The following is a 288,358-nucleotide window of genomic DNA, read 5'->3' as shown; positions in this document are numbered from 1 at the left end:
GTACATTAGTTATGCCTAGAAAGAGAAACAAAAATATTCGTACATGCTAGGCGGATTACTGCATAATTTCAAACGCAAAATGAGAATAAGATCACCTACATTGTCCGACGTATATTAGTGTTGGTTTGTTTTGTTTACAACCGCAGCGTCATTGCATGTAGTGTTCCAGCTATTGACTAAAATCGGTTGACCCACGGATGTCCCGATCAGGATCGGATCTATTCGTACGCATGTGAGAAATGGCTGGGATTTCTCAGTTCGAGAGAAAATATACAGCTCTCATAATATGAGAAAACAAGCGATATTATCTATTTGTAATGGCACCCAACGAAATGGTTTGGCTCAATATCTATCAAGATTCAGTATTATTCACACAGTTTGCAATATGCGACTTTTCGCACTTAACGGCGGCATTGGGACTTTAAACATACAATGTAATGGAACTAACATCCGTCCGTTGTTATAACTTGTCTTTAAAGTGCACTAAATTAAGGTCTTGATACTCTGCCATGAATAATTAAGTGTTGATTCAAGAGATAAAACACGGGTTACTTACTGACATGATAAGTACATAATAATGATGAAAGGCACGTACAACATTACATTATATCATCTGGCTCTGTAGGCACTGTCATATCTGTCCTGTATTATGATCATACTGTAGGGCAAACGTTTATGGCGTCATAGGGTCATAAAGTATTCAAGTGATGGTTACGATAGACTACATAATGTATCACAGTCAAAAGTAACGAAGTCAACCTCATCAATAGAAAAGCAGTGATTTGCATTTCAATCATTTTTGCCTGCATCCGTGATGGAATCAACAATACCGCAAAAGGAGCGTTCATCTGAATGAACTACAAGAACAATATTGGTGTGAACTAAAATTGTGCGATTAGTGGTAAGTACCATCCTTATATTAACTTTGTTGAAGATGTTTACCAAGACTCATTGAATTAGTACATAAGCGGTAACCAAATAGAAAAGTTTAACTCTCCGTCGCATCCACAATCAAAAGTAAAATATATGGATATTTTATTAACTCTTCCTTTATAATACACCTTTACAGTACATTGTAAAGACTTCAATTATTGGTAATTAAATCCCGTTAAGATGTTGCTTCCATAATTTGTGACTTCTGCCGATGGCATCTTGAGTGCTAAAACGCACTAAATATGATATTTGCTTCTGTGTTCCTATTAGCATCCATTTCCGCATAATCCAATCCAATTCATATTATCTGAGGATGAGAGGCCTCCTTTATCTCGGACTAACTAGTGTTTACCTGGGAACAATTCAAACCACGTCGTCGTATTGTTTAGGACACTGTTGAAATATTAAGAAGTCTTTTAGGCGGTATTGCAATTAGGAGGAGTGAAACATACATTTAGCTACAAATCATGAGCATGCAACTTCATGGGTTATCCTTTTGTTATACATTTTTTGAAGTGAGACTGTGGTAACTCCTGGATATGTTTCTGCCATCTAATTTTTCCTGATTTTCATTTCCTGGTCAATATAAGTTTTTAGGATGAAAATTTGAAAATAAATAAATGCAATCCACTTCCATTCTCAATAGAATTATTATATGTGCATCCTATACCTTTGAAAGATGCCCTACTAATTTCTCTTTTCCACATGGACATATATATATATATATATATATATATATATATATATATATATATATATATATATATATATATATATATATATTTCATTTTTTAAAAAAGTATTATAAGAGATAAATTGATTGCATCTGTTGTACATGTTTGAATGTCATCTGCGGGATCTTACATATTAATGTAGAACTCTGATTCGTTATGCCATTGGTATTGTTTTTCTCCCTTTTTAGGAGTTAGACATACTATGTGGTAAAATAAACACCTTGTTTGGCTTAGGAAAGGTGGTAAAATATACACTTTATGGAAAATGGGCATCATGCTTGCTAAAAAGAACATGACAATCTTTCACGCGTTACCAAGGAGAAACTTTGGTACATGATAGTGTTAACATATATTATATGGAATCGAAAGATGGGACACAATAGTGGGATACAGCAGCTGACCGTTGTGGGATTGTGTGAACTTGCCAGTAAGATGAGCTATCGCAAAATCGCATGAACTCATCAGTTACTACTTCCCTTCGAGCCTGCTAGCATGTTTTAGACAAGGTTAGAGGCCTGGCAAAAACCTATGCAGCTAGTTTGGAAGTTGGAGAAGTTGCATCTTCCCTGCGAAGTACACTCAATCTATATACGTCCAATTGTTCTGTTGTTTTTATCGTCGACAACAACATTTCTAACGTTTCAATATTATCACTTTGCCGTCTTCACACAATTAGGCGCCATTAGTTCATACTTTCCCGTACTCTCACACTTCTTTCCATATTAATAAGTGCAGGTCTGGGGAGTGATACAGAAAGCTAACTTAGTAGTGCTGTATAATTCCCACTATGTCCGGATACGTACAAATAAGTTTTGTATATTATGTAATATTAGCATCCACGCAAATCATAGTTACGGTATATACGTGTGTGTGTGTGTGTGTGTGATTTGGATTTTTAACGTAGCTGTAGCAATTTTTCAGTCATATTGATACGATGTATGCAGTGTAACAGTTTATAGTGATGTTTAGTACTGGATCATTATGCCGAGGACATGTAGTTTGATGTCCCACCCAGTCACATTATCCTGACACCAGGTCAACCAGTCCTAACACTTAAGACGTAATGCTGAGCACAAAGCGAGGCAGCTGTTAGTACCATTTTTGTACGTGTTTGTTATGACTCGGAGCGGGATCGAACCCACGCCCTTCCGCGTCCATAGCGGACGCTCTAGCTACTAGGCCACCGTAGCGGTCAGTTATATAATTGACGTTTTGCTGAATTTATAGGTGTCATTGTCTCAAAAAGGACATTTTCGCGTCTACTTAGTATTAGCAACGATGCCTCAGTGCAGGTTTTGTGTGTAGTATAGATAACAAAGTCGTTTACAATACTGTTTTGCTTCCGCCGTGGTCAGATATACAGGTACGTTTTTATACATGGTTTACATATATCGTTCTCTTTATACAGCTAGTTACTATAAACAACGCTTCAATGATTTTATCTGCATAGGCAGTGAACATTTGGCCTTGCTACAGGTAACTTGTTAATATAATTGATGATTGAGCTTCAAGTTAGTAAGTATTCAGAACGCTGCTATATTTTTCACCCTATACAAGATACGTGTGCCCTTTCCTAAGTATTTATCAAGGAGTGCAACTTAGCACAAACACAGCGAAGTTCATTAACCAGCCCGCGTACCGCACTAATTATACATCTTGTCTGGTTTATTTTCTCGTAATATTTAGACCATGTGTGAGACCTGATTGACACCAACTCTACAAGTTTTATTTTTGTTTTCCTTCTTTGAATACATGCCAGTCTTGAATATTATGGACAGATGTCAATGTGCGGTAATAATGAAAGGATAATAAATTTAAATGTGCAGAGATAACAACTCGTTGGGGTGAAATCATCGCCAGCTTGCATAATAAATGTCAAAACGATATAATTTAATGCGGAAACAGATAGGGAGCAACAAAAATGTGTCTAGCATATCAGTTTTACAGACCGGCTACTCAGTCCCATCCTCAAGAACTTGACAACGTCATACCAGTCATGATGGCCATGCCCCTTCATTTTCGACTCATTTATATAACGCTGAAATAAAATAGGCCACGATCACAATCAATCATACATTATCAGCCAATAGATAAACGAAGTTGTCCATTTTTTTTTAACTCGCATTATGCAGCTAGGTACATCGTGCCATATAACATAGTCAATGAACCCAGCTACACTGCAGTCTAACCCGCAAAAGTCCTACTGGGCACATTCTGAGAAAAATGCATACTTTAGATAGTCACTCTCATGGATCAGTCTAAACCGGTCTGAGACGCTAGGCATTTCCTGTGAAGGACGTCCAGTTTATACGGGCATTCGGTAGGATCATCTAGCCCACATAGTACCTCTAAACAACCTCAGCTTACGATATCCAACTTGGTGCTTCAGATTCCAAGAGATGTCTATTCATTCGTCTAATCATGAAGTCTGAACCACTCATACGGCGTCTCTATTTAGTGACATCTTTTTATTAACGAGATCTAACTCACAAGTGGTGCAAGTCTAGTGGGCTACTATCCGAAATATTTGTCTTCATCTACTTAACAAGTAGCATATAGACATCTGCTTCACTACCTTGATCCAAAAATGATGAAAGCATTATGTTAAATTCTTTCGTGGTTATTAGATCTCACTATGATGCGTGAGAACTCAACTTTAAGGTTTGGGCGGAGGAAGATTTCCACCCATTCTGATCGGAATTATGTCCCTATTGCTCCAGAACCCTTGCCTAGTATATATTTTTAATAGCAATGACTACGGAAGAATCTACTTTCAATTGCGTCCACCGTCTGAGAGAGTTGCTGATATTTTGGTCTGCTTACGTCAATATGTATAAGTCACAAACATCTATGGACCGTTTTTATCGCAGACGCCTAATCTCGATTTGTTATTATAAACACCAATGTTTCATTCGGATACCCTTCAGACGATTAGAAACGTGGTGACTGCGAGATTAAGACTGTATATATGGCGTTCTTTTGAAGCTTACCCTCTCCCATCCAGAATCTCACCGGACATGTGGAAGTCTGTTTATTGGCGAACATAGAGACTCAACATATTATATTCCTGGACGTTGCTGCAGCTAAGAACTTACAGCTGATGGAATGATATGCAACTTTCTCTACCTCCACCCATCTTAATGTCCATCATACGCTCGTAACCTTAATCATCGAATCTCCCCTTAATGATCAGATTGATAGAATTCGCAACAAGCAGTCAGGGATACGCCCTTTTCTTCATTATATGTTTCGGGTCGCAAATGACATAACATTCACGACAGCATCTTATCAAAGAGCCCTGTAGGGGACGACTCCAATCTTTCGCTGCCAAATAGGGAAGATCTGCCACAATGATATATTAACATGACAATAAGTGACCAAGGGACTCTATATTACAGACAACTCACTTCTTTCTTACTAAATATTTTCTTGAGCTTCAAATGCAACACTCTGCACTTGGTCGTCAACCTAAGAGCGTTCAGTCTACTCTTTTACGGGGGCCCCGAGTGGTCGAATGGTCTAAAGCGCTCACCGTTCCGGATCACTGCCATATCACCTCTAACTGCGTGGATTCGAGTCTCAGTCCCGGCTAACGTGGGTATGTGAGAAAGCCTGCCAGTAGCCTCTGTTGGGTCGGTGGTTCTTCCCGGGGGTTTCTCTGGTTTCTCCTCCACCAGTTATACTGGCCGCCATGTATAGCCTATCTTGTGCTGAAAAATGGCGTTAAACACCACCACCACCACCACCACAACAACAACAACAACAACAACTCTTTTACACTTTTAGGTTCACAACGGGATGCAACAACGGATTGCAAATGTCGTAATTTTGGGAGACTAGGTAATTAGTGTGGCCTAGAACAAAACAGCAGGCAAGTCATGCCTTGGAGACTGGACATTACATGCTACTATCCTTATTTTAGGTTTCCCGGTCAACAAAGACGTTTCGGGCTTTGAACCATTTTAAGATTTCGGACATCTAGGTCTTGAACTCAGCATTACAATAAGCAAAGTATATATCTCTTAAGAATGAGAATTGAATTAGTAGAACGGTTTATCCCTTGCATATACGAAACAGCTCATACTCTAAACGATTCATCCGCCTGCTGAAACCGCTCAATGCGGCAACGGACATCTTAGACCATTACATTAATTCCGTGGTCAAAATGAAGGTCGACCTTCAATCAAGCCAAGTGTCCAAAGTCTCCTCATAATGATTAATCACTCAAATGGCAAATCTAGGATCAGCCTCATTAATCGTATAACAGAATCACCGCGAAAACGAGATCTTCCTTTTTGTACTTTAAGCAACAACGACATCAGAATGTTCTTCCCATCCCAGGGTTCCTGATCCTTCACGTCGATATCTTATTTTAAAAAAATGCCTTCTGAAAACAGTTATTGGAACTAGTGGTGGAGAAATATATCAAGTGATAGCAGCTCCACCTTAAATGCGTGTGAAGGCAATGTAATATATTCTCAGAATTATGCGCACAAGAACACATGATACCTCTGTAGGCATCCATATCTCAATAGCTTACCTCGTATCGCTCTTCGACAAGATTTTGTTGTCATGAATTGCAATGAACACGTATTGTTCCACGGTCACTGATACACTGAGCTATCATGTGAGACAATACATTGGACAAAAAAAAGACATACCCAATCTTCTGTTCATTTGGCATATAAATTGATATTTCGTAGCTCCATTGTATCTTTTGTACCGTCCTCTATTTATTGTTTTCTTCCGTCTAATCGATTACTCTAATCCTATAAATAAATAAATAAATAAATAAATAAGTAAAAAATGCAAAATAATATATAAAAAATAATAAGTAAGTAAACTAATACATATTTTGGTAGTATAGTATTCCTATACAAAAGATTTTGGTAAAAAGTTATCACATGAACCTAAATTTTACAGATCCAGTCCAGCACTTCAGCAGTCATCCTGGCTGTACATACACATGATAAATTCTAGCTACATTTAGCTTTGTACATTTTGTCTATTCGACTTAAAAATTAATTTACTTGCCATACTAGTTTATATTATCTGTTATCATATATAAAAAGGGCATTATCGCTGAGATTTATTCAAATATTTGACTTTGCGAAGTTAGTCAAAATATTACGAGTCGCTTGTTGTACGGGAAATGTGCATTTCTTGCGCAATGGGGAAGGTGATGTCCAGTGTTTTGTTTTCTTGATTTAACACTGTTTAGCGCACTTTAGATGATGCTTATGATTCAACACGAAATGTATTTAGATTGTGTATATTCATTTCAAGCATAACGAGAGGCTTTGAGAATAAGTTATTAACGTGCCATAGTTTTGTTTCCACAGTTATTTGATTACAGATTATCAATAATTTCTTCTTCTTCTTCTTCTTCTTCTTCTTCTTATTCTTCTTCTTTTTCTTCTTCTGCTTATTATTATTATTATTATTATTATTATTATTATTATTGTTATTATTATTGTTGTTGAGAACTCGAGGTAATCGGGATTCTGTGGAAAGCGATTTCGGACTCGCCGACGATCTGCAGTATTACCATTAAGAACTATGAACCCTACGTCGGCATGCGTTATGTGCTACATGGATGTTAATTGACGATCGAAACAGTGACATCGTCATAAAGAGTTACCCCCCCCCCCTTCCAAGAACAACACTTTAGTGCAGTGAATAAACTATTCGCCAGTAACTGCTCTATCACATTCATCTGTTACTGAAGTAATGCATCATACAAACGTTCGATTTGTAGTAGGTTGCATATGACAGAACCCTCTTCATATATTGGTCGCACAGTTGTCACCCAATAGATACATCTATATTGGATTATCAAAACATTTACTAGGGGAATGCGTAACATTTCGAAACGAAATCATTGCTTACTTATAGGAAGATGCGTGCGAGAGTTTGTCTAGACACGTAGAGCTGCCATCATTGCTTGTAAAAATACGTGGTAATGAGTTTTATTATCTCGATAAATGCAGTTTTTTGTTCTGAGGAGAATGAAAGCTGCAATTAAAGACACTGTTTATGATTATTGAAGTGCTGATCTCTAAGAAAGGTACTTTTAAAAAAAAAGAAAACATTCTGCAAATTGTTTCTACCAATGATTAGTTCTTGTGTATGGTTTTGATCCCTTGTTAAAGGACGAAAACATTATGACAGCAAACGCGACATAGACTGTGATGTCACTTGATCTTTTTATCTGAAATGTTTTGACAATCCAGATATGTCTTTCTTATTCGATCTCTCCAATATGAAAAGGGTCCCCTATTAGTTGAGTGGTCTAAAGCGCTCACCGTTCCTGATCACTGCCATCTCACCTGTGTCTGCGTGGTTCGAGTCCAAGCGTGGGTACGTGGGAAAGCCTGCCAGTAACTTCGCGTGGGTCGGTGGTTCTTCCCTTGGTTTTCCAGGATTCTTCCTCCACCAGTTATACTGGCCGCCATGTATAGTCTATCTTGTGCTGAAAATGGCATTAAACCCTAGAACAACAGCAACAACAACAATAACCAATATGTACAGCTGAGAAACTGGGCTTTAAATCGTTCCCGCGGATATAACGAACCGTGCCTCGTGCGCCAACTTACTCGATGTGAGATGGCTAAACAGCCGAGATGGCGGAAACCATTCCAAACTCGGTGACGCTGGAATGATATTGCTCCAACAAGTCCATATGCATGTTAATTCGATCTCACTATGACTCCTTAACTTCAATGGAGTCTCATAAATTCGAAACCAGTACTTCATATTCATGCAACCAAGTTATGTTGGTTTTGTTGGTATTTTGCATTTTGTCATATATATATATATATATATATATATATATATATATATATATATATATATATATATATATATATAAACACGACTTATACGGATTATGGAACTTTTTCGTATGTTTTTATTTCATAATTTGAAACAACACTGATATAAAGATATACTATGAATATTACCTGCAAGGAAAATCCTACTAAAATTCACCTTAACTATAGTTCCGATCATTATGTTAGTCAGTGAGAGGTACGCAATATTTGAACATGATCCAATTACACAGCTGTAACTTATGTTTCATGCCGACTCAAGCACTAATAAATCATAAAGTAAGAGCATACTAAACATTCTACAGTTTTAATATTAGCTGATAGACTCTTCAAAAGCAGAAGAGGGTCTACATCACTCATCATTTTGCGATTCGAGTTAAGGCTTGTATATTTTGAGAACGTTGAAGTTACTGGTACCATTTCTTTGTAACACAACATAAGTATTCTAAGTGGTTTATTACTCTTTACAAAATTCAGTCGAAACCACTCTTATTTTAAGAAACGGAAAGTTATGATTAAATTATGTATTTGTATAACTTCTCAAAGGGCAGTTACCAATGAGACAAGAATAAGGTCAGTGTTTGATACTAAAATGCCAATTAAAGATTTGAAAAAAAAAGAAATCAAATAATACAACTGATGTGATATTAAAATGGGAATGCATCTATTTATCAATCTATCTATCTACCTTTATACTTAGGCAGTTTGACCAACATTTGTATTTTATGTCATTTCTTTTCTTCTCACTTGAGTCAGGCAATATCTATATGTATGGATGTATATATTAGATTTTTGTATTATTTATTCTTCTTCTTCTTCTTCTTCTTCATTTTAGTACTACTACTACTAATACTACTACTACTAATAGTATTATTACTATTACTAATATAATAAAATATCAAATAATATTTACAGCAAAGCTTCAAGAAAAAAACATCACAAATACGTTTTACATCAATAGCTTCATGGATATTTTTGCACTTGTTTGGAAACACTATTCATGAACAGTTCTTCTGAGAAGTCAATCCTTGCTGCTATGTTACTCTTAATACAGTTTGTGTTGAAATGTTAATATTGATGCAAAGTGGAACATAATGCATCCTGCATGATAATGTCAGCCCTTGCTGGTTCGTGACACTCAATACAGCATTCATGCGCATGCCAGGTCTTGGCAATATGGAAACCCTGGGCTCAGTGGAATCTATTCTGTTTTATCCAGTTTAAACCGATTAAGCAATTTTAATAAATCTTTAAAGTTGATCCAGTCCTCTTCTCTACCATCCCTAGCCACTGTTCCTCAAAATTGCTCTTATGACAGCCAAATACAAGATAACCTGAACCACTAACATTCCATATTAGAGCTGATATGAAAAGAGAAAAAATATCTTCAAACTTATGCAAATAAAACCAGGGTCAATGGACATTAAATTTATATGAAAACAAAATCTAGACCATTGTGTAATAAGTACTTTCCTTGTTAACTGCTTGCGTAATGTGTATTTAGATTAATCAGTTAACTATTATTAAAGTTGAACATATATTATCCTATCACTATATGTAAATGAATTGCGTACCATTGTCTCTGATCTCAAATCCGCATATCTCGATTGTGGGCAAATATTAATGCAATTATTCACTAACGAATGGTGGGGATGAGTATTGCAGTATGAACAACTACCACCGCACATATACTCTCTGACTGTCTCTCTCTCTGTCACTCTCTGTCTGTCTATCTCTCTCTCTCAGATTAGAAGTCAGTTTTACAATGTAGATCCAGGTAGTGTTAAAAATATACGAGATAAAACGATAGACTTGCTGTCTAGCCAACATATATAACATATACATGTGCAAAGAGATTTTCAGTTGTTGATATATTTTAAACTGACATATTTTAGACAATTATTTAGGTTCTTTTTATATAAAAAAAACCAGAATAAAAGGCAAATTCTGTAATAAACCTAGTGCATGTGTCATTTGTAATTACCCCTCTGTTTATAGCTTCGTCAGATTTTTGGTGATTATTTGTTGATTATAATGTGTCGTTGGAGAGACAATATTTCTCAAACTGCGTGATAAACCAGTTGCTAAAAGCTTGACGTCATAGTTCGCAGTAATCACTAAACTAAACATGGATTATTTTCGTAAAATATCCTCTCCGAAATTTCTTAATATAGGGAATAGTCGGGATATTTCACGTACCGATCGTATAATGTGTTGCAATGTGGATAACTGCGCTAAAGACTGAAGCTATTGTCTGCAAGAAAACTTGTGCGACTGTGGTTATCTTAAGTTAGCCCATTTAGTTAAAGCAACATACACTGGTTACCCAAGTTGCGATGACTTTCGCGATATGATTTTAGACGGGCGACATAAAAAAAAACTTGAGCTAAATGGTAAAAATTCGAAGCAAAGTAAGCAATGTCGATAAAGCCTTCATAATTTTATACTCTCAACCTGCACGACGTCAGTGAGTCGTATATTGATTTGCATAAACTCACTCACGGAACTCTATATTCATTGTGGATATATTTCTAGATCTATTCTATGTTATTATGGATATATTACAGTTTTATAATTTGGAGCTTAAGGTTTGGTGAAAATATAGGATGTATACATTTTCTTTGGTGGAGATTGAACACGTATATATAAGTTTCTTTTTGTATACGGTTTGTTCAATTTGCATCCTAAAGTAATGGGGGCTATAGTTATATGATATAATTGACCAATAATTACCAATTTGACTAGTTATCTCATGTTACCAAGTGGCTTTGAACTGTGGAGATGTTAAACTCAATTGAGTGTGAATGAATATTATAGTATTATGGGTGGATTACTACACTGTACTGATGCTATACAAATTCAAATGTAATTAACTTTAATCTTATGATTGGGGTGGTGTTGTGTGGGGTGCTCCCAGTATTGTATTTAAACTATTATAGAAGTCACACCCGGGCTCTATTTTCGTGTAAGTTTAATTTAGTGAAACATAGATGTAAGGCTCCGAGCCCCCACCCCCGGCAACAATCCCGGCGGTTTGATGGTTAAATAAATAAAAAATGGATAAAATTCAATTAATAATATTTTAATAACAATTCAATAATCTAATGGCTAAAACTTTCGATTACACTCCTTCCGCTCGACCATTTCATAAGCCTATCTCATCACTTGCTTAGCAGTGTGAGATTGATTTCCCCCTGTCCATGTATTTCTACTCATCTATTGTATCCTTTCTTCCTTATTTCTCCTACTTCATTTTCCTCTTCCTCCCAACTTTCACTAGAACAATTCTCCTCCTTCTCCACTCCCCCCCCCCAACGACTTCACTCCTGTCAACTTCAACTTCTCGGTTACAGTCTCAATTCCGTCTCTAGCTTTTGAAGGCTTGGGACCTAATGAAACCAGTAGTTCTCTGTCCCCTAAAGAGCTTCTGCCTTCTCGAAGCTTTGTCTTTCCTTAGAATCTACCTCTAAGTTCTGCCGCCATATTGCGAGTGGCTTATTTTCAAAGAGTAAACCCTATTGACCTGCAATTCCTCCAGGCAAATGCTGAATTAATTTTACCATTTCGGAAGATATCATTCTGGTCTGAATTGTAAGCATGCCTTCTATCTCAATTTTTGATTGGATCTCACGGTGGACCGATCCAATCAAACTTAGCAGACACATTCTTTGTTGCTGTCTGTCAACGTGGGTACGTATAAGAACATGCCTCGTTCACCCCTTGGAATTTCGTTCTTTCCTTGAACTAATCTTTAACATATAGGTGTGATAACGGCAAGCGTTTGATAAGAGATTTGAACGGTCGCCTTTGCCAACTCAAGTTTCCGGTCTCCGGCTGGTCATGGTTACCTTAAGTAAAGGTTCAACACTAATCCCGGGGCAAGATTTAGAGATCAAACCCAAGGCCGTGGTAATATTCTCAAGAGATGAATATTTTAACTTGTACATAACTCTAAAGCTGGAGCTTAGCAAACGTAACACTTAAAAGGTTAAGTTTACTACATTAAAACGATGCTTGAATGATTGTAATTATGTATCACGCTTCAATTAGTACATTAGACTGATGATAGGGTATTTTGTTTGAAATACATTTTGAATGTCGACATGCTTAGTTTGATAAACTGGACAGAACTAGTAAAGCAATACTATATCATTTAGGTATCAGCAGAGTTACTGGAGTTTGAATTACTGTTATTTTACCAACGTTTCTTGTTTGTAATATATTTGCATAAGTCTTGACGCTGACCGTGCGATTGTATTGCCAGTACATATTCTATATATTAATTACCGGAAAAGGACTGGTATGGTCTGTATGTAGTTCTTTGTTACTGTATGGATATGCTCAGATAGGTCTTCAGATATATGGGGTGACAGTAGGCATATACTCATGACTAACGTCCTCTCTGGAATATCAAATACATTATGGCTTTGATGTTCTGTTGTTGGAGATATGGAACGCATGCAAGGTGCGGTGCCTATGTATTTTATGCTGACATTTTTATATACAATTTGTGTCAATAGTTTGGAATTGTAAGTGATATTTTTGATGAGAAATAGTGTTAAGGGACTGGACATAACATTATATATGCAACTAGCTGTCATGAAATTGCATTTAGATGACTTTTTCTTATATGTTTTGCAGCAAACAATCGATACATTATTTCTGATATACCTGACCGACCATATCAAAGTCTGCATGAACATAATACAAAATTATACGTATTTAAGTCAATGCACATACCTTAAACTTCACGTACATTTAAGTTTAAACATAGGCTATACACATTGGAAAGATAAAACTGTTGAAATCTTATAATGAGCTCAATAATGTTCTGTCACAAAAGGTTATAGACGCTTTCAATGATATCGTCACTTGGCTGGGTATTTGATGTAAATAGTTGTATAAAGAATATATTTCAATTGCAGGATATTGACTGGAAATAAAGTTCGATGAGAGGTTAGGATATAACACTAGGATATATCATTATCTATGTTTCATACTTCATACTCCGACCTTACGTTAGACAAATTAATGAATTTTAGTTATATGCTTAGCAATATCAATTGATACATGATTTCAAGAGTTCAAAATTGTCTCAGTATGAAATTCTCTTTGCACAAGTTAAAGACAAATAAATGGAATCATCTACAACTTTACGCGCAATTAATTTCAAACAGAAGAAATACACATTGAATAAATATAGTATCTAATTCTTTCAATGTAACCGATACATGGCTGAAACAAAACCTAGAGTTAATTTAGAAACAATGTGTCATACGTTGTTAAAGGTCTCTACTCTTAGAAGTTTCAAAAGTATGCGTTATCAAAAATGCCACTAAAAGGATCGATACTGTCATATGCAAGGAAGATGTTTCTAAAACTGATCTGAAAACGTTATATTACCCTTCTAAATTGAGTATACTATATTTTATTGCAGAACATATTAAGAATTGTGCGTTCCTACGGTAGATCTATACATATCCATGCTTGAATATGGGCAAAAGTCCTTGTTAAGTGATAATATGTGCCTGTTAAATGTAGATGCGTCAATTTTAGATGAATGAGCATCATAAATGGACATAATTTAAATCCATCTTCTGTTAATCCTGATTCTTGAGTTAGAGCGTTGCGCGCAACTGTTGAGGATCAAACCCCATCAAAGGATGATGAACATTACAACGCCCCTTAACATGATCGTCACAGACCTAATTGTACGTAAGTTGTACAACTGATTAATTATTTCAGGTTTTGGGGTAATCTGAATCAGTTCGCATGTATCTTAATTTCTTTTTTAAATTAGAAATTTATCTGGTGAATTGTGGTTAGGGCCATTTATTGCCTATGCATAAATGTTGAATAGCTGTGGCGTACTTTAATAACTTTACCAATTATACTATATTTAACATTTATTCTCATTAAAATTCGAGACTCCAATAAATTTATACAATAATAGTTCCTTCACAGTAGATTTGTTTGAATTATCTACAGTACCCATGAAGTCTGCAGGAATGATTAAGGCTGTTAGAAACAGCAGTTGTACCTTTTGATACAATAGACTCAGTTTCACTGTAAAATTTAAATTCTAATACATGCCTGGTTGTAAAATATTGCTCTGTAATGTATCATTAGGATTTTATTTAATCTGGTAATAGTTTTACATATTAACATGTACTGTCCCGCCATCTGTTTTAAAAATGCCTAAAGTTTATGCTTATATAAACCTTCTGTATTTTGTTACATGCACATTTTCGTTCGGCATAGTTGCAGATTTTTTGTCCCCAAAAGGAAGATCACCTTCGTTCAAAATATGTGTCGCAAATCTTAATTAGTATAACTACTTCTGTTTAATTTTCGTTAATGCTTTAAACAAATATTTGCTATTTCCCAAGATTAAAAGTTTAATCAAGAAACTTATTTCATTATTTGACTTGATGGAAAGGAAGGGAAAAGACTAGCATGACAATGTATCAGCATCAACCTAGTCATGTTCATCATGATCATCATTATCATGATCATGATCATCATCGTCAGCATTTGCATAGCTTGATTTCCGTCTTCAGCGGCCTTTCTTATGGATGTAGTGATACAGATGATGAAATTCTTGTGTTAATGATTAAAAAATTTCATCATTTTTAATACTGGGCAAAATGTATATCATTGACATTACAAAGAATATATCTGTACTTTCTTTGCAGAAATATATCTAATATCTTAAACAAATTTTGTTACCTATTACGATATGAACATATCTGTCGAGTCGTATCACTTCCTTCTTTATCTATACCATGTAAAACATTATAGTTTAAAAAAAAATACATAACACAGTGTACTTACCTGCATAACTTTATCATCACTAGCAACAACAACTATTACAAAAACAACGGAACTAAATTGAGAGTACGAGAACTGCTAAACATGACTGTTGGTACTGCAAATTTTAAATAAGAGCATCAAAGATAACAACTAAAACATACAATCATCACCTACAGTTCCGCCGTTAAATTTTTCTCATCTTATTATTTTTCTCAGCTTGAATTTACTAACCCGAAAATCGGAACACTCCCACATCTTCTAGAAAATCCATTACTTCTTTCACATTACTTTTGCATAATCGAAGCTCTCTTGCAAACACAATATATAATGATTGTACAAAGAAAGCAAAGTCATTGTTTTAGGCCTCTGTTGATCTCATCCTTTTCGCCCAGTTTTCAGAGCTTTTCAGCAATTCTATATATCGTTCTTGAATCTAAATTTTTTAAAAAGGTTAGCTGCATTTAGCTGATTCGTTTATTATCCTGAAAGCATTTTAAAGCATGTTTCGTATTTTAAACCCCCGTAGTGAAGTAGGGAACGAAAGTTTGACATGGACAACAGGCACAAATGCCAACATTAATTTTCACGATTACACAATAGTTTAGAACGACAGATGATGCAGACGGTGCTTTTGATCCTGGAGGTTTTGGTAATAATGAGAAAAATAAAGATGAGCAACGACATCGTATATAGCAGAACATGCAAACAACGCTGAAATGAAACATAAATAGCACATTTTGAGGTATAAGATAACACCTTTATTATCTAAGTAAGACGTATACATCCGTAGAATGTGCTACTAATTTATTTCTTGAAGTAAAGACACGTATATTTAAGCAATATGTGCTTTAGGTTTAGAACTGCGAAGGTGATTTGTTTATTTCTGAGATATCAGACGTTATATGAATATTTGTCATTGAAGTTCTAAAGAGGATCGACCTGATAAGAATTTACTGTGCCTGTGACATTTCAGTCTATATATGTCTGGTTCCGATCATGTTAACTTGGGCCACCGCACCTGTCTGTCTGTAGCTCTACAATGTCACACATAAATACCCCCCTTGTTTTCTGTTTATGATGAGCTGAATATCTTAGAATTGTTGTTACAGTATTCGATCAGTTGTTTAATTCAAACAACTTAAAATGAGCTGCATGACAAGTTTCTATCAAATACATACTCTCCTTCCTGTTTTTCATCCAAACAGTATTTATAACAGGCAGTATCAGTACTGTAAATGACTATGAGAAAATTAAGTTTATTGTTTTCAAACACACAAACACTTGAAATTTGCATCCGTTTAAACATGCTCTCTTGTGTAGCTCCAAGTGTCCTTGAACTAACAATCATCGCTTCACTATATGTACCAAACGTCAAGGTCAATAGTCACTAAAGTGATATGTGAGGTTAAATGACGGGTTATATTTCTTTTATTTCAATGCTTTCCCCTTTACCAGCCATTGATTTCAGACGTGGTGAGGTCACGCTTTCTTGTGTGGCTGATAGTCGTACCTAATGGATTAGATATTCAATTGTAACACCTGATAGATGACCCTTTATCCATGGTGATTGGCGATGTTTACATTTCAACATAAACTTAATGTGGTATGTATTGTGCGTGCGTGTTTATTTGTAGGGACAGAATCATAACAGATCGAATAGGAACATTTGCTGCTGACAGTGTCCTTATTTTCATACAAGATAATACGTTTTCTTGTTTTCTAGGCGTGTTTCGTAACATTGAATACAATATTGTGTGGCTAATTATCATATACTTGGATATGCATGTTTGATTGATTAGGATATTTTAGAGTACACATGTATGAAGAATTAAAAGCAATAATTATCATATTACCATTTGTATTAAGATTGTATGATGGTACATGCAATCTGTATCTGGATCATATCATACCTGTCAAAACGTAGGATTGTTGCGTTTAAGGTTATAACGCAGAATAAACATTCATTTATTATTCGCCGTTTAGGTTAATAATATAGCTAACTCAGACAAACATATTGTGTTATTTAGGTCCCAATATCAGCATAATTAAAAGTAGTTTTCGTTGACCAATCAGCGACGTATTACTCAGATATTTTGAAACATCGGGATTAATGGAAGTACTATAATGTTTGGAAAGAACGTGGTGTGAACAGGAGATAGCACATTCCTTTTTGCCATTATTTGATATACACATTTATTAAATTAATATCAAGTTGTATTACAGTTTAATGTGGTGTCAATGCAAACAAATGAAGCAAAATGAGAGAAACAAAGACAACAGCAAACAAACAAACAATGAAACAGAAAAAGCGTCAAAACTATAACAAAGGAAAACAATGCTTAAGTAAAACACTGTTACGATTAAATATGCTGAAACATAATATCTCATGTGCAGTACTTGAAACTGTAGGTAACTGCAGATTCGTTATTTAATGTCTATATGAGGAATAATATTTTGACAGTTGTAAGGAACGTGTTAAATCTGCCTACACGTATCTTGTATACATAACAGTGTACAACCTTGACACCTTATCTAACTAGCAGAACTATAAATGGCTTGCTCTTGTTTAAATCGCAAGCACTGGAAATATGCTGTCAATGATAACAAGAGCAATTGTTTGAACTACGTACGCCATTTTCATCGTCTTTTAGGATTATATTCCTTATACCAGGTTTGTAAAATATTTACCTATATTGACCTAAAATAATATTATGGAAATATCTGAGACTCTGTGAGTGTGGCTTAATTTATGATATTTGGATGACGTTTTGCACGTTTGATGCAACATTTGACCTGCATGAATATCAGTGAGAGTTAATGCATTATGTTGACAGGAGATTGTTTGGTCCTTTTGGTTTAGATATATATGACCATATTTCGTCATATTGTGATTATAATTTAGAATTTCCCATGGCTAGTTTTCCTGGTTTTGTTTAATATTGTTATCATTATTTATTTGGGTTGTTAGTAAATAAAAGTTGTTAATCCTTCTAAGTTCGAAGAAAAGCCACGACATCACTAGTTGGTTTTGTTTATGTGACTTAAACTGTCTGTGCCATACTGGACTTGAAATGATGACTATTGTCGCTTGACCAAGAAAGGACATGCTGCAATTTCATTATTTACGCAGACTGCACTTCGGCAAGGCCCCTGCAAACATTATCAGCTCGTATTATTGAGCTCCAGTATAGATAAGATCTCGTGAAAGTTCTTCCAAGGATTTAGGCTCCTTTGTTAATGTATTTCAAGGACGACGTAAAAATAATGTGTTTGAAGCGTTGTTCCTGACCTTACTTAGATTTCTTTCCCTCTTCCAATTCGCCGCATAATACTTTCCTCTCTAATTGCTTGACGGAAATCCTGGCGATTGGGCCTGTCCGTCTAATTTGTCTTTTCATTAGCAGATCGTGTATGATCGGAATGCCAGCCTATGTTAAAACGTTAATATATAGACCTCTGCTGTTTTTAGCTTATTTCATCAGTTTCCCCAGGCAGGGCATGTTGAAATGGTTCAGCTTCTTGTTATGCGTCTGTACGGCTTGCCGTTTTCAGCTTATCTCATCAATTGCCTCAAACCGTTCATGTGGAAATGGTTCACCTTCTTGTTGTGCGTATGTACGCCTTGCATAATTCGCATGCATACATCAGTATTGGCAACACAATTGCTTTGCAGACTTTCAGTTTTGTTTAAATACTTAGTGTGACTTGTTCAGTCATCATCGATGTGGACGGAACGCAACAGCGTATTGCGGAGGTATTGTGATGGTAGAATCCAAGTTTTCCGTGGTTCAACTTTTTAATCACCTCTGTAATTTTAAGCTAAAATTAGTATACACTGAGAAGAAACAATCCATACACTGCTGCAAGCTAGACTAGCATTTTGCATGCAATAAATACTTGTCGTCACATATGAGATCATAACCAGACAATTCCTTTAAACTTCCACTTTGCCCGAAGTTTCTTGAGATTTAAGGGCTAGCCATGTGGCCAGTATTTGATGTCAGTTGCAATGAGATTATCAATGAGGTGATTTCTTAGCCACCAGTAGGAGAATTATATTGCTGCTGCATTAGACCAAGCCGTTTTTGCCGATGAGGTCTGGTTTTTTAGGTGATCTGCGCCAACTTTAAGACTGAACTCACCACTGATGGTGAGCTTTTCTACCTTAGGTAAATCTGCCCAATGAGAATCCGCGTGTTCACACAAATTATTGTCGGCATTATCTTGCTTGCTGCATATGACCTGATGTGTATCTATTTACAGACAATGGAATTCTCATTTGCTTGAATCTTTCATGCTCCCCGTTTTCTAGATTTATGCGTGATGAATAGTTGTGATGCTATGGCAAACCAGCAACAAGTGATACTTCTTTAACTTCGTCCAAGCAGAGGAAGGTTACACAACTCATAGTTCAGTTGGGTTTTCAACCTACGTGGTATGTTGATAAAAATTACGGTAAACTAGGCAATGCTTTGTGACATATTCCAACATCTGCCTCATGCTTCAAAACCGAGCAGTATGATAACAGAAGGGGATGCTAAGTTACCTGTTTGGCTGCCGATTGGTACTGCTACTTCAGTCCAATGAATATCGACCGTATGCCCTGAGCTGACTTTGTGTTGGTCTGCAACTACGGCGCAAAGTGTATCCTAAGTGTCACTTTGCCGTTCGCTTGTCGCAACATGACTTGAAAGCACCTTGTGGGGAGGGTGCTGATGTGACTAGTATGAATATGAATTGGATTTCAGTGAGGGAATGCTGTTCAGAGTGAATCACACTGTTCGTCCATGCCTGTCTCAATCCAGTGGGTCGCCTGTAGTCACGTCTTAATGACGTTGATGATCCCACGTAACTATTGAACCTAAGCAGATGCCCTGAGCTGTCCACATAACCCTACCAATCTACTTTCGGTCTGTTATTACTTACGGTGACAGGAATAACCCTACTTGACCACTCTATTATCGTTTGTCAAATGTGTAAATAACACAATGTTTGTAATCTTGTAATTAATAAATTTTGTCACATACGATGATGTACTATTTACACATGTATGTTGCTATGTTGTTCCTTTAAGATCGGACAAGTGTATGCGTCCATGAAATTCTTGTCATTGCAATTAACACATGCATCTGCTAAATGGGTTAGAAGCCAAAAAGGTGTTATTGTACATTTACAATCTTTTTCTTAAAAGTTTTATTTTAATGTGCATGGTCGACTTATTTTCTGAAACAATGTATCTGAATTTGCTTCGTTTAGTTGGTCATAAATTATAACTTTACATCAATAATTACATGATTGATACGATCATAAGTCTTGATAAATAAAATAAAATAAAATACACCCAAACACCATATTTCTACGCATTATTGAAATAACAGCTATACTGAGACTGTGAAAAACCTGATACATATCTCTTAAGTATAGAACAAACATTAATATTGTCAAAGGCTAAAATATCTTTAGGTTTTTTCCATAGAGTAGCAATGATTCAGAGAAGAGGATAAAATAAACCAATCGAAGTAAGAAAAAACAACACGAATTACTATAAATTGTATTAGTTTGGTTGAATGAGGTGATTCGTTATGATGGTGTCCATTATGACGGCAGTGAGGTTTTGTTCATCATGTCCCGATCATACTAAGATGATAAATCTTGGACTTCCAGTATACAATTTCGTCTTGATCTGTGTACATGTACGATTTTGATTGCATCCCTCTATTTCGGTTCTAAACAGGTAATATTGATTTGTTCCATTAATATAAATTAATATAAATTGCGTAGTCCCTGTCATCGATGAAGTAAATACCATTTCTAACTCAACTAAACTTGTTAAAGAATTAATGTAAGAAAAAGTTATCATTTTCGATAATAATTGTCAGGATATTGAAAACAGTCTAAATGATGAATACGATCGGTTTAACGACTTTATGGTTTTAATACAAGTATTAGAAAAGAGTGAGAAGCAACAAGCTCTGTAAAATTAAACAAATAACTGTTTTTTTCTCAGAAATCAAAGTGAAAATGTAAAATAGCAACTTACATTATTGCGAATTAAAAAAAGGTTGCTTTTGTATTTGTTACCGTTTTAGACAAGGCCAGCTACTAGTAAAATGTTACGTTACCAACGGTATATAATCAAATACAAAATCACCTAGCTAAAAAACTATGCAAACTTAATATTCTCAACGTCAGATCTAATACAGCCAGTTGACACAACCATTTCCTATATAGAAAAGAAAGACTTGATGGAAACGGAATAAAGAACACAGAGTTTCACTTTTCTAACTTCTAATATCGAAAAATATGAACTTCACATATGTGAAAGGAATTAAAGTGGGATGGAAGTGTGTGAAGACAGATTTTATTGCTTAGATTGACATTTCGAGCTGTTTTCTTCTCTAGCTATTGTTCCAACCTAGGATATACCAAGCTTTTCTAAATTGCTTAAAGAATCAGCTGATGATGAGCTCTTTGTTATATTTTTACTTCTTTCAGACTCAGCCAGTGTCGACAATTTTTAACCAAGCGGCACGGTCTCAACTGAATCTTCTATCAGCCAGTGTCGACCGTTGTTAAACCAGCGGCAAGGTTTCAACTGCATTTTCTATGCGTGTATGTAAGTCCAGCTTCGAACGTATCGATTAGCGTGCAGTTAGGATATAGGTTTAAATACAACTATGTTTATTTTATAAGGGCGCTCTGTTATTTAAATTTCTGGCCTTACTAAACAAATTGACAATAACACTGAATTTTGGTCGGTGTTGATTATTATGTGTTAGAATCTTAAATGTAAGAAGTTAAATGAACAAAAACCGTTAAGCGGAATTTGTGTATATATCATATACATTAAACCACACATGGAATATATATTGGAGTCGTATAATCCAATGTATCAATCGTCCTAGCAAAGTCAGGAAACTGGACGTTACAGTTTCAGTTTTCTTGCAGTCGATATGAAATTACGACAATGAAACGTTTCTATTCAGAAACGTTGTCTTGTGTATTTAAGATCCATCAGGATATATACAGCGATAAAAGTCTAATTTGTGTTCAGTCCATGAATCCGATTGGCCATATCCTCACAAATTTACTTGTCGCGAACATCAAATAATTGTCATTCTGAACAAAGGTACATCGCATATTACACAGCTTAAAGTCAAGTCTAGCTGGGTCATTCAAGAGGCCACGTAGATAACTTAATTGCCCATGGCTAGTAAAGCAAAGTATTTCTGATTACGTGTGTAATTGTCGTTAAATTTGTTCTGGTCGCAAGCCCTGAAAGTAATGTGATCGATCGAGTACAAGATAATACAATGACACAATAGCTGTCGTTATTTAGAGTTATTATTTTGTATTTTCGCTGCATATTTACTAGTACATAATTTATCAGAATATCCCGTGTATAGCAATTAAATTATATAACAGTCGATCTCAAATTTTCAAATTGTATAGGCATCCACGTCAAGTCTTATACCTATCATTGGAAGACACAGTAAAACTTCCCAATGAAGGTGATACTTAGTCCTAAATATCACAACTGGTCTTAGTGCAGAAATTCCACAATTGCTAGCATACCTATGAAGAAAGAGTTGCATATAAGGTAGTTCAATGAAAATGAGGACGCATAGAAATACTGAGTGTGAGTTCGACAAACTAAACGAACTGATAAGGAAATGGTTTCTGTACTTCGCGCGCAGAGGAATTCCTAAGTTTTATCGAGTGAACCAGAGGAAGGTTCTAAAATTTTGCAGACGCGGGTGATATATTTACAGATTCTGATGGCTGGCTTTTCAAAATTATATCAAGATATTCAATGCAACCAATTGAACTTGATATGTAAAGCGTCAGTGTTGATGGTGATGTTGTAAATACTCTTTTGGTGAACATTCCGTGGAAGGTAAGGCCATTTGTGATCCGATAGATCTGAATTCATTCCTTTCAAAAACGAAATAAAAATATAACCAGGTGGACATTATTATGTTTTGTGAGTTAACACCAATTCATGGATGATGGATGGTCTAATGACAAATAGGATTAGGAACGTATAAAAGGATAACGCAGTGACGAAATGTCGTGGTGTTTCGAGACAGGGCGATATCCAGTGGGAAAGTGGTTCAAATTATGGTGGCAAAGTCGTTTTGGTAGCTACTCCATCATGGCCGGATTGCAGTTTTCGTGCTCCCTGTGGGAAATTAATTTTACTTTGCAAATTGACAAATATTGTCTAATTCAGAGTGCCCTATACGTTATACAGAAATATAGATGTTCGAAATGCAGGCCACATGGTTGCACAATCCTGAGCTGAGACTTAGATGAGTTGTTCTGTGTGACATTCAGCTGACAGTATATACCTTATCAAAGTCAAGCACGGACCAATATTTTGCAGATCTCTTTGTCACATACGCGAGCGAAAAACATTGACAATTACCTAGTGTTTTGATACTTCAAGCTTTCCCGGAGCGATTGCAATAATTTAGATCAGTGAGGACTGTGAGGATTATACCATTTTATTTACCAGCATTGACTGGGATAGGAATTAACTTCGATGGTCCCTGTAACGTTGACAATGATGTTGCCACTGAGGATGATTTCAACGAATGGGAGGGATACAGACTAACTCTGTCAGTCTTTACTGCATTGACTGAGTGAGTTAAGACCAAGCATCGTGTGATGTTAGTGACAAAATGTCTGTTAATGTCAACGAACTCAATTATCACCAAGGGCGTGATATAAATTATGAAGTTGCAAGTCTTAAAATCTAACTTTAAAACTTCGGCTTTGTTAAGGATGTGAAATAGGTACTGCTTGTTTATGCACCAAAGGATATATCAGAGAGGGAGCAGCAGAGAGGGTGAACATACCTTTTGCTGAAACGTTTTTGCTTAAAATAAAAGCTTCTTACTAAATGAAAAAGTAAGGTCCCTAACGGTAAACCGAAGCCTCTAACTTACCAAGACTTTCTCTGATTAGGTTAATTATTGTATTACTTTAGTTTTCTCCTTTGTGTTTCTCTAAATTTGTATGTGAGTTTTCGTTTAACCACCGGGCGTTTCATTGACGTAGTACCCTCTCTACTGCTATAATTAAATCATTATTCTTTTAATCAAATATTTTTTCAAGACCCACACGATATCTTGTTCTAGGATCGTGCACATTTATTGTTGTAAATCCGTGTGGAGAAGATTTTGCTCTTGAAAAGAAGTTTTTGAACTCAATCATGTCCATATCCCCACTATACCAAATCTGGTGAATATTTCGCAGAGTATGTGTATCAACTCCATTAAATACAATTAAAATAGTACAGTTATCTCTGATCACTTTAGGTATTTGTGTATATATCTGAGTAACATAAATCACATCAGTCTACCTCTAGAAAAGATCGGAGCTGGATTTGTTTGTTTGTCCAGCATTACGTCGTCGTATACTACAAGATTATTAATAAATCCATCAAGGTCGTCTACGGATGGTGCTTTATCGATATTGGTGATGAAATTAATAATGCCATCACCATCTTCATTTAACAAGTTTGCATTTTCTTGAAAATCGTTAAGAACATCGTAGCATCTCCGAACATCAACTGATGGTGCAACTAAATATAACTTGTCCCACTTTAACCATCTAATTATCAAATTAAGTAATGATTGCAATTTACCTGATCCAGAAGGACCTATTATTTTCATTCTGATAGAATTCGGTAATGCTGAAATATGTTTTACTGGCTCTTGCTTTCGTGTCGCTGAGAAATCAATGACATCCATGTTATACAAATATAATAAATGATATGAATCTATATTGTGCTCGATGTAGAGCATCCACCCCTACAAGTGGATTAACAACAATAATAATAAAAAATTAAAGACATGCACTTACAGCCAAATGTGTAAAATGTGGTACAAAAATATGACAATTTTGATATTTGATTATTTTTGTAACATATATCCTTGACTTCAACGTCGGCAGATTCAGAATAATCAAGTATATTTTCCTGTTTTATTCTCCATTCGCTCCATGATGTATCAGTGCCGATATCAAATTTTTCCAACAATCCTAAATATTTTTTGATATAAAACGAATCCGTAGCGACTCTGACAGCAAACATAGAAACTCTATTTATGATCGATAATAAATTTATCGAAACGTACGCAAGCATTGAAGATCTTAAATGAATAAAATGCGGTGACTAACCATCAATATAACCCACAATTTTACCTAATTTAGGTCCGTCCGATAAGTTAACGTTACTTCGACTTATAAACGTATTTTTTTCTTTGTATCAGCAATTACAAAATCTAACTCAGCATCGTCTATAATCAGTCTTGTACAATGTCGTTTATGATCATATGATCCTCCTTGGGTAAATTTACCGATTATTGTTCTGCCGAGAACTTTTGCGATTTTATTCTCACAATCGGTTATATCAGAATTTTCATCATCAGAATATTTATTTTGTTGTGGTAACCAAACTTCTTTCTGAGACGATATTATATAATTGCTTCACTTACTGTCCGAAATATTTTTACATCGTGCATATACCTTAATAATACTGTTGGTGCCCACATTATTTCTGAAAAATGTTTGCCAAACCAGACATAACAATTCGGATGAAGATTTTCGGCAAACTTAAATGACTCGATACAAGCGAATCCAGTCAAGTCAAAATCCGGTAATGGTCCGTTTATCGATACTCTGGTCATTTCGTGTGTGAGATGACCAAATCGTTCAAAATACATAGAACATTCTCCAATTCCAAGAAACCTTCCGGGATAACATGCAACCATGTCAACCGAAATAATATCTTTATGATCTTTTTTACTATTCCATAGTCCACCTTGTCCGTAATCGACACAACTCGATATTATATCATTGAGAAAATCCAATCGTGTTGGTTTCCACGAATTTTTCTCTCTAGGAAAATGAGCCGCAACCGACGGAACAGTAAACAAATTGCTCCGTAATTGTTCAGCATCATCGGTATATTTTAACGCAAGATTTGGCATTTCTTAATGGAGAGATTCTGTGCGATAAATAACGCCATTAGGTCGTACACACTGATCATAGTTTCCATCATCAGATCTTTGAACTAATCGTAGTGATACATGCTCGTTTTTTCTTATTTCGTTAATAAAAGCAAATATATCATCCCATTAAAAAAATTTAACAGTTAGATTTCGTGGAAATATTGTTTCTGCATTAGTCCACGCATGCTCATTATGATCAATAATTTCAATTGAAGCTCCTTTTGATTTATATTTTGATTCGTACAAAATCTCTCCGGTTATCGTTTTTATAATTATTGGTAATTTTAGTTTCTTTCCTAGCTCAGTAACCTCTGTGACAGACGCTCCGATATCCTTAACTATTCCTCCTCACTCATTTATTATTTTATGTCTTTTATCCGTTAAACCATTCCCACGAGTCGAAACGGTTAAATGTTCTGTTACTCGTTCAGCTACACAATTTAGCCTTGAAAATTTTATTGGTTTTAAACTATTAACGCTGGGTTTATCATTTATCGGATATAACGCGTATATAACCGCTGTTACCGGATACGCTCGTTCATAATATGGTTTGTGAATAAAAGTCAGTATTCCTGGTTTGGAATTTTTACTCAGCATAGCAATGTTTCGCTTGTTTGTCGTTCATCGGAGAAAAAATCGAAACCTTTGGTGTTGCGTATGATTTCGAACGTTGATCAGACATGAGATGCGCCATCTTCGCGAAATTCTTTCTTGGCGTCATGAATTTTATTAATCAAAGTTTTATTTGTCGGATCAACCAGAGCTTTTATCAGTAGGTCGGGGTATATTATGTCAAGATTAAATTTTAAAAGGCTTATTCTCAGATAATGTTTCAAATTCGTTCATATCATAATTAAGACAAATATTTAAATATATAAATGATTCAAACGAAGAATAAATAAAAGTGGCTAATGATAGGAATTACGACACTCTGTAAAAGATCCTGCGTATACGAATTATGCGGATACCATTCACAAAGCGTTCGTAACAGAAGTCTAGGACCAAAACCGTGTTTGAAGTGTGGTGATGGAGTTAGAGGAGAAACGCTGTTGTGCGTGCAATGTGGTAGTACAAAATACAGAGAACTGAAAAGATATTATGATAAAAATATAACAACGACAATAATGATAAGGCTATTAAAGGTACAGAAGACTATGTAGCAAGATTTTCAAAGCAATGATTTAGAAAAATAATCATTTAGACAAATAATATTATTATATCAAATTTAAAATGAGTTTGTGAAGCATCCATTCATCAAAAATTACGAAGCATCTCGTGATGTTACCATCTGGCACTGTCGACGAAAAAGACCTTTAGTCTGCGATGTTAATAATTTTAGTTATCTAAGATTTACTGTTGGGAAGAAAAACTATTTCTGCCATACATTTATTTACGAATGATTCAACGGAGTAATCAAAGACGGCCTTGTTATAGATCATATTGAATCAAATCCCAAAAATAATTCTTTGATCAATTTGCGAGCTGTCACTCGAGCCCAAATTGCAGATTTGGAAATACTGGCTGTAATGATAAGAGTGCAAGATCAGTTGTATCTGTAAATATAGAGACTGACGAAGAAATACTATTTCAATCGACATATGCAGCTAGTAATTAGTTCGATAGTTGTTTTGATTAAAAAAGCTCTGTCGCAAAAAAAATATACAAATCTGCTTTCTCTAAGAATCATACAATAAAAATTACATTGAAGGAAGCTACCCCTGTCTCTCTCCGGTAGAGGTATTAGTAGTTATGCCGCTTGTTCTAATACTATCGTACTAATTATTTATTTAATTTCATTTTTTGTATCATCATTATCATTGTTGGAATAATAATGATACAACAGTTATTTAATTATTGTGAGACTTCTATTGTTGTTGGCGAAACTCCGGTAATTACTATGTATATAAACTTTTCCAGAAGTTTTCCCATCGAAATAAATAATTATTTATTTTGAAACCCCATAATTTTTCAATATTATTGAAGGGAGAGAACTCTTGTCTCATTGGCATAGTTATTTAGTAGTTATCTCTCTTCCTTTCTGTCAATGACCTGAAATAAGAGATACCTCTGTAGTTTATCTTTCTCCGTTGATCGTAATTCGTTTTGTCATCGTAATTATTTAATTAAGAATCTATGTCATAATTAATACTAGTGAAGTAAGATATTTGTTTAATAGTTCAAATTAGTAGAAGGATAATTTATGATTTCGAACGTACAAACAAAATCAAGATAGAAAAACACTAGGTTACATCTACAACATAATATTTTCTTTTCAGAATTTTTACACAGAAATATATACTTTTCAAACCTGATTTTGTCAAGGCAGATATATATATATATATATATATATATATATATATATATATATATATATATATATATATATATATATATAATTATTTTGTACAGTGTTTTGGAAAATAGAAAAGAATTCCACGCTGTAGTTTTACTCAGTACTGTATGTAACAATCCATCATAGCTAAGTTTATAAAACTTTCTGAAGCGTATATATGTAAGATGTTTCCGTAGCTCATTGCCAAAGTTCATGACTCTTATACTCGAGGTCTGGCGATCGAAACCCGTGACTGACATTAATCATTGGGGGTCTAAAAACTTAAATTCGAACTTCAACAGAAAATTATACACCCTCACTCAAAGTCACCACACCACGTGTTGGGTTATCTTTTGCAGTCTCCCGGGGTTGATTTGAGTGTGTGTGTGTGCAAAAATTTGTTGAAAGTAGAGAAGGCTGTCGTATATGTATTGTGCTGTCCCTAAAACAAATATTATATGTGTTTGTGCCGTCCTTAGAATTAAGTTACAAAATTAAGATTATATGTTGTGCCGTCCTTATAAGTAATATTTCATATATCTAAAAAGCTTACTTTAAAAATCTCATTAAGACTATTTCGCACTAGACGAACGTCACTTTGATTCTTCTCATTAGACAAACCTCACGTTGGTAATTATCACTAATCAAATCTTAAATTGGTTATTCCTACTAGACAAACGTGAATTTGGCAAACTAGGAAAAATATCAATGTGGTGATTCTTTCTAGAAACATGTCAATTTGGCTATTCTCACTAGAAAAAATATCAGTTTGACATTTCGAAAAATATCAGTTTGACTATTCTCACTAGACAAACGTTTATGTGTTCACTGTAAATATACTTATACACAAGGTTGTAAATATGCTTCTATATATATTTGTGCTGTCCTCAAAACAAAAATGATATGTTTTGCCGTTCTCAAAGCAAACATTATATGTTGTGTCGTCCTCAAAAATGGTCAATGATGACCTGATATATTTTATTTCAAATATATATATTATAATATATTATACAAGTTGGTCCTGAAAAAAATTTTTTGTTGATTTTGAATCATTACAAAATCGTAAATTTGAAGGTAGTTATGCACTATCAGCCGAATATCGTTTGATTAAGACCATCCAACAAAGCATGTTACAATCTTTATCAACAGTGAAAGATACAGAAGTGGAGAAATTCGTCCCGTTTTCGATCGCGATTGAAGACATAAGATCAAAATTATCTAACAAATATGAAACAAAAAAGTATTATCACACCCGTAAGACAACTGAAAAAGATTATATCAGTTCGCGAAAATGGAAACGCTGTCATTAATGAAAGTGATTGTAGTAAAAGCGTCACTAGTGATGAAAATGAATGTTATGATTAGTGATTGTGAAAGTAACAGTTAATTTTATTCTGATTATAATATTTGTTATGTTGATTTTCCGAGATTTTAGTGACCTTTATTTAAAATTTATAGTTTTTTTTTCACCGAGTTTAATCGACTTGTCAGTGAAAATACTGCAATTTCACTGATTTTTGAATGGTAAAACCCCAGCAATTCTCTAAATGATTTATTGATAAATCGTTAAATTTTCCTTTTTTTCCCATAAAACAACTAAAATCATTTATAATTTCGCTAAAAGACCATCATTTTGTGGTGTGTTTTATGAAAATGTATGGATATATCGATGAACCATTTACAGATTCACTGGGGTTTTGACCCAGTCAAATTATGCAATTATACAATTTGACTAATTTTCATTATTTTTTTAGTAGCATATACTCAATCAGATTATAAAATCATACTTATTTTCATCATTTATCTGAAATCTTGGCTAGAATCAGTAAAACAAAAGTATTCTGTTATGACATATTTTGTAATTTTTATTTTTATTTTTTTAGAATATACCTTTCAGAATTAGACAATATTTTTTAAGCTGATCAAGTTTAATGCAAGAATGTGCATAATTCAGAATCTGACCTGTATCACATGTGATTATATAAATATGTTCTCGCCGCAGTTCATCTAACTGTTCCTGCGTCAACAAACCTTTTTTGTTGCCGTAATCCTTAAGACCTATATTAACACTAAGTTATTCTCTGTTGACTGGAGACTTTGTTATTACTGTTCTCATGGCCTTTTCAAGGTCCTCCTACTTATCGTGTATGAAAACTCTCACATATTGGTACATTATATAATATACCTCAATTAAGTGTCTGCTCTGGTTAGTAAGTTTGAAATTTATTCTTAATAATAACGGATCATGACAACGTAGATAAACATGATTGATTGATTCTTGTACGATGAAATATCCAGGAGGTACTTGCGGAGTAAATGTATATAAAATATATCCTTGCTGAGCTTGGTTTGATTTTTCAAGCTCTATTTGATAACTGCCATCAATTACATCGCATACAAGATTGATTGCAATAGTTGAAGTCATATTACAATCCCTGGTGAAATATGACGAGCCTCACCATACGGATTATTGTTATGTCTTAGAAGAGATGCTGTTATGGATATTTTTCTCCATGACTAGATTATTTTGGAAACGTTTTCGTTGATGGTATCGCTAACACTTCTGTTTAGATCATCGGTTTTAAATCCTAGTAGTACAAATTTTAAAACATTCGCTTCAGCTATTTTATAGTGATTAATATATAACTGTCTGATATTTGTTATTGTTTTATATCCTATATCATAAATACTAGCATTTATTATATGAATAGCAACTCGATTAGCAATATCAAGATCTGATACAATTTGATTTAAATGTTTTATCATTTCTTATATGGTTAATACGATACTCAAGGATATAATTTTTAAATAATTGCTCTAATATCGTGGACATAGCTGTATCCTCGTTTTTAATTTTGTCAGCAAACGATCTGAAATCTCTTTCATAAACAATATAATTGAAAGTTTATTTTAATCAAAATCTAGTATTGAAAACGGTGTTTTAGGAAATATACTACCATCAGAATGTTTAATACGACGATCTGTATAATGACGCCACGGATATTCATCTCCATATTCTGGACTTGTTGTAAAAGAAATTCTCTGTTGGAAATTCAAGCCAACCTAAAACAGATCTAACTGATGACTGATACATATCTACAACACAGTGTGGATAATATATTTCAATTGCATCCGATAATGTTGGTTCGTGAACTGTTATAGCTATTTTTGCTTCTTCTCCGCTTATAGATTTTGCTGTGCGCTGAAATTCATCATTGGTTTGTTCAATCTGATAATATCCTGTTGGAATAGAAACAAATAACCAGTCGGGGATTTCATCTTGTTTCTTTTTCGCAAAAACAAGCGAATTATTCATCTGTAATCCACCAAATCATTTTGATCTGATATTTGGCCAGTTGTAATATACTCGTAATTGTGCAAGCGCTGTTACTTTCATTGGAATTACAGCTGGAAAGTTAAGAGTAAATTCTGGATTAGTTGATATCATTGTTGTTTTTGACGGAATTGTGTTCGTTAGGATTTGCTGAAGTAGCTCCTTAGGAGTTGACATTATTATTTAAATCGTGATTTTCTAAATCAATCACAGTCATTGCTTCTTTGTAAATTTTGATCATATCCTTGAATTCACAATCTGATATTTTTCCATCACGAAGATTTATTGATAATAACGAGGATAATTTGGAGTATGGTAAGGTCGCTGTGTGTAATTTTATTATATAATCATTCAATTTTGCATTTGTGCACGTACATATTTTTTATGCAGTGATATTAAGAATATCGGCAACCGTTATCGCTGCTGAAACACAAATTATTATAACTGCAGGTGAAATTACAAATGATGGTGTTATTGCTGATAATAATAATCCGGTTCCAGCAAAAACAGCAGCCGCTAAATAAAGAATTATGTCAACGATAACTACACGTCTGCGATATTTCTTTACTTTAACTATATACTCGTCAATGATATTTTTAAATTTGTTTGCCATTTACGTGCATGCTTGCATCTATAATGCTTGACTGCAACATCAAGTTAAACGTTGTTCGGAATACGCATTGTATTTGAATTAGGTAGGAATTTAGTTTCTAATGCAAGGCACCAATACTAATTCAAGCCGAGTGTTTTTGTTTCGGGTTCGACAGTAAATGTTTCCTCGTCGTTTTGATCTAACATCACTAATATAGCTCGAGGCGATCCAGGTAGTGGATAACACCGTGAAATCGTGGTAGATAACACTGGACAACAAATTTTTACAAAAGTCATGTTACTGAAATAAAATTAGTCAATTCTTATCAATTTTTATGTGCTGAACACGAATATGACAGTCAAATTGCAAAATTGGCTCTAGTTTTTTTGTAATCTGCAAGAAATTAATGTTTACATAACGAAATGCATTCCAATAGTAAAAGGTCAACTGTAATAGCCTACCTATAAAAAATCAAGTCATTGACTACATCTTAGATTTCTTCGCCTGTTTCTTGTACAGCTGTTCGGGAGCATCTCTGAGGAGTGTCCAGCAGTAGTCAGCCAGCATTGTAGTGGACCATTTTCCCTGGTATCTTTGTTCCATTGTTGCGATATCTTGATGAAAACGTTCGCCGTGTTCATCACTAACAATACCACAGTTGCTAGGAAAGAAATCCAAATGGAAATGAAGGAAGTGAATCTTTAGAGACATATTGCAGCCAAGTTTCTTATACTTCATCAACATGTCTTCTACTAGTTCCTTATAGTTTTCTGCCCTAACATTTCCGAGGAAGTTTGTAGAAACTAGGCGAAAAGCATTCCATGCTTGTTTCGCGTCACCTTCCAGCAAGTTGTTGAACCGGTCATCTTTGAAAAGCTCTCGAATCTGAGGACCCACAAAAACTCCCTCTTTAATCTTTGCTTCGCTGAGTCGAGGGAATTTTTCATGCAGGTATCGGAATGCTGGCAAAGTCCGGTCAATGGCTTTCACGAAGTTCTTCATCAAACCTAGTTTGATGTGAAGGGGTGGTAGCAAGATTTTCTGAGCCTCAACCAGAGCTGGGTGTTGGATATTCTTCTCTCCAATGGCTACATTCTGCCTGTGAGTCCATCCCTTCCTCATGTAGTGCATTTCCCTTGCTCGGCTATCCCACTCGCATAAGAAACACATGTATTTTGTATATCCTTGCTGCAGTCCCATTAAAAGGGCAACTACCTTCAAATCACCACAGAGGTGCCAGCTGTACTTGTTATACTCAATGGAATTCAGTAGCTGCCTTAAGTTATCGTATGTCTCTTTCATGTGGACAGCATACGCTACTGGAATAGATGGAAGAATGTTTCCATTGTGCAAAAGCACAGCCTTGAGACTCAGTTTCGAAGAGTCCACAAATAGTCTCCATTCTTGTGGGTCATGAGTGATTTTTAAAGCATTCATGAGGCCCTCAATATCGGAACAGAATATCAGATTACTTTCCTTTCTGAAGAAAGGCTCCAATTGCTGGTGGCGCTTTCGATATGCAGTAATTGTGACATCTTCTTCTAGAAGATTCCATTGTTGGAGTCTTGATCCTAGCAATTCTGCCTTGTTCTTTGATAAGTCCAAATCACGAATCAGGTCATTTAGTTCTTCCTGTGTTATTCTGTGTGGGGTTGATGATGCACCACAGTGAAAATCTGGATCACTGCATGCTGATGGACCAGGAGAAGAACAGGTCGACTCACCTTTGTCTTCGTCAGATGAATCAAGAGAATATTCTGCTGGAGGTTCTGGAATAGGAAGTCCCTCACCATGTGGAACTGGTCTCAATGCAGACGGAATGTTTGGGTAGACTATTCTCGACTTCTTTCGCTTCGTTATTCCGCCGGAAAGAGGAGGAACCAAGCAGAAGTAACAGTCATTTAGGTGGTTGCTTGGCTCTCTCCACACCATTGGGACTGCAAACGGCATTGATGACCTTTTGCAATTCAACCACTGTGAAAGCTGTGTTGTACATGTAGCACAGCATATATGCGGAGCCCAAGGCTTGTCTTGGTCACCAACCTTGCATCCGAAGTAAAGATGATATGCCTTCTTCACTTGAGAATTGATACTTTTCTTCTGGTTGGCAAATGTCACTTCCCCACAAATATAGCAAAAATTGTCCGCGGTATTAACACACTTTCGAGGCATTACTGTTCTTTATTGTACGTAAATGGATAAAATAATAAGTTTTATGTAACAGTAGCTTGAACTGTCTCGCACAACGTCTAAAATATTTTAAATGCTGAACCTATCTGATTGGGCTTTATATAGTACACTGCTTACGTCAGCTTCAGCAGCCGCCTGGCATTAGTATAATAGGCCTACACATGTATAGTACACTGATGACGTCAACTTACTTCAGCAGAAGCATGGCATTAGTATTGCATTGCATCAGAAAATGATGCAATCAACTGTGGATGATGTGAGCATGATGGTATTATGCAATGTTACATCATTATTCCGGATGTTGCTGCAGTCCTACTGGAGAAATTTACACAGTGAAACATAGAAAATGAGGTATATGAATATCTTCAAAACGAGAGCCAATATAAATTTTTCACGGTTATATTCGTGTTCGGCACACCAAAATACTACAGATTAGGGCCTTTTCAAGTCAGTAATGATTTCACTGTTGACCAGTGTAATATACATGTTACAACACCAATTACTTGAACCTGAATATACATTTAACCTCAGCACAATGTTAAATGTTTTTATTGAGTGGTGACCATAATACTTCATCAGACGCTATTGTATATACCAGGTTCATAATCTGCTTCTGTTGAATTTTAATCAGTTCTTTTCTTTAACGATATCAGGAATTACACTTTTAACATCTTTTAGTCTTTTTTCTAATATCACTGATATTACTCTGCTCTGTCGTGATTAGCTCTGAAAATGATTTAGGATCTCTGATAACACCTAATCGCTTATTAATCATTTCAATGTCTGACATAGCTGTCTTAATATCGCCGAGTTTTGTATTAATATCAAAGAGTTTTACGTCAACAATCAACGAATTTCCAAAGAGTCCCCCTCTGATTTTATTGAGTATTTTTGAAATTTCTTACAAGTATTTAAAAATATATTTACATGAATGTCATAATCAGCACGTAGTGTGGTTAATTTAGTATTTACACTTTTATAGTTATTGTCAAAATATGTTTTGTTGCGGCAACTTTATCAGATGTTTGATCTCTTAAAGCAACTTTTTTGTTCCCGTTCATGCTGAATTCACCTGTCATTGTATCGCCGGTGGTCTGCAAACGATTAGCAACACTTTTGCAATTACATCTCTAATAGCTGCACTTGATATATTCATGTCTCTGGGTCTACCGCCGTTAGTAAATACTAGAATATTATCCGTAGTAGCACCGAAAACTCTGCGAACTATGTCATTCCACTTAATATTTCTAGTCTTTAGAACACCTTGTTTTTATCCTAAAACATAACAACTTCATCTTTATCATGTCCAGAGATGTTCATAATATCAGCAAGTTCATCTTTATTTGTGTAATTTGACAAATCGATGTCATATTTTTTGGTCTTGCCTCCAGTGATAACACTAAGAGAAGATTTTCCGTAAATATCAACTTTATGAGGTGCACCGGAAGATTTTGATATAGCTTCTAGTACAGCAATTACTTCACGGCCACATATCGGTGGATCTGTCATTGTTTGTGATGGTAATGTTGAATTCCAGACTGGAATGTTGTTTATTGTGTTTGTATATTTTAAAAATTCAATTGGTGGTGCCAACCCATACTAATCAAAATAAACAATTCCACTTGGATCTATTTCGTATGCAATCCAGTGAGTTCTTGGACTTGAACTGTGATCAAGATTAATACTTACAGTTTAAAAAATGTTTGGTTATTTTGAAAACCACCTCTGAAATTTTTTATATTTCATTTTTTAGTAGCATCGAGTAAATCAAAATTTGATTTAAGCAAAATTAGCGAAGTGTTCCTGGAAGTCTCAGACCTTTTCGGTATCGATAAGGAGTTCCTGGGAGTCTTAGGCCTTTCCCCCTTTCTTTACATCCTTTTCCTGTTACCATTTAAAAACCAAGTGCTGCAAGAAGTAGAAATATTCAACCAACTGTAACTATATCTTTAATAGCGCTCTGAGAAAGATGAAGTTGAACTCAAGGTTATAATTCTAAATACTTATTAAAATGTTTGAATTAATTCTAGCTTAATGACACATTTGTTTGGACCACCACTAGAAATTTTATCATTTTTAGTGATAGTTTTGTTCTTTCATTTACTCGAAAGTTTTGATTGTAATTTGTTCCCCTGACCAGAAGTCAGTGTGACATTAATGTGACTATACGACATTTTTATAATATGATAAGTGATTTAATTACATGTTTTGTTCTGGACCGTCAACAACTCTCATTCGTCCACCAACACCTTCGAGTAAAATTGATTTATCTTAAAGAATAACTGCAATAGCTCTGTAACTATTAACGGATACTTCGTTTAAGCGAGCTCGGAAGTGCATATCAACGACAGTTTTGTCGTGCTAAATCAAGATGCTCCAGCAAAAGTAATATACTGGATATAGTGTTGTAAAATCTAACTGTGATATTTGTAAACCAGTATATATATTTTAATCACGGCCCATACATGTCATGAAACGATCATATGCTTTGCTACATGATTTGTGGTATAATCTAACAATGTATCCTCAGATGGCTCTTGTTTGCCATTTATTCTTAAGTAACATCGGTAACCCTGAGTTGGTCATATATCATATGATTATGTTGTTACGAGTTTAATCGATTATTATTTTGCAAAGTAATACAAATGTGACGCGGTGCAGAAACACCCTGTGATGCCACATGCCATGCAAATACACCTCGAACGGTGCTTTGAACGCTGTATGTGGTCACTGTTAACCCCAATAACAATGATTTACCGCCTTGACCCATACAATAAAGTAATATTTATTCTTCAGCGACTGTTGGAGTCATTACTGGCATCCACAGTGAGATTTTTATTATATTTACTTTACCATCATAAGAAGCACTAGCGCTCCGCCAGATTGCATCGTTGTCAATGCCTTTTCTTACAAGTACAACTGTATGCTTAGCCCTGAAAAAAAAAAAAACCTTTCTAACATTTCTACAAAATCCAAAAAATATGTGACAATGGAGTTGTACATGAAAATCTTCTCCTTCCTCCTAACAACATTAATCCTAAGCTGTAATTTGCAATAATATAATATCAAAATTAGCAGCTAGTCTAGATGCATGTTCAAAATCATTTGGTTGTGGATAAACTGCAGTATTTTGTGGTAAAATATTTTAATACATTAAACATTATCATCATATTTTATTATATTTATCATCGATTAAAACAAAGACCACTTTCTGCTATTAAATTTGCAGTTATATTTCTTTCTGTTTTACCAGCCAACTCTAATAGTTCTTGATTTGCGGCTTGATTTATTATTTTACTGACATTAGAGGGCATAACTTCATTGCTAGGTAATATTGTCTAATTAACCGTGCTAGACTATCCTTGATTGTCGAGAACGCTTTACCGCCAAGATTACCAATAGCGCCGATGCCTTTATCACGAATAAAATCAATAGTCTTCATCCCTAATTGTTTTGCAATCGGTATTGCTTTTGGGGCTATCCTTCTAAATAGACCTTGAACAACATCACCGATTCAATCTCCGTAAGTTGCTTTATATGTTGGCAATCTTTAATTTACTACTCTAACAATGATTGGTCCACGCTGGGTAGGATGTATAATTAGTTTATTTATTATTTATTTATCTAATCACTGTGATAATCATCAGCACTGTGATCAATGAGAGAACGATTAAAATTGATATCCATAATAACCCCAGTAAATAATCTTCGACAAATATCATATATTTCATTAATGATTTCCGGCGAAATATTTGCAGCACGTTTTCCTCAAGTCAAAATTTCCAATCTATCTTTCTGAGAAAGAATATAGTTATGACAAGCAATAAAACCGCTTCCTTGAGTAGTAAAACCACTTCCTGTAGCTAAAGGAGGTGAACAAAGAACATATTTTTCTCGTTTCTCTTATACACTCTATTGAAACTTAATATATTTTGGATTTTTTAATTTAATATCTGAATATTTAGCAGCAAAATATCTTAAAGGAATCCAATATTCAGGTGATAAGTTTGCAATATATTCATATTTTAAATATTTTCGTCTATAATCATATTTATTTGCAGCAATGTCAATTAATTTATCCTGATTTTCAGCAAAGTTCTCAAGATCTTTATCAGTAAAAATGTATTTAGGTTTTTCTTTAGGAGGTTGTGGTTTTTGTTGTGGCCGAGGAAGTCGTGACCCCGGATATTGTGGTTGTTTTCTTGTTCATTTTGTTGCTGCGATGGAGGAAGTCGAACAGAAGGTTCTTGCTGGGGAGGTTGTGGTTCAGGTTGAGGTTTGAAAAGTTGTCGTCGAGGAAACTGAGCATCTAAATTATATTTGTTTCATCCATGTACGCTTGATATATAATATCATCATTTGAGATTCGATCTTTTTTACATTATATGCTATATATCCATGTATACCAGGTTTTGTTACTTACAGGTTTAATATACTCAGGTTTTAAATATCTTTCTCTAAAACTAAAACTTGAAACGGCAAACGCACCAATCTTCTGTATTTTATATTGCCTTAATAGCCATATCATTAAATATTTCAAGCATCTTAACCTGTTGTTCTTCTGGTTCCTCTTCTTCTCTCAGTTTTGGCTTTGATGAAAGAACTTTTTTTTTATTTCAACAATACCTTCAAGTATTTTTCCATCTACGGGTGGAGGGTGGGGTGGGGTGGTGGTTGAGCAGCAGCTATTTCAGTTGGAAGATCTCCTACCATAATGTTTTTAAATATAGTTCTTTCAGGTTTTTTTTCTAGTATCTGTAGCAGTTTGTTCTAACGTTAGGCGATGACCTTCAGTCGCTTCTGCCACTCTTTCAGTAACCTTTGTAATGGAGTTAAATAATTGTTCTGTACCTACTACATATTTAGTTAGAGATTCTTGACGTTCTTGTCGGTTTTGTCTAACATAATCACGAGCAGAAAAAACTTTCTCCATCGCTTCTAATCTTTCTCGAGCTAATCTAACAGTATACGATTCAGCACGAGGTGTCATTATTTATGTAATAATGATTTAATTATATAAGCAGAGAGGGTGCGACCTCAATGCAACATCGTTGGGTAAACGAAAACACACGTACAAATTTAGAAAACCACTAACGATAGCAATAAAGTAACCACAAAAAAATAAAATAACCCAATTAAACAAACTCCCGGTCAGTTGGAGGCTTCGGTTTAGCGTTAGTGACCTTATTTTATCATTTCGTAGGAAGCTTTTATTTTAAGCAAATGACGTTTCAGCAAAAGGTATGTTCGCCTTCTATGCTGCTGAGGACGATTGCAGAAGGCTGGTGTACAGAAATGGAAGAATAGGGATCAATTGATAAAAAAAGTATTAAATAAGGACATGTTGTCTGTTAGCTTATTATGCATTTAATATTTCAGATATAAAAAAAACATTTTGGCTATTGTATATTGTTCTTGTTACGCAACAACTATTCCCCATCAGATTATTCACATATGGTGCATTATGGATATGATTGTTGACGTATGATGTATATACAGAGCAACGTAGACGACAAAGCAAAGGAAACTTATAGGACCTAGCATACATTCTTTCCGATTTGTAGCATCAGTGTGTAGTAAAATGTATAGCCATGCATGTGATCAGCCGCTATTATTTCAGTAATGGGTGTCATATTTAGAATTTGATGCTGTGTACTTTGAAATGTCAGTGATTTATGTTAATTGGGTCATCATGCATCCATCTTCATTTGGAAGGTCATTACTTACATGAAACGGAGATGTAGATACCACCAAATCAATGGTAAACTACGTGGAAATTTTGGGCCCATATCAATCAGAATGAGTGATCTAGTAAAATGAACATTCAATGTTACATACACTGTGATGTCCAAAACAGAGCGATGTATGTTGATAAACACATCCTTGCTGCCCTATATTGTGATGATTAGACACGACGTGCTCTTTTAATGACCCATTTTAGTAACTGGCTTCTATTTTAAAAGTTGATAGTTTCAGTCTGGAAGTTTCTTGTTGAAAAGATTATTAAACAATTATGATTTAATAGACTTTCGGTTGAATAAAAATAATTAGTTTTACGTTTTAAAATAACAATATAACTTAAGATGAGTAGATGCGCATCCATGACTTCTATAACCTTTGCTATAGACCAGTTTGATACAAAATAGTTGCTATATGGTAAATCTTAATAGTACCGTCCCTTTAATCGGCGTTTCTTTCCTGGTCTTCGCCGCTTCAACCTCCACTATATGAACTGGCTGCGATGTGCTCAAAAAGGGTATTAAACCCAGATACCAAACGTCATTGATATTGCTCTTTTGTATCGCGTTAATGGGAATACCATTCAAAGTTCCCAAAAAATAGGCATATTCTGATTGCTCTCATATATTGTTCTGTGTTTTAAAGCCTCCTCAGGTTATGTTCGATACATTTTTCTGGTGACCCTATGCGACACCCAAAATTCATACAAAACTAGTATACGAGAAAAAAATAATATTTTAAGCCTATTCCTAAAATAAATAAAAAGCAGTTGTTAGTTCTAATTCAATGAAAGTCATTATTATGCATTGCACGATATTATTAATTGTTTCTAATTATTGCGTCGCCACGATGTAAAGAAAATATACATTTTTTGAACATATTATTCTTGTATTCAAACATATGTTTTCTTTCCTTAATTATAATATCCCGTTTCTTTTTTGTAGTCGATGAATTTAAAAATATGAAACAAACAGATGGAATAGAGTGTATATAAATGAGCTTGGTGTATAACCACCGATGCTATTTAAAAGCTAAATGTGTCCAATAAGAGTAAGAACGTTGAAACAAAAACAAAATGCTAAGTAGATGCAATACATTAAAATGAAACAATAAGATAGCCTACATACCAAATCTAATTTGCATTTTTTCTTTTTGTTTCAGAAGCTGGGCAAAGGTGAGATTCCGATGTGTCAACATTTTGAAATACAGTAATGAATGATACTAGTATTGCAACGAACGAGAAACATTCCACAAACGCTCCTGTCTTACAAGACCGTGGGCAAGGTTCGTATTAGCTAGTGGTCCCCTTGCTATCATCTGTAAAATGTTTAGCTTGTTCATTTATGGTTCTATAAGTCTTTCTTCCTGTCTGAACTACAACGTTTCGGGACAAAACATAAGTCATTATCAATACTTTACAAAAATGTAGAACTATAATTAGAATCAAAATATAAAAAACACAACATAAAATTATCGAAATTATTCATTGGTAGTGAAATGTATTCATTATAAAGAGCACATTATACTAGCTTTTGTATGAGATGGTATGTGTTTTCTAATTTCATTGTGTTTGTTTTTTGTAATCATATCATTATATGTTTTTCATCTTATCGGTGTTGTCTAACGTTGTAAAGTGCTTAGAGTTTCTAAAGATTAGGCGCTATACAAAGTCCTCATTATTATTATTATTATTATTATTATTAAAAAGGATCATAACTAAAGAAAGTGTGATTGTTTTTCAATTTATCATAGACAACGTACATTAGACTATCAAAAGTGTATTCACGAAGCGAAAACAAGTTTCATAAGGAAGGGAAGAGTGAGACCAGGACATCCATTTAGTTTTTATATTTGATACATTTATCTCACTTTTGCTTCGATCAACTTATATTAGATAATTCGTTGTAATTGTGAATGAAACATTTATTTAGCAATATTTTGCAATACGTTTAATCCAGATCTTGACCTAAAACAAACGTGTAGCGTTTGTTAGTGCGTTACATAAATGATTGGCACTGACTATCTAGTAAAAAAGTCATGTAATTTCTGTCTTTGACCGTGCAGACGATTTGTCTGAGAACCATCTTTAAAAGGCTCATAACAGAGACCAAATGAAGTTGTGTAGCAGTTTTTGTCGCCAGTGCTATTGGTACCTTTTCGTTATTTACATATCTTGAATAGTACCAGCATATTTTATCACGTCCTAATACAAACGAAGAAGAATAAAAAGAAAACGAAGAAGAAGAAGAAAAAGGAAACGAAGAAGAAGAAGAAGAAGAAGAAGAAGAAGAAGAAAAAGTAGGGAAGAAAATGTATTACGCCAAAGTTTGGAAATATATCATAAGTAAGTGCATGCATATATGTTCAACTAAAGAAGACGTTTAATACTGTGGCAAAACCACTTTATCGTCACTGCGGCGATATCAGATATACAGATAATGATACATGTAAAGATATCATCAGGAAAAATATTTTACTATACGATTATTAGGCTTGTTTTAAGTTTCGAGTTATCAGCTGATAACAACGGTCATTTCGCAATTTAACCTCAAAACTCGTTCAATATTAACTGGTTAAATGAAACTGTTTTGTTAAAATTATTCATTCTAAAGCTCCCATGATGTAATGGCTGTAATGCGAAGATAATATGTCCTTTTGTTACAATTAGGGAGGGCGATACGTTTTGAAATTGAGAGTGTTATAAGGTGGTCGAGTCATTTCGCACAATATAACATATTGTTAATTATGATTTGATTCAGTTTTAACCATTCGTAATTTGAACGCATATGTGGATACAATATACGACAAATTAACTTCTGACTAATTATAATCCATTTTACCTTCAGTAATCTGTGCTTTTCAATACAAATAAATATAATCTGAGGTTTACTGTTTCAAAGAACTTCAAACTTCCAATAAGGTTTTTTTATCTATTTAAATCTTCCAGTAGACAGGCACCTTTGGTTAACATAGTAGATTAGATTAAATAAAAAAGTTAAATCGTTTCATGCAAGGATTATCGCTATAACGAAATCTGCAAGTGCTCAGATTTCGTTACTCTCTGCTTGAAGATTGATGCAATTTGCATTCGTATTTCATTATTTTATTTCTTCTAAGATAAAGAATTAGGTGTTGCTGTGCTTTAGTGTCATTGCTAGGTTTTTTGTGCACCTGAGAGTTTATATAATGATAATTCCTTGGTATATTTGTTTGCAAACATTTCGTATTTCACGTGATTATGTACATTCATATAATTACCACCTACACCGAATTCCGCATTCAGGGCATATGATTTGTATTGCGAAGACCATCCCATTTGGCTGCCTCTATGTATCCTTGTGAGAGGCATTTCCTCGGCATGATTCAGCCAATATTTTTTCAGCAGTGGTGTTAAATGCGAAAGCACAAATAAACTGTGCAGTCACATAACACTTACTTATTTTTTTTAATGTGCAATTTTGAGAGGTGACTGCTATGTTATATGCAATATTGAATGTCTTGGTGTACTATATATGTTTTTAGCTAATTTATACTATTCCTTATTACCAGATTATGTGTATAAAATTATAGCATTATGCTATTGCAGTTTCAATCCTTCCATAGTTTCATTCCCTTCTTCAGTCACGAGATTGTAGCATGTTTTGAAATTTGATAACGTTTTTGTTTCAAAATGTTGCAAATAGTTTAATTTTTTTAAAGAATCTATAACAGTTTGCACTCTTCTGTAATTTAAAACAAAAATATATTATTATTATTATTATTATTATTATTATTATTATTATTATTCATACTATATAGTTAACACAAACCCGAGATATGCATTGGCGTGATTTTCTAGCTCGATACTGAAGTGTGTCATACTTTTTCTCTCTTTAACTTCCATGTTGTAAACATGATTTATTAAATTCCAGAGATATGGAAATAACTGATATATGCCATAAGTTGATGATTTATTAAATTCCAACGATATGAAAATAAAAAACTGATATACGCTTTGCGATTGATGATTTATTAAAGTCCAATGATATGTATATACGTGATATATGCCATATGGCTGATAATTTATTAATGTCCAGAGATATGGAAATAACTGATATATGCCATACGGTTGATGATTTTTTCAAAGTCCAACGATATGGAAATAACTGATATATGCCATGCGATTGATGATTTATTAAAGTCCAGTGATATGTATATGCGTGATATATGCCATATGGCTGATAATTTATTACAGTCCAGAGATATGGAAATAACTGATATATGCCATATGGTTGATACTTTGTTAAAGTCCAACGATATGGAAATAAAGAAAACTGATATACGCCATGCAATTGATGATTTATTGAAGTCCAATGATATATTAATAACTGATATATGCCATGCGATTGATGATTTATTAAAGTCCAATGATATGTATATACGTGATATATGCCATATGGTTGATAATGTATTAAAGTCCAATGATATGGAAATAATTGATATATGCCATGCGAATGATGATTTATAAAAATGCCAACGTTATAAAAATAACTGGTATATGCCATATGTACGTATTATAAAGTACATATCGTAGACGTTCGCGACCTGTTAAGAGAGTGTACATGATTCGTAAAGGGAAAACATTTAATGTTATACTATTACTACTACTACCACTGCTACTACTGCTACTACTATTACTAAAAATAATAATAGTAGATGACTGCATCTTTACAGGTCGTATCCAGGGATCACTATAAAACTGATGGTACTCTTCACTAATCAAAGTTCAGTGCTCAAAAGCAACATCTGATATGTTGTAATAATTAAATGGAAACATCAGGACTTAACGCAACAACAGTCATACAGATAGGATGGGAGGGGTAACACATTTCTCACCGTTTCATCGGACAGCTTGCACAACAATGTCTTTAATTTCTTTGTTGATTTTAGATATCTACAGCTGTAATTAATAAGCGTTGCCGTGTCGTTTTCAAGAATGTTTTTATTCTTACCAAACAGTGATAGCATTTCTCTTACAGAAAATGGAGCCTTGATTGGACTCGTTGTTGGTGGAGGTGTTGTCTTGATCGCCATTATGGTCCTTGTTGTTTTCCTGTTTAAAAGGTTGTATTAACTATATGTTTCGTATTCTTTATCATAGAAATATCAAGAAACGGTCTGAAATAACTATATTTTAATTGCAAAGGTCTAGTGTGGATAATCAAGAATATTTAGTTCACCAATGTTTTTTTCATAAATTGTATGTAATCGTATCATTAGTAATAGTTAATTTGTAAATATCTGTATGATATACTATGCTTACTGATGTTACTGAGTTAGAAACCTTTCATTGATTGAAACTAAATGCCATATTAACTTACATTAATATCTGATACAAAGTGACGTCGAAGGTAATATGATTTATTTGTTCGCTACTTTTAAAATCGTTTCAATACTATCACAGTTATTTCCAATTTAATGGCGACAATACGTCTGTATTCTAAAAGGTTTTGGCTAGTTATTATGTCCTACAATGTGGTATATTTCATATCGCAGGTCAAAGAAAACAGAAAGCAGGAACTTGAATTCAAAACCATCAGTAAATTCCGATAATTTGTCAAAAGGTATACCTCGCGTGAATGCTGCATATAATGATGTTGAGGACGAATTTTCATATATAAAGAAACACGCATCGATTCAGTTCCAAAACGTGGACATGGTGTCAGGACCTATTCCTTCCAAAGGTGAGGGATCTTTCGGGAGCACACTAGAAAATTGCATTGGGACAACAACCAACGAGGAAGAGTCAATGATTGTTGTGGTGCAAAATGGACAAATAACAGGACATGAGCCAAATAATATAAAACAAATAAACGAGCATTTAGGCAGTGTGCATAAGAGACCCAGTTTCTACCTTGAGCCCCGAGACATCGATATTATCAGCATCTCTGACAAAGTTAACTTTAACAACTAACTGAGACTAATTTGCGGATGACAAACCTGAGTCCCAAGACGAGCGTTTGGCAGGAATGCCAACTCTAACGTACTGAAAATGAACATGACCAAATTAGATAATAGGTATCAGCATAGCGGGTAAAGTTTTCCACTACCGTCAAATCTTGAACCAATGGATTGATGACACTTTCTATGGTGTATATCAAAGAAAGTGGAACAGCTGTCATTCGGCAGATCTGTTGATGATTATTAGTACTTTGATAATAATAATAATAATAATAATAATAATGATAATAATAATAGCTACAATGTATTTATTATTCAAAGATAATACATGTATACATTTATCAATTAAGTTAAACTGTTCTCGCGGCTTTAGTTAGCCTTCAGTAAATGCTAAAATGCTCCTTTTGACGTAGTCAACATCTGAACTGAAAGGTTTGGATGGCGATGAAAGAAGTGTTTACGTGTAACAAAACGCACCGATATACAATTCAATTACAAATGACATGTATATATCAAATGCATAGTAAAATAGATCTTTATCGCCCATAACGTGTTAAAATAGGAATGTCCCCGTTTTGATGGTAAACATATTATGTATTGTTTTTGTAAGTTTTACAAGAATGCATGTGTTAGTGTGTAGATTTAATAATGTTTCACTCATATTGCCACGATGTCTGCATTGTGGCAGTTCATTCTATGTTCAGAACTGGGACACTATGCTGCAGACATATAGCATCATGTACCACCTGAAACCAGCCGACCAGTCCTAAAAGTAACCTCTTAATACTGAACGCACAGCCAGGCAGCTGCTACTAACATTTTTATTAGTCTTTGGTATGACTCTGACGGGGCTCAAACCCGAGATCTTCCTATACCTATGCGGAATCTCTAACCAATTATGATACCAGAAAGGTCGACACATACATACATACATACATACATAGCTTCGTGCGTACGTGCGTGTGAGCGTACATACATACATACATACATGCATGCATGCATACATACATATAAACATACACATAGAACCTGTCGTTACTTGTAGCTGATATGTACATTAGTTAGGGAATATTGCGTCTTACCTCTGTTTTGCTCGAATTATAATTTATGTTATCGCCATGATGTCTGCATTGTGGCAGCTTATACTGATGTTCAGGACTGGGACATTATTCTGTAGACATATAGCATCATGTACCACCTAAAACCAGGCCGATCAGTCCTAAAATAACCTCTTAATGCTGAACGCCAAGTCATGCAGCTGCTAATAACATTTTTTAAAGTCTTTGGTATGACTAGGATGTGGTTCAAACCCGAGATGTTCCGATACCGAGGCTGACGCTCTAACCATTTAGGTCAGCGGAGAGGTCGACACATACATACATACATACGTATGTACGTGCGTACGTGCCTGCGAGCGTACATACAAACATACACATAGGATCTGTCGCTACATGTAGCTGCTAGGTACAGTATTTAAGGAGAGGTCGCACATACATACACACATGTATGCATACATACATACATACATACATACGTATATACATTTAGAACTTGTCGCTACATGTAGTAGCTATTTACAGTCTTATGGGGATATTTTGTTTTTATCTGGTTTGCAAGAATTATAATTTATATTAAAGCGCTCGAGTTGAAATGATAGAGTAAGGATCATTTTGAACATTTTAGATTTGACGCACCTTGCATTTTACAAAAAACCCAAAATATATTTTGCTTATACGCGTAACTTCCGACATTTGGAAACCAATGTATTTCTCCCCTTATATACTTTTATATTTCGTTGGCTCGATTTACCGTACAGGCAGAGCTACCTAAATCAATCTTCCTCATAAGATTTATAAGTATTTCTAAAGAAATGCGTGAAATGAATTGGAAATCTTATATTTTGTCTTACAAAATACATTTTCATCTATGCCACACATGACAAATCGTCCAACCTCAAAATCGAAGCTGTCATTTTAATATTTGTTCATTGGAAGATTTCATTAGATAATACAAAATTCCTCAGAAACTGCGGTAATGTTAGAATATAGCATTGTTTTATCCAAAGGACACCATTTCATGTAAACTGTCCATGTAAAACCGAAATAAAAACCTGTAAAATTATGTAAAAATTTTGGGAACTCTAGCAAACAAGATGTTATTGATGCTTATACAAAGCACTTCTTTATATCGCATCTATCTATCTATCTATCTATTTATCTATCTATCTATCTGTGTGAGGAATGTAATGATTAGTGCATCTTTATCTGATTAAATATGTGCCTTGTGATGGCATTGAGTGGTTGATTACTGAGAGCAGCAACATTCAACGCTACATTGTTTCAGAATTTGTTGCTTTGTTTGCTTTATTCTATTCATCTGAACGGAGCTTTATCGGTTCGCAAAAAGATGAACATAAACGTGATGCACCTGAAAAAATTGCCAGATATCCTGGGGATATTATCCAGCACCATCTACTTATAAAGTATTTTTTTAAAAATCCAACACCGTTAACTTTAACATGGCTTCATTATAGTTTATCGTTATAAAATTATATGCATAGTTGTCACAGTCCTTTATGTATTATAATTGTATAGTCTAATAGAGCGTTCATGCAATCTGTGCATGTCAAAGTCACTGTATAAATCGCTTACTTCATATAGCGCTCTATTTTTTTTTCTACACAAAATGGATAACAAGCTTTCGAAGACGGTAAAGAGTGGAATGTGTAATCTTGACTTTTTATACAACTTCTTTGGGAATAGGAGGACTTGGATTTTAGAGGATTCAAGTGCTATATAAAACAATAAGATGTAGAAGACAATGGACTCAAATGCTATAGTTATCGGCAAGATGTAATGTACTAGACTCAACATTACAGGGCAATACATAGGCGACACGTTTCTCAAGTGCTATAACAAAGACTATGTTAAAGGCAGTGGTTTAAGTTTTTGCTATGGTCATACTCCCTACACTTTCTGCAAATTCAGTGAATATTAAGCTTGATATATCTGGCTTGTAGCTCAAGCTAGGTAGGTTGGTAAAAAAGAAATTAAAAAACTGGCTAGTTAATCTGTAATCGTCTTTAAAATAAAATGTAATGGTCATGATGCTTTATGAGCAATATTTTACTGAACCTATTTTAGGGGCACATGTAATTTGGACATCTAATTCATATATGGCCTTGTTTGATACAAGATATAGGTCGTTATACCTCAAGGGTAACTTAATTACAAAAGGTTTCTGTTATTATCAGATGGATTAATTCCTTTACTCAAACAATGCCCGATTTTGCCATCCTGGAATGGTGATCAATCAAATATGCGTATTTTCTATTTTGTTTTACATAATTATAGCATTAACAAGCTTTAATCTCCGATGTTTGTGTTATTGAAAAAACTATGATCTTTCACTCAGTTATCCTGCTTTTGAACACAATATTGTATAGCGTTAACTCTTATCACGAGTTTATTCTGCAATCACCATGATACGTGTGCGCTAATCTAATTACCCGAATATATTTACAGTGATAACTTTATTTCCATATATCTTGCAGAATACGTACATATATGCAAAGATTTATTGGAACACATTTTGGACAGATACATATGTAAAAGGATTTACTTAACTGCATCGAATTAGTTAATCATGGTCATATGCCCTTCGTTTATCTGTAACAATGGAACTGATGTAATGTTAGTACGTTTTAAGAGAACAAAGTAACAATATACGACATTATCACTAGTAATAAAATCCCACATCAACTGAAACAAATTACGGTCATAAAAAACATAACGCAAAATTCGATATTGAAATAAACATTATAGTTCTAACATGAAACAGATTTACAAACTTTTCTAGGAATGAGTTAATTTGGCAATTTTCACGGCTTTGTACCTCTAAAGGTAGTTACTACGTATTATTATGTTATCAGAAATTGCACTTTTTATCTCCATAATGGCTACCTTCTGCATTCCACTTTCTCTTCCCTCGGCTACTTATATTGCTCTTTATAGTTACATGAAGCTATTAAGATTTGTCTGATATGTATTGTTCTTTCCCAGCACACGTGACACAAAGTGAATTGAAGCCCAAACAAAGCAATGTACAGCAGCTATCGAGGCCATATATATTTTTTAGTCAATCTTTGCTAATAATTTGCTGCTCTCCCGAAGAACGGAATCATAATAAATTGTGTTCCAATTTTTCATTTTCAGCGTCTTCATTGTAATATATATATATATATATATATATATATATATATATATATATATATATATATATATATATATATATACAACGCGACGAAAAGCATATAAACAAGTCTGTGTTTGCTTCGCATATAGATATCCGTCATAGTCGAACTGTCATGTAAGAACACTAATTCCTTTGCCATAGTCTATTCTGGAAGCACATTATTAAATCAAGTAATTACACAAGCCGTCATGAAATAGAAACATAGCTTATTTATGTGGCAATTGCTTTAAAATTACGAACTTGTTGCATTTAAAGTATATTGATCAGTTATAAGATGCCCTCTCTTAATTGTCGTGTTCGATATAGACATAGTAATATATAAGTTCATTAGCTAGGGAGGAAACAGTTTTCCTTGCAGTCAGGTGTTTATTATTTGCATTACCTTTTGCAGTGATACTTCGCAATAATCTAGTGATCATTTTAATGTGGATGTTTTTATATATTGATACGATGATACATAGCATTATGTATTACACCTCCCAGAAGCTAAGATCTTGAGAATGTCAAAATGTTATGATTATTTGTCTGACACTTGCCCCACAGACATTGCATTTAAAAGTATATGCAATTTTATTTAAACCTTCGCACTAAACTACATTGTAAAGAGTTAGTATTACCTTGTCCCCAATTATATATTTTAACCGGTGTTCCGCATCAGGACGAGTCCGCTATTTCTAGAATAGAGAGACCTAAACTATTGACGTCAATTTATGGAATATGTGGTGGAGAGCTTGGTGCGTCACTAGAGGAAGACAAACCATCCTTCTTTATTAGAGTCTGCTTTTTGGATACGTGAATGTTTTGACTGCTTTTATGTCCTGAAGTATATATGTACTTCCACATTCTACACATTCTACACAATCAAAACAAAGTATCCCTTTTGTGGCATTATCATAAGCCGGTATATCATCACAACCTGGTCATGATCAAATACATTTTTAAATTTGCCCGCCTCCATATCAGCAACACTAAGATAATCCATCAATACTGTAACTTAAGGCTATGTCTTTTCTGGTTTGTCTTTTCATTATTTTATGAACCATTTTAGTGGACGCATTGCGTCATCTTCTTCAAGTATACAAGTATTTTGTTGTGTTTTGTTCACTACATAGCATTCCATCCTCCTTGACAAACATATCTTCATTCAGTATAGAGGTATGCTTACCCAGTACACGCTATCGACTCCAGCAATCTCAAATTGTGTGTTTTGACCCCTGCCTGAGTCTAACCAAAAGCTGCAGCCTCTAGCCCCCATGACTTGGTAGGCAAGCGCAATAGAGAAATGCACAACTCGTGGGTGATAATATATACTTCCCAGGTTATTTGTTGTGCAATTACAACTAAAGCATATTCTATCAAAACGATTGATCTTTCTAGACCTCAATGGTCTGTATATCCGCGACCGCAAGGCCACCTGTATGTGCTCGGAGATACGGCGATGTTCCATTTCCTGCAATCGCTGCCAGCATGTCTGATTAGACACGTACTATTGCATGTAAATGTATCAAAATTAATTTGCTATCACCGTCAGAGACACAACTTACTTGTGACACAGACCCGACAATAACTCCGATTGGTGCACCTGCAAAGATTGTTGTTGCTGTGATTCTAGCTACACCAAGACCAACAGTTGCTATTTGCGTTTGTATTTCATGATGCCCGCTGTTCTCTTGGTGATTTCATCTCGCATCTGTTCTTCTGCTTCGATTCTTTTTTCACGTTGGTATTGGTGAGTGTGTATCATAACTCTTGTATTGACAATGCAATCGCGTATTATCAAGTCCGGAATCACATTCAGGTGCGGTAAGCACATGCACTTCTAGCCAATAACCCATTCAAACCCATTCACTGGCACAATTGGCATACAATCATTTAAACCTATGCCTATAGAATATTAAAAGTTTCAGCGGTTGTATGTTCTGTCGTTTGTGCATTATGGGCATCTAAAAACGATTCAATTACGCCAGTACCCTTTGCCTCTAACGATCGTTCTTGCGCAGTAACTGGTCCTCGAACAAGTGAATCCTTGTTGAATAACAGTCGAGATCTTTCTTTTCTTAACTGAATCAATGTCGGTACTACTATTCGTTAGCCACCTTAACTGAGGTAGATACATCAGTGAATACTATCTGCCTATCGTAGAAAGAGACTCTGAGTGTTTTCGCACCTTGTGCTACAACCAAAGATGGAGAGTTTTTAGGTGCTAACACCCAGCTGCCCTCTAACTACTAATTTATATCCTGCGGTTGACAAGATTATATTTCAGTATATTATAAGGTCTGGTAAAGTTGTTTTGACGCAGATATCCGCTATCATTTGATCCATAGCCCGGTCTGTAAATCATGCAGATTTATCACCGCGGTCAGAGTCCAGAACGTATATAATAAATATAATCTTAGATCAAAGAAGATTACATAACCCTATATAAACATGTGCCTTGTTTCAAAATGAATATTATATTTAGCTGTCAACGATATTTCTGTCGTATATACGAAAGATTTTGGAAGAACGATGTCGGGCTCGTTGCACGTTATTACTCGTTCAATAGGCTTATTGTTGATTTAATGCTAATACTTGAATCCAGCCAGTATATTAACCAGATACAATAACTAAATACTATCTAAACGAGCAAGAAATTAAGATGTTAGATTTAGGCTAATTTAAACCGTTTACGTCATTACAAAATATTTTTTAAATCATTTTTTAGTTGTTTCTTTGCTGGCCAGCAGTTTGAGGTATTTTATAAATGAAGTTACTACATGTTGTGATATGGGTGCATATGCGATCTGCTCATCCATATAGAGCATATTGTTTCATCCCACTAATTGCTGTATCAACATAGCCTTTCATAAACAGACACACTAACATCTCTGGTTCCTCCGTTTTCAGTGATTACAGCCAGGTTGCTTGGGGCAATATCTTTTAATTTGACTATAATATCTCGAATGTCATCATCAAACGTTTAAAATTACCAGTTTGGTCTTGAAACAATCACTAGCTCACCTGGAACAACTCGAACAACAATATGACTAGTTAATGCCGACAAATCTGCTTTGGTGGCAAATCCTCTCAGATCCCTATCAGCACTATGTCATCGAGCTGAGTAAGGTCAATAAGTATTAATATACATTTTGTTCTTTAATGCGAAATCAATAAGTGCTTGATTATTGAAGCAAGACTTGAACAACAAGGTGGCTGCATATGGGACCAACCAACCGAGATTGTACTGGGATATTCAAATAAAACGGCGGCTCTCGACCATGCCTGGTTAAATAATAATTTCAACTGGTGGTGCAACTCCAAGCAAGTCACAATAAAAACTATGTTGAGGTGTTACCTCGTATGAAAGTCAGTATCGCCAGGTCCTGTTGTCAAATCTTAGTTGAAATACTATGCTCACGTGCGCGTGGTAACATCGTTGTAAAGCCAATCTGCATTAAGATACCAATAAAATATTTGACTGATTTAGACATCGTGAGTAAAACAAGATTAGTCAATGAGTGCGTGGTCTTCTGCGACTGGGTAATCTAAGACTAACTGCTGGATCCCCTGCTGCCCACAACACTGGAATCGCTGCAATGAATGGAACAATTTCGTCAGTCTTTTGCATTTAGCCCACCTCTAAATTAAATGATGTTAATGTCAGTGAGGAATTGTTTTGCTTGACTAAGCGAGTTGTATTAATGTCAACGACATATGGACATTTTCAATCATATTCGCCAGAGAAAGTTTGCTTTTTTGCTTTTTGCAATTTTAGTTTACTAAGGTCGCCCTTCACCTGTTTATATGACATCATTTAAATACGTAACACGTTCAAATATTTATTTGCATCGATGACTCTCATTTGGCCAGCAGCAACCTCCAACAACAGAGTCTTGTCCGAAATTATCACAGCATAACATCTGTAATAAGCCAAAGCCACACCCACAATGTCGTGTCTGTACAACTCCAGGTGTTCAACTGGAAATTAATAAATCGGATACATTGTCATGACGCCAAGTTAGGAAATCTGCAAACCAGGCTTAACCTTTCGATATTAGTCTTTGTCAGTCTACATACGAACACATATTGTGATATGCACGTACAGTATGATTGGTTTCAAAGTCAGGCCGAATTTCTTCAGAAGGTTACTGATGACCGTTTAATCGCAACAAAACTTCGGTAAACTTTAAGTTGTTAAATATAATCTGCTTGGTAATTGTCTTGATTTGTATGTTGAAACGCACAAACTCATAATATGGTGCGGGTACATTAAAACCATGTTGAGTCCTAATATGACAAGTCAACCTTACCACAAGTCGGTGGGTGCGTGTCTTAGTAAGCGCGAGAAAGGACAGAGTTGAAGTGGTTCCAGATTGCCTAAACGATAACAAACGTAATGTGTAGAAAGTGTATGGGATAAGAGAGATATCCACAATGTTGAAGCCCCGAAACCGCCGTTTATCATACATTTAACAATTGTTGAATCTAACGACACATTTGAAGGAAGGAAATGATTTGTTAAGAAAGGTATCTCACATAAATCTTAATTTGAAATAATCAAGATGTTATGATTAAATTATTCTGTTTAGAATTAAGAGGTGCTACCCCTTTAATCAGTAAACAAAGTCGCTCGTAATTCAAATCTTTTTCCGAAGTGATCCAATAGTAGTGATGTGTCACATTCAACAAAATCCGTTAGTGAATATATAATAACATCATCAGTCGCACGTAGCGCACACATTGATTCCAGAGGCAACACAGAGACAAGCCCGCATTTGTAGCAGATCTGAGAAGGGAAAGCATGCATTAGTGCATTAGTTAATAGTAGGACTAAGGTGAATATTAGCGATCAACTGAGGCGCTGGAATATACACTTGGGCTGAAAACAATCTAACATAGTGTGGTGTTATATGCTAATGTTTGCAACTGCCATTTCATCAAATCTTGTGTGCCAGCTTTCGACTTAAATTGGTTAACCCACGGATATCACCGATCAAAATCTGATTAATTCGTACACATGTGGAAAATGACTGTGTATAGTTCGGTCTTTAATGTTTATAATACAACTCTACTATCATCAGCAGCCGCAACATGTCAAAATGCATCGTTGGAGTTGTTCTTAAGGGTTAATTTGACTATGTGTTTGACCCCAAAATTACCTTGCCAACATCTCAACAAAACCCAAATATGTGACTCTTAGGAATTGCATACAACAATCACCAAGGGTCTACACGAATTCGTCTTTTACTATGAGAAAATCCCCATTAAAAGCGCCCGTAAGGCCAACGTCTTCGACAGTGTTAGCAGTACGGTTTGAGACAAAAGAAGCTACAGCAACAATAGCTGTTGAGTACAGTTGAAACTTCGCATTATCATGGTTGGGCCAGATGTTCTCGTGTAGTCATCGCTGTATCTGGCAAGTCAAATAACTGTTGTGTCTATGTTGTTGTTGTTGTAGGGTGTAACACCATTTTCAGCACATGATAGGCTATACAAGGCGGCCAGTATAACTGGTAGAAGATTAACCCTTGAAAACCCAGGAAATAACCACCGACCCACGAGAAGCTACTGGCAGGCTTTCTCACATATCCACGTTAGCAGGGCCTAAGACTCGAACCCATGCAGACAGAGGTGAGATGTCAGTGATCCGGAACTGTGAGCCCTTAGACCACTCGGCCACTTGGGGCCCCTGTTGTGTCTATATCCAGTTCTCAAGACTTCATTCGAGCTTCTTTCTTTCGTTGGAATGCATGCGTGCGTGCATTGTTGAACCGTGTCAATATTCCATTGTTGACAATACCCAACTATAGTACTGGCTGGACAATCGGTACCATCAGACGGTACCAGTTTCCCTCAAATTCCAAGACTGTCCCATATAGATTGAACAACCTAGATTTGTCATGAACAAGGAATTATATTTTGAATTGATTGGGGTGGCTAGCCGGGTATAAGTAATACTGAAAATCTCGTTTGCTTTGATCCCGGAACACAGGCCCGCCCGTGTCAAATGCTGGGGCTGTATCGATGAATTGGGCCATAGAGATATTTTAGATTCAACCTATACATTGTTGATTTTGTCATATACCTTTGCGTAACGTCTTTGTTGGCTTCAACATTCTGGTCCTCAACCGTAATCAACTCCCCATTGCCAAATTTTCAATCACTGAATCTGGCAGTCATTGCCGAGCGGCTTAATCTTACCAGCCACAACCGGCATAGATTATGTAGATGCTATTGAAACGGAAGTCCATTGAGGTGCCTGTGATCCGTTTTGTTTCACGCGATCCATAGCACCACTTGTGATGTCACCAGATACTCTCATTGAACTTGTTTATCGATTTGTACAGATAGTGAGGTCAGAGTCCCTGGCACGTTAGGTTCGCCTCTAAACAATCCAGGAACAACTTCCCCGAGGATACTTTCATAATATGTCGCATAAATTATGTTTCTCGCTTTAAATACGTTCATGGGTCTCACATGTCTACGGATGAATCTCTTTAGAGTAAATATGAAGTCAATCACTAATTTTCAGTTGTATTGTCATTGTGTTACATCGTAGAACAAGAACATGCCATTTAAAAGTCTTTCCCGGCACCAGTTTGATGCTTGAATATATGTCTGTATTGATATATTCTATGTAGTACGCTCCCTCAAAAAGCTCAATGATATTACAGGTGGCGCCAGTGTATGCTAAAATCAGAAAAGGAATTATTCGAGGGCAAGAGACCAAATGATTGTAATCGGATATTAGGCCAACTGTAGTTAACTCGAATGGACACTAGTGTGATCACAAGTGCGCGTGATTCATCAGTAGTAAGAGGTGCAGTACAAGTCACACTGAATTTTCGTTTCGTTGATGAGATTTTAGTCATCGAGGTAACTCTGGGTTTATTTCCAACAACCTGTTGCATCGCATCATATATTTTGCTTAGCATACGCAGCTCTTCAATTGTTTCAGACCTCATCATTCGTAGTATATATCAGCATGGATATCTTCAGCAGGTTCATGCATCAGTTATAAGTATTTGCGTCCAAGAGGTGATTGGTGACAAGTCGCTGACAGTGGTGTTCTTAATAATGATTTCTGGAGCGTTGTTGACAATAAATGTTTCCAACCGAACAACGAGGCTGCTAGCGTCACAAAATCCACCACGGTCTTGTCCTTGTTTTTTTTTTCTTCTTTTTCTTCATTTAAGTCACTAAAGCGTGAGATTCATCTGTGGATGTGATTAGAAGGCATTATGTTGTAAGCGAAAGCTTCTGAAGCACCAAGTCAACAAGAAAACCTACCAATATATTTACACCTCTGAACAATTGCCTGCTAACGGAATATGTTATCCATAGTACTATAGTGTTTGTAAAAGACATTATGATAATCTTCTATGAAATTATTGATTTCTGCTCTGTAACAATATATTCAAAATAGATGAGAACATTTTGCATAGAAGTTGCCCTGTATTTTATTGTGTCGTTCATGCTGCTTATCATAAATATCAATCATCTTAGACGTTTAAACGACTCCTCTGGACATTCATCAGTTTCAAAGATCGTATCAAAGAGGACATAATGCATTATGAAATGCAATTTTGCATTATTATTCAAGGTATGAGCACTCAAAAGTACATTTCAGGCTTGAAATGTTACATTGGTACGTGATGAATCTGTTGTGATGATATTATGTCGGTCATTTCACACATTAAGAGACAAGAGGGATGAGGGGAGAGATGATTTATTGCAACAAGAGAAATGTAATGTTAAACCTACGTTTACATTCTAACATCCTTTATAATTGAACAATGCACACTAATCTATTCTTCCTTCCAGACAGTGTCAGATGTAACAGAAGGGCTGTATAATGTATATATATATAGTACATCCCATGTACTTCTTATACCTCAGGCCCTGTTCCAAGAATTCATGTAAAAGCTGATTGGTATTTCGGGATCAGAAGGTACATATATTTCCACTCGAATATATTGATTCTCGACCGGTTGCTAGTGCATTTATCTTTAAAAGTTCCGTCGACCTTTACGTTTACTTTCCTACACACTGGAATGTCGATCTGGTAATCACTTTACCATGTCATGGCAGGCGTCGATGGTCTCAGTCTGTTCCAATCGGTTGTTGGTGTTCCTCTGGATCAGATAATTTGTGTCAGTATAACCGGCAATAATATTGTTGTAGCGAAAATCACATATCAGCAGCTTGCTGATGTGGAACAGTGCCCTCCCCACATAGATAGCCATGTTGAACGTTCCTAAGGTCTTAGAGTTTTGAATGGAAGCATGGTTGCTATTGAATATTTTCCGGGAAGGGAATGTTATGTTAGTGTTGAGGCGATGAATGCTTTCATCCTTGCCTTGAGGCCACATCAGGTCCCCAATTATTCACCTCGGCAGGTTCCCAATGGTCTTGAGATTTGTGTTACGTTTCATGTGCGGTGTAACCAACGTGCTCTCATCAAACTAACTAATGGATATGCGTGACGATCATCCAGAATCTGGTGCAAAACTGGATGTTCCACGTATCACTTGATGCACGCAGTGAACGTAACTCATATAAAATGGCAAATGATCATTTGCTCTGCCATTGTACTAGAAAGCAAAGTACCGTTTCAGCAAGTGGGTGGTAGTTGTGAATGTCATGTAGTTCTTCTGGTCTCAACATTGCTAGTTTTCTTTTGTTTCCATGGGCTGGTCAGTATAGATTTTTCGTCTTCGCATGAGTCCATATTGAAAATACTATGCCGCCATGGATCCCTTCTCAATGAATAGGTGCATGTTGATGATCAAGCTTTACAACACAAATGCACAAACGGAGGACATGTATTTACTCTCGTTGTTGCTTTGCCTATATACCAATCAGTTCAAACCTTTTATTGAAACATACTGGGTTGCTTTTTGCTTATATCTTCAGCTTCAGACAGCAATAGTTGTTGTACACATATGGTCGTACTTCTTTGCTAACGTGTATACGGTAAAGACCATTTCTACAACCAAAGGTACATAGTGTTTAGGGTTGCATAGCGTAAACGTACGAATGCAACTCAACTGTACTATTAAGTCAATCCCATCAAACTCAAAGTTACCCATATACTGGCATTACGTGACTAGATGGATAGCGGTAAGAAAGCTAAAATAACATGTCACTCGAAAACGTTCTGGCATTTCGTTCTTTCTGTGCTACCTTCCTGAACATAAAACACTGTAGCATAAAAAGAGTTTCACTGAATTCCCATGTTGGTATCACTTTTTATATGTCCAAGCGACACAATTTATTATTTAGGGCCTGTTAGATCTTGAGAAAATATGATTGTAAAGGTTCATGACAATCCTCTGGATAGTTGATGAAGAGTATCAATAACAAAGTTATGGATATACGGTATGCAAATATCGATTATCACCAGCAGAGATAATATACATCAGTTGGATAATTATAAATACGATTCTACGTATTCAAGCGTTTTTGTCTTTGTAATTGTTTACTCTTTATGGCTAACGGTACACTACTAGTACTTATACCAATAACGACCACAATGAATAATTCGATAGTGAAAACCACAGCAAAAGTCCATCTAAGAAACTAATTCTTTTCTGGGCAAACATAATTTCCATGAATTAAAAATAAGACACAATATGTCATATAAACTCTTATGGCGAAGACCCCAGGTCTATACAACCATCTAGTTTTGGTAAATGGAGATAAAACTATGTTCAAGATCACTACCACAATTTCTGTATTGAAAGTTCATTTAATCATTTTGATTTAGGATTAACTAGATGCAAAATAAAAATTCGGATGAAATCCCCGTGACACAACGGCTTTCCGTTTCCGAGGCGGAGCAGTAACAATATTGGTTAATTAGTTTATTAGATATAAGGTCAGCACCACTTAGCCTGCATGAAACTATACTAAATCGTCTATTAACAATTCTGCTTTAACTTGTCATTCCGTGAGTAATAATATCAATATTTTTAAGATAACTACTATGGTGGATATCCGATGCATAGTTGTGAATTTAGGACTAGCTCGACATAAAATGTCTTTTTGTATAAGACAATTTCGATATACTCAGTCACATTGATGAAGTAATTATACAATCATTGTGATGAGTATTTTGGAGGTCTGAATTGCATCATTTTCGTTTATAAATATCAACACATAATTCGACACGTTTCAGGAGTAGTGATAATAAGATAAGAAGATGACCACTGTGTTGGAAAGTGTAGGATGACAGCAGTACCAATCTCATTTATGACCAACTGACATTGTATGGACTATTTTAGTGAGAATCACATGTTTATACATTTATCCGTTCAGGAAGTGTGTTTATAACAAGGTTATCGCAATGACAACATTGCCACTCAAACTGGTTTCATTCAGAAGCACATAGACCTTATAAACAGTGAACACTAGATGCCAATATGACGTTGTGCTCAGGAGGAGTAGCAGTATCAATATTATCAAGAATGCAGCGGTGGTAGCCATATTGGATGTGAAATCAGAACTGTTTTTAATTAGTACTATTTTGACACAGTGAATCTGGTGAAAATCTCGTGTCTATATGAATATTGTTTGGGAGGAACAGTGATAACACGAGCGTTACAATAACAGTTGTAGTGGCCATATTTGAATTCAGATCAACATCATTGTGTTATTTTACCACCTAGATCTTATACGACGTATTAGCGGAAATCTAATGTTGATTTGACCATCTATTCAGGAGTAGCAGCAACATAATTTGAAAGATGGTCACTGTCGTAGTTATATTATATAACAGATTGGTACTATCATTTCTAAAGACCATTAATACATTATGGCAAATCGTCTGGTGAAAACGTCATGTAAATATGATTTTTCATTCAGGATTAATATCAATATCAAGAATGTCAAGATGGCTGCCATAGCATCATACTGTAGTTCAGACCAGTAGCTTTGTTTAATTGAAAACCAACTGCACATCATAATAAGTCTTATGGTTAAAATATCATGTTTGTAGGACACTCCACTCAGAAAACGAGGTCAGAGACAAAAGTGAAAATTGCTGTTTCAACGTACTATATTTCTGGGTGGTACTACTTACATTAGGAATCAACAAGACCCTGCGATCAGTGAATAAGGTGTCAGATCACTCCACCGACGTAGATTACGATTAGTAAAGGTAACAAGCTTGTGCTGATGGAAACAGCTAGACATAAATAGCAGTGAAGGCAAGAAATTTCCAACAATCTGTTGTTTGCATTATGTTTGTAGATTGGGACATATCTCAGAAGTCATTTCAGTATTTATTTGATTACAGATTGGCGGAGAACATGCTCCATAATTTGAAGAAAGAGTGAATGAATTCAACTATTTAACATGGTGATGAAGGAAATAAATTTGTACGTAATTCATACAAATTACTGCGTAACTTGATTTCCAGATTTGTTAATTCATTTAATATTCAAGTCTTTGTGTGATATATATTGTTAGTATTATTATTGCTGACGTTACAGTTGACAATAGAAATGTTACTAATACTATTTTCGACAAAACCACGATGAAGAATTGAGCAGAGAAAATCGAAACAAAATATAAATGAATGGAGCTTCTGCAAAAATGTATTGAACATATATTGAATGTGTTATATTTTTATGTTTAAAGATGAAAATAGTAAAATAGTCAAAGAAAGTGATTATTTGATGATGAATTGACAACGTCATCTTACAAACCTTTAAGACCAAAAGTGGTTCCGCTACATTTTCAAGGCTACACGAAAATAAATACAACAATGTGTAATTTGTAATAATTTCTGTGCCACTTGGTTTTCAGATATGTTACGTCATTGGTTATATTTTAAAGATCATATTTGTATGAGATTATTATTCGTTTTTATCGGATGAATCCCCATTTTGTATCAACAAAACATGTTGGCACCACGAGCACATGAAATAAACAAAATCCCCTCAAAGAGACTTCAATGAAGGAACATAATTCAATTTAACAGTTACGTGCATAAACCTTTATGATATTATCGAGCAATATGATTATCAAATTAGTCACTCTGTCACTTATATTGGATATAAAAAACATTTATATTTACAATATACTAGACACATTATAAGCCTTTTGTCGAGACATCCATGATGAATTGAACATCCATTCAGGGACATTCATGACAGGACATTTAATATGTCCTTTTTCCAGCCATAGTAGAGGTCGTAGCAGCACCATTTTTATTTGAACCTTCATCCGATGTCTTCTAGAGACAACCATATGTTGATTTAACTCTCCATTGTTTTGGTGTACAGGCATCATCATTGTAAAGGTGAAACAAATGGTAGTCAGATTGTCACCATCTTCATTTAGTACCAACTATAAATCACAAGAGGTCCGTATGTGAAAATTCAATGTTGCTACACTTTCCATCATTTTGGAATAATGATACAGTTTTAAAGGTACACACCATGGAGGACATATTGTATATCAGATCATAACATATTTGTATATAAGTCCAACAATGCACCATGCTAAGTTTTCTGGTGATATGCCTGTGATGATTTGGAATTCCAATCAGAAGGTGAAGCAATAAGCACACCGAAAGATAGATATTGTGGTGGCCATATTGGCAGACTAAATCCATCTTAATTTAGGAGAGTTCTTACAAGTCCTAGAGGGATTAGTATGTCTTATTACTTTCTGCTCAGGACAAGTATATATAAAAATAGTTTTGAGATAGTGTATGTGGTGGCCAATCGGACAGCATACACAATTTTAGTGAGAATTCCATATTGAAGTAAAGTTATGACTTAAACATGTGATATGTAGTTAAATAAATACTATGATTAGGTAGCATTCAGAATGAACATTGTATTTGACAATCACTAACAAATTTGCGGATTTGAAGAGAACGGTACTGAAAATAAAGACAGAGGAGAAGGAGACTTTATGAGAACTTGAGTAGACGATGTTCTGCTCTATCACTGCATCTCTGCAAACCGTACGACCTTAATCGTGTTTAGAGGACTACATAAAAAATGAAGGGTTTGACACAGATAAATAAAGAGAAACAAACATTCGGCTTTTAAATGGTGTATTACATAAAAATAATTTCTGCCACTATTTGGGAAATATCCACAAAAAACAAAACAAACAGAAGCACAATAAATATAAATGTGTGATATACATGCACGTGTATACCAAGTCAAAACAATTAAATAAGTATAGGGAACAATTCAATTGTTTTCTTAAGTTAGACAACCAAAACATTTTCTGTTTAAAATAAATATTTCTTTTTTTCTTGGATATGAGTCTGGAACATACAGCATATACTGACATTTTAAAAACCTTTCTGCATGTACGTACATATTGAATACAACATTAACAATAAATGCCAAGAAAACTGCATGCACAGAACCAGAAAAAAGATACATATAAGCATTTACTAAATAGTCGTCATGGTACCTATCAAGTGTGCAGACAAACAAACACAAAATTAAAGCTTTTGTGAACAAACTGGGTGGTTAAAGTTATCATCTGTAATGCGATATTTCTATCGACATTAACATATGTTTAATAAGTTGGATAACTACACTATTATAGTGTTTTATGACAGTGACCTTTATTTTTATGCGTTCAAAAACACCAAGGAGAAAGTCTAGTTTCGAATTACATGTTTTTAGTAATCTCAGCAAAATAACGCAATAGTAACAGTGACCTTGACATGAATTAATGCAATTATCCGTTTATATGAGCGATTATCATTCTCATGTGATAATGACCTTGACAGTAAGATATATTGAAATTTGTCTAAAATTAGAGAATCAATGGCAGTCCGTTGGATCACACATTTTCAAGAATTAAAGGAGACCGAATGTCATTGTCTTTAGAATACATTTTCTTCTCCAAAATAAAAGACATGAATCAAATTTATTAGTCTGTTGAATCAATTACCGCAGTAAAGAAACTTCACGTCATTTATAATTCCAATTAAGATCAGAGCATGATTTTATAATATGAACTAATTCAATTTGAATTTCTAAAATATCTGAAACCATGACAACTTGATAGTGCGTCAAATATGACGTGGACATTACGCCATATGTTTTCACATGACGTGGTTTAAGTACTTGCCAAAGTGTTGAGGCATCAAGTTAGATCAATTTGAATTTGAACTAGTACCTTTTTAGCGCTAAGCAATCTGGGATATACATTAACTTTCATATGGCAAACAAATGTTGCCTTATCCAGCAAACTCTCATGTTTATACATACATATAAATATTAAAAATAAACAAACAGCATGCACACAAGTATAAAGAAGCACGAGAGCACAGAGCGAGAAGACTATACAAAGTTCATACACAAATAATAAAAGTATATTTCGCCAATGAAGCTGTATAACAAAATATGTATAAACAAAATGGATGATTACTTCATTGCCCTTTATGCAAGTTTGTCAGTAATTAGTGAATAAAGATCCACTTTATAGAATACTACAATATTACAATATTATATGATCTTGCCATTGCATGCAATAACATGAGCAAAAAGGTCTAAGTTCCAAGACGAAACCGATGAGTTATAGAAATTAATAATGACAAGCAACAAATAGCTTCATCATGATGAAAAAATACCAGAGACTTCAGACACTAGTGAATAAATTTAAATATTATACAAAATTGCACCAGTTGGATTATCTTGTATCACTTACCAAAAGTCCAAACCTTCATGTCATTGTTAAGTTCATGAAAAATGAAACTAGACAATGATAATGACATACCTGTTCATTTTGCTTTTGTAATAAGATTTGAAACCATGCGAGAAGGTTAATATTTAAAACGTGTCGTTGAATCATTAATAATTATTTATTGTATAAGCCAAGGTGAAAAGTCATTTATATTTTTTAATTTGAATTTTGAACTAATGCACGTAAAACGTATTTTCTCTGGTTTGTATATATAGATGCAGCTTTTACTGACTATGCAAAATGGCTCTACCTGTCCTTAAACAATCTTGAAAAGTAGCCGCATTGAATATAGCAAACAAATATTGCAATATCTAGAAAACGTAGCTACATATACATACAAATACATATTGTTAATGATGTATGAACTCAACTATTTAATAACAAACCATAAACAAAACAACATTAATAGAAAATGCAGGTATACAAAGCTAAAGGTTTATGAAATGTCTTGGAAAATTCAAGAATTATGGTAAATCACTGCCTCCAAGTAAATAGGTAACCCTTTAAGGATTCACGCATATAAATGTAAGAAAACTGATTGATATATCCCACAATATACATGTGTGGGGACAAATTATGTAACTGACAATAAAACTGTGGTGTTCAAATATTAGTGCAGTCCGTCTGAAAGGTCATGATCTTGATCTGGAAGTCTTTGGACTTTTTTGTATTAGTCCATATTGAAAGGAAATTCTAGCTTTTCTGCCCCTAACACTCACAACTAATAAAAGTTACAAAGAACACCATGGACTTGGTCATACTGGTAGGAGCCAACCATGTTGCCAGAATACCTGTGGTTGCAGCCTGGAAAACAGTAATCACGTTACACGTTAAATTACTCTCTGAAGAAAAGTGACATGCATCACACCAAGATACATCAAAGAGCAGCAAATGGCTTGTAGAAGTACTTTATTGTATATGCAATTAATACACAAAATCAGCTCTGAGACGAAATAGCTATGGAAATTGGTAATTGTGGAAAGAAAGTCAAGGAATGCACCATTTTCAGAATATCTTTATTCAGGTGATACATTCTGTATCATGTGATGCGTGTTCGGTCTAAGAAAAACCTTCACTAAATCAAGCTTCTCGTTTTATAAAATTACACATTGTTTGAAGTAAGCGTGTCATATAGAATTAAATAAGCTCTTAAATATTTCCTCATTAATTATGTGGATGAAGATTGTAATTCCAGACGGTCTGATATGGATAGGATATGTCTCAATGGAAATAAATGACGATGGCACAATCGATTTCACATTTTCACGCGTGCAGCAATATCAAATAAAACATGTATGACCAATTTTGAGCAGACACGAGTCCTATGTTAGTTCAACTCCTAGTAGCAAAAACAAATTAAGTAAATAACAGATTTGTATTGGATACAAAAAATTCAGGAGCAACTCAACAGCAGATTTTACAAGAAATGCCATTGTGAAAATATAGCGATAATAATTTCACAGGAAATTCTCAAAACTAAGCATTGTTCCCGATAGTGAGACGGGACACTAAAATCTACCAATGGAAAGCTGGTTCCGCCAGCATTGTTTGCAACTATCAGAGACAATTGGACCCGAAAAAATAAAAAAAAATAAAACAGAAGTCGCTGAAATTAATGAAGTCTAAGATTTGTATATTTGAGTGTCATCACTTTACAATGGGTGCGTCACCAGAGGTCAGTCGATAACACTTGAGAGCAGATGAGTGTTTGTAATGAACATCAAGAGATAAATAGACTAGCTAGATTTTGTTTTTTCCATTTAAGGGAACAATTTGTGTCGTATTGACCAATTAGCACATGAACCATAATAAGACTGTATCGTTAATACCAATTACATGCTGGCGATAGTGAAGTAATATATTATGGTATATTGTGTCAAATTCTGCAGGCAAAACAAGGAGGGTTGAGAGTGTAATATTTCCTCTACCCAGAACAGAGAAAAGGTCACTAACTACTCTCAGAAGGACAATTGCTGCGCTATGGCAAGGGCATTATGCATACTGTACTAAAATGCCTTTTGAAAAAAGATCAGATACAAGCTGAGATAGAAGTTTTCTGAGATTTGTTTTTTATATGAACGAGAGGTTAGAAACAGTGATGTAGTTATTTTATTGCTTTTGACTGAGTATCGATTTTCGTCTTACAATGGTAGTTTTGAAAAATGATGAGAATTTCCTGCATGAGAGAGAATTGTTGATAACAATGGTTAGTAAGAGCACTATGGAATATAAGCACTCAAGAATCAGTGGTGTCGGATTGTGATTGAGTTGACATGACTATGTGGCGCTCTTCTTCGAAAGGCTTTGGGGCATTTTTCATCAAAGGCCAAGTAAAACCAAATTTGTGTAGCCCGTTGGCCGACTGTCCCTGTTTTTCGTTGCTGACCTTGGATATGAATGAATTTATTTTCGAGTTGTGATTTAGATGCCTCCAGTTTTATAATAATTCATCTTGATCACTTGGCCGTCTCATGCAGAATTTATTTATGGCCCTAATTATGGTGATTCACTTGTGGCACACCTAAAGTGTGAAATAAATATACATAAACACCCGGATAACAAAGACTTCGAATGGGTGTGCGCAAAATCCTCAATACTAGCAAAACTGGACAATGTAAAAAGTAAACCATGCAAAGCCCAGAGAAAATTGTTAAATTCCACACAATAATTATATCATTCATGACAATTATTTTAACAAATGACTTTCTGAAAGAGGAGAAGAGTGATATTCAGAGTAATTGAGTTGTAACGAAGACATCAGGCGGGGTCCATATCCTAGGAGGTCCACTTACATATCACCCCATCATGACAGTTGTCATCGACATACAAAATACAAAAATAAATCAAAATAATGTTAAATTAGAATTATAGAATACCAAACAAACTGCATTAAAATAATAAGATTTTGATATGTTATTTATACAATTCGAAGTCATAGCATGGTCTTGTTATCGATACACTAATCTTTCACTATACTTTTGTTCCCCAGTTACCAGCATAGTTAAGAGTAAACTGGGTGAAGTAATTTACAACAATTTTCATTCAGGAAAGATTTGATTTCAAATATTGTAGATTTATTACGAAACTATCACATAAATGGCAGAGATTTCAACACTTAGATAGTAGTGTGCTGACGATGACTAAAATACGGGGATGACGCCGAAAGACTAGCAAAATGTAACCTTTATCCAGTGTTGTGCATATGTACGTTACACACCAACGATATGGATCTGGGAGTACAGGCATTTTATTGTGAAGTGATTATACACTGAGCCAAGTAGCGTATGCTTGCATCCATGCGCACTTTCACGACTGCAAAGATTTCAGTTTTGTACTGATAGTTAACAAAAAGTAATTATGCATCATTTTCAGGACAATATTTTAAGGAAGTCTATATTTTCCAGCGAATTGATCGTTAAAAAGTCTAAACAATAATCTTTAAATGATGTGCATCAAACGATACTTACTAAGACGTCAAAGTTCTTTTAAGATGTGCATTAAGCAATAACTGATTCGAAACAATGGTATGTTCCTCTTATATCATCAACTATTTGCGTACATCATAGCAGACTACTCTGACTTCAAGAGCTACTGGTTAAGATTCTTGGTCCAAATGTTCTTTGATACACTGATGCGGTTCTGGTGCTAATATATATGGATAATCTTAGACTATCGTATTCAAACTGTCTTACAATATATTATAATTCAATTCAACATCAAACGCTTCTCATAGTCGTATTGAAAGTAATCTCTGTTTAGAAAAACAGCTTTTGTAAAGCATGTTCCTGATCACCTTTTGATATATTGAAATTATTATGATCTCATAAACAAATCGCATTCAGGATTCGGACATAAATATGCCTCTGGAACTGGTCTAATTCACGAAACTGAGACATTGTTGAAGACAAGAAAGGACAGATTTGGAAGATGACATTTGTGTAGACTGTAACTCTTCTGGAATGCTAATGGCATGACTGAGTATGACATTCTTTGAATAACTGTAGCTCACGATGTACATGTTGTTGTGAGCGAATGAGAGTACTGTAAACATCACATCATATGCACGTCCAATACTAAATGATCATCTATGTATTCATTGGTAATTTATTAATGAATCTGGATATTGTCGAAATACGTGTTCCAATAGCATATAACTTTGAGTAAGATATGCGGTCTTAAGCAGTTCCTAACGATTAGCATATTATTGAAATACTGTTACAATGGAATTTAACCTTTACAAACATACGAGATCCCGCCGTCTGCATCACGCCCTTCTTACATATTGCAATAATATCCAACACTATGTTTTGAAAAGAATATTTGATGAATATCATATGTTAATACAGCACTAGTTTAGTGATCATTAACTACTGAATGCATCTGTTTTTTGCCATCCGATTAAAAATTCTGACAAACTATCCAAGATTATTGTCAAATAAGGGGGTAGCTTGAAATAAGTATCATTTAGGTGCACATTACTGTCGTATCTACTTATTGATATGATAACACTGGTCAACAGTGAAATCATTACTGACTTGAAAAGGCCCTAATCTGTAGTATTTTGGTGTGCCGAACACGAATATAACCGTGAAAAATTTGTATTGGCTCTCGTTTTGAAGATATTCATATACCTAATTTTCTATGTTTCACTGTGTAAATTTCTCCAGTAGGACTGCAGCAACATCCGGAATAATGATGTAACATTGCATAAAACCATCATGCTCACATCATCCACAGTTGATTGCATTATTTTCTGATGCAATGCAATACTAATGCCATGCGGCTGCTGAAGTAAGTTGACGTCAGCAGTGTACTATACATGTGTAGGCCTATTATACTAATGCCAGGCGGCTGCTGAAGCTGACGTAAGCAGTGTACTATATAAAGCCCAATCAGATAGGTTCAGCATTTAAAATATTTTAGACGTTGTGCGAGACAGTTCAAGCTACTGTTACATAAAACTTATTATTTTATCCATTTACGTACAATAAAGAACAGTAATGCCTCGAAAGTGTGTTAATACCGCGGACAATTTTTGCTATATTTGTGGGGAAGTGACATTTGCCAACCAGAAGAAAAGTATCAATTCTCAAGTGAAGAAGGCATATCATCTTTACTTCGGATGCAAGGTTGGTGACCAAGACAAGCCTTGGGCTCCGCATATATGCTGTGCTACATGTACAACACAGCTTTCACAGTGGTTGAATTGCAAAAGGTCATCAATGCCGTTTGCAGTCCCAATGGTGTGGAGAGAGCCAAGCAACCACCTAAATGACTGTTACTTCTGCTTGGTTCCTCCTCTTTCCGGCGGAATAACGAAGCGAAAGAAGTCGAGAATAGCCTACCCAAACATTCCGTCTGCATTGAGACCAGTTCCACATGGTGAGGGACTTCCTATTCCAGAACCTCCAGCAGAATATTCTCTTGATTCATCTGACGAAGACAAAGGTGAGTCGACCTGTTCTTCTCCTGGTCCATCAGCATGCAGTGATCCAGATTTTCACTGTGGTGCATCATCAACCCCACACAGAATAACACAGGAAGAACTAAATGACCTGATTCGTGATTTGGACTTATCAAAGAACAAGGCAGAATTGCTAGGATCAAGACTCCAACAATGGAATCTTCTAGAAGAAGATGTCACAATTACTGCATATCGAAAGCGCCACCAGCAATTGGAGCCTTTCTTCAGAAAGGAAAGTAATCTGATATTCTGTTCCGATATTGAGGGCCTCATGAATGCTTTAAAAATCACTCATGACCCACAAGAATGGAGACTATTTGTGGACTCTTCGAAACTGAGTCTCAAGGCTGTGCTTTTGCACAATGGAAACATTCTTCCATCTATTCCAGTAGCGTATGCTGTCCACATGAAAGAGACATACGATAACTTAAGGCAGCTACTGAATTCCATTGAGTATAACAAGTACAGCTGGCACCTCTGTGGTGATTTGAAGGTAGTTGCCCTTTAAATGGGACTGCAGCAAGGATATACAAAATACATGTGTTTCTTATGCGAGTGGGATAGCCGAGCAAGGGAAATGCACTACATGAGGAAGGAATGGACTCACAGGCAGAATGTAGCCATTGGAGAGAAGAATATCCAACACCCAGCTCTGGTTGAGGCTCAGAAAATCTTGCTACCACCCCTTCACATCAAACTAGGTTTGATGAAGAACTTTGTGAAAGCCATTGACCGGACTTTGCCAGCATTCCGATACCTGCATGAAAAATTCCCTCGACTCAGCGAAGCAAAGATTAAAGAGGGAGTTTTTGTGGGTCCTCAGATTCGAGAGCTTTTCAAAGATGACCGGTTCAACAACTTGCTGGAAGGTGACGCGAAACAAGCATGGAATGCTTTTCGCCTAGTTTCTACAAACTTCCTCGGAAATGTTAGGGCAGAAAACTATAAGGAACTAGTAGAAGACATGTTGATGAAGTATAAGAAACTTGGCTGCAATATGTCTCTAAAGATTCACTTCCTTCATTCCCATTTGGATTTCTTTCCTAGCAACTGTGGTATTGTTAGTGATGAACACGGCGAACGTTTTCATCAAGATATCGCAACAATGGAACAAAGATACCAGGGAAAATGGTCCACTACAATGCTGGCTGACTACTGCTGGACACTCCTCAGAGATGCTCCCGAACAGCTGTACAAGAGACAGGCGAAGAAATCTAAGATGTAGTCAATGACTTGATTTTTTATAGGTAGGCTATTACAGTTGACCTTTAACTATTGGAATGCATTTCGTTATGTAAACATTAATTTCTTGCAGATTACAAAAAAACTAGAGCCAATTTTGCAATTTGACTGTCATATTCGTGTTCAGCACATAAAAATTGATAAGAATTTACTAATTTTATTTCAGTAACATGACTTTTGTAAAAATTTGTTGTCCAGTGTAATTTACATATTTTTATTATGCTGATTGAGTCAAATATGGTTTGCGTTGGGCTGGATATACTGCGGATAAGGTTAATATAACATTTCACTTCCACATTCTTGATCCAGGACGCACAACACAGTTCCTCTTGGTTTGACAGGACTCAAGAGCGTAAATATAATAGCTAAAACATGATGCTTACTTAAATCAATGTATTATCGTTGAGCCTTCCAGTATTAAGTATTATTGTTTTTTGAACTTCACGACTGTCATTAATAGTTGATGCCACAGTTTAAAAAGTTGATTATTTTATAAATTATACTTGCATTGTTAGTTAAATATTTCTTATGTTGCATTAAGGAATAGCGAGAAAAAGATCTGCATTATGGTCTCTGTAGTGGCTGTATAGGACGCCTGAACAGCAAAATAGTCCTTTAGGCCAAACTAGACAATGGGATAAATCTGTATATTTAGTTTCATAGTATACCAATAATTAGTTCAGTAGGGGCAGTGACAATATACATGTAATAAAGGATATACAGCTGACGAATGACATAACATCCTACAATTTCTTGATGTATCTTGTCATAAATTTACACGGTACAATACCTTAGGCATCAGACACCTCCGAGATTGCCTGTCTGGATTCAAGATGATGAATGATCCTCTTCAACTGTAAAAATAAAAACAGATGACAATCTGAGGTTTAGTTTACACTAGAGAATCCGGACTGCATCACACATTTACACTGATTTAATGTATGCATGAGCAAGCTGCTTTCAAATCTTTCCAAGCTCATTGTTTTGCATACAACTTTGATAAAACGATTTATTAATATGTACCTGATTGTGTTCCTGATACAAATTTCACAATGTTATGTTCAAAATATTTAGATGAAATGTTTCACTTGTTTCAGCTATAGAAGCCTATATCTGTCCACCATCCTATGGCCTAAAAGCAAATGTTTAGTTAAGATTCAGTGCAATGATAGTGTCGATTTGACTAATCCCATGAACCGATATGCACATAATAGTCATGCTATTGTAGGTTAATTCTTTGTAAACTGAACATAAAACTAAATGGATTCAATAGGAAAGTGGTTGAGCCATACTATTCTCCATTCCTTTTGTGGCTCTTCTGATTTATCCTTTCAATGACCACTAAAATACTGGATCGTCCGATGAGGAATCAATGTTACTGGCTCATTAATAAAAGCTAGATTGATTAGGAAGTATGTTTTATACTAAACAGCGATGATCTTAACAGTGTTTTAAACAATAAATTGTTTTAACCATATCAGAGTCTGTGTATGCTAATGTTAGGATAGAAGAAATATATAACATTGCGTGCAACGGTAGCCCTATATTTCCCATGCTAACCTTTCCTGCAATAGACATAGAAAAGTATCTTTGTGTTGGGGATTCACTAATGTCATACATAATAACTATTAGGAAGTTAATTAATTAAGTTGCACTTATGTCAGCTTTAAAGGTGGTAAGTGAGTAGATCACATTTAAATCATGTCACTTCTAATTTAGACCAGCTAATACATTTATGAATCATCATATCTTCAGTTATAAATAACGTATACATGATTTGTACGTCCTAAGTTGTACTTTCCATGCCTCAAATCCATGAATTATAATTAAACTGCTTGATCATTTGTTGTTTCTTTACACGCCCTTACTAAGTGAGGAATAGTGTGACTTATAAACCACAAGAAAATTTATTATGTTATGGAATCTCATAATGTTGCTGAAGGTTAGACTTTGCATTTATGTGTGAACGACTGTAGTGCGTTATTTGTTGTTAGGATATGTTCCAGATTATGTACTCCATTGTAATACAGCATTATCGTGCATTTGTTAAGTGGCCTCGTACATTAGTGCCTAAATGCACCTTTTTGGAACACGTAGTTATTGTTTATGCCTGAACAACATATTTTCGTTGACCAAACAAGTCAAAGTACGAATCAATTATTTTTGGTGTCAACACCCATCAAACTTCTAAATGGTAGAATTTGAAGTTTCTCTCAAATTCAAAATTTTTTTTCCTTAGGAAAACCATCCAGTCGTCATCCATGTAATGTATGTAATTCGTAAATTCTCCTTCTGTCATTGTATTTTCAAATAACTCCTCTAAATTTGTACTACCGTGAAACGTGTATTTTCTTTCATGTTCATTGTTTACATTAACTAATGTAACGGCACACTTGATTGTTCCATTTGCATGCTTAATAAATACATAGTGCATACTTTTCCAATTATTTGTATAGCATTAATGTAGATTAGGATAAGTGTGTTCCTAATAACTGAGTATTGCACACATACATCTAATTCATTGCTTTCAGATTATGTTTACAAAATACCACAATCGGGCGGAATATGATGAGAGTAAACAGTCGTAAACATAATCCACTTGGCTATTGATACAAGCCTTGTTTTGTTTTCTTAATTTGTTTTCTTTTAATATATGATTTTAAGCACGTCGAAGGCAAATGATAGAACTCGTGACATTTTGTTATTAAGAAGTATAACCTATGCCAATTTAGACCTTGAGACGCAAAATGCATCTGTCGTAGTTATGCAATGCCAGACACAAAAGCCTGTGAAAACATAATTGGCACGCAGTGTTTGCAAACGTTTTATATTCTGATTTAATTGACATTAATTACACATTAATGAATAAAGGACTTCAAGAACGTTTAATTTTGGTTTCGACTGCTGCAAACGTACACTATTTGACAGTGTCAGAGTTACTGGTTTTAACTCGTGCTCGTGTGCAGCATTTTAACTCACGGTGGCTGGCTGAAGTGCAGCTATTCTTCGATTTCGTTATGTTCCTTGAGTAGCCTTCCCATTTCATACATTTAATGAAAACATCCACGCAATGATTTCCCACCTAAACATTTAATGGTTATCTTGTTTACTAGCAATGCTGTCCTATTAGACCAGAATTGCTAGTTGTTCCTGTTGCAAAAGTTCAGTCTCTAATGTAGTTTTTTATGGTTGCTTTGTCGTATCCAGACTCGCTGCATGCTGAAACTATGCCGTTCACATCATTGTGTATGGTTGGGGTCAGTCGTCTCCAAACTGAAGGAACATGACTGATAAAAACGACACGTAACATTGTTGAATAATTGTTAAAAAACAACATGTCGACCAAAAGTGATATTCTGAAATTCAAACTTGGTAAAGTTACTTTGACAATCGCAAGTTACGGTAGAATGCTGCATCTCCGAAATGTATGGTCTTATATGTTTCACCCCGATGAATCTTGTGTTTATCAGCAAGCGATTGACTGTCCCCGATATACTTACAAGACATGCCTATGGCTAATAACCGCAATAGCTCGTTCACAATCTCCTCTTTTTAATAGTCACTATCATATTGAATAACATTAGTCGCTTACAGCATTTCATTTGGTAGTTTGTCACAATTTATATCCTCCGCGTAGGAGTTGACGAACAACCAGCCATATGATTAGACGTACTCCAAGCTAGCTTTACTGTTGCTCGCAGCTAGTATCTATATTTAAATTTATCTTTGGCAAACCTGACTTTTTGTATGAATAAGAAAGCACATGTCGCCAGAAATGTAATGCACTGCTGCTCAATTTTTTGTGGAGTCCTAAAACGAGGGACTCTTTTTAAAAATGGTGTTATCTACGATGTCGTCCACGACCATGGTGAAAATTCGTTTAAGCGTCAAACACCTACTGCTAACTTTGTTTTCTAGCGCATTACGTTGTGAGGGCTCTCTTGACACTGTACCATAATCTACGATGTCAAACATCTCAGCACCCTTAAACATTATGGAAAAAATGCTAATTTGGGTTGTATTTGTTTTCATGTCAGGAACGCTAAACAAATTGTATGTCTATTGGTTGCTGCTTCACACTGAGAAGATGCCATTAACAGCAGCTTTGCTAGTGCAAAATTGTATATCAGTTTCAATAATTATCTGGGCTTCAAGCATCATAATTTATAATTAGATCTTTATTGAAGCTTCTCCAAAATTTGTGTAGCATCTATATAGGACATATTTATCGGTTATGTGGCAGTGTAAACGTTGCGGGCATAAAGTCTTTAGAAATTGTGAGAACGATATATTTTCAAACCTAGCCAACCGCTATGCGGCGGAAATAATTGTCGGGACGATACCCAAGTGCCTCGTCAATGTAGTGTTACAGTATTATTTCTACATATAAAAGCTGATTAGGTTCTCTGTCAGGCATAGTCTTTTACTTTTTTAACTTTATGAATGTAAAAGTCTTGGGTCTACGGGTGTATTCTCAATCTGCGTCCTGTGAGTCCACACATATAAAAGAGTTTTATCGAGCGCTGATTGTCACTGCTGCTACATGTCAAATGGCTATACATCCATGCTCATCTTCTGGACGATGCTTGATCAGTTATTCAGCGATTACATGAAAGACTAATATAAATCTTAGGGACTGTCCACTTCTCACCCAAAAACACAAATGAAGGGACTTTAAAGAAGCCACGATGTTGGAAAAACATGTGTCGGCACAAGGATATTGCTTCTATACCAGATAAATCAGAGATAAAATAATATACAATTATTTTGTATCGACCTCAGATAGAACTAAGCCAACGAACTAACATTATTCGATGCACCAGGAGACTGCCAGAGGTAATGAAAAGGTTGGGCCAATTAAATGAATATCGAAGTTGATAGACCGTATATTGAATCAAACCAATAGTAATAAAATGTCTTTAAACTATTTCAGGCTATTGAATCACCATCGGCAGAATTATGACTGCATTTGGCACATTCTGTTCACGAGCACCAAAGCCGCAGCTTATACCCATATCTCGTTCCAGAAGACACGGGCAACGACTAGGACAATGTAAAATGTCACCTAAAATGCCTCGTTTGTCTCTTTGGCAATGTGGCACAGAACGTAGTGCCGTTCAAACCATCATTTACCTACCTGGCCGCCTTGATAAAAAAGTGTGGATATCTTGGCGTTGCGGCTAATTATCTTGATGTAAAATCTCAGCCGTCAAATAAGCTAAAGTGTACTTAAAATTACAACTCTTCCTCTACCTAGGAGTGATGTATGGACAAAAGCACGCTGGTTAGCGTCGGCCTTTTTGAATACCTACTTTGTTTCTGACATTGAGCATGTGCTCTGGTGTGGTGTAATGAACCTGCGATTAATGTAACGGAACTGATTTAGAGCGAATTTCAACCCAATGCTGTTTTTATTGGTTGCTGTTGGAGGTAATGTACATACATTATCATTATTGCACAAGCACATGCCTTAAAATGGTTGGCAACCATGCTGCACCATTGCATTACCAACTGGCCATTGCTCGGTTATATGCTGCATTTCCTGGCACATATTAAGTCAGGATAGTCTTTAATATGCCAAAGTTTGCTCAATGATATCGTAGCTGCTTTACACACCTGTTTTTCTATGGTGTTCATTCTTTTCTCTAAATTTGCCGAGCAACACTTAGTACAACTACTGATTGTCGTTGCAGAGTGAGAATCATTCAGGTTGGTGGTTGATTGGGCATCCTCTTCCGTTAGATTTAATGATTGCTGTTGCTGTTGCTCTTGCAACTCATCAATCTTGTTCACGACTTGGTCCAGTCTGATAATAATAATAATAATAATAATAATGATAATAATAATAGCAACAATAATAATGATAGTATTAATAACAACAACAATACTAATATACTGATAATAATAAGAAGAGTAAGATAATCTTAGTGTGTGAGGAATTTACCGATTTAATAGATATATATTATGAATAATTTGTTGTCATTTCTGACCAGACTCATTTTGCAGTGGCGTGAGCAACCACCTACTTTATGAAATAAGACACATCTTTAAAATGCTATTACTGTATTGCTTTTATCGAGCGTTAAAGGGAAGAGTTTGTAGCTGGAGTGCATATACTTCTGAACAAAAATAGACCATAAATGGGGAAACAAAGTTGATAATATTTGCTGATTTCGTCACATTTGCAAGAAAAGAAAATAATTCTAAGGGACCTTACACAAGTTGCCGTTGACGTGCAATATATATAAAACTATTTATTTTCATCAATATAACTGTTGGATACGCGTTTAGTTTAAACGTTCGCATTATACGTTAATCTTTGTAGATCCAGCGCGATGTTCATAATATCATAATGACACAGATTAAGTGTAGTGACCAGGGTCTTGCCTGGAATCGTGTACATACTGGCCAGCGTGGTGTCTTTGTCGTTTACTGCAAAGATTTTATTTGCTTGCTACGAATCAATTAAACCTAGAGTCAATTCAAAATGCTGCATTCGTTCTTACTATATTGTTATTAACTATTATGGGAAACTTGCGCATGAGGCAGAATATGTCAAGACCAGTGATCTTGTCATATATTCGACTGAGCACATTTGCTACACTTATTTGTTTAATGAATTGATGGGTTTATGGCTAACTTAGGTTTGGTCTTTTAGTTGTAAATGAATGTATTAGTGATATCATTGTTAAATTTAAAATTGATAGACAGGATAATCAGTTGTTACCATTTTGTTAACTTTGCAATTCATATGCTATAATTCCGAAAGACTACTTTAAATAAAACGTATGCTGAATATTATGCACATAATTTTGTATTTGCCGTCTTATTTTTTGAATGCATATATTGTTTAATAAGAACTTTGATCTATGAAGCCCAGAAGCGATTTATGCTTGAACATTGTTCATCCTGAACATACCTAATACAGATAACATATGTTGGTAAAAGAGTGGCCTTTGAGAACAGATTAAATATATACGTATATTTGCGTATTTATGACCGTTTCAAACTAGATAAGTCAATACAGATATCTACAGTTTCAATTCCATATCCTTTTGATTTGTCACCTTCCACGCACCAGTTTTCATGCTGCAAACTGAATATAAGCTTTATTGTAGTTCTTATAAAATATCGTCGCCTTATATTAACCCATATACATTTGGGTTGAATTAACGTCTTGTAACATGTAAAAAGTGTCATTTCACCATGTTAAACACCATTTTCCTCAAGAATGTACTCTGGATAAAAGGCGTTTATTGAAACATACTCAATCATATTTTTGTGAATATAGTTCATGTTCTGCAGAGAACCAAGTGATGAACGCAACTGATTTCAATTTATCTTTGAAAGGGTTCACATGCTGATAATTGTGATCATGATCATCTACATTATTATCTTCAGTATATACTGTTATTAACTGACATGATCGTTTTGAATCAACGGTAGCATGAACATGCATTGATACGAACACTATGTCATTAGAACAGAGACAAGGTGCATTATATTTTGAGCAAGAATACAGTTTTTGTAAATATAGTGTTATGAGTCTATGCTCTTAAATTAAGTACCAGAAATAAGTGAAGACACCAAGCTTTCTAAAATGTAACACATTATTTATTTCCCTAGCAAACAAAGTGAAAAATTAGAAAAAACCTACGGTATTGCGAAGGAAATCCAAAACTATTCCAAGAATTAACGACACAAGTCCTAGTAATAACAATTCCTGAATAAACTAAGTTTAAGCCCTGAAGAGATCCAAAATTGAAAGCGATGAAGTGTCTTGAATAGCCTGCAAAGTACTGATGTGTCAATAGTCTCTTGCTGAATCCCAGAAATATTATTCCAGGTTTGAATTCAGTATAAATTTCAATGAATGTCTTTATCAAAGAATTTTGTCAGAAGACGTTTGTATTTCCAGAGAAAATAATCTCTTGAATTCAATAATTTGAAGAAAATAAAATTCAGCCCAAACTGTCACACCATAATGCAATTTAAAGTGCTAGATGTTAAATCACGATCAGTACAATCCTCACAGTCACAAGATATTATTGTTCTCTGCTTGTTCTCAGGTTTACAATTAGCATTTTCTAAAACCTACCATTACCTAATGGAAAATAATTTTCTAGAATGATCAAAAGAACCTTGTTTATTTCCAACACAATAGCCTATACAATTCACTTACAAATCTCCAAATCCCTGACCCTGATATTATTACTCATTCTTTTACACGAATAACAATCTTGATAACAAGCTGACAGACATATAGAACAAAGAAAATGTTATTAGTTGTTTAATGAAATAAAGACAAAATAAAAAAGTCAATCAGGTCAAGCAGAAATGAACTTAATTTTTGGACTCAAACAAGTCCACCAAACAATGTTACATTACAATAACATGTCATGAAATAAAAAAAAATTAAAGCGAACAAACAAACAATTAAATTAAATATACATAACAAAAGCCCACACACACAATTCAGGATTCTGTATGTATGAAATGACCTGCTTCTAGTGTACACTTTACTATAACGTATTCGTATGTGGGTCAACTGTATCGTGTCATTACAAAATTTGTTATGAGTTTGCTTGGCATAAACTGAACCAGATTCATTCAAAAGTGTAATCTTGATGTGATGCTGTCAGGTGTTATTTCACACATTAATCCACTGTCACTAATCCCAATATCCAGGCATAAAAGTAATTACTTTTCCCCAGACAGATAATTCGTAAAGTTACGAAAAATATACATTTTTCAAAATATTTCTTTCGGAAATGTATTGTCTGTGTCTGTTTTTAAATGCGCATGACACACTCAGTGTCATTTGAAGTGGTATGAGTCGTTAAAATAGGTTGTACTATATACCTGAGTGATCACAAATCGTGTTCGCATTGTTTCAATGTTGTATTGTGAAAAGAAAAACAATATGCCTGCATCCGTTTGGGAGTTGATTTTCATCTTTGTTTTTAAAACTATACCATTCTGTTTTTTCAGTATATGTTTTACCACTGGCTTAAATAGTCATGCAAGATATAATAACTATATTTTAGTCTTTGTTAAATCTGATCAAGTTTCTGTAAACTTGGAACTTAGCATGCTTAATGTATTAAAATGAATTATTAACAAAAAGCAGTATGCGCCGAAATGATTATAACCATACGTAACAATGGATATGCCAAAATGCTACATATTTAAATAATATATGGAAATTGCTGATTTGAGCCATTTTCATAATCAAAAGACTATCTATGACAACTGTTGTACCAGCAAATTTGCTACAAAAATAGCGATGATTCGTCCAATTGATTCAAATTACTTTCACTTTAGAAAAGCTAGACGAACAGTTTATCTATCTGGAGAGTAATCTCGCTACCATTGCGTGAATTTTCAGAGACATCCAGACCCGAACTGGAAAGGAAGATAAGTATTTAACAACATGAAAGAGGCATGATGTCCACAGTTTATCTCTCCCTCTCTCTCTCTGTCTCTCTCTCTCTGTCTCTCTCTCTCTCTCTCTCTCGGTCACTAAAAAGAACACGATCCTACTGTTCATCACAGACGTGGAGCTTGCCCTGCTCCACGGCTCATAGACATGAGGGTGACTAAAAATAACTCCAAACAAGCTACAGCCATTTGTGGACAACTGGTTTCCGCTTCCTCCATAATATCCTAAGGCAAGACATGATCCCTAAAACAAACTTGTAGGATATCATCAGTCAGATGAATATTGAAATTTAAACAAACAAAAAAATCCAAACTTACCGGAAAACTATAGTTTTTGCTCTACTGTCGATATTTTCGACATCGTCTTGCTCCACAATTTGGCGGAACTTTTTAGCCATAGCCTGTTCAAACATATCTACGTCCTTCTTATCTGCTTTGTCCACTTTATCGGCTTTATCGTCCACTTTAAATTAACGGAAAAATATTACCCCTAGTATCACCGTTAGTCATCGCTTAATTAATATCGTTTTACAGATACAAGATCATTATTGGTGATAGCATGTTACCCAGTATCTCTTTCCAGTGACCATGGCAATATTTTTGCCTTACAATTTTCAAAAGGAAACTCTGTTTCTCTCTTCGTGAGTTGCAAATGTAAATTTTACAGCAGCATATTCAGTATTCATGGACAAAATTTTAAAGAAACGGATATTCACAAGATGTAATTACCGCAAAAATGTTATTATAATCTGTGTTAAGCTAGATATTAAGATTTCTTTGCATTATCAATTTACTCAGAAACCACACAATTGTATCGAACAAACATATTAAATATTACCTTTTCACCTTTCTATTATAACAATAATGAAATATAAATGAATACATATATTAATTTAATAATATGCACATTTGAGAAAGAGTAACTGATTAGTTTTCTAAAACATATACCTGACCACATGACATCAGGATAACTTCCACTGGTACCCCCGAATCCAACCCTCCCAGAAATTCATTATGTATATAAATTATATAGAGGAAGGGAAACAACTCTTACAAGCTTTATATACTTTTCTCTTTGCAAGTTGTCTATCGCTTTATCCGGAGTAGACCAGAGTCTTTCTTAAGCAAGGCTTGCAAGGACACTCGCACTGATCGATGATTTTGTTCATCCCTGCTTTCCAGACAGTATTCGGACTTTATTTTTTGTGCAGTACGTTCAACCATAATGTTGTGTGCATTCAGCATGGATTTCCTTTCCAGCAGTATGATTGGAAAAATCATCTCTTGACTTTTATTTGACCATTCTAAATATCGGTAGCAAGGTGATCCCCATCAAGAATGATATCTGTAAAAAGTGTGATTTCTGGTTGTGGGTTTTCGAGAGGAGCTGCTGCTTTGAGTTGCATCCTGTTTGCCACTGGAGAAGGAAGTTGTTCATATGGGTCGACATCATAATATTCCTAATCGGCCGTTGTCTAATTATTTGGGGCGTAGGAAGGAAAAATGGACCTCAATGTCTCCATCTTGAATTATAGATTCAAAATGAATTAGCGGAGCCTGCTGAAACCGACGTGTGTGTGTGTCATTATTGGGCAGGGTTAATGCTGTTTTGCTCTATTATCTGCCTAATAGGCGGCGAGAAGTAGGGGTAAATGATCTCCTATGATCTGCCTGGCCACGATTACTCTGTCGGCTTTTGGGAATCGCCGCTTCTGCATCCCTGCTGACGAGTATTCATTGTTTGGAAGAATCATTGCATAAGACGTATGGAGAAAGGATCTTGCACTGACACATGTTTTGGCAAATAATATGACACTTGATTTCTGACCTCCTTCATTTGACTAACTAAAACAATGGAGATAAAATAGATCTAAACGGGAGGGTGATTAGGGTGGCGTTATGGTGGGATTTCAGAGAGGATGTATGCACTGGTGCATCTCGCCTTCGACCATGTTGTGGTGAGAAGCCCTATTTACGACGTTGGCGGAACTGCGCAACGAATTCTAAGGATGATCGGTTCCAGTGTTCGGAGCTAGGTGGAACGTCACCAAGAATGCTAATCTAGGATAACTTAGCGTTTGTCACTAGCATAGAGGTGGCATTGCAGATTTGCCTATCCACTTTATAGCATAGCCGTGTACTCATGTTAAAGTCGAAACATATTTGTCAACACGGTAAATAAGACAGCATTTATTGGATTGTGTTGAACATCAGAAGGATGAAAGTTTAGATGGCAATTGACTCACAAAATAGGTTTCAACATTATCGTGGACATTCATCAATGTTTCCGTAGGAAATGCAGTTAAATGTAGTGAAATATTAGAATACTGGTTCGACGTGGCCGCTTTCGTTAGGCCAATTTAAGCCGTTTCGCTCTGAAGTGGTATAATAATAGATTGTCCGGCTGAACGATTTCGCTGTGCAGTATGATCGTCGTAAGATATCGTATCTGACATAATAAATGGATAGTCCACCTGTTTGGCAGTCCAGAAAAAGCGAATTGTATATGGCAGATGATGGCCCATGCGTCACGAAAGCCACGAAGTTGCATAATCTGTTGGGTCGTCCGTACGTTCATACGAGGGACAGATCACCTTTACTTTACATTGGATATTATGTATGCACGCCTTATAGGTGGAGATAAGTACGAATGTGCACCTTCAGGCCCCATTGGTGCAGTGCTATTTGCCTTAGGATTATCAAACCTAATCGGTGGAGCTAAAGACTTATCCGCAGTGCGAGCCTGAGAATTTCTTATTCCTTCATCAACAATCACGACTATAAAGCCTTGTTTATGAGAGAGATAAATCGTCTATCATTCCAAGTCGATTCATTTCGACTCGTCTTCTGAATCTTCACGGGAGAGCAGATATCTTGCCATCTACATAACAGTTAGGAAATATGCTGAATTGCGGCATAGGCACAATGCCTCATCCTGAGAGGAATTAGTAATTGCTCTCTGTTGCGGTCCTTGAGGTGTTTTACAATGTGCTATATTTCTAAGAAATTAAATAAGCAGAAGAGAAATTATTCAACAATGGAGGAATGGTTGACTTTGATATAGGCATTATAACACTTTGAAGTCCATATTAGGTCAGCTATTTCTCATTTTTATATTTAGTGATCGCAACCACCCTTCTATCATTGTTGAGATGAAAAACAAAAATAAAAGATTATTAAGGAGGCATTTGATGTTGCAGGAATATAATATTCATGTTATGCATGTTTTGGGAAAATGCAATATAATAGCATATGCATTTTCACCTGTACAGAAAAATTATATTGTTTCATGGATAATTTGTTCGTTCATTGCATTTCACCTGATGCTAATTTTTATCACATGCACCTTTTAAAAATAGTTAAAAGAAAGTCTTATCGCGCAAATCTTTCGTTTCATTTATAAAGGGAGGCATGCTGCATATTAATTTGCATTATTTGCTCTTTCTTATCTTTTATTTCATTATATGTTATTGTTGATGTAACAATGAATTTTAGACTTGACATTGTCCAAAAATCAAGTTGACTTTCTTCTTGACTTAAATATCTTTTTATCCTGAAAACATCGAAAAAGGTAGCTAAATATTTTTTCTATGAACATAAATAAAATATTAGGATTATTATTTTTGCCTGAGTCAAGGACAATATGTTTCCAACATTTTATATCCTATTTAAAGTTATTATGTAAACATTAAGAACCTACTATAAGGTTATTTTCCACTAGGTAATAGTATAGAAATGCTAATTGTGAGATGAGGTTAGACAGAAGACTATACAATCCTATTTTTCTCGAAATTATTCATTCATGCTTTGCGATCTGAGCAGAATGAATTGGATGAATGATGTGTCCAATACGTTTATTTATTGAAAGTATAAATTCACAGGAAATACAAAGTAGTCATATGAAACTAAAATTATTGGACAATGAAACATGAAACTATTGTGTAATTTGAACGTAGGATTTTAAAGAAAGATATTATGTTTTATTGTGATTCAACATCTTAATGCTGGCACCTCATAATTATACGGGCCACTACAGGCACATCAACGCTCCTCAGAACTTTGATTAGCAGGAAATGTGTCTGCAATTCTATGTTTATTTGGGATTAAATTTGCAATAACGTAAGTTCACTTTGTATTACATTTTGACACTGTATTATAGGCGAATAAATTACTTATTGAAATTTATAAAGCTGCTTATCTCTGTACTATTATTTGTTTATAGACCATATGTTGGTAATACAAACTTACACACACACACACACACACACACCTGCACACACACACACACACACACACACACACAGACATATAAATAAATACATTGTTGCCTAGGAAAATCTAGTACATGATATGTATGTTAACCTTCGTAAAGAACGGCACGATAAGTAAAATAATGATACATTTGTCGGACGTTACAAGAAAGTTATCTGCATGATATCAAATTATATTTTCATTCGAATACAATGACAAAGGAAAAAGGATAATTAAATATAACGCATATAATTTCAAGAACTAACTAGATTTTCTGGAGAATATCCTAATATAAGAGAAATTCTGATATAGACCGAACATACCGGTTGCCTCCTGGTATGTAGGAAGGGGAGTTGACGTGTAAGAGTTGCTCCACTTTGTCGAAATGATATATATTGTCATAGGCAAGCAAAAAATGTTCTCCTAATATGATATGATCAGGTATTTGCAGGGAAAATCAGAAATTTAGTGTGAATAGATAGCATTATATTTTTTTAAGTTAAACATGAAAACGTACAAAATACATTTTTTCCTGGATCATCTTTTGAACAGGGCAGAATATTATTATATTATTAAGAGTTAAACATGAAAACGTACAAAATACATTTTTTCCTGGATCATCTTTTGAACAGGGCAGAATCCATTTTGTAAATTGGAAGATGTGCTTAATGAGGATAAGGGGAGGACCCAGACATGATCGACCGTTATATTCATTAATGAGGCTGTATTGCTGGAAGCACCAAATCATATAACTCTTCTCCTGTACTTTCTGGAATGTGCAGCTGAAAAGCACAAGAAACGATTATGATAATGCAATTCCTATAACAACTTCATAATATGGGCATATTATGCGGTGATATTTATCTCTGGTCCGAGTGGGACACATATGCTCCAGAAATGGAATATGTATCGAGAGACAGAAATGGTATTTGTATTAATACAGGATAAAATACAATCTTTGTCAACGTGCCTCGCGAGAAATTATGAGTTTCGTCCTAGTGTAACGAGACAAATAGAGCATAGACAGGTCTGTGCAAGCAAAATTTTATAGCAAATCAATGACTCAGATCAAATATCAAATAATATTCCAGATGATCAACATCCAATTTTGAAAATATCCGACTTAGACCTCCTGTTACCTATTATGCCACATTGGATAATGTGAGGTGCAAGGAGATCAACTCCAAATAAAGAACCCCATATATCCAAATCGTATGTCGTATAATGTGCTGGCAGATCGCAGACCTAGGTGTAATATATCCCAATGAGTTTGTATTAGTTTTATACCAGTTCAGTGTCATTGTAGGGTACCATAGTTGCTCATGCGAATTAAGGTCTATTAGAGTTTACGATGCTAATATCAAGAGTGATTCTCCATTGAAAAGAGCTTGTTATTGAAAGTGAAAACATGGTAATAATGTAAGAAACCGTTATGGTGGAACTCTTAATATCAACTTAGGCATAATGTTTATTGACTTATTCTGTGAAGGTTATTATCTGTGATATGATATAATGTTTTACAAAAATGGTTCCCAAAGTGGGAGTTAACACCCAAGGGATATGGTTGTATATCCTGAGGGTGTCGCTAATGCTGAATAATTCTTTTGACGAGGTAAGTAGCGGCGCTGAGGATACCCAAGTGGACGGTGGCCTAAAATGTTTGGGTACCTCTGTTTTATTGCCTAATACAACTTAGTAACCAGTAGGCTCTTTAGTTACGAAGCAGTTATGGTGAAATACGTTTCTCTTAATCTCAGTGTGGGATCAAGATAAAGCGTTATACCAAATGTACGTCAGCAAGGTTTAGGATATGTGTTATGCGTATTTTCTTTTTTTTATAAAAGGGGGCCAAGACCTTTTTCATCAAGAGAAATAAAACTCTTCATAATGGAAGATGTAGAAATTTCAAGGCTAGTAGGTATTCTGACTCCGGTGCTCTTTGCCACCATTTTCTCAAACAGTGTTTGTTCCTGGGTCCATCTAATAAGTTGATAAGCAATTTTTTTTCTATAGCTGAATTGCTCCGGAAAGGAACATATACGGCTAGATTATAAGGTTGTTTATTCAAATTTTCGTCCAAATGAGGGAAACGGAGTAGGCATTTCCTTGCATTCTAATCAGCCTTGTGCATCAGATGGTTTTGCGTAAGACCATATAATTAAGATCATTATAATACAGCAACAAGTCAGTGAGTCTGGCAATATAGTGACGACGGTTCGAAGCACGGTAATCTAACCTGTTTCAAAGAGGTCAGCCATAAACTGATCCCACAAATACGAAACTTATTAATGATGACTAAATGATGAATTTTACTGAAAATAGCTGAAATTTAAAATGAAATAAATATCATCTAGAGTTTTATTACAATAAAAAAAACAATTATTGGCAAAGCTCGTTAAACCCATTACTTTAAAAACAATTATGTGCCAATTATGATGTGATTAGGAGCTGTACTATGATCCGGTAACTTAGACATATCGACAGAGGTTTTCAACTTTTAAAAAAGAAACCTCATGTTGAACCTGCTATGAAAAAGATCAACGTTTTGATAATTAGTGTGCATAAATAAGATGATACAAGAAACAGACGGAATATTTGTAACATGCCGCTTATACAGTAGAAGCTTACCTCTTGAAAAATTAAGATTTCATCTCTCTTTAAATCATCCTATAAGCTCCGTCTTGGCAAGAAACTGAGTCTCGCAACAGTAGTAACGGTTCTCAAAATGGCACAAATTATAGAAATTAAATTTCTGATAAGACTAATGCGGATTCCTTATCTCTTCCTATTTGCAGGTTTTGCAAGAAAATAGGGCACGTTATGTGTGAGTGCTAGAGATACAAAAAAGCAATACAAATGAGACAGAGCTATTCTAAAGTCTCTTATGTCTACAACGACGAGGTAGTAATAATATATTAAAAGCAATATATTCAAATGCTCAGATAAACCCAATTCTGACTTTATTATGGATAATCATGAAATATTCACGTTGAAAGGTTCATTATCACCTATTTGCAATTGTACCAGTCCTATCTCTATTAAAATATTAGGAGATTAAAGAACTTTTCAGAGTCTTGTATCTTCAGTTAATCTATCTTTGCCTGCGAAATGGACTGATATTAAGAGTTTTCTTATTCAAGAACTAGAGTGTGGCTTTGTTATTGTTTCTTTGCATTGTGTAAATTGTGTCAGACGTAGTCTCAAGAACTGTGACTGTCGGATAGATGACGTCTTTGCCCATTATGGGTGTTCATTTATTGCCAAACAAAGACCTTGCTCGATTAAACGTTTGTGGTAACCCCACTTGTAACCAACACAACTTATTGAGCTCAAAAGGATTGAAATTCCAAATTTCTTTTTCCTGCTTGTTTGGGTGATAGAGCTAAAAATAAGTCTAGAAAAGACTCATAATTAGAACATTATTCTTATAACTGGCACATTATTTAGCAGTCTCTTCACGTAGTAAATATGCTCCAGGTTTTGATCAATGAAAACTATATGATCACAGTGATCCTTTTTTTAGTACAATTTATCTCATTTATAGTCGGCGTGACAAACAAAAATCAACTGTCGTCGATCATGAGCAAGATCCGGAGATATCCTGTTTGCTTAAGAGGGCTATTAGCGCAGATATAGTCACACAAGTACCAACTCGTTGTTTTATTACTAATGTTTTATAGAGATCACTTAACGTACCTGCGGGTGATGAGTGGTCAGTGAACGATTAAATTATTATTCATAAGACTTATACAAACGAAAGTGTTAGTTTAATTGTTGAAATTCATTTGGCTGGTTATTTAGTAGTGAATAACACTGACGACATGATCTTGAAACATTGTTATTGGCCGAGGTTTTCAAATACTGTAAACTATATTACACTTGTGTAATGGTTGGAAAACCAATCACAATATACCGAAGGTTCATCTATAACCACTTCTTGCATTTGACGACCCAGGTTGTATACTGTTTCAGTCCCTTACCTAAGACTAATTTAACCAAACAACATTTGTTGACCATGCTGTTTGCGTCGTAATGTTTCCATATGGAAAACCGTTACGGAATGTTAAGACTAAAACCAAAGTAAAGACCTGGTCAAAAAGTTGTTTTGGGAATTTACACAATTTAACATGTCCCAAAGATTAGTATACGTGTATCCATTTGAAGATTGTTTGCTGTTAAGGAATCATTTCAATAATCTTTGTGTTTGAGTCACTGTGATTTAGATTTTGACACACTGTCCGTGAACCATTCCACTTATTTAAAAAGAAGTCTCATTCAAACAAGGATCCCGATATGTTCTTGATTTTGTTTTCTTATTTTACATATAAGCTCTTAAAGGCTTGGGAGTAAGAAGAAATATACACTCTACTCAGTCCAAACGGACATTACGAGCTGAGAGAAGATACAAAAACGCTGTTTTGAGACTGGCAATATAGTTTTTCGTCTCTTACTCGTACCTCAATATTACTTTCTGATAGGAATTAACTTGAATCAAAAGACAATGACTTACATTATAACATCAAAACTCATTATAGGTGGCGAAAGGGTCAATTCTGCCATATAAATATGCTACGCAAGTATATTGATATAAATATCCCTGTTACTCATTCAGTCAGTTTTGATGTTCGTATCACGCACAATGAGCATTTGACCTGTCCCGTGCTTTTGGATCGTAGTGACGTTGATGTAACCATCCTTGAAAATTATGAATTGTTAGAGAATTTGGACCTGCATCGTTCACATCTAAAGCTATATAAAAAGAACCAATTGAAATAGCTAGATTCCTGACGTTCCCACCTGAACAAATAAAATCTAAATGATTTTGAACATGCGGATTCTTTGCGTGTAAAACTACATCGTTAAGGGCTGAATACTTCCAAGCAGAAATGCTTGAAAATTGAAATTGAATATTCTTTCGAGAATGTTTGTATTGAAACAGATAAACGTAATTGGTGTTCGCCATTCCAAACAGATAATACGTTCCGAACGGCAACTGACCAAAGTTAAGTTAACAGTGCCACCGAATCAGTGAATTCCGATGGCAAGAATCGTCCACTGTGTTGATAGAATTAGAAATGCTGAAAATGTCGCGAAATGCGACCTATTGAAATACTTTGTCAGAATCCCCTCATGGAGAAAGGAAAGTAAATTTCGACATTTACAATTCTAGTTGGACTTTGTCAATAATAATTTATTCCATTTGGTATAAAAATTCACCCTCAACTTTCCAGTCCTAAACGAACATATAAATGGTTGTTGTTGTTGTTGTTGTTGTTGTAGGGTTTTATGCCATTATTCAGCACACGATAGGCCATACATGGCGGCTAGTATTAGTGGTGGAGGAAGAACAAGGGTAAAACCCGCAAAGAACCACCGGCCCACGAGAAGCTACTGGCGAACTTTCTTACATACCCACATTGGCTGAATCAGAGACTTGAACACACGAAGACAGAGGTGAGATGGCAGTGATCCGTAACGGAGAGCGCTTTAGACAACTCTGCCACTCTGGTGTGGTGTGTACATTATTGTCTCATTATAGAAAATGACACCTGGAAAGATTGCTGCAAGTCATCTATAAACTTTTGACATTTAAGTCAGATTGCATTTGGTCCTGCTTGTGTTAAATTTTTAGAAATATTGAGAGTCATGGCTGAGTTAAACCTGTATATATTAATACTAAGGCTATTTACATTCACATTGACTATCAATGAAAACAACTGATGCGATGGTTTTGAATGACTGGATATTATGGCAGCCAGTGATCAAATATTGCTTTATTATTTGCTTTCCAACACTAGCAAGTGTATGTTAATTCAGCTGCTTCTCCAGCTATTGTGTTTATTGATCAAAAACCCCTAATGTCATCTGCAAAAAGAGAAACAAAATACAGAGATTGTCTTGAATGAGGTTGATTTAGCAGCGATATAATATTTGTATTAGGCACATCAATGAAAACATCAACTTGATCGCAGATGTATATTTAAGTTTATATCAATTTTGTATTGTTAAATTTGTACATATTTTATGTTATTAATGAAATAGCATCATGTGTAATTGTATTATTTTATTCTCAGATGTACATTTAATATGTAAAAGAAGGGTTTGTTTCATACATGTTTCATTTTTCTTTATGAGGTGTTATGCAAAACTATATTGCGTATAAAGTTTTGTACATCATTTTAACTTTGTTGAGTGATTCACATTTGGCAATTATTTTGCATATGGCCTATACATAGGTGTTGTCAAGTTAGTAGTATAACATTTTTACGAGTTGGGAATTATTCATCGTTTTCTAATAAAAGTCAGGTAGTTTAGTTCTGCCTCACATGTCATGCGAATAGGAATTGTGAAAGGTTGGGTTTATTAGAAACATTATCACTTGCGGTTACATAATGACATATAGTCGTAATTTGACGATGTATATAAATATAGGAACTAAACTAATTACGTATCTTATTAGGACTTTTCGTTCATATGATGTATGTAGTACCGCTCCGGTGGCCTAGTGGTTAGAGCGTCCGCCTCGGATGCGGGAGGTCGTGGGTTCGATCCCCGGCCGAGTCATACCAGAGACTTAAAAAATGGTACTAACAGCTGCCTCGCTTGGCATTCAGCATTAAGAGGTTAGTGTTGAGACTGGTCGGCCTGGTGTCAGGATAATGTGACTGGGTGGGACATCATGCTACATGTCTGCGGCATGATGCCCCAGTGCTAGACATCACTATAAACTGCCACATTGCAGACATCGTAGCGATATGACTAAACAATTGTTAAAGCTACGTTAAAAATCAAAATCACATCACATCATATATGATGTATGTTACGGTCAGGCTACAGATGTGTGTAATGTGTTTAGATATAACTTAAGATGAGACATCTGTCTAGATTATTCATTGGAATTACGCAGTGATAATTAGAATAACTTCTAATTCTGGGATTATTGTGAATTATACAAAGGGATTGTGGACGATAATATTGTGATACATTAGGATTGTTGGCAGACAAGTACACTTAAATGCATGAGTTGTTTTGTTTTACCCTGGACAATTTTTGATTTGTGTTGAAGAGCTTATGGTTATTTTAGGAATCTTTCAACCTGCATCCCAAAGTTAACATTATCACCAAACAGGTTAGTATGTTTACGCCTTCAGCATGATTCTGAGTAATGGTGCAGGGTTCGGTTGAACAGGCCATGCGAACATCCAAGAGAGATTCCGGTTAGAAACAAGTGAAAGATTTAGACCATTCAAATCGAATCAAAACGTCATAATATCTATTATATTACTTTATCATCAACGACATATCATCTGCCATGGGTCCTGAATATGTCAGATAAGAAGCGATTGCATTTGATGTCAACTAGTGCCGGGGTTTTCTCTTAGTAGATCCAGGTAAAGGTATTCGGCTAGTTGAGTGATAAATGCACTGAAATAGAGTATGTTCGGGACTCAACACAAGTCCCTAAAAATAATTCTCACTCATAAGCATCCAGAGCAGGTGGTCTGTCTCTAGATATTATCCACAATATCTTGGCAATCTTGACAAAAACAATGAAAGCGATAACGATTCATACAGAAGTTTAACGTTTGCAAATGTAATTGTTTGGTCAGATTCTGCATGGTCTTAATATTCATTGGTAGGTCTATCACTATTGTTAATAAATAGCTGAATATGTCATGTCTTGTCTGGGAGGGACTATCATAATTATCTTGCAATTATGATCATCTATGTTATCCATTATTCTTGGTACTATGTCTGTGGGGACAAGCAAATGCCCAAAACCATTACCACCTTTTGTCAGTTCATCTATGACCCAATCTTTAGAATCCAGAACAAGTGAGATAAAGATGAACCATTTGCGGTTCCACCTTGCTGTAAATTGTAGATTGGCAGATTCCATCTATCCAATTTATGAAGAGACAATTCCGAATGGATAACCTGACATTTTCTGGGACAAAAATTGGGGGGAGGGGCGGTTTCTAGTCTGTTGGAAATATGTCTCATTAGTAAAGCTGGCAACAATGAAGTATAAACTTTCTAACATGCATACATATGTCGTGCGGTTTGTTGACCCATGTTTTCCCTACGGGTATATCCTAAATAATCAGGATTGACTTCGTGGAGAGTCTGTCATTGTAGAGCCAAAAAGAATTAATGATTGATTCATATAGAGGACGATGTGAAAAGGAAGTTATTTGGGTCCCCGCATGCTAATGACTGTAATCGTAGTCTTGCGACTAGTGGGCTCCTATTACTGGCATATATATATATATATATATATATATATATATATATATATATATATATATATATATATATATATATATATATATATATATATATATATATATATATATTTACGTCCAGGTGGAGCATGTCGTGAGCCAATCGTTGTTGCACCAGTTACACCTGAATTATCGTAATTCGTTAATGATATTTATGATATTTACGTTTTGTTTGAGTGGACTTTAGAAAGTGTGCACTTGAAGCAGCACATTTACCCGAGACAGGCGGATATAATTGCAGCCTAGTGGGGTCAATGTCGCTTCTACATTGGCTATTGCAAGGACGCGAACTAACTTTCTCGAAGAAATTCATATCCGATTGCAAAAGGTCGTGCGAGTTCGACAAACGGCATGATGTAGACACGAGGGAGACGTATATGATTGATGTCGATTATAACCTCCATATTCAGGTGGACAAAACAATGGGATGGGTGACTGGCGGAAGTTTTCTCAAATAAAGCTGAAAACAAGATGACAAGATACTGCATGTATATCGGATTTTATACTTATTATAGATAACTCGAAATTGGTAACTTGTCGCGTTAACTTAATATAAAGAAATTAATAAAAATACAGATACGAAAGTGGCATTTGTCAGATGGCATCCTTATCTATTATAAACCTCGGTGGAAACAACATTCCTTGCGTCGACTGCGGCCTATGGGTGACCACAAATTGCCGGTTTCCTATTTTAATACGAACAACTGTGAAAAGGAACTGGATAGTGCGCTTCTTATGCAATCTCCAACTACCGTTTCCTTTTTAGAACGTTATCTCTTGCTGAAAAATATCATTCTTTTCTCAATCCGAATCCCTGGAGGTAGCGGCACGTGTGTGGTACCGACAGTAAACTATCTGCTGGTGGTGTGGGTGTTATGTCACTGGCGGGAGACAGAAGACTTGGGGTGGGTGAGTGGAAAAACTTAGCATCTTACCTCCCTTGAAAGGTTCAAGAATGGTATGGCTTTTGTTTCAAGGCATACGATTGAGATATGAACATCACTTAGAACATAAAATATTTCTTTGCTTGGTTTGTTTATCTTCCTTCCAGTGTGGCAAGGAGGCTGATTTATACAAAATTGATGCTGGTGAAGAGGCGCGTTGGAAGGTCAATTCTTAAGCTTCATGTCTTCAAAAGTCTTTAAATCTGCTCCCTAACCTCATTTACAAGTCTTTGCTTTAAATGTCTTTGAGCTCAAACATAAGTTAATATGTGTCGACTTAAGATTGGCAGACGCTGTAACACATTCATCATTGAAAGATAAAATATTCTTTTAAAGACCCTTGCAGTTCGGGCACGTTGGCTGGCCGAGCGTTTCCCCTATCAGAAAATAGCCATGAAGGCCAAATCGAAGAGATAACGACAACATTATGAATCAAGAAAAAGTCAACTTTATAAAAACTGGGTGCAAATCGCCGCTAAAAACGTTTCATTTAACGTCGGGATTTCAGTATGATAAGCAATGGAATTTACCTTCTGACAGACTGTTAATAGACTGCAGACATGTCGGATAAACTATACCCAGTAGTAACGACGAAGATATCGTCTCAATATAATTAACGCCCAATATCATGCGTTAAAAGCGGTTAATAAAGGCAAAGAAAGTTCTGATTTTGTTATCTTATATTTTGTTAACGTAGCGGCAGCTGGTTAATCCTCGTAAAGCAGTACATATCGTGCTAGAATCGACCGCACCAGGGGTTTTGATGTATGTACAGATATATCACTTAAATGCCCGTCATAATGTGCATGCTTAGTCTTACATGCGGAACGGAGCTACGATCTCAGTAATTGTATTTGTATGTAGCCATAACATGCTAGGATGGACAAAGCTATCACTAAGTTGAAGTTGTGGACTTAACGAAATAGATGGATGTATCACAAAACTCGCCGTAATTGCCATTATGGTAGTAGGCATGTTAGGACGGCAAAATATATTATCAAGATCAACTGTAATCAACCATTATTATAGCAGTAACCTAAGCGATAAAAAGTATGGGCCTAGTATGTTCACATCTTGGTGTGAGTTATATCTACATAACTTCCAAAACCATTTCAAACATAGTATTATGACCGTGTTCTAAACAGGGAAAGACAATGAATAGGTTGTTTAAGCATTAGTATACTTAACGAGAGGGATGGATCATTAGGGGAATTCCCATCATTGATCATATCTGCCATTGTATAGCCTGTGCTTAAGAAACCAGCACTCGAAGAACTGCCACCAATTTTCTAATATTCCATTTATGTCAAAATCTTAGAAAAAGTTGTTCTATCCCAGCATGTATCTCATCTTAATTCAAATAGTCTTTTTAGCAATGTACAGTCTGCATATCGCCTTTGCAACAATACTGAAACTACTCTTTTGATGGTATTTAATGATCTCCTTTCTTCTTTGGATAGTGGAAAGATTACAGTCCCTACCCTCCTTGACCTGTCTGCAGCATTTGACACAATAAACCGTGATATATTACTTCACCATCTCCAGCATGTATTTGGCATTCATGATACAGTCTTACTGTGGTTCAATATCTACTTGTTGAACAGGACACAAATTGTGCCCGTAAATAGAAAACTCTCCAGCCCAGTTGATCTATGCTGTGATCTTCCACAGGGGTATGTTCTTGGACCTATTATCTTCATTCTATACACTCACTCGCTCTCAAGTGTTATCCATCATCATCCAATATCTCATTAATTGTAAGATGATGACACCCACATATACAAATCTAGCCACCCAAATTAAGTTGATGCTACCATCCAAGGTGTAGAGAGGTGCATTTCCGATTTAACATCATGGATGACATGTAACAAGCCACATGTAAAACTGCAGCCGTTCCGATTACAACACAAAGACGTTCTCATTCACATTCTTTAACTCAAACAATGAATATAAGCGGCAACAACATTAAATTCACACTGTCAGTACGAATCGTAGGTGTTACTCTCGACTGTACTCTCTTATTGCACCAACCTTTTATATACATATACAGGGCTGCATATCTTGAACTGAGACGCATCAGCTCTATTTGCAATTATCGTTCAGTTGATGCCGCTTAACACGTGTGTGTTCATTAGTACTTTCATGACTGGACTACTGTAACTCAATTATGTCTGGTTCGTCTCAATATCTACTGCAGAAATTTCAAAACGTTCAAAGCCGATCTACTCTGATTATCCTTAGAGTGCCACGATCAGAGCTCACGTCCCCTGCTCTGTACCCTAAACAGGCTATCCATTCGATTCAGAATAAACACAACATTTCTTCACTGTGCTAATTTTCACTGACAGGCTCCAATCCAACATAACTATCCGCCCTCACCCATGTGTTCGCACCAGCAAGATACTTACGCTCCTTTTCTAGCCTCGTATTCACATTATTCCCACTATGAAAATGAAGTCATATGGACAATGGTTTTTTGCACATCAGGACCCAGCAAGGTGGACCGAATTGTCCACTGAACTTCGACACAAAGACACAGTGATCTCATTGAAGAGGTCTCTTATGACGTACCTATTTTGTCTTCAAAAGCTGACTTAAAGACCTCATAATGTTTCATCACCTCAAGTAATTTAAGCATGTGTTATATTTTTTAATTTCATGGTGTTTGGTTTTTGTAATCATGTCATTATATATGTTTGTTAGGTGTTGTCTTATGTTGTAAAGCGCTTAGAGCTTCTTAAGATTAAGTGCTATATCAAGTTCTCATTATCATTATTATTATTAATAGTGTTAGTATTATTGTTATGTAACTCCAATATATCATACTTGCGACAGTGCTTAACTCTAGCTATGCTTGGATTGAAAACCTATTGTTATGATATCTGTAAATATTGAAAGATGACCCCGTAGGTCTGGTGACACGGACGGATCCACTGATTCAGACGGCTTGACTTGTAGGCTTGATTGGTTGGACGGCAAGCCTAACCGGCTTCGAACGTTGGTATGTTAGTAATGGATAGATACGTTTTATCCGCTAATAACACAGTAAGCACGAACTCATAGGCCCGAAGGCTATGCTCAGATATACGGGAAAACTTGCACAACCTGGGCGCCAACGAATTGGAATACCTTCCCGCATTGTACAAAATCCCTTCTAGGAGTCACTAATTTTGAGTCATCGTCTCAAACGTATATTGTCTTGGTCAACTTTTGCTAACCGTAACTATAACTTTTGACCAAATAGCGGAAACACTTTATTGAATTAGGGAGGTAAATTTTGTCCACGCTAGGCATGGATCATGCGGATCTTCCCTTGCCTTTGATTTGTTTGCTTAATTAACTATGAATACATATTTAACGGAACAAGCATGATAACATAGAACACGAAAAATGTATAGATTAACTATTCAGTATTTTAATAAGTATCTAGGACAACACCCGTTCACAAATGGGAAAACTAACATTAGCTAGTGTTTGTGTTTTGGACGAAAAATTCCCAAATCCGAAAAAATGTAGAAATTGAACATAATATAAGTAAAATTAGCAAAACTATTATCACCTGGTTAGTAATAAATTTAAATCCAAATAAATGTAAACTGATGTATAGGAAGTTTGAATTTAACACAACAATAGCTTTTGGATTCACGGAGATGTTTCGTACGGTGCTGATTTGTGAAAGCGACAGCTTAAAATTAGTGTTACGTGGTGATGGCCAGGTATTAATGGGGAATAGCGTTTGCCCCTTTTCCATATCATAGACAGAAAAGACGAATTGTCTTTTCGAGTTGGGCTGGATTTGGTATGTAGCAGGCGTATATCACTAAGGCTGAGGCAATGGAGAATTTATCTAAATCTAAGAAACTATTGGTCAGAGCGTGATGATGTCTCTTGTTATTATATGTGTCTGAAACAAACTCTAAAGGGATACTCGATGATTGTATGATTGTTTGTGTTGATTGGCACTGAGTTTGAAAAGCTGGTGCACTTTGTTTCTCTTAGTAATTTTTCCACCCCACACTATTTCTTCATGGCAATGTAATTTACAACTAATGTATTGAATGAAACCTTAATTTCGCAACTGTGAAAGTGTGTGTGAATAAGTGTTATGTATGAGATGAAAATAGCCAACACCCTTTATGTATTAGTTTACATGATCAGTCCATTCTTTCAGAGAGACACTACCTTAAAATATTAGTAATGTATATATGTGTCTATCAAACAGCTGTACATCTGTACAAAGTCTTTAACGTGAGTCTCCATGAAGTGGCTGCTGAATAAAGGGCGCGTTCTAATATTTAGTTCAAGGGACAATGATGTAATTTTTCCTCAAGGACGTACTTGTATAATATAGATAATTCGACGTCTATATTGACTTTAGAATTTTTCAAGAACTAATAAATGAGATTTAAATTAATATTGCAATCCAGGACACCAACGACCTAGATATGAATTAAAAGTTGCTAAAACAGAACCGCCATATGTCAAACATCAGTGATCTAGATCCGACATATACATAAAATGTTCCAACACATCAGAAACAAGAACTTATTATTACAGACCATTAACTGACCTCGCGGAAGATGTGCAATTGCAATTAGATGCAGAATGTGCAACTTTCACCGATATTCCAGAAGTACACTAAACGACTACGAGTATGGGCGTATTCTGTTCACATCTTGGTGTGAGTTAAACATGCATTTCTTCTAAAACCATTTTCAAGCAATATTATGACCGTGTTCTAAACAAGGAAAAACGATGTACAGGATGTTGTTTAAGCATCCGAATACATCGAAATTGCTTAAGCTTGCTTGGTTAGAATTATAACCCCTCAGTAACATGTTGGTTTTGATACAGTATGAAAATTCGTTGTATCTAGGTGACTTTCTCTCAATCACATCTCCACCGTCTTTTAATCTCCCTATTCCTTAAGTCTGGTGATAATTTAAGCAGTATATGTATATTTGATCTTCACCATGAAAACAATTATCTCAATTTGTGACGTTTTATGGAAAATACTTTTTGACAGTGAGTTAAATAACATTAAGCAAAGTAAACATATAAGTAAGTCATCAATTAGAAGAAATATGCATATAACTTACTCGTAATTTTGGATTCGTTTGCAAACAAATACCTGAATATCGCGATCAGCAGGTTCATTAGCAGGATGTTACACATCAGCATGTACAATCCCATCAGCACTGGCACGAAGTATTTTCCTGTAACTGTTGGGCACCGAGAATAAGTTCCCTTTCTGTACAATGCTTCATCATTGGAACAATCCACAGCACCTTCCAAAAAATGAACGAATTATGCCGTCGTGTACATTTTAATGCCATATTACTTGAGCTATTTAATAAATAAAACTAGCATGTTGTTAATATACCAGTTGAATGATGGTTCCTACTGATGTAAAAATATTATACTTTCGAATAATATTATGCTTTCTAATAATTCATACTTTTCGCAACTCTATGAATAATAGCTGTTTCCATAATAAGACATAAATATGCAGAGATTTATTGGAACTTCAGTATGTATATAAAGAAACATAATGACTCTAAAGTGACCATGTCAGTACGCCAGTTAATATTGTTCCTTGATATAAATTAGGTATCACGAGACGTGAACTGTTATTGTCGACGCAGTGAACAAACATAAAAGTGTTGAAAAGTGGTATGATGCAGGAACTGTAACATCCTTTTAAAGTACGCACTTTTGTAGCCACAACAGCCTGCGAAGAGCATCTCTTTTCTTTCCATGTTGGCTGAGTCAATGCAAATAATTCGTCCCTTCCTTAAATTAACATGACCATGCATATGAACATATTGCTTTCTTACCTATATGATAACAGTATTAATCGTTTGAACATGTGGTCGTAAGACGAAAGGCATCTTCAGACAATGATAGAGAAACAGCAGCTTGATCCCATATGAAGATTAAATTGGTATGATACCCATTGTACCGTTAGTTTAGTATATTATAACAAGCGAGGTAACACTTGTAAAGTTAGCATGGTTTTTTGACCAATCTCACTGAGTCGGACATGAACATCCATTTCTGGACTGAATCCCAGATATGCCAATGTCCAGTTTTGATAAGCAACAAATATATTTCAATATTATTTGCTACTGCTCGGATGGTCCATAATCAAAGAAACGTGTATGCAAGAATAAAATACATGCGGATAAATAAATAAATAAATAAATAAATAAATAAATAAATATATATATATATATATATATATATATATATATATATATATATATATATATATATATATATATATATATATATATATATATATATAATCTCATATATACCTTCAATCTCTTCCAACATAAGTTCTCCATGTATATTCCAAAATGGTCGCCGAAATATGCTTATGAAGCTGTCAAGGCTCAGTTCTGTATTAGGGTACAATATTGCATGGGATGCAACTGCGTAAGCCACAATAAAAACCGACAAAATGACAACAAAGTGCGCTAGATCAACAACCTGTTAAAATAGCATTAAATGCATAAAACAAAACAGTTATTAAACTTTTTTTAACGCAAACGATAAAAGACGTTTTAATTGGACATACAGTAGATCAAACTGTACCATAATGATCTTAATATAATTTACCGACAATTTAGTTTATAAATATATATATATATATATATATATATATATATATATATATATATATATATATATATATATATATATATATATATATATATATATATATATATATATATATATATATATATATATATATATATATATATATATATGTTATATATATACTGCTTCAGGAGTAAATGATAACAAAATACTTCAGTATAAAAAGATTAAGTTCTAAAGCTAAAAGTGTCTGCAATTAAAGTTCCCTAGTACACGCAATATCACTCCATGCATTTTTAGAATTTAGGAAACCAAATGCCATTATGCTTGATTTTAGCCTTATTTAATTGCGCACATATTGCCGCAGCGGAACAGCGTTTATTGAGTTTGTTAGTTTTTTCACGTGCACAAGAAGAATGATCGTTAATCATTATGTATTTCTTATACACAGAACATTCAACACTACAATGGTGGCCATAATCGATTTCAGTTTTGCATAATCTTAAGTTAGAAACTCCTAAATGACTCTTCATTTCAAATCTGCATGTCAGTATGAACTTCTATTCAGAAGAAGTAACATTATCAAAAGTTGTAGGATGGCTACCATATTAAGCTTTTTAGATGGTAGATCATATTCATATTCATTTGAATCAGCAATATGGTATATGGTTTATATTGCTGTTAACTCTATTTCAGTTTTATCATCCGTCCATATGACGTCGAAGGAGGAAGATTTGTATGATGACTACTATAACAGGAATGATTGATGCCAGATCGGCACCATATTTCTTACTTAAGATCCTCTAGTCATCATGAAATCTCTTTATGCCTGTCCATTCAGGAGTAATAGTGATGCAAAGACTATAAAGGGAGGTGCAATAGTGGTCATATTGTGTGTCAGATTGCCCGTTTTCATATAGGACCAAGTATATATTCCGGGTGACAGCATGTGTGAAGTTTCATGTCAATGTTCCTAGTAGTTTAAGAGTTGCCATTACTAACTGGTGCTAATAGACAGATTGACAACATACAACTTACACATGAACATTCTTTCTCGATTATGACTGATAGTACAAAGATTATTGCCATTACAATACATAATCGATTTCAAGTGCTTGAAGCTACGTAATTAGAAGCAGCTTGATTGTTTCAAAATCAAAATATCGTCCCGGCAATCGAACATAAAATTTCATAGTGTTGACTTCTGAGCAGCAGCCTAACACAATCTATTATATTTAGTTTGACAAAATGTTAAAATCCTTCTTTGATTCATTACCGTGCATAAGAAAATCACGTGTCTTGAGTAGTATTGTATCAGGCTGAACAGCTATAGTTCTTGAACGAGTACACATGTACGGTAGTAACCCCCCTTTTCATGCAACACTTGATTGTGGGACTGATTACGAGTTTGCTTGACTCATTGTTAAAGATGTATTCCCAGTACGTGTGTAGCAAAGGTCTTTGTTTGGATCAATCTAAAGTTTGCACCCCAAAATACCTTTGATATCTATACCAAACGTACCTGATAAAAGTGTTTGTAAAGTTTGTTTCTGGTTCCATAAGAATCTCATTAGAAAACTTTCAGACAAATATCATGTTCACGTAGTAACACTTTTTTATATAGAAAAACGGTGTCGACCATAGACAACAACTTACGGGCATGATGATCCTAGGTATATCCTAATATACAAAATTGGGATCCATTCCAAAAGTCTATTAGCAACCAAATATGGAATGGATTCCTCAAAACCTCATGAAGATTTATCATGAGCCAATAATACTATGGCTAGATTTGCCTAAATATACGTGATCTGTTAATATGGAAAATAAATACTTTAAAGAGTTAGATTGGTTTTTTCGTTAAATGAAGCAGTGGTTGTTGCATGTAATTAGAGATTAATTTAGCTGATTCATTGGTATAGAAAGTCACGCAAGGCAATGTAATTATATTGAAATTCGTCTAGTTGAATAACATTAATACATTGTTAAATATTTGATTAAAATACCATCTCAATAATCATCACTAGCTTTGGTCCAAGTTTTTGGTTCGCAGAAAATATGTGTAGAAGTCTCAGGAAGAACGTAACCAGATTACACCCAAGGACGATGCGCGCAGCTTCGAACGTTTTTGGGTGATCAATAGCTTTCAAAATCATTCCAGATACAAACAGAAATATTGTGATGACGTCTAATGCATTCCATATATCCTTGATGTAACTTTGGAACCGTTTCTTCCAGGTTGCGGATGGTGCTGTAAAGGCCTGTTGTAAGAAAGATTATTAGAATCCTGTGAAATGAATATTCTTATGCTGAAATTAGTTACGAATAGCAGTTTTGACTAAGACCATGCTACAATCAATGACTTCGAAAATGTAAGCAGACATTATGTTATACATTTTAGCCTATGCTGATAATAGTGACTAACTCATTTATTATGGTCACGAGAATAACACAAATATTAGGAAGCCGAAATGTAACTTCTATCTTCTCTTTAACATTGGAACTATATACGTAATACAGTAACTACACAAAAAAATGAAATTATCTGAGCCTGAGAGTAAGATTAAAATATCTATTTGGTGATTATTATTACCCAAAGACATACAAGCGAGATAGTGAACGTCAAACCCATGTTCAATCAAAGAAAAGCTATTACCAAAACTGTAGCATAACGTTTAGTACGGCACAACACTGCCGTCATACAAAAGAACCGTAACTCATTATACAATAGTATGGCGTTGTTTTCAAGGTGTCTAATATTAAAGTGTTTTGAATACCAATGTATTTAATGCCCATCATAACAGTAACCGTAATGGAAATAATGAGTATAATGTAATATTGGTTATTACGATATGACCTGCTTACCAGGTTCACCACAATGATATAACGACTTAAGCAAAGAGTGAACTCCTTATAAAGCTTCACACACTATTTGCTGTGCACATCACATGGCTCCTGCCTATATAATTGTGAGGAACACAATCAAGTACTTTCAGCCTTTATGTCTGAGATATGTGTTTCTTTTGATAATTACAGTATGGCATTGACTGGCTGTTGAAAATAAACTCATGATTATCTTAACATAGGATATAAATTTACTTATGGGAGTTACTTCGCATGGACAGAAAGGTTTGCCTAATTGTACAAACCTGTCTTATCTCTTCAGTTAAAATGGCAAACACCCAAAAAATCAGTGCGATATCCTGCCATGAAAACCTTTGCTCAAACTTGCTGATAAGAATGTAGCTGTACAAACCAAGAAAGGCCACGTAGTAGATCTGTAATAACAAGTGTTAATATGATCTTATCAGCTAATGATGATGGCTGGATATAACTATTGTACTGCTAAACTTGCTCTCTGTTGTGACTTTTCAAATTTCACATCTTATATCAGTTACTTTATTTGCAATGGGAAATCTAATACCACTCATACTCTTAATAGAATATTACACATAGTGTCCATAGGGTGCATACAATGACTGTAATTAACAAGAATATAGATGAACTGCCTGATGGTCGAAGTAAATCTCCTTAAAACCAAACCTTCAGACTTCTGGAATGCCTTTGGAACTTACACTGACGGGAATCGTGATAATTTTAGTCTTTATTGTCATTGGTTTAACTCAGAAATATCAAACTCCCCCACCTCCAACCTCACCGAATTTGGATCTGAAGTCTTAAATTTATATTAGCTCATCCATTTCTTACCCATTAAACTGAAATCTACTTCAGTATTGGAACTTAAGTTTAGTTGCTACATTGCTGACACATGCTGAAACAGATTTCGTTTGAAAAGCTTATATGTGACAGAATGACCAGTACAACCGATCAAGGCTTGTGAGGCAAATCTATACCTCATTTGCATGCCTACACAGATTATGTCCTGAAATAGGTTATTCAGGGGGCTTTGAACCTCATTCAATACCATTTTATATTAACTAATTGTTTGTAGGTAAGTTATTTCAGAACGAGTGTCTACATATTATCTAATTGCCAATTGTTTGAATGGATGACGTTAATCAGTCTATTTGATCAAATAATGCATTTGATGATGAGAATTATGTTTTGTGCCATCATAAAAACTGGACAATTAAATATCTGCCGGTACATTATGTAATGGGATATCCCAGAATGTATAGATAATTTGCAGTTGGAATCGACTTGTAACAGATTGTATATGACATGTCAACATATTTAAATGTAGCGTTGCATGTGTAGCATTTGATATGAAACTAAAGAAGACATAGTTGAAACATATGAATGTAATTTATACATTTATTTTTAAGTTATACGGGAACATGATCATTATATCGTGTTGTTTAATGGAAAATAATCCATTATAGGGCGGTCAAAGGAAATTAAACTTGTGCTAGATCTATTATAGTACGATTAATGAATTAACTAAATGGGATTCATGAATATCCCAACCTTAAAATTGACCACCTTGTACGTAGGGAAGATTGCATAATACAATTTAATCCTCACAAATTGTAGTTTATTGCCTTTTTAAATATATTTTGTTTCATTCTTGAGTCGTTACGAACGATTGGAATATGATATTTCCAACAACTCTCAACTTACTAATTAATTAGCTGGCATATTCCTACTGATATTTGGGACAGAATGTAAGATTGTAATGCATATGAACATGTATTATTTCATGCTATATATTGTTTCGCCTCCTGGTGTGTGATGCTCTGTTATAGGAATAAAAATGACCAGCTCAGTGGTTACATAAAAGCTAGATTGTTGATGTATCTACATTAAAAGTCATACAAATATTACTAATATCATAATAACAAACTATACACTCATGAACAGTAAGAGTGTTGGTCTCAGATAACAATCGCAGCGTACTATTTTATAATGTTAACACTAAAACGTCATAGACGGAGCAGAGTGTTCACATACACTGCGTTTATTTTTAAAGTTAAGATGTACATTTTAACCATATTCAATTTTCTAGTTAATGTTATTTAGTCCCAGTCTCTGGTGATTTACTTTGTTATTTTGTTGTCGTGCTGTAAATTGCCTGGAAATAAATTAGCTCTTTCCTGATGTTTCCAAAATTAGATAAAAATGTTTGTGAAAATATTAGGTTCGGAAAAGTAAAAGAAATATAAACCTTTAGAACTATAATAAATTTTTAGCCTAGGAAAAAAAAACAGTTACAAAATTGAAAGATCAAATAAAGTGATGGATTCCGGTATCCGAATCAGCTTGTCTGGCAAGTCTGGGTCGATTCTGTTCATAAACGTTATTGACAACCAGTCCATATTTTAAAAGGCTACAGTTACCACATTGTGAAAGAAAATAACCGCCGGTGTCTTGTAGAAAGATTCGATCTTCTGCCATTTCGTGAGCGATTTGTCTTCACTTGGTGTGGCATTTCCAGTCTGTTGTCTGAAATGATGATATCCTTTGCTGTAGCTTAACATAACTGACAAATGTTTAGTAACCATATAATCTGTGGACATACCGAATAATATGACAAATACAATGAATGCTGTTTTTGTTTTAATACATGCACTAAGGTGACAGGTTTGCGTTGTTGAGCATGATATGACTATTGTATGAATACTCTTCATTAATTAGCCGGTTCATAAGTTAAAAACCCACCCCAAACATTTGTGTACGGATTGTGGAATAAATCATTTAAAGTTGGAATTGAAGCGGAGCAACATTGTATGCATTTGGAATAAAGGTGGTACAATTCAGCACATGTAAAACAATATAAACTTCACATGGCATGTTAGGTCAACTAATTATGCTAAAGGCAAATGTCTGATGCATATGTTTGGAACACAGCAATGTTAGCTATTTTTCTTGTATTTCACTAACAGAAAGTTTCATGAAATTAAGGGATTATTATTCAAACCTGTATTGTGTACTATTTATTATGTAATAATCGATGACATAACCACTTCATGATAACAAGTAACCCTGAGTCTAACAATCTGATCAATTATCATCATGTTATATGTATATGTATATATACTATAGGTTTCAAGAATATAAGCACATCATATGTAATATTTTATACTTATGTAATAAACAAATTATGATTATATTAGCTTAATCAGTCATATCTAAGATCACAGGGACATCATATTGTATTAAAAATGTCTGCACGCATACTGGTGTGTTCTGGTATCACAGGTCTTAAAAAGTAAATAGTAAATATAGACAATGACCTTATATATATATATATATATATATATATATATATATATATATATATATATATATATATATATATATATATATATATATATATATGTGTGTGTGTGTGTGTGTGTGTGTATTTTCCTGCTCTATATTAACATACATTTAATTTCCAGTTTAAATCAGATGATTGGCGGGGATGATCGGTAAACAGACGCCATGTAGATTCAGGTTATGCAAGGGGCTTTACTCTGATATCGATGTAATACCCGTATGTAGTACGATGGCATACATTTGTTTAATGTTAGGATCTTGATGTATATCTGCACATACTGTAAATCAATTTGAACATGTGATGCCACTTCAATGGCCTTCATTCCGTCAATGCATATTTAATCACTTGCGACTAGGGATGGTGAGGAGATTGTTGGTGAGAGTTGGTACACCAAAGTGAGAATAAAAGAACATGTCCACCACATTTTGTTTAAAGAAAACTAGATGTTACAACAATAGGAAATTAATCGTGTACAATACACAATTTTTAAGTCAACACCTGTTAATTGCGAAATCCACCAGAAAACAACAACAGTTGCATCCTTCATATTTCGACTCTTATTTGCTACCATACAGAACACGTATCGCGATTTATGGAAAATCCATGTTTCCGCCGTAGACCTTGATATTTTCGTTGTGTTCATAACGTACAGAACATTTTGGTTATTGTGGATTATCTACGTCATGGATTGTAGAAATATAATACAATATACATGTCGTGGAACTTATTTGACGCCTCAGTTGCACTACACTGTTCAAAATGGTCCGTTTTAGTTGTACACAATACTGCTTAATATTCAACGAGTTTTTATTAAAACAGAATCGCATAATTGTTTTGCAAGACACGAGATAATTCGAGCAAAATCTTTAAGACTATGTAGGTATTTCACAAAATATAACAATGTTTAAATATAACAATTTTCATTCGGGAGATATTCTGGTTTTAAACAAACACAAGGACAAATGAATCACATCTAGGCATTAGTGAGTTTCATTCTGTCAGTCACTTTCAAATTGTTTGATTAACATGTTCCTACAAATGAAATGTACCCAGAACTATCAAAAATGCAATTTCTGCTAGTTGAGCCTGTTTAGAGCTTGGGACCCAAACATAAATGACCATGCGACATATAACCAACAGCTTCATATAGTTAGGATTGCTGGATGGGTCATCTGATGAGCTTAAGTGTATTATTACAAAATTGATGGGTGAACTTCATGATAAAGTGCAATATCTCATCGCTATCTATCATATAATCATATTTTGTACGTGAAATAGGTACCTGCGATAGAGACAATTGAATTTACTGTACAATAGCTTCCGGTTTCGTATCTCTGTTTTTAAGCTTTACTAAAGTAGAATATGTTTCTTGTTCAAAACCTATCTCCCGCCTTATTTAACTTTATTCCGCATACGTTGAACACACGATTATTATCAATATTGCCTTGTATATTGCCACGTGTTTGCTAGGTCTATAATGTCTCTCTCTTGTTAATGTGATTTGAATTAATGTAGTTTCGAATGTTTCATGGTTTTAACATGTATCCATTTTAGAATTTCGTCCACTCCGTACTGCATGTAAAACAATAGGCTTTGGTTCAAAAGTTGTAAATTCCTATTATTTCCTGTGTATCTGGAATTATTCAATCGAATTCTAAGGTCGTCGAGAATGTTATTGCAGTAATATTCAGACCTTCGTCTTTCCGTCAATTGATCGTTTAAAGATAATAAGAAAACCAGAAAAAGCACACTACTAATTGTCACAATGCCTTGTAAAATGGTGACTGGTGTATATATCAATGTCTTCGCTATACGATGAAAATAGATACCCGTCTTGTATGTCGGTTTCGTTTTAGCATGTTAAACTTGTACGGATGAGCCGAAAACATCATGTACTGCATATTATAATGCTTTGAAGATCATCCAAATTAGTTACGCCACGAGGGGCCCCGAGTAGCCGAGTGGTCTAAAGCGCTCTTCGTTACGGATCACTGCCATCTCACCTCTGTCTGCGGCGGTTTGAGTCTAAGATTCAGCCAATGTGGGTATTTGAGAAAGCTTGCCAGTAGCTTCTCGTGGGTCGGTGGTTCTTTCCGGGGTTTTCTCGGGTTCTTCCTCCACTATTAATGCTGGCCGCCATGTATAGCCTATCGTGTGTTGCAAAATGGCGTTAAACCCCACAACAACAACAACAACAAAAGTTACGCCACGTGTATGCCAAGACTATACATCTGTCTCTTATTGCACTGATATATATATATATATATATATATATATATATATATATATATATATATATATATATATATATATATATATATATATATATATATATATATATATATATATATATATATATATATATATATGGCTTCATACTATTTACGGCTTTAAACAGGTATGACTGGTAGCACTTTGTTAATTTTTCCGAATTAGAGATGCGAGACTGTGGCTTCAAGGTTTAAATTCGTTTATTCCCTGTTTGTCGTGAACCATTCATACTAATTCTAAGATTAGCGCGAATAATGTATATTGTAGTAAAGCTGGCTCATTCAACTTTCAATCTATTTAATGTCTAACGTTGGACGTTTTAACAAGTCACGTATGGCTAGAGGTCATAAAAACAACACACTAATAGCAGATTAATAGCCAGTTAATTATTAATTTTCTTTAATTGCAAAGTGAATCGCAAAATAGCAATTTACCTATTCACTAGTTTAAATTTCTATATTGTGTCAAAAAAAGAATTCTAAAATGACGATTGACGGAGCATATTTGAAGTATCGATACCTTTTCATATTATCGGTAAGAAGCTACGGGTAAAGTTGTTCAAAAAGGTTGTGGTTTATTACCTCTCAATTTTATTTATATAAAGAAAACAAGCAAAACGTTAGCCTGTAGTATAACACAGGTATGTTAGACATGTTCATATGTTCTGCTATGATAGAGCTATCTTGTATGGCTGCGTTGAATTTTTAGATCATATGCCATAACGTATAAATGGTTTGTTTTATGTACTGTATAAATCGATTTTATGCGAATATATCGCAACCTAACGAAATAACATTTATAGTCAATATTTCAAATCAAGAATTCGTTCTTTCCTCAAACAACAGGAACATTTTCATTCAGAAATTACTGTATCATTTGAAACGTCGGTGCTAGAATAGAATATTAAAGCTCAGATGACATTAAAGTAAACATGTCACTGCATGTATAGTGGTAGAAGACATATTCTCGAAAAAGTGATAAATCAAATACCAATTTTGATATAAATCACATGGCTTTTGGCATGAACATCCACTGAGAGAGTAGTTTTGACTACCTTTAGAAGAATTCTGAACATTACCACTAATATCTTAATAAATTTAAAGTATTTGCTTTTGTTATAACAAAACCCGTTTTCATTCAACAGTATTGTTTTTGAAAAATCGAAGCGCGACATTGACCATGAACTGCTAGGAACTCTCATAATTCAAAGGATTATGATTCTGTTCTATTCTTTTATTACGATCGGGAGCTGATGGATGTAGGTTGTGAAGAAAAGAAAGACAGAGGTCTCTGGATATAGCTTGAACCAATTGCACTTGCTCCGATTGTTAGACAATGTGTAGACGTTAATCAAGGTCATTATAACTTTTGATTTAAAATGTTAGGTTTAAGGTGTGATATTGCCATATTTTTTTTCAATGGTTAATATAAACTTTGCAAGATAGAAGTTCGACATTGAATAGTTGTAGGATCTGTCCTGACTGACTGTTGCTAATGAAAGACAGAAATATGCAGTAGCAGGCGAAAGGCCTACGTTCAACGTAATAATGTCACTTCTTTGTCATTGCTTGTTGATGCTTGTAGATCCGGTGCAAAAAGATATTTTCCAAAATCGGAATCACTTTGTTCATGCCATGATAGGCTACTAAAGAACGTTGCAGTCTATACAGCTTACACTATTCCGTTTATTTCAAAAAGTGTCGAACTTTTTTATAAACAAAGTTAATTTCAGAGTGTAACTGTCAAAGTACCGATAACAAAATGTATCCCTCTTGTAGAATACATTTTAGAGAGATTTATTACATGCACGGCATACAATGTAAATGTTCTGGATCATACATGCCAATATACATGACACGCCATCGTTTCTAATCTCTTTTTGATTTTTTGTTAATTTAATATAGCTTTCAATGATGTATTTAAAGAGGGTCTTGGAAATCAGTAGAAGTAAAAGATAAACTATGATATTATAATTTATAAGTACCAGAGGTAATGTTACTGCTCTATAGTTTGTATAGATTAAAGTATTAAAATAACCCCAGCGAGGGTCGAGTTTACGGTGTCGGAGTTTTGACTTATCTGATTGTTTTGTGTGTTGACTCGTGGATCTAATACAATAGAATCGGCGAGGGTTGTCCAAGTAACCAATAGGAATGCAACAAAATCCATGTCGGACTTTCTCTAAAAAGAGTGGATTTTCAATATTCAACGGACTATTCCATGAGATTGAGTGGACCTGCACTTCGCATAGTAGGGACTTAATACCCTACCTTTTCCATGCACGTCCTCCGGATTGAATATCACCATCATCATCATCAATCGAGTAACCCCAGAGTTTACATTCCGTAAAACACAACACGTGCAATGTAGAACCGATCTCTTGTTCCATGACATATATGGTGATCATATGATCTCTTGCACAAAAATATTGAACATTTTTAGCCAAAACGTTGATGAATCGAATGGTTATATTGATATTTATGCAATAATAATATTGATTGTAATAGAACAAATTGTTTAAGGTCATAGTTTGAAACAGAGATATTCATCGGTGCATTTTCAAAACTGTATACTTTCGAGCACTACCGACATTTTTCAGAAATAGTGATGAGGAACTAGTAAAGTATGGCCATCCAGTGTATATACGATAAGCACAAAAGAGGCGGTTCTATGCAGAAATTACCGAAATCTTCGAATACCGCGACACCAAAGAACCCGCGATATCGAAGAAAGCTATAATATTTGGCTGTCAAGTTTATTGATAATCCTCCTAATGGAATAGAAAGAGTAGTGGAAATGTCATGGTTGAAGTATACGACGTAATCTATTTAACAGCCTTGACGTATGTTCACTTTACTGTAAGATGAGTAAACCCAATTTGATAACTACAAGCGATAGCTATACCTTACGTTTTCATTTCAATTATAATCGACAATTGGTCAAGAAGAATGACATCATGAATGTCAGTTGTGCCACATAATTGGGTCAGAGACACATTATATTTGACCAGGAAAGCAACAAATATATAAGCGTATCATATCGCCACGGATAAGGCTGCTGCAAAGGAAGCACCACTTAACCAAACAACTTTTTTGACCTTGAACTCTAGCATTTGTACCACCTTATTTCTTTAATGAATTAATATGTGCCAAACCAGATACTAAAATTATGTAAATATAAAGACATATAGTAACTTCATTCAGGTCTCAAAAATAGAGCTTCTAATCTGGATTTTAACCCTTTCATTCCCAAGACCTTTTTTTGTACACTGGTGGATCTTGTCCGAAATCTAATGATACAGGTGTTTCGCAAGTAGCTTAATTTAATAAACTCATTTGTACCGACCTCGGCCATTAACCTCTCGACCTCTGCATCTGTAGCAATGCTTTGTATTTCATTGCAAATATCATTACATTGTCTGATGAAGATTTCTATATGTCTGCACTAGAACGTGCTGCTAGATAAACTCCCGTTAACTACTGTCCGTCCAAAGAAAATTTAAAAAAAAATATCTGGTTCCTATGACCCTGACCTTTGATCCCATTGGTCTCAAATTTCTTCCCTTCTCTTTTTGCATATGTTGTACAAGTTGGATGACGACTGACATATGCAATCAAGAGATGTTACACTTTACTAGCCGAAACTATAAAGCTAAAAATAAAATGGATGGACAATTGAACATATATTGCTTACTTCTTGCAATATCCTTTTCTTTGATGAATAGGTAATGTTCTGATAAGATTACTTACGCCTCTGTATTATTACTGATCTTATCCGGTGGTTTTTTCAGCTGAAAAGGTTAAGATAAATAAGTAACCATTACATGTAAGGTAGATTGGTTTAGTAAAATGAGCTTAAAATGACATGATCAGTTAATTATGTTATGATCGATAAGTCGTCACTTTATACCTATGAGTCCATTACTATTATGCAAAGGGATTAGCAATTGGGCATACCATTATGTTTGCTTGCTGCTTAACAATTTAATAATGTAATAGCAAATATACTACTTTTACAATTGTAGTAAAACTTATATGAAATATAATTTTAAAATCAGGTAAAGTATATGAACAATTAACAATTTGCAATATTTTGTATGTCAGTGGTTGGGTTTTCGAATGTGTAAAACTGAAGATGATTTATATAAGGATGTCCACTGAAAAAACAAGACCCACACTAACATACATGTTTGGTGTGTTTCATAGGTGGCATCCAGGATTTTACAATATGTTTAAGTTTGAGTTTTAATAACCATTGAGCTACTCTTTAAGGATGATTAATAAAGAATGCATTGCAATCCATATGGAATGTTAAACATAATCTAAGTATCCAAGAAGACTTCTATAAATGACATATTATAAACCATATGAAGTCACTTAACACGGTACAATTGAGGTGCATACATGATATTACCACAAGCATGACATGAGACCTTTCAATTTGCTGATCTATACGATTGTCTTTTATCTTGAATGCAAACCATCCATATCATTTTATAATAGCACATATGGGTTTTATTTTTCTTCTGCCAAATCCAGGTATTAACTCAAACATACCTTGATTTTTTATCCCCAAATTCAGTATGTTTTTCAAGACCTTTAGCGCAACAACTTAAGCAAAGTATAGTTAATTGAGTGGTCTAAAGCAAACATTATCAGCTTAAACAATTTTCGTCTTTCTAGCATGGAAAGTGTAATATAGATATTATATGCCATTATTACAATAAACTGTTTAATGTTAAATCATTTCACTTATATAATTGTCATCAGATGTTATTTTAGCATTACAGATTCATCAATGTTCTGATCTAACATTGTTTTAAGTAAACCAATCCCTATTACACATTTGTTATAGTCATTTAACACCCATCAATTATATATAGAAACCACAAGGCAGCTTGCAGTCATCTCGATTGGCTCCATGTCCAACTTTCCATGAATATAATGAACTTGTAAGGTGAATTAATTTCGAGTCGAAGTTAATCTATCATCATGCACAAGTGTAACAATCACTGAAGTAGTTAATTACCAATGTAATTACAATGGAATGATGAATGAAGGCAAACTGATTGCATAAGTGGTGAAAAATGCGAATCAATCCAAAACAATATTTAATACAGAATGCATATATTCTTAAAATATAAATACTTGATGAATAAACGATTTGATCAAGAAGTAAAATAATTGAAAGAATTTAACAAAAAATAAACTATCTGTAACGAGCTGGTCGAAGTTTAGAAACCTTTTCGCCTGATAATCCGTGATCATTCTGGTCGAAACGTATAGGCTGCATAATTTGGTCTAAAATGAGAGACTGACACAATCTACCATCATTATATAGATGGTTCGCCAGATGCATGAATACTGTTACATGGTTCGTTAAATGATGGGATCGGTTTCAGACGAGTGTTAGCTGAAACGTTTTACTATCTATACAATTGTATAACTACAATGTGATAGTTCACTAACCACTCGTCACTAGCAGGTACCTCTGGTTTCCTCTGTTTTCTAATAGGGTTACCATAAAAAACAAATCAACAAGCAGGTACTTATTGGGTTTAGTTTCACTAATGGCCATCTGAAGTAAACAGGACATCTCTGTCCTGATTGTTGCTTGTTACCCTGAGTAGAAGAACAAAAATGAGTAGTGAAAAGCTGATCACTGTGATCAATACCTTTTGATGGCTCCAAACGAAAAAGCATGATCAATATGCGTGTCAGCTTGATCAAGATGATTATAAAAAGCTTCCTTTCTGTGTACAAGCTCGGTATAAATCAATGATTATGTAGACTAATACAGACTGACGGATAGGTGGATATATATATATATATATATATATATATATATATATATATATATATATATATATATATATATATATATATATATATATACAGATGGACATACAGCCAGAAAGACAGACAGATAGACATATATTCAGCCAGACAGGCAGACAGATGGACATATATACAGACAGACAGACAGACAGACATATAGATTAACATACAGACAAACAGATAATATTGATATACAGATAGATATAGATACATTTGTATTGACTTGGTTCTTCGATAGTTTTGGTTCATGATATTTGCTTGCATTATAATTAGAAAAATATGGGTCATATATATCTACTTTGGATACTTTGTTATTTTACTTATCAGGCTGCATCCCTTACTGAATTAATGATTCCATCAAAACAAATGTCAAAGGTGTCTTAATAGAGTGCAAATTATCCCATTCATTCCCTTTCCTAGGAAACATGTCCAACCTATTGCATAGGACCTTGGAAGAAAAACAATGATTGTGATTCACTGAAGCTGAACACACGTATTATGCTTTTATTGGCAAATGACAATGATGATACCTGAGATAACACACTTAAGCCTCGTAAAGGAGAGATGATGAGAACATAATCTTAGTAATATATTAACAAAAGCATCACCTTCGCATTATATCATTGTGTTTAATACGAAAATATGTTCAGTTTTAATTCTTCCAAAGGAACATGATGTATTGTTGGATTTCATAATTGTGGTCAGTAGCAACAACATATTCTGCCCCAACTCCACAACCACCCATGCATAGTAACAGTTAGTGATTTAATAATACCTTTGTTCCAACTTTATTTTCCTTAAACGTGGCCAGATATGGAATCAGAGGTGGAATGACAATGCATATGAACAACTGAAAATGAAAATTAAATGACATTTATATAAATCATACCCGAACGAACAAAGTGCACAGCTTTCGTTGTCATCACGTGGTGCAGCAGCCACTTATAAATTAGAATTTACCTTGTACATGTAGTACAAACAGAAAGGTAATTGCCTATACTAATATATCGATATATTCCGCAAACACGTAAGTGATTTACTATGAGTGGATTGCAATGGCATACTATATGTAAGAAACGTCACCGTTTGACACATATATTATTGTGAGAGAATTCACGCATTATACAGGTCAGTTCGAGGGTCGAATTATACTTTAACACCATAGTATATTCCGCCACAAGCAAAAAATAAGACAGCCGGTATTTCCCATGGTTGTTTTTATCCGCGATACATACAGCTTACGATCTTTTAGACAAGCCTCGAAAATACCAACATTATATGAATGAACATGAATTCAGGAAAACATAATTTGATGTTGAGGTTACAGAATCAGCATGGCGTCCACTGTATTTGCGATTGGGGTTGCACATATCGCGATATATCTGAATGATGTTGTTCCGTCACCGTGTGTGGCTTGTTCCTTGAAGTGAGATGAATACTGATCTACACCGATTGCCACAACTTAAAATTAGTAGAGTCATATAATCATGATCAAGCGTGCAACTGACATTATTTCATCACGTTATCACATGCGTCAGTTTATTAAGCTTATTTCGATTGACTGCCTGAACATTTATATTTTGCCCTGTTAGAAATTGAAAATTCGCACATAATGCATTTGCACACTTAACAGCTTAATGGTATAACACAAAAATAAACCGTGATGTCTGCATTTGAAGTTCAGTGACAAGAACCTGGTACATGAATCAGTACCATTGTTGTAAAACTGGAAGCGCAGATCATACAAAGCGGTAACAGCAAAATATGTTTCGCCCATTTTGGATATTTGTATCATGAATAATATAACTGGTGTATATTGTGGGCAGATTGAAATCAAATAGTCCAATATACCATACGACTGCACTATTTAGGAATTGCAAAAGCCATTTATTGCAAATCACAATTTCGTGAAAGAAATATGAAAAAGGTGTTACTCCCAAAATCAATATGAATGCAGGTCGTCCTTAATTGACGTTTTATTCAGTTGCAACTACTTTGCCCAGTGTAATTACTAAATTTCCCCCAGAATTCCAGTTTCTAAATGTCAGCACGACTTTATTGTTGACGTTGCAGAATAGTTGATGCTCATTCTGGTACCATGATAACGTTGGTGGAAACACGCTTCAGCAAAGGGTTGGTATCCATGTGTAGCAACTTAAAGCTCTTGCCGTTCAGCGATTTAATGTAAATGTAGTACAAATCCAAAATTGAATTCCACAACATAAATGGATTCCATTAACTTTAACTTGGATTTCTTGCTATGGCAACAAATCTGCTATCGAATGTTTTACGTTACTCAAAATCAGTATTAAACCTGTAAATGAATGACTGATCACGCCCTTTCAACTTATATCTAGATATATTGTGCACGTTCACTGACCTTGAAACCATTATCCTGGGTCATATCTCTCATCCAGATGTTGTTTATGAGATTCAGGCAAGCGGTTTGGGAGATAAATTGCTCATTATTTGCCTGAACTGCAATTTGAACACAACTTGTTTTCCCAAACTGTGACAGCTTCTTGATCAGCAGGTTCCGTGTTTTCTTCTCATCTGTACTGTGGCATTCTTTCAAAGCTCCAATCGCTAAATTTGTAAACTCACTGTAAATGAAGAAGGAAAGGATACAATTAAATCAGAGTTTAAGTAGTATTCGAAAAGGAGTTCTACTGATATGATATAAATGTACTTAAATTTCGATATCTATCTATACAACAGAAAAACCTGCATCAAATTTGGTGCAAGTGAGGATATTTCATTCAATATGCAATGAGAAGCTTTCAAGCCAAATAATTCTTATCTCGGTCATATTTTATCAGACACCATTTATATTCAAACTCGCACTGGTTCTTTTTTTAAGATCTAAAATTGATTTTAATTCAGTAACTCATTAGAATACATTTGTGCAGATATTAAATAATGTCATGAAGCGCCATATAACAATATAAAGTATTGACAGATACCATCTTATAGTAATGAGGTTTTTTTTGCAGTAAATTGTTTTCTGATTTCATCACTGGAAGAGAGCGCTTCAAGTCCCATATTATGAATACGAAATAATGGACCTTCTCTTACCAGCAATTCTGTCCACCAATTCGTTTGCTATTACTTGTCTCCTGACGGCATGACTGATATGAGTGAGGAAGGCAGAAAATACAATCACGAGTTTTGACGAGAACAACAAACCTATACATTTCTGCCGCATTTCAATCCTTGATTGTCCTCGCTAGAGGGGATCAATCAATCATCACCCTGATTATATCGTCTGAACACCTATAGGAATGAGAGGGGTTGAAGAATATTCTGGATCCTCTGCACGTTTTTGGCTTCTTGGACTTTAGTGACGAAAGAGAGTAACTTTGTATTCCACTTTCCCAAAATCGACACACAAGCGATTGAGAACAGTAGACAAAGATTTGCCTGGATTCCAACGGATTAACAAGAACTTAGATTGCTTTAGTTGATCAGAACAGTGAGTCTGCAAGAGGAATGAATCTCCGCATCATGTGACATGTGGATCTAAATTTGTCCGTAATGATTCCACCTTATAGAACCCCAACCAAACATCACAGGTGATTTAGTTCCCGTTTGCCTTCTGAGGTAATCTATCATAGTGAAGCTTAAGGATAGTTTAAAAACCCATCCTTTCAGACAGTATTGCTACCGATGAATAAAATGTATTTATGATAGCCTTAATATCCTGGGTAATGACGTGCGATATATGCTACCGAGAAAACCACGTCCCTTAGTCATCATTTAATAATGACATAACGTGCGCATTCTAGCCTGTGTGCAAACACCCCTCGTTACCATAATTCATCTAGGCCGGGTGTGCAATCTAACGCCTGTCATAAGCCAGATCAAATGCATTAATTTGATGAGATGTGATTGCACGTACCCTGTGTAACAGAATTGTAACCGAGTGGGTTTTTTGATTAAATGAATAAGGCAAACACAATGTGATGAACTATGGCAATTTATAAAATGAATTAATAAAGAAACAAATATATGGTGTATAAATACGATGATTCTCTCGCGCTCTTAACATACGACTGATCCAGTCATTCTACAGAAACATTCACAAATTGAAAAACGAAAATATGGATTCATGCAATCTTACGTATGGAAAGTAAGATTCAAATAACATCATGGACTGCAAATACTATATTATACAATGCAAGAGAGATTCACATAATTTCACGCATGAAATACGATTAAGATTAAGAAAATCTCAAGGAATTCAAATATGTTTCAAATAATATTATACAATGCAAGAGAGATTCACATAATTTTACGCATGAAATACGATTAAGATTAGGAAAATCTCAAGGAATTCAAATATGTTTCAAATAATATTATGCGCTGTAGGTGAGGTTCACATATCTCCTATATTATGCAATGTAAGCGAGATTTCACATAATCTCCTATAATACAAATAAGATTCAAACTAATCTCATGCAATTGAAAATGCACTCAGTTGAAACATCAGTTGGAAGAAACATATGCATCTTGACACTTGTACAGTGGTAAGATTCATAAACTGATGAACCACACAGTTTTTCCGAGTCCTTGCGAACAACACCACAAAATGGCCACCGATCACTAGATGCAAGTCTCAAAAACAATCCGAAACAGGGCTTTGTTAATGCGGTACAACCCTTTAAATGCGGCACGTTCGTTAACCAGTCTTGATATAATTTAGATATAATAATCAAAGATTTTAGTGCCTTCTTCCAACTATCGGGTACAGCAGAGGCAGGCATATGAAATGATTTCTTGATCCAGATTCTTCGCTCATGGACTAAGTTTCACAATGTTAACATATTATTATATATAAAATTTCACTTCTGTTGTGGTCGCCAACTGAGCCTGTAAATTTTCACAGTTAGGTTGTCCACTGAATTGTCACTTCATATATTATCTCGAAAAAGTTAGTGCCAACGGCAAAACTGTTTTCTGTCTCTCTGACTGTCTGTCTCTCCGTCTTAAGGAAATAATATGGGCATGTGGAGTAATATAAAAGAAGAAAATTAAATTGCGACAGGTAACCTACGAGAACCTAGAACGTCGTAACGATTGGTTGTAACTTTCCATGAGATTATACTAGTGTTCACAGCACTAATAATACAAAGATCCAGTAGCCTGACAATATATTTATGGTACGTATATTCGTAAGGAGAAATACACATATTTGAAAATATTTAATACATTTTTATTAGTATTTCTTTCCTCATGTTTTATAGAACCAATTAATAAGGTGTTTCATATATTTAATTAATATTAAAATGTATGAAGGCCAAACTACCCTCCTTACTTCAGCCGTTATCCTTGTTTGGGTAGTTAAGACATAATACTAATCGACCTATACAGAAATACAGGGATGAGGATTTTTGGTAAGGCTTTCCATCCCAATTACAACATCTCTCTCCCTCTCTTTCTCTCTTTCATACTGTATGTCACCATGTTTTATCACAGTGTCTGTATTACCTCTCCTCTCTTTCTCTCTTTTCTCTCTCTCTCTCTATCTCTCTTTATATTCGCACGAAGCAATGAAAGGGGTGAAGTTGGAAATGGAGGCTAGAAACAATTGTGTAGTTTTAGCAATGATAAAAATTATAATAATGAATAAGATGAACTATAAATGCATTTAAATGATTGTATAACCGCTTGCCGCTTCCTCGTGTCGTTTTGTTTTTATTTCCATCTTGCTGAAATATGCAAGCTGCTTTTTGAAATCCAGGGCGTTCATTGTTTAAATTTTTAACAATACTGCCTTTCTAGTGTCCTTTTTTCGTCATTTATAATATATTTTATGCTTAAAACATAAGTGTCTATTATATTTATTTAATCAATATGCAGAGAAATATATGTTCAAAAACTAAAAGAAGCAGCGTGTGCATTTGCAAAGGAGGTTAAGAACTAAATTTTGTAGCGGACAAACTGGGATAAGGCTGTGCAGAGCTAAGCCATTCCTACAAGACACAGTTGATACTAGTCAATCTTAAATGCGTTGTAAACACAATTATGTGTAATTGTAGTGATATGCTTAAAACATATGTACCGTGTGTACGCTCTTTCTTTGACTTACCACCCGTTCTATACAATTTTCATTATGAGGAAACTTGTGCAGCCTCGTTTCCTTGTAATGGAACATTCATACGTTCATACATCTCGTGGCATAACAATGGTACAGCGTACATTATAGATCATAGCCCTTTTGGCTGACCGTAACTATTACTTCATTTCTTTTGAAAGACCATTGTCAAAATGCAAACAGATGGACTCGATTATGATAGTTATAACATACCCGTGTTATTCATCTGTGGTACTATCTTAATATTTAATGTGTGTTCAAGAACAATGTTTCAGTATGTGGATTACATTTTACTCTGAATTAAAGTTTCGAAAAAAATAATTCATCAAATATCTAACGTTATTCATTGATCAGTAAATAAACGATCCTATGAATATCTATTACCTTTGTGAACCTAAGCTTAAATAAAAGAAGTTTGATATCCCTGGGCCATATCCATAAATACAAAAGAACAATAAAATCTGGTATTAGCTGCCTTAATATTCCGAACTAAAATTTGGAATAAAACGTGTCATATGCATCTGCATCACAAATTGTCGAAAACATTGCAGTTCAGAATTGAACCTTGTGTAATATGACGCATTCAAAACTGCTAATTTCATAGCTTCCCCAGAATTATCTAGAGCAGCTGCAACAAATGCCCTTGATATGTGTTTATCCAATGTTCTCTGTGGCATCTCAAAGGGATAAATCAGAGCTTGTTTCCTTGATAAAGGTAACACATGGTCTCAGCACATCTTTCAGATCAATGTAATGCTTTTATAGTATAAGTGCCTAAAAGTGTTAGATCCAACAAATTCGAAGAAACAAGCCACATAATGTTTTCTTTACTGCCCGTGGCAATATACTGAGGAACCAGATAATAATTCATGTAATCAAGTTTTTATTTTAAAATATGTTGATGTTTCGGTGTGTGAAGTATATGCATTGGTAACGTAATGCTCACGTCTAAACATGATTGAGCGTATGATTCAAAAGAAAAAGCCTATTTTTATGAACGATTCATTGGAATGTCTTTATTGTGATATTCAAGACTCTACATTACTACATTATAGAGGTTTTTCAAATATTTCCTTCTTGCTTGTATATGTATTAGTATGTCTTAGTTAATTATTCAGATGCATCAACATTGTTAAGTTATGCTAGGCAATAACTTGGAAACATATCGAAAAATCAACATAAACTATAACGCGTTTTATGAACTATTTTGAATGCTGCGACGAAACAAATTAATGAAAGTGGGACTGCTAAAACCATTTTAATCAAAAATGTTTGATTTCGATTCTATGCAAAAGACAACTGACTAAACCAAATAAAGATCAAATATAGTATTGCTCAGAATGTAATGCTCATAATGTGTTAATACTTTTCCCAACGGTTAACATAGTATCCACGCAAAATGAATGAGTTAATATTATTTGTTTCTCTGGGAATGCAAGCTAATTGAACAGAATTATAACAACTCACTGGCTCGGTGTGGTGATAAATAAATAATCATTAGTATGCCATGTTCTGTTTAGATATAAATCAGTTCTTACCTTATTGGAACGTGTTTTCATTATTTATTTTGCGCACCTGGCTCGCTTGGCTTCAAAGATCACACGTGACAATAAATTTAAAGATAAATGTGTTAAATGAGACCCAATCATGATAAATCCTATTCATTATGTATACAACGTTTGCATATTTGTTACATGTGTTTTTTATCTTGAGAGAATTTGGATGCTTACTTGTTTGAAAGGCTCTCATGTATGAGCATATCGCGTTTGTTCCGATATAGTAAGGAAACTTTTGGATACAAGTTTGTTCCTTTTGTAAACTATGTCTGCACCTGATCAGAAATGAATATTATCTGCTTGTGATCTACTTGGTTATTATGGAACCAACAATGTTTATAGTGTATCCTATCAACCTTATGATACAATACGTCCTAAATAACGTTCCTACCAAATTCGATCGAATTTGTCTTAGCAGCGTTTGAAACTGTTTCAACAAAACAGTTATATTGTTTCTTTCTGGTTGTCGTAAAAAGACATGCCGATGCTGGTTTAAGTGATTCAAACAATATTGTTGCTGATCATGTTCTAACAATTGTTTGAAGATGGCCTACGCAATTGCTAACCGAGCTTGACCATACATGAACTAGCCTTTCTAAATTAGAATCTGAAATACAGTTATTTACCTTCCTAACACAAGCCATACCACAACGAAGATTTCAATCCAGCACAACAAATTCTATACAATGTCATAAGAAATACATCTAATATGGTTAATGAAATGTATTATAGCTGTTATGAAGAGTGTAATGTTGACCTTTTATTTGGTTGCAATGGCAGTAACATCGCTACTAGATTAGCCACCGCAAATTCAGTTATGATTAAGCATGTCATGCAGCTCCGACGTTGAAGCAACAGTGAATTCACCATTCAGAAGAAGTCAAAATTACTTTTTAGACCTGATTGTTAATGAAGAAACATCACTGCTAGCATGTCTGCTCTAACCATTTTTCTGGTACAACATGATCATAGTTTTCCGTTTGTTCCAACGTTTAATCAAATTTGACAGTCATTTATCAATCGTTTCTCATATTGTTAAAATGACAGCAAATACGTTGCTATAAAAGTTATCTTAGACACAATCTTGACTGATTATTATGTGACCATACTGTATCAAACCAACCGAAAGAAGTATTAGGTGAGTCATCGCGGATAAAAGTTTAAAACGAGAACCCTATACAACAAGCCGACACAGTCTGATTTAAATTTGTCCATTGATAAGAGACCAATACTTAAATATAGTTGATACGAATTCAAATTCAACGTTAAGAAGTCATCTTGTACGAACCAATGGTGAAGCTTTTCTCAGGAAATGGCCATATCGCGTGTGTTAGACGATGGTACAGCGTTTCTAAACAAGATTTCGAAAATTATATTTGTGTCATTGTTGCTGTGATAGCAACTTCTTGGAGCATATACTCACCCAGGTCCTAAAGATTGAAGATCATGCACAAAGAAACATGCATACCAGGTTTATCTAAAGCCTGCCAGAAATGTCGGAAACATTATAAATATCTGTTCATAAATTTATTTTGGAAGGAATATACGTCCTAGTGGAATCACCAAGGACATTATAATAATACAATTATTGGATCACCAAGGACATTATAGTAATAAAATTACTATCCAGTTTAGTTGTCTGGTTAAAAAGTTAATAATAATTTTGAAGCACGATAAGCAATGAATATTATTCTGATAATGCACACATGCTGCATGATAAAAAAGATATCTTAACGTTTTGGAGACGAGAGATATATAAAATTGTGTTTTCTTTGTGCTTCTGTTGAACTGAGGAGTAAGTAATATGATAAGATATCACAAACTGTAGTAATTTAGTTAATACCCAATGTAAGATACTGCTGAAACCGAACTGCAGTCCACCATGTCATTTTCGGAGTTGTCTGCGGCTATATTAAAGTGCAACAAATATTGATTTACAAACCTGATTAAATGACTCTTAAATTATTAACCATTGTAAGAACGTAGATTGAACAAAACCAAACAGTCTGGCTAGGGACAACAAAAGTTTAACAACTTTTTTTTCTTCAACTTGACAACCTAAAGACTTAGGTGACTTTCCACCAGATCTGTTCTACACTATTGAGTACTAGGCATTGCTACTAAATAGCAAAATAGTTTTGAGATAAATTTGATATGCGTTTGTTTAGGTGACTTGCTGTGCAATGTTTATTTTCTCTAGAAACGGCAATTTAACGGAAGATTATTTTGTGGAACGAGGGTTCATTTTTGCTAGTACCATCCACGATATGTACAGACATATGTAGTCTATGAATAATCAATAAATTTAAATGTGAAAAAACATAACTGATCCTACAGCAACCTACTTCCGTTGTATTATCTTTTTACATAGGGAAAACAGTTTTGAGGATAAAAACGTTTAAGGCGGTACTGTGGGTTTGGGCCACATATTTTGCCAATACCTTGATGAACATATCGTCAGTACTTTAGAATAGGCCCTTAATTGTTAGACAAAATGTAGAAGACTAAACTAAAACTACAAAACACATACTATCTGCAACAAAACCAGATAATGCAAGCTATAGGCCATTCAAGTTCTAGAGGGCTGTTAGGAAACACTGTATATAAGTAACTTCATTATAAAAATATGAGATAACAAAATTATCGCATGGTTGAGAGTCTTCACAAGAACATCAGGTAAGTAAACATTTTTCATAAAGTCTCAATGAGCAGCCAACCGTTTTGCAGTCCACAAAATAGTGGTAAATTATATTAGAAACTCACCTTTCTTCACAAAGTAATCAATTGTCAGAAATGTAAAAGACCTTTTTTAAATTTGAAAATGTATGTTCCTGAATAAATACTTAATCTTTCATCATACGCGTTCGAAGTCAAAAACAAATATTGTAATGAATATTACCCTCTGTTTTTGTCAATTTGTTCCTTTAACTCTCTTTCGTTGGTTTTCTGGAACATGGCGGAAAATAATGCATGAGCAAGTACGGCGGCAGCCATTGCATCCTGTAAAATATATCACAAAGTTATATACTGGTCAGGTGTTTCCTTCTATTTCCTACGAGGTATTGATATTGATTAAAATAAAAAGAACTTGAAGATTTGTTGGGCTAGAGATCATCTAGAACCACCACCCCCCCCCCCGAAAAAAATAACAACAACTCCCCACTAAACAAACAAACCATTGAAAATTCCATGGCAGAAGGTTCTGAGATTAGGTAAAGATAATTGTTATTTTTCGCATGAAAAAAGACATTGGTCCCCAGCTTGTTCAAAATATGAAGAAGAGAAAAAGGGAAGGATTAAGAAGACAACGAAACAGTATAAGAACTATTGAAGCAAATAAAATTTAATCAAACCAACCAGAAGAAACAGTGGAGAAAACTTTCCAGTTCAGAGAGATATTTTAAGGAAGCGAAAAAACATTTCGAAATATGTTTTAAAATTTCGTTCCGAATGCTTCTAATATAACAGAAAAAAGTCACTTACTATATATCTAGATTTATTTTGCTTAGGATATATAAGATTATCTAAATACATTTTTGGACAGTTATTGGTCTATGCTCTTAAAACAAGTATCAGAATAGAAACAGCAAACACTTTATTTCCCTAGAATACCTTTAGTGAAAAATGAGATAAAGAATTTACGGTATTGCGAATTAAATCCAAATTGTAATCCAAAAATTAAAAACAAGTCCTATCAATGAAAACGTCTAAGTAAATCTCAGTTCAAGTCCCATTGTAATTCAAGATGGAACGCGATGACGTATGTAATAACCTACAAAGTGCAGATGTGTCAACAGGCTCTTGCTGAATCACATAAACTTCATTCCAGTTTTAAATTCTGTATAAATTCCAATGAATGTCTTTGTCCTATAATTATCAGAGCACTATTGTATTTCCAAGGAAATATAAGGAAAGAATTACAACAAAAGTTGTTTACCAAAACTGTCACTGAGTTTGGAACAAGGTCAGCAACGAGACACAATGTTTTCATTATCCATATCATATAATTAAAAGTAAGCAAGCATTAAAAACTAACAAACAAATTAAATTAGATTAAATATTCATAATAACACTAATACTAACTTTATGAAAAGAAACGTTACCATGCACATATTAATAGGACTTTCGTTCTGCCTTTATAACATGAAACATAAATTAAAATGTCTCACAATTGCATGGAAGAGGTGACGAACTACATTCATAAATATCTCTGTTTTACCAGTTTTCGGTATTTTCACCAATGTACCATGTATCTTATGAGTGCTCATTGAAACCATGCACCGAATCTGCGAAGTTTCAATAGAATCGCCTCACAGGTTTGGGAGGAACTACTCTTACTAAATTTCCAAAATATCACGTACCTACTTTTTGACTAATTATAATGACATATCCGTAAACAGGTTGCAGATAAAAGCAAATAACCTTTGTTTGCTTATTTATACCAGACACACATCTCGTTTACAACATATTACCGTAATCTTCCAAGCTTTGTGGAAGATTTATATGTATCAATTACCTTCCCATGCCGCCAGAATAGTTTGGCCATGGCTTGTCGATTGTTTAGAACTGACCAAATGAACAGGTCTAGACAGATTTCCGTAGCATCACCCTCGTCATCTGTGAGAAAAAACCTCACAATAACATTTATTAGCATGTTGATTTTAAATTAGGATGACATAATTAAAAAAATGTTGGATTGAATTTAGTGTTTAAGGAAAAGAAAACAACAGATAAGCTGAAGCGAGATTACATTACATACACAAAATTCATTTCCTGGCTTGGATATAATAAAACTAAAATAATGTCTGAACTGGATTTCCTTGAATCAGCTTATTAGAAAAAAATGTTTTAAAATTAACATCATTTCTAAAAGTAAAATCTCGAGCTCAAAATCAGGTACAAAGATTAATTTTCAGGCCAGAGCGTACACTTGATTTATGTTTTCATAAACACATATTAGAGGCTAACTATTACGGAGTGGTCACCTTTAATTACTTAATAAAAACACAATATAATGGCATTTGTTTCACGAGTAGATGGTTGATTAGCCTTAACATATTTATTCTACCTGAGCAATTTAACCGAAAAGAAGTTTTCACGACAATTCATTATAGGAGGGGTTTTATTGCTTAAACATAAAGACTATTGGATCATTGTTTGCATGGTTATCGCTTTATACATGGTATTTTCAGTGCTTTATTGACTAGTGTATTATGTGGTAATAATAAGTGAATACCGCCGACCAGAGCTGACTTGAGTCCATATGGAGCCAGCTAATCCTGAATTTTCGAATGCAATGCGGTTGAGAATGAGATATCGTGTCTCTATCAACCATGCATTCCAAGATTTAACGGACTGATAGTGTATGTAATGTGATTTGGAGTTTTTAAGTGGTTTAACAACCTTCAGTCATATCGCTAAGATGTCTCCAGTGTGGCATTTTATAGTGATGACTAGCAATGGGGCATAATGCCGCAGACATGTAGTATAATGACGTTTTAAGAGCAAGATAATTAATATTTGTTCTTTACTGTACAAGCCAAACAAAAAGCCTATGATTCACGGAGACGTGTTTGCATCAAAAAAATTATAGTAGACAAGACTCACCATTTTTGTCCAATTGGTGTTTACCTGATTTTCCCTTCTCCATGTCGCTATATCTTGTAAACTGGTCTTTAGAGTATCCAAGTAAATACTGTATCAGCTCCTCCACGTCCTTTAATTTGATCTTCTAAGAGAATTGATTAAAACATTAAATACATACTCTTAGCAGTTGTTCCAAACAATTCGTTTGATGATTTTGTAGTGCAAAAATACAAATATGGAAGCAAATACAACTGAAAACAAACTTATTTATGCCAGGGCATATTTAAGACATACATATTGGAAATTAATTTATTTTCTCCAGTAAAGTTGCATAACATGTACAATATGTTATTATGCATGTGTTTATCTGCTTTAATTAGTTGCAATTACTAATATTGTTCCACACAATTGCAAGTTGAAGTAAATACAATATAATCTTAATCGACATGTCACCAAAATATAATGCTGTCATTGCATATGATAAGGTTTCCGAAACAAATTTTTATCAAATATTTTTTATAGAGATTTCAATAATCAATTTTAATTTCATTTCAACGAACGACATACAAATGGGAATCGTAACTTCTCAAGTTTGGCGGAATATGGCCAGGAATGATGCTATAAATGTTGACCAAGCTCCTTAAATTATTTTTTGGGATCTAATAAATATCATCTTGCCCTGCTAAATAAGTTACCAATTAGGGCAAGGGAAACACTAATCAGAAATGGAACAAAAACGCGATCTTAGGTATGCAAGACAAAATAAATCTATGACAAGCGTAAAAATAGTAGCATATGTTTCACGGGAAGTTAGTTAACTCTATTGTTAGTAAGTACCCCAGTGATATTCTCCTATAATTTTCACCATCAACCATATATGGTCAAATGGGTTTGATGGAAAAGTCAATAATATTTAATCCGTCTGTTTTTCATGGATACAAAATGGATTACTGCGAATCCATTACAAACTAAATCTGGCTCATTACATTTGGAAAAGATGACATAAATATAAACTTTGAGCGGCAGATAAAAATGGTCAACAAATCGACAATGCATGATGCATTGCATGGATGATATATATGATTCGGGACTATACTATACCATGCAAAGCACATTTGGTTTTTTGCAAGTTGAGTAAGAAGATTTCGTTTTCTACGGAGCAGGAACATAAATAATCCAGAAGACCTGATGCACACATTCGGCAACAATTTGTAACTCATACAATGCCGAAGATCCAAAAGGCTACCTTTGATTGTCTTTTTGTTTGCTCAAGAATATCGGATCCTTTGTGTATCTTTGACTAATTTTGAATTATTGATTAACGCAACTCCTACATTACTTCCATTCCCTACTTTAACGCATAGGTCGTTCTCCCTCATTTCAAAACTCCAGATATATAAAAAATATATTAACCTTATTAACCTGTCTCAAGTGTATATTAATTTATTTTAAAGCTCTGATACTTCCAAATAAGTTAAACTATCATATAGAAGAGAACAGGTTCGCTTAAATTGATTACTTAGCGAGGATGATATTTTCTTCAAGTTAAGTACTGTGAGAGTTACATTGACCTTGGCGTTATTTACCATACCAACTTATATGATTCTGTCTGTGAATAAGGGTCAAACAATGTAACAAATTCCAGTTAATTATGCTTTGTAACATACATTACATGTAAACATCTGATGCAATGGGGAAACCGACTTTTAGCAGCATTAACCTTGATTCTTCTGTCGGAGAAAATGTGTGACACGTGTGTTAGAATTTGCTGAATCTTTTAAAGACACGTACTAGATTACGTTAGAAAACAATGTATTAATTTATTATTTACATTAGGTGGAAAAACTCATTTTGTGAAAATTTAAACCAAGTAAGTTACAAAGTAAAAGTCCCAAGCATGCTACCAAACATCGAATGATAGGTCCGTTATTCCTCTATCTATAACATCTCGTATTTACTCTTATTGATCTACTTATATTAACGCAATCACTGAAGAAAATGGTAACTCCTACTTAAAACCTACATTGCAGAGGCATAGGAAGCCAATGTCCGAAGCCGATATTTCAATAGCAACCGTGAGTGTATGTATTGCTTGAGAATGTAACGTCTGCTACAGACATATTAAGCTCCAAAGAACCTGGGTATATGTTTTTATTGCACATATAATCATGCTGGTGTATTTAATATGTGAAGGAATTCAACTGTAGTTTGATAGACTTTCTGCAAAATAATATTCGGGCCAGAATCCTCATTTGCGGGATTTATTTTAATAAAACGATGCAGAGAAGAAAGACAATTTACATTTTCTGCAGCGATATTAAATACTTAAATATGTAAGGGGAATTTACAGTATATTATGAATAAAAGTCCCAAATGACCTCAAAACGTTCCATGAAAGTCCAAAGGGAAGAACGGTCCCGTATAAATATCATTTCCACCAATATAATCGTCCGTGAACGGTCCTAACGTATCAAAATGGCTTAGTCTAGTACTCCTTTGGAATAATTCACAATATTCCGAGAATAATACTATGTTCTAATAAGCATTTTCAATTTCCACATCATAATCCAAGCAAATGTTCGTTTTCTCAAATAATATCTAAATAGAACTTAAACATATATGGGACTTGAAAATATTGTTTCGTCATAGACACTTATATAAAGGCGAAAGGCTTCACCAAGCTAATTATCACCACTCCTACGAGACAAACCACGATTCTCCGTTTTTTTAAAAAGCTCACATGATTTAACCCATTGAAAGGAAATTAATTTAATTCTTCTAACATACCACCTGCCACCCGGTTCAGTGTGAATGAAGTCCGAAACTTGTCAAACTATTTACTAGTAATTTCCTTTTTAGTGACGATAAACACTTTCATAAGCATTTATTATATAAGCATCGCAATTTTACGTTTTTAAACAGCGTAAAATGGACCATACACACATGTTCCTAATCCAGCTACAGAAAATCATTAGTTTAAATTCATGAATAAAAATACACATATATTTTAGATATGCATAACAATATAAGATTTGTTTGGTCGCACCTATTAACAACGTACATCTTTGTATCATACGAATCATGATAATTTCAAATGAATGAAAACACATGATAAGTTCTTTCATGAATCATGTTAAACACGGAAATGAAATGTGCAATATTATTTAACGAAATCATTGTATTGTCACTAAGCCTAAATATTAGCAGTTTTTTGTCGCAATATCTGCATTCTACATATAACACATCCTCTTATAATACAGGCGGTAAAATTATTATGACATCAAGACAATTATTGCTTCAAATATGTGCAGCGCAATGTGCGCAGGCATGTAACTGAATCTCCGGTAAGGTTGTATAAATTAATGTCTGGAGCATGTGGGTAGCGATTTCTTGTATTTGTTGAAGGATATACTATTTAGCACAGTATACGACGTGGATTCATTAAGACTTTGCAATGTGTGTTGGGTAATAATTCCAATATTTATAACTCAAAAGCATTACTACAGATTCCTTTATTGAATACTAAGTTTATAATTTCGACATCATTTGAAGTCCATCGTCAGAATCAAATACATCGGCGTTACTGCTCTCCGAAGCTATCAGGAGGTAAGGTTTGCAAGGCGGAGTTATTGCAGCTAAAGATGAATACCAGCCCTAGTTGTTAGAGTTTGCCCTTTATGTTAATGAGTGCATAATAGGGTAGCACATTAGAAGTTACGAAACTTTCCTGTTAAATTTCAATTTAGTACAAGACATTTTTTAAGCTGTGATACAATGAAAAATACGGTAATAAATAGGAAGCATAATGTTACAGTATAGTATTAGACGAAGTGAAATTCTACAATGGCACAATGATTGAAATATAGATTACTTGGACAGAAACCTGATCCATATGCCAGGAAGAATCAATTAGAATATCCTCTAAACTATTATCTTTATTTATTTGGCTTATTTGTTTCACTTGATAGAAATGCTGTCTCGAACGATTAGGCTTGGTAAAAGTAAACCTGAAAGTTGTATAATTATACACTATAAGAAAGATACGCATTTACTTCAATCCTATGCTGCTTATAGTGAAATCAAAGAACACAATGTTATATACAGCGGTTGCACATCTATTAATCGTCGTCGCACAACAGTAACATAATTCGGCAATAGCACAAAGGTAAACATCAAAACATAACTTTATACTATAATAGTCTATGCTGCAGCTGTACACGTTCCATAGACTTTAAATTGTAATGATCGTATTAGATTCACAATATACAGATGTATTGAACGACGTTTCTGTAAAAATATTGCACAAACAGCCAGTGAAAACCCAGCATCTTATTTGCTGCACATAACTTATGTGGTAAGGTCAAATAACGAGCCAAAGTCAACTATTTTTTGTGGTAATTTTCTTGATTCGACAAGAGAATAACCTTAGACACGTTCCATCCTGCATTCGCAAGGAGAACACAAAGTCCGTGTCAAGAAATAAAATAGAAGCACTAAAATTAAGTTTAGTAAAAACGATATTTAAGCCACATCTAAGTACTAGAATTAAGTTTAGTAAAATGACCTTTAAGCCAAATAATTTGTAATAGATGCGGTTTATTTTAGACAAGTGGAGACAAATGTGAATTATATTTGCAGTCCGTTAAAGGCACGTGTAGTTATTGTTCTTTGATGAAAGGCACTGGTCAAATATAACAATATTTGTACTACTGACCCCAAATCGATATAATTTTGCCAAAGCGAGAGAGAAGTCCTGTACTACATATTGCTGAATCTACTAAATACATGTACTAAGGTGCTTTGCAATATGCTCATAAAACGACCGCAATCATTAAGGAATTAAAGCATGGGAACTTTAATTTGCATTAACTATGGTGCTTCAGACCACTAAATCAAAAGGAATTGCCATGAGGTATATAACAAATAAATGTACCATGTTGGATTGAAATTTGTTCACACTAGTTAACGCATGGTAACCAAAACTAAGGTCATTATGTTCACCTGTCTCCACCCAAGATGAACCTAGCTAAAGTATCGTATTCTGAAAATTTAATTTGGAGCACGCAACTATATTCATATTCTACTCTTAAGTGTTAGTTCATATGTCTAATGTCCTACCTCCTCAATTCTCTTTTCTTCCTCCCCCGGCTGTCCTTCCTTCTTTGTCAGAGAAAAATAGAAGCGAATATATAATGCAATTAATTATATAATGATAAAGCATATGTTGAGATGCTTTTCCAAAGATATGTCTGTCTAAGATATCGCAAATACTAATACCTGTGAGTAGCATATGTTAATATAATGTTAATTATGTTACCATTGTCATGCATATCAACATATCATTACTTGTCATGGTCAAGATCTTTTCACAGTTGAATTTTCTTTTAAGAAAGGGTTTTGTTATATTTCATATTTTTGATTCCGTGGAATGCATATTAATTGCAATTGGCGGAGATTGTTTGTTATTCTCTGTATAACTCTTATACACGTCCTACCTTTTGCAGCTTTGTAACAATGCTTTTGTGGGGCCCCGATGGGCCGAGTGGTCTAAAGCGCTCTCCGTTACGGATCATTGCCATCTCACCTCTGTCTGCGTGGGTTCTAGTCTATGATTCGGTCAATATGGGTATGTGAGAAAGCTTGCCAGTAGCTTCTCGTGGTGTCTGTGGTTCTTCTCGGGGTTTTCACGGTTTCTTCCTCCACCATTAATGCTGGCCGCCATGCATAGCCTATCGTGTGCTGAAAAATGGCGTTAAAACCCACAACAACAACAACAAAAGCAATGATTTTGTGCCATCTAAGTGATGCACGATTTTGGTTTCAGAGGTCACGGAGCGGAGAAGGTGAGAGGCTGGAAGTCTGGAGGGGAATGGATTGTTTTGAAATCATATGTGTGGACCATTATAGCTTTAAAATATATTCTTCTGATTGGTAGAAAGAAAACAAAAACGTTGTGTCTTTAGATTAGGTGGATAAATAAAATGACGATATTTTAACAACAAAAAATCAGTTTTAAAGGAATACGCCATCCCCTTATTCCGGAATCAAATGATAGGCCTGTTATGTCCATAGCTAAATGTAATCTAAGTTAGCCTTAGCAATTTCCTAAGATCCCAGTTATTACAACAATTAACATGAAGCAACCACATACCTCGCTCAAACTGCATCGCAGACACTTAAATATGCGAGAAATAAAACGTACTTTCTTACATCTGTATCACCTATCCTTTTTTCTTTGAGTTAATAGTCAGAAGGCGTTGTCAGTTGACACGACAGTATTATTGAATGTACTAATATCACATTTAGGTAACAACAGGCACGGATACGCTACCAATACCATTCATCTAATCTGTGTTATGATATGATTATATTGTAATTCATGTATATGTGACACGAAAAGAGCTATCATTACTTTAGAATATAATTAAATTACTCATATGAATTCAAAAACTGTAGCAAGTGGCAACACATATAAAAAGCTACCTTGAAAACAGAGATACAAGAAGCCCACTGTCTGGATCCGATGTTATAATAAAAAGCTAGAGTTTAGGCATTGGATGAGAATGAATGATTGAGACGTATACATTAAACTGACATCTATGCTGCGATTTATATTTATTACATATTTTAGGATAATATTGCATTCAGGATGTGAAAAAGTTTTATTTTATAATGAGATTCTTAAGAACCACGTGCCACTAGGTTCCCTTGTAGCAGCATATAATTTAATAAAACTGTGTAGAGAAAACTTTTTCCAGCGATATTAACCACGATATGTGTGCAAAAAGTCAATCAGTAATGCATGAGCTTCTAATTTGTTTCTTATTTTTTATGAAGAAAATATCTACAGTTTTGAAGCAATGTGTACTTGTATTTTCTTTTCGAAAGCTAATCCTGTATACGAGCTGAATACATTTCATGTTGCCATTGACATCAGTATCTGACACACTGTGTTATATTGTTTGACTGTCAAGCGAATTGGTAGATGATTGCGTGATTTAGTGCATTATGTAGTGAAGCGATTAGAATATTCTCCGACGTAACCATACGCATCTAAATCCAATATTTTTGGTCATTTTACGTATTTGTTTCACTGAATAGCTATGTGTATCTGACAGATTATGCTTGACAAACTTCTGGATGAAAGTTTCTTAATTATAAATTATAAAATATACATCAATTTCTTTCAATCGTAAGATGTGTACAATTGAAGCAAAGAAAACGGTTTCATATACAACAGTCGCACACCTAGTAATTTTCGTTGCACAAAAGTAAATCTACGTGAAAGTAGATTAAACGCTGAAGTAAACGTTATTCTATAATAATCTATGCTGCATCAAAACACGTATAATAAATTATAAATTGTAATTATCTTATCATATTGATAATATACATAAATACTGCAAAATGTTTCTCTCGAATATTGAACGATACTTTGGGCTGCAAAAATGGTCACTGAAAACCTAGCATCTTAGTTGTAACACATCATTTTAATGTCCAAAGTCCACTGATCTATATTGCTAATTTTCATCATTCTCTAAGAGAATTACAATTGAAACTTACTGTCGTCCACTCGTAAGGAGAACATGATCAGAGTGGCTGTCACAAAATGTAATACAAACTCAAAACCTAAGCTTTGTATGTGACCTTTAAGTCATTTGCTTTGAAATCCACGTTGTTAATTTTAGACAAATGGAGACAAATATAACAATTGCCACTGCAGTCGGTTAAACACGCGCATTTATGGTCGCGGGATGAAAGGCACAGGTGAAAATTGTCACCGTGTTCCAATTTACTGATGTTCTAATCAACGGGGAACTTCCTTGACAAAAACAACGTAAGACGAATATACATATCCAAGGCTAGCATACATCGATTGTTTAGTGCTAATGTCATTGTAGTTACAAATAGCCTAGGGTGACAAGGTCTGATTCTAGTTATATTGATCAGCGGATACAGGCACTCCATATGAACTGAGTTCGTTTTAAGATTAATAGTCATATATCGTATTACATTTAATTTATTCCTGTTATGACGTTTAAGTTAGATGTGAACATAAAAATCTATGCAACAATTCAATGCTATAAAGAACTATATCATCTCTTACCTGTTCTGCTTTCAATAGGATTAATATATATATATATATATATATATATATATATATATATATATATATATATATATATATATATATATATATATATATATATATATATATATATATATATATATATATATATATATATAAGCCCACTAGATTATATCATACGAAACGCAATAATTTCAACCTTCTGTTACAACGCAGAATACATTTGTTAATGAATCATTTAAAATATGGAAATTAAAATAATTGTGCAAGATTATGTTTCGAAATTTTCGTGTTATTATTTAACCTAAATCTGTGTAGCAGTTTGTTACAATACCTCATTTTTCACATATGACACATTCTTGTTATGATAAATGCTGTTGAGAAAATCGACAAGATTACACAAAAACGATTGTTGCTTCAAATAACGGCAGTGCAATTGTCTATCTGAGAGGCTACGGTACGGTTGTATATATTAATGACTAGCGAATGTGGGTCTTGACCTGATGCATTTGTTCAGCGATATACAGTTTAAGACAGAATACCTTAATAATTTAGATTGAATAATATTTGGTATTGTGTACCTTTCAATAAATATGCAATGGTCACTTATAATACCAACTCATCATTACATGAATAGTCAGTGAATATTGATAATTTCTTCCTAGTTCGAAGAAAAACTCATAAGTCTAGTATTTAGTTGAAAACTTGTGCCACCTTCAATTACATCCAATTGCATCACCGTACCCCCAGTCATCAGTTCAACCAATAGTTGAGGTTTGCAACACTGAATTATTGCAGCTAAAGAAGAACACCAAGACTAGCGGTTATGGGTCGCTCTTTGTGTAACAAATGCATACTCGGTCAAAATAGATGTGGGTATGGATCTTAAAAATCCTAAATTTCAGTCTAGTAAAAGAACTCTCCCAGCCTCAGTTCCTCGAAGAAGTATTGATATAATTATACGGTAATCTAAAACTAACACGGTTTTAAAATGAGTTACAGGTCAAGTGAAATTCTAAAAGTTAGGAATTTAAAATGATTGATAGACAGTTCAGTATTCAGTTCTTCCCATCGAAAGCATTTAGCACGTGCGGCATAGGATGAACCCAACTCGCTATTTCGAAATCTTTGTACGATATACACGACTCACCCTAGGGTATCGTTGTACACACACAAAAAAAGAAACCAATACATGTATTTAATAGATAAAAGGATATACACGTGCGGCATAGGATGAACCCAACTCACTATTTCGAAATCTTTGTACAATATACACGACTCACCCTCGGGTATCGTTGTACACAAAAAAAAAAACCGAAACCAATACATGTATTTAATAGATAAAAGGATATATACCATTTGGTGACATATAAACTTGCTTCCTGTCCAAAGAAATGGAAATATCTATAAACCATGTCTAATTGTGATTAGGTTAATTGCATATATATATATATATATATATATATATATATATATATATATATATATATATATATATATATATATACATGTATATATACACGGAAAGGCGAGTGTGAACATTACATTTCAGGTTTCCTAAAGATATTATGATTAGAAGGCTTCTTACCTTTTGCAAAATAAAAAGCTGGGGCAAAGGTAAGTGTAGTCAGCACTGATATGAATCTTTTTCCTCTTGCCTTCTAAATCACAGCAGGGTATTTCAATGGTCTTTACATGGAATACTTATACCATGATTAACTGAAATCTGTTCACACTAGCCATCGATTGGAATGAGAAACGATGGTCTGTATTTTGAAATGCCCATCCAAAATCCGATTGGGAGAAGTAAACTCTAATAACGTACATCTTTAATTTACAGTATATAGCAATCCTTTACTCTTATTAGTTTTATTTACTGAGTTTCCTACCTTCGGTTTCTTCTTTCCTCGAATCTTAGACAATAAAACTTGGAAAATGCTATCCGAGGGAACCTAGTGGAACAAAAGAGTGGATTATGTAACACAATTTAATATATTACTGATAAAGGCTCGCTTGCAACTTTTTTCGAGATATATGAATGCTTAGGAGCTGCAACGGACTCATGAAAGTGTATAACATAACTTACTGTAATATTCGTTGTATTGGAAATAGCAGTTTCTGCAAAAGGAAATTATTTTGAAACGGATCTTTTTTAACTTTTATTTTTGAAAACCACCAAATACATGTTTATTCCAAAGCAATGTACATGTGCGCCGTGAATGGTACAATTCGTTTGTAAATCCAATGACGTTTGCAACTTATCATCATTGAATTATCGCTACCATTGTTTTGTCACAGGCATCTGCCATCTGTATTAGGAGGTTCGAATTTTGTAGGAGTTGGATGAAGTATTAGATCGAGGAAATGGCGCAGGGTTTATTTAAAAAGAAAAGATATTAAATCTTTGATAGCTTGAATGATAATATAAAGTGTATGCTTTATTGAATGTAATTTTATCAACTACATTAGCTGGTAAACTATATTGAGGTAGACTGTATATAAATAAAAATGTTCCCAGGGCTCAAAAGGGAATTATATCCTATTTGCCCAAAAATTAAATGATGGACCTTACGTCTCTTCACCAAATCAAAACATTGCACATATCAGTTGACTTAGCTCTCAAATACAATAAAAATAATTTCGGTTGAGAAGAAAAATTATGGGCAAATAACAATTGTAGCAAAACGAAACCTCTTATTTGTGCACGGCTGTCAGTCTTACCTTTGATTTCAGGGTCATATAGCAAGGCATGCTTTACAGATACCGAGCATGAAACCTACCATGATCAATCACTGCTAGTGTTCTGAATATAACGTTATTAGTTCTATTATTACACGAAAAAGATTAAAATTAATTACAAATTTAATTTACTTACTGATATCAACCAATGTGAGTTTTAAGCTACCGTTAACATGGTATTTGTCATCGAGTATCCTCTATGCTGTGGTGACTGTTTGCAAATGTACTCTAAAGTTAGATTCTAGTGAGATTGCGTTGGGACTGGACTTTTAATCGTACAAAACACCCTGTCCGTCCACATCATCCTTCAAGTCGTAGCTGTTGCCCGTCATCATATATACTTATATCCGCATCAAAGTCAACGCGAAAAGCACTAACCACTTTAACCGGACTGGATATTCAGTTAGGTCGACATTCTAAATATCAAGAGATATAAAATACACTAAAAAGAACGATAATGGGCACTAGAATTCGTAAGCCATGGCGATTGGGCTGTATGATATGGATTTATCCTTCCCGTTGCAGTAGGAACTAAATTAACCTATCCGAATTACACCCAGTTATCATTTCTTTACGAGTTCGCACGTTTTACAATACTATTTATTCCAATCACGTTGTATATTGCCCTGTCAGTTAGCTTATTAAGTGTAAGAAATTAATGTATTACTATGTCATCTCTGGCCAAACGTTTCCAGATAAGTCAAACTTATATATTTAAAGTATATATGTGTGTGTGTGTGTGTGTGTGTGTGTGTGTCCGCGCACAACAAATCCAACGCTAAATGTACTAATTCCTAGAACTCGACTGAATATTCAGCGGTGAATAAAAATAGAATTCAAACGTAAGGAACTATTCTGGATTCTACAATTCGAAACGCATATGGAGTTTGATTGACAGGAAATTTAAATATTATTGCGGTTGCAGACGCATCAAAATTAAACCCAATTATCAGTTTTGCACATAAAAGATTAATATAGAATATTCAATACATTTGCACACTGAACACAAAAAATACCAAAGACAGGCTTTCTTATTTATTGTATGTATGTATGTATGTATGTATGTATATATGTATGTATGCAGGAATTGGAATTCATTGTGCATTCTTCCCCTCTACTTCTCTTGTGTTTATTACTTGTTTTTCATAAGAATGCTGGGAATTAAAGATGTACAGCAGTTTATTTCTGAATCAGTTCTAATTATCACAGTTCATACGTGTGAGCTGCATCTATATATATATATATATATATATATATATATATATATATATATATATATATATATATATATATATATATATATATATATATGACTTGTCTTTTTAACATGATATTGGTTTTACGAATACAGCAGAATAACTGTCGCCACAATAAATACAGCGAAACCTGTCGTGACTGGTAAATTAAAACATGTTAAAATTGTACAAAATCCGTCGCTAGATAATTTTGGTCCTGTATTTATTCAGAAACATATTATGTACCTCAATATAACAGCACAATGTTTTATCGATTATACTTGCAATGTGTACCGAGAATTAATTCTTTTATTTATCGAACGCGTCCTGAGAACTTCAATTACAGAATGAGATGTTTTTCCTCAGATATATAATATTGTACCCAGGAAATATGCACTATTAAGAATACATCTATTGTCATATAACATGTAAAGACTTTACACGTGTTATATTGCCATCTCATTTTTTATGTCATTGACATTATATATTGCATTAAACAAACTGATATGTATTGTATGAAAGTTAGAAAAAGAAAAGTAGCTAATGGGTCTACATCAAATTCTAGAACGAAATTTATGATGTGCATACATTTTATATAAAAGTAATATAATTTGTTTATATTTTTGATGAAAATTGTTTGAGATAATATTTTATAAAATTAATGTGAATAATGTTATCCTAGTAATACATTAATCTTCTGATATGTCTTCTCATGCCGTTTTCGTAGAAATGTAACATCCTCGCACGCGAATAAATCTATTTATCGCAAGTAACTGTGATGGGTAGCTTAACTGAAGAAATACGCAAAAATCATTAAAATTTGCATTTGCGGCCGAAATCAAAATACAAACCGATTTCAAATATATAGGACTACTAGTAATGGAGCACACGTTCTTGTGGATACTGTTATTAGCTGTAAAAATGTTTTCCTGTGCATTAGTTGCAGATTAAACGTCGGTCAGGACTGTAAGCGATTAATTTTTTTTTTACGTTTGCCGGTGTTCACGCTTTTGCAAAAGATATCATTTATATCTCACAGGATAGAAAAAAAATCAAGTGGCAAGGTCTATTGAACTAAATTTGCGAATTTACCATGTATGTATGCATGCATGCATGTATGCACGTATGTATGTATGCATGCATGTATGCATGTATGTTTGTATGTATGTATGCATGCACGTACGATTGTATGTACGTATGTCTAGACTAAATGAACTTGGACTACATTCATCATTATTTACTTGTAATCAGAAGCGAAAAACGAAACGTTATTTCAAAGCTGGACGGCGTAGAAAAGGACGAAGAATTCAAGTTATCTCCCTTATGCCCTTTCCGGCTCAACAATTTAAAAATTGGACCGTTAATTTAGATAACCTAATTCACATCCCTATTAAATCGTCTAGCTTTGTGTCAAGTATCTAAGACATACATCTGCGTGTTGCATTTTTTAATGCCCAGTCAGTAGGACCACCGGAAAAGCGCACACAAATAGTTAATTATAAAAAATCATAACATCGACGTCTTGTTCCTGACAGAAACATGGCAAAAATCATCAAGCGATGAGCCCAAGTGCGTGGATTGGATGTAACACTGACCGGTTACTCCATCAAATCGTTCCCCGCCACTCTCGCGGAGGCAGATATGCTGTCATCACAAAGAACTCTATGTTCAAAGGTCTTAATCACACCACAACTTTCAATTTATATCACACATCGTTTGAACTAGTCCAAACCACACTTACACTGGAACAAACATCAGTCCATTTTTTCTGGATTTACCGCCCTCCTTCTAGTAGAAAAACACGCTGACTGAATTTCTCTTTTTGGAGCAGCTTCCGAATCTCCTGGAGTAGGGAAATTCGATAGGTGGCAACCTAATATTTCTTGGAGATTTCAATTTTCACTTTGACTATCCAGGAAACCCAAACACATAAAAAACCTTAGATTCCATTAATGTTTTCAACCTCAAACATTCAGTTAACCAACCCATCCATAACAATGGTCACATTTTAGACTGGATTCTTCAGAGAAATGATGCTAATGTTCGACGTTCCTCCTTGATATCCCACGAACTTGCATCATATCACCTCTGCATTATATGACGTCTTGACGTATCAGTCTCTAACGCACCACCTGTATTCGCTACTAAGAGAAACATCCGTATGATACATAGAACCGAACTAATTCATTACATCCAAGCAAACCTAAAACTTGGCTACCCCCTACAGCAGAACAACTCGATAACTGCCTGCGTTCATTGCTCGACAAAAATGCCCCAGCCACCAAGTGCAGAGTATCAATTCAAAAGTGTTCTCCATGGTCGAGCAATGTTGGGGACCAGCTTCGCACTGCTAAAAGAGACCGCTGTAACGCTGAGAGGCTTTGGTTTTCCAACAGACTCACTATCCATAAGCAAATTTATATAGCCGCTAAGAGGAACATCTCAAACATAGTCCATGCAGCAAATTCAGCCCACTACAGTACTAAGATCATGGAAAGCTTCAGCTGCAAAGAGCTTTTCGAGATTTCTAACAAGCTAATGTGAAGGAACAAATGTATACCATTTCCAACTACTTTCTCTCTAGTCGACCTTCCGGACCTGTTTTCAAATTTCTTCCTTTACAAAGTACAAACTATTAGAGATAAGCTTGACAACATAATTTCTATTAACTTGTCGTCACCATACAGTTGGGATACAGAATTAGCAGCATTGAAACCTGCCTCTACGGATTTAGTACGTATAATCGTGATGAAGAGTGCACCAAAGTCATGTGAACTTGATGCAATTCCAACATCAGAGCTGCTTGAGTGCACATATCCAGCATTGCCTTCACTAACTGAAGTAATTAATACATCTTTTTCACTACGAAAACTAAGTCATATGGACAAAGTTCTTTTGCATACCAGGGCTCAGCAACGTGGAATGAAATGCCAGCTGAACATAATAACAAAGACACAGTGATCCCATTCAAATGTGATCTTAAAACTGCAAGAACAAACTTAAAGATCTAATAATGTTTCCTACCTTAAATGTCTGCAGCATGTTTCTGTGTTTTCTAATTTCATGGTGTTTGTTTTTGGTAATTATATCATTATCTTGTTTATTTATGTTACATATGTTGTCTAATGTTGTAAAGCGCTCCGAGCTTCTAAAGTTAAGGCGCTTTCCAAAGCTTTAGGATGTATGTATGTATGTATGTATGTATGTATGCATGTATGTATGTATGCGTGCATGTATGCATGTATGTATGTATGTATGTATGTATGTATGTATGTATGTATTTGTTTATGTATTTGTGTATGGATGTACCTATTTATGCATGTTTGTATTTATTTATGCTTCTGTATTTGTGATCATGCATGTATGTCCCAAACATCTTCGAATGAATCCACAACGGTACGAAGAAAGGTTGATTTTATCCAAATTTGTAAATGAGCCTTTTGTAATTTCAAGAAATAGATAAAATGAATAGTTCCTAGCAAAATAAACCCAAACACAACATTAAACACATGTACAAGGTGATACTAACACCAGAATATAGGAAATGGCAGTGAATTAATTGTCCACCTATACTAACTTCTATACACAAATTACGCTCTTAAACGCAATTTGTTTCCTTTTTATGTGACACATGTCACAATATTCCACATATTCTTCCGTGGGAAATCATCCCAAACTCACAGGCAGGTTTTGAATATGAAATTTAATGAGTGTAAACACTTATTGATAGATCCCATGCAAGCTACAGGCATTATCCAGATTAATTAAAAAACCACCCTTCACATATATAAGCAAGCTGTAGACAACAAAGCTTCATTTATATATTGGTTAAACGTACACATGGGAATGTAATACCATATTGCACAGGAGGAAATTTAATAATTGACACAATCTATACAACAAAATAAAGCAAGATAAAACCTTACAGTTGAAAGCTGAAAGTACATCAGGTTATCTTTTCCATTTATGTGCTTAATTTAAATGTTGTACTCGCGCAACCAAAAACTATCCAAAAACTGATTCTTCTTTTTTATACTTTGACTGAAAGTATGGGGATGTGGTCACTGAATACCAAAGTTGAACAAGGAACTAACTTTATATATACTTCAATGCGTTCCTAATTCTCGGTCGTGTAAAATATTTTTTCTGTGGTGGTTGTTTAGATCCGTAGGGAAATATCATATTGGGTGATTTACATCATCTTTTCTCTTGAATTAATGCGCCAACAACACATACATCATTTTGATCAATATACGTTATAAATGACTTATATCTGCTGCTGAAGAAACTACTGCACAAGTTAGCATTGCAATCAATTTATCAAGAAGTTTGTCAGAGCAATACAATATCGCTTTCGTGGTCAACAAACTGGTCAGTTGTGCAGCAGCTACGGAACATGTTTTAAAAAATCAGATAATATTCAGGCATTCCCAAACCTTGCATGAGTTACTTTGCACTGGTAGGCACATGGAATTCAAAAATAACCTTGACCTTATCTTCTATAAGTTTACCTTGAGTATGATCCGACAATATGTCCGAACAAATTAAACACAGCACGACAAATCTCATTTTTCTTCAATTAATTGTCACATTTGCTTCACTTAGTCGATCAAAGACTTCCGAATGTTTCATGCGATCACTCCAAGTGTCGTTGCGTATAATTACGTCATCTATACCATATGTCACCATCTTTAAACACGGGAACGTTGAGGGAGAATTGTATCATATCATTTGGTTTGACTTTATATTGGTATTTGGTTGAATTTGGTGTCATACTTTACATTTCCACCTTTGTAAATGCAGTCAACGATTATTGGTATTGGAAATCAACCTTTATTGTTAAAATTGTTCACCTTCATATAATTAGTACAAAACAAACAATATCATCCTGCTACACAAAGTAATAGGTGGCGCACTACAATTTTACTTGGGTCAATCAAATGATTCTGCAGCAAATGTTCAGTTTCTTTTTTCAAACATTCCTACTTGAATGATTCATTCTATAAGGATGCTGTTTCACACGTGTAGATACACCAATTTTAACATCAGGGTAAATTTTATTTCTTGGGGTGGAAACATCTGGAAACAAGAGCTAATATTCATATAAAAGTCGTTTCAATTCATTATTTTCTTATGGCGGTGGATGTGAAGGTTTCTGGTCTAGATACCAAAACAATATGACCGAATCATATCCTTCAAAGTGTGATCAAATCCTTCCATCGCTACTTGATGTTCACGGTAATAGGCAGAATATTAAACTGTTTGATGACTACTTCATGCATAACTATTTGGAATGTTCCAGGCATAAAAGCTTATATTTGGGTCTACCATAATGAATCTAAACGGTTCGTTAAATGAATGGGTTGTAAGTGAGCCTTTTCATTTTCGTATTGGGTTTTACAACTAGTGTGGCAATATCTACAATAGTGTTATTTAAACTTCAAGCTTGTCGATCGTGATAGGCTGTAACATAGTACAAACCATCAAGTTGTCAATGGAGGAGACTACTATTCATCAATCTGGTTTAAAGGTTTAGATAGATCAATGCAATATATAATTTTAGTGTAATATTCTTTATATGGCAAATATGTTTAATCTGCCTCGATAATGATAAGCATTTGATTATTACCACAGTTGTGTGCCACGCACAAAGATAATTTATTTCTTGTGCATATTTACTACTGTAGCATTACGCAAATCCACATTGACGATGTCATCGTTATCAGCAATTCAATGTTTTAAATCACTACAATTTAGATACTTATTGTTAGCTAAATTAAATTTAACTGATTATATGTTAGTTTAAGTTTTTTTTATTTTACTAAATGCTGCTGTAAGGTAACATTGTATACTGTTATAAATATTAGTAAGAGGACGATCTAACCGATTGAACTGTATCTTGGATGCACCGAAGCTGCTCTTAACGTGAACATACACGTGTTCAAATTGCTGTTATGGAGGAAACGATTTTTAATTCTCTTCTGGAAGGTACAGTCATAGCAATTCACTATGTTATTGTAACTACATTTGCAGGATTGTTTCCACGACAAATGTTATCAGTTTGATGATCAATGTTTGATGTTGTGTCTCATGCAAGAGAAATTGAAAGGATACATTTTTAACTAGCTGTGTCATGAACTTACCTTGTTGTACAAATTCTCCAGCATTTTGATATGCATTTTCTGCTTGTCAATGTCGCCCTTTTGTAAAAGTAGCTCCACAATGTTCACACTGTCCTGCTGTATGGCACATAACATGATGTCATCGAGACAGTAATTCTGAAGATATATATTTTATGCGCAAACACATAGTTAAACTGTCGGTATGATGATATATATGCATAACAGTTAATTTAGATTATGCATAAGCTGCCGCTTCTTAATTATATGTACACTATTTAAGACTATTCCCATTGCAGGTGTAATTTCAAAACTATCCTTGTGAATTAAGGTTAGGTTACATTTGCTTCCAAAGTATTTTGGTAGCTGAAATCAAGTTCAGCAATTCTGACTTGCCAAGCCTACACTAATGCCGATGATTTAGGTGTTTTCGTAAATGGTAACAATAATTAACGACATATAAAAAACACACCAATACTTTAGCGCGTGTTGCACGGTGCTGTTTGTGTTCTATGCTTTTTAAAGGCAATTCTGTCAGCTTGAAAAACAAATGAAACTGGTCTTTCTTTGTCAAAGCATCGACGGTTGCGCCTTTTTTCCTAAGCATTAAACGATTATAATACCTGTGATAACTTTGCTGAGGCTACGCAACTTCGATGATGGTGCAAGTTCACAACGATCTATACGTTATAATTGGAACAAGATATACGTTCTGTACAGCCATATATAGTTCTCATAATGTTTTCATTTTGGGAATCTATCAAGAAGCCACAAAACATTTTAGATTTATACATGACTTATAATGTTTTTTTTATTAACACTTCACAGACAGTACACCTTGACTATAAAGCAGTGCACACATTCAGGGCCGGCGCTACAGTATAGGCAAACTAGGCAGCCGCCTGTGGTGCTGATTTCAGGGGGGGCATTTCTCCAAATCAACAAACGTTTTGAAAAATAAATAAATAAATTTCAGATTTATTTTTATTGAGGGTCGTTTTTTATCCTGGTTTATTTTATACAGGGACAAATAATCGGGTAGATTCAGTCTTATATGTTTGTAGGGTATGAAAAGACAAATGTACATCATGTTTATAAATTTTGAAATTGATATTTTCGGGAGGGGGGGCAGAATCTAATCTTGCCTAGGGCGCCAGATTGTCTGGCGCCGGCCCTGCGCACATTATCTTTTAATATGATTCATCAATACTAGAGTAAATCGTGATGAATAAATGCTGCTATATAAATTGTATCAATTAGATTTAAAATGTAAGCAAAAGAGACGAAGAGAAATTGTAACTATATATGATTCAATAAATCGCGTAGAGGCTTGGATGGGACTAAACTCGATGTTAGCATGGATCATCAACATTATTTGGCACGCATGATAACATGACCACGTATACAGCAGTCATTGATTATTGTTTCATCATCACATTTATGTCAAAATGTGCAAAAACACACACACACACTCATATTACATATATATATATATATATATATATATATATATATATATATATATATATATATATATATATATATATATATATATATATATATATATATATATATATATATATATATATATATCTATCTATCTATCTATCTATCTATCTATCTATCTATCTATCTATCTATCTATATATATATATATATATATATATATATATATATATATATATATATATATATATATATATGTAACGACGAGATCCACAAACATGTACAAATTCTATTCTGAATGCTAGCAGAATTACGTTCATGACTAATTCTCAGGAAGATTTTTTTCACATCGTAGCATAACCATATTGTGAATAATGTAATTAAGACCATATATCGAATGTCGCTTTCTACTTACAACACAGAAAACTAGGTAAATTGTATGTATTGTTTATCAGTTTAGAGATTTAACTCCTGACAGCATGTGACCTAGTTTTTTGTGTCTGCAATAAGGACCAACCTGCTAGAGTCCATACTTTAACGATATTAAAAAGATGAACGATTAACATTTAAAGCGACTCGTGCTCTTATGCTTATGCGTTATTACCCTGATATGGCCATCGTCTTTACTCTGTTTTAAGTAACATCATGTTAACAATAATTAATTTGTTTAAATCCAATTTTGCAATAAACTCTAATACGACTCCAGGTAAGACTACTGCCGTATTAGTAAACAATACAACGGAGCTACCAATAAATCACGGAATTTCAAGCTGCTTGTCCACCCAAAACAAAAATATAGGTACTTGTTGTGAATCATATCATACGTGACGTTTTTGGTAAGGAATGCACCGCAAAGTAGATCAGCGCCATCCAAAAAAAAGAAAAAATAAACAAAAAAAAAAAAAAACAAAAAAAAAAACAAACAAAAAAAACAACACACAAATAACAATCAATTTAGGTAGCTACAGGTTCATGACATTGAAGAAACCGCTTCAACCATTAGACTGTTTATACAGTCAGAGCCAATCAATTGTAACCGAAAGAAATTATACACATGCCCATAACATTTCGAAAGAAACAAACATTGGCCCAATATCAATATCAAAACTACTTACTAAATATACAGTAATCACCCTTGACAGCTATGACCTTAACCTTAACACAACTCATTATTATTGTTTGCAGGGTTTGAGCTTCGAGTCCCTTCCGGGGAATATTCGTTCTAAGCTTGAACTACTGACAGACGTGACCGCTCCTGTGACCCAGTGTTTAGAGCGTCCACTTTAGATGCAGGAGGTTGTAAACCCTCCTACAGCTAGGATGCATCATTTTGCATATAAGCAATATTCAAACTAATTGACCAGGTTACCATCAGCTGTAACAATGGATACTGTGCTAAGGTCTCGATATGGCTCCTTTATGCCATTGTGTTGGTACTCAGTGTGTGAAGCTTGGATCCGCTCGACTACATAATGATGGTAGATGCATTTATCATCTGTCCATATAACAAACCATTACATACTTTATAATGCGGTCGTGATGATTTCAGCATATGTTAATTCTTGCTTCATTATTATACTCTCAACTTTGTAGTGTTGGCTGTCTTCGGCGCGTTCTATATGTCTAAGGAACATAAGATAAGATTGAATTATCTGGATTTCGTGCTGCTGTTCCATCGACTGCTGCTCACGTCACTCAGTGTTCTTGCGTTTTTCGTTTTGTTTACTTTTTACCAGCGGCAGCTCTGTATATCTTACCTTTGTGATATGAGTCACCACATGCAACTCGTTTTGTTATGTGTCGGTCCCGAATTCACTTGTACTTGCATGCATGGTCATCGTAGCTTGAACAAATATTCAATATTCCTTTGAAATATCATACCAACAGTTTAAGAAGTAAAAGGGGAAAATGTGACTGACAATTGCTGATGTGTACGAGCTAGGCAAACACTGGTACAGGGAAAAATGTTATTTTAGGTTCCCTGTGTGATTTCGGACATAGTATGTAGTTTTGAATCATCTGCCCCACTCGTAGCCAGAAGCAAAAACAAACATAAAACAAATGATGCATGCAGTTAGGCTAATACGCAGATTATATAAAATTCCAGCCGTAAATGTCATTCCAACTGTTCTACCCGTTCTAACGTTGTCCTTGGCTTCTAGTACGTTTGGTAAATACTTACGTTTAGGGTATTCTCCATGTATGCCATAGTGCTTATAAATTTTGGGATATGATGTAGGGTTGCAGGTGTTATGTTATGGCTATTACAGCGTACAAAAAATACATTGTAAAGACAGCAAACCATGTTCCATTGGAGGTGTTTGAAGTCATTGCAATTTTGGTCGTTACTCCAAAGGTGCTAACAAAAACTGATAACTGATACGATATAGTGTGCGTCACCGGAACGTAACAAATCGTTCAATATCTTATAAATTGATTGCTATTCATTCGAATACAGACCTCTCTAATATTGTTGTTTCATTTTCTTAGCTTTTTTGTAAATAAATCTTGTTTTTTGTAACAGGCTATGATCTCATTTGGATATGACCAACATATCAATGTTGGAATGGTAGTTGACATAGGCATGCTTAGTAACTATCGCTTGGTTATGTCAAATGCTAGCGCAATGATACAATCTTCCTGTACAAATCGTAGGTGGTTGTTTCCAGGATCATTTTAGCAAGCGTACAAAGCAAGGCATCCAGATCATAACCAACGTAAATGGTCAGAGAAAGGTATGCACTAAAGACTGAACCGTCTTCAAGACACAAATAAGGCAACATATCCATAAAAGATTACATAATATTCTCTTCAATGATACGGAATTTCTGACTTACAGCAACGTGCCAGACATTGAATGAATCTCTTTGCAACAACATTTGATACGCTGTTAAGTACATTCGAAAAAAAGTGACTTCTGTTCTCTCGTAAATTTAGTGAACTGGTTTTCGCTGGATCACTGGATCGAACATTTAACTTTGTAAAGAAATTGCAAATAAAAAGTGACTATGATAATTTGACTTTGCGTCAAGCAATTTTAGAACAGAGGACGCTACCATAGAAGTAAAGGAGAAAATAAACCTTCTGAAATGATCACCAAGAGTAGAAGAAAAAAAAGCTTTTTATGCAGTTTATATTAGTTACATTTTCATGGTACAGCAAAACTGTCCGCAATGAAGTGTTGTTGATTCGCGTTTCTTTTTGAAAATCAATCAGACCATTTTGTGGATGGAGAATCGCCTTTTGTTTACGAGGCTCAAATCCTAAACCTTTGCAATTTCCTTCATCCGCCTATTAGTAAATCTGCTGGTGCAGCTATATACCAAGCTGCACACGCACGTTATGTTGTCGGCAAACTCCAGGTCATTATATGTTCTTGCTTGTGGAACCAACACGGTGAAAACATATCTAATTCTTGACTGGCGAGGCGCAAATGCCATAATTTTTAATATGGCGATTTCAGTCGATGTTGATAGAGCATTAAAAAAGTGGTGATTTATAATATGCCATTGATGATACAACTGTCTTCTTTAGCATCCGTTTGTACTAATGTATCATGTATTACATAGCGTATTGAATTTAGTTCATGAAAAGAATTCGTCCATTAAATGAAAGTTTTACAATAAATACTTGTATTTTGTTTATCTTCTGGAATGTTAATACTGTGTTCTTCATAATGTATGTATTAAATCTGGTAGTTATTGAAGATGTTATGCCTCCGGCGTGTGTGATTCGCCTTTTATACAGACTTAGAGGAGCGACAATTTCGATATGGTGGTTTGACAATCACACACATCTTCTTAATGATAATGAATGAATCAGAATATAAAATGTGTGTTCGTTATTAACCCTCTTCTTTGAGGGTTCATTGGAATTTATAAACAGCCTATTTAGTGCCTATAAGAATATATACTTTCGGTTGTAAGTCAGCACGCACCGACATGTACACTTAATCACAATGATATGTGTTACAATTATCGTATTTAAGCAAGATGAACGATGAACAATCAAATGAATATGATCCGAAAAGTATCTAGCCTTTTTAATATTTTACGCATAAAATAGTCTCGGTCTGTTACATGTGACAGTGGAATCATATTTCACCTTCATCCGTGCCAACGTGACACAGTACTAAAACCTACAGAACTGTTAATATAATATATACGTGACAGTGAAAAACAACAACAAAAGCATTTTATCTGCAATAATACAAACAATAAAAGTGCATACAAAGAGACATATATGCACATCGCAGACATATATATACATATAGACAAACAATAATATAACTTAAGCAATGACGTGTCCAAGACAACGTGAAATGTTTAGAAGTTGCAGTGACATGCTGATGGACACACTAAACAAAACACGACATAGGTGAAAGATATAATGGATTACAATAAATTATACACCGATGCTTAATAGCCAAATGAGACAAGCTGAGTATATGTCATATATATGGCAAGAACTAGGAATACATACGCGACGTGTGTGGTCATCATGCGCGACATCATTCCTGTTATTCTGTGTCGTTGCATACAAACTGTTCGCTACAAAATAAGTGAATACAAGTGGAAACATGGAATGACGGATTAAACAAAAAGCAAAAAATAGAACTTGAATGTAAATGAACATAAAGAGAGTAAGCCGTCGAAAGATATAATGCAATGTTATACGTATCATTATGACAAGTAGATTAACTTTAAAGTCTGATAAGAAATTGCATACAATCAGGAACTATTCATGAATTAGTGAAAGAGACGATCAGACATATATAAATATATACAGATATACATACATAGATACACGTATATACAGATATACATATATAAAGATATACATATATTTATATATATATGTATACAGATAGATAGATGGATAGACTTTTAACATTTTCTTGTCTCATAATATTTATTTTGGGTCGTAGATTAATATGACCTTGTATAGTTTCGGAATTCAATCATTAATGAGTAAGCCGCACCCTAATAATAAATTAACAATGAATTATTATCTTAATGAGTGTTTTCGGAACAATTTATTTTACATTAGCTTCAAATATCAAGTATTAGGCAATACAAAAAGAACGGTAACAATGCTCCACTTTTTCAGAATGTTTCCAAGTGTATCACGTATCGTTTATGATCAGCCATGTTTTTAAGAATCAGTACCACACAAACCTGCCCAAACAAGTTTGCATTATTTCAAGCAATGAGAAATAGACACAATGACTTTCGTATGTTATGTACTGATACATTGATGAAAACACTTTGGATGAGTCATTCAAATGTCAGAGGATCTTCTTCACAGGCTTTGTTCAAACATATTTTATATTTATGTTATTGTTCTTATTCGCAAGGTCAGGCTATTCCTATCCAGTGCAATACATTTGCCTAGGTAAATTGTAAGGGTCGATGGCTACTCATCGATAGTTATTTGTCAGTTTTGTTACATAATTTTATGACTATCTCAGCACCATTGCAAAAGGGCTATGTGTTTGTTCTTACTGCGTATGAGAAGGTGATGTACATGTTTATTACGAAACCATTTTGTGGTCAACACTGACTTCGTCATCTCTTAAAGAAACCTCACCTGTGAAACCATAAGCCAGCCTGGTCACCTGACCGAATGATATCATATACAAGTAATGCTCTTCTATTTCACCTTTCCAACCCAGACGTGTTGGATCAACTCATATCATGAATATGACAAAACTAAGGAATACTTAAAACTGTTTTATGGATTTAACACAAAAGATAGTCTAAAAATATGGACAACAATTAGATCCGAATTACGCAGTCACTTATATTTCTATCCTTCAAAAACTAGCTGCGTATTCTGCGCATGTGTTTCAACAGCATTAATGTCCTATCCTTCTCCTGTATAGATATTTGGTAGGTTCAAGCCAACAAGGAGCGTACTCTAGAAGGAATATATCTCACTATCTCAACATAAATGAATCGACCTTTCCCGTCAGAGTTGTAAGTGCCTACAACAACAAAGGCATTCGATCCAGATTGACTTTGGCGGCAAATGTAGGATAGCGGTAACCGAGGGGAATGCATTGGTATATATAGTGTTGCACACGGTGTCGGTGTGCCATAATAGTTTCCCTTCAAATGTAAGATGACCGACCTCAGATGTGATAACCCGTAAAAGTTGTATCGAGCTGACAAACATTTGATTTGGTAGACAACATGACTATCCATTAGGCTTGGTATCTTCAAAACACTGATGTTTTATATAGAAAGAAACTTTAAAGTCCGCATACACTTCTAAAACAAATACACAAGAGAAATTCTTACTCAGAATGGAGCAAACATTGACGACAAATCCCTTGTTTGCTATGACAAAGTAAAGATCCTGATTTGCATTATAGAAATATGGCACCATAAAACAGCGTAAAGTCACGGCTACAGCAGGTACCATACAATGGTACAGTTTTAAAACTTTGTATGTTCATAAGCAGTGCATGAGGGTGCTTGATTCATTGCATATTATACAATCCAAGAAGGTGCATAAAGTCCAGTAATTTAGATTGTATTTAGAAACGGTGAAAGCTGTATGATATTGTCTTTCACGTTCAGCTATGCATTGCGGTTCAGTTGTGTGTTGCTCACAGTCACTATGGGATGAACCATGCATTCGACTAAAGTGCTGTTAGGACAGCCGCAGCGTTATATTACAGTGCATATTGCTTTCCGATCTTATACTAGACAATTTATATATCAAATATAATTTGACGGATTGCTTGTCATTGAAATTTCTAGTGTTAAGTTTGCTTTACATGTTTGACAGCCCTTAGTTAGCCGTTACAAAGAGTGTTCTTTTCATTCATATTTCCTACGTTTTCAGACATATATATTTCCAAATCTGTATAGTCAGCTAGTGAACTAATCACAGCGCTATGTTCAAATATTTTCACGTGTCTTATTTTATACTTACATTCATTATATATAGCTAAGCAAATACATTGATCAGGACTTTGTGTAGCAACACATACTTTCTATGTTCAAAGTGTGTCATTGGTTGCTGCAGCTCTGATTCGTAATTGAATGTTGATCGTGCAGTTTAAAATGAAATGAAACTGCACATATATTGTCTAGGTGTTTACCCGTATTCTCCGGACGACGAACCTGCTTAGCAATAATGGAGTGCCGCTATTAATCAATGTATATTTGAAAGAACTAGAATTGTAAATTGCAGAAACATCGTTCAAAAGAAATACTTACCTTTTAATAAAACCTTAACGATGGCAATGTCTATATCAAAAACAGCGGAGCCCGAGTTCAACTCACAAATATAAATAAGATCAGACTTGGCACGGCAGTTCTTGATTAGCAACATCGTGTCCTGTTCTCTACAAGAGGGACTTTCCTTTATTGAAGAGCGAATCTTCTTTTCAAGGTCTGGACTGTTGTTAACTCCAGGTCTGTGGATACAAATGCAAACTGCAATACATTAATGTCATTTCGATTGCTAGGGGATTCAGATATGCCTTCAAAAATCTGGCAACTAAAGCGAAATGTGTTTGTGTTTTAGTTTTACTATTGAATTTTTAATATTTGAATTCCATTCGCCATATTTAATAGTGCATCAAAGTGCAGCTTCCTTATACTACTATGTTATATATGACAAAATCGATCTCGTTTTCTGAAAATAAACCCATTATTATTTAAGCAAAAAAAAAACCAAACACAAATTCATTTCTATATTGATCTGAGTAGAAGATCGAATTTTATGGTATTTAAAATACTTCATATAATCATGGAAAGCATATGTATCAAGATTCGTTTTGATCAGTTTGCTCAAATTGTATTATATTATAATGTTTGGGCAACATTAGCAGTCATAATTGATGTCAGACATGCATATTTGAACAAGCATCAAAGGTCTTTAGGCCGCGATGTCAGCTGTAAAATTAAGATGAAACTGACCAAATCGTTTCAAACAGAATGCGTCACTAGCAATTTGTGTTTTAAAACATACGTCATACCTCGTTCATGGGAACATATCTTTAGTTAAATTCCCTTATGCACAATTGAAGTAACGAACAAACGCGTTTATATTCTCTGGGTTTATCTCACCTGTATAGCTAATATGATGCCTGGGTCAAATTATTTAGCTGGATTCAAACTAAGACATTGTTCCAGTTGTGTTGATAGCCATGAGAACTGTTGTTTCGCCATCATTCTTTATTCATAATTGGCAAAACTAAGCATCAACTTTAAAAATTAGAATAGCCCATGATTCTTTCTTTACATTATGGTCATATGTTTTGATTGAATGATAATAATAATAATATTAATAATAGTCTTACTAATTATAATAATAATAATGTCGGTGTAGTACCGTGCTTATTCTTTACAAGCTTTAAGTGATTTACAGTATTAGCTATCACATGGCAACACATACAACAGCTAGAATACAAAAGAGAACATTCAGCATGAAATGTGGAAACATAAATGTGCTCACAATACTTAAGGAAGTAAACGCTATTCAATCGTTAATTCGTATACTGTTGTCGAAATAGGTGAATTATATGAGCTCGCTTAAACGACAGCACGGTGCTCAAAAGTCTAAGATCAATTGGCAATTAGTTTTAAACAGGTGATCCTGGGTACACATAATAACGTTTTACGAATGGATTCGTTTCAGAACTGGAAACAAAGACAAAGCGCGCGACGGAAGAGGAAATAAAGTTTCTTGATGAAGTGTACACTTGGGTGAGGTCTGATAGGTATATTGGACTGGAGCGAGTCGAAGAGATGTAGCATAATGAACAAAGTTTGATTCTGGGTTATACGGCATGTACAGAGCATGTGTGCATTTCTTTGTGTTATAAAGATAATCAACAGATATTTTGAACGTTTAGAATGTTCTGAACAGATACTAAGATGAACCTGATAGAAGTAAATTACAAAAGTCCTGTTGAATGTATTAAGGAAAATACAAGTGTTGTAGTGGCATTAACGAAATTTGGAAAGGAACTGATGCGTTTTATCCCCCGATAAACATTCTTGCATATGTTCGTGACATGGTGTAATGCGAGAGTTCTATCGAGAGTGACACATGGTTTCGTACTGACAGTGTGAATTTGATGTTGGTATTGTAGAATATTATTGTTTGAGGATGGTAATAGTTTTATCATCATTCATCTGTAGCTTCAGAAATGTCATCCATGACTTCACATATAACATGCACCTTTCTAAGCTTTGTATGTGTATTACCGTAGCTTTGGGTTTACTACAACCAACCCGGATGAATATATATCGTTTATAAAAGCTCAAAGGCCGTTACGCCATGATTGTTGACAATCATGTTCCTGGTGTCTTCAGTTGTTTTTAAATATATTTATATTATTATCCAGATATATTATCTCAAATCTGCATAACTGACATGAAATTCAAAGGTCTTATGCGATAATAGAGTCTCCTACGTAATATCAAGTGCTTTTGGTCAGAGTGCGTTTAGTCATACATGCCATGTTTGAGAGTGGATCTAAATATCTTGCGGAAACTTGAGGTTATATCGTATGACAATGGACTGTACAATTAGGACATTACTTTGAGTCACATGCGTTAGAGATGACTAAAAAAAATATCGTAAAAATGTCATTAGACGTACGAAAAGTGAGTTATGCAAGGAGATTTTCTGTAACGTCTGGATAATGTTGTTCTGCGGTTTACGAGAAGAACATTTAAACTAATTATACAACATTAGTATAGCAGCGGTAATAATTGAGGTTGGATGTACATTACTGAAAGGTCTTTATATAATGATATATTTAAAGGACACGTGTGGATGTATAGTATGCGTGAGGGCATTTAAATAAATGACGCTAATTTGGTTCTACGTGTTAGTAATGTCAGCGATATTGAAAGAGAAGATCTGACTATAACAGAAGGAAAACACAGTTGGACTATCGGTTTCATGGTTGGAACTGGATTTGACTGTCTTGCACTCTCATGTAGGTCGAAACCTATTCTTAAGAGGGTCACTATCTCTGGATTGGTGGAAGAGCCACTTATACAAGGAGAAGAAGAGGGACATAAAGTCGAAACGTCGTGGTCGTGAGTCGAACTTGGTTTACATTTCTTTAAGTCAAGGGCATAGTACCACTAGACTACAAATCTCAGATGAGCTAGTTTAATTACTATGTGACCACATAAACCCTAGCAGCGGATGTGGCAGGATATTTCCTCTTGAATGTAATCACGGTATTTCAATCGATTTTGGAGTAGCGGTCTTTTAAATGTATTTCGTTGATTTAATATCAATGGTCATTCATCTGATCAGTATCATTTACAAACATTTTAATGGTATGCAGTCCATAAGGTTCTCTAAAAAGTTAATTGAAAAACTTCCAACGGGGTTGAAATGAAGTTGAAAAAAAAACAAATATTGATGACCATTTGATGTACGACTGACAGCAAATAGTGAATGATTCTTGTCAACTGCACATATCAGTATAAACTGTGAACACCACTTTTTGGAGAGGAATAGAGCAATTTATGCCTGTCCGTTTGATACAGATTGAATTCGAACTTGATTAAGTCACTATTGCAACTAATGCAATTAACATTATATGAAACCGATGCTTAAAAGAAGCCAAAATGACATGGACTTTGGATGAAACAATTTGTAAAAGTCGATCTCGTAGTGCTTGGAGCCTACGTTACAATTCATTAACAGATGCATGTGTCGTTCATAACGAATCATATCTGAGCTCCTCTTCTCATAAGATCTGATTGTAAGTCTAATCCAAGTGTGATGAGAAATAAAGCCACATTAGCAATACCACATTCAGCAGATATGTCACCTTATAACCTCATTAGCATATGAAGTTTTCCAATATTTGTTTTTTAACTCTTTGATATAAGCTTAAAAAACCATGTGACATACTTCTTCAGGCATATAGCCTGCACATGTTTTTAAACAAAAACATGATCAATCGATTAGACTCAGTATCATTTAATTAATAAATGTATATCTCGTTCATATTGAAAGTTATTAAATGTCTATCAGATAATAAGACAAATCTAAATATAAGGCCTACTTTGCGCTAGCAAAACTATTCCCCATCTGCCAAGTTCGAAACATTAAATAATAGTACAATTTAGTAAATTCTTAAATGAATTAGAATCTGCCTATCCAATCAAACGATGCTGATGAAAATTATATAAAAATGTAATTGCTTATTCCGTGTTTCTTTCTGTTTGTGATATTCTGCGTTCACTGTGACAGTAATACAGTGTGTATCAAAAGGTGCAACCGGATACTAGCACAATATCAAGCAACTGTTGTGTTGGCCTCAAGCTCGATTTATGTTTACAAGAATATCGCGATGTGTTTTATTTGTTTGCATGGTGTGTTTTCGTTTCATAGTGCTAACACGATTGTTGTCATGAAAGACCCAACAAATTATAAGAATAAAGAACCAATAATACCCAATAAACAGAAAGAGTATTACCTTGTGGAAACTAAGATAATGGCAATATTAAGCAAGGAATTTATGTGGTATGTATGTATGTATGTATGTATGTATGTATGTATGTATGTATGTATGTATGTATGTATATATGCACTGCGAATCCAGTAAATAGTAAAACTGTATGTAGAAAAGACGTGGAAGACACATGTAATTGTACCGATATTCATTAAATTCTAAACAAATAAGCCTGTTTTGACAGTAAAATTACTACATATACAAACATTTAGATTGCAATCCCGCAGCTTTATTTTTGCATGTAGTGGCATGTAGTGGCATGTGCAAGGAAGTGGCCCTCACGTTTAAGAGCTGACCTGAAACTATTTTGTTATAAATGTGTATGTTATGATGCATGTGTTGACCTTTTAATTTTAATATGGTCTATTTTTCTCCTGTTGCGAATCAAACAAGCTCAGAATGTTGCCACATTTGTATGTCTTGTATAAAAAGGTGTACTTAAACGAACACGTTTCAGCGGTCAGTTAAACAACCAAGACATAAAATTTAACTTCATTGATACAAGATCCCGAATTCACGTTAAAACGTTTCTTGGCTGCTTTGTAGATATGTTAACATGTATGCCACTGATATACAACGCAGTAATCGCTGATTATCACTTAATTATTTAGGGAGTGTTTTCTGACATCATTTGCATTGAAGACAATTTGAATGGGTAATACTAGCATCAAGCAATTATGTACACATTTTATATTTTTGCAAATGAACTAAAACAGTACATTGTTAAAATTCAGTCGTGAGTAAAACGGCACATGTTATTAGCATAAAATATAAGTTGACCTCAACTAGTTGAAGAAATTTCACAACTTGATAATCGAAACTATCTAGAGCCACATTTCGTCAAATTCGTTTTGAGATTGCTTGAAGAACTGTTATCTAAATATTTTCATTTTTACTAATGTCAGCTATATTTGTTGGAGGGACCAAAACGCATAGAACATGTAACAGTCCTTGATGTTTTAAAATGAGTGTTGTTACATTTAGCCAAATTCTGCTAAGCAAAATTTCATAAGTCGTTTTAATATTTTTCCTATTTTTTATGTTGTTCTAATTAATGGGTGGATCAGAATATTTTGGTAAACAATAAACAAAACCCCCCAAAATAAACAAACGTAATAAACATACCAGCGGCTTGAATGGCTTGAGAGAATAAATAGTTTACAAACGTCTTTAAAGGTTCAGTAATGGCGGCTGTATTTGATAGCTTTTTTTAGTGTTAGGTCAAGGCGAAATATTTATAAAACCTTCAATGGGATTATGTCGTTTTTATCATGTTTCTTATAAAAGTCATAGTGACGAATAATCTGAACAACCGTTATGCCAGGACAGGTTGCTATAGGTTTTAAAAAAGACAATAAAATATGGTCAGCTGGTCATACAGCAGGAAGAATTGATATTAAAGTTGATGTCAGACGGAAAGGTAGAATGACATGGATATTGTAACATACATGTTATGATTTATAGTGAAATTCATCGCAGGCCAGAATTAAACAGCTTTGATCAATTTTCAAATAATACACTTACATGTTTGACAATCCGAAACTACTTTCTCTGGCATCGTTCTCAGCAGATCTAATGGCAGAAATCAGTACATCTTCATCTCTACTTGATCCCTGGAAAAGGGATATTATTCAGTATGTACTGTATGTACCACATGATAACAGTGATATTGCTATCTCTATATGTCCGTGTGTCTCCAACAGTTTACGTAACATAATTATAAAATGCTCATATTACCTCTATCAATCATGGCATACATTTCAAACAAGTTCGATATATGTATGCCATTTGATAAAACCAGTGCTTACAGTGAATATTTGTATGCTACCTTAGAAGCAAAGAGCATATACGGCATTACAAAATGGAAATCATATGGCCATAATTTGAACAGATGTATGTGCATCTGCTGGAGATCATGATATTTCGTTGCTTGTTAGACACTTTTTTAGTAATACTCTGACCTTACGTACTATATTTATATGTATTCTTTGATTATGAAGAAGTAATGTTAATTGTATGCGGCGTATCCTGGAAATCATTACCGCGCAACATTACGACATATTTAACACATGCATTCCTACAACATCAAAAGCAGTTCTTTCCTAATTTGTTTGATAGGTGTGAAACGTTCGGTCCAACTACACAGACTAGTTTGAGATATATTATCAGGCAATGGGTCAACGTGCCTAAGCTATGTCAGAGCCATACTAAATTCTAAACTGGATGGACTTATATGCATTAATTATTTTATCACGTTGTGAATTTAAACTGAGCTTGAATTGATATCAGGATCAACGATGTGCAATTTATGAACTACAGGTTTTCTCTTATCAGTGAGAATATTGAGAGATAATGATTTGCATTATGTAGGAGTTTCAGCTGATATATAATAGAGATAATGTATGGCATGTATCATATGCAATATAAATAATAACAAACCTCAAGTTTATATTTTGTTAAAGGATTCTCTAAATTATTTTTGCAATTGAATTAACGGAACGTCCTGTTTATAAAATCATGTGTATGTATAGAAGGTACCGATTGGCTTTCGTTAAATCAGACCTATTAGACCTCGTTTGCAGAAAAAAGCATATCGTGCTGCAGACATAACCATATCTCTACAACCGTCTTATTTTAAAATACCAAAGCTTGCGTTTAAACCCGGCATTTAAAACAAATATTTATTTATTACGTAGCCGACATTTTGAAATTATGTTGTTCCAGTCAACCAAACCAACCACCGGCAAATGGACTTCATAGAGCACCATCTATAGGGAGGTATTCATTGCAAAAATGTAATTGGTCATACGTATACTTCAAAATTCATACCAATTACAGGCGTGTCTTGATATGAATCGTTCAACGTGAAGCATGACTCACTTCATTATGACTCAAGGTAAAAACATCCTAAAGCGACTGGTAACTCTAGGATCGCATAATATGAACGATCTAGTGTTGAAGCAAGGAAGCCGTCATGACAATAAGATAAACGTGATACTCCAAACTGGAAAAGAAGTCTTATCTCGCTTAGAGAACACTATAAATTTATTTCACATATCTGGCCGAGACATTACATTATTGTCGAGACATAGCAAGGACGTTGAAGACAAAATACCTCAGAACCTTTGCAGATCTCTTAATGTCTGTCAGACAATGACTAGAAGAAGAACAACACAAGGTCTTTGTTTATTGGATGTGCTTTATTTCTAATTGAAAGAGAATTAGCAAAATGATGATATTCTTCCTGATTTTTCAAATTTGAGCAAGAGCGTTTTTGCCATTTTATCCACGGTAATGACAATGTCAAACTCAGAATAAGTAGAATTTGATAGTTCTTTGACTACCTCTTAGCTTACTTGAAATCACAGGACAAACCAGAAATTAGATCGACCTGAATTTCAGTTACTTATATACGAGAGACCAAGTTCTCAAAGTGGACAGAACCAGCACAAATAATCATACAGATTATTTCATGTAAACAGTTCCATGCATTATTTCTTTAGCTTTGTATTTAAGTAACAATCCGTTCAGCAGTCGCACGGATAGTTGCGCTCAAGGAGCATACCTGGAACATCGATTGAAGTACGGAAAATAAGCCAGTGTCCGTCTAAAGCAAATGAAACTAGAACGACCTTTATATCTTTTGGATCATTTATTGCTGGACACGTGTGTGTGAGCCAAATATATATTGAACGGAATGGATGTACGTCTCAGACTAGATTTAAGTAGTACCATTTTTAGCTTGAGGGAAAATGCTAACACGCTCACAACGATAACCATTGTCCAAGAAGCCAGACTTAAAGAGCGCCGTGTGAACCTTTTACCTAAAGTTGGAAACGACATAAGTCAAACGAAGCTTGACAGACTGAGGCCATGGTACACATTCACCGGTTAAGTCATCACCGGTTCAAACATGTAGTTCGGATTGGAAGGACGTCATTGTCTTGAATATGGTGCCGGATTTATGAGAAGAGGTACTGTGCGAAGAAATACGCAACGAACAAGAATAGGCTACTGCGGATGAAACAGCAGGAGGAACAAAGATAACAACATCTGCAGCATAAGGGAGGACAAAAGCAGTCCTACAACGAGAGAAACCATTAAACAAAATCTGTAAGTACATGTTTTGATACCTTTTTCTCCAAACTCTAACATGGTTTCATCCCCCACTCCAAAGGAAAACAATGCAATCGGACAGTCTCCAAAAAATGAACCTCCTTACCCTACTGGAAATATCTTCCTGCCCTTGGAGTACGAGGGAAAAAGTGAGCGGAGGAATCACGAAAAAATTAACATTGTACTTAATCTTATGACGATTTTGACACCCGCCAAAATATAAACTATGACTAACCATGGAGCACAAACCGAACAAGGAGATTAATTACAGTAATAAGGAAGAGGACATAATCAAACTAGGACAAGAAAGTAAGAAGAGAGATGACGGTACTGAAATTACTGAAGAAAACCGGTAAGTTTTACTTATTGTATGGATGAAATATCAAGGGACAGACCCAAAACAATTAGCATCAAACTGATGCAGGAGATGACAAGACAAAACAGGATACCACAGGACAACATAAGCATAAGTCTGTAGAAATAAGTATAGTAAACAAACATGACGAAGCAACAAAAAGAGCCAAAACATGGAAAGCGAAAAATAAAATGGAAATATTAAAGACGAGAAAAATAATGTACGCAGATAAGGTGAAATAAATACGGAAGACACGTATATAGCACCACCCACAAAACGGGAAGGAAAAAAAGAAACCGCCAGTCGCGATACGATAACTAATCAGATAATAGACCAAATCAATTAGGGAATAGAGGGAACTACGTATGAATAGAGAAAGGTTACAGGAAATTAAACGAACACAAGGGCATTAAATGGATCCAAAGGAGTAGGAACATTGGATAATTCTAAACAAACGGTCGGATCAGTGACAGAACAGAAGGCGAACAACAATAAAATAACCAAGATACACTGTTGTTAAATAAATGGACCATCTAAACCATCCATTGTAGATTAAACAGACGAGACTGAAGTTGGAGCTATCATTAAACATTTAGCACATCCATACTGCAACAAATATCCAACTGACAACGAACAGAGGGATGAAATCCACAGCCAGTCACTTGATGATAAAGGAAAAACCCCAAAAAGCACAGCAAATCATCAAGATCACAAGGAATAATGAAACCGACACGTACATACAAATGACGACAAGAATAAAAAAGGATTCGAAATGCCAATCAAATCCTTACATATCCATTAGGGTCAAAATTACTGAAACATCCCCAATAATCCCAGGGGCAGTCACTGACAAGAAAAGGGAAACTGGACTCCACACTATGACGCAGAGATGAGCAGTAAAAAAAAGATTCCGCTAAATTCTTAACAAACATGTGAATTACTAGAAACTCAACATCACAAAATTTTCACCGATCAGGCAATCAACAGAAACGGGTAACTTTTTAATAAAGATTACACTATATATCAATGGAGAGATGCAGTAAATATTATAAAATACCACCTCACCTTGATAGAATTAACTCGGCCATGAAATCTACAGCAACATACCGTAAAATACGAATTGTGCTCATTCTTATTAACTTAATATGGCAAACAGGTTTTAACCCACAAAATGGGAGAAAAAACAGTAGTCTTAGCCATCCATAAACCAGAAAAAGACCCATCAACTCTCAACTCATATATGCCCCAAAACTGCTATATGCCGATCTCCCGGACAAATATCATTTGTAAAATATGAAAATTATGATTCACAATAACTTAAATATCACCTTAAAAACTCATCACTACTAACCAATGTGGATTCAGGAACCAAATAATTCGAGTAAAAACTATTATCAAAGTAGTCTTTGATGCTACACAAAATTGACAGAAACCTATAGCCATTCTCCCTGATTTTCAAAAACCATTTGACCTATATTGGACTAACGGATTAATATATAAATTTGACCATTATGGAATTATAGGACGATTGTATATATGGATTAGTAACTGTTTACCAGGGAGAAAAATTAATACAAGATTAGGAAAATAATTAGATTCATATGGTCTGCATAATGCAACGTCACAAGGCAGCTTGTTAATCTCAACACTATTTACTATTATGGTCATTGACCTAGGGAAAGCAATTAATACTAAAAAAAAAACGATATATATTACAGTTCTCTGACAATAGCGGGATGTTGAGACCTTGAAACACAGACAACTATAATATCGTCAGTGAGATTTAAAATTACCTTAATGCAATTGCGAATTGACCAGATAAACGGAGTTTCAAAATTTGAACTGGTTAAGCGGTAGTAATGCTTTCATCTGCATTTAAAACAAAAAAAGGAATACTCTCTCCTCCTCCTACTAAACACCATTATTCAATTTTTAAGGTAATTCTAGGAATGCTGATTGGCGAGCAATTCAGTTGGAATACTCATATAAAAAGGCATGATAAGAAGATGTAACCAATACCTGATCTTTCTACAGAACGTTATATGAACAATTTGGGGCGCTTATCACGACACTCACATTATGCTGTATAAAGCTCTTATTAGATCAAAAATGGACTACCAATGCCGGGTATACAACCCAGTAACATCATCAGAATTAAGTAAAGCATATAAAATCCAATATCAAGCTCTCAAGATATGCACCATATGCCTTAAAACACCTCAAAAGATGCACTTCAAATACTGACTGGAAAATACCTTTACAATACGGATAGAGGTATTTCGTACTATGAAGGTATTCTGCAGGAACATAGCACATTAAAATCATCACACAGGCAAACATTCTTGATCCTGATGTAATAGGGCCTTTAGCAAGGAACTAGTTTCCAGCATACCATGAGGAAACAATGCACGAGAAATGCGGAGAATATCAGCTAAGCATACTTCAGGCAGACCAAATAGAATACCCTGATCAAACAACAAAATAAGACAACGCATACAAAATACTTATCGAAATCCAAGAATATCTGGACCAGAAGTATTTAAAACACACCAGTATATACACGAATGGATATAAATCACTTGAACGGAATCAACCGCTTGCACAATTATAATTCAGAGCCTTAACATTAAATTTGGAAGCAGGCTACCAGACCGGAGCTCCATATACACAGTAGAATTTTCAGCAATCATTGAAGCCTTAAAGTGGATACACAATACCCCCAACCTACATAACAATAACATTCTTGTAATGTCTTAATCACTTAGTGTATTAAAAACAATCCAAACAGGCAACTCCAAACGTAGAGACAACTTTCTACAGGAAGCCTTGCTACTCATCAAGAACATTGAAGACACATGACAAACCTTGAAATTAATGTGGGTCCCTTTGTACATAAACTTACAGGGGAACGATACAGCTGACAGAAAGGTCAAAGAGTATATAAAGAACGAGGCACGAACTGTCAAATTGTATAGCATTTATAGACTATATAGTCACATCAATAACAAAATTTACCAAACACGGCGAAATGATTGAGAGAACAACAAGAAAGAAAGAACTCTATTAAGACTTCAAAAGAAGGATAGCAAAAAACAAAGAAGGAGGAGAGTGAGTGAGTTAGTCTCAATTCATCTAGGATGTCAATATAGCAGAAATACAGATGACTATATGCCAGAGGATGAGGGTGAGTAGAAGAAGGAACATTGCGGGAAGGAGGGCCAACGATCCAATTATAGAGCATTGGTCTCCATCAGAACATCATGACATATCAGATGTCCAGTGTGTGCTACCGACCTGTTAGTTGTAGTAGTAGCAAATTCTAGTGTCAAAATCCAAACAGCTATTTTCAAGGCCACCGAGATCTCTGGAAAAAAACATACTAATATTAAGAGTAGAAGATGTGTTTTGTTACGTGTTTGCCTTTATATATGTCTATATTGTTGACAAACGAAGCCTTAACACTCCACCTATCCATACTATCTTACGTGGATTAGTGTGAGAATGTACGGAAGGGTAATGGTGAGTCTATAAGAACTTTCTACCGTTTTGTGTGAAAGTATGTTTGTGTGAAAAAGTGTCTTTGTATTTAATTCCCATTTTTAATGTCCTACCTAACGTTTATAATAGTGTGTGTGTCTATTTGTTTGAACGTGCATGTATCAACACCGCGAATACTTATGACTGAATAGTGGGGACATTTGGATAGGACAAAAAAAGAGGGTGATGTACTGTATGCGTATACATTGTCAACACGCTCGCTGCATTAATAGTATTATTGACGTATGCACCTTTAATCTGTTCATCTTTTAGTCCATTCCCGTTTATATCTATAAAACATGTAATGCTATAATACGATTCCAATATATATATATCATCGATTGATTTGTTTTGTATTTGGAAACGATCAGGAATGTAGCATATCTGGAAATCATAGTAAACGGCAAATCGCGTGATTTTAACTTCAAGAAATGATTCAATCATTATTTCGCTTAAATTCATCATTACGATTTTTCAGAGGCTCCAGAAGATCCATAATTTTAGAAATACGTGTCGGGATAAATTAATCTAGTTAAAGACTGCGGTGACAGTACATTAGCAAGGAGCGTGATAAGTCATTGAATGATATTGCGCTAAGAAAACGTTTAGTTCTTTGACGTTCACCGAATCTTTAGTCCATATTTAATGCAGTGAATGTATCATAAGTGATAGCAAACAGGAAAATGAGCCATTTAAATAGAAATACACGTTAAACAATAATATAAAAGTCGCGCCCACGTTCACCTACCATGAGAACTAACATCGAAGAACTCAAAAATGATGTGGAAGAAAAACATCTTGCCGAATCTGTATACTCGAAGATACCATACCAAAGACCATAACCTACATTATTAGGACCAGAAGATGAGAAACAGCTAGAACAACTTCCTGCGGATGAACCTGAGGCGGTGGCAGCAGTAACACCAACAGTAAATAACTCAAACAAACTACATGAGAGTCCGGAAGACAGATTGAGAGACACGTACCTGTGCATTAAGTATTTGCTTACAGATAGTGTCACACTGTGAGAGAGCTTGCTGCAATGACAGCGCAAATATTGATGGAACGTGTGTGGTGTTATGGTCCAAGAAATAAACAAAAATCCATAATTCAAATTATAAAAGCGATGTCATGGTCGATGCCACTACAGGCCAAACCGCTCTAAAGGAAAACAAAAGAGGAGGTACGCTGTGAAGCTTCTGTGTGATATTCGTGCTGAAATGGTATCAGCGTTGCGTCATGTGGGTGGAGTTTATCATGTGTGGTTATTTAACCAAATGATGCTCTAGAATATTCATTATATTACAACCCTTTTGTATTGTGGTGCCTGTATTGTCTTACACAAAATGAACTATTATACCCATCAGATATAGAATTGACAAAGATCATGCAACGGTCGTCGAGACGTTTGAAACATATCCCGTGGGAGGTTCATGATTGATGCTATAAAGACGCTTGGACTATCATCGTCGCATTTTCCCCGTACTAGTCTCTGAGGATGGTGGTGTTGCTGAAGTTACATCTAAAGACAAAGTATACTCCCATGCTAGAATAAGAAATAAAACGAGTTCAACTCCTTTTTAAAAGGGCGAGTTTGTTCATGGTACATTCTGAGAGTATTATTATAGATCTCATAGATAATAACTAGTACAAGATGGACGCAAGTTTGATAAGAGAATTTCACGTACAGATTTCTAAAGGCCTTACTTGTAAGGTTTGAAAAACGCAACCCAAATATCGTGGTTAATGTGTATGCTTGAAATTAAAGACTTCAGCCGATAGAATAAGTCTCATACGTACAAGGCTGACAGTCTTGTGAGTGGGATGAAGTTGACATGTTCCGTTTGAGTAACACGAATGATTCATAAGTACCATATTATTACGTGTATATAAAATATTTTCGCGGAATGGTTAACATGCACAGCAGGAAAGCAGGAACGTTTCCATGCAGATGTTTCAAGTATATATTCAGCACGCAATAGCTGCTCTTAAAGACCGTGCCTTCTAAAGCGGTTACATCTGTGAAAGCTGCAGCGTACAATCCTGCCAAATTCCAATACGAACAAGTTGACATTAATATCGGAACAACAAAAAAATTACGTCACGTATGTTTTCTATGTGGGCTTCGAATGCCTAACGTTTCCCATGGTCAACCTCGAGGTGTCGTCGAATATGACACCAGCAGCTGATCAAGAAAACTAGGTTTGCTAAAATGTAATAAGATGCCTAGGTATCAGTTGAGGTTGTATTTAATTGGATATGACAACAGCTCTCCTCATCCTCTGTAGAATTCGCAATCGCTCATTATTCTCTACTGCGTCAACAGCTAATGAAATTCAAAGTTGATTCATACATGTCATGAGTCTGACTGACACTAAAGAATTGACGGGATAATAGCGTCATCGATTGCGATAAATGTAATTCCCAAGAATAATGTCAAATTTGTGCGGTTTTGGCTATGTCATCTGCAGTTTATTGACCTGGCACCATTTCTGTATTCTGGCGTGGATAAGCTTATGAGCATACTTGATGCAAATAGCATCTATCGTCTGACAATGAAACTTCCAAGTTTTTCTTGCTCACTCGCAAAGGACTCTATCCCTACTGAGTATTTGTTCGACTCGTTAAAGTATTTAGGAAATGCCACTGATTGAGGCATTTCATTCATCGCGAACAATGTATGGTCTACGCTTGGTTTCCAAACGTTCGGTCACTATCAAAATGTTTGTCACGGATGTACTATTTCTTGTCATTGTCCTTGGGACGTTTCGTGATATAACAATGATTCCTTGTGTCTGCTGGCAGCATCTACATGTTTGATGCGTAAGTGGATCGCCAAGTCTAAGTACTTGCATGCACGTACATTGCCAGGTCTAGGTCCATTTAAAAAACAAGATACGCCTCATCAACTTTGTTGCGGAACTTAGATCAAACTATCTGTGGGATATCTTCATTAGCGCGGGTAGGTAAATCTATAAAATCCCTTGTCTATCCAGTCATGTTCTACGGGTCCCGTGCTTAACTTTTGACACGATCGCTAACTTTTCAATAGCTACTCCACCCTTACAATAACAGCGTGGATTGTAACATATCGCGGACGAAGTAGGCTCGGACTTGAACCTTATCGTGGCCAGATTCTTATATGTACTTACTATATAGTACGGGTACACGTTCAATACATGAATGAGAATTTTAACCTTCACACCTTCTTATTTTACATCATGCATGAGATCTACTTCGGAACGTTGACGCACTCAGATATTAATTGATGTTATTTACGCTAGATCACATTGTCAACATGTAGCATTTTAAATGGATTTGCAATAAGAGTTTTCATTAGGTATCGCACCCAACATGAAAATATGATTTAATGTGATGGTCAGCATAGCATCAAGACCAGGAAAAGCCTATTTCAACATTATTTTCTTATCTACACAGGCGAATTGCATACCACTCAAGCACGGTGATATAATTCCAAACCAGGGTAGCGTGTGCTTAATATTTACCCATGCCTGATACTGATAAACCTGGTTAAATTTGAGAATGAGATGACTATCATTTATTCCACCTATTCGCTATAATCTACTCAAGGATTATATATATATATATATATATATATATATATATATATATATATATATATATATATATATATATATATATATATATATATATATATATATATATATATATATATATATATATATATATATATATATATATATATATATATCTATATCTATCTATATCTATCTATATCTATCTATATATATAGATATATATCTATATCTATACATATATATATCTATACATATATATATCTATACATCTATATATATATATACATATCGATATCTATATCTATCTATCTATCTATCTATCTATCTATCTATGTATATATATATATATATATATATATATATATATATATATATGTATATATATATATATATATATATATATATATATATATATATATATATATATATATATATATATATATATATATATATATATATATATATATATATCCGTTATCGTTAGTCACCAAAAATGATAGAACTCAACATGGATTTGGAAGCGCACATACTATCCTTTATTCGTTTGTCTTACGTTTAGATGTATTATTACAAATTCTTGAAAAAATCTGAACGCTGTGATGATTTTGATGAAATTACCTTCGGTTTGTTGAGTAGCTGAACGAATGTTTCATTATTGGTGATTGTGTTTCACTATTGACTGAAATATAGTCTAGTTACGGACCAACAAGAATGTAGCAGCTTGGAATACCCTGCTCTTTCAAAACCAATTCGATGCAATATTGGTGAATATAATTTCTTATAAACGCTTGATAGCAGACTACATCGGTAGGTAACGCAGACTTGTTTATACAACAATGAAGTGGAATTCATGGACAATTCAGGACCGGTTTCCTTCCCATTTAGGTATGCTGTGTAATAGTTCTAGGACAAAAGGAAGAACTGTTGTTGATGATGACATTGAATGGCGAAATTAATATCGTCTTAAGTGATTTTGATGATATATCCCATGAACACAAACTCACCGAAGATTAAGTATTCCCTAATTATATTATATAACTGACTGGAAGCTGTAAAAAGCAACTAAGTGTCATCGGTCGGATGTAAGTGTGCGTTGCACTTTATAAGAAGACACGCTTAATCGAGCAATTATACTTAGGAATCACATTACTGATGGTCGAACTGTGACGGGCTATCAAAACGAAGCAGACCTACAGTTGCGAGACGAAGGCGCGAACACAACTGATGTTCGTTGAAATACTGCTGGCAGATTGATCCCAACATTGACTCTTCGGCGCTAAACGTTTTATCCACAAGGAATGTTTGCACAGCTCCTGATGCAATATCGCAAAAATAAAGCCATTAAAAATAATATACATGATAAAGCTGTACGTTAGTACATAATACATCTCATAATAAAATGTATGTGACTTTGGATTATTAACAAGTAACAATGATACAAAAATGTTTATAGTAAATATATATTTTAGAAATAACGTTTGACCATTCTCTGGAGTGTTGATGCTACCACATTATATCTGAGCGTCATGCCATACGACTATACCGAACCTAGCTATATATGTTAGGGTCTCTGGCTTAATTTAAATTGTGGATATAGAACGTATATACTTGCTAGTAATATATTCAGCAAAAGCCATTTACAAACCGATTAGATCAGCATCAGACGACTTAAGAGTTGGGTGAAATACTTCGGGATATAGTTATAAATGAGTATAGATATGTGAACATTATAATCTGCAGATGTTCTGGACAATGCCTTCAAAATGGAATCTCTGCTAATTCACTGAGCCATGATTCTTTCAAAACATTCTTACTTCTTGAATACCGTGCTATATGACCTTGTCTTTGAAAATGAAAAAGTACACTTGCTATCAAAACAGGTGTACATTATTTAAAGGATGGAATACTAGTCGCGTTTGTTTTCTACCAATCAGCTATAAATCCCCATTATGAATAAAGCTCACGTGTGTTTAGGACCCAAACACATTTAAGTGCAGCCACTTCTTTCCATCTTGATATGTAACTTTTCGGCATGGGTTTCGTAGAAAAAAATATGTTATTGCAACCGTACAAATGACACTAGTTAGTATAAATAATTATAACAAATCTATGCTTAATCTATTTCTGCATAACAATGATTAATAAGAGATAGTTTATTCATAATTTGAGCTCCTTCACGGCATTCAGTAGCCAGCACAATGAAGTAAGGGATTTGAGGGGGAACGTGGACTAGAAATCAAATTTTGCTTTATCTGCGTTGTTGAGAGAAAATTCACCTTCAGTTAAGAGGAATCAAATTTAACTATCATCAAACAACATGTCAAGATTCAACTCCTTGAACTGTGAAAATTTCCATTAGGATAATTCGTTAGCAGATACATAAATCAAGTATCTGTGAATAAATCATCGAATAACATGAACATTTGTTGTAAATATTTGGTTTAGGAATTTACAATGATCGCCTGTTTTTCAATGATAAAATTTATTGGTTTGTTTGACAACCCTGGTTAGTTCAAACACTTCTAAGTAAATAACGGGAACGTGAAAGATAAGGGCAATTTATACAATTGCAAATGTATTGCGATCTATATGTAATTTCTGTCGCAAATACCGTAATCAATAAAAAAAATTGTGTTACCAACATAAACGTTATAACATTTCATTAAATGGTATAATTAACTAACAGTTAGTTATTTTTTCATGATTTGGGGATACAATCGATTGGCCGGTTAAAATAAAATGATTCACAAATATTATTCATATCGCCATGATTGGCTACAATGTGCCAGATGGGTAATCGTAGTACAACTCCTCAAGAACTTCAGTGTAATGTGGAAGTAATTGAGTACTACACATAATACTAAGTCTCTTTATAGAGTTTACCACCAATACCTTCACAATAACAACTGGTGTCCCTTTATTAAGTGCATTGCAAACCGCTTCCAGAGTATGTAGGTCCAATTTTAGAACTAGTAGAACTACAGGTACATGCACGGCATCTGAAATATACGATAAGTACAATAACATATGATGCTGACACAGCTTTCAAACTGGTAATGATCACGTTTTCTAATAAATCAATTAACCGTTTTTATCATTTTATATCTGACCTTATAGAGTCTTATCTCATCTTTTGTCTTGTATTATCTTATTCTATCATATCTCATATCACCGTTTCTGATCTTTATCTTATCTTTGCCTCTTAAAGATTTACCCACATGCCAGTCTTATTAGTGTAGATACAATATTCATATTGTCCTAGATTAACATCACTAAGTTACTCTCCTTAAGCAATTTACATATACCAGTTTTCATCACTTAAACACAGCAGGGTCCAGTGTGTTGAATCTGCCTAGTGAAAAGCTACAGTTAATAATACGAATTCTAACGAAATAGTTATATCGCATGCTTCTCTGTTTGACACGGCTGTTTTCTTTTCAAAGTAATATTGACTTACTCTAGGTTATGGACAGGTTTGTTCAACTTGGTAACACGATAGTTATTGATTTTATGATCTAAATTATTAATTTTATGATCTAAGCATAATACATACTCATCTCTTTCTTTGGAACTCACGACACTAATGGTTAACTTCGTGCAAAGTCAGACAAATCTTTATCTCAATGTGAAAATTTGGCCATGTTTCTATACTTTTGGCTTGGATGATTACTCTCCCCATGATACATACATGCATCAACGTTAGTATATACAGGTGAAATATTATCCCAGACAGTAGTGACATCATTATAACTAGTTAGAAAGGTTAATATACTGTTGAAAACATGCAATCTCATATCAATTTTCTTGAAGGAAGATGATAATATGGTCCGTATCTTAAGAGTGTAACAATGCACATGTGAAAACTGGAGACATCACAAGATCATTTATATTATAACAAAGTTAATTGATATATTTGCTCTCAAAATGAAATACTAACACACTTAAAATTATGACGAATTAAGAAAAATATAATCAGCCCTCATATTGGATGTCAAACGGAAACATTTTCATCTAGGACTAACTTGATATTATGCGACGTCTCTAAGTGAACATTACATTTTGATATAACAATAATTTTGAGATGCAACTAGAAATCGTAATAATCTTCTGGTGAAAACCCAGCGTAAATTTGCCTTTCTGTTCAAGACAAGTTTCAATAGCGATAATGCAGTGATTATATTGGAATTCCGATATTCACCCTAGTCAAGTATGAACGAAGAGAAAACCTAAAAAATGTCACTTTTCAGGATCATGTACATTCAAGCAAAGTAGGGCTGCACACTCCTCTAGATGGTTGGTGCTAATGTTTATCAAAGAAGAGTTGCAGAAATTCAATATAAGACCATTTATTTCAGATACCTTTGGGATTTGAAACCCTATCTGATATTCTTCAGTGACAATACAATTTTCATATTACCTGCTGTGCATGTCAGAGTGCCATCATTTGTAATTACGATCAACAAGACATCACAAGAGGACTTATTGTTTACAATACTGTAACAAGATAACTGGGTGGGTTTTTCGGATTCACAACAGAACACTTTTGACGATGATATTAATACAATCTTTAATAAGGGATGACTTGTATGAACGATTAATAATGAATATGTGCGTGAATATATACTCAAAATATTGGATTTAAATAACTTAAGAACGCACAGAGTTAATGATGAAAAATACAAATTAATGTATCAAACACAAAGACAAGGGGTGAATGGTTCACAACGATTTGACAATGAAACGATGGATATAGTTTACTCAGGTAGCAAACAGTGCAGAATTTTACTCATGTAGTAAAATGAGTTCACTCAGGTAGTGAAATTAAGGTGATGAAAAGGGACATATATACAACGTATCTTTACAGTCCCGTAATATACTATGCATCTTACGAACACCAAAATTAAACCACAGCTAACACATTACATGTAAGGAGATACTCCGTCATCAGTACACTTTATTTTAGCTCTAAATCTGCTACAGTTCAGCTTCACAGCTGCTGCAGTTAATTCCTGTGGTTGGCTTTACAGCTTGCACCACGTCAACCCGATAAAATAACTTTGAACGCTCGGGTTACTCTGGTCACTCTAGATGCTCTAAATACTCTGGATACTCCAGGCAGCTCTACACAGCTCTACACACTCCTGACACTCTAAACACCTGGTACACTCGGAACATTCCGAACACTCTGGAAACTCCGGACATTAGACATTCCGGACCTCGGACATTAGACATTCCGGACACCCCGGATATTAAAAATTCCGGACACTAAACATAAGACACTCCGGTCGCTAGACATTAGACACTCCGGACGCTAGACATTAGACACTCCGGGCGATAGACAGCTGAAAATATATCCAATACCGTGTACTATACATAACACGGGCATATAAGGTAAAATTTAATGATGTTATTCAAGGTAAGTTATATAGATTCCATTATCAGCACAATAGTTACAAAATGACAGGTTCAAAAATAAACCTAACCCTGCTCAATAAGAATTCCACTATATTAAACAGGTCTTAAAAATGTAGCTTTAAATTACTAATATAAATCCCTTTCCAAGTCGCAAACAGGAATAGAAATATGTTTCATTATACTGCGTAAACCATAGCTACGTAGCAAACATAAGAAAATAAACGTGGTAATACAGTAGTTAAACTTATAGACTATAAAGTAATAAACTTACGTACATTTACAGCTGAAAATGTGAAAGTCCTTGAAGCAGAGTGCTGGCTGACAAGACCATCCGTGTTGTAAAAAAATATACGTACAGTGAGGTATTTATACACAAACATTGTATGTGCATTGTAGGCGTTCGGTCGTCCCATCGAGAGCACTTTGCAAGTGCGGCATGGGATGAACCGAACTCACTATTTCAAAATACGACACAATATACATAAATCATCCTCGAGTATCGTTGTACACAAAAAATGTAACCCGAGTACATATATTCAATAATTAAAATAATTTAATTCCGTGACAACTACATGTTGATAATATTTCGAAGAGGTACAATTTACAAGATTTGCAGGATGATAATGTAATGAATCTAAACGAAAATAATCGGGTGATTTGACAATACACATATTAGTAATAACAACAAATTTACGGTGGTCGCTGTAGATGCAATATTGCATCTCTCAGCAGCAGCATTTTCTTTAAGACCCACCATTTATCAGAATAAACCCTTATATAAAAGCTCCATGTGCATAAGCCTGTCCATTAAGAAGGAGTACTGATATCACGATTTTCAAGATTGCTATAGTGATAGCCGTATTGAATCTCACAACACCGCCACTTTTTTGGGACCAACAGAGTTAGTCAATCCGTGAAAGTGCCTATTATGATCTCACAATAGGTTAAGCATTAGCAGGAAGAACACAGTTTGCATTAGGGCATCTGTGTCCGATTTCCACTTATGTCAAGCTATACATCATTGTAAGTCTTGTAGTAAAAACTTCGCGTCGGTATAATTTTCCATTTAAATGTGATATTATTTAGGTTACAAGTTGGTTGACTTGGCGGCAGTATTTAAATATTTAGAGCTTGTGACAAACGTGTGTACAGTTTGAGGCCAATCTTGCAAGTAGTTTAAGAGGAGTATCCCTAACAGGACAACCGGAGATAGTAGGACCATAAAATATTCCGGTCAATGACAATCCGTGCCAGCAATAAATTAGGTCAAACTTTGGCAGTATGACACGCATGAGGCAACGTACAGTTGATAAATGTGAAAAATAAAAGTCTTCCAATGGTGATGTTATTATAGCAGCTATATTATCATTCTTGCTACTGTGACTTGTCCCTTATTCATAAATTTTAAGTACGTCTTTATGAAATGCTTAATATAACCTCATGCCATTTCCTTAAACGAACTGCTAAAGAAAATCAAATACAAGCCTATTGCAGTCGATGTTACACAATACACATAGAACCTAGCTCTGCCACATGAACACACAATATTTAATTAACGAGGGTGGTGTCTGCCACTTGCAACCACATTAATGCTATATTAATGGCTAACAGTTGCTATCAATATCATACTATTTCAATGTTTCCAAAGTACTGTATAAATAAATGTTATGGTATTTTCAGGCATTTGAAATAAAGTAATGGGCACAAAATTACTACGAAAATAAGCATCGAGTTTGTAAGATCAGAATAAAGATTGAATAGCTAAGTACATAAATGAAAGAGAACGAAAAGGCGAGCACACGTAATCTTGTTTACTCCTATTTATATTGGTATAGTACTTTTTCCAGTTGCCGGTTGTGGTTTAATTTCTGGACATGTAGAAGGGTTAGCATCTGAGCTGCTGGGGCATGCTAAAATATGATAGGCAGCATTCTGATTAAAGGTATATATATATATATATATATATATATATATATATATATATATATATATATATATATATATATATATATATATATATATATATATATATATATATATATATATAAACTACCAGGCATTGGGATATATGACACTATATAACAATTTCAAAGATTTTTTTACGTTTTAATCTCTGCCTTGTTGGTACAGATTCATGTCACCACACTAATGTTAAAATATTGTTTGATATTGCTCTGCACTTTCAAAGTATGCAAGCGCCAATATAATGCAGTTCAAAATAAACATTCAGTTTGAAACATCAAGGATGAAAGATTAAATTGATAACTACATCAATAATTCACGAATGATAAACCTGTAGAATCCTTAATCTTAAATACTTTATTAATAATAGTACAGTAACTTAAGCGATTACATTTTGTAGGGTAATTTATGAATGGTTTTAGAATATCGCCATTTTGCAAGTGGTTACTGGACTATTAAATGCAAAATTCACCCACACGCTTAAACACATATATTCTATATATAGATATATAGATATATTCCCCTCCAAGGGTTTTGGATTTATTACACTAAATAATAAATTCAGACAATTATCTTCATATGGTATAAGAGGTGTCGTGATTCAATTTCTGACATATGCTTTGATCAGTTTCTTTCAACCGCAGAAAATTTTAACATATTATGTTGTGATATTTCTTCGCATTTTCAAGTTATATAAGCTCCAACAGAAACCCGTCAAAACGCTTATGTACTTTAAAAGATTAAACCTAAATATTAAATAATTAACTTCATATATGTTACACACAACCAAAACCTGTATAACCCATCTGAGTAACTATTGTTGATAATTATATTGTACCCGTTTCAACTTCTGAACGTTCTGCATCTTCTAGATGGGTACAGATGGAATTATTAGTTCTTCGCAGGATTTTTGTAACGTGTAAAATAGCACTTTGCTTGAACTGTGACAGCCATATTGATGTGTTTGTAGTACCATTTAATTAAATCCGCTAGACATTGAAAGGAGCCATTAAGCGAATATCCATATTTACAACTATTGCACATTATAAGAGGAAGAAATCAGAAACAAAAGGATTTAACTATTTATTACGAAGTAGGGAAGATAACACGATTATCATAGTGTCAATTGTGGAGGCCACAATATATATGTGTTATGCAATATTTTCTTGCACGTCTATGTAGATAGCATAAAGTGCATTCTGGAGAAAACCCTGTGCAAATATGACATAGAGTACATGAAGAATGATGCTCAGGATATTCTCTACATGGCTCCTGTGGAGACCATATCGTATGTCATATCCGCTCAATTTCCATGTTGAGCCCACTGTGTATAATACAATATTTGGTGAAAACTATGTCTTGATATAATCGTCCAGGTGAGTTGTGATACGAATTTTGTCTGGATGGCTGTAGTGATGGTCATAATGGCTGTCCTAGCGTCAACTCTGTTCCTTAGGCTCAACTATTCAGTGTGTTTACAATTTCATTGGTAAACATTTAAGGTTAGGAAGAATAGTAATAACAAACTTCTGCTAACAAACGGATGACGGACAAAATACTAAAGACAATCCGATATGATATTCTTGAATATGATCAATATAGCTAAAATTCAAATGGTACACAATTGTTTTATCTTGAACTTAATTATTTCCATACACAATCTGAGAAAATATACTTGGACTAAAGTGTCACTCAAAGTAATTCTTGTTATATTGTTTGAGAGAAATTTTGCAGGAAATCACAATAAGATCTGTTATCTCTTTTAATTGATGAGTGCTTAGACCATCTCAGAAATTCTTCGCTAATAAGACTGTTGTTTAATTTGTTGCTATCTTGGAGATATATAGCTGTCAAATTGGACACAGTTGTCATTAGGACAATGTAGTGCTCATTTAAATTCATTTTTATGAAACCCCATGTCAATATGGCTATTCATTTGGAGCAAGTAGCAAAAGCAAAATAGTTTAAATAGCTGTTGTGATAACCATACTAGAAATACGAATGGCATGATCTTCATTTGAAATCAACAAGTTACCATATTAATATATTGGTGAAAACTATATGTTGACCTGACAGTCATTTCGGATGAGTAAAGATGATACATTTTCTATATAGCTGTTTGTACACCCATATCAGAAGTACGATTGGCATCATTTCTATGTGAGATCAATTAGATATAATAGGACTCGTTTGGTGAAAATCACATGATGATAAATCGTGCACTAGGGAGGTGTAAAGATGGCAATGTGTTCGTGATGGATATCATGTTAAACATAATTGTGGTTAGTTCGCAATATTGCATATTTGAACCAACATACACAGAGTAAAAACTATTTTCTTGGAAACTTATGGTCAAAATGACGTTATATTAAACAGAAAGGACCGATACATTTTAATGTAAATTATGGTGCCAACCCATATTAAAATATCTTTACGCTTTCAATGAGTACCAGTTAATATAGTTTCAACATGATTGCAATGGTTGCTGTATTGCATATTAAATTTGAGGCATTTTTATTTAGGCCTGTGGTTTTGTGACTTTGTGTGGTTAATACCAGTTTAGGTACGTGATATGTTAATTATTGCAGCCAGTATTGCTGGAAGAAAACACTGAAGCACGGCACGGCTAGCGGCTGACAAGCGTTGTTACATACTCCTGCTGACCTCACCAAGAATACAACAAACAGGGTAGAGGGTAAATGTCAGTAATACATAAAGGATATCGCCTACTCGGGGCCCGTCCATTTAAGACCAAGCATGAGAAGTTTTCTGTAGAAAACCATATATCTTTATGACTTTCCGTTCATGTCGAGTAGTGAAAAGAACCTTTAAAACATGGCTGACGTGGCAGAAGAAACATTGAACATCCGATGAGTACCACTTTTATCCAGAATCAGTTAAATACAATTATTTACTTTCTATAAAGAATGCCAGGCGATAGGATAATTTTCAAATTTGCTGTATTTATGATCATATCTGGTGTGCGATCGCTACTTTTGCAGTTAAGGCTATTCGTTAAAGACGGGATGCAAAACAGAACTTTAAGACACTGTTTAATTGTTTTACTACTGACATATTAAATACAGCGGCATTGACAGAGTAATTTTTAAAGAAAACAAAAAACTTGTTAGTATGGTTAATTTCATTGCAATATATTTGAATTCGATACTTACTAATCAAATTGGTTTCACAAGGATTTAATGATCCTAACTATTCGTGGTGCTTATTACATCCGAAAAAAGGAACTGGCAGTGGGTGAATCAGAAGGTGCAGAGATAAAGCATCATTTACAGATGAAATTATCCACATGTTATAAAAGAAGTTGAGTTAGAATCATCAATTAGATTACCATCCGCTGTGTCATTTGTGATGTTAAGGATTTCACTTTCCAGCTTCTCTCTGAAATCCATTTCTTTTCCATTACCAATCATGATGAAATGACTGTGATTTGGGTCAAGCACTCTACCGGTTGTATTCTCTTTGATATAGTATTCGGCTGGCCAGGATCCCTATACATAATAAATATACATTGATAACATTGTGACAGAACTGCGGTATAGGGATATATTTCTATAATAGACTGTAATCACTGGACCTGCTAACTTAATATAAAAGAAAACATTTGTGAACAATTCAATTGTGTTATTTCAGTTACATTATTATTATTGACATTAACTAGTGTTCGCTGATGTGCTCTTGATCGTGGACTTTACCATGCGTCCGATAGTTTCAAAATAAAGAATATTGCCTATTGGATCATTATATGGTACAAATCTTAATATATCCCACGTTAGGTAAGCAGGCATAGCCCTAGTCAAAAGATAAAATGATTTATTTAAGATTATTCTCCAGTATGTGGTTTAATCCTCATACCTATTTAAAAGTCGTGCCAGATAATCATCTATTTGAAGATTAAACAGAACTGGTTATTGAAAATCTGAAATGAAACTCACAGTAGGTCTTAAAATATTAAATCGTTCTCATCATAGGAACAAAACGTATTATCTATATAAAACAATATTCCTTGTGTTGCTCACCTGGAATATAGCTAAGAATCTAGGCCCTAAAATGGGCTCCTTTCGCTGTCACTCTATCTCTCTGTCTCTGTTTATCTGCCTTTCACGCTGTCTCTCTGGTTCTTTCTTCATCTCTCTGTTATGCAAACATCCATGTTTACCCTCAGTATGATAATTTCAGATTGGATTATACATGATTTTAAAATTGTTTTCTGATAACAGAATAAACTAAAGTTTATGCACCTATATCAAGATAAAAAAGAAGAAATAAGACTAATACTTTTTAAGAAATGTTTTTGAAACAGAAAAGAATCAGAGGAGACAATGTATTAAAAGCAGTTGATGAGTGTGACAAGGAGCTTACACGGAAACCTCTTATATTATGTTGAGGTTCAGTTTTAAATAAAACTTTGTACCTTTTTAGCTAGCAATGGCTATTTTAACCAACTCATAATAAGGCACTGAAGAACGTAAAAAGAGAATTAAATCTAGGTGGCGGAAACTTTAATTGATTATAGCTTTCATGTGTTACAATATTAGTTAACGAAACCAAAAAGGCACGGCAAAGCACATTAAGAGGCATGAGTGGTAAATTGTGTTCACAATGTGTACAAGTAACACGAGAACACGCACACACGTGCGTACACGACCTGTTATATTTTATTCGCTCTTAATAAGGTTCTCTAGGTGACTCTGTCACTCTGCCCACACATAAGTACGCGTCCCAAACGAAAAGATGTACTTATTTTATTTCCTCTCTCTACCTCTCTCTTCACACAAATACACACATATATATATACACATGTACGGCGAGAACATACACAAGTGTAAAATCAAATATGGATTAAAATTCACCTGTTTGGTTCTACGAATATCAGCTTCCTGATGCGTCGTGCGCAGATGTATATAAAATATTGCAATATCTCATGTAATAATAATAATAATAATAATAATAATAATAATAATAATAATAATAATAATAATAACAATAATAATAATAATATGAAATACATGACAGTGAGTGCGATTGCTTGCAGCGTTTTCTTTTGATATTAATTTACAGGTTAGTCAAAATTTAAAATAAATTCGTGTATGTTAACATATCATCCAAGTGTCAGGTACGTACACTAGCCACATTGAAGACAAATCTGATGAAGTAGATTAACTATGTTTGAATTAATGTTGGACCTTATGTATATATATTGTGAATTATTGAATACTCGGTGCGTTGCAAGGTTGGTGGGATTAGATGGAGATCCATTCTTATGGTGTATTTCGGTTCATGCAATTATAAGCACAAAGGCATCAAAAGAAGCAGGGCAATACGATTACACCAAAGCAGAGAAAAATAGTTTATGTTTTTTAAGGATTATTCCTTAAATTCAACTCAAATCGCAGAAATAAATTACAGAGAGCAGAAAATCTATTCAATTAATTGGGCAAACAAATGTTACAAAAAAGAAACATAAATCAGTGCACAATTGCCCTGGGTCCAGAATGGGATTTTGGTTACCTACATGTCAGTAGATACTACATGTTTGTTCTAGAATCAATTAGAGAATGCAATTGTTTACATAAATGGTTAAGTATAGAATACATTACAGAGCATAATGGAGACAGAATATATATATATATATATATATATATATATATATATATATATATATATATATATATATATATATATATATATATATATATATATATATATATTATCTCAAGGAACACGAAGCATCTGGAGACGCAGACATACCACATCACCTGATCGATTCCCTGGACACTGCCAGGCACACTCGTTGCAAGGAAACTACATGATCACTCAACTTTATGCGCTCCAGCAGGAAATGCTCGAGCTTCATTCGAACACTTGGCACCGCTCAGCATCTACTAGTTCAAGCTCAACCTATTGTGAAGCCAAACGCTATAGCTAGCCACTTATTTCATGCTGCAAAAGCATCCCTGGAAAAACAGCACCGACGTCAAGTAGGAGATGAGTGACGACAATACTGACGTGGGAAGTAAAATGAACTAGATCAAAATACTCCATAGGTATTTACAACAATATAACTTGAAACGGTGCTATGCAGCACCAAATCAGGCAAAGCAGCAGGATTTGATAACTTCCTGCTTAAGTTTCTCAAGCATCTGCACCCAAAGGCAAAATAATTGGCTCGACGCCTTTTACACCCGGGAGTTTTAGGGAAATGTGCATGGAGACTTTGTGGCGCCAGGTAAACATTATTGCGATCAAAAAGCCTGGCAAATAACCCAACAATCCGGCGAATTATCCGTCGATCTCCTTGCTTTCAGCCTGTTTTAGGGTATTGGAGCGCTTGATTCTCTAAAGAATTGGTCCTGACTTGGAGAATATCATAATTGCTGAACAGGCAGGCTTCAGGCATGGCCGTATCAATTGCGATCAAGTCCTTGCCCTGACTACATTCTTTGAAAACGATATCAGAGGAACCTTAAAACTGGATTTGTTTGACTGGATTTAACAGCGGAATATGATACGGTCTAGTATGCAGGGCTGTTTTGGGAAATTTCCAGAGTATTACTGCGCTGGATAGTTAAGAATATTGAACTGTTACTTCGCAAACGGAACTTCAGGGGGCACATGATAGAGATGTTCCTTCGCCAAGTTTGTTCAATATCTATATCAATGACTAACCAATGACTAACCTGTAGTGCAGTCGCGCATTTTCATGTATACAGATGACATTATTCTCGGGACCCAAAGTTGCTCATTTGCTGAAGTTGAGGGGTACTGAAAAAGAATCTGGACGATATGATAGACTTCAAGAGTTGGCACCTACAGCCAAGCGCAACAAAGACAGTCTCAGGTGTCTTCCACCTTAACAATGTAAATGCAAACCGTGAACTTTGCATCTCCCTCAATGGGCAGCAAATACAACACGACCGACACCAACATAACTTGGTGTGACTCTGGAGAGATCACAGACATTCCACAACCACCTGTAGCAAAGTGCAGCAAAACATAGCACTCGAAACAACCTACTAAGCGAATTGGCTGGTTCAACTTGAGGAGCTAGTGCTCAGATACTGAAAACATCATCACTAGCCCTCTGTTATTCGACAGTCGAGCATTGCGCTCCGTTATGGGCTTGATCATCTAACACTACGTTAATGTATGTCCAGCTCAACACAACAATGCGCATAATCTCTGGAACACTACGTCCTATCCTTTACCATGGCTTCCGGTAGTCCTCCTCCACAGCTGCTTCGCCAGGAAGCAAGCACAAAAGTGTTGGTTAAGGTCTATGCCAGTGAGAAACTTCCTCTGTATAGGGACATTGCTTCAGAACTAGCAGTCCGCTTGAGCTCGTGACGCTCAGACCTGTTAGGTCCGTTGCCAGAGGATACGACAGCCATTTCGGCATGGAGTGTCGAGTGATTTGTAAACCGCTCCCTCGTAGTTGAACCATCTGTCTGCTTTCCTGGCTTCAACCTTCCACGTCATCTGTACACCACACTGAACCGCTTACAGACAGGACAGGGACGATGCGCAGTCAAACTTGTCGGATGGGGCCAGGCTACTAGCTCTTGCTTTTGCTATGTAGCTTTTAAGACCATCTCATACACTGTGAACAACTGTCCACTATATTACTTCTTACTAAACGCAACAAGAAAAGAGTGTTACAAGATTTTATAAAATTAAATATAAGTTATTTCCATTGAAAAAGAAGGTCAAAATGAAAACAAAAACATAGGGTTCTACGAATCGAATCCAAAATTAATCCAAGAATAATCCAAGAATTAAAAAAAAATGCTTGTAATATTGTTCTAATGAAACTGAGTTCGAATCCCGATTAAATCAAAAATGGGAGGGGATGACGTATGATGTTGTCACCTTCTTACTGATGCATCAAAAGGTCTTTGTTGAATCACATAAATTAATATTACAGGGTTTGAATTCTGTGTAAATTTAAATTGCTGTCTTCTTCCAAGTATTAATTTAGAGCAGAAGTATTTCCAGGGTAAAATAATCTCTTGGAATCCAAATAATTTCGAAAAAAATTCAACTAAGACTGGGTACAACAAAAACCTTTAATGTGTTAATGGTTTAAAGACCAATGGCCAAATTCTTTATAGAAAGCAGGTATACACTAAGTTAAGACACAAGACAGATTCCCGTATGCGAATCACATGATCATGTTTCTAGAACAAGATATACGCTTTTTACATGACAAAAATAACGTACTCCCAGTATGGTCTTGACTAAAACCAATGATATTTACTCAAGGAAAGGACAAAACAAAATTTTAAAAAATTGTTTACTTCAACTCTTACTGATTCTGAAACAAGGTCGGGAACTAGGTCAGCATTAGATACACAGTTTCTATTATTAACTGTTTATGAAGAAGAGTCAAGTCAGATAGAACTGAATTGATTTTCTGGAAAATGTCAAATTCAGTAAATAAAGTTACAATATCATGTAATGGAATAAAAGAGAATTTAAAACTAACAAACAATTAAATTATATCAAATAAAAATTAAATCAAATATACATAAGAGTGTATATATATATATATATATATATATATATATATATATATATATATATATATATATATATATATATATATATATATATATATATATATATATATATATATATATAGTTAGTTAGATATATATATTGATAGATATACATATAATGTGTGTGCATCTGTGTGCGTGCGTTTGTGTGATATTATGTTAGTGATAAGTATAAAACAGTATACTGTCTCAAATTCAGATGGAATCTATGATCCTGAACTGTAAGGTGATAATGAGAAATTAATAAAATCATTCCAATATTTATACCATGTAAATCAAAGCTCAGGTATGTTATCGGAGACCGAGACTTACAGATACTCGATTTGATTCATAGTCAAAACTTTGTGTTTTATAAGACCGAGTTAGATAGTGCGTTGGTATATGTCTAGACCGTCAGCCTGATAAGTATGACTCTACGCCTTTTCAAAAGATTTTTTCCCCATGGCTCGGAACAAAGCACCTACGCGATTTTGTATTTATTTCATACTCCTTTTTTACACATTCTTTACATTTCGCGGAATAAATTAGGTATTTAAATTTTTTATGAAAGTTATGAAACACCCTCTGAAAAAATCCCCGTTTATGTAAGTAGGGCTAGACCCAGGTAGAAACTGTATTTATGTCTGCTTTGCACAACGGTTGTTTACTCGTTAGCTTTGATTGTTTTTAAACAATGATGTGAAACATATAAATGAATTTAAGCTGCAGTTAAAGGCAAGAGAATTAATTCATTACATATCGAATGGAATATATGTTTTTTTTTAACCAGTAAGGGACTTTTTCATTACACCCTTCTTATTTTACAGACTCTACTTCCAAGAAAACATTTGCGCAAATTTTGCAGACTAAAATTAATCAAATGCATTCAATATTAAATAGAAACTGATTGATTAACAGTTTGTTCTTATGTGTCTATTTAAATCAATACATTTGTTACTGTATGGTATACACAGATGAGATCTTAAATGTCATTATAATGTATGTTATGCATATTTGATTTTTAGACAACAAAATTAAAAACAATATTATTCTGTTCTTTTCAACATTATTTTCTACTTGAACATATATATGAATTTAAAATGTAATTAAACTTTAACTTCCCCTAGTTTGCCCCAGAGGTGAAAACGTTCTACAACTTTTTAAAAAGATGTAATCATTCTAAATTTGTATAACAAACGTAAAATATTGTGTTCTATGCGATACGCTTACCTTTATTTGTTGGTTCAGGACGAAACAAATTCTGACCTCATTAATAAAACAAACTGAAAGGTTTTCTGCATATTTTTGCTGCTTAAAAATAAACTAATTCCATAAAATGTAAATCGGTAAAGCTTTGAAACTTAGATGAATTACACCGTGAAGTGTATTCTTTCTGTGATAAGTCTGGGAGCGGGATAGACGGGTGAAGAAGTTTATTTTCTTCTGTTTCTTTTGTCATTTTGCTTTAGGTCGGCCAAATATTACCACCACTTTGTGGCAATTAACAAAATCATTTGAAGTTCAAATACCGTATCAGTAGTTACTGTCCCTTAGATTATGTATATGTTTATCTTGACATAACTACGTTGATCATTTTACGTTCTCTGGATATGTTAAATTTTCATTGCTAGATATATGTGGTAATGTAGTTTCTCTCTCCCTCCCTCCACCCCCTCTCTCTCTCTCTCTCATGTCTCGCGTTTCATCCTAGAGCTCATTGTCAAACATTCTATCCATATTATATTTGTCAACCTCAGATAACTTAATTTCTCTGCGGAAGTAACCGTGAAATATATATAAACTGCCGGCTGCTAAATACGGTATTGCCCCATTATCACCGACTATAACTGCATTTCTGAACATTGCTCATATGTACTGACATTTTTGAATAAATTAAAATGTATAGCCATTCATCGGTGCAGTCATTTTATTAGTCGATAGTTTTATATTTTAGGATGTAAAAGCATTGCCTGTTTGTGTTTGCGGTAGTGAAATTTAAGGTGTGCGATACTGAATCACTTAATGAAGACCTGTATGTAACGCACGATCAGTCATGCAAGAATGTATTAGCATGCAATATAGTTATGAAATATAAAGACTGAAGCATTTTCTTGAATTAATTTAGTAACAAACATTTAAGGACATTTTCATATCCCGCTTGAGTTGGTACTTTTGAATAAAGAATACATTGGGGTAATTCGTTTTCCAAAAGCAACGAACATGGAATTGGTGAAAGGAACACTAACTAGACTGCAATTATCAGTTCATATGAAGATTTAAAAACATGTTGCATTCACATAATCTCTGAAACGTATTCTTTTCGTGCCAAGTAAATGAATTGTGTTATCTTTTCCAGAGGTACTTTCGATTTAAAAGCATAAGTGACAAAAGACCTGCCAACTCTTTGATTAACCAATTAATGTTGAGGTAAACTTACACAGTATATTACAATTTTAGAAGGTCCTGCACAATTTACAGATGAAGATATTCTTATGTTAGTACGAAACAACTCTGATATACAAACACGTTTAACATCAGAAAATAATAATTAAAAAATATTTAAAAAGATCAAACGTATTGAAAACAATCAAACAGTAAGTTAATAGTTACTAAGAAAGATTAAAAAACATTGTTTATCAAATTTAGTATCCGTCTGGTGCTTATGACATCATTACATGTATTTTACAATAAATGCTAACATCAGCAGTTATATTTGCTGGATAAATGATTAAAGTTTCAACATCCCTGTAGGAAATTTTTACGTCAGTTATTTGATCCAGCTGTTGCAAACCTTGAAAGTGTAAAACATGTCAATGCAGTTGAGAAATTGTTAAAAGAAACTACTGCAATTAACAAAACATGATACCATCACTCAATTACCTTCTAACAATATTGAATGAACACTTTTAGTTTAGATTACATTTTTGTCCGTTATTATTGTACTCATCCTGACGTTAATTAGAATTTCACTATACAACCTAAACTTAAAGACTCTTACGTGCATGCCTGAAACCGAATATGATTTTTGTCTATTTCGTTTTTGCAGTTGTAACGATAGTGAGTGTCTTAATTTTATATCGTTATCCGTCAATAACATTAAACCTGTATACCACATAACTTTGATACTTAAGTGATCAAATATCAAGGTATTTGTGTTTTGTTCTATTGGATGTAAATGTTAATGGATGTATTTAAGTTCTAAACATATATTAATATATACTTGTTTGATATATAGCAATCTCATACGAATAGAAAATATTACACGAATTCATTAGAACGGTTCATGAGATGATAAGCGATGTGTTTACCGTCATGTCTAAAAACACATGTAACTGAGCCGATTATGTTCAATCAAAAGCTAACAAAGCTAAGATCAGGAGTTTTTGCCTCAAAGAGAGCCAGTAATGGGGTTATTTCGTTTATCTTTTATTATAAATAATTCAAAATTCAAGACTGTTAGCAAAACTGTTTATAACAATACCCTTTACATTTATTCCCAGATCATGACCTGTTTTATCCTCCTGATTTTTTTTTTGGAGACGTAATATTTACAATTACATCGACAAATTATATCTTCATTAAAATGTTTACCCCCATAATGAAAGCATACATACACTTTGTTTATTTTGTTACACATAACATGCTTGAGAGTTATACAAGTATAATATAAACAATGAAGCAAACTTGTAATCTTGCAACAGCATATTTACTTCATGAACAACAACGCTAACGGAGATGTCAATATGAACAATGTGTACACAAACAGCAATTACGTAATGCTTACCTCTAAGAATCAACAAGACATATAAAACAAGATGAGCAAAGACGAAAACAACGACTAGCAAACATTATAATGATTGGGCTCTTTTTTGTCAATGATTTACAATATTAATAAATCAAGACAACATCGATGATACAAAAATCAATTTCAGTCATTGGGTTTAATTACTTCGACACGTGAAATATACGATGAAATGGATCAAAGAATGAAAAATGTTAAACGTAATATGACTAGTAGATTAAGATATTTAGGACAAAATATGTTAAACAGCAATATATTGTTCAGCTTAATTGTACATTATATTAAACTATGTATCTTAGGTTATGAAGGCACTATATACTAAATTTAAATAACTTACTCATTCGAAAACTGATTGTCTCACTTTCCATCAGCTTTTGAAGTCAAAAATACAAACCCGATATGTGGATAATACATACTAACTATATGAAATTATTTCGATAATGTTTATTTTGGAAACGAAATAAATGTAATTTATCCACTCCCATGCGATTTAGTATCAACTAGAAGTAATATATAAACATAATAAAAGTGGTACTTTCCATTTGATTATTAGTTCTTATCCAACAAAGATTTAACATATAATTAGATGATGGCGATATTAAAACCATCGTGTGACAGCTATAATTGTTTTGATAATTTACAAATAAGAACGAATGTGTTCTTTTATTACTAGTATCTTATATGGCGTAAAGAAAGAAGGTTGCATACGTAACTTAACAAGCCATATGGAATACATGTAGTTTAAAACGCAATTTAAACAATTATTCGTGACAAAGGTTTGGTAACATTTTATTGTAAAGACAATTTGTAAATATCTGTAAAAAAATACAGCTGTATCGGTTACATTTAGGCACTTAATATCTAGACAAAGTACAGGATAAGGGAAGGAAACTTCATGGATTTGAAAAATCAAAAACAAGTTGGCTGTTTTAGTGTAGATTATGATTTCGACATCTTTTATTCTATAATAAAACTAATGGCTTGCTATGGCTAAAAATTATGGGATATGAATTTAGTCGAGATATTGAAAATTGATATATAGTCATTTCAGCAGAATTTTGTGATATGTCCAGTGATGGAAAGGAATCACATTCGACTGCATTTACTTAAGAATGTAATAGAGCAGTAGTACGGGTCTAAGTTAGGGCTGTTTTTAAAGAATTTAATTCCGTCCAAATAAGTTTCTTCCCTTTCTTTGAATATACTTATTCCTCATGAACTATTTTCATTCTTAAGTCACATAATGTTTATTGATATATAAAAATGTTATCAATCTAACGAGTATTGTTTATTTACAAACATCTCTGAATGAAATTTATATTTAAATGCTATTTCAGCGGCTTTCTTCTAAGATAAAAGTTACATTTCTGTCAGTATCTGCATCATTTGTTTGTTATCAAGAGATTATTATGCGAGTTCAATTACTTTCATCTTTGTTTATAGCTATTCTTGTGCACATTTGAACCAGATAGTAAAACATAGAGATAGTGCTAGAGAACGAAATAAAGAGAGAGAAGTTTTCGAATAAATATGTAGACATAAAACAACACAAAAACATGGAGTTGTCTACAGGCTAATGTTTTAATATATGGGTCGGTATTTTATTTCTTGATATGTGTTTTGTATGAATCTATTTTCTCGATAGTTTGCGTTCCGTAAATTCGTTGGAGGCATTCGATATAAAATAACAATCCATACTTGTTCACCCATAATCTTGACAACTACTAAAATCAAAACGAAAGATTTTGGTATTCAGTGTAGCACATCTATGCACTAGAAACGGTAAAATGGTATGATGTTCCGGTATTGCATTCTTGTTTTCCCGTCATCATACATTTTGAATAAAATCATCAAATTTAGTATCCTGATCATGATAAAGAGTAATGTCATCAAGAGATTGATAAGCAAAAATAATGTACTCACCCGTTTATTCCTTAACCTAGCTTAAATGAGCTATCTTTCTCTGCTATATTCGGAGCATATCAGACTGTTTTCTAACAAGTATAGTAACATCTGGAACGGACATATTTACAGACAGAGTGAATACAGCGGACATAATGAGCTCCTACACAAACTTGTTCTTTATAATAAAGGGTATGTTTTATCACAATGTGTTGAAAAAACCACTATTTATTTTAGATGTCACAATGTCATTGACAATTACTTTCGATACATAAAAATGTGTGCATAGTTGTTAGCATTAACTTTGGAAAGACTAAATCTGCTTGATGTAGAAACTTGCATAGTAACTGCGACATGGTGTGCATGTAAAGTTAATTTAAGTAGGTAATTTATATTTTAATGAACGTAACAATACATTTACAACATATTTTCGATTAATGATACAATTAAACTTTGAGAGCACACATGAACAAACACACCGTATGTTTTTACAGTCGTTCAATGAAATGTTTCCAACTTTTGAAATGTTTACTGTAGTTTTCAAGATAAATCGTTTGATTTGGTCTTTAGTGATTAGTTCTGTTTACATAATCCGTCAGAAGCTATTATGAATTAACTACATCAAATGTATTTTATGTTTCACTTTGCAAATGATAAGATACACAGACTAATTTGATCCAAAACACTATTCTAAGGGAGAATTGAATGACATTATGATACGTGTTAAAATAAACCTGGATAAAAATAATGGAGATGGCAAAGTGCAAAGTGTATGAATCCACCTATTTGCAAACTCAATGTTCATATATGTTCGTCTGTCTTAAAAGCAATGTTTAGAAGGATGTTAAAGCTTTAATCAAAGTGACTGCTCCTAGTCCCAGGTTGAATTGGAGTTGTGATTGGGTAAATATAATAGGGAATTTCATGTGTAATATATGTTTACTAGTTTCAATTCTTGTTCACAAATGTATCTGTTTGGAATCAGGATTTTGCGATATAACGGCAGCATATGTGCCCTTACCTATTATTTAATGGAACCAAAAGGAAGTATAATATATCATCTCATCTTTCAAAGGCCAACCATAATTTCTGCTGCAATCGTTTACTCAAGAAATAAAACGTTATTTAAATATTAACAATTTATATCGAAAAAAATTTATATCTAAAGGCACAATCTAAACTGAGACTTGAACTAAACGTAATTGACTGTTTTATATGTGTGCAACAAATACTCTTTGAAGATGGTTTAAACTGATATATTGTTCATAAATATTATTCCAAATGTTCTTTTACACAAACTATACGTAAAATTCGTTCTAGAGGAACAGGATAATCACATTCTCATTTATTAGAGCACTGCGCTATAGTTGCAATCACATGGATACAACATTTTAGATAACTGAGGCAAATAATCACTTTTGTAATATTTCACCTTTGCAACATTATATATTAAAATTGAAATTAAATCATATGAAGGTCCAGGCAAAATTTTAAAAATATAAAACTTACCTCTTTACAATTGTTACAAAATTTTGCAAACTTTAAAGGACTTAAGTAGCAAATAGGCTCAATTTTAAATATTATAAGCCTACATAAATTGCGAATGCAAGAAGTTCAACCATAACTTATAAGGGATGATTGATATATAATTTCTAACAATCGTCTGCTAGCTTCCTTAATGTACATCACGTAATACATGTATTATCGTACTAGACATATGACGAAATGTCTCATGTTTTGATTAGCAGCTTCAGTATTAGTTCAGTATTAGCTGCATATTTAGATAAGGTAATTAGCATGTGAGAATGAGTAATGAGAATGAGTAATTGCATGATTAATGACATAAAGCATAACATCGTATGTATTGAATATTTAATAACTAATTCTATCTCTCAATATCTCTCCCTTCATATCTATCTCTCACCAATGGGCCACACAAAATCTTATGATACAAGGTCGAATAAATAGCCCAAGGATTGAGGGCTCGATATCCACACTGGCCATCCCAGGTCGACTTCTGCAGTGTGTCATTGGGAAAGGAAATTAAGTTCCATTTTCTCGGTAAAATATATCCAATATTATAATAAAACTAAAGAGCTTTTTAGATATTAATGCAAACTAGCAAACATACAGAAAAGGGCAACTTAACGACATAGACATTGCGTAAAAGTGTAATGTAATGCCGCTGTAAAACCTATTAGCAGTTGGAAAAGAAAACGTTCATAACCCATAAACTGTTATTTGCTGTAGTAATTATCAATGTACAGCTTTTTGTGATACAAACAAACGAAAATGACATTAAACGCTTAAATATTTAGTCGCGTATGACTTGATAGGCTTCATATATGGCCATTTCCAGTCTTTTACAACGACCAATTCACTCATTTTGGAAGGACAACATGACATTCAAGATATAGGAAATGGTCAAAACAAGTGAAATCTCTGTTCATGTCCTCACCTTTATTTTCTCTAACTGGTGACTGTTGTGAATATCATTCCATGGAACAATACCAATAGTAATGATAGGTTGCCTGTCTTTAGAAATCATATTTTTGAGATCTTTCACTACTTCTCCAACATACTTCGTTACACCATCATGTGTACCATCTGTAATGACCCAGGCTCCTGAAAGAAAACAGCATATGAACTTCATTATGTATTTCTTATTTTGCATTGAACACTGAAATCTGTCCTTTTTCTGAATAAAAACGAATTACCGATTTATTGGCAACTTTCATTTGACTGCAGAAAAGTAATAATTATACTGGTACATAAGAAGAAATTGGAAAGGGAAATACTTAACGGGTAGTTAAATATAGTTAGCGGGCAAAAAAATAGTTCAGTATTGTGATAACTGCATTTTACACAATGCAAGCATAACATTCACATATAAGCAATTTTTGTCATTCATGCTATGAAAATGTGACACGCATTGTATTCACAGAGGATCTCAAATGGGTAATGATATAAAGTTGGATTTTTGAAACGAGTTGAATAATGATGAGCTTAGCGAGGTTTATCTCATAGCGTCTATTACAGTCGAAATTATTAAGACAGAAAGAAAAACAAATACGTTCACTTTTAACTTGTTGTGCGTAAAAATAGTCCAAAACAAAGTTGAACTAGTATTAACGTTTAAAGTAGACTAATATTTACTTACAAACTATAAATCAAAGAACAAGCGTCCCCCTGAATAAACAGAAAATTTTACCCTCACAAAATCATGTTTGAAATCAGAGTGTCCAATGTGTATGATGTCGCATTGTTTGATGCATTTTCCGGTAGTTTACTGTTGTCAATCCATATTTACATAACATATAGTGTCACTATCACAACCAAGCCTTGTTATGATTCTCACGTGAAAGGCGGGCAACTGGGAACACACATTCCAATATGTACTGCATGTATTTGTGACCGCATAGTTGCATTATCTGATTTGTAACAGAATACACTATAGAATATGTAAAGAAGTGTCATTTTGGCTCGGAATTTATTCACATATGTACCAAGTAAATGTGCAGTTGTTAGATAAACGTTAGTCAGTTTGTAGACCAGTTTATGTCCACATTCTTCTTTGAACAGAGGTGAGACTATTTATTTCTGTAACTTAACATTTAAACCATGCTTATACAAAGGGTGGATTCCATACAACTGTTATACCATCCCCCTCTACCCCACCCCTCTACGCAACTATCAACTGAGTTATGCCATTTAATTTTACGTATTGTTGTTGTGGTACTTTTCTTCGAGTGTTAGTTATTTTTCATGTTATGATATATTATACAAAACATAACAAAGAGTTAATTGGTCATATTCAGATAGACGAGACATTTTTGCCCCAGTGTCCATCAAAATTTCATTGAAAAGAAAACAATTCAGAAGCGGGGTTAGAAAGTTTTTTACACGATCGCAGCCAATCATTAATGGTAATAATGCACACTAATTATGTTGGCTAATTTAGAACAATCATAATTACAGAAAATGATATATGAAACTTCACGTACTATAGGAAATTATACCATCTACGTGATAAAAACATACATGGCTAGTAGTTCAATGTATTTCAGAAATCATCGTTATTGATTGATATGTTTTCCTTGTTCAGACACTTTTTCTGCTATAAATCCATTTACTAAATGCAATATTTTGTAAATGGTCTGGTATGTTGTTCACGCAAAGAAACACTCCACTTACACTGGCTTGACTGCTTTCAAACCATTTTCCTTCCAGATAATCACTGACCACGGCATGCAGTCAGACATTAATCAGACACGTTTTTTATAAAGAAAACTTAACTAATAAGACAATGGATATGTCTAATGATCGATACATGTATTCACAACAAATTTAATGATAAAATTAAACTACTAAGGCACAGTTAAAAAAGAAACGTCAGCTGCTCCAGCCTGCAACTTAATGACGTTTCCTTTTGAACCATTTGCTGTCAGATAGTGTTTAGCTCTAATCAAGACGAATCTCTTATTTGTTTCTTATACCTTTAGACCTTCGGTTACTGGTATGGGGTATCATAAGCACGTATAGCGATAATAGCAAAGACAGGCATAAGCACCTGGATAACTCTGAACAATGTATTACAAATAATGCTTAATAAACTCTTTACAATTTATGGTTTTCTCCATGCAAGCCTTATTTTTCAAATATATTTCCCATCTTGTATAGCAATCTCATTCAAATGCATCCGTTCACATTTTCAGATTAGATGGGTACTTGTTTGTAAATTTAAACTCAAGTTATTGTTGATCAGTTGTCAAAAATGGTTATCCCATCTGGAACAAACCTGAATCAGTATATCAAAACCAGCTAATGGGTAAATTCATTTGATATTAAGCTACAAGTTTTTTGAAGTCGTCTGTTTCAATGTGCTATGTATTGTGCACTTTGATATGCTTCATTCAAATATGATAACTGAAATAACTGATGAACTGGATATTTACGTTTTTACATTGTACGTATATGTATATTGTGTAGATAGTATAGTTTAGTGCTGCTTTACATGATAATATTTCTTCTGTCATGTGTATTTAACACTTTAAAAGCAACATAAGAGTTATATAAAAATGTATTATGAAACAAAGGGCAGAAACTATTATGTATATATAATTGCATAGTTTAGTCCGTATTCAGTGTCTACTAGGCGCTATGTGGCTTGTCTCTAGTATTCAATCATGTTGCAACCAATGCTTTTGTATGCCTTTTATATCATATCCTTCCCATACAATGCACGTTCAAATGCATCTTCTCATAGGCTTTCACGAATCTGAGAACCAACAAAGACACATTTCTTTATCTTAGTTTCACCTAACCTTGGATGTACTTGAAAGCTTCTTGTGTTATATTCATGTCCTGGTTGATGTGCAAGGATTGTACCAAAATGTTCCTTGATTCAGCTAGGGGTAGGTGCTGAACACATTTTCTCCCAGAATCCAATGAATGTCGGAGTGACTAATCTTTCTTGATGTAGAGGGAATCTCTTGAACGACTATCCCATTCACAGAAAAAACAGCAGTACATTGTGTATCCAGTCTGCAGACCAAGCAAGACTGCAATAACGTTCAAATCTCTACAAAGCTGCCACTGATGTTGGGCATACTGTATGCATCTCAAAAGTTGTTTCATGTTGTCACAGCTTTCCTACAAATGGACAGCATTTACAACTGTTAATGATGGAAAAGACATTGCCATTATGCAGAAAACAGAGAAATCGTCTTCGAGGAATCAATAAACTGTCTCCATTCATCTTGATCATGAACGATGTTGAAGGATCGCATCACACCAGGCTACAAAATCACATTCCGTGAGGAATAATGGGATACTATCCTTTTGACGGTCCAGGAACATGAAACCCCTAACATCACCTGCCAGGCGATTCCACTGCTGTAGTCAAACTTCCAACAGATCTGCCTTACTCCAAATCACTGACAAGGCCATTCAGTTCGCCTTGTGTTATGAGGTGTGGTTTAGAGGAGGAGGATGGGTCATGTGACATTGATGGTTCAGGACTAGAAGTTTCATCTTCTTTCTCGTTCTCGTTTGGCTCAAGTGAGTAGTAATCTTTTGCCTCAAGAAGCAACAGTCCTTCTCTGTGGAGAATTGGGGGGTATACCGTTTGCGTCTTTGACACGCCTTTCCAAACTGGAGGCACCATGCATAAGTAACAATTGCTGATATGATCTGTTGGCTGTCACAAAAACATTGACACTGCAAAAGCATAGATTTCCTTTTCCAGTGTAATTACTGGCAATGACATTTTCTGCATAGTTCACACAATTACGAGCCATCACTGCTCACTTTGGCTAAATAGAAATGTGTCCATTTGCAAAATCAGAGTAATATTTCAAGAGCTGATACAAGGCATTTTGTTCAACAGAGTGGTGTAATCTTAGTTATGATTGCATCATCCATGACAAATAGGAATAACATGATGCAATTCATATCATGTGTGACGGAATACAATTTTCAGGTTGTGTCAGTCACTGTATTGCATAAAGGGCATATACTGTCCAAATTAATTTTTACATTTATTTATAGATCCAAGATGTATGTTAGTCATTTCCGGTTTAATTTGAGATCTTTTCCCTTTATAACGCACTTATCCTTCGCAATTCCCAAGTCAACGGACGTATATAAATACTCAGTGTCGTATCTACAAAACTAGAAACTATCAACAATTATAAGCGTCATTTCGTGCTCCGTGACCCAAAATTAGAAACATTTGGCTAAATTTATTTCGAAAGCATTTTGGATGTAGACCACTGTTACAAAAACAGTTTTCATCAATTGTTCGATTCACATGATCCAGCTGTCACTTGACAATCGCTGACAATGGTCTTCAGAACGCAGGTTATATTAAGGTTCGATTTATATTTTTTTATTACAATAATTTAACCATTCCAAAGTCGTAGGATATGGAAGAGAAATGAACCTCATTAATGTTATCCAAGTCGGACTTGATATCATTCGTGGAGCACCTTAAGATCACCCGGATTTGGCAGTATGCTCTTTAATCAGTAGAATAATTGTTGTTTATGTCACGGTTAAGTATTTGTTTATCATTTTATCAAACTATATACATATTTACACATGTTTATGGAAATTATTTTACAAAACGTTGTTTTGTTAATAGATGGTAACTTAGATTATTGGCATATTCAAATTAACCCAACATTTTCCATAAATATTATACATTTTTGCAATAATCTTCATATGCTGTTCGGTTGGCTGAAGCATTTTTCAGAGTACTTTTTAATGTCAGCATGGTTGGCAGTGTAATCGTTAATCTTGGCAAGTAGAGACCATTTATGCATGGAGAATAGCAGATATCAGTGTCGGCAATAAACGCCAAAAATACGTCTCATTAAGTTTTGTGTACTTATCAGATATTATTAGAAAATGTTGACTATATCGATTTCATGAATTTATAATAACCAAGACGCCAGAAACTCGCCAGTGTTGTATACAATCAGAGTTTCCAAACGGACGCAATCTTTTATCTTAAAGGTATCATTTGTGTTTCTTCGTTTTAAGGATTATATCTAACCTTTGTGAATAATTGCATCATTTTATATTTACTTCAAATTTTATCATGGCTTGGCTTGGCCTTCTGCTGAACTTATAAATTTAGGCTTAATTTCAAACGCATGGATGTTTTTGTGCGAAACAAAGACATGATCTGTACTACAACATCCTACTTACGTTGACCCATGTGATGAAACGTCTTCAAATCGGGACGTTGAAACCTTTATTATGACTCGTTAACATCAACATTTATAAAGGTAGTCCAGTTCACTAAAACTAAGAATCTTATTTTGGGATGTAAAATTGGAAAAAGGTGTGCTATTCGCTATACCCTCTAGATCTCTTTATGAGAATGTTAGATTTCCATCTCATTCAGTATATCCATGCTTCAACGATACATCAAACCTTTGGCAAAAATCTAGCTATCCTTGGTAATGTGATGACGCAGAAAAAGTTCATACTATGGGTAATAAAGAGCATAACACTTCTATATAATATTATCTACCACTCAAAACACAACTCTTCAATGGTGTCCGCATACAATCACACAATGTATATGCACAAAACCTTCCATACTTGTATAAATTGTTTTGCGGAACAGGAACTGTCTGAGAAAAACATTCCGTTAAATTTGAAATAGAAAGCTGCATATCAAAATGTATTCAAGGCGAACCTAAAATAATCCAGCTTTCGAAATTTAGTTAACATATTTTGGTTTAGCTTTGCTGTAGATGATCTGAAAGCAAGAAGAATACCTCCTATAATTTCTGTTGCGAATGGGTGAAAATGTGTTCAATATAGCATCAGTATTGCTTCGCATAACAAATGCATTAACTATAGCAATCATCAGTCGATTTATGCTGCAGATACTAAATAAGAATGGGCATAGGAAGAAAAACTCTATGTGAGGACAAATAAGGCTAGATAAGCTATATTTCAATGTATTATCATTAACACTTTGCATGATAATCTGGGTATAGTCTAAGAATCCCTAGTTAGTTTATGTTATGGAAGCAAAACTGATGACAACCACATATCCGGATATAGGGATTTGCATGATTGCCATAGTCGTTTGCCGAATCCTTTAGTCAGAGCTCTAATACATTCTTTGAGACAGTCACAACCAATCACAATTTTTTTTTGGTGTGACACATTGCTAAATAAACTGAGTTACTATGCGTGAAAAAGTTCATGAGTTCTGACAGTTGATGTATGCCATGTCAAATACACATGAAGCAGATCGTATCCTACCATTAAGGTGCATTACTTTTCAGTTTGATAAGTATATTTGTTGTAACATAAATTGAAAAGTAGAATCACAAATGATACTAAATTAATTAACCTTTTGACATTGTTGCCTCAAACATCGAAAGGTTGGGGACTTCATATAAATTCAGTTTACCATGGAAGATTAAAGACGAAAGGCTGCCTGATGATTTAGCAAACATGTTTCAACTATAACGATCAAAGCAGCAAAGACATTTTGATATTTAAAGTCTGAGCTGTGTCTACAGTTTTAAAACAAATTAAGTTTTATAACTTCAAAATCAGATTCTTGCATGGATCGATTACACAAGTCTTGACACATTGATCAGTTCATTTTGCCTTTATGTGAATAGAAAACAAAGATGAAATTCTGCTTAGGGATACCTGCCTTATGAAAAGAACCCAAATCGTAATATTAGCTATCCATGGCCAATGCAAAGAAAGGTTAAATACTAATGGATCAATTAATTAATGTTCCTAATGAAGAATGATAGTGGATCAAAATGACAAACTTAACTTGATTTTAATGAATTCATACCGCTATGAATGTGACATAAAGATAATTTTGGTCCGTAGTCCATTTTTGATCTATGCTTTTATTAATATATTTATATCTTTTTGTTTAGAAACGATACACCTGGTTTTCGAAACGGATGAAGCTTACATGGAGACAGATGTCCTGAAGCTGTGCGTGTAGGCAATAACTTGGAACTCTCAGGTTCGCAAAAGTACTAAGTAGATCCATGGTGCTGTCAGGTATAATATAATTCTAACTGGATTTACAATGCACTGGAAATCAATTCATTTAATTTTTTTATTATCATTCTCAATATTTACCTGTGCTTTGGATATCCTTCATCAGACCACGGTAGCATGCTTTCCGTAAACGATACTTCATCTCAATCGTGTGAGGGCCACTGGCCACAGAAATCAGCAAATTCGGTGTTCCCATCTTCCATTTATCTTTCATTAGAGTACGCATGATATTCCTATCAGTCTCACTATCAGCTCGGACAAACTGTAACGGTTAATATAATTCCTTAGTATTATGATCAATCTTTGCTCTGTCAGGTTGTACCGATTCATCCACTAAAATATCAATACAAAATGTGGAATATGATTAAGAAGTCTATTATTATTTCAAAGGAAGATTAAAAAAACATCTTAATGTAAGGGCTCATGTCTAACTAGAAACATTAATTTGTTAGCTAAAATCCCTTTGGCGATGAATTGTACCGGATAACCTACCCACTCACCAGAATTAACGGATTTTAAAATGCTTATACTAATTTAAGCATATATTACACAGGCTTTGAACTCGATAATGTTGCTTATCATTATACTGTAGATCCAGTTTATTATTACCTTAGACATGTAGCATGATGTCCCACCCAGTCACATTATCCTGACATCAGGCAGACTAGTCCTGACACTAACGTCTTAATGCTGAGCGCCAAGCGAGGGTGTTGTTAGTACCAATATTAGAAGCCTTTGGCAGGACTAGCATATATATATATATATATATATATATATATATATATATATATATATATATATATATATATATATATATATATATATATATATATATATATATATATATATATATATATATGATTCCAATTTGGGTATATTTGGGTATATTTAGTCGCATAATCGCCTAAGACAATTCAATACATGAACCATTATTTGGTAGAAATAAGTCAGCAATTTCATATCTGAATCATATATCAATATAAACTGGTTATACTCGAGTTAGCACTGGTTATGTTTAGGTCGCATATTATCAAATTTAGCCTGTTTTGTGGCACTAGTATAGTTTTATTATATCAGTCTTCTAGTGGAGAAGTTGTTCCGCATGAAAACTATGTTTCTCAAAACTCATATTAGAGATTATCTGTCTGCTCTAACTCTTTAGTTACTATTTAGTCAGACTCTTAATCCGTCTTTCCACAGTTTTATACATAAAAACCCCGGGGTTTAATATCATTGTTCCAGCATTCATTGTAATAATGCTAAAGAATAGATGAAATTAACTAGAGCAAAAGGCCCGTGTGATATTATTCAAATTATATTATACCCACGTAGGACATAAATAGTCCTCTTTAAATGGAGTACTCTTTAACTGTCGAATTTCAACAATCTGTAAAATTTATTCTTCTAACACAACTTGAGTTGAAATGATACTCCATCTTGAGAAAGAAAGTCTACTGATGTTGATCTGCCATGACACGAGCGAAACAATCTACTCGAGAGTGCATAAGGCACTGTAGGAACATCTGTACTTCGCTTTTCTACGCTCTTACATTTTTGGATATATTTTGTTTTGGTGTTTCTTTAACTATTCTTCTTTGCTCTTGTCTTATTTAACATTTTCGATTTAGTTTGTGTCTCTTTGGGTCATTTATCTTGATTGGTCATGCTTTGCCTTTAGGGAAACAACATGTAAACATAACATTCAGATTTTTTTATACATTACCTCTCTAAATCTTTTTCTGCTAAGACATGTTAATACTCTTGTGCTTGAAGACAGATGTATGTGAGCTTTCCTTCTCACCAGTGAGATGAATGCAAAAAAAACCGTTCAGAAGCAGTCCCAGCATAAAGGGAATAAACTCAAAAGTTATTGTGTTACCAAATTTGAGGGATGACGGTGACCAAAGGCTGGCAGCATACCATCTAAAATGTTGTCAATAAATATATTTTGGCAATGTTCCAACTTCCCTCAAAGGGTCAACAATGAAAAGATAGATGCTTTAAAAACTGTAGGAAGGGGTAAAGATATTGTAGACCCAAATAATGATGACGAATCAATAATGAAGACAGGTGATATAGAAAGTAAGGGGCAGGTAGCAAAGTTACAGAAGCTCCCTCTGCCTCAACGCCCTTGAGGCAGAGACCAAAGACATGGACATTTATGTGTCTGGCTTCCCGGTGGAGGTGGAGATCTTTGAAATAAAACACAATATATAAAAGAAAGTTGAACTTAGAGTAAGGCAAAATAGAATGGTCACCAGATGGAGAAACCACGCCATAAAATCTAGAGTGAGAAATCTCACAGCTTTAAAAGAGTATGCCCTTCAAGATGAAAACCTTCTCTACGTAATGGGTTTTCTTCTTAAGTCCTTGTATAGGGGCTGTAAGACTTATCGCCAATATCCAAGATGTGGGAAAACAGGCCATATCCCCACAGTCTGTCAAAAGCATCAGAAAAGGCCACAATATGGTATTCAAGTGAACAAAACCCTTGTTAATAATGCAGAAAGGACAAATGGCATCACAACCAGAGAATAAGCAGGATGGAGTAAGTAAAAAACCAACGTGGTAGAAAAACCTTTAATGCTATGCCTTGCCCTGCCGAAAGAACAGAAGGGAATGGGAAAGTATTGAAACCATAAATACAGTGGGAAAAACATTGAGATAATAAACATTCATACAAGACGTTTGCACTCAGACCTTAATCTCAAATAATGAAGAGCCCGAACAAATTTCCAAAGGATAAATGAAGCCTTGGATAGTAAAAATACACCCATAGAGAAAGCGACATATAATATTCAAGTGCAAATCACCGACAGGGTAGAAGAAATAAATGAGGAAACAATTTCATGTCTAACTAAAAATTAGGAACTGATAACTTTCTGGGTAAAAACTCCCAAGAGGTTAACCTCTCTCGACGAAAATCCATCCCACAATAATGAATACAATTTACTCATCGAAAATAAGTACTATGTACTTCAAACCTTAATAGTTGAAACTGATGGTTCATCCTCCGATGTAGAGGCATGGGAAACCACAACATTACAGGAGGAAGTAGTGGATCTGACTGGTATCTAACCACTAACCCCAACTCCGGTCAATAAAGACGGAAAAAAAGGCTGGAAAGAGGAACAGACATTCAAAACGATATTATGAATATACAGACAAAATAAATTACTTAAACAGAACTGGTCAAAGGGTGTCATGTTATTCTTTGATCAGGAAAAGCCCTTTGATAGATTTGGGCACAACTATACAGGACATGTTCTAGAGAAATTCGGTTTGGAAAACAATTCTGAAAATGGACCATACGCCAGTAAAACAAAATATTCTCAAAAGTACAAGTAAACGGAACCCTCAAGTATAGCTTTAAAATTCAAAGGTCAGTGGATCTATGATGATGTTCTACCTATGCTATTATGCGTAATAACAATTGAGATTTGAAGCAACAAACTAAGGAACACCCGACATATCTTAGGGATTCTCATCACAAATCTAAAACACAAGTTCATAACGCTATCGAATGCTGAAAATTGTACTAAGGTCATCACGAGTGCAAAACCTTGATACGTCTGCGACACCCATTAGAAAAGATTGTACAGAATTAATCATGAGCAAAGCGAAATGTTTGAAAAACAGAAAACTAAAGGGGAACCAGGCATGAATCCCTATAATTCAAGACACGATTGAGGCCCTAGGAATAAACTTCGGACAAAGATCCATGCTAGAAAACTATAAACACATGGATAAATAAATTATGGTAAAATGTGATACCTGGGCGTTAATGCCACTTAGCATAATGGAGCGGGCCATAGTGGGGAAAAACTTACATGTATAGTAAGTTACATTCTATCAGGAAATATACTGATTTGAAAGCAAACAATTATGAGACCTATATACGCCTATTAGACATTGCCAACGGAATGAGAAATTGCATTATATGATGGAAGAAAGTTGATGCAGTGGAAAAATTAAGGGAATGATAAATATATCAAATCCATGTATGATACAAATATCAAATACAATAACTACAAAGAAAACCCTACTAAAGTGGAAAACCATATACATCTACTAGCCTGACTGTATGCGTAAAATCAACATAAAATTTGCAGAAATAGCATGCTAACTAAACAGCTCATGGTACCAAAATAACAACCATTACTTAAAAAGCGTAATTTTAAAATATAAAATAAAACATTTACTTCTGGAAACTAAATGTGTGGTAACGTTAATATATTTCAAAAGCATCACTCAGAGAAATACGAAAATCAAATGGCCTGTTGTATTAAAACTTGGGAACAAACCAATCATTAAAACAACAAAGTATGCTCCTAAAATATTTATACGATCTGTGGCTCATAGGGTATGTGGCACTACAACGCCACATGATAAGAACATTCTCCAATGCTCACAATTCAAACAAGCGCAATTCATAAAAGGCATGTCAAAAAAAATAAAATTGAAAGAAACAATCTAGTGAATCTAAGAAACCCGAAAGGACGGTAACAAGGTGACACAACTTTATATTTAGATGAGATTATATAAAATACTCATTCATTATATAATTACAGCTATCTTAAAGTGTGGTCAAATAATTTGGATAATGAACAATAATCCTTATCCGAAACACCCAAGAGCCACTTGAAATATGGTCTCTAGTTCACAGCCCGGCTTAGAGGGCGGTTCCGGCTAGTGCAAAGGCTGGATGCTCCACTCTCACATGTTTTGAGCTCTCAGGCTTATTGAAGGGAGGAATAAAGAGATACCTATTTTAAATCTCACCTAATCTCTAACCTTGAAATACAAACCAAAGAAGCTCAAAAAAATAACAATTAATCAAACAGGCACTTTATGGGATTTTCATGCAGACTATAACATTGCACCTGCGTGCCAGATGGTGTATTCCGCGTAGATACCACATAGCTATGTCATATTAAGCATGTGTAAAGTAATTCTTTCAATTGTAGTCATAATTGTACTTACAATTATTTTACTTCGTCCTATAGATTCTTAATCACTTTCAGTTAAATCATCTTCTAGCAATTCCGACAAGGAATTAATATTAAATTAAGCTTCAACGTTTGAACGCTGGAACAAAACGGCTTAAACAAAGAAGACTAGAAAAGAGCCATCCACACAGAATTACGAGTATTATATGTTTACAGTTATCTCAAAGAACAGAAAATACCCTAATTACCAAAATGTTAAAATCATACTTTACACGTACACTGAAAATGACTATGGTTGATAATTAGCTATTTTGCATCATTGCGCGATACTAGTCATTTTTACAGACAGTTGCTTAATAAGTAATTGATTTTAATTCATCCATACAAGAAATACCATGTATATCTGATTATTATCTAATTGTAATTGATACTATTTACTTGCATACATATTCAATTGCACAAATTGTTCTTGTTTTTTTTTATTATATATCAGGGCTTTATTAGCAATTCTAATGACATTGCTTCTGATTCTTGTATTCATGGTTTCATACCGGAAACACTTATTATGTTGCCTTGAGGCTAGCATTAATTGCGCGGTCATTATTAGTGAAGATGGTTAACAAATCTCTATAAGACTAAAATCTCTACAAGACTATATCCACTGGAGGTCGTGTTCACATGAAATCACGGAGCCCGATGATTAAGATGATGAATACTACGATCATTACATATATTCTGACTCACTTGTTATGACAAACCATGGCGTGTACGATCTCATTGCGAAATGAAGCAAAAATAGGAATAACTAAGGCATGATATTAGAAGGCACAATTACCACAAACAATATTAGATAATAAGGATGTGAAAAACTGACAAAGATCCATAGCTTTTTCATGTAAGTCTCTTTAACAGTTAAGATTATGAAAATTCGATTTTCAGAACTTTTCGATGTTCTGTGGCATTTGTAAATGTGAAAAGGGTATTTTCTAGCTCTTGTATAACGACATTAAACTATTGCAATGATTCAAGCATCACCGTCTATGTGTAAAGGTCCACAAAATTAAAAAAATCTTTTAAAAAAATTGAATGAAGAATTATTGAAAAGGCATAATTCGCTTCCGAACATCACATCAAGTCATGTGAATAAATAGTGTTGCTCCACATAGAAATATATTCCAGCTCACAAAACACATATAGAAATGAAATGAGTTGATATATTTAATTTTAGTCCATAATAATGAAAGCCTTCGATGTACACACACACACACACACACACACACACACACACATACACAAACAACCAAACACACAAAGAATCGTCTTTATGTATCTACGCATTAAATGCTCTCTCTCTCTTGTTTTGGAGGCAACATAGTAATGCCGTTATATAGCACAGAAAAAGAACCGTATAAATAATACAATGCGTTTCCAACTGTTTCACGATACGTTTGGAAAATCATTCGCCAGTGTAATATTTTTCTAGATCTGTCAATTGCACGGGCAAATAGTTTCAAGACAATCACTGTCGTTATGGTCTCCAAACAAAGCTTGTTATGGTAGATAATGATAGCTAGTAAAAGTAAAACAATAATCTGTTATCTTAAAAATTAAACGGGGTGTACCCTATACAAGGAAATGCAGGCAGAGATCGAAACAAAAGCAAATGTAGCACAATCAATTAAATATCTTAGTATGGTTACATTGAATGGAATTCTATTATATTAAATCAACATCCAAGATAATTATACAAAGGGTTTAAATTAATTTACATCAAATTAGTTTTAGGTAAGGCTTTGGAAAATCAGAATAGCGAAATAAGCATTAGAGGGGAGCATTAACAGAGTTCCATGCTGCTAATGATACAGCATCATAAATACATTTGAGATACCATATATTAATCTAAGGAAAATATATACGACATAAAGTTAAATAATATAGTGATTATGTTTTAAATTTGATGTGATGAAGCCTTGATTGCAAGTACTAGCGTGGGAACACAAATATTTTAGGAGTATCTGAGGCTTCTGGAAAACAGGTTAAGTAGTTTAACTGAGAAAAAAAAAGTTGGAACTTATCCTGTGATTCAACGCCATTCTTGTCCAACTTCTGTCCTCATACGCCGACAACCTTTTACTAGGTGTAATGATCAACTATGCAGCTGCCAATAAAAGTCTTTTTTTTTTTTTTTTATAGGACTACCAACGCATTATCATAGGGCAATTCATATAACGGAATACATTGTAGACTACAACCAAATGCAAAACAGATCTTACTTTTGCATGAAATTTCCCCTCATTTTCAAATTTAATTTCCCCAAAGGCATTTGTCGGTTTACCACCGCTGTTGATATTGTTTTGTATCCATTCGGTCTCCTCTCTCTAAGAAAAGAAAATTCAAATTACCAAATGACAACAAGAGATAAAACACGAGCCTAAAGCGACCATTTTACTATCTTTAGCGAGTATATACCAGTTTTGTGTCTTTTAAAGCAGGCACCGGACACATTGCCATTTCCTGAGAGACTGTCACACGCATGATATACTTTTATTATATTCTCGTGGATATGTGCGTGGTCAATACTACGAATAAAATGTGAATATATTCTGCACAGAGTAACATGATATAGCTAGTATTTTTAATGCAAAATAAGACTTAAGGATCTTAATACATGTTAAACGTCGGTCTTGCTAGTATTAAATGAATCACTGGTGTGATACAACTAGTAAACATTTATTTCAAATGTAGTATTGTCACTACAATCAACTGCCACATATAATATCTATCTAGCTAAAGATCTATCTATCTATCTATCCATCCATCCAACTACCTATCCATCTATCTATCTATCTATCTATCTATCTATCTATCTATCTATCTATCTATATATATATATATATATATATATATATATATATATATATATATATATATATATATATATATATATATATATATATATATATATATATATATATATATATATATCGATCTATCTATCTATCCTAACGTCGAATATTAACGGAACGAAATGTAAAAGTTTCTGGAGACTTGAATTTATGTCAACGATTATACTAAATAATTTGATGAGTAAAAATAAGATCATAGACGGATATATTATGTCATCAAACTTCAAAGAAGAACATATTCATACACAAATGGCACAGAAGAGTAATATATTTCCATGCAGTAACATGATAAATCAAAGAAATTAATTTCGCGTATTTCATACTACTCAGCTGCATCATTACAAATGTAAAAAAAACAACAATTTTGCAGTGACAAAACAGGGACGAATGTTATATAAGCACAATAAACATTCTTATAAAATTGCGATCATTTAATGCAGTTCTGTTCAGGGTAGACATCACACCATATAATTAAATAAGTGAGGTAGGCAATATTTTGTCAGGTTAGATTTCAAAATTATTTGATTCACAAGAAAAAGAACTCTGAAGTATAATGATGTCCATGCTGAATGAAAATTATCTTGAAGAATCATTGAATAATCAACATATGTTTATGTAACTACACAGCTAATTAACATCAAACACTTAAGAACCGATTCAACAAGATAGTTTGATCTCTGGCACCTCTTCTGTGTTCTTCTTGACGGCTCTAGGTTCCTCTTTATCCTAAAAACAAAACAATTCATACTAGTTTTACAAATATTATATATGGAATGGCTTCTACAAAGCTATAATATATATGGTACTGCAAAACATGTATTTCACAAAAAAGAATATTCATAGGAAATTGTATGTACACATTATACTGTGCAACATTTGGGGTTTTTTTTGTTTTGTTTCGGGTAGTCAGTGCAATTATTTCATTGCTTATGCCTAAAAAGCTTAGAAAATAGATAGTATTCTCCACAACTTTTGCTTTTGTGACCAGGATAGTACTAATTTGAAATTTACATATTTTCCAGAACATTCCAGATAGATTCAGTGCTGAGTGATCTTGGAGTAACTTTTAGAACGTTTTAGAACTTTCCAGTAATATAAAGACGTTGTCGATCCAGATGACAATTGCAGAGGTGGAGCTGAGGAGGAAACGCATACTGCCTCAACCAGAAAGACCTCAACGACTTGATCAGAGATCTTGGTCTCACCAAATCAAGTGACGAGCATTTGATTACTCGGCTCAAGCAGTGGAACATATTGGATGAATGTCTGCAAGTTGCAGGTCAGAGGAAGCGTCACCAAGTTTTTTTTTCCAGCTTCTTCACGCGTCAAGATGGGTTCTGCTTCTTATACAATGTGACCAGTTTGTTCGAGACGATCGGACTTGCATGTAACCAGAACGAATAGCGCCTCTTCATTGAAACCACATCCGGGCGCATTAAAGCCGTGCTGATCCGTAATGGGAACAAGTAACCGTCTCTTTCCCGGGCTCAGTCGGAACCTATGTGCAGCTGGCTGCGACTCTGGTGAATAACTACGGCACTTTGGCTGCAGTATGTCCCTTACAGTTTGTATGCTTGATGCTCATCTTGATAAATTGAAATAGAACTTGGGAGCGTACTTGGAGGAGCAAGCCGAGCGCTTCCACCAGAATATACTGGACTTTGAACGCCGCTACCAAGTAAAAAATTGCGAGAACATGGTTAGAGACTACGGTTAGGGGCTGATTCGTGAATGTGATTTACAGTATAATCGTAAATCTTAAAATATTACTCACTTCTAAATCTGTTGTGGTCATTTTTGTATTACGTTAGTATAAATACATGTCAATTTTGATTCATATGCAGTTTCTTTCTGACTCCATGTGAACGAAAAGACACAAATACACCATTTATCTCATTGGAAATGTATAAATTTTACAATATCACTGTCCTGGTCACAATAGCAAAGATCGTGGGGGATAAAAGCATTTGTCTATACTTTTTAGGCATAATCAATTACGAAATAACATTTAGTACCCAGGAACAAAATACAGTATCAGATTACTCCTGAATTACACCTTCCTTGAATGTTAGCCATCCCGAAACTATATTTTCTTTTGTGGAGTTTAGCAAGAGGTAAAACTATTTTTATAATGAAATGTACACGTCTTAACTCTTACATAAACTCTCAATACAAATACCAAATTAAATTGCAAGTTCCAGAAAACTATTACATTATTAATCCAAACCAAACCTAACCACACCCAAGCCATTACAATTGTGTAATCCTTAATTATCACTATAGCTTTGTTAACATTCCATATAAGTAACTACGGTTAATATAAAGAAAGTACATTATTATATTAAATCGCCATGCATAAGGCTTAGAACTAAGAATAATACAGACCCAGTCTTCTCTATATCATCGGCCCAAGCCTAACCTGCATCTTTCTAAATGACATAAACTACATATTGGACGTTAGAGCAGACTGGAAGGAAATAATCTAACATTGGCAATAGGAAACTATAACACAATCAAAACTCTATATCCCAAACCAAAGGTAAAAGACATTTGCTGGTCCATGTAAGAGATTTAGAAAAGGTCTACACCAATATCGGAATTGCGAGTAAAATGAGATCTGAACGTGCGTTAGCGAATTAGGGTTCCTCAAAGATGCAGAATATGTTATTACGTTCTTGTCATATAAACCCTAGATCATAACGCTCAAATTCTGGTGACAAATCTGTTGACAAATTGGAAACGTCTTCCTATGCAAAATGTCAGATCTCTTTATTTTTTGTGTGACTTATTTCGACGGTTGGGACTAGGTATAGAACCTGTGGATAGGACACTGCCACTAAGGCCAACATAACATCTTCCTACGGATCACGCCGCTGTTAGGTAAGACTCTCCGATACTATGTTTAGATACTGAGTTGCCTAGTTCTATGTTTACACTCATAGACTTATCAGATAGTACTTAGTAGCTGCATGAACAGGAAGACATACACGGTTGACTCAACAATGTGCCTCTGCATGTGAACAAATAATGGTAAGGACAATTCACTTCCCCGAAATAGATTCCCTGATATTCCTTAGAGACAAATATGGATCACATCAATAAGGTACTATCATCAATCTCATTTCCTATTTTGACGTGCTTACACCAAATACGTGCATACATACAGACCTTTGATCTTTCCGCATTAGCATTGTCTCGGTTCTACCGCGAGGGATCCAGCATTTGCATAACTATTTAAAGAGAACGTTCCTATATAATGTTAGAACATATGAGAGTTCTTCTTGACCGGAGATCTAATTTTTTCTCGATCCATAAAGAACCAAAGGAGGATTCGATATAAACTTGGGATATCGATGTCCTCTTCTCCAGCTTGGAGGTAATCTTATTCTTGGCATCTAAGGACCCAGATACGAATGCCATAGTCTTCATGGCTTGTGGAATCACCGGTATATTGTGCATCAAAACAACCAGAGAAGGAAGGATCCCGTGCGCATCTTCGATGAGGAGAAAAACATTATCTTTATTCACCCTTCTATAATAACAGTTACCCAATCAGGCTATGGTACATTCAGAGCGAGATCGGTGCTTTTTATTTCAATGGAGGCGAGATATGATATGTTGCTTTGACTTGGATGCGACACTAAGGGTGTCCTGCTTTTTGCCCTAGTCATGGTATGACTGTTACGTGTGTCACATTTACTTGACACGCATATATCGTTGAGACATAAACATTAAACCTAACAATCGACCTTGCACTTGATACATCTGTTACATGCTAACTAGATGTAGCTATTATCCATTGGGCTTTTCTGACCATATTCTACCACATTCTGTGGGTATTTCACACTAAAATGTTTATGACAATAGGAATATTATAATTGAAAATATGAACTGCGTAGGTAATTTTATAATGTAACAATTACATGAAAGGATCAAATACAATTTCTAAACTGAAAATATAATGCTAATACTTCCCGTAAAACAAAACAAAGGGGGATTTCAGTAAGTATTTCATTGATTGACAAAAATTCAATAAACTCAAAACTAAGAAGACGACTAACATTCCGTTAAAAAATCGGAAAAAGGTAAAGGGATATAAGCCTGATCAATCGGAGAATAATAATGAACAAGCAACATACCGAAATTCGTCTTTGAGAGACACATCACATAAATTAGGCAATGCTCTTTCTTAAAATATCCACACTTTTTCTTATTATAGTCTAAAAGACAAAGGACAATAATTGAAGAGAGAACAATTAGACAGGAAAGCCCGAAACCTTCATAAGAGCTCAGATTACAATCGACATTTACAAGGCATGGAGATGAATCATGCGACCAACACAGACAAATAAAACATACAGCACACGTGAAAGCATTTAAATCGTCATTGGATGAGATGAAAAGTATTTCGTACGTATGGATTGTGCAAGGGCTAGTCCGATTCGCTGTCCTTTGGGTTCCAAAGTTGGAGAATGTCCCACTGAATAGAGGTTGGATGTTTGTGTTATGGCGAGTAGACTTAAATCAGAGAAGACTCAACAAGTCTTTAGTTACTGGTCTGATCAACATGTGGTAATGAATAACTTAAGTCAGACTTTGATTTGGTAAGGCACAAAATTAAATGTGCATCACTACCTACTACCAGCTAAAACGGTGAAAAGATATACTCATTGTATCTTAATTTATTCGCTGTCGGCTACTTCATTCTTTAATTGGTTGTAAAACCTCGGATAAAGAGCATGCTTTGTCTTCGTGACAGTACAGAATTTCCATGTTTTATTGCGAATGATATATCACGACAAGTATCTGGTTTCCAGCTTCATAGTATCATGTCTACACACATTAAAACACGACGAACTAATTGGGAGACACCGATTATGTTAATACCGGCCTATGATATTATGTTTGGACTCACTGTTATGTTTGGTCTTCCCTTTTCTTTGACATTTGAATGCATCTTCTGCTTCTCGTTCATTGGCTGCCTTTATTATCTGCTATGGCGAGGTCACTGTGTTTCTCTTTACCATGCTAACCTGGAAATAAAAAGATATTTCTGAATACTTACTTTAGTGATGTTACAGTAACTTAAAAGCAGTGCTTTCAAAATCAGCATAATTGGCATCGAAGACTTGATAAACCTTGAGTTCCAGCATTATGATCTCTCTTTACAATATTTTACCCAGTGTACGTATATCATCAAGGCAGGTAAACATACTATATGGATGGAGACGCCCTTGTCTAAGTAAACAATCACATTAAAGACCGCAGAACATCCAGAACTATACCTTTTAAGCTTTTAATTGCTCAACAACAAAATTCATCAGCTGATGTACACATATTCCTGCTGGAGTTTGGAGAGCCCTAGGGTGCATCCTGAATACAGTCAACATAAGAATAAATATGGAAGAAACTGTTTTAACTGCCATTCCCAGGCTTGAAACAAAATAATAACTTTTTATTTTGTAACAACATTTGAATGGCGGATCACCTGTTGTACTTCTCATTGGGAAGCAATGGTCGGGTAAATATGACGGTAGCTTTCAGGAAGAGATCTCTCGACAAAGATATATTGCCTGCCTACCTCCAAAACAAAGCACACAAATGGACAAGACTATACACATGGTGTTCCATTTTGAAAACAATATGCGCTTGACTTAGACTAGGTACCTCATTTCGTATTGGGAAATGAATATGAATACGAATTGTGATGCATATTTGTGACAGTTTAGAAATAACGGTGCAGGGGAAGTGTAATACGCACACGAAGGCATATTTGAGAAGATGTGTGATGGCACAATATTGTAAAGTATTGAAGAGAGTGAAGAATATGACCAGGTGGTGTGCCTAACTATAATTGATCTAAATGGGATACAACATTAAAATTAAAGCTTTTAGAATATTTCTAAAGTATGCAATTTTTCTAAAAGGCCAGTGGAGACGTTTGCAATAACTGCATTGCAGCTCAAGGTAGGTGTCAATAACGTATCTAGCTTACAACAGCCACTGAATAGCAACACATATTTCACTATTCAACTTCAGAACGTTGATTATTACAATATCGACATATGAGACAACATTCCATGGATTGTAGTTGACATGCCAAAGTCAATTTGGATTCTTATTGAAGGATATACTACGAGTTCACTCCAGTGCTTTTTCACCATGAATGAGGAACACAATAGGCGCGAAAACATGTGAAAGTACAGAACATTATTCCAAAAGCGATACTACAAAATAATTGTTACACAGTACTATCAAACATAATCGAGGTACTTCTAGGATTGTTCTAGTTACAAGGTTTAAAGTTGTCATCGGAAGTTACCGAAAACTTCATCTCAAACGGGATAAATAAAAAGTCTTTTTCGAAACACCGTTTTTCTGTGCCGTCTATTGGATAGATACCGTCAAAATATCTTGCGACATGAGCGAAGGAAGAGGAAGTTAGTTTCATGAGCTTGTGCTAAAGTGTTAATTGTATTCACTAAGCATTGCGTGCAGTTCACATATCACGAATCGTCAATGATTACCTCTATTGGTTCATGTAATGAAACGAAAAAGACCTACCAGAAACAGATTGTGCCATATAAACAAAATACCCAGGTCCGCACTCATACTTGGTCTCGCTGAGGATGACAATTCAAGGTCCACGACGTACTCAGCCGTAAACATGAATAACCTGCGACAGTAAGCTGCTCTGAGTTTATGAACCAACACATTAAAACGCAAAGAGCTATTTAGACCGTATAGACAATACCCTGGACACCTGAGGGACAATGTGAAGCTGACGACTTCAGAGTGCAAGAGACGAATATGAACAGTGGGAGCCAATGACAGCACAAGTTCAAGTGTAACTATTCAGCAGCTTTTTCATATGTGTTGTAATGGGGAATGATAAAGAGCAACAGGTAACAATACGTATTTGTGTACTGAATAGAATGATCTGGTTTCAAACTCTATGGATTTGAAAACCATCATATTCAATATCCAGACATCTCTGGAAGACTTCGTTCTCATCATGTGAAGATATAAGGTTGATTCTTTCATTCACGCCAACTCAGGCCCGTACGCCACCTGGGAGTACAGACTGAGGAACTCACGAAGCTTGTAAGATGGCCATAATGCAAGATGGTCACGTTTTGATAACCGGTGTCATGCATACAACAATACATTTTTATGTGAATCTATTTACCGATATTTTAATCATGCCAAACTCTTTTATGTTTCGCAATTATATATATTATCTTTCTGCACTTACTGATTCGTCACTCCACATTTGTTATCTTGTATTCGAATAATAGTAAAAATGATTCACCAGTATTGTGCTAACAAAATGTGACGTTCGCCATAAAATCCTTTATCCGTCTAAATGACATCCATTTTATTTACACAGGAAGAAAGGGCTGAATTAAAAGGCACCACAAATCATGAATACTGACCTGGAAGTAATTCATTGTGGGCTGCCCCTAGTGAATGCAAGAATATATAACTCCGTGTAGAGAGTTATATTTATCTTATTTGTTTTTAAGGGAAGGAAATAAATACAGCAAATACGTGAGAAGTCGTAAGTGTCTCAAAATAAAGAAAAAGATAAAGAAGAGCTGGCAAGACTTAAAAATATATTTTGTTAGCTGAAAATAATCATCTGAAAAACAAAGATCCTTATGACAGTCTTCTCATAAAGTGAAAGAATGTTATATCACCTAACAAAGATGGTGCTATGATTGACAGGGACGAACAAATAAGTGGTGTTATTAAGTCCGATCCAGGTGATAAGGATTTATCTCGTGTCTGGAATTATAAATGAGCACTTATCTTGACTGAGAGGAAATCTGTCACCAGTCAAGACTTTTCCTGTGAGAGGGGATGGACAATGTTTGCTTAGTATACTTATCTATATTTTATTCGTAATGCAACCTTATCAAAGTACTGTAAGACAATAAAATACTACTTTTATGAATTATAACGTTCAGAAACATCGATTCTTGCACCAGAATATTCATGAAGCATTTCAAATTGAAAATTTTATGGAACCTAGAGCACCGATCTGGAAATATTGCATCTACAACCTACACCATTTAATATGTACACGATACTTTTGGCGAAGTGAACGGGGAAATAATCCACTAATGTGTGCCGATAAGGTGGTCTACATGCAAAAGCTTTTGATGCAAATAATACCTTGTACTCTCGCAACTGTGTACAACATTTCCTCCGTTCAAGGTATCTCCGGTATATGTCAAGTGAGATGGAAAGTTCAGACTTGGTTAACTGCTCAGACGATGAGGAACTGTTACAAACTTGTGAAGGTGCGGAGTCTATCTATTTAAAGAAATTAACAGATTAACACTTTAAATCCAAGTTTAGCACAGAAGATAGATAATACAATAATTAGTTCACCCTGTAACTAGGAAAACTCGGTTGAAAAGATACATCCATACTTTCTTTTTTGATACTTCGATCACAGAAAGCCTATTACCATTTGCATGTTCTTTTACTTACATCCTTTCAATGTCTATATAACTTTGTTGCCTTCACATGGTTTATCTTGCGAAAAATAGTATTTTAATATTTGATGGTGTCTGGTTAGAGGTTTCACAATATTTTAGTCGAAATTTTTTAATGAAAATGTCAACATCGCAACAATATGATCATCACGAAACAATGTGTCATGACCAGGTTATTATATATGTATAACATGTAAATAATAGTTATTATATTTGTATATATTAACAATTTTTATATCTGAATAACATATTAATATGATTATTATGTCTTTCCGCTAGTGAATTAACATGTAATATATGCATGCGTGCAAATAATGTCTAATCTAATGAAGCAGATCGACTTTTAGGTATTGCAATATGATAACGCGACGAACGGTATATTTGCTAGGTACAGTGTCACGAAGTCACAATTGTTATCAGCACAATGCCGTACCAGACACCGTAGGTTTTAACATTACTGTTTTGGATCATAGGTCATGACTCTTGTCTTTTTCCCCAACAAGTTTGCTGATTTAAAAAAACAATATTTAAAATCAATATTTCCAAAACTGTCTTAATAACTGCAATATTTCTTCCAAAGCATGTGACGGAAGCTAATCAAATTTTTTTTTTGTTGTGAACGCATGGTGAGCTCTATATATAAATCAGTATTATTATAATGTATTTTTCTTGTGTCAGTCGTACTACCGATATTACGTTAAATTAATATGTGATATCATGGATGGTATTATAAAAGAATAAAAGCCTACCGTACCTAATTTCCTATTGCAGAGGCGATCAACATAAGCACTAAATGACCTCAAACCAAATTTGTTATCCCATCAATAAACTGATTTGCTAATATACTAATTCATTATCGTGAGTCTCAGATCGACTATTAAACAAAGTTTTATCACCCTTATTGATTACTTATCCATTATAAGTCCGCCATAAATCAATAATACGTCCAATGAAATTTCAGTAAAGAGGTAACATAGAGTATTATACTATCTTAATTCAAAATACCTAAGGCAGCCAATCAAGTTCGCTTATTGGAATGAATCAGTCCACAGTCGGTCAAGCATGAATGATTGTTTTTGTTACGAATAGCCGCCCTTAAACGAATGTGAACCTTTATTCAAGGCATGGTCGATATTTCAAAATATTATTTTAAGTATGATGCGATATTGCAAAGTTAATTAATGCAGACACTCACATCCGTTTGCACAATAGTTGTACCCGAACATAAATCCGTAGTTATGCATATACATACACATGGTTGAGACGTTTGATGATAAACTGTTTTATCTTTTTTATTTTGTCTAAAAACTCACTTTAAGGTTCAAACTATCTTAATTTTGCACTTTTATGATAATAGTCACACAGTACCTTAAGCCTCGTTCGTCAAGTCATTGTTGGTGTAATGTATCGACTCAAATCCACTTTTGTTACATTCTTTGAATGTGGGGAAGTAAGTGTGTTGCATGAAGGAATTCAGTGTTTGTGTCCCTCGCTATCTTACACGGGTAATGAGGTAGCGCCACGGGTACATAACTACTACCCAATACTAAATGAAACAGTGATGTAAACTGGAGAAAACGAACAAATATACATATAATAAATAACTGTAAAAACCCCACTATAATATCACAAAATCTGCAAATAAAAGTCTGAAAAGGGACAATATTCTGCGGGGAGTTCAATTTACAACGTAAAGAGCATTATTGGTCAGTGAGAGAGGGGACACAATTCTACGTAGAAAACAAATCACTTTATCATATAAAACGTATCCCAAGTCACTATTTTCCTTAGTGAAATCCCCCTGGCAATTATTCTTCGCAGAAAAAGCCTGAATTTAATTTCATCTGTCTATATTACAACGGCACACAAACACAGATGGTTTTTTGAATACGTGCGCGTGCCTTCAATGACATAGACAACTGTAATAAGCTGATGAGATTTGGTATTCTGAATGGAAATGGCTTCACAATCATTCATTGGTCATTGTTTGTCGATGAATATAGGAATATGTTCGTTGAGACCAGCCGGGACGTAGCGTCAAACACTTCTTCCTGGGAGCACAGGATTAATTTCCTAAGCAATTCCTCTCAGTCATATTTTTTTACTTTATACATGTGCATTGGCTGTGATTGATTCGGATAAGTCTCTGCTGTTGTTCAGGGCATATATGTCTGGATCATTGTTATTTATGTGCATGAAGAAAACCCTTTGAGTCCTTCTAAAAGGGTCGTTGATTGTAATCAAATAAAACTCAAATATAATTTCATGCTTAAATGTTAAGTTTGAACTAAAAAAGAGAAAACAGAGCGCCTGTCTTCGGATACGTTAACTGGAAATATACACATGTTGCACGCTTACGCGCAACATATCTATTAGGAGGGAGCCAAACAAAATGTAGCCTCGGTAACATTAAAATTATTGAGGTGGGATGTGATGCGATTATAGGGCATGATTAATCCACTTGCCAGAAGACCTATAAAAGTAACGTTTGTAAGTAACTTAACATATCTATATAAATTAAAACGACTCTGTGCCCTAGCACAGCGGCACAAAATGGTTTCCTGCATTTCACAGTAGTCAACGGGTCAGGGTGATAATTGCTAATGACATAACTCACAAACGTTGTTCCTTTACAGTTATGTTTGATAAGAAAGTGTGTTTGTCTCTAATAAGTAGCCAAGAGAATTACTCTACAATAACTTGTATAACCTCCCACATATAATACTTGGGAGATACGTTGTCGACAATCATTCCGCTGTGTAAGCGACAGATTCCTACGCTAAGCGGAATTTAAGAAAATGTCGTTGACATAAATCCGATTTTTGCAAATATTGATGAACATTAGCCCAAAACAGGAATTATCAACCTCCACTTGAATAGCAATTGAACTAATTACTGATTAAATATAATTGCATTTTCGTATAAATGTTCCTAAGATGTGCAAGGTTTCAGGCAGTAACGATATAATTGTTAAATGGTTCATTTGGATGTTTCCATGCATTTATTTGAATAGCTAATCCAAACTCTCAGGCGATCTGATTGGTGAACTTGTTATCCTTTATCCTTCCCCATATCGGTATCTTATCAGGAAGTTGACAAATATCTGTCTAGCATCAAACAATACATCAACATATGATCCTTGTGAATATTGTAAACGTTACAGAACAACAAGTTGTATGTTCACATGTAGCTTTTTGTCATGCCATGTTAATGACGTTGATTGTGATAATCTTTGTTGATTATTTGGCAGCTTTACTGGAAACAAGTTGCAAAATATGGTTGTTAGTAATAACCTTCGACATTCAAAATGTACCTATTTGAACAAGACAAAAAGGAAAAATAGGAAAGTAACAAAGTTTACAGAAAGAATAAAAGTAACAACGAGGACAGTAAAATAAAATGACAATCTTATTAAACGAACAATCAGAATGCGCAAAAGTTGCATCCTATTGTTACGCCGAATTGATTCACCACCCGCTACATCTATGTTAAGGATGATATATTGTTTTATATATGTTAGCGTAAACATCATATATTACTGAGGAATATATGCCCTTGATACATGTAATTTTTCTATGACTTTATCTGATCCATGTCTACAATTGACGATCTTTCATCCAGCCATCTGACAGAGTTGTATGATCATTTCTGCATATTAATTTATCTTCCTTATGTATTTAATAGTACAACCGTACATGTCTTGGTCTTTTTCATAATTAAATTCTTCAAGTGGGACTATACCAGTCTCGTATTGGACGTAATATGTCTTAGTACCAATCAGGGCCTTGAAACCACCCTCATTTTATTTTGTAGTCAGCATATTTTTGGTTTTCTTGGTGAGCTTTTTCATATTCTATAACTGAATACACATTTTCCTCTCAGTTAACATATGGGTATTAGGGTGACATATAGACAAAGCCAATAATTAATTTCCACTTCAACATGATTGCCGTAGATGTTATAAAAAACCAAACGTTATATTTCTTGACATTTTTTCTCCGGATCATTTGATCTGCTTTGAGAAGTATCAAGATCCCACCTAAATTTATTTTAGATTGTTGTAATTTAAGTCTTACGAAACCAAAGTTTTTATAAACGTTAATATGAACTGATTTCGTTGTTTCTGCTCACGCTTCAATAAAGCCGAGTATATCAATGTTTTCAAACAACTAAATACAATCCCGCCCGTTTTCTCTGGAAAGTTCACATTTAATCCAAATATATTCCATAGTAAGTAACCTAAAACTAAAGTGCAATAGTTCGCTCAGGCACACTTTTTAACAAAATACATCAAGTTCACGCTTAATAAGATAACATTTCGATGACAACCATTGCAAATTGTGGTTTATTTAGTTCAGTATTAAATTCGTAAAGGAAACTTAAGTCCAATAAATAAACAGAGAAGACCTCCGTCTTGCAATATGGACATTGAAACAATTATTTTCTCGTTATGAGCTTTCGAAAAGCCCCATGTAAAGACTACAACTCTTTGCAGCAAATAACACAATTGGTATCATGTCTTTGTGTGCCACAGGTGATGTCAGTCATAATAAACTTTCATCGGGGAAACATTTTCAATTCGCTCAGGCAATTATATTTCACCTAGGGTATAAATACCATAAAGCCACAGGCTATGAAAAGATCGCGCACGCGATCGAAATTTATAAAACCATTCAGATTGGAGAAAGCGCTATCACGATCGAAGCTGGATGATGACGGGAAATATTTTCATCTGGAAACTTGACAGCAAACAAAACATTATGCATTTCAGATTGTTCGAATCCATCAATTACAAATATATATCCAACTCCTTTGATAACATCATCTCATCTAGTAAGCATATATCTTAGGATGTAGCAAAATACTGTTGACCGACGAAGTACGCTATCCCTGGAATAAATCAAGTTAATTTAACAGAAAGCGTCTAGGTCTGTAACGTGTAAATCAGTCTATATAATTGCACATTGTGTTTTCATTTTTCTCTCAGGAAGACGAAAGTTTTTAACCGTAATAAATCATTCCAATAGAGTTGGTTTATAAGTGGTTCATATTCTTTTCTAAATAAACCTACTTAACCTCTACCATGACATTAGTCCTCATATACCTGCGTAGAGGTCAAACCACTTCATCCCGTGTGCATATAAGGTACAGATAGCTGTGCCAGCCATATACGATAGCAAAAATGGAAATGACGACTAATGATCACTTTAGAAATGGCAGATACATGATGGGATGAAAATGAAGTGCGGTTCGTATTCGCGGTATATACAATTTAGATAGTTCCTGTTAGGATCGAAAAACATGTTCAAGGTGTCTAAAATGGATAAAAGTTACAGATGAATATATTGTAAGCGTACTGTAGAAGGCTCTTAACTATACAAATCCGTGTATTGAATGTTTCCTGGGTACATGTTATCACTGTAATACACATTAACATTTTTGATGCTTAGTATAAGCACATATTATTATGTAACATACTTTACGGTGGACCTTCCTGAGACCCCAGTAGCTTGAGTAAATGATGATGACATTTCTCAAAACACAGTACTTCAGCGGAGAACGTTACTACACATTTTAGCTATTTTGCTAACAGTGTAGGAGGATATATGTTAACAAACAGACCAATGGAAAAGTAGACATTCAGACACGGGCATGAAATTTACCAAAACATTCTGGGTTCTTTTATGAACAAGAACATACACTTCCATTTACTCCTCTTCACGAAAAATATCGGGTTACTGTTGAATGAGATAAAATATCAACATTTCGATGAGTACCATTTCAAACATTCATTTATATACTTCAGTACTAATTTAACAATTCCATAGTAGTAACGATCCATGGTAGTCAAATAAACAAATAACTAAAGCATACGTGTTCTGATGTACAAAATTAGTATTTGTATAAGTACTCTGTCAGTACTTCGTCACAAAAAGGAAGCCAAATGTATTGCGGGCTTATACATGTGAAAACACATAGCCAGGCTATAACTCGTATGTAGAGTTTGGCGCTTTATCCAGGACAAATATATGTTGTTAATACAACATGTTGGATCTTGTCTTAGCAATTATCAGTTTCTTTATATTTTTACTCTTCCCTTGATACACCTCTAAAGGGAAAATCAGTTCAAGATCAAAACCAGAAGCACTGTATAACTTGTAATTCGCGGAAATTTAGGTAATGAAAATAATATCGAGATTGAAGATTTTAAGGAGTGGATACTTCTCTGAAACAAATACCATATCAGTGTGCAACACTACATAATTAGTAGTATTATCGTCAATGGAACTCGATTGACATCCGACTCAGTCTTACCTACACAAGAAGTTTGAGGATCGAAACTGTCCAAATCCATTTAAAACTGCTCTTCAGGGTTTTAGTGTCACTAGTAATTTAAAATCTAATAAATTGATTCACCGATAGGAAACTACAGTTAGTTCCATGAAGAAATTGTGTTTTCGGTTGGTGTAAAAACCGCGCCACTTATCTCACTCTTATGAAAAGTTTATGCGCGTACTAGGATACTCCCTGAGTTCGCATCTGGACGCTCGGGCTATCTTAATTGAGGTAACTAGCCTAGGAAATGAATTTGTATGTGTTTCATATTTTTGGAGCCAACACTCGAAAATGAACATGCCTCATAAACTGTAGATGTACTAGAAAACTGTAAAAAGGAAAGTCATTTCATTCTTAAGTTTATATATGCTAGATTTCCCTTCAGTGGAAATGTACAAAATTATTCTTAAATTAATTTTGGAGCTCCTAGAATGGGAATAAAAAAGTAACAAGAAAACAAATTGGCCCGAGTTTAAAAGAATGATTGAACATAAATGCACACAAATGTATCACATTAATCTGTGTTGGCGACGCGAGGTTCGAGCTTGCGTGCAGCTATGTAATAGACCACTAGCCATCTAGCTGACAAGTTTGAAATTGATGAACGATTCGGAACAACATTTGACTCTACTCTTATCAGCACATGTTTTTCTGTTAGTTATATCATAAATGCTGTTTGGAGTAAGACTGGATATTGTTTAGAATTAAAAATATGTACTTGTTTGTCTTTAAAGTGCTGCATTAAACTGCTAAAAAAGAAATCACACGTATGGAAGCAAACCTTTCTGAATATATACGGTGCTTGATTCGACCGTAAGTGTTTTATTGGTTTCAGGTTTTTTTATAAGCAGTCCTATTATACCTCTGATATGTTCTAATTAAAGGTGAGTAAATCTAAGTGTTATGTTGTGAGTAAATCTAAGTGTTATGTTGTGAGTAAATCGAAGTGTTATGTTGTGAGTAAATCTAAGTGTTATGTTGTTTATATGAATGAAATGCTATCATGAGAAGCCAATATTGCCAGTTTAGAATACTGAATGACACCCACATGATGGTTTGCTGTTATGTAAAGGCTATTTGGGGGGACACACCTTTTATACATACATACATATATGCAGACATATATAAACACACACGCACATACACACACGCACACACACACACGCACACACACTCTCTCTCTCTCACACACACACGCGCGCAGTTAATTTACATGATTAGATAAGAACTCCATACCTAATTGCGCATAATGTAAAAGGCTCTTTGCTTAAATATACAGATCCATATATTAAAGGTTTCCTAGGTACATGTTACGACTGTAATATACATTTGCATTGTTGACGCTTAGTATTTGCACATATTCTGCTTTAACATACTTTATGGTAGACTCACAAAAGATGTAAATAAAGTAAAGAAAGACGGTATACACCAATGTATATATTATTTCCAAGGTTTGATTGGGTACAGCCTATAAAATAAATAATTACAACTTCCGAAACCTAACGCCGCTAGAAAATATACCACACCGTTTCAAATCACACATTATTTAAAGTCTGATTGTATGTGATGAGAATAAAAAGAAAAAAAATCCATAACACATTATCCTGTCATTATACTTATAATTTCGCAAATTAGTCATCACTACTAAGCTTCCCTCTCTCTCTCTCTTTCTTTTTGTTCCCTTAAATACCTGATCAAATATACGATCAAATGACAGGACTTCATTGTCATGAACTAGGGTAACTTTTACATACAATATTCGTGTATTTTAGTACACCTCAATGACATGTGTACATTTTGCATAGTAAAATGTAAACTAAAAAATACATGGCCAAGCTGGAACTCTCAAATCTGTAATTTCCAAGAAACCAAATGCTTTAGATCTTCTTGCTCAACTGTAGGTTGGCAGGCATATTTCAATTGAGATTGACCTGATCAGACTAACCATAAAAGCTCGTTTCAAGACTTTACTGTGTATATATATTTATGATATCTAAACTTGCATACATTTTAACCCCCGGTTTAATATTGCACCTTATACTTATTCTTTGTTAGTATTATGCAAGTGATTAAAGGGGCACTTATATTTCCATCCTGAATGAAGTTGCATGGATGTAACTACTTGTTCATCACAACGTGTGCGCATTGCGCTATAATAACAATAACATCAACAAATCCCCGGATGAATACGGTAAAGAATAAACACTTGTACATTTGCAATGATTTTACCTTATCGGTGAAATAGAATCAGATGAAACGAAGATACGTTTTATATTGGGGGTAGCATTATAAAAACGTTTTATTACGACTCATTGCGAAGACACAGCGTATAACGTGTGAACTTATTCATTGTGAAATCAAGCATCAACATCATCAGCATATGTATGGGTATGCATGCCAAAACAAATTAAATGACGTTTTAACACAATTATTGGTTGAACAATCCTAGTATGAGGGTACAGAACCCTTACGAAGGCACACAAACCCTCTCTATACAGTACAACATATCTCCAACAGGTCGTGCTGTTCAACCATGTCCTGCTCATGTAGTTAGAACAGAAGTATATTTGCCATAAGCCCCTCACACACGTATTCCACAAAATAGCTTCAGATAGAAGCAACAACCAGCAAATCGCTAAGAAAATGCACTAACTTTTAAAGTTTCAAAGCAATAACAAAACCGAACTAAGAAAAGTCACATATATAAAAATATATGTTATAACTGACAACATAATTTAATACTTAGCTTTTGGAAATATGATTAGTGCAGCAAATAACACCTTTTGCATTCCGACCTGAACCATTACTTTTTAATAAAACGCTAAACATTTTAAGTGATATACCTGGGGATGAACGATGGGCATTTCAATAAGAAAATATTTAAACCAAAGACAGTCTTACACAAATATGTAATGCTTTCTAAACATCACGCAATTGTAATGACTTATCACTGCATATATCTACACATTGTTGCTGCATATTCCATCTCCACCCTCAATACTAAGAATTTACATACTACACACCAGACAAAAACCAAGAGATACTGAGTCAAAAGTCTGTTAGCTATATGGAGAATTATAAGTTCACGACTACACATGAAAGTTTTGAACTGTAGTGAATTTCATTTCTTTTATATAATTGTTTTTTTAATACATGTGCAAATAACATTGACGCCCTTTCTGAGACCCCAGTAGCTTGAGTCAAGGATGATAACCTTGTTCAAAAACATATTTCATGGGAGAAAGTTTCGACAAAGTTAAGCAATTTTACAAAATCATACTAAACGATAAGCAGACGTGCAGACAGGGCATCACAAAACCAAAAGCGTCGGGTCCTTTCTAAGAACAATAACATACACTGAGATTTACCTACCTTCACGTAACAGATCGAGTTCCAGTTGAATGAGATAAAGGTTCAATATTTCGATGAGTACCGTTGCAAACATTAATTTCTACTCGTCAGTATTAACTAAACAGATTCATATTAATAACAGTTTGTGATCGTCCAAGAAATAACTAATCAAGAACTACATCTTCAGATGTGCAGAATTTACAATTGAATAATTACTCTCTCAATACATGGTCGCATAAATGGAGCCCTACGTATCTCAGGATAATACATTGAAAAAAAAAAAACATAAGCAGGATAAAACTCGTATTTTGATCGTCGCGCTTTATACCGGACAAATATATATTGTTACTATAACGTGTTTAATCTGGTCTAAAGATAAAATCGATTCGAGGACAAAACCCCAAACACTATATAGCTTGAATTTCGTGGCTTTTTAGGTAATGCAAATAATATCATGATTGAAGAGTTTAGGGAGTGGATAATTCCCTGAAGCAAATGCCATATCAGGATAATACTTTGGAAAAAAACATAGGCAGGATAAAACTCGTATGTTGATCGTGGCGCTTTATACGGGACAAATATATATTGTTACTATAACGTGTTTAATCTGGTCTAAAGATAAAATTGATTCAAGGACAAAACCCCAAACACTATATAGCTTGAATTTCGTGGCTTTTTGGGTAATGCAAATAATATCAAGATTGAAGGGTTTAAGGAGTCGATAATTCCCTGAAGCAAATGCCATATCAGTGTGGAACACTACATAATTGCTAGTATTATGTTAAATGTAATTCGGTTGTCATCCAACTCAATCTTGCCGACAGAAGAATTTTGAAGAAAGGAACTTTCCAAATCCATTGAAAACTCCTTTTATCTTTTTGAGTGTCATTTGTGATTTATGATCTAATAAATCAGGATACCCGATAGGAAACTACATTCGATTCAATGAAGAAATTGTGTATTCTACTAAGGTTAAAAAATCCGTCATATAGCTCACTCATATGAAAAGTGTATGCGCGTACTATATAATTCACTGAGATCGTATTGGGCCGAGGAAAGTATAAAAATCATCGAAAAAAGTGAAGCACGGGAAACATTAAATGCGGTAACTAGCCTAGAAAATGAACTTTATGTATTTCATATTTTTGCAGACACAATTCGAAAAGGGATATGTGAAAGAACTTAGTAACCTCACCTCACCAATAAAATACTTATGGGTTAGTACAAAAATATTTTTTTACAGACACAAAATTAGATAATCTAGCAGAACGTTACTTATTCTATAACGTGTAGGTGTGGCGGAATGTTTCGTTTTCTCCGTGGTGACTTTTAACTTTTCGTCCCATTTTGGCAATAAGATGCACGTAACAGAATAAGAAAAGATCCCGATAAGCTCGGCTGTTTTGTAGGTGGCATTATATTCATCCCCAATATTCCCTGTACATTCAGACTCTTAAAGAGTAAAACGGTTTCGTCCTTTTAGTTTTCTCCATCGAAATTGGCATGAAGATATAATTTGTTCCCTTCCTGTTAATTTCGCAAATCACGGTATATTTGGTTGCAACTGATGAAATTGATTTATTCAGATAACAAATCTAAAGCATCTAGCAGGTCGGCCACAAATAATAATTATACAATATGTATACTATGTTTAGGTAGGTAGTCAAAGTTACAATTACTTATGAAATCTATATTGATTGTGCAATATTTTACTCACCGTTACCTATATTATGAAAATTGACCTATACCTTGTGACTGTTGTGTGGCGGACGAATAAAGATTTATTAGAATTAAATATAGATACATGCATATTTTAATTTAAGAAGACTCTGAGAAAGATCCGATCACCTGTCCATTCGGCCGTTTGCGCGTCATTTCAGTGCGTTTACATTAAATGCTGATATAAATATGCATTGACAGAGGAATGATGTCCTATATAAACTGATGCCACGCCACCATTCCAAAACCAGGTTGACATAGATTACTGTACCATTTCATATTTAATCACGAACTGAAAGACTAAGTACATGATTTCAAGAGATTATATTTACATTAAGTATAGCATCATGACGTTATGATGAAATAATGTCCTACCAGCTATATCCCACAAACATTAAATGAAAAGGGCGACCCCTATCAGCGGACGATGAGCCTGATTTGATTGTGCTCAGGCACATTGATGACATGCAACCAATATAACTGGAAGAAAGAGATTTAAATCCCCGATGGTTTGAAGAAGAGTTTATATTTGTGCAGAAGATTTTCCTTTCATAGTGTGGATAACATACGAGATTAAAATTTTTACATTTATTGTTTTATAATATATATCCCGGGTTTACATATGTGAACTGGTATTAATAGCAACGTTTCTATTTCGATACAAGAGATAAATTTTGTGACAAAATGAAGCAGAAAAACGGACATTTAAAACGGGGTTATCACGATGATGTGAGAAGCGAATCGAGCTCACACCTTACCCCGTAAAAAAACTGAGTACAAAAGAAACAGAACGTTTCCTATAGCAAATTTTCTTTTGAGCGTGATGGTTAGATTATGCTCTGGAAAAGTATAAAATGCAGGATGTTCAGAGTCCTCAACAGTCCATCCCACAAATCCATCATTTCCTGTTTACGCCTCAGCCTCAGTGCACCTACGAAACTACGAACCCACGATGTCACTGGACTCTCCCCTTCTCCTCTTCTTACTAATGAGGTTCATGTATTAATAATACTTGTCAGCTATTTTGTAACTCGTGTTCGCTTTCAAAATGAACTGTTTGCTGTTTGCAAACACTGATATAAATGCATGTTTGTGTCCATAAGATGTCTTGTCGAAAGAACTGATAACAAACCAGTATACTGCAATCTACCATATATGTATCCATCCATCCACACATCCATCTATTCATCCCTCCGTCCGACCGTCCATAATCTACTATTCACACAATCGTACGTGAGCGGGTACAAACACAAACACACAAACACAAACACACAAACACATACGCTAAGAAACAATAAACAAATCCATAATCTACTATCCACACAATCGTACGTGAGCGGTTACAAAACCCTAACTATACTCTCCACATAAGCTAAGAAACAATTAACAAAATCCATAATCTACTATCCACACAATCTTACGTGAGCGCTTACAAAACCCAAACTATACTCTTCACATACGCTAAGAAACAATAAAGAAACCCATAATCTACCATTCACACAAACTTACGTGAGCAGTTACAAACATCCATCCATCCTTCCATACATACATTTTATTGAAGTCGTCAAGACATCATTTTTGTCGTTACAGCAACAATGTGGTGTCTATGACCTCATGCTTCTTGGGTTGTTTAATAATTGATAATAATACCGTTTAAAAACATAGAATGATACAGTCTATAGTTTGCCTAAATTATGGTTAAAAACAAGAACAAAAATCACCTAACCATCCATGTACATTCCACAGTCCCCGGTGGGATATAAGCTTCTTTTTGAATGTAATGTGGGAAGCCCTTAGTTTAGATGTAGAAATAATCATTATGAGGGTTTTAGATACGTATTCCAACGGAAATGAACATTTATGTAATTTCCGTATAACATATTTACATATTCTGATGTAGTATGTTGTATGATTGACGCAGAAAACAAGTTCACATCTTAAAGAAATAACAAAATAAAGAACGTCAGATGATCTACAGAAAGGAAAAAAAGTAGGATAATATCATAGAAGTAGAAATAATCTAAAGCAGAAGGGAGAAAACGAACAAAAATGACCACAATACTGAGGATCAGTTAATGCAGAGGACAGCAAGGCAAAAGGTGCCGAGGAATCATAATGTGGCCACATTAAAACATAAAATGTGAAAAAGGTATTTGACGGAGGCCAGTGCAACTAACAGGATTGTACTGACCTATATGCAACCAAAATCCTCTGTTCCACTCCACGTAAATGTTAATGGTCGTTATTACCATATAGATTTATGAAAATTGCAACAGCGTAACTAGATAATCACACTATTGTTAATTTAAGCTTAATGCCCCATCCAGTAAGCATAAAGTAGAACTGGTATTTGCTTTTCCCACGACGTTTCAATAACATATTTAAAAATGTGTTTGGCAATTTACGAGATTGATACTAGTCTAACTCATGATAAATTCACGTCCTTGTCAAACCTGCTTAATTCACGCATGTGGTAGAAATTAGTATTTTGGTGGAATAGATGGCAATGAAGAAATTTGTTATTGAAAAAAGTCCATAATGCCACTCTTTCTCAGATAAGAAGTAAAATCCTAAGAAATATGACCAAGTAAAATGAGGTTGACTTCTTTGATCACTGCTGAGAAATGTGACATGAGAAGAATCCAAATAAATATCGCCAGTTATACATTTTATGGGAGTGGGAAAAAGGAGTGGACTGGGAACAGTACCTTCAGACAGTTTGCACTATGATTTTATTGAACTGGTTTTCTCTTACCTTTTGTATCACAATTGCTTATTCTTCTTCTTCTTCTGATTATTATTATTACATGTATTATTATTATTATCATTATTAATATTATTATTATTATTATTATTATTATTATTGTTATTATTATTATTATTAAACTTATTTTAAAAATTGTATTATATTATCCTTATACAAATAGGAACTATTGTAACATCAAACCCTATGTGCCATTTAAACCGCATACATTACTGAAAAAGTACTGAGAGGTACATAACAGCTCTATGATGGTTAACGCATATTAAAATGGTTAAACGAATAGACATGAGTATCGATAGTAGGAACGACTAGTCAACAAGATTGGAAATGTAGAACGCCAAATGAAAATATAGGGAAAAGTAGGGCTATTGGAAAGCTTGTATACAAAATATGCCTGTTCAATAACATCCACATTAAAATTTTCAATTATAATTTAAAAACCATAAGTCAGTGGCGTATGCCTATAAAGTGCACAATCGTAAGGTTACGTTATTGTCCTTTATATACAGATTTCATTTTATATGTTAAATATATACATTTAAGGTTTGTTTACTAATGGGGTGATATGTTAACCGTAAATCAATTAATATCAACTAATTGTAAATAAATAGTCAATTATAAAAGGTGAACCCCTTTCAATTTTTTCAACATAGTTTATAATCTAAAATAAGAAGCATTTCTACAAACTGCTATAATGTTATTCAGGACGTAAACAGCTGATTTAATTACAAATTCATTTTAAATTATATGTCGTTGCACATAAACAACATTAAATTTAAATTTCATATGTTTCAAAAGGGGTCATAAATAGATTATTTTTCTCCTCAATCACTGTTCTTATGCAAAGAGTCCTGATGAAAAGTCCAGCAGTCATACTATATGTACTATTGATGCTTTACTGTTTCCACGGCAACATAAACTAATTAACGCTGACAATTCTATATAATAAAAGACACATACGGAACTTTGGTTGAAATTGCTTTAACAGCTCATGAGTATTCTTTGGAGCAGAAATTGTTTATTTAGGTATATATGGGTAAAATGGTAAAAATATCCCCTTGATTTTATATACCTGGATGATAACACTATTTTATATGTCCAGATTGCTTAAAAGTTTAACATATCACATTCATACGGCTGCCTTGCTTAATAAAGACAAAACGCAGTTAAACAATACTTAAAATTATATTTTTTTTTTTAAACTGTGACAAAATTAGGAAGTCACTGGAAGTTAGATTGGGGGTCTATGCAAACGTCCCACTGGAACCGGACTGCTCCTCCTAACATTCATCTGATATGAATTTCATATAGCGGTGCCAGTTAGTTTCCATTAGTTATTCTCTGTACATCTTTCCGATCAGAATGGCCTTGGAAGTTATTGCTTCCTGTTGAAGGAATTATAACATCTTCCGCTATCATTGTATTACTGTAACTATGAAGACCATACATTTACAACTTGAAATCAGATAACCAGATTGCTGCGAGACCCCGATCGACAGCTTGAAACAAAATAAATTATGTAAAACACTGCAATTAAAAATGTAAAACCATTCACATTAATCCGTTTCGTAATAAGAATGTATAACAAAATACTGCAGAGGTTGACACATATTTAACATATATATCCAGTTAAGTATTAATTTCAATGATTCCACTTAGGAGTTAGTATACCAGTCATAACATCAAATATTAGCAAAGTATTATTATTCATTTAATCATGTCAGATTCAGTGTTTTACCATGCTGTACCATTATGACTGTCAGCAAAGTAATACACAGTTATCTCCAGATTACACTAGTCTGCCTCCTGCAGTATCATCATGGACAACACGCAATTAAATTGGCACATAGAACATACATAAGCAATGCATACTTGTGCTTTATTAGTTATCAGCACAGATGTTTTATTAAACTCTATTTGATCAAAACATGTTGTGTTCTTTTAAAGATGAAGGTTGGCTGAATGTTTACCCGAAGATGATAATGACATACTATGTTATAGGCATATGAGGTAATAGGAATCATCTGAATGGAAACCTACGAAGACTCATAAACATGATTGTTGTTTGGTTGGAATAAAGAGAATGAATGGTAAAAAGAGGACCATTGTGATCAATATCTACGTATTGGTCCATATTAGAAAAAAGTGACTCAAAGACAGAACAATAAATATGTCAGTAACGGAGTAAATTCCTGATCAGTAATTTCTAAATCAGAACATCAGAACAACGGTATATTCCAGTTATTTCATCTTCAATATTATCAACGTTTCATTCGAAAAGGTTTGTTAGTTACATAAACAGATTAATCACGACCTTAGCAGATAGTCAAGGATCATGAGACTCACCCATAACCTACTCACTGAATAAAAACATATTTCACGAAGAATTCGGAAGACAAAGGCAAAGGACCTACTAGCAAAAGACGCTGATAAAGATCATGTGTCCATTACTATTTCAATCGGGTTAGACTAGGTCTAATAGTCAAAAGGTAAATTGTGCATACTTTTAATAATAGTATCAGACTGGTGTTTCTTTCATCCAACAAATGTATTGTTTTCAATTGTTTGGCCTCCTTGAAAGTAGATCATTTGTAATTCGAATACCATTATTCTGTTGCTTATTTTTCAACCTGTAGAAATCAGAAATAAAGGAATCTTTAATTCTTAAAATAAGTGCACGTAGGAAATGATCCGGTTTTCAGGTCGGTTATATTAGAAGACTAATTATCAAAAAGGAGTTACAGAATGAAATTTGGAAGTAATCCAATGGTGACGAAGATGCTTTATTAACAAAAGATCTAGTGATATGATGACCTATTGACAAATGAGCGAAACTCTGTGAATCATGGAACAATCATTTTCTGAACGAGCAACAATTTCTAATATATCCACCGTTTGCTTGGTAAGGTATGTCTGACTTCACATTGGACGCAGTTGTTGAACACTTCAGTTTATATGAGGTCTCCGAAGTTATCGAAATCTTGATGAATCTTTTTGGCTCAGCACTACCTATTAAATAATTGTTCGTTTTCCAATGCAGGTTCTACATGGGTTTTCCAGTTTATTTTCTACAATTCCTAAACCTTATTCGATACACCTCATGTATCAATTCATAAATCCTTTAGATATCTTCACTGAGCATACCATATTCATCCATTTGTTGTACAGAAAGTAAATTGTAGATCCCACAAACTTTGCTAATGTGTGCAATTGCTTATATACAAATCCAATGCTATTTTGGTCATTTAATATTTTTATCAATTTCCTCAAAATGGGGAAATTATTATCTACTTCAATTTAATTAAACGGGGGAACTAAACTTATATTTCCGGTAACATCAAATCTGAACGTCCATGAAAAATGGGCTGTGTGCTCCGCCTCCCATTTGTAATTCTCCTAAATTTCTGCTGCAGTTTTCTTTCTGCTTAACCTCTCTGTTTCGCCTTTTTTATCGCTCTGCGTCTGCCTCTCCCTATTAATTTCGTCTTTCTACATTTCTGTCTCTTCTCTCTGCATTTGCTTCACTCCATTCTCTCTCTCTCTCTTTCTCTCTCTCTCTCTCTCTCTCTCTCTCTCTCTCTCTCTCTCTCTCTCTCTCTCTCTCTCTCTCTGCATTCATATAAGTCACTCCTTTTCTCTGAATTTTCAATTTCTTTCTGGGACTAGGGGCTTCTTAATTCTAGTTTCATCTGGTTTTGAATGAATTGTATTTTTGCATCAAACTAGTTACAAACTTACTAAAGAAACCCAAACTACTATTATCTAAAATTTTCCTTTCCACCAAATACCATACGATTAACAATGTATTCATATCTGGCTTTGTGAAATAAATCTTCGCATGAGAATTATCACAATGTCTGCTAACATCTTAATAGGGACATTGGAAGTTCCGATACAAAGTTAATTTAAATACCAAATGACAATTTGAATATGTCTGAACCGTAATGTCCCGGATTATTCTCCAATTTCTGATACGAATGTAGAATTTTAAAATAAGTAAAGGAACAAAACAGAAACAAAAAAAGACCCAATAAAACAAAAAAAAAAACAAAAAAAAAACAACAAAATAAACCACAAAAAAAATAAAAATAAAAAACAAAACAAAACAAGACAGTTTATAAAATCAACGAATACGTTAATTCTGTAAATAAAAAAAAATGCAAATTTTAGTGATGGTAAATTATTTTGAATTAAATTCCAAATCATCACCATGATCTTCACAAGTTTAGAAGTATATAATGTTTCGAATAAATTACATTTTCGGATGTGTCGATATGCCAATAGTCTCTGATAATCATGTGCCACATATCTTGATGAATCGCACGGATTTATTCGATAACATCTATCACTTTAATGACAGTAATCCTAAATTGGTAATTTAGTTCAACTGTCGATGTGCATATTTGAATTCCAGTGAATAATTTAAAACAAAATGATTCCTCTCAAATTATATCTGAACACAGCTACCAATGACTTTAAAGACTGACATTAAAGTCGGAATAAATAACTGTTTACTGGTCGTCCTTTTCTGCAGACTCTCACCTGATTTATGACACAAGTAAGTGCCTTGGATGTAGAACCTTTCCCACAAAAAAACATTCTTCTAAATTTGTTAACAGATTAGATATTGGAACTTAAATCTTAGCAAGCAACTAGACACAAAAAGGCACAACTAGACAAAACTCGTTAACACTATAGAATTTCCAAAGAAAAACACAAAGTCCTGACATGAAAGATCACTAAACAACCTATGTGTACCTTATAAACACTACGAAGGCATGTACGCATCAAATCTCCTCCATCATGGAAAACGACCAGCGCATAGAATAAAATAAATATACATACACAATCTAGCACATATGGGCCATGAACAATCCTACAGAGGCAAAACATATTTAATCACAGAGTTTTTCTCTCATATGTACACAATGGTGTGAATGGGATGCGTTACTGATTGTCGAGGACAGCTATATAAAATGTTTTTTGACAGTCTGTACTTTACAAATAGGTGGCCCATTTTTATGTGAAGTGTATCATATATCCACGGCGGGTTGAAGTGCCCATACTTTAGTTGACATATCTTGTTTAAACAAGATAAAATATTGTATAAAGACAATATCTTGTATAAAGAAAGCGCATGATAAATCACGTAGACATAAGTCAGGCAGAATTTACACGAATGTTAACTGATGAAGAAAGCCCAACATCGTGTCACATATACTATTGTCGTAGAGCCTGGGGATAATTGTGAAGAACAATTGTTATAAATGACAAGTTTTTTGTTATGGTCAGTAATACGACAGTCCCCTTTGAGTGGCTTATTAAATTCCAATAGTCGCCTTAAGAACATATATAATTATGACCTATCTAAATTGAACCCCTTATTCCAGGAACACTATATATTAGGTTTTTGCTGCACCGCTATATTAACTGCTTGCTGATGGAACTAATAACAATGATACAAAAAGTATATTCGATTTTCGAAAGGAAAGCAATAAGTTTTAGTTAGTAATTAATTAATTAGTAATCAAACAGAATATTAGGACAAATGATTTGGAAAAATGAAAATGAGAATGATTAGGTTACTTAAGTCAGAATTGGTTATGTACGTTCATATTTGAAATGTTTAAGAATATGTGGTTATATTTGTAGAGTTAGATTTAAGCTCTTGATATATTGTGTATTTAGATATATTTCAGGGTGTGCATGGGAAATTCATTTCGGTGCTTTAACACAGTCAATTGCTATTGAGTAGTCGAACGATTCAAAGCAAGTTTACCTATATGTTGCACAGAATGACTTATTTTCAGTGTTTTGTGTTATATCGCCAATACTAAATACACATTGCAACTTCCTTCATTTTAAATGCAAGATAACGTGCATATAGCAACACGAAGAGTTCTTATATGCATACATACACGATATCATGCGTGATGAGTTAGCTGTTGTATTGCCCAACTACATTCCACGAAATTTTCTGTCTCGCCGGTGACCAAACTGTTACGATGTTATTGTCAACTAGATAAAATTCAAAATTGGATAAAAAATATAAATATTATATCCTCATTAAAGAAGCAATCTCTCCTTTTCTCTGTGACTACAGTGACAAATTGTTTTTGTAATCTAAATACAATATATAATGCGGTCAAAAAATGAATATTGTATCAGTTTAACATGGCGTTGTCTAAAGTGGAGAAATAATTTATGAGTAGTCCGACTAACGACAATCAAGTACCGATACCTGGAAAATTGATTACAGTTGAGCCTGATGTCAACTTGACAGACGTGAATATATATTGGGCTTTGTGTCCGTTCAGGTCTACATTTTTACTTGCTTGTGTGCTGTTGTTTATTTTAAAATAAGGTATTTGCTAAACATCTCTTAGGTCCTAAATGATGGAACGAAGAGTAATTGATCAAATATTTGAAGAAATTTCTATTATAGTAATCTTAATTTAGTTAATATTCAAAAGTAAACAAGTTAACCTTACACACATATACCTAATATCAAAGTTGAGGAAACACATTAAATAGGGATGTCAGAATATTTTGTATCTTTTGATAAATTTTCGTACCAAGATTCACGTTGGATTTAGAAATATATCCACGCTGGACGTTTTGATTATACAGTTATGTGCATGTACAAGGGAATGTTATCAGATAGGTTTTTATAATTATTTCTGTCCTTATCTAATGCTTGCGACAAATATCAATGACTATGAATGTATGTACTTGATATTATATTTTTAAATCTGCCGGTCGAGGGACAAGTATTTTTTGTTTCACGATCTGCGCGAGTGTATACACACATTTATAGCTCAGTTGGTAGAGCCTCTGACTCAGTCTGTTTGCCGGTAGTTCGATAAGTACACTACATGAGCCGTTTCTCTTGGTGTAAACATGTCAAAGGCACTAACCGTTTTTAGCAAATAGCTAAATCAAACGATTAAACTCCAAATAAGCGAAGCTCATTTTTGAGCATAGTTGGGAGCTCTACCACCAGATTTGCTCGATTCATCGTGGATTGGTCGCCCTGTTCCCACTTGTCCTGTAGTCTGCCAGTCGCCAAACTTGTTTGGCTACGAATGTGTTTTAACCCCTTTGTGGAAAGATAATTAGGTGCATGTCCTGCGAACAATATTCTTGTTTTATATATACATATATATACATACATATTTACATATATATATATATATATATATATATATATATATATATATATATATATATATATATATATATATATATATATATATATATATATGTACGTGTTTCCCAAACGTTTCAGGTTAAGCATGTTATTAGTAGCGGGAAAAAAGAACCATAATAATAATAGTATCATTAATAATAATAACAATAATAATAATAATAGTAATAATATTAATAATAATATTATTATTAATAATAAAGAATATAATATCAGTATAAATGTAAACACTTGTACAGATATTAGCCGAATCTTTGTGTCGGGTGCAACATTAACTACTGTTTGTAATTTTAACAATTCTGCAACGAGAATGTTATACATATAAATATATATGCATATTTATACATACATACTCTATGGTTATAGTCAGCTTTATGGTCAGCTGTACAGCTGCTACTCCGTCAACTTTGATCACTAAGGTCAGCTTTACAGCTGTTATGGTCATCTTTATGGTTAGCACTAAGCTCTTACCCCGTGAATGCTGATCATCTAAAAATAAATATAACACCATGAACTAAGGACGACACGGGCATATACGATAACAATTAATGTCCTTATACACGATACGCTAAACAAATTACATTATCGGCACAACATTAAAAAGCAATAAACTGTTCAGAATGGAACCTTACTGTGTCCGATAAGAATCCTATGGTACTAATCATTTCTTAACAAAATGGAACTTTGTTGCTAATATAGATCGCTGAAATCGCAAATTCATGGAGAATGTAGATGAGTCCCATTTGCTTTATACCTGAATACGTTGGTCATCTAACCATATACTGTCTAAAACACCGGAACATAAACAAAGGTAAACACCTAAAAAACATGGAGAGGTTTCTCGAACGTTTTGTATGTTTGATTTATTTTACAGTTGTCGCTGCATTGAAAACAATATAAACACATTCCTTTCGTATTCTGTAGTTGAACTGAAAAAACAAAATAACAATATGCATGTAGATTGCCATTCGCGAGCAAACACGCAACGTGATTTATCCTTGTATTTCTAAAAGTCAGACAACAGCATAAAGATATTGCAACTTGGACGATATCCAAGCAAAGAAAATATCATTTTTGTTTTCAAATTAATTATGTCCCGATTCAAGGACTTCAGGTAATTTAGAAACAGAATTTGACAATCCTTAAATAGAAGACGACGATGACCATATATTATACAGACGGAGCAAATAACAGAGGGAGTGACACAGCGAATACTTTTGAAAATGTTTAAAAAATAGGTAACTCTATGTTTCTCTTCTAGTCTTAATATGTACAGAGAAGACCTAAAAAACCTTTGACCTGAACTTCGCGCAATGTAATTTAGATAAAAGAAAACTATCGACGCAAATGCATAGCACTTTCATGCGCAAGATAGGATGAATGAGGCATTTAAAATGTTGATGAAGGGTGACATCAACACAAGTTTAGCTCAAGCCACTATAGTAGAGAACATTAATATTATGTTTGATAAAATAATGCGACAATCGAGTGCATCTAATCAACGAGGAGACATGATTTAAATATCTTATACATGTATCTTATTATTTCAGACTGTATGCCATTCTTGTAAATTAGTTGTTCTAGCAGCAGATCAAATGGGGATTGTGCGATTGTGTATGTGCATAAAAGAGAGAGAGAGAGAATGAATAACCATAGTAAACTGGGATTCTTTATGATCAAACCTGTAGAATAAACCTGAACCAATGTATGGTCTACATTCAAAAAAAGGGTGTTCCACATTAAGAGTAGACGTACATAGCATATATTTTGCCTACCATTAGAGGTCACTAATAGAAATAATAGGCGCGGTTACTCACTAGTAAGAATAATGAACTTTTGACTGAAGTTGCTGTTCTTCAGTCTGAGCAGTCCTGGTTGTTTAGAGTATTATGTCTTTGGATATCATGATTTATTCGGTTCCAAAGCACAAAATAACCTACCATTGTTTCTTCGCAGCGCAAAGGAATGCTCAGATGTACTGGTAAAAGTCGACTAGATAATACAGTTATTCGTTCAGAAAAGATTGCTTTAGAAATCCAGATCGAAATCTTTCAATTAAAGATACAACTCCCGATGTCAGTAATCAATAACAATTTTTTTATTTCTATTCGTAATGTAATTGAATAATAGTTTCAGCATGTATACATGACGATCCCTTACAAAATTCACAGCATATTAATATGAAAAGAAAACATTCAAAATAAATTTTACATATTAAAGTTGCTCATGATTCCAATTACGGTGATCTCATTATGCCTCATTTTTTCTAAGCAAACATTTTCGAAATTCCTCCCTACTGGTAACTAATGGACGAACGTAACCACACAAACCGGAAATCCCGGTTAGTCTTCTACAATTAAATGTTCGATCAATGTAATTACATTAAGTTCTAAATGAAGTTTGAATCAGGACAAAAGCAAGCTATTGTATGTACTGTCCATATTTTAGTTAGCACGTTTAATGATAATTTATGGAAATAATATGTTGTCAAAAACCAAGATTATATTTGCAGTGCTCATTCTGCAACAGAGTGTAATATATGTAATATATCTTTCAAACACTTGGGATAATTATGGCACCTTTATTCCAACACACATTAAATTAGATTCGAGTCTCTATTCGAAACTATATTTCAAGTGGATGGTTGGAAGGATAATTAAATTAAACTGATGGATTTTTAACTGCAGTTGAACAGATGCTTGATCATATGCCGAAGTAGTGCCATTTAAATATTTCTGGAAAGGATAGTACAACGCTGTCAACATGGTGTGATCAGATGTAGTAGATGAAACAAAATATATTCTTACTAAGTTGTGTTTTTGTGCTGCTCTTTAAGGCGTTGGCGAGTCTTACAATAAGAAGGTTTATAGCATATTGCCAAATCACGTTTATTGTCATGAAATGGGTTGGCGCATGTAATGCCAACGTATTTTCGAGTTAAATATTTAAGTTATATTGTCACTCCTGCGATGTGGATATGACATTGCCAGAGTGCTGAGAGGTACCGGGTTCGAACTGGAAAAAGAAAGTCAGATCATGAAGTCTGCAACGCAAAAATTCTGACTCGGCTTTTGAGAGCGGGGTATATAAATATAAATAGTATTTCCATTTGTGACATATTTTTTGTCATTAATAGTCTTGGTTTACAAATTTCAGCTTCAATTTTCGTGTTCTTGGAGCGCGAATGGCTGCTCGTGCTTCCAAAAAACCATAAAGAGCCTTCCATTTTCCATTCCACTTCCCACAAAAAAATTGCCTCATCAAATAATTTCCTTCAATGCACAACTCAGACTCTGACTTATTAATTTTTGTCACTATGCCTTTCTTTACGTCAGCGACTGTTGTTTGCATAAATCGTTTTCTTATGCATTTGCTAACTTTCTTATTAGTGTATTAATGCTGTATTACATAATAACTATAATAATATCTAACGAATATTTGTTTATTATAATTTTAATATTATATTATATTTTGTAAACAACCCAAAGCGTTATACAATGAAACATCCTATAATTATAAACAATATTATAGAGATAATGCTAATTCCAACCTAAGTCTTAACGTGAACAATTACTCATTCTTGCTTTAACATATTCAGACTGTCTTGATGCGTTCCGATTTTGATGTGGGCGAAATTATTTAGTTTTGAATTATCATTCGCTTGAAATACAAACCATTCTTAAATAATATTTACTGGAGAGAAGCATTAATTTGGAATTATATTGAATTCAGACACGAGCACATGGGATTATATTATTGTGTTTAATTGGAAGATTGTTAGTATATCATCACATTTAAGGCTTCGGGTATTTTAGTATCTTCAAGACTACAGGCACATCAAAGCTTTCAGCGCTGGATCTTTTTTTATACCACTGGAATTTAAATAGAACTTTATCTATCAAGAATTTTTACAGAACTTTCTTGGACTATTTGAGATTTATTCCGCATAAATATAAGTTCATCTTAAAATTTCACTGAGCATTCTAGGGAAATAAATTATGGATTAAAACTATTTGGTTTCTCCTCTTATTTATTATTTACTTTAATACCATTTAGTCGTAGAAGATGGGGCACATTTTTGCTTTATGTGTTCATTTCCATGCCTCTTTATTAGTTTGAATATAACATCAAAGTGAGCGTACTTTGTATACACTATGTCTTACGCAACACATGCATACTGTAGAAGTATTGTATGCATTTTGCTTGCAAGCAGTTGTTTTATATCCTTTTATGATCCTGTGAATTTACGTAGGAAATGGAGTACATTTGACCTCCCTTTGAAATTAATGGCCGCTCTATAAACACCGAAGAAATTTTCAATTGATATACAAAATCCATTTCTTTACAGGTAATAAATGAACCGCGCACCTGTTAAACTGAAACCTGATGCGTACACGTCTGCACCAGATAAACTAATTTCAGATGCTCTAAATATTATCTTTATGTTGGCAGTCTTCGTAGGTTGGGTAGAAAGGGAAATTTGAATATATTTGATTATTTTGTATATTCGCCTTGTCAGTAGTATATGCTTATCTTAAGTTACTCAATTTAACTGATTTTCAAATCTATTGCTAAAAACATTGTCACTGAGAGACTTGGATTATTTCCACCCAAGAATTGTTTTTGTTTTCAATCTGTACAACATATTTTTATATGGTGGAGATAGTGTTTGACATCATGCACATTAGGCTGCAAAGTAATTGCCTTGATAAGGGTTTATATAATATAGTCTATAATACAAGCGTTTTGTCACAAAATCTAATATTATGCAACTACGTAATAATCCTCATAGAATTGTCAGAATAGTTAATGGTTTTGGCCAGATTCAGCATCAAGCTATTCAATACGACTATTATATTTATCTCTGCAGTTTGAATTCAAAATGTCTCGCATCCCTGAAGGAGAATGCAAAACGCAATAAGGGCTGATCCAGCACTGTTCTTACTTCAATAAATATAGAAATGTATTAGCAATTATTTGTTTAGTTGAATTTTAATTAGACATTTGCATCATATACAGTGGTCTCTGGAATAAACATCATACAGACGCAACCGTCTTATAAACAATAACCACTTAGTGCATATAGTTAAATTGTTTTTAGTTGGACGTCATATTCGAATAAGGTATATGATTTCTCTTTATCCAAATAAGCCCATGAAAGCCATGCGCAGTATTCTCTTTGCCCATTAGCCCAATCGTGGATCGTGTGATATTTCTTCAGCCCGCATTCTTGACGTTGTAGTTTCACAATTAATGTGACCGTTTCGACTGACAATTTTTAATCGATTCCCTGGGAGACACTGGGACAAAGGATGTGTTTGTCAATATATGCCCGATTTCACCTACAGGGGGGGACTCGTTAATCATGAAAATTAGGGTTATGGCAAATGCATATATTTCTTGGGGCTGGATAACTTTAAAACTCAATGCACCTTATCTAATGTAAATGTGTGGAAATGAATATACTCATCTCCATAGACAGAGGACTGTGTACATGTACAGATCTCCCGACTGACAGAAAATTATCCAAACACGGCATCTATTTGTGGCAAAAATGTCCAGTGAACTAATAAATACTATTTAATGGAATTCCTTGTTCTAAATGAAATGTTTCGCCATGACCCGCCATAGCTGGAAAATAGTCAACTCATGTCACAAATTCAGTATTAAGTCATTATCTTTTGAGATCCTCTACATTCCATGGCTAGCAATTTAATGTCCATAGGCTATATTTATTTTTATTCATCATTTCTGATATGTGAATAACACGTTTTCTTAACCACTGGAATATTCTGTGAATATTATGAACATGATAATTATTATGTTATCAATTTGTGTCTTTAGTTAATTATGGAACAATATTTGCACACTACACGTATAAACTCATTTGATTCAGCCATACAAGTTTGAAGAAATAAAAATAATTGAAATTCATAATCTCGGTTGATTGAATTGTAATGGCCATCACACGTATGTGACCCGTGTCAGCAACTATATAATAATAATAATAACAATAATAATAATAATAATAATAATAATAATAATAATAATAATAATAATAATAATAATAAGAAGAAGAAGAAGAAGAAGAAGCATGAAATATATTTAAAATGTTCGTTTTCTTACATAATTTAAGCCGAACACTTACACATTAAAACAATGATAAATTCGCCTGCGCTAAACGGTCATGACCATTGTGCAGTAAAGCAGTCTCATAATACATGTTAACTTAAAGAGCACGTAATTTTGCAACATGCATGTTTAACTATGCAACAAAAATATTTCCATAAAAATACAATTTCATTGAGAGCTTGCGCCGTTCACTATAATGTTTTACATGTAGAATTTGATATTAAATGTCTAAAATATATTTTGGTCCTGTATAATTATATTTCAATGCTACACATTGAATCGACTACATGTGAATGGCTCATTTTGTGATACAAATTTGCTAGAAGGGAGTAAATGGTCTCCTGGCAAAGTATATAACCTGGCCAATGCGTGACTATCGATTACATAGAATACAACTTTCATTATGATTTACTAGTTTGTCTGATGTTTGATGCACAAAGTAATATGCACGATCCTTCTGTATATGCAATAGCATGCGTTATCCACAGACAGTAATTTCGATTCATATTGGATTCACTCATACATGGACTAAAATGCATCTGTTTGTTACGCAAAAGGTGATCGTTTTAATTTCTGTGTTGCAAGGTCTACAAAATCTGGCAACACAATGAGTACGGTAGTTTTCACGAAATATCACTGTTCTTCTCATAAAATCTTACATTACGATGATAATAATAATAATAATAATAATAATGATAATCATAATAATGATGATAATAATAATAATAATAATAATAAGAAGAAGAAGAAGAAGAAGAAGAAGAAGAAGAAGAAGAAGAAGAAGAAGCAAAATAAGAAGGATGATGATGAAGATGATGAATGCTTATATTTTACTGACAACACATATTTTCTTTCAGAAAAGGTATTAAAACCTAATCCTTAATGCTTGGTAATCAAAATATTTTCTCAAAACACGTCGGAAAAGTGTTTATTGATAAAAGCAATAATCTCTGTACTGAAAACAATTTAAAATTAGGGGTTCGGGTTGGGTCAACATTTATTTACTGACCAGTGAGCAGTTGTGCTGAACATTATACTTAAGAAGCGTATGATTTTGTGTGAATATATACGTTTGTAGGGTACATATCCTACACCGAAACAGTAGATAGTAAAATAATATTCACAATGTATACACAGGCAATCAAAATCTGTTATAAGAGGAAGAATAAGTGTTTCCACTTGTAAGCGATAATTTTCCACTTTAATACAGAAAAATACAAAGTTAACATATAGGGATGTGACATTAAACCGTCAGTATTATTTACTCTATATTGAAACACATACAAAATCAAACTATATCTTTCTGGATATTTGTTTTCCTAAAGATTACGATTTATTTGTATTTTAGTTTATTTATTTTACTTTACTTATCCAGGCATGTTTACAACTTACCTGTATACTGAGGATAGGAGACAACAATTAGGTGTATGTAAAGATGTAATATGTGCAAAGTCTGTAAAACATGTACTGTTGCGAGACGAATTTTTTGTTGTTGTGAAATGTTTCAGCACACGATAAAACACCCTTGGAGGCCAGGATCATCTGGTAGAGGAAAGATCCAGGCAAACCACGGGAAGAACATCCCAACCCACTTAAACCTACGTTTACCGAGCTTGAGAGCCGAATACTTGCGGACAGATGTAAGAGGTCAATGATCATCAAAACCTAGCTCATCATATCACTCGACCAATAGGGACCTATATAAATCAATTTACGAATGGGTCACACATATGTTTCATAAACAGTCCGTAACAACTCAGAAGTGAACTTCGGACTGATATATTTAGTGGATAGAATTTTAGCCCGTATTTTAGGCATTATTTTAGAGACATCCTAATCGCTTTTTAAAAACGCTGCTTGTAATTGAATCTGATTCTGCATATTAAGAGAATTTGCGATCACATTCTGCCACTGAAGCGAATTTTATGATCAACTACAATACTCGTTTTTGAAAAATTTTATGGATTGATCCCATATGTTCGTGCACATTTGAAGATGTTGGTCTATTTTATGCGTTTAACCGGTTGATAAGAAATATTTATGTATGGTAGACAGGCAAAGTCAGTTAACAGTTAACACATCAATTGTGTAATTTGTTTTACGTAAAATCTGCATTTCTTGTGTAATTAGAGAGGTGGTTTCCAGTGTGTTGTCTTCTTTCACGCTTGATGTAGCTCGTTAGTATTTATAAGATGAATGCGATACTTTCAGGAAAGGTAAAGCGTTAGGTTTTCCTATATAGTACGTTTCTCTTAAAATCCTTGTCATTCCAGATAACTAACTATTTAGGTCGCGTAATTTGACATCTTCAGTTTTAACTCCGACGTAATGAAAAATAATGTTCATAAATATGATATAAAACAGCATCACAGGGAAGATGTTTAGTATTGATAAACACGTAAAGTCTACATCATATAAATGAAGAACTTTATGAAATATCACAAATTGTAGAAGAGTAATATTCGTTGCATCTAAAATCATGAAAAACATTGGTATATAAATTAATAAATAAATCGTGGACCATTGTCATTGATCTCAAATCGGCAAGGCTTCATTTTAGGCATATACTAATGCAATGATTAACTAACAAAGCGTGGGGTTGAGGATTGCAGTATGAACTATAGCATACCACACGCATTCGATCAAATACACAAATACACACGCATAAACAAATACTCTGTATCTCTCAGTTTAACAGTCAGTTGTACAATCATAGGTCCAGACAATGATACAAATATACATCCAACATATATACAGAGAACTTCACTTGTTGATATATTGTATACTGATATATTTTAGGCACTTACTTTGGTTTAAAAATTAACAGAATGAAAGTTAAATATTGTAATAAACCTAGTGTATGTCATATTTGTACTTACTCCTCCGTTTATACCTTTGTCAGCTTTTGTGATTATTTGTTGATTATGATGCGTTGGTGGAAAGACGATATTTCCCAAACCCAAGTTACGAAGCCTTTCGCGATATAAATTTTTCGGCCCATCTGGAACGACCAGAACATTGCATTCAGTTCAAATGTCAGTCTGATGAACTCACTGGTAATTCATATATTTCCATACGCCTATGAATCATGGACTATAACAGCTGACTAAGAGAAAAGGATACAGGCCACAGCGATGAGCCGTTTCCGAAACATCACTGGCGTCACATACAACGACCGTGTCACCAATAAAGAAATACGACAAAGGATCAGACAATCCATTGGGCCTTAAGAAGATATCACGATCACAGTAAAAATCGTAAGCTGCAGTTGCATGGGCATGCATCACGATCATCAGTACTTGCCAAGACAATCCTTCAAGGCAATGTGCAAGGACGAAGAAAGACAGACAGGCAGAGAGAGAGGCGGAAAGATGACATCGAGAATGGACTGACTTGACATAGAGCAACTCAATGAGAAAGACAGAAAATCGAGAGGTATGGAGTGAGCTGTTTATTCGGTCTTGTTCGGGGCCCCAACGGTCTACCATACTACGGGACTGCTGCTGCTGCTGTTGCTGCTGCTGCTGCTGCTGATAATGATGCTCTATCATATGTAATTCACTCCAATCTTATCAGGCTTGGATTATTACATTCAAACTATGCAAGTATAATATCACGCTTCAGTTACTGTATTAGACTGTTGCTAGAATATTTCGTGCGCAATTAAATTGAGTGTTATCAATGCTTGGATTGCTAAACTGGACAGTACTAACAATGATTTACTATACCATTTTAGTTTCAGTATAATTAATGGATATTGAGATAATGTCAATATTAGCACCCTTACATGTTTGTAATATATTTGACCGTTTAATTATATTGTCAGTATATAGTTTATATAATCATGATAAGGCCGAGTATGGTCTGTATATCATTGTTCTTTTTTACTCTATAAATGTGCCTGGCATAGCTCTGCAAACATTGTGAGCGATAGTGAGAATATATTCTAGGCCAACGTCTTCGCTTCAGTATTAACGACGTTATGGTATTGACGATTGCTTTAAGGGGATGTGGTATGCATTTTATTCTTCTTTGGTGGTATAAGGTACGGCGACGGTGTATTTTATGCAAATATTTATATATTGGATATGTGTCAATAGTTATTTATTGTCAGTGAAATTGTTGAGGAGCATACATTTTAAGCGACACAAAGCAATATGATATATTCAACTGATTTCCTCCTAGCTGTAGTGAAATTGTACTTACATGAGTTTTACTTATATTCTTTGACGAACACAATCGATGAATCATTTCAAGGACACCAAACAGACTACATAAAAGTGTCTACGCAGATTAAAATAATCACAAGCATTGGATGCTTTGCATATACTTTGAACGTTACGTGCATTTACGTTTAAACACATTGAACAGATAATGTTTTTGAAAATCATCCACTACGTCGATGCTAGTGGATATATGGCTGATACTTGTATGTAAATAGTTTTAAAGAGAATAGGTTTCAATGCTGGATATTGACTGCATAAAACGGTTGATGGGTGGCAGGGTTAAGAGACTCGGATATATTAGTATATATGCTACTTGCTATGACCAAGCTTTAGACAAAGTAATTCATGATGAATTTTAATTATATTCTTTGCAAGATCAACTCATATATGATTTCAAGACTTCAAAAACAAAACAACCTAGTATCAAAATCGCATTCTAGCTCCATAAGTTAAGGACCAGTACATAACTAAATGGAGACATATACAGCCCTACGTGCATTTACTTTCGAAGAAAAGAAATAAGCATTTAATAAATATAATTGTCGAATCCTTAAAATAAAACCCGTACTAGCCTAAAATATAGTACTAGAGTTAATTTGTCATACGTTGCTAAAGGTATCTACTCTTGAAAGTTTTAAAAGCATGCGTTATCAAGGTAGCCATTATAAGGATAGCTACTGATATGGGCAAGGAACACAATTCTAGAACTGATCTGAAAACGTTATATTCCCGTTTTTGCATTAACTATACTATACTTGAATATATTAGGAATTGTGTGTGTTTAAGGTGAATCTATCCATACCCATGGTTTGATATGGACAAAATTCTTTGTTAAGCGATGTTGTGTGACTGTTGAATCTAAGTGCGTCTATTTAAAAGGAAAGAGCATTATATATGGGGATAATTTAAACGCATCTTCTGTGAATGCTGATTCTCAAGTTAAAGTGCTGCTTGCAAATGTTTAGGATTCATTATCTATATATAACTACGAATAGGTGCGATGGACTTAGTAAATAAAGGCAGCACCGGGGGTAAACTGACCTAATGGTCGTCAGACATAGGTGTAAAACGTTGTGTAAATCAAATTACAAAAAAAATGTTGGAATGACCAAAGAACAGTAACATAAAGTATATTTGACACCTCATGATGTCTTTAGGTTCTATTTTATTTGATTTTTATAGTCATATTATAAAAGACATAGCGAGTTTGGGACTGACCCCCCCAGAAAAAAACAAGGCTCATTTTTGGTGACGAATTTTTGTTAGAAAAACTGTTATTATATGTCAATACGACAAGGTTTATTTTTAAGACATCGGATGACAAAACGTTAGCTCCCCAAAAATAGCAGCATTGATAAATTGAGTTGTGATTGATGTCTTGTATCGTTAAATATATGTAGTTCATTTTCTTCTTCTATAGTCTTTTTGATGAGAAGGAGTAAATTATGTTTTATGCTGACAATTGTACAGAACTAGAATTAATGTTAGAAAATGTACAATTGGCATACATTGAAGGATAATTTTTATTTCTCATGTAACTAAATTGGTTGATTTGACTGGCCTAGGTGTTTGTTTTCAACATTTACCTGTTTTTTCCTCATTTGCAATTTCCTTTCTGTGTTATCATTCGTAGATTCTCCAATCTAGTATCCTGCTTGGTAGAATTCATGTAATCCAGAATGATTCCATTGTAGCGTTCATAAATAAAGAGGTAAGAGTAATAATTGTTCATGTTGTCAATAAAATAAATACCAATCATGAGATATCCAGTATTATTACCATTTCCAATTGATTTTTTATTTTTGCAATTTCGAATAACACTGTCACGATTGCTTTCGTAATTAACATAGGTCGGGTGTCTTCAAAACTCATCATCTGTATTCTCATTTTCTTTTGTTTTAGATAGTGGACTGTTGTTGCCATCATCTATTTTCAAGTTTTGTTTCATATACTGTATTGTTGTTTTCATCTTCATTGATTCTCAAGTTTTGTTTCAGATAGTGTATTTTTTGTTGTCGTCAATCTAATCTAATCGTCGGCATTTGTTATCTCGAAATATCTTTTCAACACACGATTCTTTCTTCCACTACATGCTACGCACACTATTGTTTTTCTGTTAACAGCAACTCCTCAATTTAGACATGGCGATGGTCCAATGCGTCCGTTTCTGACACTCTGTATTTGAATCTTTTAAGAATCAGTACGACAATTTTACCACATTGTTCAGCTGATCCTACCATCAACGAACGGCATTTGTTGCATGATTTACTCATTATTGCAAATAATAGTAAAGGTATAATTGGATGAAACTTCATTTAAAGAAAAGTAATTAAATAATTCTAATAATATGATCGATGGAATGAGGTTAGATTACTACAACAACAAACTCAAGATCTCACTGGGAACAAAATCATATTAGCGAAATCGAAAACAGATCTCATATAAAATTCATCAGAATACCAGAAGCAACAAAATATGAGTTTATAAGGTTGTCTGTGATTGAACCGTCAATATCATCCAATTTTGACATTCTGAATGTTTATAAGAAAGAAATGCCATCTGAGTTACAGTTGCATGATTTTATCGAACAAGCAAATGATTAGTTTAACAACGATTGTGCTGTTCATGTTTGGTCGACTTTTAAAATAGATGTCGATTGAATACTTATAGATTCAACAACGAATCAACATTTTGCTCATAAAAAAATACAAAATGCAATGGACAACAAGATGTATTTATCAGGATAAATGAATAGGTGAGCAACACATACAAGACGGATCACAGCGGATCATACGTGACAAATTGTATCCGGTAAAACAATAAAGATCAGCATCAATCTTCAACCCTGAACATAAATACCCCCTTTGGAGGATTTATCGGGATAGACAACATCTACTACAAGATCGATTATCCTGCTGCAGCCGTTGTTTACTTAATTTTCGTTTCAATGCTCTTGCTCCGATGCAAATAGGTTTGCTAAATTGCGTGACCCAACGTGTCCATGAACAGTTTGTAAACTCGCGGATAAATGCAACTACATGAGATGGAATAATTTTGGCACAATCATTAGCTACTGCGACGGCAATTCGTTTCAGTTTGCTCGTTTGAGACCATCAATGCTCCCGTACTCATCAATAAACCTATTATTGATGATTAATAGATTTTCCAATAACGCTGCTAGAGTTGCCACGGATTCTGTTTATATTAGTCGTTGTAAAATGGACCTTCTTGAGTCATCTAACGATAATGGCAGCTATGCCGATTGTGGTTCGTTTCAAATAAAAGGCGAATAAAAATGTAATTATCGTATTTGAGTTCTGTTAAAATACACGATATCAATTAATTGTATTTAAATTTATCAGAACTATCATACTCACCATCAGAACATGATCGAATCACAAGACATAGCACGGTGTATCTAAAGGGTCCAGGTGGATCTGATAGAAAACACGCACGATAGTATTGTTTAAAAGCTCCGACATGACTGTGTTGACGATAACTCACTGGATTGCCTGAAAGATGAGACACCATGGTGTCAGCACATGCATGTATCATATTTTCTTTAGATGGTGAGGTGATGCATGGACATCCGAACGAAAGTGTGAGAAATACATCCCGAGATTAATTATCTGGAATGAGATTTGTACAGTATCCAAATGGACATTACAGTAATTTCTTCATTGGTTATCAACAAAATCTACTGCATTTAGTATGTGTGTCGATCATTGACAGCCTCCGCCGTTTACAGGTGAATCACTGCACGAATGGTTTATCAACTATGTTAGCCACTATGAAGATATTTTGTACTACAATCGATCAAAGGATGAACAACTACGACAATTGAAATCATTAATCTGATAACAATCTGACAAAATTCAGTGTTAAATACTACGTACCATAATTTCAGTCTCCAATCAGATTTTTAGCACTTATGACGCTCTGATGATCTAATCGTTGTATCGATGAAAAGCGGCAATGATTCGCTGCAGCGTAAATTATTTGAGCTTCACAAGGAAATATTTCCTGATCGCCTAGTTCCATTACGTTATCAAGGAACATATACACGCAGATAAATTTATTCGCTGATATTCCGGCCGCAGGTACCGAAGGTGACATCCAAAAACAGAAACTCGTTCTTAATAATATCGTTGAGGTCACAGTAGAGGCTGCACAACAGCCATTGCCCTAAATCCACCATGCTGGACTCTGGGATATGTAGTAACAATTCATTCATATTAGGGATTAACAATATCAGATACAATATATGGATTGTCGATGATCGCAAGGAATGGTCCAATTTAGTGTATCTGGTTGTATCCAGAGTAACTCAGATACCTCTGTTATACAGGCTTGTGTAAGTGACGGAATTGTCAGCAGCGTCACTATGAGCAACAGCGTCACAAGGAATTTTCAACGTAGTTAAGAAAAAATAACTGCTTACGCGTGAGATGTGGACAAATTATGCCAGTTTGATCTGGATGTGGAATGTGTCATTATGCTAAAACAACGACAAATAATCACTGTGCCTTCTGTAGCACGATAATATTGTGGCAATATATTTCTATTGACGTAAGACGATTTGTTGTAACTGAGTGTTTTCAGGAATTAGCTGTATTTGTTCACGTAAAATTCCACGTTGAGGAGCAGTTGAATCTAATCCATGGATTGGTGCTGCATAGCAGATCTTACCACGCTTTAAATTGTATGTGTTACACTAAACACAGTATTAGTTTTTCTTGCTGCACCACCCTCAAGTTCAACAGGTTCCTATAAATACCTCAGTGTTTCTTTACTATCAAATATTGGCTGATATAGCTGATCTGGTGGTCTTGGACGTGGCATATGTTTTGTTATCAATTTCATCGACATGTTTCATGTTAATTCCACTCGTGACCTCTTTGTTTAACGTTTCCATCCCTTGATGTAGTCTCGCAACCCATTGAGGATATCTGTCGTGAACGTGCAGTAATTATTGGACATATTGATGTCCTAGGAATCGCATTTTGTTTGATTAAATCAGTCAACGATTACCTGATCGCGATGTGTTAAGGTGTCTGATTTTACATTATGATGTTGCATTTGTGTCGTTATTGCACCTATATATTCCTTGCCAGGATCAACCTGTAGCCACTGTTGCCAACGCAGGCCGGGGTCCTCGCGATTAATTTTTTTAAACACTGCTGCGACTTCTACGACAATCAACGCGTATTTGTATGTGCCCCGTTTATAAACGTCATGTTGTAAAACCATGATACATGCCTGATGAACTTCGTTGAGTGTGCTGACATCAAACCGTCCATGTTGAATTGTTTTGGGACGTGGAAGTAAACTGGCCATAAGGACTTTTGTGACAACCGATATGTGGCTACAGTTCGTGTGACACATTGTGCATCGGTTTTCTTTTAATTGCTGTGGTACCTTACAATATCCTCTTGGACTATTACAAATTTACTATATTATGTAATTGTTGGAAATTTAATTGCCTACTCCTTACACTAATTTACCTTTCATCGTCGGTCTTACGCAGTGGTATACTCAGACTAAGAAAGTAATTAGAGGTAATTCCAAGTTGTTTGATTACTTTAATAGGATTGATATACATGCGCCGAGAAATATTTATCAGACATGGTGTGAGGGTGAAATAGACTTAGGTAAATGTTAAGTTTTCATCGTATATGCTCAGGAAACATGGAATCATCACGTTTAGTTAAATGATCCAGCAACACTTTATCGAATTGGTCTAGATAAAATCTTTTATTAAAGAAATATATTTATTGCAATTGTGAACCAGGAAACTATTAAGGATATTATCTCTTCGATCGAAAAAATCAACAAAGGTTTTGACAGGATATAGCAGCGACGTGAATAGTGCAGATATACATGCACAGCTTAGTATAGATTTATCAAATTACTCCAACAACGAAATGGAATTGTCCATGGCGGATTTATACGATCACTCGGATATAGTTAAATTTGATCCATTGGCAAGCGCCATGCAAAAATACGATCAGATTTGTCCCGACAATGTGAAACTTGATCGGCTCCAAGTGCACGTGCAAAACAGCAATCAAAATTTGTATTTAAATCTAAGAAGATTCTCTCAGAATGAAAAGAGTAACCCTTAAAAATTTTACGACATGACTGTGTTGTTATTGTTTTCTTGGTCTTTTTAGTCATTGGCCGACAGAGGCAGTTTAGGGTCTATCGCGCACATACAAATTAACAGTCAATTATTTACCTCGAGTGTCTAATAAATTAACGTCTTTGTCGGTTAGATGAAAACGTACTCGTGACAGCGCTGTATTATGACATCGTAAAAAAATGATTAACGGGCACGACAAAAGCAAATGACCTGGCGGTTACAAATTTGTTCACCAAATAAAACATTTTGTCTTATACACTTCTAGGCAACCATATTGTCTCTCCAGCTCCGTTCTCTGGTTATTTTATGAATACTTGTTTGTCTGTCAAATAATAAGAAATATGTGGTTGTGGTGATAGAACAACAGTCTGATCGACGAATTATATATGTTAACGACGTAATCTGGTGTCGATATTAAATGGCGGCAATCAGCGTTGGATCTTGTACCTTGATAGTGACCTTTGACTTGATTATATGTTGAAGTTCACCATTGATTTGTTCAATTTGTTATGGTTATGTTGGTGGGCTGACGACTTTCCAGATTAGGGCATGTTTGCCGTTTGCACCAGTTGCAGTTTTGTGTCAAAATACCAGTGAATTATTAGCTTCTAATATACCATATGAGTTTTCTCTGATATTGAGCCAAGTGTAATAAAGTCGTTATTGTGCCAATGCGTTCTCAGGTGACCGAACATTCGCCGTTCTTATCGGAGTTGGAAAACAAGTATCGAATTCCGGCTGTGATGGCGTTGCTGATATCATTGTGATCGTCAGCGAAGTAATGTTAACGATAATCTGTTCCAGTCTTGTGGTTATTTCTGCGGTCATTATTATCTATACGGTGTGTTGGCGATCTTGAGATAATGATAAGACATATCCATAAATGCATCAAATTCATTGGCTGATATTGCTCCATCGTTAAACCCGGATGACAGCATTGGTGATATTTATGTACGCATATGTCGCAGAGTAACATCATTTGTGCGTGCTCCTGCAAATTGTTACTGGTGTATATACTCGTTTCGCGATAATATTGAGCATACCACCAACACCAAGAACAACATAGACACCAATTACAACCACGCGCAGTGTCACGTGCGTCTCTGATAACGTGCCGATTAACGTCGTTGTTGCAGTGACCAGTGAGGAAACTCGTATACATTATTAATGATGACAACGATTCGACTGAGACATTTGTTTTGTTTTCTCATACGCTCGCGGATTATTTCTTCCAGCGATGCCTTCTACCCATAAGGTTGACTATACCGAAAAGGGTGTACGGGAATCATTACAGTATATACTTAGTTACACGATTTTTGATGTGTTTCTGAGATGCATTCCACACATTACTCGTATATAGTTAAGATTATGATTTTATCTCTGGGTTCCAGTAAGAACATTCTCTCGAAACCTCGAGTTTTCATGGCCGAAATGAATCCAAAAAGTTCACCATTTGAACCTAAGGTAAATATTTTGAATTCCACACATCTAAACACTGAGAGTCTGTACAAACCGGTAACCTTCACGCTATTTTTAATGGAGTTGTCTTGCGGTGACATGATTAGTATATTCATATCTGAACGTGGTCAATCAATCAAAGACTGTTATTAACGAGGTCATTATCGGAAAAATGTCATTGTCCACGTGATTCTGGTTCCCTCAAGTTAGCAATGCTATTTACGCTCATATTGATATCGCCAGTCATTGCATGATCAATTTTAGCATCGCATTTACTGATATCAGTTCTGATCGTGGTGTTGCTTTTGTCCATGTATTTAGCTTTGCCACGGATGTTCGGTTCTTTCACATTGATAATTGTATTTCTGTTCATGTTGAAACCGCCTTACATTATATCTGCAATTCTTCTAATACGTACAGTGATCTATTCCGTGATTGTTAGAATTAATTCCTACGAGATTTTAATTTTAGCGGTATTAGTAAGCACCACTATATTTTTTCGATTGCCCCCGGAACTAGCAGAATAGTATTTGTCAACGGGATATTGTTCGTCTCTAATAATTCTTGCTAATCCTGAAAAACTACAACCTCATATATGTATACATCGGTGAGACGAAAAATCAGCAGGTTCATCTCGTGTGCCATATTCGGATAAATCAATGTCAGCCTGAGGCTTGCCTTTAGTAGATATTCCGATAATAACTACCATTATAAACTACTAACCCCTTTAAAACGATTCCGTCTGGTGGTATACTCATGCACGACTTTATGCGGCGGCTCTGATGACCTTGACACACCATGACGCACAGTAAGTAAGCCACTTTACAGTAAAAATATTTTGGTGGCGCCAATTAATACGAATCAAAATAAATAACTCCACGTGGATCAAACGCATATGCAACCCAAATACCTGGCCTAAAACGTCTTCGAGATTAATAATACGGGTTTCAACATGATTTTGTTTTCCCGGCAATTGATCATGCATGAAAATGCCTCTAAAGTTTGTTTTCCTTTTAATCGCCGAGCAGCATCAAGTAAATAAAAACTGGTAATTTTGTAATGGTGAGTTTAGCGAATTGTCCATACCACGTTCCTGCTAATCTTAGTCTTCGTCCTTTTTTTTGAGGTGTTCATGCAGTGTCCTGTTGCTGTTTTCAGTTCAATGTTGGCAGCTCTTCCAGCAGCCCAAAGTGCAGCTGCTTTTGCAACAGGTAGAGCCGCTGTGCAATTAATGCTGGTAATGTTGTGTCGCTATTCTCATTCGCAGAAAGATGAAGTTGAACTCTTGTTCTTGATTTCATGGAGTCATTGTAGTGTTTGAGTTGAAGTTCAGTCAACGTTAATTGATTTGGGCCCTGCAACGCAGCAGACTTCGAATGACTTTTGCCCAATATTTCTTCTTTGATGCGGGTTGCAGTTTTTGAACCTGACCAGGTGTCAGTTTAACATTAGCGAGATGATATGACGTTATAACAAAATGGATGATCTAATTACATGAAGTTGCTCTGCTTGTAAATTTGACTGTGGTCATTGTCAGCCAAGACAACGTTGACTTGCTGCCGTTATCCATTAATTACAAACATCGAGCTCCAGTGAGCGATGAAGTCTTTGCTTTGACATACAACGTATGTTTTTTTAATATTACTTTACCTGCAGCTGCAGCATTAACTTGCTCAAATGCACAATTGTATCATTTTCAGTGGACTTTCGGACTAACTCAACTGTATGTTTTGCTCCGAAGATAACATTCCTAACATGACTGCACGTTCCAAATATATGTAACAACGGTATCACAGATCTAAATTTACCATAAGCATCAATTTGAGATTGTCGTGCTGTAAATTCCAAATTAAATTCTTCATTCTGGTCTACGTCACCGTTGTTGGCATGGTTTCTTGGTCGTCTTTTGTCATACTGTGTATGGTTAGGATGGTCAGTAATAGCCTTTGAGAACATCATTTATGGAACAGTAGACATTGAATAATCATGGGAATATCTAGCAACACCAACTATCATCGTAGCAAACATCGACGCTATTGTGACACGCTTCGATTTGTCTAATATCAGTCATATACAGACCACTTTTAAATGAAGCCATACCATCATTATTAACCAATTAACATTGGTCTTTTTGATCATTGTTATCTATCAAAAATCTTCCCCGAACTTCAATAAATGCCTCGGCAAGCAGGAAATACTTGGATGTACTTTGGACTTGTATAATTCGATTCTTCAACTTTGGTTTGGTTATCGTGACTCATAATAATACTACTGATGTATTATCACGCACATACTCGCCCTTCAGTACTGGTGCGTCTATGCCAAAAGATGTATCTAGGACGCGTTGAAATATTTTATTATAATTAGATCTTGTCTAAAACGATGTTCTAACACCGATGAATAAGTGCTTGATCAGCAACAACGACGGGCCAGTCCACTACCCGCTATTAGGTTTGATCTCATGCTATTTTTTATATCTCATCTGCGGCTTGTTTTGTCGGTGATGGCATTGCAGGTAATTATTTAAACCGCAAATTTGCAGCTTGATTTATTATTTTGCTGACACATGCTGGCATCAATTTGGTTCTGGGCAATTTTGCTGGAATGTTTACGCTGGAATACTATGTTTTTCGTCGTACTAATCGAGCGAGTCTGTCTTGCATCGCCCATAATGCTTTACATAGCAAGTTTACCAACAGTGCTAATAGCCTTATCACAAAATACTGCGGTAAATTTTATCACGGCATTGTTCTATTCACTTTATTGCCTGCTGTAATACTTGCCGTAATTGTGGTTGAATAGAAGCTATCCCAGCTGAAGGATGCTTGAGAATCTTTTTGGTTCCTTTAGTTCTTTTTGCTATATGTTTAGTTCCTTCTGCTATTGTTTAGTGTGATTTGGCGGTTAGTTCCACCGACGGAAGAAGATCTCTAGTGTCTTTTGTGACTGGTTTAAATAACTGTTCTGTATCCTCTGTAAATTCCACATGAGCACCCTGGCGTTGCTAAATAAGTTGCCTGACGGAATCTCATACTGGAAGATACATCTTAATTTCATCTAGTCTTTTTCGAGCTAATTATGTCGTAGAATATTCGATAGTAAACACATAATCACTCATTATTATTATTATTACAACAACGATTTAAGTACAGACTACTAAGTCAGCAGATACAGTTTTACTGTATTACAGTAAAGTGACGTATTTTTCTGAATTACCCGATCGCAATTATACACATATTTTAGACATGATCACATGTTTGTCATAAAAATGTATATGCGCTATTAATAACTCGGAGGGTTTCCGACATGTAGTCACGAGGTTGTCTCACTTGTCTGAGTGCCGTAAACCCCTATGATCTAATAATAATTCGCTGCGATTTTCACAGTCAAAAATCGATTCTTGTACACTCAGTAAATACATGTATACCTATTGCAATCAGCATAACTTTTAAAATACTAGAATACTCAATAAATAAATTATACGATCTAAACACCGGTAGATGTTTAATTTTATTATATTTATTTATTTGTCTGTTCACTGATATAATATACTGATGTATTATCTGTGTAATCCACCTTTTTTGCCCCCGGCTATTTAGGAACATTCTCTAGGATGGTTATATCATAACTGTTTTGCTGGACTAGCTGCACATGTGGACTATAAATATGAGTACGAATTTAGATATATTGTTCCTTTCATTGTAAATAACACTATTATAAATTTTATTTTGGCTGAATATTCTAGAGCATTTGATAATTATAAATTATCTGAAATGATTATGATTTATTGTCAGCAGCAGGTATTTATATTAGGTGTTAATAAATATCTCTCGAAGCTGTGACTGTCTCGTTGTAATGTCGTTGGATTTCCAAACCATTACTGTATATTTCGTAGGTTTGAAGCACGGAATAAGAATATTGCTGGCGGGTTTAACTTGAGATTATTTAAATGGGGACTCCAGCCGAGCTCAAAAGGTAACCTGACATTCACTGATAATTGATAGTCCTCCGCAACCCATCAAAGATGGGTTGAAGTTTTGTTCCTTGGGAATTTCGTTAGGGAGAGGGTGTAGGGCAATCATTACCTAGACTTCCGCTGTTAAATGTTGCTCATCTAATATCCCTTGGCGTGAATCTACTAACCTGAAAATCGGAACACTCCAACATCTTCTAGCCAAACTACCACCTATTTCGCATTGGATTTGCATAATCGGAATTCTCTTGAAAACATAACATTTGATGAATGTACAAAGAAAGCAAAGTGATCGTTTTACACCTGTGTTGATTTTATCCTTTTCGTCCAGTTTTCAGAGCTTTACAGAATTTCGATATATTGTTCTTGAATCTAAATTTCTTTAAAAGAGCATCTTCATTCAGCTGACTCTTATACATACCTGAAAGCACATTCAAAATATAGTCCCCATTTGAAACCCCCTTAGCTAAATAGGGAAGGAACTCTTGACATGGAAAACAAGCACAAATACCAACATTAATTATCAGGATTACACAACAAATTAGAACGACAGATGACGCTGATGCTGCTTTTGGTCCTGGAGGTTATGGAACGAATAAAAGAATAAAGATTATCAACGACGACGTATATAACAAAACATAAATAACACGAATAAAGATGATCAAAGATATCGTATATAGCAGAAAATACGTAAAACACTGCTATGGAATATAAAAAGCAAATATTGAGGTATATTGTATTACTGTTAGTATCTATTTAAGACGCATACTTCTGTATAGTGTGTTACAAATACATTAACAGTGAATTTATTTGTATAATTTATTTATTTATTTACTTATATATATATATATATATATATATATATATATATATATATATATATATATATATATATATATATATATATATATATATATGTTTATGGGGTAAAGACATTTATTTTAAAGTACAAATTGCTTTAGGTTTAGTACTGATAAGCTAATGTACTATTTCTAAAAAAGCAGACTTTGTATGAAAATGTGTCATGGAATGTCTAAAGAGGATCTGCATACGATTTGTAATGTGCTTGACTAATTCCATCCAGAGGTATCTTATTCAGATCACTTTAGACCACCGCACCAGTCTGTCTGCAGTTATAAAAAATCTCGCATACATACCCCTTTGTTTCATATTTATGATGAGCCCAATATCTAAGTGATGTTATTCAAATATTACATCAGTTATTTAGTTTAAACAACGTAAACTGTGGTGCACGACAAGTTGTAGTTATATACGTGCTCTCCATATCGTTTTTCATCCAAGTAGTATTTATGCCAGGCAGTATCAGTGCTGTAAATTTATTGTTTTCCAACACATAATCACTTGAATTTGCACCCGCTTGCAACTGATTTATTGTGTAGTTACAAGTATCCTTGAAATAACAATCATCGCTTCATTATATGTAACTAACGTCAAGGTCAATATTCACTAGAGTGATGTGTGATATTATATGAGGTGATATCGTCCTTTTATCTTGATTTTCTGGGTGAAATTCACAAAGTCTGTTTTCTTTCTCTCTCTTTCTCTCTCTCTCTCTGTCTCTCTCTCTCTCTCTCTCTCTCTCTCTCTCTCTCTCTCTCTCTCTCTCTATATATATATATATATATATATATATATATATATATATGTGTGTGTGTGTGTGTGTGTATGTATGTATACATGTGTTTGTGATCTCTGAGGAGGCAATGTCCCCTTATGTCTGAAATAAATTAGGTTCTCAATTATGAATTGTAAATGGATATTTATCTCGTATGACTTCTTGGTTTTGGAAGCTATGATGTACTAAAATTCATCTTCACTAGCTATCGACAAACGAGAAACATTTATTTATATTTAATTTATTTTCCAAATCTTTGATATATGTGATGATGAAGCAAATTCTTTCAGACTGAAATTCTTTCAGACTGTTATTCATGTTCTTATATATTACATCGGGTCAAATTAACAAATGTTTGACGTTTTTTTTATACTAATAATTGAAAGGTTTATAAATGACAATATTGTCATTTGTATTTGACAATTTTATGAAGGTTTCATGGTATGACGAGAGAGCATCTTCATGCAAATGACTCTTGTACATACCTAAAGCACATTCAAGTTATATTTTCCATTTAAAACACCCTTATCTGAATAGGAAAGGAACTCTTGACATGGAAAACAGGCACAAATACCAACGCGAAGACGACCACGATATCACTAACTAGGTTTGTTTATGTGATTTGAACTGTTCGTGCCACGCTGAACCTGAAATGGTGATTGCTGCAATTTAAATATTTATTCATATGGCGCTTCTGTACAGCCTCTGGAAATTTCCTCAACTCTGTGATTGAGCTCCATTATAGATGATACTGTGCAAGGTTTGAACAATCCAGTGGAAGTTCTTCCGAAGATTCAGGCTTCCATGTTGAAGGTAGTTTATGAAGCTTTGCTTCTGATGTTAACTAGATCGCTTCCCTTCTTCCAGTTTGCCGCATTATGTTTTCTTCGGTAATTGTTTGACTGAGATCCTGGCGAAGGGACCTGTCAATCTCATATGTCTTTTCATCAGCAGAGCGTTACGCTCGGAATGCCTACCCATGTGAAAACGTCAATATTTAGCACTTTGCTGTGTCAGCTTATATCATCAGTTTCCTCAAGCGGGCCGTGTGGAAATTGTGATCTTCTTGTTATGCGACTATACGCCGTGCAGGATTCGCATGCATACATTAGGGTTGACAACATAATTGCTTTGCAGTCTTTCAGTTTTGTTTACATATTAATGACTCCGGGCTCCAACACATATTTGACTTGTAAATTCTGTCGTTGGTTTCATCATCGATGTGGACGGAACGCTACAGTGTACTGCAGAGGTATTGTGGTTGTAGAGTCCGTGTAAACCTTTTCAAGGTTCAGGTTGGTGAATCGCCTCTGTCCTTTTTATGCTGATCATCAGACCATAATTATAATAAACAGAAGAGAAACAAACATACTCTATTGTATGGCAGACTAGCTTATAGAATAAAGGGAACATGTGACATCATCTATGAAATCATGAACAGTAACTTACTTTAAACATCATTTATACCAGACGTTTCTTGAGTTTTAAAGGCTTGCCAAGTGGCCTTTTTTATGTTGATCCCAGTGACATTGTCTCGGAGGTGATTTCTTAGCCACTAGTATTAGTCAGTTGCTGGTACCTTTTGCCACGCCATTTTTTCCGATTGCGAATTGTCATATATGGGGTGATATGCGCCAACTCGAAGACTAAATTCTTCAGCGATGGTTCGATTACCTGCCTTAGGAAATTCTACAAAAAGATAATTCATGAAATAATAACAATATCCTCAGTATTATCTCGGTTGGTGGTGTTGGGTGCATATGATCTTATGATCTTTGTATATCGTTTTCCAGACAATAAAAGTTTCATTTGCATGAATCTGTGATTCACTCTCTTTGGTAAATTTATGATCGTGCTGAATACCTGTGATGTGATTGCAAACCAGCAAAACTCACTCTTCGTTTTCTTCGGAAAAGGTGGAGGATTGTTTGTCGGCTCATACTTCACTGAGCTCACTATCTTCAGCCAGGAAAGTTTAAATCTGGGACGCCATCTGACTGTTGAATTTGGAAAATTTTGTACCAACTTACTGCTGGTATGTCTACTGATTTACTGTCCATAGGTATGCAAAAACGCCTGATACCAGTGGTGTGATATTTCCCTTTTGTCCAATTGTTTGATTTTCGACCGTTCACGTGGGATTGCCCAGAACCGCGGTGTGCTGAGGAAGATTATGGTGAAGAAAGCAATGTTCAATGCACCTTTTCTATCCTCAGACTTATGTTACAGAGGTGGGCAATGTGATTCCAAAAGAGGATACTCGGTCGCCTGTATGCTTGCCAAATTGCACTGTTGCTTCCGTCCAATGAATAGCAACTGTATGCCCTAAGCCGACATTGTGCAGATCTGCAACTACAGCTAACAGTGCATTCATAAAAGGTATTTGACTCTCGCCTATGGGCACCGGACTTGTAGGTATATTGTGTGGGAGGGTGTTGATGTCATGATTTGAGTGTGAATTTGATTTAGGTGAGACGACATTGTTCAGAATCACTCTCACGCTCTCGTTCATGCGTGCCTTTAGTCTAGTTTAAATGGAGTTCATGACCATACCGCACCTGAGTAGTTGCCCTGCGTTGTCCATACAAAACGTGCGCGTTCGACAGCCAAAGTACCGCCGAGTATTACTTAAAGTGACAAGCATTTCCCTACTAGATAACTGTACTATTTTCTTCAGATTTATAAATAACACATAGCTTACATACTTTTAATTACAATGTTTTGCTACAGATGATGGTGTAGTTTTTACACGTGGATAAGGTGGTGTTATTCCTTTAACATCAGACGGGTGTATTAGTCCCTGCAATCTGTCATGCAATTAACACATTATTCTACAATATTGGTTAAGATGCCAAACAGATGTAATATTACATTTGAAAACTTGCATAAAATGTACATTTAATCATTCACGAGAAGTATAAGCTACTTTCTGAAACAATAAAATGTCTTTTGTTTAGTACGTCATATATTACAAATGTTCATCAATAATTACATCATGTTTGAATTACAAAGAGAATTAAAGCTGACTGTTATGCTGAATTCAAATAGTCATGAGAATCAAAATATACGCAAACACCATCTTTCTTCGTTTTGTTAAATCATCTGCACTCACTGAGCTTGTGGAAAACATGATACATGTATATTATGATTATAACAAACATCACATGGTCATATGCAATATATTTAGGTCATCTAACACACACTAAAAATGCTTAAAAAAGGAACAAAGTAAACTAAAGCCAGGAAAGTACACCACAAAAGTCTGTAAAGTGTGCCGGTTTAAGTGATCGCTATCTTGTTTCCATTTTAACGATATCGATTTTGTATTCAAGTACTAGGTTGACCTGATGAGTCTAAGACGATAAAGTGATCATTTCAGTATACATCAATGTCGTCTTGATATGTATACATGTACGAAGCTTAATAACATGAAACACGAAGCTTGAGTGCATCCCCCTTGTAAATAGGTAATATTGATTTGTTCCATTACTATCTAATACATAATCCCTGTCGACTATGAAGTAAGTAATTTTCTAACTCAACTAATACTAAAATAATCAAAGTATAAACATGATCATATACCGTGATAATTTTCAGGATATTAGCGACGGTCAAATGAGATAATATGATGTAACACAGCTAGTTTGTCATTTTATTGAATTTTAAAGAATGAATGGATGTAAACGGAATAAAGAACACAAAAGGTTTGCATATCTAAACGATAATATCGAAATATGAATGTGAATATTACAGACGTGAAAAGTATTTAAGTGCGATGGAATTGTGCAAAGACACGTTTTAGTACTAATATGGAAAGTGAGATCTGTTTTGTTCCTTAGCTTTTCGTTCTAACGTAGGATAGACCAAACTATGCCAAATAGGTTAAACAAGCAGCTAGTAATGATATCTATATTGTATTATAACTTCTTCCTGACTCAGACAGTGTGGATATATCTCAATCCAGCAGCATACTTTCCACTGAATTTTATACGCGTGAAGGTAAGGTCCGCTTAGAAGATATAGAGCAGGCTGCGGGTATAATTTTAAATTACAATACCTTATCGTTTAAGGGTGCTGTTTGTCATAAATGTCTGTCCCTGCTATTTGATAAGTATTGGTAGGAAATATATATTATGCACATTTATCCATATACAAATTAAGGCTTCCATTTCACGAACATTTCTGCCAAAACTCATGGACACTATAAAAAGTAACATTCCACTTAAACAATACATTGTAAGCAAGCAAACAAGTCACGAATGCCCCAACAACCCCAAACAAAAGAAAATAAATAAATCGTCAATAACACTGGATTTCGATTGGAATCGAATAGTGTTTGTTACAATCTTAATTGTAAGCGGTTAAATGAACAAAAATCTTAAGATGAACTTCTACATACTGTTTCATCTTCATGAACATATACATGAGCTGACATGCCAGCCACATTTTAATATTGATTCCCAACTCTCTCAATTGATACTGAACGTATGTCAAGGAATTGGAACTGGATTTACAGCAAGAGTTATATTATTCTCAGGGAGCAATTGTTTTGATGTCATTATAGAACTCGACTTTTGTGCTTTAAACCAATGGTGGCTTTAATTGATTTCAGCGGGAACACTTCATGAAAAGTTACAGTACCAGTTTGACGTTTTCTTGAGGTCAAGATTGAAAGACGTAATTAAAATCTTATGGAAACTGTTCTAGTCTGTAACGTTGTGTTTCGTGTTTAAAATCCGTTAACTTATACACAGTGAAAAGTTCCAATACGCATTTAGTCCAGAAGTCGGATATGCCATCTACCCACATCAGATAAACGAACATCAAATTACTAGTCTTCAGTGGAAGGATCTTATCTAGAACGTAACTAAATGAGAAAAGCCGCTGTTTAGCAATAGCGTAACTCAAACTATACAGTGAAACATTACATGTTGCCTGAACTTTCCATCCAATTATCATTTGTTTCACCTGTCGTAGCTAATGTACTTGTCGAGTACATCAAATACCTTTCTTTCTGAACAAGGCTACATCACATATTACACAGTTTGTATTCACGTCATACTGGGCCTTGGAAGAGCCCACGTATAATAGCGTTTCTGATTCAGTGTATAATTGTCATTAAATTTGATTTTCTTCTTTAGCCCTGTAAACTATATAGCGACCAGGCACGAGATGATACAATAACAGTCGTTCTTTAGAGTTATTCCTATTTTATGTTTCGCTGCATATTTGCTATTACATAACTTTTCAGAATATCCCGTGTCTAACAATTCAATTATATGAGTCGATATCAAGTGTTCACATTTTCTAAGGATCCAGGTTAAATGTGTATACCTCTCATTGGAAGACATGGTACAACTCCACAATGAATGTGATGCATTGCCCAAATATCACAGCTGGCCGTAAGTCAGAAAGTCCAGATTTGCAGGCATTTTTCGAAGAATGAGTTACATATGAAGCGTTCAATCAAATTTAGGACGAATAAAAATAATAATATTGCATGCAAAATTTACAAACAAAACGAAATAATACGGAAAACAAATGAAACAGAGGTATCTTGCAAAAATTGCATATATATATATATATATATATATATATATATATATATATATATATATATATATATATATATATATATATATATATATATATATATATATATATATATATATATATATATATATATATATATATATATATATATATATAAGACTTTACATACTCTGATAACTGGTAAGACAAAATTAGAACATGATATTTGATGAAGCCAATTTGAATTTTGAACGGAAAGCGGCAGTATTTATAGTGATATGAACACTCTTTTGGTGCCACTTCAAGGGAAGATAAGACCTTTCGTGCTCCGAAAGCAATGAAATCATTCCGTTCAAAGAAGAAATAACAAAATACAACCAGATGGACTTTGGTGAGTTGACACAAAGGCGTAGATGACAGATTTAATCACAAACAGGATTAGGAACCTATAACAGATCACATATCGGCGAAATGTCGTTTTTGTATTTCGGAACAGTTTCCGATCCAGTTGGCAAGTGATTCAATTTATGGTGGAAAAGTCAACATCGTCTTTCCAGCTACACAATTGTGGCCTGATTTAGAGGGTTTCGCTGTGGACAATTACATGTACTGCGCTATAGAAAAATATTTTCTAATCCACATTGTGATGATAGTTATACAGGAATATAGATGTTTGGAATGCAGGCTGAATGTTTGTATTGTCCTGGACTGAGAATGAGATTAGTTTTGTTTTGTGACATTCAACTCCAAGTCGATATGTTATCTTGGAAGTTCGAGTACGGAACACGACTTCGCAGATCTTTCTGTCACATTCGCGAGGGTAAGACATTGAAAATGTTCCCAAGTTTTGATACTTTAAGCTTCCTTCAGCGAACGCATTTGCTTAGATCAGTGAGGATTATGATGATGATGCCAATACATTTACCAGAAATGAACGGGGATAACGCCGACGCTTCCTGAACCTTTGTCAACTGAAATGGATACAGACTAACTTTTTCAGGTTTTTCTGCATTGACATGGGAACTACGACCGAGGATCCACTGATGTTGATGACAAAATGAATTGTCACCATAGGTGTGATATATATTATGCCGTTACAAGTCTTAAAGGACAACTTTAATACTGTATTGTTTGATTATGCACAAAAATAAATTCCAGAGAGGACGATTGCAGAAGGCTGATGTATAGAAAAATATGGATAGAGATCAATATATTTGAAATATTAAATAGGGCCATGTTTACTATTATCATGTAACAATCAATTCATCTGGCATGTGATGTGCATGATAGTCTTCTGCTCTCTGATTTGATTTTAAAATGTATCTTACTTTGGTTAATAATGAGTCAATAAGGATATTTTAAGTGACAATTATGACATGCAATTTAGTAACTATTTATTGTCTTTGGAATTTTAGTTTTGGAGCATTGATAAGTTTACAAACATTGCCATATGCATGACAATCAATTATATAAAAATTGTCTTTCTATTTTTTTAAATGTCTTGACATACACATATGCAGGCACAATAGTGCATAGTTGTTCATTTACTCATTCCTTTGATATAAACACACACTTTCTAACACAGGACGAGCAATAGTTTGTCATACTAGATAAATTACAATTAAAATCCTGTTCTAGAGTTTCACATTGGTCATGTAATCAATCAGGTAAAATACGTAACTTGTGGTGTCTTTTAAGCAAAAAGTGTCTCCGTCGCAATAAAGAGGACAACTTGCTGTATCAAGATAATTTGGATTCTTCACTGTCAATGTAACATACAGTCTAATTTAGATCTGTTCTCTCCTTACAAGAATATAACTATTTCTCATCCGATTAGTCAAATGTGGTGCATGGTGAATGGGATTGTTGAAGTATAACATATATACAGAGCGAAGTAGAGCGAAGAATGTTACTGACCAACGATAACTTATGGATTCTTTCCACTTTAAAGATTCAGTGTATAGAAAAATGTGTAGTCATGTATGCGTTCGACACCTATTATTCCAGTAATGGGTGTCATTTTTTAAATTTGATTTTATGTACCTTTGGAAGTTCATTACTTGCATCCACCGATAAGTGCATAAGGCCAAACCAATGGTAAACTACGTAGATATTTTTGGCCGATATCAGCCTAATGGTGAGATCTAGTACAATGCGCATTGAATGTCACGTGTTAGGATGTCCCAGAGAAAGCTACGTAAGTTGATGAACACATCCGTGTTGTTCTATATTACACCCGATGTATTCTTTTCTTGACCCATTTTAGTAACTGGGCATCATTATACAGTTCGGTAGGCTTAGTCCGGAAGATTCTTGATGACAATTAAAGTGAAGAACATTCAATAAATAGGATTCAGTTGACTTTTGGTTAAACAAAATTAATCAGTATTAAATTTTAAAACAACAATGTTACTTACGATGAGTAAATGCGCATACGTGACATCTATACATTTTACTATAGACCAGATTGACACCGAATCGTAGCTTACGAGTAGCGTCCCTTTCAAAGGTAGTTTATTTCCTGGTCTTCCCGGCTTCTTTCACCACTATATGTACTGACTGCGATGTGGCAAAAAAATAGTATCAAAATCATAAACCTAAAGCTAATGGCGTCAATGAGAATACAAATGTGGTATGCATTCAATCATCCCAAGAGTAGACATATTTGATTAATCTCATAGGCATTTTTGTTTGAAAACATCTTCATGTTATCTTTTATACATTGTGTCTAAAGCCACATTACAATATTATAAGCGGAACATTAATCAATGATATTTTAAGGCCATTATTCGCAAAATACAAAATGAGCAGTTGAAAGTTCTCAATCAATAAGTCATTGCTATGCATTGTGCGATATCTGGCTTTTCATATAATTATTCTGTCCCTAATTATAAAGAAACCATTTATTTTTGAAGATAGAATTATTGTATTCAGGCGTACGTTGGCTTTTTCAATCTTAATATTCTGTTCGATGTAGTAGTTGAAGTAAATTGGCGTTGTCTTTAGTTTGCATCAATTTAAAAATGTGATACATACAATGTAACAGAGTGTACATTATTAACCTTTATGTATAACCACCCATGCCATTAAATAGCTAAACGGGACCAATACGAGTCAATTAAACAGATTAACTGACCAATACGAGAGTATTAAACAGCTAAACGTGACCAGTAAGATTAAGAACAATGAAATAAAAACAAAAGTGCCAGCAGATGCAATAGCTAAGATGAAACAATAAGATTATTTACAGCCCGGATCTGATTTGCAATTTTTTTTAGTTTCATAGGCCGGAAAAAAGAAGCTCTCGATTTTGGAGAGAAACAATGAATATGTCAACGACAGTTTCAAATTCCACATTCCATAAATGCTCCTGTGTTACAAGACCGTGTGCAAGCTTTGAATTGTTCAGTATTCTCTTTTCTTTCTAACGTACAATGTATATCTTACTTCAATTATTGTTCTAAAATCCTTTCTTTTCATGCCAAAACTATAGATTTTCAGAACAAAGCATAACTCATTATCAATATTTAACAAAGAATGAAGAACTATAATTATAATCCAGATAAAACGGACACAACACTAAATTATCGAAAGTCTTCACTAGTATTGAAATTTATATAGTAAGAAGACGAATTATACTAATTATATCATCCGTTTGTAAGTGTGTTGCGAAAGGATACTAATCAAAGTATGTTAGTTTTACAATTTATAGGTGACAAAATACGATAGACCATTAAAGGTAGGTGACACAATCATTATATTGCCACTCATTATTTTAATTGTAAAGATGTTTGATGCATCAATGAACACTTATTCACAAAGGTGAAAAGGTTTTATAATAAATGGAATAGTAAGAAAAGGAAATTAATTTACAAATGCAGGGAGGGCGATGCGATCTATTTCACGCAAAACAACATATTGTTAAATACGATGTTTCTAATTGTAGCCATTCATAATTGAAAAGGACATATGGATACAACATATGCCAAATCAACTGCAGACTAATTATAATCTATTTTGCTTTCAGTGATCCGTGCTTTGCAATGCAAATACACGTAATTTGTGGTCCTCTGTTTCATATAACTACCAAGATCCAAAAAATATATTTTACCTATTTAAATTTTCCAGTAGACAGACACGTTTAGTTCAAATAGTAGTTTATTTGAACTAATAAGATTTAAATCGTTTCATGAAAAGATGATTGCTTTGATGAAATATGCAGATGACCAGATTCCACCACTCTCTGTTTGCGTATCCATGTAAATTTATAAATTTATAAATCGCATCTCTTATTAAAAATGCTTTTGAATTTGATAGGCTATTCTTCTTTAAACAGAGTGAATATGGAGCTGCTGTATTTTAGTTTATTTCACGCCTGGAATTTGTGTTTTACGAAACACCTTGATATATTTATGTGCAAACATTTAGTATGTCACGTGACTGTATATAATTCCAGCATATTCGCATTCAGGGCCAGTGATAGTTAATGTATCAGAATCAAGGATTTATAGTTCAACCCGGTATGGTTGCCACTGTGCATCTTTGTGAGAGGTATTTTTTCGGCATGATTTAGTCAACATTTGTTTTGACGTGGTGTTAAATCACAAATAAAATGTGCATTCACATAGTATGTGAATGTATTTAAATGTTCGATTTGGAGACGTGAATGTGATCATTATCCTCGTGCAATGTTATGTCCTATAATGAACCGCTTGGTGGATGATAGTTGTTATTAGCTAATTTGACCACTATTGACACAATGTATAATTTATTATATGTTGTTGTCAAATCTGGCCTTTTAGTATTTGCTACAAACATAAAATCATTATGTATATATATATATATATATATATATATATATATATATATATATATATATATATATATATATATATATATATATATATATATATATATGTATATAATGTTTATTATTGCCATTTTATGCATTTACTCCGACGTTTTATTAATTAAAATACATCATTATGTTACTGAAGTGTCCATCTTGTCACTGTTTCGTTCACTTGATCTTTTTGAACTTGTACCATGTTTGGATATTTGCCTATAACCTTTGTCATAAAAATTTTGCGAATAGTTTAATTTTTATTACAAGCTATACTAGCTAGAAGCATTCTGTAATTTAAGACAAAAATATACAATTATTATTATTACTATTATTATTATTATTATTATTATTATTATTATTATTATTAGCAATACATGTTATAGATAACAAGAAACAGATATACTTTGTCGTGACTGCTATGGTAAAGGGAATATAGAGACGACTCGTTTCTCAAGTGCTATATATGTTAAAGGTAGTGGCATAAGCATTCATTATTGTCATACTCCGTACTCTTTTTTCAGAAACAGTGAATATTAAAATTGTCATATTTGCCATGTACGTCTTGCTTCTTTGGTTATTAAAGTTGCAATTAGACAATTTATCTTGATAATCTACAATCGTCTTTAAAATTAAACGTACTGGTAACTATGGGGAAGATTTTGTTTAACCTATTTATGGTACACACGGAGTTTAAACATCTGATTCATGCTTGTTTGATACAATAAATAGTATCGTAATACTTTAGGGATTTCATAATTACACAAACTCTTTCAAAGTGTTTGATATGATCCGATGGATTGTTTGTTTCACCCAAACAATGCCTGATCTTATTATTATGGAGAGGTGGCGAATCAAATCTGCGCATTCTTCTTTTGCTTGCGTGTAATTATAGCATTAAACAAGAAGTATTATCTTTTTTGGTTCTATATCTTGTTGCCAATAGTGCATCACAATAAATGCTTATTTGATAAGCCTGCGATCATTTACTTCGTTTTCTTACTTGTTAACGATATAATGTAATGAAAAATACGATTTTAAGAGAAAATATATACTTTTAACTTGAAAAAAAAAAATCCCAAATTTGCCAGATCGAGTTTAAAAATCTTTTACGTCAGATTTTTCGGATTTTTACTTTTTAAAGAATATAGTACATCTCATTCCATTTATTACATACCGTGCTTATCATCTCAGTCATCAGTTAATTGTGCTTACCACATTCTCGTCCCCCAGCTACGTCTTTGTATATTCATTGTTACCTAAAACTGTCAAGCTATATAACATATATCTGGTATATGTTGCTATTTGCACATTCCCAGCACACTCGAACTCTCCAAAATTCCAGAACAAGTGTATTCATCAGTAGTTTGGAAAGATCTAACACAGATGAGCCTACTTATATTGTGCTCAATCGTACACACCTGGACACAATAGATGAACATATCTGAGTAGTACTTTGTAACAACGGACAGGTGTTATTCAAATTTGGAAATGGTACAATAAATACAAAATTTAATAGCTGATACATGGTCAGCTGTTCTGTTTCACAAGGTGTTCGATATATAGTAAAGTCCCATGTTTGCTCGAACATAAACATTATGTACCACAATTTTTCAAAATAGCTTCCATTTCTTATAGTTAAAACCTTTGCTTCTGTAAATTATAATTGTTTTACCTTATTATCGCAACGTGGTCTATATATTGTCTACATATGCAACAAGGAGCATCCATCGGTATTTCCATATGGTCTAGACAATATGCTGGAATCAAAATCATCGTCATTGTGAACTATTCGAAGTACCTGCGTTCACATGGAACTTGTGACAGAGGATACAATATTTAAATTGGAAATTCGTCTGTCTATGTTGTTTCAACATATGTGGTGCACTCCCCCTGAATCTAATCCATAACGACATCAACAGTTTGTGTACTTGAACAACTAGCTGCGAGGTTATTACACTATCTGACAAAAATGGCAGAGCAATAGTCTGATTGCTTCATAAGAAATGTAAATAATATAAACGGTTTTAAAAGATCAACAATCATTTAAACATATACGTTCAACATCATGACAACTTGTAGCCGCTAGCAAAGACGAAATCCTAGCTACGTTAATGTACTCCATGTTTGAATAGATGCATAAAGCCAGTAACCTTTACTAAAAACAATGGCATATGAATTGACATTGGTACACTTACAAAATGTAAATTTTATCATGGGGATGCACACATATTCCAATATGAAGTCTAATAGTTCCATACTTACTAAACGTTTAACAAATTTAGTCCAGTTTTAATGATTATACAAAATTGTTAATTCCAAATGTAACAAAAGGTGTATCATCATATTTTACTGGCGGTAACAACTGTATAATGCATACGTCCCGTTACAGTTACTTCATCAATTGACGCACACGCATCATCGATATAGACTGAAATATTTCTCCTTACTTTAACACATGCATTCTTACGGTTAAAATATAATTAAAACATATGCAATTAACAGTAACTGATCTGTCGTTTACGTTTTCATCTGCAAAGAGCGTTACAGTTATATGAGATAATACGGCATTTGTTGATAAATGTATCAGTGTTCATTATGTTGATTTATATGCAATGTTTGTTTACACCGGTCAATTAGTTATCCATTTTATTTAATGCATTCTTAAAGTGTTCACTCTGTATTTAAAATGGGAACTAAACTTTATTATGTGAGGTCATTTCCTTACTTACCAGCTGCACAAAAATCTACACCTACTACTGTGTTCATAACGTTTTCGATGTTCATTCATGAACAAGGTACCATCATCTACACCGTAAAATTCAGTTTAGGAATTCAACATATTTTTAAAAAAAATAATTTACAATAATTTCAAAATAAATAAATAAAATACTAAAAGTGAACAAATATTAGTAATGTTACTTTTGTTCAGATCGATGTAAGCTTAGAATGACAAGATATCCGCACTGCTTATGTGCGCAAGATAGTTGCCAATCCCGTTGATTTAAAAGAACACTACGCTGTGCTGTTCAATCTCGTCATTATGTTTGTATAATACAGTGTATTATAATCGCACTGTAGTTTTCATTAGGTAATTAAAATAATAAAGTGAACCAGTTTCCTTTTAAGTTCGTCTATCGACACAATATAGGTAGGAAAATATTAAAAAATTTGCTGCAAGTACAATACTAAAATAAAAAAAAACATCCCTTGTTTTATCTTAAGCAAGCTCATGTTCTAGCATAAAAAAAGTCGTTTTAACGATTTCATGGTAAATGTATCACGTTTGATAAAGCAAAAGTAGGGAACATATATCTTTAGCTACAAACATAATTTGGGAGAAGACTAAACTTATTATCAATTGCTGTGGATACAGCAATTACTGCTTGCTTTACCTACTAATTTAACAGAAAATATGTGTAGTAGGGCACACATTTTTAGATCTGATCCACACTAGAATATAGAATTAATTTTGAGCCATATAAAAAATTCATTTAAAAAAGAAAATAAGTGATGCGGATATAGAAGATAAACTGAACATTGTTGATTACGTCTTGCAGCTGTCTTGTTTATATTGTTGTTTCTCTTTTCCATGTTATCAGGTAGCTGTAAAGGAAATGGATTAAACAAATGTATTTTGTTTGATAGCAATGTAGTATGTTTCACAAAATATTATAGTTGCAAATATCGACTCTATAAAACCATAATTGCATAGCTCTCAACAAGCCACATTATTTATAAAAAGACCACTTTATCTCATTTTATTCGTGTGCATCAGTTAGAGGTGTGTAACAGGTGGACGAATTTTCACAATGACAACTTAAAACCCATATCTACTATGTAGGAGTTAAACATTAAAACAGAATGACTTTTGATTCCTTATCTCTGTACCTGGCCAATTTTATCATTGTCTTATGCATATTTACTTTGCATTTTTGTTAGTTGTTTTTATTCATATTATGTTGTGGCTTTTGTGAATTTTTTGTCTTGTAGCTGACCTTTTCCAAAATCAAGTTCCTTGTGTACCTGAAAGAAATCATGGATTTCGTTTGTAACAACTAATATATAGTTTTTGTTTCTGTTATAAATATGTTCTTTAGTATCATTTTAGTAACATACTTTATAATTATAACTTGGATTGTTCTAGAAATATAGTGTCGGCCCTCAACAGTGTTGTTCGTTTGTATCTAACATGTTTAAAAATATTGTTTACTGGATAAATGTATGTACTCGTGCTGTAAACTCTTCCAGAACCTTTAATATTGTTGTGTGTACTATTCTCTTTGTGTGAAATAATACATTAAAATTATTTGTCATCGGAAATATAAAGAACTCTTTGTTAATATTCTCGGACACACATACATAAGCTGTAAATTATAATGATCGAAAACGAAATCTTGGATTATACTAGTGTTATTCATCAAATGACAAGTGTAACATCTTTACAATTCAGGTCATTGGTAGAAATTGTTTGAATTACCATTAAAGGTTTTGTAGAACTTAATTCATTAGAAATTTTGTTAGTAATTCTAGGATTACTTGTGATTTAATTGGAAATACCGTAAGTTCTATTAAAATATTTGCTTTGCATTCTAAGGAAATGAATTATTTCTGGAATTTGACAAAACATTATAATTTTCGCTCTATTCTATTATTTATTTTTAAAACCACAAAGTCGTGATAGAAAGTTAGCAGTTCCTTCCGGCGATGCAAGTATAAAATATATTTCAAAACACTTTGTTTTTGAAGTATTAAATTCATTTATTTCAAAATTTTCCTAGATGGTATGTTACATATTTGAAACATTAATAGTGAAACCATCAAGCTATCGCCACGTCATCTAAAATGGAGTGCTTTATTGCAAACGTTACCCATGAAAGGTACAATTCCTATAAATTAATGAATTATTCCAGCTGGACAGACATAGAAAATTTTCTGGTTCAGAATTTAGATGAAAAGATTTTGTTGGATAAAAGTGATTTGGGTTTGATCCGTAAGTATCCGTCGGCTTAAATTTGCAAGATATGGAATTTCAATTAAACTACAAGAATGAAATCGAGTTAAGAAAGTCTGAAAGAATAGGAATTTGAATTTAGATTAAATTAAAAGAGTTATCGATGGTAAGTGGGAAGCACTCCCCACACTTTACACAAAAATTCAGGCCTTGATGTCACAAAAAATATTAGGTTAGTATTCACTTTTAAAGAAAACGAAGTATATAAATATTTTCCTTATTTTAAACAAATGCAGAAACTTTGAAGTGGCAAAGTGAGAATTATTGTGCTCCTTATTAAAATGTGCGCTTATTGGAAAAGCTAGTGATATCTGTACTACCATATCGGTAGAGCAAAGTGCTTATTATGATCTGTGTAAGGATGTATGACATGGTACCTGAAGTATATCGACAAAGGTTTAGAAACTAAAATAAACGGGTAAACCCATGTCGAACTTGCATGTTAAAAGTAAATTATTTGATAGCTGGTGCTCAGAGTTGCTCAAGACTAGCAGAACCTCATACAGGGCATATTTTTGAAGAGTTCTATAACAGCGTCCACAAGCTGAATATGATTTATCTTGTTAAGAAAAAGGTCGAAAGTTTAGAAAATTCTGCTCGTACAGCTTACCATTATTCCTTAATCCATAAAATTTCTTCGTCAATAAGTCTTCCACTCAGCAGTCTTCTGGACAAAAAGCTATTTCAGTCTAATTCTAGAACGTCCAAATCTCAAACTCGCACAACGATTGGTTATCAAGTTTTTGATAAGACTAAACAGACATCCTTATATCTCCCACGTGAACGTATTGCAGGAAGAAGGGCACCTATTTATAATTGCTACAATTTGACGAATACGCACCATAATCAATACAGGCCTTTTCTAAATGCTTTATTTTTTAAGAGGTGAAGAGGTTTCTATCAAGTATTGAAAAAAACAATTTTGTTGAGTCATGCAAGTCCTAAACTAAATTTAGTATGGGGTATTATGAACCATTCATGTCAAAAGGCTCATACAAGGATCAAAAGGGATTTGATCAAAAGCATGGTCAATATACGCATCGACTAAAGGATCAACATCATTCTCAAGAGCTTAAGTATCGCCGGTTTGTTTCTGAAGGCGACAAGCGACACTCAAGCTACATAAGTACCTGTTTGGTTATGTGTTCAAAACGGAGTCGTTTTGAAAAATGGCGTCTATCCGAGATTCCAGCTGGTGACGATTGTACGTTGAGTTATAAACATGCAATTCTTAAACTAGTCCATGAACCTCCTTTGGCCGATTATGTAGGAATCAGTAAGACCTATCACAAGATCTTGAATCGTTTATATTCTCAAAACATCGAAGGTGATGCATCAATATAAAGTGATGATGTTTGGCTTGAAAGGTTCGCATTATACTTTTCAACACTGAATAATCATTGTAACAGAATTGTAACCGAGTGGGCTTTTGGCTAAATAAATAACGCAAACTCATTGTGATGCACGATGGAAATTTATAAAATGAATTAATAAAAAAAAATACATGGTGTATAAATACAATGATTCTCTTACGCTCTCAACATACGATTGATCCAGTCACTGTACACAAACATTCACTAATTAAAAACGAAAATATGATTCATGTAATCTTACGTATGGAAGGTGAGATTGAAATAACCTCATTGACTGCAAATCCGTTTCAAATAATATTATTCATATAATCCCAAGGAATTCAAATTTGTTGCAAATAATATTATGCACTGTAATTGAGATTCCCATTATCTCCAGATTATGCAATGTAAGCGATATTTCACGTAATCTCCTATAACACACATACCATTGAAAATAATATCATGCCATTGAAAATGTACTCATTTGGAACATCAGTTGGAACAAACATATGCCTCTTGAAACTTGTACAGTAGCATGATTCATAAACGGATGAACCACACAGTTTCACCGAGTCCTTGGGTTGGCCCACACTTTTATAGGCTGCTCACATACTTCACGGATCCACCACATGTACAGGCATCGTATACACATACGTACAGACATGATACAGCACACTTATATTGGCTACATCTACATTCGTGGCTACAGCACGTGTACAGTGACACTTGTACACATACTTATAGACAGCACACATCACTAAACAGCTACAATCAGCCTTACACAGCTACAGTCAGCCCTACACTTCTAGAGTCAGACCTGAACATCTTCAGTCAGCTATAATCAGCCCTGAACAATATCAAACAGTTCTACACAGCCTTGAACATCCATGAACAGCCCGGAACAGTTTCAGTCAGCTCTAAACAGCTCTGAACAGCCATGAACAGCCCTATGGCCAGAGAACACAATAGAGAAAGTTGACACCTTGACAAGATCAAAAACGATCAGTGTCGGTTACAAATGGAATCTACCTTAAATCCATAGGAGAGTGAGCAATGGTCAGGGTAAAATACCCGTATATACCGTGCTATTAGTGTCTCTCGCCGTAAGTAATTTTCGACTAGATACATGCTAGTACAGTCGCTTATCTGGAAAAATAATTATTCACCCTAGGTAACGTTGTACGCATGTACAACGAAATATAGTCAAATCGTTCTAAGGCAAAATCAAGTTATTTCTTGCCTTATTATGTGACAATCATTATTACATACGGTTTCGATAACTGTGAGGCTTACATCTCCAACAACACCCTCTTAGATCATTCTGATGAGTGGCAAGTTGTTTGATAGACTTAGTGATGGACATTTTACAATTTATCCAAAATTAAGTTTTGCCGTGCTAATGATACATTTCTGGGATATCTCGTGGGGCATGGACAAGTTAAACTTACATATGCTTCGGTCAAGTATATTTCTGAATCCCCTGTACCTATTAGTACCAAAAAGCTGAAGCTATTTTTGGATTTGGCTGAATACTATCGAAATTGTGTTCCAATTTATTCATAACCATAACTGATGAAGCTGTCACACATTTATAGAGCACGTATTCCAAGGTTCATTACTCTGAAAAATGTCCAGTCTTTAAACAAATTAATGGTAATATTAGAGAATGAAACACTTCTTTAATTTCATTTAAAATGTATAATGATGCAAGTTTGAGTTGATACCGTATTGAATTAATGTAGATAGTCCTGTGTTTAAAACAAATATTTAATAATCACCAGTGAAATTATTCCTCAAACGAATATAAATGTTCGGCTTTGCAACACTTTGAAGCATATGCTATTTCTGCTCATTTTCCGATCATTGCTTTTAATGATCACAACCCGCTTACTTTCATTACCAAGATGAGCATCAAAAATCGCAAATAAGACATTGATATTAAACATTTGACCATAATATATATCTGAACCAAAACATCACTCTTATTAACATAACCAAGACCGGATATATACAATTACGTTTTCATATTCTCTTGATCTTCTAAATTTCATAAAGAAAGGTAAAAATAATTTATTCAGAACAGATTGATTTTAATGAACCCTAGATCTAACAGGATATACACCTCTTTATCTAGTAGATGTCTGCTGATATGAAACCAGAGAATTCCAAACATCGTATCATGATCCTGTTCCCAGGACTAACACATCTGCGTAATATAAGTGAATCTGTATAAGCCCTTATCGACTGTACTCAGCCTGATTAAATTGTTTCTAAACTTAGGCGTGGGAAGATAAGTGAAACTGACTGCTATAAAATCATGGTGAAACAGGATTAATTTACTAATAGTAGAAAGTGGGCGGTATAGAAAACAGAAGTTTATTTTTCTGTCGTATATTATGGATTGCCTTTTTCCTATGAAGTAACATTGTACAATTTACAGAGTGGCGTTAAGAAGCTCTTCTATATTATGAATCGGTGTATGTCCCAAGTCGGTGTTTGGATGACCATGGGATGTTGGGATGTTTTATAAATGATTTAGCTTTTGTATTCTGAGAAGGTAAGTGAATCGTCATAGGACGAGACTCACAATGGATTTAATGTTACCTATGCCCCATACAGCTTACATTTATTTTATCTTGTAATGTAAGTAAGTCTAAAATACTTTAAGAACAAGAACGTGAACATTTTGTTATTTATTAAGCATCAGCCACTCCTGGGGAGAGATACTTGGCGGCGGGAATTCTAAAGGTTTATGTTTGTTGTCTAAATGTGGACTTTCAATGTCATAAATGTATAGGTGTCAAGTTATGCCATAGGGGCTAGGTAATGGGGGTAAGGCATATTCAAATAGAGGCATGGGTCATGGACAGTGTTGATTTTAAGCAACGTTAATCGCCGCTGACAACATAATTTATGTGAAAACTTTCCCTGAACATAGTAAATGTGTAATCCGAATTGTGTATGTTAAAGGAACTCAACTGATTACAGATATGCTTCTTAAATAAAACTGAACAAACCAGTCAAGTATTATTAAATGAAAGCAAACGTCAATATTGATACGAAATTTTATTTCACTTTGATTAAACTAATTGTTTATTTGATACAAAAAATGTTTATAAGATGCCAGCTTTATTCGAATATTATACAGCAGTCCAAAATATGTAAATCTGTCATTGTAAAATGTACAATTAGGTTTGCAGAACATGGTGTTGTTGTTGAGGGTTTAACTCCATTTGTTAGCAAATAAAAGACTGTTCATGCCGGCAGGTGTATTTGGTGGTGAAAGAACCCAGGAAAATCCCTGAAAGAACAATTGACCCACATGAAGCTAGAGGCAAGCTTTATGACATACCCTAGACCATACTGCAAATTGAATGAAGTAATGGTGAAACCATAATCTGCGCTATTTATCAAAAGCGTTTATTGCTTATTTTAATTCGTTGTCTAATTAATAGAGAATACACGAATGAACATAACTGTCATTAGGGACGCTCGGCAAACATATTACTTAGTGTTTTATATTGTTCATATTGATACTATTTGTGGCATTGGGTTTAGTCTTAACATTGAATATAAAGGTTGGTTAGTGAATATTGAAGATGCACATAATACGTTAATCAGACTTGCCTGTATGGATTATAGTAGGTTGTCTATAGTTATTGACAGTCATTAGTTTTCCTACGACTAATTTAGGATCATTTGGTTTGTGGGTAGACATATAGTACTGACACATGTTTTGATTTAATAAAACTCTTTTTGGCGCTTGTGATTTTTTTCTCACCAGATAGGAAAGTTTTTAATCATATGATGTTCATGTTTGAATAAGTTCATCTGCATGAAGAGGAATTAAAATGATTGATTCCAAATTTTAATAGCATTGTAAAGCAATTTGTAGTTGTGTCTCGATAAGCTATCAGACGGCTTTTTTCCCTATAGACTCATTAAAAATGCTATTGACAGTATTCTGGGTTTTGTTAGCTTTGTCTACGCTTTGGTTTAGTTGGGTGTTCGCATATTCTAATGTTAGCTTGTAATGTCTTACATTTCTGTGATACTCGCCGATTTGTTTCTATTGTCCACATAGTGATCAATTTAACGCCACTCACGAATATAAATACTTCATATGGAGTTCAATGCCGTGTTTCCGACTGTTCAGATTCAAGGAAAGTGATATATTAACGAATCGACATATAGACAAAAAAACAAACTGCAACACCCAATATATGGTGTACCAACTATGCGATAAGAACTTCTTTTTATTCTTTAATAGTTTCTTGTAATTTACATGGCTGTTTTGGTTAAACATTTTTCCATATAAGTATAACATCTGAATAGCAATACAACATTGGATCATCTACTGAGATGTGTATAGTGCAGTTACTACCACGAGTAGTACTATTATGACATGTCCATACATTCATTTAGTAAGCATATAAAATCTTTTAAAAATGCACACAAATATATTTGTGTTATATTAGTTCAGTAAGTTCTATTTCAAAATTGGTGAATAATTTAATTTAATCCTTATCGAAATAGCTTTATTTATAATGTAATATAACAACATTTATTTTTTAGGTTTTTTAAATAATCAAACTTACCAGGTTATATTGTTTACTAAATGGTTGCTACTCTTAGTCAGCTCATGAAAGTACTATCCAACGCGTTAGAAAATGTTCATAGCTTAAAGTGTCTTATTCGAAATGGATTATATGTGATTAAATGTTACTTATGTATTTATAAAAAAAAACAAAATCAATGTTATGAACAGGTGCAAAATTATGTATGTCATGAATATAGTATCTTCCACCAGTGATAGTTTCCAGTAATGCTTAAAACAAGTTAGATATTTTATTTTTTGGTATGCAACTTGTTGTAATTATTTAATTAGCGTCATGCATTTAATTTCATATAGACACACATGTATTATGCTATTCATTTTACATTACGAACAACTTGATTGTCAAGCATTGATGTACATAGGGGCATTACATTATTATTTTCTGAGATTTGATAATATAAATATTAACGAATTATATACATATGATACAGACAAGTAGGATATAAGTATATTAATGGTCTCACGTATGTAAAACGTTCTTTACTGAGTACATAGTAAGGTACAATTGTTGCAACATGCCTTATCATTATAGACAGCTTTTTTGGTATGAGGGTAGATATTTTCATCATTCAGAATGCCTAGAGAATCCCAAAATAAGATCAGCAATTTGATCGCAAAACATTGCTCAAGCGCTGAAATTTGGCCAGATGTGAAGTGGTTGCAAAAACCTCCAATGACATCCTGGGAAAACATTCACTCAGTGTACCAGATATGTTTGATATATTGTATCATACCGATTACGTAATGGGCTGTTTGAATTATATATAGTTTTTAAATAATTAAGATGTTATTTTTCTCTAAAATTGTAGCCCACATATATTAACGAAACATCTACTGCATATGTGGGTATTATTGGCAATATTATATGTGATACATAATGAAGGGAGTGTTAGGCAAAGAAAAAAAATATTACCAATGAGTTTTTTACGTACAATGGTAGACGGTCCGCCTGAATCAGAAGTTATTTCTCACATGTTTTATTCTAAAGCATATATATTCATAAGCCTTACAACAAAATTTTGGGATCTTGTTGATTGCACGTCTTAATGTTACACTATGAACTAGTAATAATATCATTACCTCTTATCTCATCATATTCAAATGTGCGTTACAGGTTTACAAATTTTTAAAATGAACGGAAAATAAAAACCTTACACACTCTGAATGTCTTCCACAGCAAACGAACACAATTAAATCTTTCAAGGCAGCTTGTCCAGTCAACTATCACATTACACTACTATATTTAAGACTTAAGACTGGTAATCAGATTATATTGCGGTAACATAGTAAATGCTGTTCTGGTTCAGTAGATACACGATCCGTCTATGCAGAGACGTACAGAACAGTCACACATACATGATTGCGATGTGAAAAGTAAGAATTCCAATAGGGATTTTCAACCACAGTGCAGCCTTAGCATAGTTTGCAATTATACTTAACGTACAATTATATCATCTTAATATAGTGTTGTATATGCAGAAGTCAATACAACCATGTCATTTCCCAAATTCAAACTTGGATTTATTTCCATTTATGAACCGACACATTTTTGGACCATATTACATCAGCTCAAATAGTTCTGAGAATATAGACTAATGAGTAAATTATTAAATACACGTAGGTATCTTACAAGGATATTGCCGCGCCTTAAAATGTGCAAACAATGCAGTCCAAACATTGCTGTGGCAATTCAAGTTGCTCGTTGCTATTATCAGATCAGCTATATCATTTATTAAGTGTCAGATTGCCAAACATTGCTTTCATTGGTAAATATGGAAGATTCACAATACCAATATCCTGGGACAAATACTTTAGAAGTAAACAACATAAAGCTCACGTTGGTTCTTGTTACACAGAATATGAATTAAACAAAAAACTTTAGAATTTTTAAATACCAACGAAGCAATCCAAACTGAGTATTGCTATATTTGGAAGTTGCTTACAAGTCGAAACTGCTTAATCATGTTTCTGGAATATAAATTTTGATTAGTGATTCTGAATGTAGAGCCTGGAAATCTCAAATATTTCACAAAGTAAATAGTTATAAATATTTAAGGAAATATCAAGAATTTAAGAATGGTCTAAATCAAATAAAGAACCATATTTGCATGTATGATACTGGTGCGCCTGATTCTCCAAATACTTTTTTCTGTCTTGGAGAATGTCATAACTGTTGCGCAGGCGGGCTGCAGACATGCCCGTAGTGGTTGAGGTCAAGTCCTTGCCCTGACTACATGTGTTGAAAACGGGTTTCAGATGAACCTTAAAACTCCAGTTGTTTTGTTCTGGATCTAATGGAGGTAAGTTGAGACTGTTGAACTGTTCCTTCGCAACAGGTGGTTCAGAGTGCACATCAGAGAGAGCTGCAGCTCGTGGAGGCGTCAGACTATTGGACTCCGACAATGGTCTGTTCTTTCGCCAAGTTTGTTTAATATATGAATCAATGACTTTCCTGTAAGTCCATGCTTGCAGATGACATTGCTATAAGGGACCCAAAGTAGCGTGAGAGGATACTGAACAAGAACCTGAACGATATGATGGACGTCTTCAAGAAATGGCTCTTGCAGCCAAGCGCAACAAAGACA

At 34.4% G+C, this 288,358-nt stretch overlaps 2 protein-coding genes across 6 annotated transcripts; one reads left to right on the top strand and one right to left on the bottom strand.

Moving 5' to 3' along the window:
- Positions 1-619: 619 nt before the first annotated feature.
- LOC149791807 (uncharacterized) lies at positions 620-50,657 on the top strand. Of its 5 annotated transcripts, none has more exons than XM_089970302.1 (5): positions 620-901; positions 21,806-21,922; positions 41,677-41,799; positions 45,534-45,618; positions 46,051-50,657. In XM_089970302.1, the coding sequence occupies exons 3-5, from the start codon at positions 41,727-41,729 to the stop codon at positions 46,466-46,468; spliced, it is 576 nt and encodes a 191-aa protein (XP_089826428.1). In that variant the 5' UTR covers positions 620-901; positions 21,806-21,922; positions 41,677-41,726; the 3' UTR covers positions 46,469-50,657. The 5 variants fall into 5 exon arrangements, with proteins under 5 accessions (XP_089826428.1, XP_089826430.1, XP_089826432.1 ...); XM_089970304.1 differs by having other exon boundaries at positions 21,806-21,926; XM_089970305.1 differs by lacking the exon at positions 620-901 and adding an exon at positions 16,794-16,913.
- A 22,258-nt stretch (positions 50,658-72,915) lies between these two features.
- Positions 72,916-203,337, bottom strand: LOC149791806 (transient receptor potential cation channel subfamily M member-like 2). The gene is made up of 19 exons (XM_089969475.1): positions 203,193-203,337; positions 196,012-196,178; positions 182,644-182,803; positions 174,810-174,916; positions 161,874-161,962; positions 156,073-156,272; positions 151,477-151,601; positions 147,422-147,556; positions 139,194-139,256; positions 129,237-129,360; positions 128,146-128,246; positions 126,529-126,629; positions 118,360-118,582; positions 116,755-116,829; positions 103,658-103,912; positions 101,366-101,540; positions 81,884-82,028; positions 77,741-77,930; positions 72,916-72,978 (listed from the first exon to the last, which is right to left on the bottom strand). The coding sequence occupies exons 1-19, from the start codon at positions 203,335-203,337 to the stop codon at positions 72,916-72,918; spliced, it is 2,643 nt and encodes an 880-aa protein (XP_089825601.1).
- Between the last annotated feature and the right edge of the window lie 85,021 nt (positions 203,338-288,358).

The sequence above is a fragment of the Sinohyriopsis cumingii genome, chromosome 9 (assembly GCF_028554795.1).
Source record: "Sinohyriopsis cumingii isolate HCF-2022 chromosome 9, ASM2855479v2, whole genome shotgun sequence".
Classification (NCBI taxonomy): Eukaryota; Metazoa; Mollusca; class Bivalvia; order Unionida; family Unionidae; genus Sinohyriopsis; species Sinohyriopsis cumingii.
This window is presented reverse-complemented; position numbering and strand designations above follow the sequence as displayed.

Excerpts from the sequence above, each read along its gene's own strand:
- LOC149791807 (XM_089970306.1), top strand. The coding sequence starts at position 41,727 with ATGAATGATACTAGTATTGCAACGAACGAGAAACATTCCACAAACGCT. Across the intron at positions 41,800-45,533 it reads CTTACAAGACCGTGGGCAAG|AAAATGGAGCCTTGATTGGA; the intron begins GTTCGTATTAGC and ends TTTCTCTTACAG. Across the intron at positions 45,619-46,050 it reads GTTGTTTTCCTGTTTAAAAG|GTCAAAGAAAACAGAAAGCA; the intron begins GTTGTATTAACT and ends TTCATATCGCAG.
- LOC149791806 (XM_089969475.1), bottom strand. The coding sequence starts at position 203,337 with ATGCGTACTCTAATGAAAGATAAATGGAAGATGGGAACACCGAATTTG. Across the intron at positions 161,963-174,809 it reads CACCAGTTGTTATTGTGAAG|GGATCAAGTAGAGATGAAGA; the intron begins GTATTGGTGGTA and ends TCCCTTTTCCAG. Across the intron at positions 139,257-147,421 it reads TGGAGAATTTGTACAACAAG|GTTCCCTCGGATAGCATTTT; the intron begins GTAAGTTCATGA and ends TTGTTCCACTAG.